This window comes from Phyllostomus hastatus, unplaced genomic scaffold (genome assembly GCF_019186645.2).
Source record: "Phyllostomus hastatus isolate PE091 unplaced genomic scaffold, TTU_PhHast_1.1 phas_contig_80, whole genome shotgun sequence".
Classification (NCBI taxonomy): domain Eukaryota; kingdom Metazoa; phylum Chordata; class Mammalia; order Chiroptera; family Phyllostomidae; genus Phyllostomus; species Phyllostomus hastatus.
The window spans coordinates 5,538,678-5,760,150 of record NW_025333960.1 but is presented as its reverse complement, the minus strand read 5'-3'; the positions used below and the strand labels follow the sequence as shown (position 1 = coordinate 5,760,150).

General features: G+C 38.3%; 1 protein-coding gene, 1 non-coding gene and 1 pseudogene across 3 annotated transcripts; 1 reads left to right on the top strand and 2 right to left on the bottom strand.

Annotated features, from left to right (window-relative positions):
• The first annotated feature begins 7,289 nt into the window (after nucleotides 1-7,289).
• LOC123826502 lies at nucleotides 7,290-7,396 on the top strand. Its single transcript, XR_006787067.1, has one exon. It is a non-coding gene; the product is annotated as a U6 spliceosomal RNA (small nuclear RNA).
• A 44,128-nt stretch (nucleotides 7,397-51,524) lies between these two features.
• PTPN2 (protein tyrosine phosphatase non-receptor type 2) lies at nucleotides 51,525-193,041 on the bottom strand. 2 transcript variants are annotated; one of them, XM_045850109.1, is made up of 10 exons: nucleotides 192,764-193,022; nucleotides 145,886-145,976; nucleotides 104,918-105,018; nucleotides 96,650-96,748; nucleotides 94,549-94,686; nucleotides 85,704-85,913; nucleotides 84,656-84,808; nucleotides 80,325-80,506; nucleotides 59,316-59,417; nucleotides 51,525-51,888 (listed from the first exon to the last, which is right to left on the bottom strand). In XM_045850109.1, the coding sequence occupies exons 1-10, from the start codon at nucleotides 192,830-192,832 to the stop codon at nucleotides 51,867-51,869; spliced, it is 1,167 nt and encodes a 388-aa protein (XP_045706065.1). In that variant the 5' UTR covers nucleotides 192,833-193,022; the 3' UTR covers nucleotides 51,525-51,866. The 2 variants fall into 2 exon arrangements, with proteins under 2 accessions (XP_045706065.1, XP_045706064.1); XM_045850108.1 differs by lacking the exon at nucleotides 51,525-51,888 and having other exon boundaries at nucleotides 57,730-59,417; nucleotides 192,764-193,041.
• Nucleotides 167,523-168,856, bottom strand: LOC123826160 (annotated as a pseudogene).
• Nucleotides 193,042-221,473: the final 28,432 nt, after the last annotated feature.

Genomic DNA, 221,473 nt, shown 5'->3' with positions numbered 1-221,473 from the left:
CTAAGATCAGGAACAAGAAAAGGCTGTCCACTTTCACCTCTTCTATTCAATATAGTATTGGAAGTTTTAGCCACAGCAATCAGACAAGAAAAAGAAATAAAAGGCATCCAAATCGGAAAGGAGGAAACAAAACTGTCACTGTTTGCAGATGACGTGATAGTGTACATAGAAAATCCTATAGACTCCACCAAAAAACTGCTTGACCAAATAAATGAATTTGGCAAAACAGCAGGATCCAAAGTCAATATGTAGAAATCAAAGGCATTTCTGTACACCAACAATGAAACAGCAGAAGCAGAGATAAAGGAAAAAATTCCATTTGAAATAGCAAAAAGAAAAATAAAATATCTAGGAATAAACCTAACCAAAGAGGTAAAAGACCTGTTTTCAGAAAACTACATAACACTCAGGAAAGAAATCAAGGAAGACACAAACAAATGGAAACATATACGTGTTCATGGATTGGAAGAATTAATATCATCAAAATGTCCATACTACCCAAGCAATTTACACATTCAATGCAATTCCTATTAAAGTACCAATGGCATATTTCACAGACATAGAACAAACACTTCAAAAATTTATATGGAACCATAAACGACCCCAAATGGCTGCTTCAATTTTCAGAAAGAAGAGTAAAGTCGGATGGATCACAATACCTGACACTAAACTATAATACAAGGCCACTGTCATCAAAAGAGCCTGGTACTGGCATAAAAACAGGCACATAGACCAATGGAACAGAACAGAGAGCCCAGAAATAAACCCAACTCTCTACGGTCAATTAATATTTGACAAAGGAGGCAGCAACATAAAATGGAGTAAAAATAGCCTCTTCAACAAATGGTATTGGGAGAACTGGACAGCCACATGCAAAAAAATGAAACTTGAGCACCAACTTACACCATATACAAAAATAAATTCAAGGTGGATAAAAGACTTAAATATAAAACGTGACACCATTAAAGTCCTAGAGGAGAGAGTAGGCAGGAAAATCTCAGATATTTTACGCAGAAACTTTTTTACTGATGTGTCCCCTAGAGCAAGGGACATAAAGGAAAGAATAAACAAATGGGACTTCATCAAAATTAAAAGCTTCTGCACAGCTAAAGAAAACAGTATCAAAATAAAAAGAGAACCAACTGTATGGGAAAACATATTTGCCAATGACACTTCTGACAAGGGTTTAATCTCCAAAATATATAAAGAACTTACACGACTCCACTCTAAGAAGACAAGGAATCCAATTAAAAAATGGGCAAAGGACTTGAACAAACAATTCTCCAAGGAGGACATACAGAAAATCCAAAGACACATGAAAAGATGGTCAATATTACTAGCAATCAGAGAGATGCAAATTAAAACCACAGTGAGATACCACTTCATACCAGTCAGAATGGCCATGATAAACAAAGCAACAAACAACAAGTGTTGGAGAGGTTGTGGAGAAAAGGGGTCCGTAGTGCACTGTTGGTGGGACTGCAGACTGGTACAACCACTATGGAAAGCAGTATGGAACTTCCTCAGAAAACTAAAAATGGATCTGCCTTTTGACCCTGCAATTCCACTGCTGGGACTCTATCCTAAGAAGACTAAAACACCAATACAAAAGAACCTTTGCACCCTGATGTTCATAGCAGCACAATTTACAATAGGTAGGTGCTGGAAGCAACCAAGATGCCCATCAGTAAATGAATGGATCAAAAAACTATGGTACATTTACACAATGGAATTCTATGCAGCAGAAAGAAAGAAGGAGCTCCTACCCTTTGCAACAGCTTGGATGGAGCTGGAAAATATTATGCTAAGCGAAACAAGCCAGACCGTGAAAGATAAATACCATATGATCTCACCTTTAACAGGAACCTAAACAACAAAACAAAGAAACAAGCAAAATATAACCAAAGGCACTGAAATAGAGGACAGGCTGACAGTGACCACAGGGGAGAGAAGAAGGAATTTCAGGGGACATTGGGAAGGGTTCATGGGAACAAACTTAAAGGACACATACACAAAAACTAGGGGGAGGGTGGTAATGGGAGGGAAGTGGGTAGGGTTGGGAGGGGTGGTGGATGGGGAGTAAAAGGGAGAAAACTGTATTTGAACAATCATTAAAATAAAATTTAAAAAAAAGAAAAAAATGGTCAAAAAAAAAAAGAAGTATTCCAAGTCATGAAAGGCAAGGACCTATATCCAAGATTACTCTCTCCAGCAAAGCTATCACTTAGAATGGAAGGGCAGGTAAAGTGCTTCTCAGATAAGATCAAGTTAAAGGAGTTCATTATTACCAAGCCCTTATTATAAGAAATGTTACAGGGACTTATCTAAGGAAAAGATCAAAAGTAGGAACAGTAAAATGACAACAAACTCACAACTATCAACAACTGAACCTAAAAAGAAAATTAACTGAGCAAACAACTAGAACAGGAATAGAATCACAAAAACAGACATCACTTGGAGGGTTTTTAGCAGGAAGGGAGAGGAGGGAGAATGGGGGGAAAAGTACAAGGAATGAGAAACATAAATGGTAGGTACAAAAGAGACAGGGGAAGTTAAGAATAGCACAGGAAATGGAGAAGCCAAAGAACTTATATGTATGACCCATGGAGATGAATAAGGGGCAGGGGAGGAATACTGGTGGGAAGGGGAGGGCAGGGCAGAGGGGAATAAAGGGGAGAAAAAATGTGACAACTGTAATAGCATAAACAATAAAATATACTTTAAAAAAAGACAATCAGAACAGCCAAAAAAAAAAAAAAGCCCAAATCCCCAAAAACAAGGATAGTTTAAGGATCTTCTGGGATAACTTCAAATGTACCAACATTCATATCTCAAGGGTGCCAAAAGGAGAAGGGAAAGGGCAAGAAATTGAAAACTTATGTGAAAATAATAATGATGGGAACCTTCTTTAAGTTGGTAAAGGAAATAAACACACAAGTCCAGAAGCACAGAGATACCCAAACAAGAGGAACCCAAAGAAGCCCACACCAAGGCATATCAGAATGAAAATGACAAAATTTAAAGACAATGAGAGAATCTTAAAAGTAGCAAGAGAAAGGCAATTATCTACAAGGGAGCTCCCATAAGACTGTCAGCTGACTTCTCAACAAAAACTTTGCAGGCCAGAAGGGATTTGCCCAAAATATTCAAAGTGATGAAAAGCAAGGACCTATAACCAAGATTACTCTACCCAGCAAAGCTATTATTTAGACTCAAAGAACAGAAAAAGAGCTTCTTAGACAAGAAGAAGCTAAAAGAGTTCATCACAACCAAACCAGTATTACAAGAACTGTTAAAGGACCCTGGCTGGTGTAGCTCAGTGGATTGAGTGCAGGCCTGCAAACCAAAGGGTCCCCAGTTAGATTCCCAGTTCAGGGCACATGCCTGGGTTGTGAGCCAGGTCCCCAGTAGGAGGTGTGTGAGAGGCAACTACACATTGATGTTTCTGTCCCTCTCTTTCTCCTTCTTGTCCCCTCTCTCTAAAAATAAATAAATAAAATATTTAAAAATAAAAGAAATGTTAAAGGGACTTCTTTAAGAAGAAAAAAGATTGAGAATATGAATAATAAAATGACAATAACTACATACCTATCAATATTTACTTTAAATGTAAATGGATGAGTCAGCTTTAGCTCAAGCAGTTACTTTGTCATGGCAGACTGCTAAATGTAAATAGATTAAGTGTTCTATTTAAGACATGGGGTGTCTTGGGATTGGAACATTTCACAGATATAGAAAAAACATTTTAAAAATTTATATGGAACCATAAACAATCCCAAATAGTGACAGCAACTTTGAGAATGAAGAACAAAGTAGGTGGGATCACAATACCTGACATCAAACTATATTACAAGTCCATAGTAATCAAAACAGCCTGGTACTGGCATAAGAACAGACACATAGATCAATGGAACAGAATAGAGAGCCCAGAAATAAACCCAAGTCTCTAAGGTCAATTAATATTCCACAAAAAGGACAAAAGCATAAAATGGAGTGAAAATAGCCTCTTCAACAAGTGGTGCTACATGCAAAAAAAAAAAAAAATGAAACTCAACCACTAATGTACAACATACACAAAAATAAAGTCAGGATGGATAAAAGACTTAAATATACATCATGATACCATAAAAGCCCTAGAGGAGAAGATAGGCAGGAAAATCTCAGATGTTCCATATAACAATATTTTCACCAATATGTCCCCTAGAGCAAAGGACATAAAAAAAGGATAAACAAATGGGACTTCATCAAAATAAAAAGCTTCTGCATGGGTAAAGAAAACATTAGCAAAATGAAAAGGGAACCAACTATATGGCAAAATATATTTGCCAATGAAATCTTGGACAAGAGTTTGATCTCTAAAATATATAAAGAACTCACACGACTCCACTCTAGGAAGACAAACAATATAATTAAAAAATGTGCAAAGGGCCTGAACAGACACTTTTCCAAGGAGGACATATAGAGGGCCCAGAGAGATATGAAAAGATGCTCAGCATTGCTAGCAATCAGAGAGATGCAAATTAAAACCACAATGAGAAACCACTTCACACCAGTCAGAATGGCCATCATAAACAAATCAACAAACAACAAGTGTTGGAGAGGTTGTGGAGAAAAGGGAACCCTAGTGCACTGTTGGTGGGAATGCAGACTGGTGCAGCCACTGTGGAAAACAGTATGGAATTTCCTCAAAAAACTAAAAATGGAATTGCCTTTTGACCCAGCCATTCCACTGCTGGGATTATACTCTAAGAATCCTGGAACACCAATTCAAAAGAACCTATGCACTCCTCTATTCATAGCAGCACAATTTACAATACCCAAGTGCTATAAGCAGCCTAAGTGCTCATCACTAAGTGAGTGGATGACTCAGTGTGGTACACTTACACAATGGAATACTACACAGTGGAAAGAAAGAAGGAGCTTACACCTTTTGTGACAGCATGGATGGAACTGGAGAGCATTATGCTAAGTGAAATAAGCCAGGTGGTGAAAGACAAATACCATATGATCTCACCTACAAGTGGAACCTAATTAACAAAACAAACAAGCAAAAAATATAACCAGAGACATTGAAATTGACAACAAACTGACAGTAACCAGAGGGAAGGAGAGAGGGAAATAATGTGGGAAAGAAGGGAAAGGGATGTAAATGAACATGTATAAAGGACTCATGGACAAAGCCATAGGGGGGTAGGGTTGAGGGTGGGAGGTGAGGGTGGGTAGGGTGGGGGGAGTTGGGGATGGGAAAATGGAGACAACTGTATTTAAACATCAGTAAAAATAAATAAATTAAAAATAAATAAATAAATAAAAGAGACGGGGTGGCTGAATGAATAATAAAACATGATCCTTATATTTGCTGCCTACAAGAGACTCACTTCAGGTGAAAAGGCAAACACAGACTGAAAATAAAGAGATGGGAGAAGATTTTCATGAAAAGAAAACAAACATAAAAGCTGGGGTGGCAATACTTATAACAGACAAATTAGACTTTAAGAGTCCAGAAAGCACCCAGTGATTCCACTTTAGTGTATTTATTTAAAGAATCCCAAAACACTAATTTAAAAGACATTTACATGCATATGTTCAATGCAGCATGATTTACAATAGTCAAGATATGAAAGCCTAAGTGCCCATCAATAGATGAATGAATAAATATGTGGTACATATATACAATGGTATATTAATTGGTCATAAAAAGAATGAAATCTTGCTATTTGCAACAACATGGATGGATCTAGAGGGCATTGTGTTGAGGTGAATTAAGTCTGAAGAGAAAAACGATTACTATATGTGAAATCTAAAGAACAAAATAAATGAACAAAATAGATACAGTGAATAGACTTGTGGTTGACAGGAGAGGGGTTGAAATGCTGGGTGAAAAAGGTGAAGGGAATAAGAGGTACAAATTCATAGTTACATAATACTCGTGGGAATGTAAAGTACAGCATAGAGAATATAGTTATATTCTAAAAACTATGTATGGTGTCAGATGGGTAGAATATTTATTACGATGATCCTTTGCAGTTATATAAGAGTCTAATCACTATGTTGTACACCTGAACCTAACATAATATTAAATGTCAACTATAGGAGACCATTCTTCATGGCGTGGGCCCAGCTCCCATTCAGAGTTGCATAGGATCCACACCCACGGATAGGTCTCCCATGGGGAATCAGGACTGCAATGTACCGAGGCCACTTTGAGACTTGCTTTTTGCTAAAACTCCCTCACCCTGAATTGAGATAGCAAGTGCTTACTGTAACTTCCTAAAATCCATGCTAAAACTCCCCAGTATGGAGTGTAACCGGTATAACCACTTTTCCCTTTACATTTGCAAATATCCTTCTTCTGTGATGTGATTACCTGCATCCTCTCCTTTGTTTTCTGTAAAAGGTAACCACTTAAAGTGAACCTGTGCATTGTAAATGAGAACCATCATGTAATGTGTCCTGAAAAGCAATAAAAGCTTGTTAAGGCAACGGCCAAGGCATTTCTCCTCTTGAGACAAAAGCAGCTCACTCCCTTTTCCTCCACAGGATTCCGTAATCTGTGTGAATTTGTCGTGTCTCATCCATAACGCCATGGACCCCATCAGCTGAGGTTTGCATCACTCAACTGCAATTGAAAAATAAAAACTAATTTAAAAAGAGAGAAAAAATTTTTATGTCCTAATTTTTACTAGGCTTTTATTTTTTTAATTTATTTATTTTTCTTTCACCCAAGGATACTTTTCTTTCTTCCTTTTTAGAGGGAGAAAGGAGAGAAGAGAGAGAGAGAAACATTGATGCAAGAGAGAAGCATCCATCAGTTGCCTCCCATACACACACTGACCTGGGATTGTATGCACCTGGACCAGGCATCGTATGTGTCCAACTGGGGACTGAACCTGCAACATAGTTATGTGCCCTGATCCAGAATCCAACCCACAACCCTTCAGTTACAGGCTGATGTTGCAACTGAGGCACACCAGCCACAGTTTACTAGGCTTTTAAAACTATTTATTGATAAATAAAATATCTTTTATTTGAAAAACCACTGAATGCTTATTAGAAAACATTTAGAAAACACAAAAGACCATAAAAAAGAAAAGTATCATCCATAATCCTTACGGCCAAAATTAAAAACTATTGACATCTGGTGTGATCCTACCTAAATATGTCTATTTAGATATAGATATAGAATTTTAACTAAATTGACATAATATTGTATATAAAATTTTGTGTCTTATTTAAAATTTGTAAAAATTATGTGATGAATGTTATTACCATAAAAAACTCAAAGAATAGTGCTCACTTCAGCAGCACATATACTAAAATTGAAATGATACAGAGAAGATTAGCATGGCCCCTGCACAAGGATGACACGCAAATTCGTGAAGCTTTCCATATTTTTTTGGTAAATAAATTATCCCACGTGCTCATAAGAGAAAACTATGGCTCTTTTTAAAACTGATATTACAAATCTGCCTATGTTAACATGGAAAGATGTACCCAACTTATGTTAGTAAGTGAAATAGTAAATATTGTGTAATTCATTTTTATTACATTTAATGTTCAAATACGTATGTATGTAGAGAAAAAATTAGCAAGCTATACCTAATATTGTTAATGAGGTCATCTCTGAGTAATGGAATCACAGTTGATTTTTATTGTTTATCTGTATTTTCTAAATTCTCAATAATCAATACAATATACACTTACTAATTTTAAACCAAAAAAACTCAAAGAATATAGACAATAGTGCTCCCACAGCTCTTCCTTCCTGCCATGCCCCTTCCTTCCCAGAGAGACCACCATTCAGGTTTGTCTTGTATCCCCATTTCTGTGCATTCCATTATGTAAGACTTCAGTATGTCTAGCTTTCTATGAAGACATCCAGTAGAGGGAACTGTTAGACCATTTTCTTTCTTGATATGTCAGTAATACTTCTTTCTTTACAAAAATCTAAGCATTTTGTATGTCATGTTGGGAACTGCCCTGCCTGGTTTCAGAAGCTGTAACCCCATCATGGCTAAGGCTGAGTAAGCAACCTTGGGACCATAAGCCACTAAGGAGACAAAGCTTATCTTCCTGGCAGAGGTGCTGCCTCTGCCCCTTTTACTTCACCCTGCCTGGCCCCCAATGCATGATTGATTAACCAATGATGGGTAAGATTCCTCAAGGGAGGGACGACCTAAAACAGGCATGATCATGGGAGGTCCTCAGGGTAGGACTTGGGGGGCTATAGCAAAAGGGGGTGATGGACCCTCGCCCCTCAGCTTTGACAAAACCTGAGTCCTCATTCTGTTTGTGAGAAGTCTCCTAATCTATTGACTGCCTTACTTCCCCTGCCTGGCTTAAGCCTGAAACAATGACAGAGGGAGGTGCAGCCCTGGGCTGGAAAGGGTGGGTTCCCCAGGGTAATCAGGCCTAAGAAAGAATACGTAAAATCCTGTGAAACCTGCTTTGCTAAGAACACTCTTAATTAAATGATCAGGGTCTGAGCAGGAAATGAGTTTGTTTCCCAAAGTTTTTGTAGCCCTTTAGCTAACAGACCCTGACTCAGAATAAGCCCTCATAGTTCTTTGTATGCTATCTGTTGTTTGATCCTTACTGCCTGGCAATGATTAATAAACTTTACCTGTATTTCTATGCAAACTGAACCCAATAAAAAGCCCATTGAGGGGAAGGCTCTTGGCCCTTCTCTTTAAGAGATCAACCACCTTTCCTCCCCAAGCAGATCATGTCTTGGTAGACTTATTCTCATCCATGGTGGCCAGGGGCCTGTGGGTGGAGTCCCCCCACAATGTCATTTACACAATGTAAAATGATATAGTAGTTCTACTGACTAGCTTTTAATCTAAATAAAAATTTTAAATTTTATTTTCTTCCTTCAACTTCTTTGTTCTTTTTTTGTTTTTGTTTTCGTTGATCTTGAAATTATGTGGCTTTTATAAGGATATTGCTACAAGGCATATTTATGGTGCAAAATATATTTGCTGTTGGCAGAAATATTTTTTCCCTTGAGAGAAATGTAAATCAGATAAAATAAGAGGTGAAGGTAAAACATTTCATCTGGCAGTAATTTTATTTAAAACTCAAAATAGATTAGGATTTTTGAATGGAGTCTATTTACATTTGGATATTCTTAAAACTTTTTTCAAGCTGATGAATTCTGTGTATTTCAACAACATTTTATGTCAGTTTTATATATACACATAGATAAAATTCCATGGCAGTTTTCAATTAAAGAAACTGACAAAACTTGCCAGCAAAATTCAGCCTATTGTGTTGATGCTGTGCTGGTTTTGTTCTCACAGCTGTTGTTGATTTGAATATTAACTAAAACACTCTGAAACGGCAAGTTCAGGCAATGAGGTGTCCTAGTTTTGAGCTCTATCCGAGTAACTGACTCTCATGCAAATATCAACACTTTTTATTTTTAACTATTGGAAGGAATAGTTAAAAATAAACTTTTCACTGAATTTTTGTTTTTCTCTCCCCAGCTGGCTGGGCATGTCTTCACAGTGCTAGTACATATCATATGCTTACAAAATATTTTATTAAAAAAATGATGAGTGTCCTCCTACTGCCTTTTTGCAGGGACCTAACAGAACCCCCCAGCCATTCATATTGCATAATCTCCCCTCCCCCTATTGTTATCCCCCCATCCCTACCAGCTCCTTTCATTTGTCACATTTAATCTGCTGTGTACAAAAACAAAACAGGCCAACCTACTTATTAAAATTTAATTGAGCAACAGTTTACTAATAGCCAATGGAGCTCGAAATGAAGGCCTAAAGAACTTGACTTTGGAGCTTTTTGTAGCCATTTGTTGTTTCTAAACATGGATTAATTTTTCTGGAGTAGGCTGTCCAAAACCAGGGCGTTTTGTGGAATCCGTGTACCTAAAACGATGTTATAAACAAGGCATTATTTATAATAGTGAAGATTTAGAAACAATGAAAATTAGAATTAGTTAAGTAAATTTGGGGTCATCTGTAGGATATGTATCAGATGCCAGCATTAAATTATTTTCTAGCCTTTTTGTACAATGTACCATTTTAATTTGACTTCAACTATTTTATCCAAAATGAACTTCTAAAAGCAAGTAAAGCCCTGGCTGTTGTGGCTCAGTGGATTGAGTGCTGGCTTCGGTTCACTGCGAGTGAACCAAAAGGTCACTGGTTCGACTTTCTCTCAGTCAGGACACATGCCTGGGTTGAGGCATGTGTGGGTTGAGGCATGGGTAGGTCGCTGGTTGGGGGTGTGTGAGAGGCAACCAACTGATGTTTTTCTCACATATTAATGTTTCTCTCCTTCTCTTTCTCCCTCCCTTCCCCTCTCTCTGAAGATAAATGAATAAAATCTTTTAAAATTTTTAAAAATAAAGGCAAGTAAGAAAGGTCTTAGACAACAGCTCATAGTGATCCATAGCAATATGTTGAAAATATAGCTATGAAATAAATGTCTATTTTATCATTTATCTTGAATTTTGATGAATCCATATTAATTTCTTTAACCACACACACAAAAAGGTGTGTTAAAAATACAAAATCAACCAAGTAAATTTGAAGATCTAATTGGCTTTATTAAGTGATTCATGAATCAGGCACTATCCTATCAAGCAAATAATATGGTGCTCAGAGGAGCTATACAAAATGGAAGGTTTTGAAAGGAAGAAGAGTGAAAAAAGTAGTTATTTACAAAAGAAGAGTAAAGATTGTTTTCATACCAAGACTCCTTTTTTGGGGGGAAAGTGTTTTTGTTTTTGTTTTTTTAATCCTCACTTGACATTTTCTCATTGCTATTAGAGAGAGGAAGAGAGGAAGGAAAAGAAATCAATGCAAGGGAAAAGCATCTATTGGTTTCCTCTTATATTGCCCAGACCGAGGAATGTATATGACTGAGTATGGGCCTGAGCCAGGCATTGAACCTGCAACCTAAGTATAAACCTGAACTGGGAATCAAATATATAACCTTTCAATTCTAGGAAGATGCTCCAACCAACTGAGCCACACCAGCCAGGGTTGGGGGAAGGATTTTTATCATAGAGATTGCCTGTTCTTCCAATGTGAGGAATGGAGAGGACCCACATGACAGATTACCTTACTGGTGCTTGACTGGGAAATTTGAGACTGGTTGATTAAGATTATGCAGGAAAGGTTGAAACACCAATTAGGTCAGATACTAAATTTAGGTTTGGTACCATGGGCTTTAGTACAAATGGCAGTATTTTGGGCCATTATTTTCTCTTTAACAGACATCATAGAAAAATATTTAATGAATTGAAAAATGTTCACTTAACCATATAGTTAAATCAATTAAAAAATGGGCAAAGGATATGAACAGACACTTCTCCAAGTAGGACATATAGAAGACCCAGTGACATATGAAAGGATCTCAACATCACTAACCATCAGAGATGCAAATTACAACCACAGTGAGATACCAACTCACACCTGTCAGAATAGCCATCATTAACAAATCAACAATCAACAAGCACTGGTGAGGAAGTGGAGAAAAGGGAACCCTAGTGCACTGTTGGTGGGAATGCAGACTGGTGCAGCCACTGTGGAAAACAGTATGGAATTCCTCAAAAAAAAAAAAACCCTAAAAATGGAACTGCTTTTTGACCACAATCCACTGCTGGAATTATACTCTAAGAATACTGAGACACCAATTCAAAAGAACCTATACACCACTATGTTCATAGCAGCATTATTTACAATAGCCAAGTGTTGGAAACAGCCTGAGTGCCCCTTAGTAAATGAGTGGATCAGAAAACTGTGGTACATTTACACAATGGAATACTACACAGCAGAAAGAAAGAAGGAGCTCCTACCCTTCACAGCAGCATGGATGGAACTGGAGAGCATCATGCTAAGTGAAGTAAGCCAGGTAGTAAAAGTAAAATACCATATGATCTCACCTGTAAGAACAACATAATGAAGAAAACAAATAAACAAGCAAGCAAAATAGAACCAGAGGCATGGAAACAAGGAACAGACTAACAGGGACCAGAGGGTAGGGAGGAGAAAGATAAAGAAGGAAAGAAGTGGAAGGGCCTAGTTAAAGAACAAATATAAATGAACCATAGATATGGACAACAGGCTGGGGATTAACTGTGGGAGCTGGAGAATGGGTGGGGCAGGAGAGAACAACAGGGTAAAATAGGGACAACTGTAATAGAACAACAATATAAATAAATAAATAAAGTAGATGACAAAACACTTTTTATTATATAATCTCAACTGGGGAGAAAACTATATATACAGAGCAAAAAGACAAGATAGCTACTTACCAAAATGTGAGTAGCAATTATTTATGGGAACTTTTTCTTTTCTTTTGTTTGTTTACCTGCAAAGTCTAAATTTTCTAGAGTTAACATATTGTTCTTTTGAAATAAGGGGGAAAATGTTTTATCTTAAAACACTTTGCTTCAGACCAATTTAGTGCCTGAGCCACAGAAGGTGCCCTGGACCCTGGTACAGGCTCACAGAGTCCTGCTACCACTCAAAAAATAACACAGTTCTGAAAGGAGGCAGTTTGTTGAAACCAACGTCATTTTTCTTTTCTTTTTTTTAAGATTTCGTTTATTTAGTTTTAGAGAGTGGGGAAAGGAGGGAGAAAGAAAAGGAGAGAAATGTTAATGTGTGGTTGCCTCTCTCACGCCACCCGCTTGGAACTGGTCCTGCAACCCAGGCATGTGCCTTTCTTTACTGGGAATTGAGCCAGCGACCCTTTGGTTCATGTGCCAGCACTCAACCCAATGAGCCACACCAGCCAGGGCAATTTCCTCATTTCTCAATATTTTTCAGTAAGCGGTAAAAGTTACTTGTGCTTTCCTCATATCTTTCTTTGGTTCAGCTACTGAATCCTCACTCATATTCAAAAGAAGGGGGAAATTTCCTAAGGGAATTTATATTTCAATGAAACAAGACAGGCCAATTTCAATTAAAGTAATAAAAATGTAGGGGAAAATTCTGTAATTAATGTGGTCACCCAGGGAACAGGTTGTAATGAAATCATAAGTTTACTTACCATCTTTGGAAAAGTGACTCAAAGAAGATAATACAAGGCCATAGGTAAAAAACAAACAAACAAACAAAAAAACCTGATGAGCTTTGTGTGTGTTTCTACTTACAAATAAACAATTTTTGATACTTTCAATTGGTTCTTTTTATTTTTTAAGTATATTTTATTGATTATACTATTACAGTTGTCACATTTTTTCTCCTCTTTATTCCCCTCCACCCTGTACCTTTCTTCCCACCATTATGCCCCCCATCCTTTAGTTCATGTCCATGGTTCATACATATATGTTCTTTGGCTTCTCCATTTCCTATACTATTCTTAATCTTCCCCTGTCTATTTTGTACCTACCATTTATGTTTCTTATTCCCTGTACCTTTTCCCCCATTGTCCCCCTGGCTCAACCCTGCTCATAACCCTCCATGTGATCGCCATTTCTGTGATTCTGCTCCTGTTGTAGTTGTTTGCTTAGTTTGTTGCTTTTTTTTTATTTTTAGGTTCAGTTGTTGGTAGTTATGAGTTTGTTGTCATTTTACTGTTCCTAGTTTTGATCTTATTTTTCTTAGATAAGTCTCTGTAACATTTCATATAATAAGTGCTTGGTGAGGATGAACTCCTTTAACTTGACCTTATCTGGGAAGCACTTTACCTGCCCTTTCATTCTAAATGATAGCTTTGCTGGAGAGAGTGATCTTGGATGTAGGTCCTTGGCTTTCATGACTTCATGACTTCAAATACTTCTTTCTAGCCCCTTCTTGCTTGCCAAGGTTTCTTTTGAGAAATCAGCTGATAGTATTATGGGAACTCCTTTGCAGGTAACTCTCTCCTTTCCTCTTGCTGCTTTTAATATTCTCTCATCTTTTATCTTGGGTAATGTAATTATGATGTGCCTTGGTGTGTTCTTCCTTGGGTCCAACTTCTCTGGGACTTCTGAGTTTCCTGGAAGTCTATTTCCTTCACCAAATTAAGGAAGTTCTCCTTCATTATTTGTTCAAATAAGTTTTCAATGTTTTGCTCTTCTTGTTCTCCTTTTGGAACCCCTATGATTCAGATGTTGGAACATTTAAACTTGTCCCAGAGGTTCCTAAGCCTCTCCTCATTTTTTTTTTTTTAAATTCTTCTTTCTTCATTCTGCTCTGGTTGAATGTTTATTTCTTTCTTCTGCTCTAAATCATTGATTTGATTCACTGTTGGTTCCCTGTATATTTTTCTTTATATCACTTTGCATAGCCTTCACTTTTTCCTCTACTTTGTGATTATACACAACCACTTCTATGAGCATCCTGATTACCAGTGTTTTGAACTCTGCATAGGTTGGCTTAGCTGTTTTTTTCTGGAGTTTTGTTCTGTTCTTTCATTTGGGCCATATTTCTTTGTCTTGGAGCACCTGTTGCATTGTAAGTGGCGGAGCCTTAGGTATTCACCAGGGCGGGGCAACCCAGTTTGCTGCACTGTGGTGCTGTATGTGGGGGAGGGGTTTGAAAGGGAACAATGCTGCTTGTGCAGATCTTGGCTAGCTTTCAGTTACCTCCCACACTACCCACAAGCAAATTGGACCCTTCTGGTGTTGATTCCTGGGTGGGTAGTTTTGTGTACATTCTAGGACCCTGTGGGTCTCTCCAACAAACTCTCCTGTGAGGTTGGGAATTTCTCCCACCACTGCAACTCCCACAAGTTTTTACAGCTATAGGTTTTGAGGCTTTCTTTTCCCAGGCTGGAACCCTGGGTTGAATGGACTCTCTCGCTTCCCAGTTGTTTCTCCTCGTTTATCTGCACACAAATGTGTGAACGCCTGGTCTGCCAGCCACCACCTCACCCACCCAGTCCTCTAGTTGCCACCTTGCCACCATCCTATCTGCCCCAGTTGCCTGTCTCCACCCTTCCTACCAGTCTGGATGAATGTTTATTCTTTAACTCTTTGGTTGTTGGACTTCCATACAGTTCAGTGTTCTGTTAGTTTTAGTTGTTTCTTTAAAATTTGTTGTTGTCCTTTTTTTGTGTGAGGAGGAAAAGCATATCTACCTACATCTCCATCTTGGCTGGAAGTCAATACTTTGAATTGTGAGTAGTGTTTAGAACAGTTAGTATTTGTTTATCAATATGTATGTGAAATGATATTTTAAAAATTCAATATTTTACATCCTCAGTCTCATCGCTGAAAATCCTATCTACACTCTGATGATTTTCAAATTTGTATGTCCAGTTCAACTTCTTCCCTAAACTGTAGGCTTGAACATCTGCCTACTCAACATCTGGATCTGGGCATTTAGGAGTTTTCTCGACTCTACTACATATAAAACCTAACTCCTGCTATCCTTGCCAAGCTTGTTCCTTCACATTCTTCCCTGTTTTCACCATTGTCACTCTCTCCTTCCACTTGCTAAGGCCAAAGCCTGGACAGCCTTCCTTTATCTTGCATTTCACAAATGCAAATCCTGTCAGCAAACCCTGTAGACTCTACTTTCACCATATCACCATCTTCACCATTACCTGGTACCACCCACTATAATCTCTTATCAGAAGAATTGTCTTCTTGTCCCGATTCACCTCTCCATTCTCTAGTCTCTTTCTAGGGATCCCCAAAGGAGTAGGCAATGGAGTTTATAGACATGGTCCAGTCAGGGCAGTCCTCCCGGAGAGACACAGGGCAACGAAGAAAGGTGGACAGGGGACCTGTGGGAGCTAACAGATGCAATGGGCTAGGCACTTCATATCTGAAAAGGGTAACTTGACCCATTGTGTGGGATTTTCAAAGTATAAAGTATTGTAAGGGGAGAAAACTATTTTCCCTCTACCCTTCTAGCTTCTTGGCTGAGAGCTCTTCTGTCCCCCATAATAAAAGATAGATTAACAAGAAAAATAAGCGATTTTAATTATGGATAAACATATATACACACCAGGGCCCCACAAAGATATAAGACAAAGAAATGACCAAAGTTACAAGCTTTCATACCTTGTAGACAAAGAAATAATATGTTTGTGAAGAACTGACAAGACAAAGAGGTTTGGGCTAGGGATATTAACATGGTGAAGAAGTAACAGTGTTTGTTTATACAATCTTCTTGGCCCTAAATCCCTGTCTCTGATGATAAGAATGTGCAAGGAGGGTACCTTTCACATGGGAGATTTCATTACCTGCTTTCAGGGGGACAAAGGAGGGTCAGAGTGTCCTTCATGTACTTGCTGTTCTCAAGTACCTTTAATTCAAAATAAACAATATGCCAAAGTGAAATATTTTGGGGCAAGATATTCTGAACCTCTACGGTATCATCCTTGGTCAGACTTTTATTGTATTAGCTTTTCTAAAACTTAAATTGTACAATACATTTGAGGTGTACAACCCATTTCCCACTTAATATGATTCTGGGTAAATAGTAACATGAGAGACACCCTTAAGGTATTTAAATGTACTATGGGTCCAGGGGGCAAGGGAGAAGTAGGTGAGAAAGGTGGACTGGGTACCCAGTGATGAAAAAAGAGTACGTGGAGGTAGCTGTCTTACAAATTCATACTAGTGTTACAAAGGGATATGACAAGGAAACATGGCTCTTATGACACAGATTGCTATGCTAAAAACACATGCATACCCCACTTGGTAGTGAGCAGCAACATCTTTATGTAGGGAGACTGTTCTCATTTACACTAAGTGATGTGTGATTTTGTGTGAGCATGTGCACACACACACTTACTTTGAGTTTAAATGTAAGATGATACACTTAATTTTTAGTATTTAAGCATGTTTTAAGGCTATGTTATGCTGTGCCAAATGATCAGTGTTTGCAACTAAATTCAACATGCTGAGTGGCCATTCTTCACTGAACTTTCCTTTAGAAGAAAAATAATGAGCAGTTCCTGAATAAAAAAAGGCCAACATTGTGGTCTTTTCCAGCTTCTACTTATTCCTACCCCCAGTATGGTTTCCCACTTCCCTTTTAGTGTAAAATGATTCATCTCAATACTGCTGTGACCTGCATTTTCCCAACCAAATAATTTCTTTGTCTTTCAAGGCCTTTTTAAAAACGCAAATGAGTTCAATAGAGAGAAATTCAGTAACTTTTTAATATCTCGCTTTCCATGATTTAACATTTTAAACATTTTTGGTATTGAGACAAATTTTAAAATAGTGTTTATTCAGTAATTATTTATTGAGTTCCTACTATGTGCCAGGCACTATTTTAGACGCTGAAGACCCTTGACTTCTTGGACATCTAACAATGTTTTATTTTTTAAATATGTTTATTAATTTTTAAAAAGAAGGGATAGAGAAATATGGATGTGAGAGAGAAACATCGATTGGTTGCTTCCTATATATGCCCCATCTAGGGATCGAACCTGCAACCTTTTGGTGTACAGGATGATTCTCCAATCAACTGAGCCACATTGGTCAGGTCAGGAAGGTAACATGGTAACAGGCAATAGACAAGAAACATAATAACAACATACTCTCCCTAACAAGTTGAAAGGTAATAAGTACCATAAAAAAACACAGGTTAGTCTGGGATTTAGTAACCATTGCCAGATTGTTCTTTGCTCAAAAATATCTAATGCTTTCCTGAGTATGTCACTCAAGCATTTCTCTCTCATCCCAGCCTATTTTTCCACCTGGTCCTGGGCCATTTATAGAAACTCAGGCCTAGAACCTCACTGAGTCCCAGCTGCCTTCCCAGGCTCCTACTTTTAGGAGCCATTGCTCCCAGCTGCCATTGCTCATATTTTTTCTTGACTCTTGGAATGTGCTCTTGCTTCATGCATATGGCCTGTAAAAATGTTGGTCCTCTCCTCAAGGTTTTTTGGGCCTCTGCAGTACACACAGAGCTCATCGACCTCTAATTTCCCTGGTGTTTGTCATTTGCTCCCCACACTCAGGTTTTTAATCATATTTCTCCTTGAGTTGCTTCCTAATGATTTCTGAACCACAGGTATAGATTATATATCCCTGTGCAAAAGATCAATTCCTAGAGGGCAGGCATCAACCTCAGGATGTTTGCTATATAGGCTCTCAGAAAAATTCTTGTTGTTGAACATGAAGTATAAACCAATAAGTAGAGCCATTTGTAAATAGTTTCAAAATTGATGCATCAGACCCCTTCCCATATGCTTAGAGGATGTAAACATGGAAAGATGAATGGTGAATATGCATTTTTTTCTGCAAAACACCAGTTACTAATCATGAGCAATGTTTGTAAAACTGATATACACAAGGCATGGTATTTTCAAGCCACTTATATTTTCTACTATTATTCTCTGGAAGCATTCTGTAAAGGATTTTTGGTTGCTTGTTTATAAAATTTTAAATAATAGCCTGCTTGGTTGTTAAGTAATTAAAATCTCATTCAATCAAATCTCTATCATGGCTGTCAAATAAGTCTAGGTTAATTATGTTTATTATGTATATTAAGGCCATAACAAGAAATGTCAACTATGGTCCCCATAATTCAGAACCTCAGCTGTTTTTCAAAAGGCAGTAAAATGGAGTCCTTGAAATTGGTGACATAGGTAAACATAACTCACCTTGCACAACCACATCAAAACTTCAAATAAACTATAAAACAACCATCATTCAGAACCATCAGTAATTAAACTGAATGGAAGTCCTACAACTATAGAATTAAATAAGAAACCACATCAAGACTGGTAGGAGGGGTGGAAATGTGGAACAGGCTAATCTGATACCTGCATGTGGTGGATAAAAATCATGAGGAATAGCTGAGGAGCAAGGGGTCCCAACCCCGCACCAGGCTCCCCAACTCAGAGTTCCAGTACCAAGAAGATAAGTCTTCATAACTTCTGTCTGTACAAACCAGCATCACTGGGGCTATGGAAGACAGAAACTTCTAAAGTTCCAGTCAATTCCTCCTAAAGGGTCTGCACACAGATTCACGTCCTCTGAGCTCCAGTGCACTGGCAGCAGATTAAAAGGTATCAGTAATATATAGGAAAGAACTGAATTGTCCGGCATCAGGGTGAGACCTGGGGCAGCTTTATTCCAGACAGTAATGGTGGCAGAGGCTATTATTACTTTTCTGAGCCCTCTGTCAACAAAACCACAGAGCTAGCAGGCAGATACCATATCTGAGACTCCATCAACCTGGTTCACACTGTTTGCGTACCCTGGGAGTCCCTGAGGCCTGGCTCCACCCAACTTTTTGGCCTACCCAAGCTGTTTCCAGGGGCTTTTCCATACCAATGGCTTGTCTTGGACCATGTTTCATATTTTCCTAAAATCCCTCAAACAAGAAGCATCTGGTTTCAGAGAGCCCCACACATCTCATTATGTTGCCCCAGGGCTGGCACTAGTAGCAGCCAGCCTTGGTTCACAGGTTGGCCTTTCCTGAGAACCTCTAAGCTCAGCACAAGTAGCAGCCATCAGCAGATTGCTTTGTAGCTTATAATGTGTGACCCTGGACAGAACACAAGTGGTGGCTGACCTTAGTACATGTCAACAGCAATCAAGGCTCAACTACAACAGAGGGATGTACACAGCCCACATGGTGAGTATATCTTAAGTACCCATCTTGGGTAATTAAGGAGTTTGTGTCACTGGACCCCACAGGACACCTACTATATTAGGCCACTCCACCAAGCCTGGGAGATGTAGTGGCTCTACCTAATACATAGAAACAAACACAGGGAGGCTGACAAAATTAGTAGACAAAGAAACATAGCCCAAATGAAAGAACAGAACAGAACTCCAGAAAAAGAACTAAACAAAATGGAGACAATCTGCTAGATGTGGAGTTCAAAATATTGATTATAAGGGTGCTCAAGGAACTCAGCTTAGACCACAACAGCACAAAAAAGATCCAGTCAGAAATGAAGGATATATTAATTGAAATAAAGAACAATTTATAGGGAATCAACTGCAAAGTGGATGAAGTGGAGAATCAAATCAGTGATTTGAAATATAAGAAACCAAAATATACCCAAACAGAACAACAAGGAGAGAAAAGAATTAAAAAAAAAAAAAAAACAGATGTTAGTGTAAGGAGCCTCTGGGACAACTTCAAGTATGCCAACACTTGCATCATGTGGGTGCCAGAAGTAGAGAGAGAGCAAGAACTTGAAAATCTATGTGAAAAAATAATGAAGGAAAACTTCCCTAATCTGGTGAAGGAAATAGGTATACAAATCCAAGAAGTGTAGAAAATCCCATCAAAATTAACCTAAAGAGGCCCACATCAAGACACAGCATAATTAAAATGACAAAGATTAAAGACAGAGAATCTTAAAAGCAGCAAGAGAAAAGCAGTTAGCAACCTACAAGGAAACTCCTATAAGACTGTCAGCTTATTACTCAAAAGAAACTTTGCAGGTTAGAAGGAATTGGCAAAAAAATATTCAGTGTGATGAAGAGCAAGGACATACAACCAAGGTTACTTTACCCAGCAAAGCTATCATGTAGAATCAAAAGGCAGATAAAATGTTTCCTAGCATCTGGCTGGTATGGCTCAGTGGATTGAGTACAGGCCTGTGAACCCCAAGGGTCACCAGTTCAATTCCCAGTCAGGGCACATGCCTGGGTTGCAGGCCAGGTCTCCAATAAGGGGCATGCGAGAGGCAACCACACACTGATGTTTCTCTCCCTCTCTTTCTCCCTTCATTCCTATCTCTCTAAACATATATTTTTAAAAATCTTAAAAAAAAAGAAGAAGAAGAAAAAGGGTTTCCCAGACAAGAAAAAGCTAAGGGATTTCATGACCACCAAACCATTATTATATAAAATGCTTAAAGGTTCTTCTTTAAGATGAAGATAAAAAAACATGAATAATAAAAAGGCAGTAAATACATATCGATCAACAACTGAATCTAAAAAACAAAATAAACAAAAAAAGAACAGAAACAGAATCATAGATAGAACATTTTGTTGTTGCCAGATGGGAAGGGCATTGCAGGGATGGGCAAAAAAGGTGAAGGGAGTAAGATGTACAAATTGGTAGTTACAGAATAGTCATGGGTATGTAAAGCACAGCATAGGTAATACAGTAGGCTAAGAACATACATTCATGACCCATGGATATGGACAATGGTGTGGGCATTGCCTGAGAAAGTAGAGGGCGGTGCCAGATAAGGATGGTGCAGTGGGGAAAAACTGGGACAACTGTGATAGTATATACAATAAAATATAATTTAAAAATATTTTAAAATAAATAAAACAAAAGGCAGTAAACATCAACAGACGTCTTTGAGAGTATTTCCTCCAGGAATTGCTTTTCAGTGACTGTGTACACAAAGGACAGAGACAGAGATTGCAAAAAGAGTCAGGTGTCTTGGCAGAGTCAGCAGACTGTTCTGAGGGATCTAGGGGTTTGCCTAAGGAAACCCTAGTCCCAGCCATAAGGTTTTGTTGACAGTGCCTGCTTGAAACTACTCTGAACTTGAACAAACAAACCAAATGTAATTAAAGCACCAATTGATGAGGATTTTTAAAAAATGTTTAAACATGATTATTTGGAAGCCATGGGAGCCAAGTAGACAAAGAGTACTGATAAACTTCAAGGTCTATGAAAAGTTCAGCAGTAAGCCCAGTGGTCTGAGTACAGGCAAGATTAGAGCTGTTGCAACAATGCATGAAATCTTTGAGACTGTATGATGTACAAATAAGACCACATACAACAAAATAATAAAGAGACATAAAGAGGAGATCATAAAGAAAAAAATCATAAACAGGAGAATGAAAATCCATTATCATGTATCTGTGCTTGGGAGAACAAAAGAGCCTAATGAAATTGTTCATTATTGCCAATTAATACAAGTAATTAAAATGGTTAGACAACATTTTAACAGCTAATGCTTTAAAAAAGTAAAGCCCCATAATTCTGCCCTCACTCTCACTAAGTTGTTTGTTCCACTGCTAGGGAAACATAGTATCTCCGAATCAAAATAAGCTCTGTAAGAGGAACAGCCTGCCAGGTTTTGCCCACCTACCTTGTGCTCCCAAACCACAGGAAGATAGACAGAGACTACCAGGCCAAATACACATGGAGGGGTTCTTTAACATGTGAGTGAATACATACAATGAAGGTATTTGTTAAGAATGATTGATTCCAAACTCAAGAATGACACTCCATTTCCTTTACTGTATTTTAACTTTGGAATGTGTGTGGGTATATATACTATAGTGTAGTATAGTATAATTAGTATTAGTATAAATATGACTCTGATTGCAAATGAGAGAAGATATTAAAATGGCTCCAAAGAATAAAAGGAAAAATGTTTGACTCAAAGTAACTCACTTCAGACACATTTAATGATGTCATCTGGGCTTGTTCCTTATCCATTTTTTAACTCTACTCTCTGCTGTGTTGGGCTGTCTCCTGGACCCTCTCGTAGCAACTCCAGGTTTACACCCACCAGGCCTCACATCCAGCAAAAATGTTTCCCTTCTCCAAGAGGCCTGATAATCCCAGAAATTCAGGTCATATCCTGAGCAAATGACTGTGTCTGGGATTGGTCAGGTAATATACTTAAGAGATAAGAACTGGTGGGAACCAACCCCACCAAAACTACATACACAGAGGGTATGGGAAGAAAAGAAAGAACTATACCAGAAGGAAGTGGGTGAGATGTTAGACTGGAAAAAATGGCAGAGGTCCACCACATAGGTACAGTTCTAAGTGCAGCTAAGAAGGGTTCTGTTAACATTTGGTTCTAGACTTAGGGATCATGTCTCTCCTAGGATTTCTCCCTCTCACTGGCCGAAACAAGGACACATGCAGCATTGGTCATTTAGAAACATCAGCATACCTTGTCCCCAGGGTGAGTCAGGGCCGTGGAGGATGGAACACAGAGACAGCACGAATCTGGGGCTCCATGTCAGTATTAGGCCAGGGTTATAATAACCTTGGATTCTTCTCTATTTCTGGACACTTCTGTAAGATCATATATTTATCTTATTATTTAAGCAAACTCATGCAAAATAAGCAAGAACATCCAAACTGATCTATAATCAAAAAGGTAAAATAGAAAAGCACATTAGTTTTAAAAATGATGTCTTTCTTATATCATAAATTTTTCTGAACCTGAATATTTAGCTGTGTCTCCGACACGACAATTTGTTTCAGGATACTTTGCACATTATCCTTATTTATTGCAGCTCACCCATAAAAAACATTTAGAGCAATACTGGACTCTAAAAACAACTTGTGAATATCTGAAATGATTCAAATATTAAAAGCCATGTAAACAATTTGACAATGGAGAAACCAGCTAACCACATTGAATGAGTGATTTAGCATTGTGAACTTTGGGTAAACAGGTATAAGTGCATTGAATATGAAATATACCATCACTCATGAAGACTTGCCAAAATATTTAACCCACATTTAAGTAAGCCTTGAGATCTAACTTCTAATGTATATGAAGCATAAGGGATAGAGGAACAAGTTTAAAAACACCATGGGGAAACAGATAAATCTAAAAACTGAACAATTTTGAAAGACAATAGGAGTATTAGTTAGCTCAAGCACCACAACAAGACACCACAGACTGGGAGGCTTAAATAACAAACATTTATTTTCTCACAGTTCTGGAGTCTGGAAGTCCGAGATTACTGTGCCAACAGGGTTGGTTTCTGCTAAGGCCTCTCTTTCTGGCTTAAAGACAGCCACATTCCTCCTGTGTCCTCACATGGCCTCTCTTCTGTCTGCGATGGAAGAGAAAGAGAAAAAAAGAGAGGTCTGGTGCCTCTCCCTTTTCTTCTTAAAAAAAAAAACCCCAACACATTGTATTGGTTATGTTATTACAGTTGTCTCACTTTTTCCCCCTTAGCCCCCTACATCCAGCACCCAACATCCCCTCTGACAATCTCCACCACTTAGTTCATGTCCATGGGTCATGCATATAAGTTCTTTGGCTTTTCCATTTCCTATACTATTCTTAACTTCCCCTTGTCTATTTTGTGCCTATCATTTATGCTTCTTATTCCCTGTATCTTTTCCCCCATTGTTCCCCAACCCCCTCCCCAATGTTAACCCTTCAGGTAATCTCCATTTCTGTGATTCTGTTCCTGTTGAAGTTGTTTGCTTAGTTTGGTTTTGCTTTTCTGTTTCTTTCTTTCTTCTTCTTCTTTTTTTTTGTTCAGTTGTTCATAGTTGTGAGTTTGTTATTTTACTGTTCATATTTTTGATATTCTTCTTTTTCTTAGATAAGTCTCTTTAATATATAATAAGTGCTTGGTGAGGATGAACTCCTTTAACTTGACCTTATCTGGGAAGAAATCTATCTGTCCTTCTATTCTAAATGATGGCTTTGCTGGAGAGAGTAATCTTGGATATAGGCTTTCATGACTTCGAATGTTTCTAGCCTCTCCTTGCCTGCTAAGGTTGCTTTTGAGAAATCAGTTGATGGTCTTACAGGCACTCCTTTGTAGGTAACTATCTCTTTTTCTCTTGCTCCTTTTAAGGTTCTCTCTTTATCTTTAACCTTGGGTAACTTAATGATGCTGTACCTTGGTGTGTGCTTCATTGAGTCCAACTTATTTGGGGGGACTCTCTGAACTTCCTGGACTTCCTGGAAGTCTATTTCCTTCACCAAATCAAGGAAGTTCTCTTTCATTATTTTTTTTCAAATAGTTTGAATGCCTTTCATTGTCTTGCTCTTCTTATTCTCCTTTTGGAACCCCTATGATTCAGATGTTGGAACATTTAAACTTGTCCCAGAGGTTCCTAAGCCTCTCATTTTTTTTTTTAATTCTTTCTTCATTGTGCTCTGGTTGAATGTTTATTTCTTCCTTCTGCTCCAAATCATTGATTTGATTCCCGATTTCCTCCCTTTCACTGTTGGCTCCCTGTATATTTTTCTTTATATCACTTTGCATAGCCTTCACTTTTTCCTCTACTTTGCGACCATACTGAACCATTTCTGTAAGCATTCTGATTATGAGTGTTTTGAACTCTGCATCTGATATGTTGGCTCTCTCTTTGTAGGTTAGTTGTTTTTCTGGAGTTTAGTTCTGTTCTTTCATTTGGGCCGTATTTCTTTGTCTTGGCACACCTATTACACTGAAAGGGGCAGAGCCTTAGGTGTTTACCATACAGGTGGTCCTGTATGTGAAGGAGGGGTCCAAGAGCGAATAATGCTTCGCTCTCGGCAGGCTTTCAGTCACCTCCCCTGTTTCCCACAGCAAATTGGGCCCTTCTGGTACTGATTCCTGGTCAGGTGGGTTTGTGTACAGTCTAGGATCTTGTGGGGCTCTCCAACAAACTCTCCTGTGAAGCTAGGAGCTCCCCATGCTGCTGCAACACCCATTGTTTTTATAGCCAGAGGTTTTGAGAATTTCTTTTTTATTATTTCAATCATTGTTCAAGTACAGTTTTCTCCCTTTTACTCCCATTCCAGCCCACCCACCCAACCCTCCCCATGTCCCTCCTCTTACCACCCTCCCCCTAGTTTTTGACCATGTGTCCTTTAAATTTGTTCCTGTAAACCCTTCCCATTCTCCCCTGAAATTCCCTCTTCTGTCCCCTCTGGTCACTGTCAGCCTGTCCTCTATTTCAGTGTCTTTGGTTATATTTTGCTTGTTTCTTTGTTTTGTTGTTCAGGTTCCTGTTAAAGGTGAGATCATATGGTATTTGTCTTTCACTGCCTGGCTTATTTCACTTTGCATAATGCTTTCCAGTTCCATCCAAGCTGTTGTGAAGGGTAGGAGCTCCTTCTTTCTTTCTGCTGCATAGAATTCCATTGTGTAAATGTACCATAGTTTTTTTTTAATTTTTAAATTTTATTTATTTATTTTTAGAGAGGGAAGAGAGGGAGAAAGAGAGAGAGAGAGAGAGAGAGAGATTGAGAGAGAGAGAGAGAGAGAGAAACACATCAATGTGTGGTTGCTGGGGGCTGTGGCCTGCAACCCAGGCATATGCCCTGACTGGGAATCGAACCTGCGATGCTTTGGTTTGCAGCCCATGCTCAATCCACTGAGCTACGCCAGGCCAGGGCTGTACCACAGCTTTTTGATCCATTCATTTACTGATGGGCATCTAGGTTGCTTCCAGCACCTAGCTATTGTAAATTGTGCTGCTATGAACATTGGGGTGCAAAGGTTCTTTTGTATTGGTGTTTTAGTCTTCTTAGGATAGAGTCCCAGCAGTGGAATTGCAGGGTCAAAAGGCAGATCCATTTTTAGTTTTCTGAGGAAGTTTCATACTGCTTTCCATAGTGATTGTACCAGTCTGCAGTCCCACCAACAGTGTACTAGGGTCCCCTTTTCTCCACAACCTCTCCAACACTTGTTGTTTGTTGCTTTGTTTATGATGGCCATTCTGACTGGTGTGAAGTGATTTCTCATTGTGGTTTTAATTTGCATCTCTCTGATAGCTAGTGATATTGAACATCTTTTCATGTGTCTTTGGATATTCTGTATGTCCTCCTTGGAGAATTGTTTGTTCAAGTCCCTTGCCCATTTTTTAATTGGATTCCTTGTCTTCTTAGAGTGGAGTCATATAAGTTCTTTATATATTTTGGAGATTAAACCCTTGTCTGAGGTATCATTGGCAAATATACTTTCCCATACAGTTGGTTCTGTTTTTATTTATTTATTTTTTATTTTTTTTAAGAGTTTTTTTTTAAGATTTTATTTATTTATTTTTAGGGAGGGTAGGGAGGGAGGGGGGAGAGAGAGATTGAGAGAGAGAGAAACATCAATGTGCGGTTGCTGGGGGTTATGGCCTGCAACCCAGGAATGTACCCTGGCTGGGAATCGAATTTTTTTTTTTTAAGATTTTATTTATTTATTTTTAGAGAGGGAAGGAAGGGAGAGAGAGAGAGAGAAACATCAATGTGCGGTTGCTGGGGGTTATAGCCTGCAACCCAGGCACGTACCCTGGCTGGGAATCGAACCTGCGACACTTTGGTTTGCAGCCCGCGCTCAATCCACTGAGCTACGCCAGCCAGGGCGGTTCTGTTTTTACTTTGATACTGTTTTCTTTAGTTGTGCAGAAGCTTTTAATTTTGATGAGGTCTCATTTGTTTATTCTTTCCTTTATGTCCCTTGCTCTAGGGGACATGTCAGTAAAAAAGTTTCTGGGCGAAATATCTGAGATTTTCCTACCTTTGTTCTCCTCTAGGACTTTAATGGTGTCACGTTTTATATTTAAGTCTTTTATCCACCTTGAATTTATTTTTTATAAGGTGTAAGTTGGTGCTTGAGTTTCTTTTTGCATGTAGCTGTCCAGTTCTCCTAACACCATTTGGAGGATTTCTTTTCTCATGCTAGAACCCTGTGTTGCATGGACTGTCTTGCTCCCCAGGTGTTCCTCCTGGTTTATCCACATTAAAATGGGGGACTGCCAGGTCCACCAGCTACTGCTTTGCCCAATCTGGCCCACCAGGCACCACCTTGCCTGCTTGGTCCTCCAGCCACCAATTTGCCACAGATCCTTTCTACCCTGGCTTTCCGCCTCTGCCCCACCTACCACTGTGAATGAATATTTCTTCTTTAACTCCTTGGTTGTCAGACAAGGAATCTGACTATTCAATTTTCTGGCAGTTCTGGTTATTTTCTGTTTTTATTTTTATTTTATTTTTTTGTAATACTTTTAAATTTTATTGTTGTTCAAGAACAATTTCCTGCCTTTTTGCTCCACCTCTTCCCCCCACCCCAGCCACCCCCATCTCCCTTCACTGATTTCACCTGCCCTTGGTTTTGTCCATGTGTCCTTTATAGTTGTTCCTGCAAACCATTCACCCTTTCCCCCCCATTATCCCCTCCCATGTCCCCTGTGGTTACTGTCTGTTGGTTCTTAATTTCAATGTGTATGATTATATTTGCTTACTTTTTTTGTTTTGTTGATTAGGTTCGAGTGAAAGGTGAGATTATATGGGATTTGTCTTTCATCACCTGGCTTAATTCACTTAGTATAATGCTCTCCAGTTCCATCCATGCTGTTGCAAAGGGTAGGAGCTCCTTCTTTGTTTCCCCTGCATAGTATTTCATTGTGTAATTGTACCATGGTTTTTTGATCCATTCATTTACTGATGGGCACTTAGATTGCTTCCAGTAATTGGCTATTGTAAATTGTGCTGCTATGAACATTGGGGTGCATACATTATTTGGATTGGTGTTTCAGGGTTCATAGGATATAATTTTAGCAGTAGAATTGCTGGGTCAAAAGGCAGTTCCATTTGTAGTTTTCTGAGGAAATTCCATACTGTTTTCCATAGTGGCTGCACCAGTCTGCATTCCCACCAACAGTACACTAGGGTTCCCTTTTCTCCACATCCTCTCCAGCACTTGTTTGTTGCTTTGTTTATGATGGCCATTCTGACTGGTGTGAAGTGGTATCTCATTGTGGTTTTAATTTGCATCTTTAATTTGATGGCTTGCGATGCTGGGCATCTTTTCATATGTGTATAGACCCACTGCATGTCCTCCTTGGAGAAGTGTCTGTTCAAGTCTTTTGCCCGTTTTTTAATTGGGTTGTTTGTCTTCCTAGATTGGAGTCATGTGAGTTCTCTCTATATTTTGGAGGTCAAACCTTTGTCTGAGGTATCATTGCCAAGTATATTTTCCCATACAGTTGGTTCTCTTTTCATTTTAATGCTGCTTTTTTTTACTGAAAAGAAGCTTTTTAATTTGATGAGGTCCTGTTTGTTTATTCTTTCCTTTATGCCCCTTGCTCAGGGGGACATAACAGTGAAAATATTGCTGTGTGGAATATCTGAGATTTTCCTGCCTATGTTCTCCTGAAGGACTTTTATGGTGTCAGGGCTTATATTTAAGTCTTTTATCCACCTTGAATTTATTTTTCTGTATGGTGTAAGTTAGTGATCAAGTTTCATTTTTTTTTTTTTTTGCATGTAGCTGTCCAGCTATCCCAATACCATTTTATGAAGAGGTTATTTTTACTCCATTTTATGCTTCTGTCCACTTTGTCAAATATTAATTGATCATAGAGACTTGGGTTTATTTCTGGGCTCTCTATTCTGTTCAATTGGTCCATGTGTCTGTTCTTATGCCAGTACTATGCTGTTTTGATTACAGTGGCCTTATAATACAGTTTGATATCAGATATTGTGATCCCTCCTACTTTGTTCTTTTATCTCAAAATTGCTTCAGGTATTCAGGGTTGTTTATTGTCCTATATACATTTTTGAAAAAAATCTTGAGGATAAAAATATTTGTTTATTTTTAAATGATTTAAATTTATTTCTTTTTTAAAATTTTAATTGTTCAAGTACAGTTTTCTGCCTGTTACTCCCATCCCAGCCCACCCCTGCAGCCCTTCCTACCTGCCTCCCATTTCCACCCCCGCCCTTGTTTTTGTCCATGTGTCCTTATATTTATTCCTGAAAACCCTTCCTCTTTTCCCCTGAAATTCCCTCCCCTCTCCCCTCTGGTCACTGTCAGCCTGTTCTCAATTTCAGTGTCTTTGGTTATATTTTGCTTGTTTGTTTGTTTTGTTGATTAGGTTCCTGTTAAATGTTTGTTCTATATTTGTGAAATATGTCATTGGTACTTTAACAGGGATTGCATTGAATCTATAAATTGCTTTGGGTAGTGTGGACATATTGATGATGTTAATTCTTCCAATCCATGAACACGGTGTATGCCTCCATTTGTTTGTGTTTGCCTTAATTTTTTTCTTCAGTGTTGTGTAATTTTCTGAGTATAGGTCTTTTATCTCCTCTGTTAGGTTATTTCTAGGTATTTTATTTTTCTTGTTGCTATATCAAATGGGATTTTTTTCCAATAATTTCTGTTTCTGATATTTTATTGCTGGTGTACAAAAATGCTTTCGGTTTCTGAACATTGACTCTGTATCCTGCTGTTTTGCCAAATTCGTTTATTAGGTCAAGCAGTTTTTTCATGGAGCCTATAGAATTTTCTATGAATAATATTATGTCAACTACAAACAGTGACAGTTTTGCTTCCTCTTTTCCAATTTAGATGCCTTTTATTTGTTTTTCCTGCCTGTTTGCTGTGGCTAGGACTTCCAATACTATGTTGAATAGAAGCAGCAAAAGTGGACAACCTTGTCTTTTTCTTGATCTTAGTGGGAAAGTTTTTAGTTTTTGTCCATTACGTATGATGTTGGCTGTAGGTCTCTCATATATGGCCTTTATTAGGTTGAGGAATGCTCCCTGTATTCCCACTTTGCTGAGTGTTTTAACCATAAATGGGTGGTTTACCTTTTCAAATTCTTCTTCTACATCTACTGACATAATCATGTGATTTTTTGTTTTTGTTTATGTAATGTATTACATTTATTGATTTGTGAATATTGTACCATCCTTACATCCTTGGGATGAATCCCATTTGGTCATGAAGTGTAATCTTTTTAATGTATTGCTGGAAGCAGTTTGCCAATATTTTGTGGAGGATTTTAGCATCTACATTCACCAGTGATATTGGCCTTCACTGTGTCTTTATACAGTTTTGGGATTAGGATGATGCTGGCTTCATAAAAAAGAGTTTGGGAGTCTTCCATCTTCTTGGATTTTTGGATAGTCTGTGAAGAATAGGGGTTAGCTCATCCTTAAATGCTTTGGAGAATTCTCCTGTGAAACCATCCAGTCCCGGGGTATTGTGTACTGAGAGTTTTTTTGATTACTGCTTTAATTTCATCAGCTGTTATTGGTCTGTTCAGGCTTTCTGCTTCTTCTTTATTGAGTTTTGGAAGATTATATTTTTCTAGAAATTTGTCCATTTCACCTAGGTTTTCAAATTTCTTGGCATATAATTCTTCAAAGTAATTTCTTACAACCTTTTGTATTTCTGTGGTATCAGTGGTAATCTCTCCTTCATTTCTGATTGTGTTTATTTGGATCCTCTCTCTTTTTTTCTTGATGAGTCTGCTTAAAGGCTTGTCAATTTTGTTTATCTTTTCAGAGAACCAGCTCCTGTATTTATTAATCCTTAGAATTGTGCTTTTAGTCTGTATGTCATTTAATTCTGCTCTGATCTTGGTTATTTCCTTCCTTCTACCTGCTCAGGGCTGTCTTTGTTGTTGTTCCTTGAGTTTTTATAGGCTTAGAGTTAGATTGTTTGTTTGAAATGTTTCTATCTTTTTTAGGTGGGCCTGTATCACTGTGAACTTCCTTCTCAGGACTGCCTTGGCTGTATCCCATACGTTTTGGGTTGTTGTGAGTTCATTTTCATTTGTTTCCAGAAACTTTTTGATTTCTTTCTTGATCCCATTCTTGACCCATTGATTGTTCAATAGCATGCTACTCAATCTCCACCAGTTTGACTGTTTTTGATTTTTTTCCTTGGGACTGTTTTCTAGTTTCAGTCCCTTGTGGTCAGAGAAAATGCTTGATATGATTTCAATTTTCTTGAAATTGTTGAGGCTTGTTTTGTGTCCTATCATGTGGTCTATCTTTGAAAATATTCCTCGTACATTTGAAAAGAATGTGTATTTTGCTTCTTTGGGATGAAGCCTCTCTCTATATATCAGTTAATCCATTTGATCTAGGACATTGTTCAGTCCTGCAATATCTTTGTTGATATTTTATTTGAAAGATCTACTCATTTTTGACAGAGGGGCATTGAAATCCCCTACTACAATTGTGTTGCTGTCAATATGTTTCTTGAAGTTCTCCAAGATTTTCTTTATGTATTTGTGTGCTCCTATGTTGGGTGCATATATATTTACATTGTTCATGCCTTCTTGATGGATTCTTCCCTTGGTTATTATGAAGTGACCTTCTGGGTCACTTTTTGTGTCCCTTTTTTGAAGTCTATTTTGCCTGATATGCGTATTGTTACCTCAGCTTTTTTTTTTTCCTGTGCATTTGCATGGAATGTTTGATTCTAGTCCTTCACTTTCAGTCTGTGTAGTTCTTTTGCTATGGGGTTGGTCTCTTGTAGGCAGCACATGTGTGGGTCATGATTTCTTATCCATTCAGCTATTCTATGTTTTTTGATTGGGGCATTTAATCCATTTGCATTTAAGGGCATTATTGATAGGTATTTATTCATTGCCATTTTTTCATACCTGTGTTCCTTTCTCTCTCAACAACACCCCCCACCCCCCGCCTTTTCTTAAAGCAGACCCTTTAGCATCTCTTATAGAGCTGGTTTGGAGGAGGTATATTCTTTGAAGCTTCTTTTTTTTGGGAAGATCCTTATTTCACCTTCCATTTTAATTGGGAGCCTGCTGGGTAGAGTAGTCTCGGTTGCAGGCCTTTGGTTGTCATTACTTGGAATATTTCTTGCCATTCCCTTCTGGCTTGGAGCATTTCCACTGAGAAGTCAGCTGCTAGGCTTATCGGGGCTCCCTTGTATGTTACTTCCTGTTTCTCTCTTGCTGCCTTTAAGATTCTGTATCTGTCTTGGAATTTTTCCATTTTAATTATTATGTGCCTTGAAGTGGACATCTGGGTTCCTCTTGATTGGCACTCTGTGTGTTTCCTGGGTTTGTGTGGCTTTTTCTCTCATTAAATTAGGGAAGTTTTCCATCATTACTTTTTTCAAACAGGTTATCTATGCCTTGCTCTTCTTTTCCTCCTTCTGGTATTCCTATTATACGGATATTATTCCGTTTCATGTTCTCTTGCAGTTCCCTTACCACCTCTTTGTTCTTTCTGAGTCTCTTTCCCTTTTCTTGCTCTTTCTGGGTGTTTTTTTCTACCTTGTCCTCCAGCTCACTTATTTGATCCTCTGCTTCTTTCAGTCTGCTTGTAATTTCTTGTAGTGTGTTTTTCATTTCTGAGATTTTGTTGTTCATTTCTTCCTGGTTTTTGTTTATAGTTTCTATTGCCTTTTTTATACTGTTGTAGTTCTCACTCAGTTCCTTCTTGTTGTCTGTGAGTTCCTTGAGCATCTTTATAACCATTATTTTGAATTCTATATCTGATAGTTTGCTTACTTCCATTTTATTTCGCTCTTTTAGTAGGGAGTCTTCCATTCCTTTTGATTGCAAGTTCTTTTTTTGTCTCACCATTTTAGGTGACTTTTTTTGTTTGTTTCTGTGCTTCCTGACATTTCACTTTGCTAGCTGCCTTTGTAGGGTGAACTTCTATGGTAGAAATTCTATGGGGTTCAGTGGTGTGGTCTCTTTGATCTCCTTGTCTGGGTGCTCTAGGTTTGCCCCTTCTTGTGTTTGTGTGGGCCCTCTTGTTGTACTTGGGTTTTTACCTTTAGTTAGTTCCTTTGTTGGTAGTTTCTCCCCTCCAGCAGGTATACTCATGTTTGTGCAGTTCCCACCTATTCTTGTATGTGATCAGTGGCAGGGGGTAGGCAAAATGGATTAAGGCAGTGGGAGACTGTTTTATGGGATTTAAAGTACCAGCAATAGAGAAGAGACAGGATATTCTTTGGGTAAGTATAGTATTAATTGTGGTATTTCACCCAACTAGCCACTTTTTAATACAAGGTGAAAGAGAGATAAGACTCTTGTTAGAGGGGAGAAGGATTGTGAGCTAAATCCAGAAAACAGAGCACTTGTGCAAAGCTAGATAATGAGATTTAGTGAGAATAAAGGATAGAAAGCAAGCATAGTGTGAGATAGAATAGAGTTAACCACAACAATAATAATGCTCAGGAATAAAGCGAACTGGGCTAAGATCAGGGAGGGTTGCTGTGTAGTAATTACAATTGTATGGAACAACAATTATTTACAATAATACTGGAACAACAATAGTATGACAAAAAAATATATGATTTGGATAACCAGGATAGAAAGTACATGATCAAGAGTAGCGTGTTATTGGAACCTGAGTGAAGTGAAAGAAGGAAAATTAAATACAATAAAGAGAGAATAAGAAAAACCACTCAAATAATACAATTAAACAGAGAAATAAAACAAGGAAAACTAAACATATGAAAGAGAAATAAAACAATACTAATAAAATAAAAGTGGTAAAAATAATGAGAATAATAATAATAATACACATAAACAATAAAATGCTAGCTCTATGGGATAGCAAAATGACATTTGTCTCAGTTTCTCAGTTTGGGGGTTAGCCTTGTCCTCCCCCTTTGGATCTGTCTCTGGACCCTTTGTAACTCCATGTCATATTATCTCATTTGGGGGAAGAAAAAAGAGGAAGAAAAGAAATAGAGGAAAGAAAAAATAAGCCTCCTGCTGACTTTAACCCATTTGGTGAGTTCTGGTGGTCTTCCTAGATGCCACAGGAAGAGGGGGGCTGGGCTTCACTTTTCTCCCTTCCTCTGGTTTTGCAAGGAAGGGGGCCAGGTCTGGGCTACAATATTCACAGTTTCCCAGCCTCCAGCCCACGTACTCCATGAGCTCCCAGGCTCAAGTCAGCCACCCTGTCTCTTGGTGTGCAGCGTAAATTAAATCCAGGTGCAGGACTCCAATCAGCCACCGAGTCTCTGGGCATGCAGTGCGGGTCAGGTTCAGGTGTGAAACTCAAATCACCCACCAGGCAAGCCAGCCACTGCTTGGGAGTTCCTTACAAAGAAGCTGTCCATCATTCTTAACAATTGCATGACTTTTCACACAGCCCAACTTTCTAACCAGTCTGGAGAGTATCCAGATCAGGGTCTGACATGGCCTAACTCTTTTCCCTTCTTTAAGTGTTGCCCAGCACCCCAGTTTCTCTGGTAATGACCTAACCAGCATCCACAGTCCCAGGCAATGTATACTGCCTCTGTGTGTCTCCCACTTTGTCTCTATTGCCCCCAGCGACATCCAGCATCCAAGTCCCCCCTGGTATTCAGCTGCCCTCCTTGCTCTGGTAGGGAAGGAAGCTGGTGATCTCTCTCCTCCCCGTATCCTGCTGTTGTGGAAAATCACTCACTCTCGGAGAGATAACGAAGCACAAACTTTATTACCCGGGGGCTCAGAAGGGGTTAACCATCCAAATCCTCTGAGCAAAAAGGCTGGACTGGAGCTTTCTTTATATACTAGTTACACAGGCAGAAAAGAGAGGAGGGGGGTGAGTCATCTGCTAAAACAAGCATACAGAAGCAGGAGCAACCGAAGATCAGCGTTTTGGCCTTGAGATAACTGTTACCTTGGTTACGTCTGCTAGTCAGCTTCTTATCATATAAAAACAAAGGCACTGTGACATTTTGCAAGTGTTACAGAGAGCACTGCTTATCAAAGAAGCTATAGAGCATAGTAACTTTTTCATGGGGTTTTCTTTTCCTGCCACACTGAGGCAGGAGCTGGGCCAGGGGCCACAGCAGTCTAGGTCCCTGCACAGATCCCAGGGACCTTATTGTCCCAGTACAATCTCCTCACCATCTGTTTTTAAATGTCTTCTACAGTTTTTGGCCTCCAAACTTCATATAAGCTGAGATTCCATTGGTTATTCACTCCATTCCTCAGAAGACTGGCTAGATGTTCCATCTGAGCACAGGGAGAACTGCACTCTGCTCCCACCTACCTTACTGCCATCTCTCTCCTATTTTTTGTTTTTAAATTTGTTGTTGTCCTTCTTTTGGTTGTGCAAGGAGGAAAAGTGTATCTACCTATACCTCCATCTTGGCCAGAGTTCTTCTTTTTCTTAAATAACTCCCTTTAACATCTCATATAATAATGGCTTGATGATGATGAACTCTTTTAGCCTAACCTTGTCTGGGAAGCACTTTATCTGCCCTTCTATTTTAAATGATAGCCTTATTAGGTAGAGTAATGTAGGTTCTAAGTCTTTGCTTTACATCACTTTGAATACTTCCTGCCAGTCCCTTCTAGCCTGCAAAATTTCTTTTGAAAAATCAGCTAACAGTCTTATGGGAAATCCTTTTTGGGTAAATATCTGCCTTTCCGTCCTGCTTTTAAGATACTCTCTATCTTTAACCTTTGGCATTTTAATTATGATGTGTTTTGGTGTGGCCCTTTTTGTGTTCATGTGGTATGGGACTCTCTGTGCTTCCTGGATTGTATGTCTATTTCCTTCACCAAATTAGGGAAGTTTTTCTTCATTTCTTTTTTTCAAAAAAGTTTTAAATTTCTTCTCATTTCTCTTCTCCTTCCAGCACCCCTATGATTCAAATGTTGCTATGTTTGAAGTTGTCCCAGAGTCTCCTTAGCCTTTCTTTGTGTTTTTCTCTCATTCTCTTTTCTTCTTGCTGTTCTGATTGAATGTTTTTTTTTCTTCCTTATGTTCCAAATCATTGATTTGATTCTTGGCTTTATCCACTCCAATGTTGGTTTCCTGTAAATTTTTCTTTATTTCACTTAGTATATTCTTCACTTCTGCCTGGGTCTTTTTTATGCTGTTGAAGTACCCAATGAGTTCTTTGAGCATCCTAAAAATCAATGTGTTGAACTTTATATCTAATAGATTGCTTATTCCATTTTGTTTAGTTCTTTTTCTGGAGTATTGTTCTGTTGTTTCAGTTGGGCCATAATAACTTGTTCCTCATTTTGGCAGGCTCGCTGTGTTTGTTTCTATTTATTGATAGAGCTTCTTTGACTCCATGTCTTAGCAGCATGGCATAGTGTTGAAAAGTGCACTGGGAAGGTGAAAGGGCTAAGCCTGAGGTAACTGTCAGGGCAGGAAAACCTGTGTGAACCAGGTTTATAGAGTCTCTGATATGGTGTTGCTGCTCTGTGGCCCTGTGTGAAAAAGGACTCACAAAGGGAACAATGCCAATGCCAGATCTCTGAAATTTTGTCCAGGAGGAAACTGTCCACCAGCAGTTTCCCTGGACAACACAGTCACCCCGGTGCCACACACTTAAATTTCTCCCCGTTTGCCACTGTTGCCCTTCTAGTTAGTTGCTGCCCCAGTGCTGAATCCCAGAGGGAATGAGTCTGCGTAAGTCCTAAGTCCATTGAAGCTCCATTAAGAAGAGACTCCTGAGAATCCTGCAGTTTTTTCTCCTGCCACAACTCCCACTGAGTTTTACAGCCAGAAGTTATGGGGATTTATCTTCCTGGCACTGGAATCCTGGGCTGAATGTTCTGGTTTGGGGCTGGGACTTCCTGATTTTTATCCATCATGTGTGGGTGTGTGACTTCCCATTCTGCATCTGTGTGCCTCAGTGCCTCAACTCTCTGAGAGTCTTTGTGTCTCCACCCCTCCCACCCATCTGCATAATGTGACTTCTTTAACTCCTTGACTGTTAGACTTCCATTCAGCTCAATTTTCTGACAGTTCTGGCTGATAATTGTTTTGTACTCTAGTTGTATTTTTGCTTGGTTGTGTGAGAAGGCTATCTGTGTTTACCTATGCCTCCATCTTAATAGGTGGTATTTTGTTTTAGTCCTCACCTGAGGACATATTTATTTCAGAGAGGGGAAAGCGAGAGAGAGAAACATTCATGTGAGAGGGAAACATCAGTCAGTTGCCTCTCACATATGTTCCAACTGGGGACCAAACCCCCAACCTAGGTATGTTCCCTGACCAGGAATTTGATCTACAACTGTTCAGTTTGGGGGAAGATACTCTAACCAACTGAACCACACTAGCCATGGCTTCCCTTCTTCTTGTAGAGACACCAGTCTTCTCAGATTAGGCCCTATACTGATGACCTCATTAAGCTCTAGTTGCTTCCTTAAAGACCCTATCTCCAGATACATTAACACTGGGAGTTACAACTTTCAACAAATGAGTTTGGGGAAGACATAATTCAGTTAACTCAACTGATCATTCATTGTTCAGTTGCCTCAATAAGTTATTTATTCATTCAGTCAGTCAGTTAACAATATTCATTGTTCATTCCTTTCCAAAAGTCATGACATTAACAAACTAAAAAAGGAGATGGGTGCTGAAGAAAAAGACTTACGAGACACAACAGCCAAATGTAATGTGTGGCCCTTGATGGGATCCTGGTATAAATAAACTATTTATACAAATATTTTGGAGCCCTGGTTGGTGTGGCTCAGTGGATTGAGTGCCTGCCTGTGAACCAAAGGGTGGCCAGTTCGATTCCCAGTCTAGGGTTGTGTGCCAGGTCCCTGGTGGGGCAGGGGGTGGGTGGGGGTGTGAGAGAGGAAACCACACATTGATGTTTCTCTCCATCTCTTTCTCCCTCCCTTCCCCTCTCTAAAAATAAATAAATAAAATCTATCAAAATATATTTTGGAGATCCAACATGGCAGAAGATTAAGTAGAAGCCTCACTATCCTCCTCCCAGGATCAAGCTGGAATTACAGCTAAATTGTAGAGAAATCATGCTGAATAACCAACTGAACAGTAGCTACAGATGTCTTATAATCTAGGACAGACAGAAGAAATCACTTCACCACAATGGGGATGGTAGGGAGTGCAGAGGAGGTGTAAGATGCCTGGCTAGGCTCCCCAGGTGGCAGCTGAAGATCTGGAGAGATACTTCAGTAGCTGGGGGATTCCCCTTGAGAAGTGTGGGGTGTAAGCTCTAGCTGAGCTCCCCACCCTACAGCACCAGAGCTAGAAAGGAACCCAGGTAACATCCAGCTGTGAAAAGCACCAGGGTTTCTGTGTGACAGGGAGACTACTTGAGATGCAGAGAGTCTCTTAAGGGGATAACACACAAAATTTCATTTGCAGCCACCTACACTGGGCTCTGGAAGAGAGAGGGCACAGTGGAGTACAGACACTTGAGGGGAGTCTGGTACTAGTGGCTCTGGGAAGAGAACTGAAGGAACAGCCACCAGGATCCCTGTGCTGAGTCATTCCCCACTCAGTGTGGAGCCTTCTTTCTCAGGCAGAGCACTTCTTTCTGAATGGTATAGATTGAGGGGTAGAACTAAGGCCACAGGTAGCTCAGCCCCACCCTATGGAGTTTAAGCTGGACTACTGAGCACAGCTTAATTAGCTTAACAACTAATCAGTCTAACAGCTGATTAACTTAAGAACTAAGGCTCAAAATACAAGAAGCAGCCAAAATGGGAAGAAAAAGGAATAGACCCTGAATGAAAGAACAAGAGAACACTCCAGAAGAACTAGATGAAACGGAGGCAAGACATTTATCAGATAGTTTAGAGCAATGATTATAAGAATAATCATCAGCATGGAAAAAGACATAGACACCATAAAAAAGAACCGATTAGAAATAAAGAATGAAAACCCTGAAATAAATAATACACTGGAATGAATACATCGTGATAAGATGAAGCAGAGGATCTAATCAGCAGTTTGGAAGACAAAGTAGAAAAAAAACCAGGCAAAGCAGAAAAAAGAAAAAATAATTAAAAAAAAATTAAGAGAGCTTAAGAAACATTTTGCACAATAGTAAGTATAACAACATCCATATCATGGAAATAACAGGAGAAGAGAGAGCAAAGGATCAATAACCTATTTGAAGAAATAATGACTGCAAACTTCCATAGATTCCTTCACCAGATTTGGTGAAGGAAAGAGACACACAAATCCAGGAAGCTCAGAGAATCCCAAACTAGTTGGACCCAAAGAGTCCCACACAGAGATACATCATAATTAAAATAACAAGGCTTAAAGACTAGGAGGGAATCCTAAATGCTGCAAGAGAAAAGCAGGTAGTTGCTCACAAGGGAACACAAATTAGTATGTCATCTGATTACTCATCAGGAACATTTCAGGCCAGAAGGGAATGGTGTGAAATATTCAAGGTGATGAAAAGCAAGGGCCTACAACCAAGGCTACTTTATCCAGCAAGGCTATCATTTAAACTTGAAGGAGAAATATGGAGCTTCCCAGAAAAGAAAAAGATAAAGGAATTTGTTAACACCAAACCAGTACTGCAGCAAATGTTAAAGGGCTTGCTTTAAGAGGAAGAAGAAAGAGAGAAAGAAAAAAAAAGAGGGAAAAAGTCTAACAATAAAATGGCACTACATATGTATCTATCAATAATCACCTTAATGTAAATGCCTTAAATGCCCCAACCAAAAGACATAGGATAGCTGAATGTATAAGAAAACAAAATCCATATATATGCTGCCTCCAAGACATCCATGTCAGATCAGAAGATACACACAAAAAGTAAAAGTAATGAAAAAGATATTTCATGCAAATGAATAAGAAAAAAACCGGCTTAGCAGTACTTATATATGACAGAATAGACTTTGAAACAAAGGCTATAGTAAAATACAAAGAAGGGCACTACATAGTGATAAAGGGAACAATCAAACAAGAGGATATAACCCTAGTAAACATTTACACATCCAACATGCCAGCACCTAAATATGTGAAGCAAATCTTGATGAACATAAAGGAAAAGATCGACAGAAATACAGTCATAGTTGGGGATTTTGACATCACATGGACTTCAACGGATAGAACTTACAGGCAGAAAATCAACTAGAGACAGTGGCCTTAAATGACACACTAGATCAAATGAATTTAATTGATACCTTCCAAGCATTTCACATCAAAACAGCAGAATATACATACTTTTCAAGTGCACATGGAACATTTTCTAGGCTAGACCACATGTTACAACACAAAACAAGTCTCAATAAATTTAAGAAGACTGAAACCTTATCAATAATCTCCTCTGGCCACAACGCTATGAAAATAGAAATCAATCACAAGAAAAACACTGAAAAAACCATGCAAAAACATGGAAGCTAAGTAAGATGTTATTAAACAATTATTGGGTCAAGGAAATCAAGGAAGAAATCAAAAGATACCTAGAAACAAATGAAAATGAGCACACAATAATCTAAAATCTGTGGGACACCAGGAAAGCATTATCCTAAGACAGAAATTCATAGCATTACAGGCCTATCTCAAAAACAAGAAATAGTTAAAGTAAACAATCTAACTTTCACTTAAAAGAACAAGAAAAAGAAGAACAAACAAAGTCCAAGATGAGTGGAAGGAAGGAAATAATAAAGATCAAAGTAGAAATAAATGAAATAGAGTCTAAGAAACTGATATAAAATATTAATGAATCCAAGAGCTGATTCCTTGAAAGGATAAACAAGATTGAAAATCTTTAACCAGACTCATTATACCTAGTGAAATTGAAGCAGTAATAAAAAAAACTTCTAACTATAAAAGCCCTGGGCTGGATGGCTTCACAGGTGAATTTTATCAAACATTCCAAGAAGAACTAACACCTCTCTTTCTCAAACTATTTCATTAAATTCAAGAGGAGGAAAGGATCCCACATTCATATTATAAGGCCAGCATCATCCAAATTCTAGCCAGATAAAGACAGTATAAAGAAAAAAATTATAAGTCACTATCCCTGATGAAGATAGATGAAAAAATCCTCAACAAAATATAGCAAGCAGATTACAGCAATGCATCAAAAAGATCATACACCATGATCAAGTGGAATTTATTCCAGGAAAACAAGGTTGGTACATTTGCAAATCAATGAATGTAATTCACTACATCAACAAAAGAATAAAAACCACATGATCATATCAATAGAATCAAACAAATAATTTGATAAAATCTAGCACCCATTTATGATAAAAACACTCAGCAAAATGGGAAAAGAGGGAGCATATCTCAACATAATTAGGGCCATATATAACAAACACACTGCCAGCATCATACTCAAAGAATTCTACTTAAGATCAGGATCAAGACAGGGAGTCCTAGCCACAGCAATTAGGGGAAGAAATAGAAGGCATCCAAATTGGAAAGGAAGAAGTAAAACTGTCTTTATTTGCAGATGACATGATATTGTACATAGAGAACCCCAAAGATTCCACTAGGAAACTACTAGGACTGATAAATGAATTCAGCAGAGTGGCAGAGTACAAAATTAGTATCCAGAAAGGAGATGCATTTTTATATGCCAATAATGAACTTACAGAGAGGGAAATTAAGAAAACAATCCTATTCACAATTGCTGCATAAAGAATAAAACACCTAGGAATAAACCTAACCAAGAATGTAAAAGACCTGTACATGAAAAATTATAAGATAGTGAAGAAATAGAAGATACAAATAAGTGGAAATACATACCATGTAAATGGATAGGAAGAATTAACATCATTAAAATGTCTATACTACTCAAAGCAATCTTTAGATTCAGGTAATTCCTATCAAGATTCCAATTATGTATTTCACAGAACTTGAACAAACATTTCAAAAATTTACATGGAACCACAAAAGGGCCCGTGTACCAAAAGTGATCCTGAGAAAGAAGAATAAAGTTGGAAGAATCACACTACCTATCAAACTACACTATAAGGTCATAGTAATCAAAACAGCATGACACTGGCATAAAAACAGACACATAGATCAATGGAACAGAATAGAGAGCACAGAAATAAACCCACACCTTTATGGTCAATTAATATTTGACAGAGGAAGCAAGTAAATATGATGGGCTAAAGACAGTTTATGTAATAAATTGTGTTGGTAAAATTGGACAGGTATGTGCAGAAAAAGAAAACTGGACCACCTTCTTCCACCACACACAAGAATAAATTCAAAATGGATCAAAGACTTAGTTGTTAGACCTGAAACCAAAAAAATCCTCAAAGAAAACATAGGCAGCAAAATCTTAGACATTCATTGTTTAAACATTTTATCAAATATATCTCCCCAGGCAAGGGAAACAGAAGAAAAAAATAAACAAATGGGGCCACATCAAACTAAAAAGTTTTTGCATGGCCAAGGAAATCATCAACAAATAAAAAGACAACCCACAGAATGGGAGAACATATTTGCTGATACATCTGATAAGGGGTTAATACGCAATGTTTATAAAGTACTTACAGAACTCAACACCAAAACAACAAACAACCTAATTAAAAAATGGGCAAAGGACTTGAATAGACACACTTCTCTGAAGAGGACATAAAGATGGCCAATAGACATATGAAATATGCTGAATGTCACTAATTAGACATTAGAGAAATGCAAATTAAAACCACAATGAGATACCATTGCACACCTCCCAGAGTGGCCATCATCAATAAATCAACAGCAAGTGCTGTTGAGGATGTAGAGAAAAGTGAATCAATTTGCACTGTTGGTGAGAATGCAGATTTGTGCAGCCACTAGAAAGCATATGGAGATACCTCCAAAAATTATAAATGGATCTGCCTTTTGACCCAGTGATCCCACTTCTGGGAATATAACCAAAGGAACCCAAAACACTAATTTGAAAGAGCATAAGCACCCTTATGTTCAATGCAGCATTATTTATAACTGCCAAGATATGAAGAAGCCAGATGTCCATTAATAGATGAGTGGATAATACAACTATGGGACATTTACACAATGGAATACTACTTAGCAATAAAAAATAATAAAAGGTTATCCTTTGCTACAGTACTGATGGACCTGGAGAACATTAAGCTAAGTGAAATATGCCAGTCAGAGAAAGACAAATACCATATGATATGATTTCACTAATGTGTGGTATCTAATGTACAAACTGAACTAAGGGAAAATGGAGATGGAGAGCAGAATGACATCTACTGGGGAGGGAGGTTAAGGGACTGAGGGATTGAGTGAAAAGGAAAAAGGACTTGTGGACATAGACAACAGTGTGGTAATTGCAGGGGGGGATATAAATGGACCAAATTGTAATGGAATACATAATAAAGATGAAATTTTTGAAAAGATTAAATGAAATATATCTCAATAAACCTGGAATAGAAAAAAAAATTCTCTATCATGACAATAACTATAAGGGAGAGATTACTTGTGGGCTATAGGAATCAGAGATAACCATACAAGAAAAGACGTGTGAAGTGGGCATTAAAGGCAGAATGGGATCATAATAAAGGGAATTGAGGAAGTTTTCTAGACAGGGACAAAATGGAAAGAAACAAAATGAACAGGGACAAAATGATGCAAGAAACTGTGGAGTCAATAGACAAGACATGGAAACAACCTAAGTGCCCATTAATGAATGAATAATGGTAGAGAAGCTGTGGTGTATATATAAAGCAAAATATTTTTTGGCCACCCACAAAAAATGATATGCTGTCATTTAGATAACATGGGTGGAACTTGAAGTGAAATAAGTCAGATAAAGACAAATCTGTCTGATATCACTTATCTGTGGAATCTAAAAAAGTCAAACTCAGAAATAGAGTAGAATGGTGGTTACTAGGGGCTTGGGGGTTGTAGGAAATAGAGAGATGTTGTAAAAGAATACAAACTTGTATTCAGAATGAGTAATTCCTGGGGATCTAATGTATAGCATGTTGATTATAGTTAATATGTATTGTATTATATACTTGGAAGTCCTTCAGTGAGTAACATTCTCACCACAAAAAAGAAATAGTAATTATGTGACACGATGAAAGTGTTAGCTAAGCTATGGTGGTAATCAGTTTGCAATATTTAAGTGTATGAAGTGCACAAATTATACACCTTAAACCTAAACAATATTGATGTCAATGAAAAGATATTTGGAAGACAAAATTGGAAGAATCTTAATATGGATTGGATGTTAGATGGTATTTAGGATTTTTAATCTTGTTAAATATTACAATCTAATGGTGTTGTTGTTATGTAGACTTTTTTGTAGTTTTTCAGAGTTGTATAAAATTTAGGAGCACATACAAGATGTATGTAATCTATTTCACAATGCTTTACAAACAATAGATAAAGCAAATATGGGAAAAACAATTCTTAAATCTAGTTAATGGGTATATGAGGTCTCTCCGGAAAAAGTCCAACTATTGTTAATATAATGAGAATGGTTTGCCCAACATCGATGTAACCTGGCAGCCAAGGAGAGTGAACTGGAATGTCCACATGTGAACACATTCCATTCAAAGGGGTTGGTAGATGCAACTGAGTGACACGTTTACTGTGTGGCCGTCACATTCAAAATGACCGAGTGAGTAGAGCAATGAATCTGCATTAAATTTTGCATTAAGCTTGAACATTCCTTCACAGAAACTATTCGTATGATTCAGAAGGCCACAGCTATGGCCAACTGGCGATTGGTAGCTTCATCATAACAATGTGTCCACTCATGCATCCTATCTTGTGCAGAGATTTTTTGGTGAAAGATGAAATCATCCAGGTGACTCAGCCCCATACAGCCCAAATTTGGTGTCCTGTGACTTCTGGCTTTCCCCAAACTAAAAACACATTTGAAAGAGAAGAGATTCAGACTCTTGTTGAGATTCAGGAAAATATGATGGGGCAGCTGATGGTGACTGGAACTGTGTTAGGTCCTAAGGTGCCTGCTTTGAAGGGGACTGAGGTGCCATTGTCCTTGTATAGTCTTTAGTAAGTGTCTCTTTTCATATTACATAGCTGAATACCTTCTGGACAGACCTCATATATTTATACAATTCTATTTTTTTTCTGTACTTAAATTTTCTAAAAGTTAAAAAATATACATACACATAATTATTTAAGTATTTTCAAAAATAACTTTCTTAAAAATACTACTGTAAAATTTCTACATGAAATTTTGCTACAACTATGTCTTAGTTTTATTAATGCTTTAAAATTTTTAAAAACATTGTTTAAAGATTTTATTTATTTATTTTTAGAGAGGGAAGGGAGGGAGACACAGAGAGAGAGAGAAACATCAATGTGTGGTTGCTGGGGGCCATAGCCTGCAACCCAGGCATGTACCCTGGCTGGGAATCGAACCTGTGACACTTTGGTTCACAGCCTGCGCTGAATCCACTGAGCTACGCCAGCCAGGGCAATGCTTTAAAATTTTTAAAAAGATACCATATATTTATTTCCTTGAGCTGCTAAAACAAATTACCATAAACTGGATAGCTTAAAACAACAGAAATGTATCCTCTCACAGTTCTTGAGGCAGAAGTCCAAAATCAAGGTGTCAGCAGGGCATGCTCTCTCTGAACGCTCTAGAGGAGGATCATGCTTTGCCTCTTCCAGCCTAGAGTGCTAGCTAGCTTGCAATCCTTGGTGTTTCTTGGTTTGTACATGCATCACTCCAGTTCGTCTCCATTTTCACATGGCCTTCTCCTTGTGTGTCTGTCTTTGTCTCCTCTCCTTTGTTTATAAGGACCCGTCATATTTGATTAAGGTCCCACCTATTCCAGTATGACTCCATTTTTACTAATTGCATTTGCAATGACCCTATTTATTTTTCTTCTTTTGATTGTCCTAAATTGTTCATTAGGTAAGAATTTTACAAACATGACACATACTAGTGTTAATGTTGGAGCTGGGGAGTATTGCACTTTCTCCAAGCTTCATGGCAAGAAACACCAATAGTGTGGTGGAATTTGTGGCCCTTTCCAAGGCCATGGCTCTTGTGGTCAGTAGATGTTAGTCCTTGCATCTTCTTGTGCTTGTGGACCAGTTTGGTGATCCATTGGGTATGAGGATTCCTTCTGATAGCCTTATGGAATGGATCAATGAGGATAACCTAAAAGAATTTATGTGGAATCTTCACCAACCTAGGAAGAATTCAGGACTCTCAGAGCCTCACAGGGGCATCCAACTCACTCCTGAGCAACACACTGAAGGCTTCAGGCAGTCTTGAGCTGGTTAACACCAGCTAGCCAGGCTTGCCATATGTTATACTCTTTGTAACAGAGCATTTGCGGCCATTATGGCACACATGAATCTGATATATAGCATAACCTTGCTTGGCCTTGTGGGCAGGGGGCTCTGTGAAGCAGAGAGAGCTGGCGGTAGCGCCAGGTGTGCACTCTGAGAAGGAAGCACATCACACCTCACTGCTTCTTCTTCCATAGTTACTGGATGTACTTCGAAGTGCCCATCTTGGTACCTTATGGCTGTGGCCATACAGAAAGAAAGCCTTTCTCAACACTGTTTCTAATTAGGATTCTGGGAAGGACATAAATCTGGGGCTGGGGCAGGGGGATACTCTTCAATTCAGTACATATTACCTCAGGAGTTCTACACACCTCCCTGGACCTCTTTGGCCAGGTTGTCCCAGCAGGTCATTACCAGTTGTGTTTAGAATTCCTGAAGAACAAAGTTGTCCCCGGAAGTATTGAAATAAGATGTAAACTGTTTATTTTATATAGGATCAGAAATGCAGGTTCCAGGTTTGCATCAGGGCTACCTGAAGATAATCTCTAAATACACTTCTTTACCTCGTCACATCAGCATTTTAAGACAAGAATGTTTAGAGGTAAAATACAAAGTATTTTGGTTTTAGAATGTTTTAGTTAGCTTCTTGGAAAGGAATAAACAAATATTTGGATTTAGGATGGGGGAAAAATGTCCAATTGTGAAACTGAATATGAAATACACAAATGTCTTCTGTGAAATGAGTCTATTCTTAGGCCACATAATTAAAATATTATTTCCCTGGATTTTTCATTTGTCACTGAGATACTCACTTATTTATATCAAATTTGTAAGGTCCAGGGATTTTATTTAATGTGAAGGATTATCTCTGGTTCCATTTAAGTGAAACAAAATTGAATAATGCTATCAGAAGTGTATATAGTTACTAGCAAAATTTCTCACCTCCCCTGTACCTCATCCTCCCAAACTAGTTCTTCACAGGAGAAACCACTGTGAATATTTTGATGTTGTTCCTTTGATAATTTTAATATGAATATAGAAACTACTTAGGAGTTCTGGCCAAGATAGAGGCATAGGCAGAAACCCTTTGCTTCCTTGCACAACCAAAATAATAACCACCAATCTAAAATCATTAAACAACCAGAAGTGCCAGAAAATCAAACTGCATGGAACTCTGACAACTAAGGAATTGAAATAGTCAACCAGAACCAGACTGGTGAGGTGGCGGGCCACGTAGGCGGGTCTGGCTGAACTGGAAACTAAGACTCAGAGCTCACTGTGGACTATGGCAGTTCCCCTGGTAGGAGAAACCCCCAGTCTCACAGGAGGGTTCGCTGGAAAGTAGGGCCAGAGACAAGCAGGGGAGCTGCACTGTTCCCTCTCTGGCTCCTCCTGCAAGGCAGTGCCATAATATAGCAAGGAGGGTTGCCCTGCCCTGGTGAATACCTAAGGACCCACTCACTTAGAACTTAACAGGCACCCCGAGATAAAGAAATAGGGCCCAAATGAAAGAACAGAGCAAAACTTCAGACAGAGAGTTAAGTGATGAGGAGATAGCCAACCTATCTGATGGAGAATTTAAAGCCCTGGTAATCAAAATGCTCATAGAACTGACTTTGTTGATAAATGAAAGAACAAATGAAAGTTAGCCAAAATGAAATAAAGCAAAATATTCAGGGAACCAACAGCGGCAGGAAGGAAACCCAGACTCAAATCAATGATTTGGAACAAAAGGAAGAAATAAACATCCAACCGGAACAGAATGAAGAAACAAGAATTCAAAAAAAGACTTATGAACCTTTGGGACAATTTGAAATGTCCCAATATCTGAATTATAGGGATACCAGAAGGAGCAAGAGCAAGAAAGAAGAAGAACAAGAGCAAGAAAGTGAAAACTTGTATGAACAAATAATGAAGGAAAACTTCCCTAATCTGCCAAAAGAATAGACTTCCAGGAAGCCCAGAGTCCCAAAGAAGTTGGACCCAAAGAGGAACACACCAAGGCACATCATCACTAAGTTACCCAAGATTAAAAACAAAGACAGAATCTTTTTTTTTCTTTCTTTTTATTAATCATTGTTCATATACAGTTTTCTCCTTTTTACTCCCTATCCAGTTCCCCCTCCCACCCACCCCCCTTCCCTCCCATTACCACCCTCCCCTTAGTCTATGACCATGTGTCCTTTAAGTTTGTTCCTGTGAACCCTTCCCACTGTCCCCTTAAATTCCCTCTTCTCTCCTCTCCGGTCACCATCAGCCTGTCCTCTATTTCAGTGAACAAAGACAGAATCTTAAAAGCAGCAAGCAGACAGGAGAGAGTTACTCACAAAGGAGTGTCCATAAAGCTATCAGCTGATTTCTCAAAAGAAACCTTGCAGGCAAGAAGGGGCTGCAAAGAAGTATTTCAAGTCATGAAAGCCAAGGACCTATATCCAAGAATACTTTCTCCAGCAAAGCTATCATTTAGAATGGAAGGGCCGATCAAGTGCTTCCCAGATAAGGTCAAGTTAAAGGAGTTCATCATCATCAAGTCCTTATTATATAAAATGTTACAGGGACTTATCTAAGAAAAAGATCAAAACTAGGAACAGTGAAATGACGACAACCTCACAACTATCAACAAGTCAACCTAAAAAAAAAAAAAAAAGGAAAAACAACGAAAACAAAAACTAATCAAACAACTACAATGGGAACAGAATCAGAGAAATGGACATCACATGGAGTGTTTTCAGTGGGGAGGGGGAAGGCACAGGGAAGAAGCATAATTTGTAGGCACAAAATAGACAGGGAGAAGTCAAAAATGGTAGAAGAAACAGAACTCAAAGAACTTACATGTACAACCCATGGACATGAATTGGGGCAGGGAATGCTGGAGGGTTGAGGGGGTGCACAGCAGAGGGGGGATAAAGAGGGAAAATTGGGAAAACTGCAATAGCATAATCAATAAAATATACTTAAAAATAAAGCTTACCAAATAAAAAGAAATAAAAAATAAAACTAACATCTGGCTCTGGCCTAACTCCTTTTCTTGGCCCCATTGCAGCTTCTCTCTTTATCATAGCTTTCGGGCCATGCCTCCTATAATGTCTCCTATCGTTTATCCACCAAATATTAAGGGACTCCCTTTATTTTAAAAAATATATTATTTATTTATTTTTAGAGTGGGAAGGGAGCGAGAAAAAGGAGAGAAACATCAATATGTGGTTGCCTCTTGTGTGTCCAGCAACCCAGGCACGTGCCCTGATTGGGAATTGAACTGGTGACCCTTTGGTTTGCAGGTCAGTGCTCAATCCACTAAGCCACACTAGCTGGGGCTGGGACTCCCTTTACAAACAACCCCCAGCAGTGGCTCTTGCCTCTTTGCCACCTTCTCTCAATAACCCTTACCCCGACCCATAGGCAGGGACAACTCTACATCCATAACCAGCAATGAGGTAGTTACAGAAGAAAAGACTTTCGTCTCTTCTACTCAGAACCAGGACCACGCTCGGTTACCAAGAGTAAATCCATCTAAAACTAGAGAATGAAAGGACAAAAATTCCCCTTTCAGGCCCTCTTTATGAGACCTATCTCTTTCCTGTCAAGCATAATTGTTGTTTCTCTGAGCTTCTATTCTCAGGACTGAAGAGATTATTAAATGCAACCCCTGCCCAGGTATTTTAAGAACTTATATAAACTGGACATACCAGACCCAAACACCTGGACCCTGAACCCAAAGATAACAGAACAAACTGAAGCCTGCACAATCAGCCTGAAACCTCCTGATTTACAACTAATTGCCATGACTACCCAGCTGCATCCCCGTCTCCCTTTATCACCCAGTAAAAACTCACAGCCCCAACTGTTTGCAGCTGGTGTATCTCTCTATGCCAAGCCCCTTTCCTCTCTTGGAGAGTGAATAAAAACTTTGCTCTCTGCATTTTCTTCTCTTTGTGAATTCCTTCACAGCCCATGGCACTAGCCACCCTGATACTATTTGCCTTAAAAGAGAAAATTTGCAGTACATGAAAACATGGATGAACCTTAAGAGTATTATGCCAAGTCAAACAAGCCAATAACAAAGTCTGGATGATTCTACTTACATAAATATCTAAAATAGTCTAATTCATAGAATCCAAAAGTGGAATGGTAGCAGTCAGTGACTGGGCAGGGGGCAGTGCAAGGAATGAAGTTAGTAATCAATAGGTGGGGGGGGGGAGAGAGAGGGAGAGAGGGGGAGAGAGAGAGAGAGAGAGAGAGAGAGGAAAGCAGGAAGGGGGAGGGAGGGGCAGGCAGAGGCTCAAAGGATTGAGACAAAGAGAACCCAGAGAAAGGTCTGAGCCTTAAGAAAGCTTCAACGAAGGAGTTCTTATCATTGTCAAATCATGTAAGATAGAAATGACGTTTCAACTGTATTTGGCTACTTTTCTGGGTCATTTCTGGAGTGACACAAAAGAAAGTCAGATACTAGTGGGGTAAATATGGGAAACTGAGGAAACAGAAGAAGTGCAGATAATTCTTTCAAGCTTTGTTTACACAATGAGAGGATTATCTTCGCTGTACTACTTTGTGGTATAATAAATTTTTCATGCATTCTTTAGGAAAGATTTAGCAGGGTTTAATAGTTTGCTTATTCCTAAAATAAGAACCATGAAAAACAAGGTTAAAAGAACCTAAGTTTTCTGAATTTCCAAAAGATGAAATAGATGTATTAAATTAACAGTATTATGAAACTTTCACAGTTGATAAAAATAATTGCATTGTTATACCATTAAGGTGATGCTTATGTGATGCAGAAGCTTGAGTATCTTTGAACAAGAACATCACCATAATCCTGATAACTGACTGGATACATAGTGGAAACCCATCATTTAGCTGGGAAATTAGATGATAAAGAAGTCAAAACCCTTATTCAGGAAAGAACTGTTGGTCCCTTCATAACAGAAAATGTTTGAGGAAAGCACATCTAATACAAAATACTGTGTTAGATAAATAACACTGTGATTTTAAAAACTGCATTGGGTTGCTATACTTATGTGAAATTAATACCATCATCCATGTTAATATTTTTCTAAGCAACAAAGGAATGTAACTTTTCTTTTATTATTTTCACCTAATCTATATTGACAGACTATTAAGGGGTAACTAAAAAAAAATCTTAAGAAGCAAGTGAGCAGTGTTACGGACCAATTTCAATTTAATTGTCAATTGTTATTTATAAAAATTTAAGAGTAAATCATTAAGAAAACATTATTGAAATAGAGCTGTCCTAAGATAATGCACACAAACCAACATAATCTAATAAAAATATTTAATGCTGCCAAAAAGTATAAAAATACAGTAGGAATGGCAGTACAATACAGTCTCTCCTAATTTATTTCTTTTACATCTTTCCACATTTCATACACACATTAAAAAAACTTAACAATACATCAAATTAGAGGGTTCTGCAAAGTCTTCTGCTGGTGGTGCTCTTCTTTCCCTGGATGTAAAGTTTACTTTGTAAACAGACAAATGTGAGGCAATCTACAGGTTTATCAAGCCTCACATTAGTTTCCGGAGTGGGCTTCAGGTCTTGCTTTGCACATCAATGGTTCAATATCTATAGCTGCAGAATATTCTCAAGTCATGAATATTTAGGTGTCTGTCAGTCTTGGCCTAAAACATAAAATAAGAAGTCATCTATTCAATTCATATTTACCAAACACACAGACATACACAGATACACAGAAACATAAAAGGACTAACAATGAACTAAAAAGGCAACCAAAAAACATTCCAACATACCACAACCAACCACACCAAGTGCTTCACTGTTATCTTGGTAAAATTGCCTAAGTACTAGATTTTCAAACAGAATTGGTGGTGTGAGGTAGACTCATGTTAAAGCACCATAATTTACACTGTTTTCCAAGAATTACTAACTCTGAGTTTTTTAGGTCATCTTGCATTACTCAAGAAATGACCTCCATGTGAGATACTAACAGACAGACAGGCTTACAAAAATAATGTACCCACAACAGTTCAGCAAGATTATATGTATGTGCTAGACTTACCAAAACTTTGGCATTCATTTCAAAAGTCTAATCCAATTTGGACCTCCAATGTATCATACTGCTAAAAATATTATGAATGGAATGTCTGAACATAAAGTTGGTTTATAATCTTTAAATCACGGACTGTTAGCAGCATGCTTTTTGTCCTGAAGGATAATACTAATGATTAAAGCAATATAGAACTGAAGTGACACAATTTACTATCAATATAAAAGAAAACACAGACATAAAGTAGTTGAGAAATTTATTGTATTTTAATGCCAAAAAGTAAAGATGAATGAGAGTTTAAACAAATGACAGATTAAATAAGTATTTTAGGGGCAGTTGAGTTTTTGATGTTATTTAGTAACGTTTGCAAATAGCTGGTCTTTTGAGATATTTCCATTCTTCCCTCACTATAACAAAAACCCCCAAATCAAAATACTTGTCATTATTGTATCTTCACACATATAAATAGGAAATATAAAACCACACCCACACATTTATCCAAAACAGTTAGTCAAAAACCCCAAAATACTGTGAATTGAGCTTCTTCCTGACTACTGGTTCCTATGTACGGAAGGAAAGAATAACAGTACCAAGCACCTTAGTGTTCTGAATATTCCTTTTCTTTGATTTTCCAGCACTGATAGATAAATGTCAAGTCATTAAGAAAACATTCCTATTAGATGTCTGTGGGTCACAGAAATGACTTTGGCTGCTTATTGTGGGGTTCCACAGAGCCCTGAATCCAAGTGGCTGCAGTAAGGAAAGGTGCTTACTGATTCTGACTGATGCAAAGGTACTTACTGAGTGTTACTGATTTCCCATGCATTCAGAAAACTGCTCATTAAAACAAAGGAACTTACTCTAACCAAAGTGAATGAAATAATGTGTTAAAGAACATGTTCATGTTCCACTATTTCTCTGGCCCAATGGTAGTTCAAACTGTTTCACATGCTTTTTTGGAGGGACAAAACTTTGTTTCACTTAAGAAATAGTGGGTTCCTTTAAAATTTAACAAGTAATGTCTAATGTTTTCCCATTTAAATATTGCATAAAAACAGAGTTTCAGTGTGACATAATGGAAAAAGTGTGAGATCTGGAGTTAACGGAATTCTAATGGAATCTCAGCTGTCATATACTAGCTGGCAATTTTGAACAAGGTACTTATCCTTTGACTCAGTTTTATTATCTGAAAATAGAGGTAATGTTATATAACTAGAAGAAGCATTATGAGGGTTAAATTTAGGTTACGTATTTAACTAATTGGCAGAACTGTAGGTATTCAACATACAATGTTGTCTTCCCCAGCAGGGCATTAAAGGTACACTTACCAAGGAAAACTACCATTTAAAACAACTAAAAGAAACTGTCAAGTGTTCTTAAAAATTCATATTTTTTCTTTGTGAGTATTATTATGGGGGACAAGAAAATACAATGAAATAATGAGTATTTTAACTATCTTAAAATACTGTATTTATTTGCAAGACTGAAAAGACAAATGGGCTTCATTTTAGGAAAAAAAATATGGTCACCCGAATAATCTTTTCTGATTTATTTAACAAGACTAAAGTAAAATGGGTTCAAAGAAATCAAGTGGAATAAGCCCTGCCTGGTGCTTTCTTTGGCAATGCAGCCCTCACATACTGCCAACCATCCCAATGCTGGAATGGATGCAAGAGTGGAATTTACAGAAAAAGTAAAATCTTCCCAAGCTGGCTCCACACCTGAGGTAACAGAAAGCCAAAACTGCACCCAAAATAGTTTTTGCCACCAGATATCCACACTAATATTTTACTGAAAAGAATAAAAAAATATGTAAGATGAGCAAAGCATTGCCTTATAAACAAAATGAACTTACAGTTTCCCTTTCCTGAATTCAAAGTAAACTCAAAGTAACTTTTTTAAAGCAGAAATTTGAAATAGCAATGTAATCATGTATCTAAAACATCTAGGCCAAATTAGAGAACCAATAAAAAATTGGGTTTTAAAAAATAGTCTCTATAAAGAAAAAAAAATTCCTAAGCAGTTCTTAGAGCTCCCCAAAATATACCATGTAATGGGAAACAAGACAATATTAAAATAGACTCTGTAAGTAATACCCTGACTAAATCTCATAATTCTTATATGCTACTCTAAGTGATACTGATAAAGAAATGTCAAGCCAAGCAGTGGCTTCTTGTCTGATTGGCTGATTACATATGGCAATGCTCTGTGATGGGGTAAACAGCATACAACATGAGAAAAGGATCAGCACTGACTGTGAAGAAAAATTCTCCTCAAAGAAGTTTCCAGAATCCAGTAGCCAAAGGAGATAACACTTTCTCTGAAGAGTGTTGAAAGAAAACACTTGTGCAGAATTGCTCAATGCTGTTCTTGGAGCAACCTGAATGTGGTGAATATTCCTACTATTGAGGGAAAAATGAGATAGCCACACTCATATCATTTTCCTAAAAGTTTTTTCTTTAGAACACTAACAAAGTGGGTAACATAAAATTTCCAGATCTTAAAAACTTAAATTCCCAAATCCAGATGAACAATGGAATGGTTACATTATGGCCAGGTACATGGAATGTAGCCAATAAAGTACATAGAATCTGAACTGAGGATTCCGGGGTGGGACATTGTGGAGCTTACGCAAACTGAGTTTCTTCCTATCAAGGCATAAATATTATCACTTATACATATTCAATGGAAAAAGAGATGGCTGGCATTTGTAACATATCCACTGTTGTAGAGGCTGTCCCAAAAACAGTTTATGGGACAAATGTTTTGAAGATAGGTATAAGGAAAAATGGAATCAAATCCAGACAAATGAACTAGGGAAAAAGATGAAAGAAAAAAGTCAACTCTGGAATAAATCACCCAAAGAATGACCAAGATCCTGTATTTTAAGTCAAAACTTAATTTTATGTGGAAAAAATACATTTCTATTTAAAAAAATTTTATTTATAAGATTTTTGTGCTGCTAACATGTAAGTCAAAGCTAAACAAGGGATTCTTAAGTAAAACAGACTTAATTAGCTGCTAATGTAGATATGAGAACCAGGAACACAGAACAGACATTTCTGCTACACACTTAGTATCAGATCAGGATCAATGCACCAAGTTCTAACCTTGGTGACCCTCCACCCAATTGCAAGTGTGCAGTAGATTGAGAGATCCACACTCTCTATCCCACTGACAAACTCATATGGACCTGCTGGAAGAAAAAATAAATCAGTGTTGACAGACTCTTGCCTGAACACAGGAAGAAATGGATGATACATATAAGCATTTGGCTTATAAGAGACTACATAAAAAAACTCTATAAACTTTATATCTGAAAGTAAAAATCAAGGATAACTAGATTTAAAAATCTGTACAATAACCAGGCAGGAACTTTGAAGATGTAGGTACTCATTAAAATAAGAGTATAAAATGGTAAATAAAAATATTTCTAATCAAATCAGGTTATGGTCTGTGTCTATTTATTATATAGAATCTATTCAGAGATATTTTTCTAAGAGGGAAATGACTTGTACAAGGAAAATCTTTGAGAGTTTTTTAAATTTTGAAATATAATATACACATGAGACTTTTCAATGATAGCACCATAAAAGAATGTAGAAATGCCAAGTCTCAGGTTGGTTATGGCTTAATAATAACACCACCTACCTCAAAAGCTTGTTGTGAGGATTAAATAGGATAACATAACATATGAAAAGTGCTTAGCACAGTGCTTGGCACACAGTAAACGATCAATAAATGGTAGCAACCATCACTTTGCATTGATGCTGAAAGCAAAGAAGGAACTGATATTAAAACTAAATTCTGCTCCATGTCATAAACTACTTTTTAAACCAATATGTATTTTTTGATTCACATCAATTCTAATTTATTTAAAACAAGTATACATAAAATTAATTTATAAGTTACGACTCCTTCCTCTGACATACCTGTTAAGCAGAGCTACTTTTGTGTGTGTGTGTGTGTGTGTGTGTGTGTGTTTAAGATTTTATTTATTTATTGTTAGAGAGGGAAGGGAGGGAGAAAGAAAGAGAGAGAGAGAGAGAAACATCAATGTGCGGTTGCTGGGGGCCATGGGCTGCAACCCAGGTATGTGCCCTGACTGGGAATTGAACCTGCAACACTTTGGTTCACAGCCCACGCTCAATCCACTGAGTCAGGGCTTACTTTTTTGTTTTTAATCGACAAGTTTTTTCTACATCCTTTCTCTTTTCTTTTCATTCCTTGGTAGAAATATTAATACACAGGGAAATGGACCAGAAAGATAGAAAAAGGACAGAGCAAATATATAAAACATTGTCTAAATGTGAGAAATGGTCTTTATATTGTTCTGAAGTTTTCTATGTACTAGTACATGTTACATTTTTTTAACCCTCTAAGAGTTCAGGAAAAGGTTATTATTTTAATTTTCTATATGGATAAATTAAGTATGGAGAATTGTATCTTTACATATATGTGCAAACATAAATAGAAAAATAGGATACCATAAAATACTTGGCTAGACTTGGAAACAAGTGTGTAACCAGCTGGTGTAGCCAGAGAAGATGGTATCAGTTTATCAGCAGGGATAAATATAAATACAAATGAACTGGATATTAAGGTAAATGTTCTTTTCTTAATGTAAGTAATAAAGCCTCTGGCTTTAAAAATCTCTTTTCTTCTTCCTTAACTAACTACTTCATTGAGGTCAAACTATATAACTGACTTTGAAAATTGTTGTAATTAGAACTATTATGAAGACCTAAGGATACTCAAATTTTGTAAAGATGTAGGACTTGTTATGGATTAGTAACTCTTTCCTCTGATTGTTACCTAAGAAGGCATGCCTAGATCCTCTTTGACATGCCAAGCTCACTTAATAAGGGGTCAGGATGACGACCACAGGCACCATAGCATGTTGCCATATATATATATTCAATAATTAGTATGTAGCAACCACCAAAAACACTACTATTGGTAAAAACTTAACATACTATCCTCAAGGATCTACTTGGAGCAGATAAGAATACTAACATTTGCAGAAGTTCATCAAAAAATGTTTACTATATTGGCTAAAATTTAAGAAATATATTACAACAAACACCACCCAGAAGGACAGAAAGCAGACAAAAAGCAAAGCTGCGATACCAAATCCAATGAAGCACATTCACCTGCAATGGGGCTGTGGGCATCATTACCAGCATTTGTTTTCTTTAAGAAGTCTCTACCTTTTTGCTAAAGCAAGGCTATCTTCAAATGGGAAATTTAGTTTGGTGTGGCCATATCTGAGTTGCAGAATAATATACTGCATTTTGGCAAAGCAAGGCAAATTGGAAAGAAAGATTTTAAAACTATACCAACTTAAAACATAAAGGTCTTGGTGCCTGAACACAGATTTAATGCAGACAAACATAAGAAAATGTCCCTCTTACCTCCTTCCCATTTAAAGGTTACAGGACACAGTAACACTGAATTAGGACACAGGCAGAAGTTTATTTAATATGTAGTACCACCTACATCCTGCTTTCATACTTGCAGCACAATTTAACACATTCAAGTAGGCTACTCAAATCAATTCCAAACATCTATCTACACCAATGGTTTGCAACTTTTTAAAGTCATAACTCACCCCTTAAAAAATTAAACCTCATGCAGAAATCTTATGCAGTATATAAAATAGGTAAAGGAGAAATAGTCTGGTTGAAAGTAAAGGTTGGTAGCTTAGAGTTTTTCCTTCCGCTTCTTGGTGATTCCTTAGAAATCACAGTTTGAAAAACACTGAAATAATGTTATTTCAGCAATTAAATTTATAATGACTTTAATTTAATGGAATGTTGGAGTCTAATAACTTTAATGTAATGGGATGTTGAAGTCTGATAAAAGCTACCAATTCTAATCAGCAATTAAATTCATTAAGCCATATATAAATATATTTGTTAACAATTTAAAGGGACAATCTAAGGTTTTTACACCATCATACTATTAAAGTAGAAAGAACTTGAAAATATTTTTACTTCAAAACTTCAGTCTAGTAAACTGAAATCATGGCAGTAAAATGCTGCTCCTTATTTTTATTTCCTAAATCATGATTTAGTCTAATTATAAATTAGGGTAGTCACACTGAAGTGTTCATGAACAATAAAGAGTATTAAAATAGGCTTTACAGAAACCAACTTCTTTACAAAGTCTTGACCAACTGTTACCTGACTATATTAGTAAGAAGAATTTTTGTTCAAAGATATTTTTAGAGAAAATTTTTGCTTGTTTTTTTTTAAATTGGAAAAACTGTAAAACAAAAGAAATGAAAATATATAGTAAAAAATGCTTACTCAGAGTTCTAACTTCTCATATCAAACTTCTCTTTATGAAAATGTAGCCAGTACAATTGAATCAACATACAATATTTTTATGGTAACAGATTTTTCAAATTGAGCTTTTTATAAAAGTACAAAAAAGTAAGATAAAATAGGTACTTATAAAATATATTTACCCTGAAATGGTTAAGAATATAAATTATTGATACTCATATTAATAGTACATTATATATTACACACATTATTTAAAGGTCATTTTCCTTTTAGTAATAATGTAGATAAAACCACAATATTTATTGCTTGTATCAACGTTAAAATCCAGATAGCCTCAAAAACAAATCCTTTTGATAAAGGATATCTCTCAATCTGATCATTTATGTTTAACATAGATGAATACAGTTGCAAAATGTACCAGTTTTTAACAGGCATTAAAGTCTTTATTTTAGATCACCGTTTACATATTGGGGGCAGAGCCCTGAGATGCTGGGCTGAGATGGAATATATCATTTATCTGGGTGGTGTCTATTCTACTGGTGTCCGTTTTTGGGGTATGAGGAGTTTGCTAACAGAAAAACCCTTGTGATTAACGCAACGCTGTTAGCTATTAGTGCAGAAGCTTGCTGGGCAATATTGTTTTATTTATAGGACATTTTGCTGAAAAAACAGTGTCCAGCCAACAAAAGCGCCAACCAAAATGACTGACACAAACCCCATCTTAGTGAGAATAGGTTGCCAATATAACCACCTTTTTCTTTTTCGTTCAGTCTCATTTAGCCTCTGTTTCATCTGCTGCACCTTCTGAGCTGTGTTAGCTTTTCTGTCTTCTCGAATTCGTTTCCGTAGAACACTATGAATAAATAAAAACAAATGATAAGAAGTGCTTGGCAGGACCTAATTACTCTAGTACAGAGGACATGAACTCAAATATCCATCCTCCATCCCCCACACATTTTTCAACTCATTCAAAGGTTGAACTTTTTTTTTTTTAACAAAAAATTTGGCTCAAATAAACTTTTATAAAACTTCTCAAAAAAAAAAAAAAAGCCTCACTATTCTAAATGGTCCAGAGATGTATTCTGATGATTCATTGACAATTTCTGGTGTAGTTTTACAATAATAAATACTTTTAGTAGGACCTGATTAGAAGCATAATGCCTTCTTTCTTGAAATATGAAATGATGACTATCAGTTTTCTTTCTTTCTTTGCTAACCAGCCAGGAGTGGGAAGAGAAACAGGTCCCCTAGCATACGATCCCCCTTTGTGTTTACATTTGATTTTGACAAAGGCCTCTGATAAAAGCTGTCAACTTAGTATGTCCATGAATATTCTGTTGTGGGAGTACTTATTACTCTGTCCATGAAGATTTTTGGCTCCCATTTTCCTATTCAATACAGAACTTTTGTTCCAGTAAAAGCTCTGATTTCCAAGACACATGGTCCTAGGACTACATAAGGAATGGCCAATGGCAACATGTAAGTTACTAATGCCTAATTACAGCAAAAACTTAACCGGTCTCCCTGCCTCTAAATTAAACTTCACCAGGGTACTTTTCCTAAAGCTTAGCAGCTCTGTTTGCGTAGCTTGATTAAAAATCTTGAATACCATTTTAGTCTCTACTATGACACTAAGAGTCAACCTTTTCCTAGCCAAAATATTTAACCTGAATCTAATAAAAGAAACAATCAGAAGAATCCAGTTTCTGGGGCATTCTAAAAGGCAACTGGCCTAGAAGCTGTAAAAATGTCAATGTCAAGCAAGGGGAAGATTAAAGGAGACTAAAGAATTATATTAACCAAGTGCAATGCATGATCCTCAATTAGGGCTTGAATTAAAAAAAAAACAACAACAACAACAAAAAACTATAGAGATGGGGGTCACAAAAATGTTCCAAAATTAGATTACGGTGATGATTACACAACTCTGTAAATATACTAAATCTATAGTACTGTGCACTATATTATTTTTAAAGATTTTATCTATTTATTTTTAGAGAGAAGGTAAGGGAGGGAGAAAGAGATGGAGAGAAACATCGATGCAGAGAGAGAAACATTGACTGGTTTCCTCTTGGATGCACCCCGACTGGGGACTGATCCTGCAACCTACGCATGTGCTCTGAGCAGGAATAGAAATGGTGACTTTTTGTTTCACAGAATCATGCTCAACCAACTGAGCCACACCAGTCAGGGCAGAACTGTATACTTTAAATGAATAGAGTTAAAGATATGTATATTATACCTTGAAGTTATATGGATTTTTTGACAACTAGAAAAATATTAATATAGGCTATATACAAGATTATTTTATCAATGTTAAATTTCTTTGGAATATTGGAAACTTCAGATATTGGTGGCAGAAATGGAAAATGGGGTAGATGCTGTGGAAACCTATTTAGCAGTTCCTAAAATGTTTAACACAGAGTTACCATATGACCCAGCAATTGTCCTCTGACATATATACCCAAGAGAACTGAAACATTATGCCCATGCAAAAACTTCCTAATATTCTCCTGCTATGCACAGCTTTGTTCTTATCCAAATGATTTTTTTTGCTGTTCTCTGAATTTGTTACCCTCTAACCCAGAAACCTCTTCTCTCTAGTCCTTTCATTTCAGTTCTTCAATTCTCCCTTCTCTCATCTCCTAGGAGCCTTCTCTTTTTATCTTACAGCACTTAACTTATAGCAAATAATTTATGCTGCTAATTTGGGTTGTTTTATAATACATTAGCAAATTTCAGACTTTATTTTGCTTATCTCTGTATGCCCTATGGAGATTTCTAGTGTCTTTCTTAACTCTTAAACAAACAGTTATCTCTAGCTGTCGGAACTCTGTCAGAATATTTGCTAAAAAGAAATGCAAAATTACTACCCAGCATGTAATCACTGAACTGAAAATTCACTGTAACAAATATGTGTGTACCTGCCAGTGAAAAAATTTAAGCTGCATTTAAGTACAGACAAAAACACAAAAAATACATGAAAGAATATAGAGCTTCCACTCAATGGGTGGAAAGCCTTTCATGGTTCCCTATATTTGCTTCTGCAAGGAGCCTGAAACTACCAACAACCAGGTTCCGATTTTGATGGAGTCTTTAACACTGAAGTATAAAAAAGAATGATAATTTTTATCTAGTGTTCACATTTACCATGTAAACCCAATAGGTGCTCATATATTTACATAATTATATCATTTTGCTTTAAATACTTTGTTATGTAGGTGTTGGCCAGACTCCCAGCCAAGATGGAGGCGTAGGTAGATACACTTTGCCTCCTCCCACAACCAAAAGGGGAACAACAATTTAAAAACAAACAAAAAAAAAACCCACCCCAGAACTGACAGAAAACCAAACTGTATGAAGTCTGACAACCAAGGAGTTTAAGAAGAAACATTCACCTAGACAGGTAGGAGGGGCAGAGATGGGCAGCCAGGGTGGAGAGGACTCGTGGCAAGGCTGTGGCTGGAGGACCAGGGTGAGCGAGGCAGCAGTTGATAGACCAGGCAGTCCCACATTCGCATGTGGATAAACCAGGAGGAACAAACTAGGGAGCAAGACAGACCACGAAACCCAGGGATCCAGGGCAGGAAAACAAAGCATCAAAACCTCTGACTGAAAAAACCTGTGGGGTCAAGGCAGCAGGAGAAATTCCCAGCCTCACAGAAGAGTTTGTTGGAGACTCACAGGGTCCTAGAGCGTACACAAACCCATTCACCTGAGAATCAGCACCAGAAGAGCCCAATTTGCTTTTGAGCAGCTGCAGGTGTGCCCACAGAGAGCCGAGCAAGCCGCACAGTTCTCTCTAGGACCCCTTCCCCACATATAGTGCCACAATGCAGCCACAAGGGTTGCCCTGACATGACCAATACCTACGGTTACACCACTTACTACACGGAACAGGCATGCCAAGACAAAAACAAAATGGCCCAAATGAAAGAACAGATCAAAGCTCCAGAAAAAATACAAATAGGCAATGAAGAGATAGCCAACCTATCAGATGCAAAGTTCAAAACACTGGTAATCAGGATGCTCACAGGAATGGTTCAGTATGGTCACAAAATAGAGGAAGATATAAAGGCTATGAAAAGTGAAATAAAGAAAAATGTATAGGGAACCAACAGTGATGGGAAGGAAACTGGAACTCAAATGAATGGTCTGGAGCAGAAGAAAGAAATAAACATTCAACTAGAACAGAATGAAGAAACAAGAATTAAAAAAAAACGAGGAGAGTCTTAGGAACCTCCCAGACAAGTTTAAATGTTACAATATCCGAATCATACGGATGCCAGAAGGAGGATAATAACAGCAAAAAACTGAAAACTTATTTGAACAAATAATAAAGAACTTTCCTAATATGGCAAAGGAAACAGCCTTCCAAGAAGTCCAGGAAGCTCAGAGAGTCCTCCCAAAAAAGTTGGACAAGGAAGCACACACCAAGGCACATCATAATTATATCACCAAAGATTAAAGATACGGAGAGAATATTAAAAGCAGCAAGAGAAAAGGAGACAATTATCTACAAAGGAGTTCCCATAAGACTGTCAGCTGATTTCTCAAAAGAAACCTTGCAAGCACAAAGTCATGAAAGGCAAGGACCTACACCCAAGATTACTCTCTCCAGCAAAGCTGTCATTTAGAATGGAAGGGCAAATCAAGTGCTTCCCAGATAAGGTCAAGTTAAAGGAGTTCACCATTCACCAAGCCCTTAGTATATGAAATGTTATAGGGAATTATCTAAGAAAAAAGAAGATGATCAAAAATATAAACAGTGAAATGACAACAACCTCAGAACTATCAACAACTCAACAAAGCAAGAACGAACTAATTAAACAACTAGAACAGGAACAGAGCCCCAGAAATAGAGATCACATGGGGGATTAACACTGGGGAGGGGGTTGGGGGAGAATGGGGGAAAAGGTACAAGGAATACAAAGCATAAACGGTAGGTACAGAAAAATGGGGAGAGGTTAAGAATAGTATGGGAAATGGAGAAGCCAAAGAACTTATATGTAGAACCCACGGACATGAAATATAGGTGGGGGAATGATGGTGGGAGGGGGTGTACAGGGCAGAGGGGAATAAAGGGGGGAAAATGTTACAAATGTAGTAAGATAATCAATAAAATATATTAAAAAATACTTTGTTATGCAGGTGTTTAAGAGGATTTTTATGATTTGGGGGGAAATTGGTGCTGGTTTCAGCTGGGCTAAGAGCATAACTTTTCCCATTAAAAGCAACAAAATCGAGGCTCTGGCTTTCCAAAAATGTACTGTATATATGTTTTCAGGAATAGAATGAGTACAAATACCATGGGATGCTATTACTTAGTTTAACAATGCAATTCCAGAGAGGTAAAGACTACTCTTAATTTGATTCAATAAAATCATGTTTTATACTTAGGCCTAAAGAAATTATGTCCATGTAATAACACACCTAGTGAAATCTGGCCAAATTTTCCTATATGTTTATACAATGTAGGCCACAAACTGCCAAAGAATGCCTCCTGTGGACCCTTGCCTATGTAAGACCATGTAAAATCCCTCCCAGAGTACACACACCAGGCTATAGTCCATACGTGTGTCAACAGGTGTCCTTTACATACTGTGCAAATACATAGGGGAAGAATCCAAATAATGTGACTTTTCATTTATCCAAACTGTTCTCCACTTTTATTGATCTGGGTTTATGAATTACACAATTGAGAACAGTGGTCATTAAAACTTGATGGCAACTTATAGCAAGAAACATCTTACCATCACAACAGAGTAACTGCACACATACATTTAAATGGGTAAAAAAAAATGTGTACACACACACACACACACACACACACACACACACTTCCAGGCAAGATGGCAGTGTAAACACAGTATTCACTTCCTCCCACGACCACATTAAAACTGTAACTACAAAACCACCATAATTCAAAATCGCCTGAAACCTGGCTGAATTGAAGTCCTAGCACTAGGGAATTAAAGAAGTCACAAGAAGACTGGTAGGAGGGGCCCTGGCTAGTGTGGCTCAGTGGATTGAGCGCAGACCTGCAAACAAAAGGGTCGCTGGTTCAATTCCCAGTCAGAGCATGTGCCTGGGTTGCGGACCAGGTCCCCAGCAGGGGGTGTGTGAGAGGCAACTACACACTGATTTTTATCTCCTTCTCTCTCACCCCTCCGTTCCCCTCTCTCTAAAAATAAAATCTTAAAAAAAAAAAAAAAAAAGACTGGTGGGAGGGGCAGGGACACCAAACAGAATGGTCCCACAACCACGTGTGGCAGGTAAATATTGGGAGCCAAATCTTGGTTGTGCAGGTTCCCCTTGAGGAGCAAGGGGTCCCAGTCCCACGACAGGTCCCCTAGCTCAGAGTTCCAGAGCCAGAAAGAGACTTTCTCATAATTTCTGGATATAAAAACCAGCAGGAACTGAAGCTGAGGGAGATGGAAGGCTTTTGAAGTCCCAAGCAGTTCCTCTAAAAGAACACACACATGAACTACCTGGACTCTCCCTCTAAGCTTCAGCACTGGGGCAGCAGCTTGAAAGGCACCAGAGACATATGAGGAGGAACTGAACTGTTAGGCATCAGGGCAAGGGCTTGGACGAGGGGTGGGGGCAGCATTCTTTGAGAAAGAAGCCCTGGCAGAGGCTACTGATCCTTTGATGAGCCAACCCCCTCAGAGGTGGCAGATGGGCAACATATTTGAGATTCTATCAACCTAGCTCACATTGTTTGCCCTGCTTGGGTGATGCCCTGAGGCCCTACACCACTCAATTTTTGGGTCCACCCAACCTGTTTCCAGTGGCTTTTCCATAGCAATGGCCTGTCTTGGCTCATACTTCAGATATTCCTAAAAACTCTCAAACAAGCAGCATATGACCCCAGTATGCCTCATACCTCTTGCTAAGTGGTCCCAGGACTAGATCTAGCAGCAGCTTGCCTTGTTCACAACTTGGCCTGATCAGGACACTTCTAAGCACAGCACAAGTAGCAGCCCTCTGGAGATTACTTTGTAGCTCATGGTAGTGTCCTGGGCAGAAGACAGGTGCAGCTGATAGACTGTACCTCCTGGGAGGCTGCAGATTCAGCGCACACAGTGTACAGCTTTAGAACACATAGAAGCATTACCACCCAACAACAGCCACAAGCAACAGCACTGAAGGGGCAGAATCGGCGGGCACCAAGGCCCTGAGAGCCCCACTGAAGTAAGCCCTGCTCTTTGGGGAGGGACCCTACACAGCTGATCCACCATAAGGATCAGAGGTCAGTTGTCATAGCCAGTCTTTGCAGCTCACCAGACTGGGGATAAATCCCTTTCATTCATGTGCCAACAACAATCAAGGCTTGACTACAAAAGCAGGGCATACACAACCTACACTGGGTTTGTACCTCGAGTGCCCAGCTTGGGTGATTGGAGAAACTGTGCCACTGGACCCTGTAGTGTATCTACTACATTAGCCCACACTACCAAGCCTAGGAGATGTAGCAGCTCTACCTAATACATAGAAACAAACACAGGGAGGCCAAAATGAAGAGAAACCGCCCCCCCCCCCCCAATGAAAGAACAGAATAAAACTCCAGAAGAAGAACTAAACAAAGTGGAGGCAAGTAATCTAGTAGATTCAGAGTTTAAAACACTAGTTATAAGACGCTCAAAAACTCAGTGAGAACTTCAACAGCGTAACAGCATAAAAAAGGACCAGTCAGAAATTAAAGATACACCAAATGAAATGAAGAATAATTTATAGGGAATCAACAATAGAGTGGATGAAGCCAAGAATGAAATAAGAGATATGGAATATAAGGAAGGAAACAAAACAAAACAAAACAAACAAACAAAAAAACACCCAAGCAGAACAGCAAGAAAAAAAGATTCCAAAAGTGATGACAGTGTGAGGAGCCTCTGGGACAATCACAAATATGCCAACATTCGTGTCACGTGGGTACTGGAAGGAGAAGAGAGAAAGCAAGAAAGTGAAAACCTATTTGAAAAAATAATGACAGAAAACATTCCTAATCTTGTGAAGGAAATAGACACACAAGTGCAGGAAGCACAGAGAGGCCCACACCAAGATATGTCATAATTAAAATGCCAAAGGTTGAAGACAAAGAGAGAATCTTCTCAAAAGTAGCAAGAGAAAAGCAGTTAGCAACCTGCAAGGGAGCTCCTGTAAGACTGTCAGCTGATTTCTCCACAGAAACTTTCAGTCCAGAAAGGACTGGCATGAAATATTCAAAGTGATTAAAAGAAATGACCTACCACCAAGATTACTCTACCCAGCAAAGCTATGACTTAGAATTGAAGGACCCATAAAGAGCTTCCCAGATTAAAAACAAAACAAAACAAAACAAAAACTAAAGGAGTTTATCACCACCAAATCAGTATTACTTGAAATGTTAAAAGGTCTTCTTTAAGAAAAAAAGATTTAAAAGATGAGTAAAATAGCAATAAATACATATCAACAATAAAAAAAAAACCGTAAGAGACTCACATATAGAAAACATTTTGATGGTTGCCAGATGGGAGAGGGGGTTGGGAAATGGGTGAAAAAGGTGAAGAGATTAAGAAGTACAAATTGTCTGTTACAGAATAGTCATGGGGGAGATCCAAGATGGCTTCAGAGTAACTAGAAGCTCTATTTACTTGCCCCTAGACCTGGGCTAGTCTTGCAGCTAAACCACAGAGTAATCACCTCGAAAATACAGCAGAGTGAGAACATGTGTGAGTAGAAGTATACATGGACAAGTGTGCAGGGCATGTGTGTGAGGGGCAAGACTCTGCCCGCCTGCAGGACACTCAGGAGCAGGTAGCCTGGGCTCTCCTAGCAGAGTAGCTGTCACTGACGCTGCCCTACCTGGCACTTCTGGCTGTACAGATTGGGGTGGGAGCCATTTTTGAGAGATTTAAAATATCCTCATTGGGAAGAAGCCCCTCGAGTGACTATACCTCATTACCCAGGGCTTCGTATCCCACCAACACCAAGAGTCAGTATGGGGGACTGTGGTACTTACTAGGGGAGGGGCTGTCGCCTCCCTGATCCTGGGTGCTAAGGCAACCACAAATGGGACAGAATCTGACTGAGGAGACAGTGGATCGACTCAGGAGCCAGGAGCTACAGGGGTGAAGAGAGATGGGTGGGTGAAGCTGGCTGTAGCAACTGGGTGGTGAGACCAGGCCCATCCCAGGCTGAGAGTACTGGAGAGAGGAGTGAGAGCACCCTGTTACTGCCCCGTGTTATTGTATTGTTGCTGGATGCTACCTAACACCATCTGGGAGATTTCAGGAGAAACTTTATCCAAAACTGTTGGAGTTTCAACAGGTTGTGGCCAGCCCTAACCAAGAGAGACATTGTGCTTTCTGGGGAGGGAGAGCACACGGAGAACAGACCCCCCGCCCCAGGGGGGCTTGGTGCTGCTGTGTGGCAGCCACATGGAAACTCTTTTAAAAGAGGAGCTGAGGCAAGACTCAAGACTTGGCAGAGACCCTGTGCTCACATGCACACACACGCAGTGGCTCTGCCAGCAAAGAACTCAGGGTGATGGTGTCACACTGAATGGACTGTGGGACCTGACCCATCATGGCTGGCGAGCAGGGGACTATGCAGAGTGGAGAGTTTAGGCCCAAGTCTCCTGTGAGAGTGGCAGAGGGGGAATGCATGGCCAGGAGCTCAACGTCTGATATTTGCTGCAGCCAGGCAGGTCCCCTCACAATCAGGTGTGCTTAACCCCCCACCTGCAGGACTACAGGCTCTGCAGATGAGTGACGCCAAGCTCAGGAGCCAGCTACTAGGAGCATGTCATCAAGAAAGAAGGAAAAGCTTTGAAGGGCCCCTTTCTACCAGACACTATAAGCTACACTATTCCTCAGGCCCTGACCCACAGACACTAGCAGAGAGATTTGAAACAGGTGCAACAAGGATTGTTTAAGGCCCTGCCAGCCCCGGCACCAAGAAAGAGCTGCTGTCTGTCTCAAGCAGTAAAGAGCTGCCCCTTTTACACAGATTTGTCCCTCAGAGGAAATGGAAAGCTAATTCACCAAAAACCATACATTGCTGGAAAGAATCTGTGATATACCAAGTTGTGTGGTGAAGAGGCAGGGAAACATTCTCATCATCTTCCCTGAAAACTGAACAGCATGCCCTGGGGGTGATCCAGGGTTCCCACACTCCAGATTGTACCACAGGCCCCCTCTGGAGGCAGGTGAAGAAGGTACTGGCAGTCCATTCAGGTCTTTTAATGAACCACTCCTGGGTCCTGTGCTCATGGAAAGCCAGCAGAGCAGAAGAGTGGGGACAGGCCAACTCTGAAGGAGATAGCCACAGACTGTGGATTGGTTGTAGTCTCAAATGGGCTTCTTAGAGCCAAATTAGGACACCATCTGATATTACCAGGGGTGGATGCAGAAAGGAAAGACAGTGGTAAACACTGGATTCTACTGAGATGAATTCCACAATGGTCTTCTTCATGATTTGCATTATTTTTCTCCTGCATAGCTTTTTAACATTTATTTCTTTTGCTATAAGTTTGCTCTTATTATTGTTCTAGTATTTTTTATATTAGTTCAGATTTCATATTTTGCTCCCCCATTCTCGTACTCCATTTCATCTTTCTTCTTCTTATTTTTCTCTTAAAATTTACTTTTTCTCTTACTACGACTTGTTTCTATTCTACACTCTTAGTACTTCTCTCCTGTTCAGCCTACCAAAACCATTTTTCTTGTCATTAGTTACCTCATATTCTTTTTCCATTCTTGAAATACTCTTATCCTTTCTCTCCACCTTTAGTAATTGTTGCTTGTTGGTTGTTGATATGGTGGTTGTTGTTGCATATCTTCAAATTTATTCTTAGATCTTCAGTATTTCCAATCTCAAATTTTACCGTTACCCACACCTACTCCATTTTGCTTCCCTCCTACCCTTTTTTCATTTTAAATTTTATTTTCTTTCACTGTCTTAGCCTTGGTTTCATTCCTGTTTCTCAGTATTTCTTCCCCCTCTATCCTCTCAAAATCACTTTTGTGTCTTCTAGCCATCTCACAACCTTTTCTTCTTTCTTTTTTCCTTCTTATACCCATTCTACCTGTATTAATATTTGCTCATTCTTTGTTGATACCGCTGTGGTAGAATTGTTTCTCCAATTTGGTTCTTTTTTTCCCACTATTGTTATTAATTTTTTTGTTTTAAAACTCATTCTACACTCTTCCCTTTTCTTACTCAATTTTCTTTTATTCCCCCCTTTTTTTATCACAATGTAAATGCTATTTTCTTTCTTCACTTTGTTTCTATTCCTTATTCTTATTATTTCTCTTTCCTGTACCTTCTCAAAATCATTTTTCTTTCAGTTGGCCATTTCATATCAATTTTTCCTTTTTTAATAGTTTTTGAAAGATTTTTATTTATTTTCATTTTTAGAGAGGGGGGAAGGGAGGGAGAAAGAGATAGAAAGAAACATCAATGTGTGGTTGCCTCTCATGCATACCTTACTGGGGACCCAGCCCACAACCCAGGCATGTGCCCTGACTGGGAATCGAACTGGCAACCCTTTGGTCTGCAGGCCTGTACTCAATCCACTGAGACACACCAACCTTTTTAAAATTAGTTTTAATCTCTTTACAGCTTGATTAATATTTGCTCAATGGCTGTTGATAGTGTGGTTGTTGGTGGGGGCTATTACTGTATGTGTGAATTTGTTTCCTGGGCTCTTTTGTTTTGTTCTGGTGGCACCTATATAAAAGCATACAAGAGGTGGTGGATGGAGTGACTTTTGCTCAGCAGCCAGAGGGAAGAACCCACCAAAGAACAACCCAACAACACCAAAACCCAATTATACCCAGATTACCCAGCTCAGGAGACCAAGAAGACTGCTGCACTGAGTCCTACAGATCTCCTACCACAGAAGGGCACCCCACGAAGACAGGGAGTCAAAGCAGATCAATCTGCTATACAGAAACAAACAAGAAGAATCACTTAAAATGGGGAGATAGGAAAAAACCTCCCAATTGAAAGGAAAGGAGGAATCCTCAAGAAAGAGTACTAAATTAAATTGAGGCAAGCAATCTATTAGACATTGAGTTCAAAGTAATGGTTATAAGGATACTCAAGGAGTTTAGTAAGAACTACAAGAAACTCTATGGAAGCTACAAGTAACCTACTGGGAACTACATCAGCATGAAAAAGGACATAGAAACTATCAATAAAAGCCACCAGGAAATGAAGAATACAACATCTGAAATGAAGAAAACATGAGAAGGAATTAAGAGCAGGCTAGATGAAGCAGACGACTGAATCAATGAGCTGGAGGACAGGTAGACAAAACTTCCCAGCCAGCGCAACAGAATTTAAAAAGACTTCAAAAGGACAAAGAGAGTTTAAGGTAGCTACAAGACAACATGAAATGTAATAATAGTTGCATCATAGGGAAACCAGAAGGAAAAGAGGAGGAGTAATGGTTAGAAAACATATTTGAGGCCCTGGCTGGTATGGCTCAGCAGGTTGAGTGCTGACCTGTGAATCAAAGGTTCACTGTTTCAATTCCCAGTCAGGGCACATGCCTGGGTTGTGGGCTGGGTCCCCAGTAGGGGTTGTGTGAGAGATAACCACACATTGATATTTTTCTCCCTTTCATTCTCCCTCCTGTGCCCCTCCTCTAAAAATAAATAAATAAAATCTTAAAAAAGAGAAAAACAAAACCTGTTTGAAAAAGTAATGATGGAAAACTTCCCTAACTTGGTGAGGGAAATATAAAAAGTCACACAAATCCAAGAAGCACAGAGGGTTTCAATCAAGATGAACCCGAAAAGGCCCACTCTGAGATATATCATAATTAAAATGGCATAATTTAGAAACAAAGACGAATATTAAAGGCAGCAAGGGAGAAACAAGAAGTACCATACAAGTGAGTTTCGATGGGGATACAACCAGATTTCTCAACATAAACACTACAATCCAGAGGGAGTAGTACTAAATATTCCAAGTAATGAAAAGCAAAGTCCTGCAAACAAGACTACTCTACCCAGCAAGGCTCTTATTTAAAATGGAAGGCAAAATAAGGAGTTTCCCTGACAAAAGAAGGCTAAATGAATATATCTCCACCAAAATAGCATTGCAAAAGATGCTAAAGGGACTGCTTTAAGAAGATGAAGAAAAAGAGAGGGAGAGAACACGGCTACAAAGGGAAAAAATGGCAAGGAATAAGCACATATCAATAATAAAATGTAAATGGATTACATGTTCCAAATAAGACATTGGTTAACTGAATGGATAAGAAAACATGACATGCACATATGCTGTCTATAAGAGAACCCCCAGACCAGAAGATCTACACAAAGTGAAGGGATGGAAAAAAAATATTCCAAGCAAATGGACATGACAAAAAGCTGGTGTAAGTAGTAATACTTATATCAGACAAAATAGACTTCAAAACAAAAGTCATAAAGAGACAAAGAAGGTCACTACATAATACATGAGAGCAGTCTGTCAGGAAGATATAACCATTGTAAACATACCATATTTTGCCATGCATAATGTGCTCCTAGGTATAATGTGAACTCACATTTTTAACCCAAACTTTCAGGAAAAAAATCTTTCATTTTAATTTTTTAATTCAAATTTTTATATTTATATTTAAATATCTGTTTTGAATTATAAAGGAATTTTAGCATTTTTTAGCACATAGATATTGTTATTGGTTTCTAGAATCACTAATTTACTGCATAAACATAAATAAAATAATAAAAACATGTATATAAATACAGAATTAGTACTACCCATGTGTGAGTACTACCCATGAGGTGCATCCTTATTTTTCCCTCTAATATGTGGGCAAAAGCTGCACAGTATAAATGACAAAATACAGTAGATGCACCCAACTAGGGACACCTAAATATATATAGAAAGTCTTGGAGAATTGAAAGAAAGATATCAACAACAACACTTATCATAGGGGTGGTAAAATATCCTTTAACAATGGGGTGTTAAAATCCATTGTTAACAATGTGGATAGATCTAAGCAAAGGATCAACAAGGATATTGTGCATTGAACAACACTCTAGATCAAATGGACTTATATATAGAAGGGTTAACCCCAAAGAAGAAAAAATACACATTTTTTACAAATGCACAGGGAACATTTTCAAAGACAGACCACATGGTAGGACACAAAACAGGCCTTAACACACTCAAGAAAACTGAAATCACATTAAGCCTCTTCTCAGATCATAAGGGCCTCAAACTAGAAACCAACCTCAAGGAAACAATTCAAAAACTTCAAATACATGGAGACTTAAGACGCTATTAAATAATTCATGGTTTAACAATGTGATCAATGACGAAAATAAACAGTATCTGTAAACAAATGAAAATGAATACACAACAGCCCAAAACCTATGGGACACAGCAAAGGCAGTCCTGAGGGGAAAATTCACAGCAATTTTCTGACCTAGCTAAAAAAGTTAGAAGAATCTCAAATTAACAACCTAACCCTACATCTACAAGACTTGGAAGAACAACAATAAACAAAGCCCAGAGCAAGTAGAAGGAAGGAAATAATCAAGATCAGAGCAGAATTCAATGGCATAGAGACTAAAAGAACAACTGAAAGGATCAATCCAGGAGCTAACTGCTTGAAAAGATAAACTCAATTGACAAGGTTTTAACCAGACTGATCAAGTGAAAAAAAAAGAGAGGACCCAAATAAATAAAATCAGATACAAAGAACTGTAAGAAATTACTATGAACAATTATATGCCAACAAATTTGACAATGTGGGCAAAATGGCCAATTTCTAGAAACATACAATATACTAAAACTGAATCAGAAGAAGCAGAAAGCCTGAATAGACCACTACCAACTAGTGAAATTGAAGCAGTAATGAAAAAACTCCTGGCATACAAAAACCCTGTATCTGATGGCTTTACAGGCAAATTTACCAAACATTTAAAGGAGAACTAACTCTTATTCTTCTCAAACTATTCCAAAAATTCAAGAAGAAGACTGCCAAATTCTTTTTAAGAGGTTGATATTATCCTAATGGCAAAACCAGGTAAAGATACAGCAAAGAAGGAAAACAACAGGCCAATATCTCTGATGAACATAGATGCTGAAATGCTCAACACAGTATGGGCAATCCTGATCCAGCAATACATTAAAAAGACTATCAACCATGATCAAGTGGGATTTATTTGAGGGATGCAAGGATGGTACAATAGTCACAAATCAATAAATGTAATATATCACATAAACAAAATGAAGGACAATATCATATGACTGTATCAATAGATGCTGAAAAAGTATTTGCTAAAGTCCAGCAGCCATTTATGATTAAAAAAACCTCTCAGCAAAGTGGGAATAGAGGGAGCATACTTCAACATAAAAGGCCATACAGGAGAAACCTTCAGCCAACATCATACTCAACAGGCAAAAACTAAAAGCTTTCCCTGTAAGATCAGGAACAAGACAAAGGTGTCTGCTTTCACCACCCTCTCCAGCATAATAGTGGAAGTTCTAGCCACAGTGATCAGACAGGAAAAAGAAAGAAAAGGCATCCATATTGGAAAGGAGGAAGTAAAATTACCATTATTTACAGATGACATTTTAGAATACAGAGAAATCCCTATAGTCTCCATCGAAAAAACTACTTGACCTAATAAGTGAATTTGCCAAAATAGCAGGATACAAAGTCAACATTCAGAAATTGAGGGCAGGAGACTTCAGGCCAAGATGGAGGTATAGGTAGACACACTGTGCCTCCTCACACAACCAAAAGAAGGACAACAGCAAATTAAAAAACAAAAAACAATAGAAAAGACAGAAAATTGAACAGTAAAAGTCCGACAACCAAGGAGTTAAAGAAGAAACTTCAGACCAGTAGGAGGGGTGGAGACAGGAAGCTGGATGGAGAGGACTCGGGGAAAGGTGGTGGCTAGAGGACTGAGGTGGGCAAGGCTGCAGCTGGAGGACCTAGTGAGGTGGAGGATTGTGGACTAGGCGGTCCCACATTCCTGAGCAGATAAACTGGGAGGAACAACTGAGGAGCAAGACAGACCAAAAACTCAGGGTTCCAGCACAGGGAAATAAAGCCTCAAAGCTTCTGACTGAAAACACCTGTGAGATTTGACATGGCAGCAGAAGAAATCTCACGGCCTCATAGGAGAGTTCCTTGGAGAGACCCTCAGAGTCCTAGAATGTGCACAAACCAATCCACCCTGGAATCAACACTAGAAAGGACCAATTTGATTGTGGGTAGCTGGGGAAGTGACTGAAAAGTGGCAGAGAGAGGAGCAAGTGGCCCTGTTCCCTCTCAGACTCCTCCCCCATATACAGCATCACAACGCAGTGATGTGAGTTGCCCTGCCCTGGTGAACAACTAAGGCTCTGCCCCTTACTACATAACAAGTGCGCTAAGACAAAAGAGAAATGAACCAAATGAAAGAACAGTTCAAAGCTCCAGAAAAAATACAACTAAGCAGCAAAAGAGAAAGTCATCCTATCAGATGCACAGTTCAAAACACTGGTTATCAGAATGCTCCAGGAACTTACTGGGTACTTCAACAGCATAAAAAAGACCCAGGCTGCAATGAAGGTTGCATTACATGAAATAAAGAAAAATCTACAGGGAACTAACAGTGATGGGAAGGAAACCAGGACTCAAATCAATGGCTTGGAGCAGAAGGAAGAAAGAAACATCCAACCAGAACAGAATGAAGAAGCAAGAATTCAAAAAAATGAGAAGAGGCTTAGGAACTTCCGGAACATCTTTAAACATTCCAACACCCAAATCATAGGGGTGCCAGAAGGAGAAGAGGAAGAGCAAGACATTGAAAACTTACTTGAACAAATAGTGAAGAAGAACTTCCCCAATCTGGAGAAGGAAAGAGACTTCCAGGAATTCCAGGAAGCTCAGAGAGTCCCAAAGAAGTTGGACTCAAGGAGGAACACACTAAGGCACATAATAATTACATTAGCTAAGATTAAAGATAAGGAGAGAATCTTAAAAGCAGCAAGAGAAAAGGAAACAGTTACCTTCAAAGGAATTCCCATTAGACTATCAGTTGATTTCTCAAAACAAACCTTACAGGCAAGAAGGGGCTGGAAAGAAGTATTCTAAGTCATGAAAGGCAAGGACCTACACCCAAGATTACTCTCTCCAGCAAAGTTCTCATTTAGAATAGAAGGGCTGATCAAGTGCTTCCCAGATAAGGTCAAGTTAGAGGAGTTAATCATCACCCAGCCTTTATTCTATGAAATGTTAAAGGCACTTAATCTAAGAAAAACAAGATGATCAAAAATACAAACAGCAAAATGACAACAAACTCACAGCTATTAACAAGTGAACCTAAAAAAAAAAAAACAAACGAACTAAGCAAACCACTAGAACAGGAACAGAATCTCAGAAATGGAGATCACATGGAGGGTTATCATTGGGGGAGAGGAAAGGGGAGAGAGGGGGAAAATGTACAGAAAATAAGTAGCACCAATGGTAGGTAGAAAATAGACAGGGGGAAGTTAAGAATAGTATAGGAGATGGAGAACCGAAGAACTTACATGTACAACCCACGGACATGAACTAAAGTGAGGTAATGTGTGTGGGAGGGGGTGTGTAGGGTGGAGGGGAATAAAGGGTAGGAAATGGGACAATTCTAATAGCATAATCAATAATATATATTTAAAAAAAGAAATTGAGGGCATTTTTATACACCAACAATGAAATAACAGAAATAAAAACTAGGGGGAAAATCCCATTTACTATAGCAACAAGAAAAATAGAGTACCTAGGAATGAACCCAACCACAAAAGGAAAAAGACCTGTACTTGGCAAACTATACAACACTGAAGAGAGATATTAAGAAAGACACAAATAAATGGAACTATATACTGTGTCCATGGATTGGAATATCATTACAATGTCCATACTGCCCAAAGCAATCTATAGATTCAATGCAATCCCTATTACAATACCAATGGCATATTTCACAGATATAGAACAAACATTTCAAAAATTTGTATGGAACAACATCCCCCTGCAAAGATCCTCAGCAATCCTGAGAAAGAACACAGTAAGAGGGATCATTATACCTGATGTCAAACTATACTACATGGCAACTGTAATCAAAACTGTCTGGAACTGGCGTAAGAATGACACATAGATCAATGGAACAGAATAGAGAATCCAGAAATAAACCCATGTCTATTTGGTCAATATTTGACAAAGGGTGCAGGAGCATAAAATGGAGTAAAAATAGCCTCTTTAATAAATGGTGTTGTGAGAACTGGATAAGTACATGTAAAAAAATGAAACACGATCACTAACTCACACCATGCACCAGAATAAACTCAAGATGGACAAAATCCTTAAATAAGTTGTGCTCCATAAAAACCCTACAGGAAGACATAGACAGTAAAATTTCAGATATCCCACACAGGAATATTTTTGCTGATATGTCTCCTACAGCAAGGGAAATAAAGGAAAAATAAAAAAATGGGACTACATCAAATTAAAAAGCTTCTGCAAAGCTTCTGCAAGTTCAAAGCTTCTGCATTATCAAAATGAAATGGGACTGACTGTATGGGGTAACATTTGCCAATGATACCTTGGATAAGGGTTTGTTCGATCTTCAAAATATATAAAGAACTCATATGACTCAAAACCAGGAAGACACACAATCCAATTTAAAATGGGCAAAGTCCCTGGCTGGTGTGGCTCAGTGGAGTGCCAGCCTGTGAACCGAGGTATAGCTGATTTGATTCCCAGTCAGGGCACATGCCTAGGTTGTAGACCTGGCCTGCGCCAGTGTGGGGGGCGCATGAGAGGCAACCACATGTTGGCATTTCTCTCCCTCTCCCTCCCTGCCCATCTCTCTAAAAATAAAAAGAGCATTCCTTTAAAAAAATGGGCAAAGGACCTGAATAGACAGTTCTCCAAGATGGACATATAGAAGGCCCACAGACACATGAAAAGATGCTCAATATCACTAGCCATCAGAGAGATGCAAATTAAACCACAATGAGCTATCACTTCACACTAGTCAGAATGGCCATCATTAATAAATCAATAACCAACAAGTGCTGGTGAGGATATGGAGAAAAGGGAACCCTAGTGCACTATTGGTAGGACAGCAGAGTGGTGCAGCCACTGTGGAAAACAGTATGGAATTTCCTCAAAAAACTAAAAATGGAACTGTCTTTTGACCCAGTGATTCCACTGCTGGGATTATACCCTAAGAATCCTGAAAGACCAAGTCAGAAGAACCTATGCACTCCAACGTTCACAGCAGTTATTTATAATAGGCAAGTGATGGAAGCAACCTAAGTGCCCATCAGTGAATGAGTGGATCAAAAAACTATGGTACATTTAGACAATGGACTAGTTCACAGCAGAAAAAATGAAGGAACTATCTTTCACGACAACATGATTGGAACTGGAGAATATAATGCTAAGTGAAGTAAGCCAGTGGGTGAAAGACAAATATTGTATGATCTTACCTATAAGAGGAATCTAACGAACAACACAAACCAGCAAAGGAGCAAGACAGAATCATAAGCATGGAAACAAGGAAAAGACTGATAGAGACTAGGGGAGAGCAGAGTGGGGGATGAGGGATAAAGATGAAACGAAGGGCAAGAGTCAAGGAACAATACAGTGGGGAATGACTGTGGGGGTGGAGGGTGGGCTGGACAAAGGAGGTCAAAGGGAGAAATATTGGGACAACTGTAATAGAACAATAATAAAAATTTAATAAAGAAAAGAATTGCCATGGTGATGTAAAATGCAACATAGGAAATACAGGCAATAAAATTCTAATGAGTATGTATAGTGTCAGATGGGTATGAGATTTATTGAAATAATCATTTCTAAGCTATGTAATGTCTAATCACTGTGGTATATACCTGAAACTACTATAATAATGTTTGTCAAGTGTAATTTACACTTGAAAAATAAATGATTTAAAAATGAAAAAAATTGGTACACTATGTATGTAAATGTACAGAATTTACATATAACATGTACATGTTTAAAAATGTTGAAACAGTTACTATTTGTGATACTCTGACCTCTTTTATTCTATAATTTAACTCTGATTTCAATTATATTTCATTCTATTATTTAAAAAGTTGATTTCATAACTATAAGGAATGTGACCTCTCATATTAAAAAAACACTGATTTCAAGGATATATAACAATGAAAATTAAAAAATGAAGTACTGGGTTCCATTCCTTTCAAACTGAAATCCCTTCAATAAGGTTTTGATTTATTAGCATCTTTAATACAAAGCTACAGATCAATGTTAAAATTTATTAGGACTGAACAATAACATTTTTACAAGTAATACTTATTTTATGCTGTTTTACTTTTTCTATACACTTGCTCCCTCATTTGGCCATCTCTACTCACAATCCTTACTTTCCTATGGTCACCTGACCCTCTGCTTTCAAGTATGCTCTGGTCTCATCATCCCCCCAAAAAGAAAACAACAACACACATGAATGCTGCTTCCTATTTCCCCACCCTCCTCCAGAAAGCTACCCTCTGCAATCACTCTCTAACTTTTAAGTGGTTTTACTGATCTGCTCTGTACTGCCAAACTTGAATGAGTGATTTGCCTTGTTGTAACTGTTAATATGGCTGGGCTGTGTCTTTAAAAATTAAAAATCAACATCTCTTAAGTGTTAAGGATACCGATTCTATCATCAAGCCTGTATTCCATTTAATTCTGCAAAGAGTCTAGCCAAAACTACACCAACATCAAGAATCTGAGAATCTTATTACCAAAAAAGATAAAATAGTTTAAAACAATATTTCTTGATACAAAAGTATATTTAAGTTGAAAGGAAAAAAATAAACAACTTTATGCTTTAACTTGTAGTCTAAAATCTCTAAAACCATAAATAAGTAGTGTTGTTAAGTCATAATAAACTACAATATAATATATAATAACACTTATACTATGTATTGTTATCTTTTATAAATTGTCAGGTAATTTTTACATTGGGGAGATACAGAAGTGAAGCCATATGTATAGGAGACCTTACTTTTCAGGACACACCCCAAGAATCCAACATAACAAATATAACCACAGCATAAGATTTTCCACAATAAAAAGCCTATCTGACACAAAGAAGAGTAGCTATCACTTAGAGATACCAAAGAGATAAGAAAAAGAGCTCAATTACTTTCCAAGTGACTTGTATTTCAGGATAGCAGGACAGCTTCCTAATGCATGTGGGATAATTACAGCCTTAGAAATATATATAATTTTTAATTTAAAAATTTGAATAGTTTACACATTCCTATGGATTCAAAACTCAAAAAGTATAAAAAGGCAATTTATGTGATCTTTAAAAACTTTTTCTTTTTCCAATAATGGAATTAAGCTTTTATATTTAATTAAATATTTTATAATTTTATAAAAGTCATATTACCAATCACATTATAACTATAGTACAAAACTACATAATTGTACAAACAGGTATTCATGCCATTTATTTTTTATGTCATGCTATATATTTTAGCATCTAATTATACTATATATTAACTTTTGTACTTGATTAGTATTTTGTTACACCATTTCCAATTGGTGTCTGTCTGTAAGTATTGGTTTCTTATTAGAACTGAAAGCTCTTTGAAATCAATGATGTCATCATATGCTATTGAAATACTCTCAGGTAGTTAATAAATGGTAATATTAATTCAAAAAACAAGGCACCTATGTCAGTTCACATTTATTGACCTTTTGAAAAGAGTCTCATCTTTTTAAGCATGTTGTTCTTACCTCTCATTGTTCTCCTCCACAGTATCTTGCACTCTGGAGGACAGTCCTGTATATCTGTCACCTGTCAGTTTTTCTTCTTCTAGCCCTATCCTGTTCCCATTGTATTTTTCAGTCATTATTTTGGTTGGTGAATGATCAAAAGCAGGACATAAGTCTTCTTTAGAAAGTTCTTTCCACTGTTTCTAGGTAAGGAAGATAAAAAACAAATGTAAACACTCAAATTTTGGTTTTCCTTAATATTAAAGGAATTTATGAATTCAAATTCTATTGTCAACTTAAGAAAGCCCTGTAATGCTAACAGATGATGGAAAGAGGACCTAATTATAATATTAGTTATAGTAAAAAGATTTTAGCCAAAGTCAGGTTTTGCTGGACTCCTAATCCACAGGTATGTAACACTGGAAGAAGTGATTTGGTATCTCCTTGCCACTATCTAATCTAATGCAGAACCTACAGTGAGCTCTTCAAGCTGGTCCCCATGATGCAAGAGGACTTAAATTTGGTTGTCCCTACTAGGCATACTAGGAGCTCCAGGTAGCTTGCCCAACACTAAGGAGCAGTAAAATGATGTAATTAAACTTAAAACCCACTGTAATGTGTTAAAAGTGTATCACTTACTAAATACTTTATTAGTAGTGACAAATTACCAGCCAGAGATCTTCAATACCAACTCTGAATTGCCAAACTGGATTAGTTACTGTGGGAGGTTTATTGTAATCATTGATATTGGAAATGTACTAATAAATACATGGTAATACCAGCAAACATATTGTGTATTTACATCTGACCCTGTACCAAGAAAGGTATAAGGTGAATGCTATGTTTATTAGAGACCACTAGAAGTTATCCATATTTTTCTAGGTAGGTCAAAGTCATTGAAGACTTCTGTAAATGAATACTTTATATCCACATGTGCCAGATATCTTTACTTAAAATTGTATCCAGTAATGAAAATATCACTTGCATCATATAAATCTAAATAAAGACTGAAGGTGAAGACAGATGTCTCCTTTTAGGAAAAAGTACCAGAGATGAAGAATTACATGGGTCGGGTGCTACTGAACAGACCATTCTCTGGAGGGAGATACACAGGTTCTGGAGTATCCTCCACCCTCACTACTGTTGTGCTCACATTAGAAAGAAGCTTCCTTCTTCTCACAAATATTGAGTTTTCCCAAAACCCAGAGGCAAAGATGAGTTAGGTGTATGGAGAGAAATAAGAATTTCATAAACTGGTTATCATTTCCATGTACAGAAAAGGAAATACTTTTATGGGTACAGTTATATTATTCAGTTTGGGGCATCTACATATAAAAAGTAACTTTACATCTTTGTAACAGTAAAGTTTTATGATTTAAGATTTCAGGGAACATTATACCTCTTAGATATCTGTTCTAAGCTAAGGTTCTAGTATATCACTGTCCAATGAAATACAATGTGAGCCACATATATAATTTTAAAATGTCTTAGCCATGCTTTTTAAAAAAGATAAATTTTAACAATGTTTTATTTAACTGAATACTTTAAAATATTGCCATCTAAGCATAAAATCAATATTTTTAAATTATTGAGACATTTTACATTTCCTCCTTGTATGTAATCTTTAAAATTTGGTGTATATTTTACATTTTAAGCAGATCTTGATTCAGAGTAGCCATATTTCAAGTACAGATATACCACTTTTCAAAAGTTCACATGATGCTGCTTTGCTTATACAAAAAGACCTACCTCAATTAGTGTTCACTAACTGAAAGAAATCTTGAGGATTTTCACTTCTGTGAAAACAGCATTCAGTGCTTATTTTGCAGCTAGCTGTTAATAGAGGCAACATAAATCCTGAGCAGCAACAGTGGCACCACTTTTACTACAGGGATGGGCAAAAGTAGGTTTACAGTTCTTTGTATGGAAAAAGACAAGTAGGTTATAATTATTACAATAGCTTTATTAATTCAAGAGAATGTCACAATGGCACAGTGTACTTAGGTGCTATCTCGCAAGTGCTCAAATTGCCAGTCTTCACTAATAATAATACAAGAATAAACTTTGTTTCATGTACTCACAACTTTAAACCTACTTTTGCACACCCCTGTATATATTAGTGCTGTTTTAGGTTTTATGTATTATTTTTTTAAACATTTTACCTACTTATTTTTAGAGAGAGGAGAAGGGAGGGAGAAAGAGAGGAAGAGAAACATCAATGTGTGGTTGCCTCTCATGTGCCCCCCACTGGGGACCTGGCTCACAACCCAGGCATGTGCTCTAACCAGGAATCAAACAGGCAACCATATAGTTCGCAGGCTGGCACTCACTCCACTGAGCTGTGCCAGCCAGGGCAGGTTTTATGTATTATTTGGTATGGTTTGGTAGGTTATTTTTTGGGTCCAAGAATGCACAAAAATGTTTCCATATAAAATAATAATAACTGCTTCATTACTTTGTGCCATTTAAGCTTACCAAAAGTTTCATGGGAATGTTCCATTTTCAGATGGCGGGGAAACCTACACTCAATAGCACATGTAGTTAATGATATATTGTTAGATTGTGGAATTCTAGGACAAAAAAAAAACTATGTGTAAAAAAACCCCAAGCCCATATACATAAATACATATTCCTGGAAGAATACATACATGTATAAAATGTTATAAATTTGGGGTGAGTGAGTTAACAAGGACTTCTACTTTGTACATGATATACTTCCATACTCTTTAATTATTTTATATCCAACATTTACTCATTAATCATTTTTATAATAAGAAACAATAGCAACTCACAAATTATTAATGTATGGCTAAAATAATTTCTGTGGAAACTGAGCTTTCCGAATGAGAAACATGATTGGTAACAAATGCGTAACAATGATTATCAGCATCTGAAAAATACAGTGACATTTCCAATGTCTTTTCTGGAATGGAGGCAGAGAATGCTTTGGGGTTGAATGGGGTGCTAATGGTGCCAAATTGAGTCTGATGGCTATGGCATATCAGATAAACTGGGACAGAAAACATTCTTCCTAGCCACAATATGCATTGTTCTAATAATGATGACCACAGAAAAAGTGCCCATAAAACTTATCTTTGTAGTTAAAAAGATCTTTAAAGTAAGTGTGTATGTGTGTGTGTGTGTGTGTGTGTGTGTGTGTGTATTCTAAAACTAAGAGAAACCTAAGTTGAAAAAAATTTAAACTGGCAGGGAGGAATACTATGCAAAGGACAGTACACTTTCCCTACAATTACTCAGTCTGTAAGAACAACCAGGAAATAAGCAATGAGTGGCGACAAGGGGAGCTATAAAAGTGGGTGGAAAAGTTTGGTATAACTAGTTAACTTTTTTAAGATTCCAGATTTAAATTGGTAAATGGTCACTGAGGTAAAAACAAAGAGACATTTTCCTAATCTTAAAATACTTGAGATAACTTTTCCAAATCACAGTTCAATGCCAAGCAAACCCAATGTTCTACAAGTCTAACTTCTGAAGTAGGGCCTCATGTTTTGTGGGGCTTAATCTTACAAACTGACTATTTTACAAACTGATGAATCTAATGTTTCTTTTCAATTAAAAAAATTAAAGCTATTAAAAGATTCAAAAAAAGTTTTCAATGAAACTTAAAAGGCTTATTCATAATATTGTTTTAGCTAGTAATTGCAGAAATTAAAGAGCTGGTAGATGTGTTCATATAAGAGAAATATAAAGAAAGAGATTCCATAAACTTATGTCCAACACTATGTGATCAGACCAAACAAGCAATGCAGGTCTGTTGTTACTTTGTTGTTTCTATTTTACATTTTATGTCAGTACATAAAATGGCTTCTGATAGTCAGTCATTGAATGTGCTTTTGCAAATGTGGAATAAGAATATTTTTGTGAGAATAAAACTACCAACCCAAGAAAGTATAATATTCTACTGGAATTTTATTATATCTGCCATAAGTACTCAAGTTGCTCATTATTATAAAATGAAATATCTATTATATAAACTAAGTATTCTATAATTCCAGGTCAAGTTTTCAATGGGTAAAAGCACCTATATTTTCAGGTTTACTTTAATGATCAAATGCTTAAACCCTCCTTACACGAAAATTTTATTTTCTTTAATGTTATCTTGTTCCCAGTAGAGCTTTTGAGTAACAGGTAGGATTTCATATGAGGCTCAGGTATGTATGAGGAAGTGAGTTTAATTTTATAATTTTAAGATGGCCAGTTGGATTTACCACATTAACGTAACTATGCTTTTTAGAAGGAAGGGAAAATATAAGTGCTTAAATGAAGTGCAGTTATTTGATGCTAATCATATTTATTACACAGGTATTATTTTTTCCCCTGAAAAAGTTTACCTGTATATTTGAATCTCCCCTTATAAACTTTGCTCCTTCTATTATAGTCATATATGAAAATCTGAGTTGATCTGGTGTCTGAATAAGTCCCATTCGATATTTTCTCATATTCAGTAACAGCTGTTTAATGTTAATATCATCTCCTTTTTCCATCTGAAAGAAAGGTAGAAAGTAAATTATTCAAGCCTTTTGTTTTAGAGTCCAGGAAAGAGAAGCAATAAAGGATAATTACTAAGAGTTTTGTTATGTCCTATGTTCTTCCTCAAAAACAAGGATGCGTTATCACTGAAACTGTCAGTTATATATAAAACCACGATCCCCAGACACCCACCTTCCCAAACCTCAACTGTTCAAGTAGTAGATGGAGGACTTTTAGTCCTTTAACTGATTCATAATTGATTCCAAACCAACCAAAACCACCTCATTCAGTGTGGCCAGTGTTTGGTCTAAGGAAGGATTTATGACCCGTTTGGCTTAACATAAAGAAGAACTGCTCTTCTTGGCAGGAGTAAAACTTTTTGCCCAGTGCCCTTCTGCCTTCATGTCTGTTTACAGCAGCCTTCTGGAGATGGTGAAGAAGAAAGATATAAAAAACCTAGATTCACAATGACACTGCTGAGCCACTGCACCAGCCCTGGACTATTGATCTGGTATTATAACCACCATATTCTCCCCTCAACTGAAAAAGAAAAAAGTTGTTGAATTATGTTTGGGAACAGGCACACACATGATTCAGTTTTAATATTCACCATTAATAGAATAAACACTGGAGTTTTAAACATATCAAAGTTCACTTTAATGTACCAATCTAATTTCTGATTGAAGTAGACTATATATAGGCCAAGTCGATGTGATAAGACTCAACTGTTCTTATACCCCACAAGTGTAACTGAAGGAGTATAAATGAAATGTTCAGATTTTTCCTAAAAAGAGTCAAAAGTTTAAGTTTGAAAACCACAGTTCTAGGATACTGACATTAGCTTACTCCTGTTAGTGGAAACAATACAAAAGTAAACAAACCTAAAATTAGCTCATAAGAAACTCTTACCAGAACAAGACAGGTATCGACTAGAGCAAAGGTGCCTGACCGTCCAATGCCTGCGCTACAGTGGATCACTGCAGGCCCATGTTCAGGATTCAAGGAGCCAGATTCTCTCACTTTAAATAAGAAATTGAGAAATGAAGCTGGTGATTCAGGGACTCCAAAATCTGGCCAGGTAGTATAATGAAAGTGAGATATTGTTCTGGTTTCACCACTCTAAAATGTAAAAATCAAGGGGAAAAAGTTAGTTCTATTTTTTTTCTTTGAAAAAACTACTTCAGAATTATTAAGTGCTTTGTGTAATGCTTTTAATCCTATGGACTTTTTATACCATGATTTTTCCTTTGGTTTTTGATAATCACCTACACAAGTTTGGAAAGATTTTCTTTAGGAGAATTTAGAATATATGAATAATAGTTAACACATTATTTTGCAGGTGTGTTCTAAGCTTTTTATGTATTAATCATATAACAATCCTATTTAGAAGCCATTCTACAGATGAGAAAACTGAAGCAAAAAAGGTTAAATAATTTATCCAAGGTCACGCATTTAGAAAATGACAGTCAGAATTTGAAGCAGCAGTCCAGTGTAGCACTTAAGTTCTTAACCACTAAACTATACCATATATGCTGCCAATACTTTAATTCATACTTGATGATGAGTGGATTCTTTTTTATTCTATTTTTTAAAATGTCTACCAGTGTAAGTTTACATTCTTTAATGGTCTTCTTTTTAAGAATTCCAAAATTTTTTTAGATATAATTTTTCCCATTCTATAAATCATCTTTTATATTGTGTTACACTGGCATAGAGGAACAACTCAAGAATTTAAAAAATCTTCTAATTGCTGCTTTTCCCCATGATAATAATTTCTATCCCTAAAATTGTTTATATGCTTTTGCTGATACGCTAAATGATTTACCAACATGCTAAATGTTTCCTATCTCTTAAAGCCTGCTGGGCATTCACTATCACTTCCTGGATAGTCCTGATGATCTTATATATCTGACTTACTCCTTATGAAAATGTTCCTTAGTTTTTGCTAATTGCCTTTTGCCCTAAGGAGCACTTTTGTGCCTTATACTAATTTCTGTAAATGAACATGTCTTTGCATAATTTTTCAGTTTCATTATAAGGCATTTTGGAGGAAGAAGCCATAGAATTAACATTAAAAAACATAGTATTTTTAAGGGTTAACAGCCAAACATTATTATAGAACCTGCTTCCAATATAAATTTTCAAAATTAAAGTCAGTTTTCACTTTTAAAAAATAAAAGATCCCTCTTTTCAGTAGAAATTAAGAGTCTAAGTGTCAGACTAAATTATATTGGGCACAGCACTGATAAAGCAGTAAAGAAATTTAAAAAAAAGTTTAATTATATAGTTTGTGATTAATTCTTCTAAATATCCAGCTTTCATAATTCCAAATATACCATGGTCAATAGGTTCTCAATATACTGGGGTACTAGATTTTTTTTTATTACTAAAATGATCATTCTTGTTACTAGACTTCAAAACATTTCCATACTAAGTATTGTAAGTGAAGAAAGCCACACTCCAAAAAATATATACTGTATGATTCCACTTACATAACAGTCTGGAAAAGACAAAATTATAGGAATTGAAGCCAACTCAGTGGTTTCAAGGAGCTGGGAGTAGGGTATAGCACTGTTTGTACATAGGCAGCCTAAGAAAATGGGTGGTGCTAGAAATGTAGGTAGTGCTAGAACTGATCTTTATCTTGATAGGGGTGAAGCATTATAAAACTGAATGCACTGTCAAAATTCTAAGATTTGTATACCAAAATCACTGTATTTTACTGTATGTAAAAAAGGAAATTAAATTTACTGTACTAAAAAAAGGTATTTAAAATATTCCAAATTAAGAAGGCTCTTACAAAGTTAAAATTGGACAGGTGAAAACCTGATAATTCCCTGCTGTGGTCATCACCTACCATGCAGTGCTGGCTGTGCACAGCAGGGCCAGACTATCCATTTGCATGTGGACCCTGCTTGCATAGGAGCTGTGCTCCTTATGGTGTGGCCTAGTGTTTCTAAGTGATTGTATGTTCAATTATTATATCACCTCCTGGCACCAAACCTATGGTTACCTCACAGTCCTGAACAACTGTTTGCTTTTTCTTTGCTTGTATGATTTTGGCTCAAGACTACTGACCCCCTGTTCAATTTTTTCAAATTCAAGCCATACTGTCTGGGTTATTCAAAGACAGTTCCCAGAAATGCTCACAACTATTTGTATGATATAGTGTTTGTATGATGCTGACTAATGGATTTTTGAAAATCGGTCTTTTTCTTCTCTATCAGAACAGACTAAAAAACTCCATTATTAATTTACTCTTACTGAAAAAAAGATTAAAAAAGCAACAGCTCACAAAATCATATAAATCCCAAAAGACCACCTAAAGCAGTAAGAGCCTGATGTTACTCTGTGGTATAAAAGAAATGTTTATATGAATTATTAGACAGACCCCTTTTCCCTCTTTTTCATGTGGGGAAAAAAAGGCTTGCCAAAGGATAGAGAGCTAAAACAAAATTCATCTTCATTCCAAACAAGCTCTACATTTAGACTTTAGAATATCTGACAATCTCCTTGTATGAAAACTGTTAAAGCACCCTTTCCTTCTCCTAAGTCACCAAGTTACACAGTTTTCCCTCAGCAATGCTCAGGCGGTCCCTCCCAGCCCTTTCTCACAATTGTACCACACACACACACACACACACACACACACACACACCTAATTTGCACCCACAACTGCTTAGTTGTCCCTTCTCCAGCTGCTCTGTACACACCTGCCCAATTCTCTTTGTACAATGTTGTATTATGTAAACCACACTCTACCCAAAGATGTCAAGTAGTTCACTGTTCATTTTAAGGCAAAAATCTCATTTACATTTTTTGAAGAATTTTAAATTTAAAGTTTTTGAATAAAGATATCAAACTCATTATACAGGGTAGGCAAAAGTAGGTTTACAGTTGTTCATATGAAAAATAGAATAATTAATAATAATAATACAAAAATAAACTGTTTCCTGACCTCCCAATTGTAAATCTACTGTTGCCCCACCCTGTAAATGGAGGACAGAAAGATAATCTGAGCTAAACGGTTATAAGACAATGGGGAGCTGTTAGGCTTATTGCAATGGCAATTTAAATGTATGCTGTCAAAAGCCATTCAAATTAACTATTATTTTCATCATCAGTATACATATTTTCTAATTAATATAAAAATCTATGCAGCTCTATGGGTCCAGGCCTAATTATTTTTACACTTCTAGGCATATATAGAAGATACCAAGATTATGTTTCCAGAAGACTTCTATATGCCCCAATTTCATCATCTGTAGATAGGGTTAAAAATAGTACTTACCTTAGAAGGCTATTATGAGGAATAAATGAAATAATGAATGCAAAATACCTAATGTATATTTGCACATGATAAAGCTTAATAGATACTGGCTATTTCTGAAACTATTATACTCACTAATTTATGATAGCCCCTAACAATTTCCAATCATTTTAAAACTCTCCATATTTTCAATCTCTTCACTTAATATTCCCTCTGCACCTGAAGATTAGCAAAGTTTGTTAACATTACCTCCTAAATATATATTTAATATATCAAATCTGTACCCTCGTGGTCACTGCCTTAGTTCAGGCTCTCATCATTATTGCCAGGATCACTATATACTCCATGTTAAATATTTGGCTACTTTTATTTTTAATGAGTAATATTTTTAAGTCTATCTTATTGGTTATGCTAGTAGTTTTCCCAGGTTTTTTTCTCCCCTTTATTTCCCCTCCACCCTTCACCCCCCAACTCCCCAGCATTCCCCCCACCCCTGCCCACTTAGTTCATGTCTATGGGTTGTACATATAAGTTCTTTGACCTCTCTGTTTCCCATAACATTCTTAACCTCCCTGTCTGTGGGTATCAATTATGCTTCTTATGGCTATCAATTATGCTTCTTATTCCCTGTACCTTTCCCCTTCCAAATTCTTCTCTTCCCTAGCCCCACTGAAAATCCTCTATATGATCTCTGTTTCTCTGGTTCTGTTCCTGCTCTGGTTGTTTCCTTAGTTTCTGTTTTTGCTTTTTAGGTTCAGTTGTTGATAGTTGTGAACTTGTTGTCATTATGCTGTTCACAGAAACTTCTTCCATTTCTTATAGAAGTCCCTTTAACCTTTCATATAATAAGGGCTTGGTAATGAGGAACTCCTTTAACTTTACCTTATCTGGGAAGCATTTTATTTGCCCTTCCATTGTAAATTAAAGCTTTGCTGGACAGAATAATCTTAGATGTAGGTCTTTGCACTTCATGACTTCAAATACCTCTTTCCAGTCCATTCTTGCCTGTAGGGTTTCTTTGGAGAAGTCAGCTGATAGTCTTATGGGAAGTCCTTTGTGGCTAACTCTCTCCTTTCCTCTTGATGGTTTTAAGATTCTGTCTTTATCTTTAATCTTGGGTAACTTAATGATGATGTGCCTTGGTGTGTTCCTCCTTGGGTCCAATTTCTTTGGGACTCTCTGGGCTTCCTGGAACTCTATTTCCTTTGGCAGGTTGGGGAAATTTTCCTTTATTATTTGTTCAAATAAGTTTTCAACTTCTTGTTCTTCTCCTTCTGGTACCCCTATGATTCTGATCTGAGAGCACTTAAAGTTGTCCCAGAAGTTCCTAAGCCTCTACTCCCTTTTTTTTTTTTTGAATTCTTGTTTCTTCATTCCACTACAGTTGGATGTTTATTTCTTCCTTTTGTTCCAAATTGTTGATTTGTGTCCTGGTTTCCTTCCCTGCACTGTTGGTTCCTTGTATATTCTGCTTTATTTCACTTTGGGTAGCCTTCCTTTCTTCCTTCATTCTGCCACTGAGCTGAAGCAGTTCTGTGAGCATCCTGATTACTAAGTGTTTTGAACTTTGCACCCAATTGGTTGGCTATCTCCCCATCACTTAGCTCTTTTTCTGGAGTTTTGATCTGTTCTTTCATTTGGGCCATGTTTCTTTGTCTTGGCACTCCTGTATGTTGTAAAGGGGAAGGGCCTTAGTTTTTTGCCAGTGCAGGGCTACCCTCTTTGCTGCTGTTGTGGCACTGTCTCTGGGGGAAGGGTGAGAGAGGGAACAATGCCACTCACTTGCTCTACTCCAGCCCTACTTTCCAACAAACTCTCTCCTGTGAGACTGGGAGTTTCTCCCGCCATGGCAACCCCTGCAGTAGTTTATAGCAAACTTTGAGTCTTTAGTGTCCTGTTCAGCCAGCCATGCCTTGCCCGCACAGTCTATAGCCTTGCCATGCATCCTCTCCTCTCAGGGGCTTGCCTCCCATCTTCGCCCCTCCTACAGGTCTGGGTGAATGTTTCTTTAACTCCTTGGCTGTTGGGGTTCCATACAGTTTGATTTTCTGTCACTTCTTATTTATTGTTTTTAGATTGGTTGTTTTTTATCCTTATTTTGGTTGTGCAAGGAAGCAAAGTGTTTCTACCTATGCCTCCATCTTGGCCGGAACCCCCCTCGTTACTTTTATTTTAAAAGATTAATAGAACTCACCAGATCTATAGGAGAGGAGAGTGACAGGATAGTTAGGAACAGGGATTTCATTCTAAGCAAAGAAAAGCAATATGCAGAGGTATGAGCCCCCAAGTAAAAACCTATGTGAGAAGAGTTAAGTCATTTAGCAAGAAGGAATCTTGAGTCCCTAAAGGAGATGAGGTACAGAAGGAAGCAAGGACTCAGCTGGGCTGGGCCACGGACTTCTGAAAGGGCAATGGAAAGTTTTTAGAGCAAGGTGGAAGAATCATGCCTGTTTGAAAATAGCCACTCAGTTGTAGTATGGTTAACAATGTACTCAGTGCAACAAAAGAGAAGAGTTCAAAGGTAACAGATAAGAACCTTGCCCATGGGGAGTTAAAAACCTTGTTATATAAAGTCAAAATATATATACACAGAAGTAGTGAATGAGCCAGTAAAGTGGTAAAATTTAAATTAAGGAGAGAAACTCTTAGCTGATAAAAATGAATGCATCACAGATATATCCTGAGACCTCAGTAAAAAATGGGGCACAAGTGGTAGTGCCTGAAAGATTGGTAGGCTATAAGTAGGAAGAGAAGAGACCAGGACATTCCAGGAGAGATAAACCTTTAAGCTATTTTGACTCAAGTCCCAGCTAAACATCATAATTAGACACTCATCTGTTTGGGACAAATCTACAGAGAGAAATAGAAGGCTGGCTGTCAATATTACAAGTGTATTTCTGGAATAAGTTGGCCAACAATATTATGGAAAATAGTGAAGGACAACTATAAAGAAAAAAATGAAAGATAAATAAGCACACTAGATGACCTTGTACTTTAAAAGCCCCTCAAAACTATCTTCATAGCTTAAGCCACAGCTTTAAAAGCAAACACTTTAAAAGCAAAAATTCAATCTCTTCATTCAAGAGCAAAAGTTTAAATTCAGCTCTAATCAAGACACTGTAAAAATACTACTGGTATGTAGTTTTACTGCTCCATTAGACAAGAGATCTATAAAAAAGCAGGGCCTGCACAGACAGCTCTGGACCTGGATCTGTTAATAGATATAAGCCAGACTCCTTTAGAAGCCAACTGGTTCTCTGCAGCTCAGGAATCTCAACAAAGATCTGCTGGCGAGATTGGCTATCACTCCCCTACTTCATCACCTGTCACTCTCTCATTATTTCCTTCTCCCTCAACTTGATCTTTTCAAGTGTCCTTGCTCCTGCAGTTGTTTCCAATTCATTAATACTACAAAGAAAACCGATATAGACAACTAAAGCTAATAACTGTGGATCCTACACCGAATTTTAGGTACTGTTATATAGTATTAATTCGCTTAATTCTTATAACAAACCCCTTAGGATAGGTACACATCATTATCTTCATTTTGTAGATGAGAAAACTGAGGTACAGAGGTTAAGTAACGAGACCAATCACACAGCAAGGAACAGCTGAGCTCAGCTGGGATTTAAACTCAGGCAATCTGGTTCCAGAGTCTAAATAATTAACCAAATGCAATTCTGCCTCTCCAACTGAAATATGACTTTATTCTTCTAACATTCCTAGTGCTTACTAAAGGTTGTAAAATAGAATATAAACAAACTGTTGCCATTTAATTATGGTAGACTCTGAACCCAGGCCAGTAAGAAATCACACAGTTGCTAACAACTGAAACATAGTGGTTGGCCAGCTCACATGGTGATTTCATTTAGAAAGATGCTTAAGAACCAAGAATCCTCCTTTACAACAATTAGCATCTTTTTTCAAAAGACTCTATGTCATTAGACTCTATGTCTAATAACTCTATGTCTAATAACTTTATGTCATTAGAAGTTAGGAGATCTGGATTTGAGTTCTGATCTGTCACTTATTAGCTGAGTAATCTATTCATAGAAAAAAATCCTAGAACCTAATGGATTTTAGTTTTGTTTTTTCTTTTAAATATGAAATACAGGGATATTAAAAAATATTTATTCTATCCACATTCCAGAAAGACTGTGGATCAAATGGCATATATGTGAAAGCACTTTGCAAACTAATAAACAAAATACAAGTCATTCCACCTTATTATTTGAGATATAATCAATTTTTAATTAGGTTTCAAAAACAGAGAAAGACATCTATGCCCTTCTCCATTTTAATGCCACAAGTAGATGAGGTACCTGGGATAAATACCAAGAGAAGACAATGCAGAGAACCAGAAGAAGTTCATGCAAATGAAGTTCTGTTTCTGGAAATAATGCCATACAATCAAATAGCTGTTGATGTGTGTCAATATATCTTAAGGCATATGTAAATGCAATAGTTGGTGCAGAATAAACATGGTAAAGGAAATTTATAAATAAGTATAAGCCTGGTAATCCCCACCCCTGAGCCTCCTTAGATGACCTAAAAGAGATCACATAATAAACTTGGTTATGGATGTCATGAGTAGCTGGACCTGGGCCTTAAGCACATAGTATGCACCCGTGCTTACAGTATGCAATAAAAACAGGTGTTCCAAGAGATCAATCATAAAAGGTATTTTTAAGTATCAAAAAATACTTTTATGTATATCCCTTCTGTTCTCTACAAAACTTTATTTTTTGTTAATAATTGTGTTAATGAATTAATCTACTTAATGGTAAGTAAAACAGTATCTCACTTTATAAAGTGACTAGATACATTCTAAAAGTCATTTTATGGCAAACATTTTCCTATTTTCTAGTTTTTTTTAGTTTCTAATTGCATATCAGAATCACTATCATTTCATATTTGGTATTTATTCTAACCGTAACACAAAGAATGCAAAAGAAGTAAGTGGAACAATGGGGAGAAAGGTCTTGATCCCCAGCTTGACAACAGCAGGCTCACAATCCACCATTTATATGTATCTCAACCAAGTACCAAGGAACAATTCTTATATTTCTGGGAAAAATCAAGTATATTCTTGAGAATACAAGCTCAATTTATTTCACCATGTTGCCCAATTCAATCATGACAAATTTGTGTGGTGAATCACTTGAATTAGCAACATTCCAGTAAGTTATTTTCTTAAATAGCTTGCTACTCTGAATAGTAAGTACCAACAGCTATTGCTTATTGGCTGCCTGCACTGCATCAGATGCTCTGCATGCATACGTTCACTGGATCTCCATAACAGTCCTGAAAAGGAGGCATTATAATCAAAAGATATGCGCTGCTCCAAACTTCAAATCTAATAGCAAAGGACACCTGGAAAACTAATATAATATTGTTGTCAACTATAATTTTCAAAAAATCGAATAAAAATAATTCTTAAAATCGTCACATAAAATTCAATCTTTGGGGCATGAAAAATCTTACATTGATATTTTCTAATTGCAGTAGATGTACTGTATAATACGACTTCACATCTTCTGATAAGAACTTCACACTGAATCCTGTTTCTTTAAACAGCATCTCTTGGTCGTCTTTTGTTGGCCAATACTGTGCACATTTAACCTAAATTTAAGAATATGTGTATATATATTTTTAGTATATAGACATTATGAAACCATAAGAATTGGAAAATAAAAACAAACCATACATATACATGCTATTGTTTTCAACTACTCAAATCTAAGAACAGTCACACTATATTTGATGTTTAATCTATTTTAACTGGATGGGCATTTTATAAGAGCAGGTTTGTAAAATTTTCCTATAACTTATACACTAAAAAAGCCATAAGCAGATATAATGTTAATAAAATAAAAATGAATTTGTCATTTCTAAAGGATGATAACCTACAGTTTAACAGCATACTGGTATTTACTTTGTTTCCAAAAGTATCAAACTCTTGCAAGAATCTTATATTCCAAAAATATTTTAAAAGGCTCTATTTTACAAATATTTTTCATAAATACCTATAAATCTGCTATTAAATACTACATATCTAGAAATAACACTGTGTTATTTACTTACTAAGTCAGGGAAGAGAATTAGAAGATAAGCCCACTTCACCTGCAGTTGTTACATTTTGGCTGAACTACTAATATAAAATTTATTTGTGGCAATACTAAGTATCTTCTGAAAAGCCAAATTATGGAGCTAGTAGACTGAGGCAAAGTAAGATAAGAGTCATTTCATTAATAGAACACAAAAGAAGACTAATTAAACTAAAAGGAATTGCCCTGGCTGGTGTGGCTCAATGGATTGAGTGCTGGAATGCAAACCAAAGGGTCACCAGTTCAATTCCCAGTCAGGGAACATGCCTGGGTTGCAGGCCAGGTCCCTAGCAGGGGGTGCATGAGAGGCAACCACACATTGATGTTTCTCTCCTCTTTCTCCCTTCCTTCCCCTTTCTCCAAAAATAAATAAATAAAATCTTAAAAGGAACAGAGGTGTGAATAAATGGAACAGATAACATATTAACAGGAAAAGGAAAAATCTTTTAAAAAAATGAAGAGTAGCAAATAGAATTAGAAAGACATTGTATCAAATATAAAAACAGGCAAAGAGCCCTGGCTGGTGTGGCTCAGTGGATTGAGCGCCATCCTGCGAACCAATGGGCTGCTGGTTCAATTCCCGGTCAGGGCATATGCCTGGCGCATTCAAGAGGAAACCACACATTGATGTTTCTTCCCGCCTCCCCCTTTCCTCTCTCTCTGAAAATAAGTAAACAGAATCTTTAAAAAAAATAGGCAAAGAAAATCTAAGATATGTATAATAGGAAGACCCAAAGAACACCAAAGCAAGCAAGGTAACAATAAATACTGAAAGTATGATTCAATAACTTTTTCTTTAAAAAAGGAAAACAATATATCAAATCACATACTGAAAGTGTACACTATGCCCCTGGAGAAACTGACCCAGAATGACCAACACTAAGACATAGTTCGGTAAAATTAACAGAGTCTAGAGTTTTTAAAAAAGTGATTTATTTAAAAAAAAAGATTTCCTCTTGACTTAGACAGTAGTTTGTAATGCCAGAAAGAAATGGAATAACATGTTTAAGATGACCAAAGAAAAGCAAATGTAACCACTTTTAAGGAACTAAGTTCCTTAGTGGTTAAATTTAAAAATCCTGTTACTTTAATCTTTAATAAAATTTCCAAGATTCTGATAAAAAATGTAAAAATTCTAATAAAGCCTAGGTAGTCCCAACTTCTATGTATACTACTAGCTCGTATTTGTTCCATTATATTTATATCTTGGAGGACCATTGTCTGCAATTGTTACTTACATATTAAAAGTACGAAAGGAGGGTCAAAAGGCAGAAAACTGTACTTGAACAATAATTTTTAAACAAAGTATGAAAGGAAAAGGATTCATTAGTTTTTCAGGTCAGAAACACCTTGACTACTATCCTTCAGTAATTAAATACCAAAAGTTATGAATAAATATCCCAAAAGAAATATGAAAATATTTATAAGCTAATGATCACAAGCAGTACACTAAGTTGTAAATATTAAGTATTACTCACCGATTCTTTCTCCACAACTCTGTTTAGCATGACAACTGCTTTCGTCTTTTGCTGCCAAACCATGAGCCAAAAATGACAACCTGTATTAGGAAGTGGGCCCTGTAAGAACAGCCAAGAAAAAGTATGTAAGAGACAGTGATGGAGCAAAGTTCAAGGAAACTCCTTCAAGTATGGTTCTGGTTTGAGAAAAATGTACTGATCATAATTAGCTAATCAAGACTTTAAATCCACTTGAATAAAAAAAAATGTCTGTACTAGTTAGGATTATCAGTTATAAATAATCAAAACTGACTTTTATTCACTTAGGCAGAAAAGGAATTCTTTAGGTTAGCAGGTCACTTTCAGAGTTGACAACTAGAGAACCAAGCTTGGGCAGAAACAAATGTCAAGGCAAGATTCTACCCAAAGAAGAGTCAGCCTGGGTTGTGCAACACTCCTGATACTGTCAGGTCTACCACCTTGCTTTGCTAGCATTGCCATACAAAGATGGCTGTAGTACTCACACAAAACCTGAAGCAAACCAGAGCCAAAATCACAAGTGGGAATACCTGACTGCCCGAGAGTCATGTTCTACTTGAAAAGGAGGTAGGCAAAGGAAATTTCTGTCCCCTTCAGCTTCCACAGCAGAAAGAGAGGAGGCCCTGCCTCCCATAGATCAGGGCAGTCCAGAAAAGAGGAAGTTTGTGCTAACACTGGCCAGCCAGCCAACAAAAGATTTGCAGAAAAAGCAGAAATATCAAAGTACCTGAACCACAATAAAACTATTAAACTACAAAACCACAGCATGTGACCTCAACAGCAGACTTAAAGGGGCAATGATTCATATTACAATATTGCCATGAGAAAAAAATATCATTGTAATATGTACTTCCAATTATCTTCACATTGTGTTTAATGGTAACATAGGGCAGAAAAAAGGGCAAATAAGAGATGAAAGGCCATGACCAAATTATAACTAATTTCAAATAAGTGAAGGTTAAAATAAATGAGGTTTTAATGTACCTAAAGCAACTCAGCATGCAGTCACCTCATAGGGCAATGTGGTAGAGTGTTAAGTTAGAGGCACAATGAGGACTGGGGGGTCAGGTCAGCCTGGAGCTTCAGCTCTAAAAGTAAAATGGGTAATTCAAATGATACCGGACTGAAAGCATCTTTAAGAAAACTGTATCCCCTGGTATGTAGCAAATGCTCTTAAATATTATTTTAATTAATAAAACCTAAGCTTCTAGACTTCCGGCAAGATGCAGGCATAGGTGGACGCACCATACCTTCACACACAACCAAGATTAGAACAACAACAATTTAGAGGCAGAATAACACCTAGAACTGACAGAGAATTTATCTGAATGGAAGTCGGACAGCCAAGAAATTGAAGTAGACCCGTTCATCCAGATCGGTAGGAGGGGCAGAGATGAGCAGTAGCCAGGCGCGGGTCGTGGAGCAAGGAAAACAGGGAGAACTGGGTGCATAAGGCAACTGGGAGCATGTAAGCCATCCAGAGGGTGCGCAAGATCGCAGCGGGTGGACCATGAGTATGCAAGCGGCAACTGGCGGACCCAGTGAGGCTACGATTGTGAACCAGGTCAGAGCGCGCAACCCAGGATCCCAGGGAAGGGGCTGAGATCCCAGGAGCACGGAGATACCGCCATTGTTCCCTCCCACTCCTGCCCCTGCCCCCACATACAACGTCACAATCTAGCGACTGGGGTGCCCAGCCCTGGTGAACACCTAAGGCTCCACCCCTCACTGTAACAGATGCTACAAGTCTCAAACAGAAAAACAGATCAATGCCCCAGGGCTCATCCTTCTGAGCGACCAAGAGATAGCCAATCTATCAGATGCACAGTTCAAAACACTGGTGATCAGGAAGCTCACAGAATTGGTTGATTTTGGGCACAAATTAGATGAAAAAATGCAGGTTACCATAACAGAGATGAAGGAAGATGCACGGAGAACCAATAGCGATGGGAAGGAAACTGGGACTCAAAACAATAGAGTGGACCAGAAGGAAGAAAAAAAAACCGATCAGGAAATAATGAAGAAATAAGAATTCAAAAAAACCCGAGAAGCTTAGGAACCTCCAGGACATCTTTAAACATTCCAATATCCGAATTATAGGGGTACCAGAAGGGGAAGAGGAAAAGCAACAGATTGAGCATGTATTTGAACAAATAATAAAGAACTTCCCCAGTCGGGCAAAGGAAATAGACTTCCAGGAAATCCAGGAAGCTCAGAGAGCCCCAAAGAAGTTGGACCCAAGAAGAAACACACCAAGGCACATCATAATTACATTAGCCAAGGTAAAAATGAAGGAGAGAATCCTAGAAGCAGCAAGAGATAAGGGGACAGTAACCTACAAAGGAGTTCCCATCAGACTGTCAGTTTTCTCAAAAGAGACCTTACAAGCAAGAAGGGTCTGGAAAGAAGTATTCCAAGTCATGAAAGAAAAGGACCTATATCCCAGATTACTCTATCCAGCAAAGCTTTCATTTAGAATGGAAGGGCAGATAAAGTGCTTCTCAGATAAGGTCAAGTTAGAGGAGTTCATCACCACCAAGCCCTTATTTATGAAATGTGAAAGGGACTTATCTAAGAAAAGAAGATAAAGAAAAAACATGTATAGTAAAAGGACAGCAAACTCACAATTATTAACAATCACACCTAAAGCAAAACCAAAAGAAACTAAGCAAACAACTAGAACAGGAACAGAACCACAGAAAGGGAGATCACATGGAGGGTTATCAACAGGGGAGAAGGAGAGAGGGGGAAAAGGTACAGAGAATAAGTAGCATAGATTGTAGGTTGAAAATAGATAGGGGGAGGGTAAGAATAGTATGGGAAATGTAGAAGGTAAAGAATTTGTAAGTATGCACATGGACATGACTAAAGGGGGGATATGGGTGGGAGAGGGTATATAGGGTGGAGGGGAGTGAAGGGGGAAAATGGGACAACTGTAATAGCATAATCAATAAAATATATTTAAAAAAAACCCCTAAGCTTCTAAGTTATTAAAATAATAGAAATCTAGTAAGAATCCTGAGAAACTGCAACCTAATGTTTAAAGCTACTTTTCTCATTCAACACATACTATTTATTACTTGATGTACTTCTAAAACAAAACAGACACTGTAAAAGTAAAAACAGCAATGAGTAAATACCCAGTAAAATAAATACCTTTTCTTTCATCTAGAAAAAAATGGATATATCAATCCACCAATGAAGTCATTCCTTAGTGTGTACACTGAGAATGTGGGGACAAGGGTTTAAGTCTCAGCTCTTCCATTTACCAGCAATACTACCAACTTTCTTCTGCAAAATAGAGATTTATACCAAGAGACTGATATTTTTTTTAATTCATAAAACTCAGGGGAAAGGATAATAAAAAAAGGAACAAAGGACAATCAGAACAGGGGAAGTTTTAATAAACATTTACCATCTCTAGTTTTCTCTATCCTTTGAAATACTTTCTGAGTATGTTCTCTTTCCAAAGTACAAGGTACAAGGACAAGAGCAGTCTCAGACTTCAAAGAGCTTACAACGGAGATGAAGAGAAGTACTTGTCCTACTAATTGAAATACATCAAGTGCCATAAGAGCAAGAGGTAAACTCTCTGAGCTTTGGGAATAGGAAGGATATTACATCAGAGCCTTGAACATAAGGAGGGCACTGACTGAGAGAGGGGGTCAGGGTCCATTCCAAGAATAAGGTGAGGCATGTGCGTGTTTAGGACATATCTGAGAAAAGACAAATAGATCAATGAAGGCAAAGGGGAGGTGTGCAGTAAAAAACTACACCTGCAGAGTAGTAAAGGGTCCTCCATTCAGGAAATAGCCACCAAATTTGTTTTAAAGAGTGATATGATCAGATTTGTATGTTATAAAAATAATTCTAGTGGCATTATTAAATATGGATTAGAAAGGGAAGGGCTGATGACATGGAAATAAGTTAAAAAAAGCTACTGCATCAGATCAAAAAAAGTTTAAGAGAGGTCTAGAAAAGGGCAGAGGCAGAAAATGAAAGGAAATGATCCAGATGATGAGGATAGCTTTAACCCAGACGAGAAAAATAGAAAAAATGGTAAAATTTTTTTTAAAAGGTTTGGTTAAAAAAACCCCAACAAGTTAGATATAGAAAATGGGGAATTTGTGATGTCAATGAGTCATGTGGGTAAAAATATCAAGTGGAGAACTAGAATATAGGGGAGGAATTCAGAGAAGAAGAAAAATCTGAAGACAAGCTTCTGAGTTCTCGTGCTCCAAATGAACAAAGGGGCTCTGTCGAGAGACACACAGAAACAGTTCAACAGAGACGGGAGATTTAAACATAATCACTATAGTATTAATCAGACATTTTCTTTATCCTGATGAAATTTAAGCATTTTACAAAAGGATTATTATTACTACTATACTAATAAAAGCAATAACAAATTCTACAACATACAATCCATGGAGTGCTTACCATAGTATCAGGTACTATATGAATTTCTCTCAACATCATTCTACAGACAATATAAGTACATATCAATAACAGAGACATATAGGATTGAGGAGTTAAGTAACTTTTCCAAGGCTGCATAGTAATTTTAAAATAGTAGAGTTGAATGATTAATGAGTTTAAATCATGGATCCTGTGGAGATCATGTGGTTTTAAATTCTGCTCTCATCTAGTTGTATGACCTTGATAAAGTTATTTAATGTCATTGGGTCTTTTTAGATTATTTTTCATGTATAACATAAAGACTACTGTTTAGATTATTTTTCATATATAACATAAAGAATACTGTTATTATGGTATTTATCACAAAGACTAAAGATAATATCAGTATTTATCCTGAGGCTAAAATTATACAAAACATAAAAATATTAAAAAATGTTACAGAATTACTGTTATTAATTTTACTTCCCACTAGGATATAAAGTTCATAATGGCAGGGTTTTTATTAATGTCTCTTTTATTTGAACAATGTCTGCTACAAACTATGTACTCAATCAATAAATCTTCATTGGATGAATGAATTTGCTGGGACCAGGATTTGAGCATGGATCCTGTAAATTCAGAGTCAACACTCTCTCTCTCAAGATACAAAGATTGAAAATACGGTGCCTGAGTGCTGAAGGTCATGTGTTTAGGCTGAGGTGGGTAAAAAAACCTAAATCAGAATCTTGAGAAACACCTACGTTTTTATGGACCAGGATGAGAAAATAAATAAATAGATAAATGAGACTAGCAAAAAACAGAGAGGGTTGTGATAAGGATCCAGACAAGAAAAAGCTAATGGACTTCATTACTAGCATTACCAAAAATGCCAAAGGAACTTTAAGAAGATAAAACATATAAATAATAAAATGGTAATAACTATACACCTATCAATAATCACTTTTATTGTAGAAGGAGTAAATGCTCCAATCAAAATGCAAAAGGTAGTTGAATGGATAGGAAAACAAGTCCCATATATATTCTCTCTACTAGATCTGCTTCAAACTGAAAGATGCACGAAGACAGAAAGTAAAAGGATGGGAAATGATACTTCTGGCAAATGAAAATAAAAGGAATAAAGCTGGCACCCAGGCTGGTGTGGCTCAATGGATTGAATGCTGGCCTGTGACTGAAGGTCTCCAGTTGGATTCACAAGCAGGGCACACACCTGGATTGCGGGCCAGGACCCCATCTGGGGGCGTGCATGAGGCAACCAATTGAACATCATTTCTCTCACACATCAATGTTTCTCTCTGTCCCCAAAATAAATACAAAATACTTTTTGAAAAGAAATAAAGAAAAACAAAGCTGGGTTACCAATACCTGGTATCAGATGAAATAGATTTTAAAATAAAGGCTATAACAAGAGAAAAGCAATCCTACTTCTGGTTATCCAAAGAAACCCAAAACACTGAATTGAAAAGACACAGGCATCTTTATGTTCATCGCAGCATTCTTTACAATAGCCAAGATATGGAAGCAATCTAAGTGTAAAATATGTAATCCAATCTAAGACGAATAAAGAAGATGTGATACTAAATACAATGGAATATCACTCAGTCATAAAGAAGTATGAAATCTTGCCATTTGCAACAACATGGATGGACCTGGAGGGTATTATGCTAAGTGAAATAAGTCACAGAAAGACAAATACCATATAATTTCACTTATATGTGTAATCTAAAAAACAAAATAAATGAACAAATAGAACAGAAACAAACTCATAGATACAGAGAACATTTTGATGACTGTCAGATGGAAAGGTGGTTAGGGGAAATGGGTGCAAAAAGGAGAAAGGATTGAGATGTACAAATTGCTGGTTATAAAAACAGTCACAGGGATGTAAAATATAGCATGGTCAATAATATTGTAATAACCATGTATGTTATCAGATGGGCACTAGATTTATTGGGCGATCACTTTATATGTTATATAAATATCTAATCACTATGTGGTATACCTGAAATAATATAATACTGTATTTTAACTGTAATACATGACAATAAAATAATTTTTAAGTCTTTCTAGGATAGTTATTCTTTTCTAATATTATAGTTTTTCCAATAGAAAGTAATTTTTTTTAACTCTAAAAATGAGTTATTAAAAATGTCATTAATGCTCATAGGAAAAACTTAAAATATTACAGAAAGGTAGAAAATGGCAAATAAAAGTCTCTACTCGTAATTCCCAGAAACTGGCTAGTGGGTTATATATAATTTATTTAGCCCAGTCCCTTATTGGTCATTTCAGTCCTATTATTCCTGGTCCTATGCTATTAAAATTAAAGTTGCAAGAAACATCCTCACACATATGTTTATGTCTGTATGCATTTGACTACTGAGTATTATACATTTTTAAGTCTCTGCTGTTCTGACAAGTAAAAAGTGGTGATTGCTGGTTTAAGTTTGTATCACCTTATTAGAAAAACTGAGGATCTTTTCATATGTATATTACCTACTTTTCTCTTTTCCTTTGAACTGTGAATTCGTGTTCTTTACCAGTTTTTCACAGATTACTTTTCCTTTTGTGTTTGATTTTCTGTTGTTTGAAGGAACTGTTTTACTTCAAGTAAAAGAAAGTAATTAATTTTAGTTTCCTGTGCATTAGAAATAGTCTAATAGCTTCTAGCTACATTCATTTTAACATCTTTTTACCATATTCTGATCCATATTGAGTTTTTTAAAAATCTCAGTATTCCCCTGCTGGTGTAGCTCAGTGGATTGAGCACTGGCTGTGAACCAAAGTGTCGCAGGTTCAATTCCCAGTCAGGGTACATGCCTGGGTTGCAGGCCATGACCCCCAGCAACCGCACATTGATGTTTCTCTCCCTCTCTCTCCCCTTCCCCTCTCTAAAAATAAATAAATAAAAAAATCTTTTAAAAATCTCAGTATTATGAATATACTACTTATCTCTGGGATATTTAAAAACCATTAACTTGAGGTAATTACATTACTATTAAAAAGGTCTCTGTTATTTGATAAACAAAGGGTAGTTGGTGCAGATAAATCAAAATAACTTCTGTTATCACAGAATAAAAGAAAAGCAGTACTTGGCCAATGTGCCAAGAAGTAATCAGGCAGAACACCAAAGGGAACTAACTGCCAGGCTTTCGGTTCTTTCCCTTAGCCAGTTCTATGGGCATCTGGTCTCAGTATCCCCACTCTTCCCTGAATAAAGGCCGGACACCATCTAGGGCATATCCATACTTGGGGGTGTCCAAACTTTTGGCATCTCTGGGCCACTCTGGAAGAAGAGTTGTCTTGGGCCATATATTAAATATACAAATACTAATGAAACAAAAAAAAACCCCCTCACAATGTTTTAAGTAAATTTATGATTTTGTGTTGGACCACATTCATAGCCATCCTGGGCCACCTGCAGTCCGTGGGCCATGGGTTGGACAACCCCATGCTAGCAAGGAGTACAGAAGAACTTTTCAAAGGGTCTCTGGTTATCATACAGGCTATCTGGAGAGAAGTGGAAGATTAACAAAGGCTTTGTATCAAGTATAATACAAAGAAGATAATTTGCCTGAAAGAACTGGCCTGAGCCATTTCATTAAAATTTTTTCCTTTACAGAATGTATAACATTAAAATTACCTTTACTTTTACTTTAAATATACAAACCTGAAAAATATTGTAATTTCTACAATTCATTACTAAGAAATAGAAAAAAAATAAAACAGCATTTCATTTCTAAAAAGCCAAAACATTCTTTTAGCTATATTTTAAAGTAGACCAATAACAAAAAGTGCATTGCCAGATATCTGCTTCACAAAACCACCACTTGCCTGTGTTAAGATGTAACTCCTTTGCGCCTCTTCTATTTCAACTAAGCTGGCATTAATATAATCGTTTTCAGCATTTTGCAGTTTAACACGACTGTGATCATCTGAAAAAGAGAATAAGCCGTAACTGTCACTTCAACCTTGCCATTAATGTTCTAGGTATTTATAAAATGAAAGAAGAGAACCCTAAAGATTCCACAAAAACAGTACTAGAACTGATAAATGAATTCAGTAAAGTAGCAAGATACAAAATATGTATTAAAAATTGATTACATTTTTACACATCAATAAATAATGAATTATCAGAAAGGGAAAACTAAGCAAATAATCTCACTTACAAATACATCAAATACCTATGAATAAATTTAATCAAGAAGGTAAAAGATCTATACATAAAAATACCGTAAGACACTGAAGAAGATACAAATAAAAGAAAGCATATACCATGCTCATGGATAAGAAGAGTTAACATCATTAAAATGTTCATATTATCCAAATCAATCTATAGATTCAATGCAATTCCTATCAAAATACCAATGGCGTATTTCACAGAACTGGAACAAATAATGCACAAATTTACATGGAATTACAAAAGACCACAAATAGCCACAGAATTCTTGAAAAAGAAAAAGAAAGTTGGAGGTCTCATGCTACTTAGTGTCAAATTATATACTATGAGGCAACAGTAATCAAAATAGCATCATACTAGCATAAAAACATATATCACATATATTACAGATCAATGGAACAAAATAGAGAGCCCAGAAATAAACACACACCTATATGGTCAATTAATATTTGACAAAGGAAGCAAGAAAGTACAATGGAGAAAAGATGGTATATTCAATTAATGGTGTTGGTAAAACTGGAAAGATACATGCAAAAAAGAAAAATGAAACTAGCCCACCTTGTTCTACCATATAAGAATAGTCACAATGAAGTAAAGACTTAAATGTTAAGGCTTGAAACCATTAAACTTCTAGAAGAAAATATAGGCAGTAAAATCTTGGACATTTCTCTTAGGAATATTTTTTCTGCTATATTTCCTTAGGCAAGGGAAACAAAAGAAAAAAATAAACAAATGGGAATACATCAAACAAAAAAGTTTTGCACAACAAAGGAAACCATCCACAAAACAAAAAGATAACCTATTCAGTGGGAGAAGATATTCACCAATGAATGATACATCTGATAAGGGGTAACATCCAAATTTTGTAAAGAACTCATAATCCTTAGCACCAAAAAACTAACAATCCAATTTAAAAAATGGGCAGAGAGCCTGAATGGACACTTCTCCCAAGAGAACATACAGATGGTCATTAGACAAAGACACTCAACATCACTAATTGTCAGAGAAATGTTAATTTAAACAATGAGATATCAACCTCACACCTGTCAGAATAGCTACCATCAATAAATCCATACGCAACAAGTATTGGTAAAGATGTAGACAAAAGGGAACCCTTATGCAGTGTTGGTGGGAATGCAGAATGGTGCAGTCACTATGAAAATCAGTACAAAGATTTGTCAAAAAATTAAAAACAGAACCACCTTATGACTAACTGATTCAAATTCAGGCAGGGTATATATCTGAAGAAATCTAAAACACTAATATGAAAGAATCATTGCAGTGTCATTTACAATAGCCAAATATGGAAGCAACCCATGTGCCCACCAATATATGAGCAGATAAAAGGTAGTACATACAACGACGTCTGTCCAGAAGGTATCCAGCCATGTAATATGAAAAGTAGAGATGTTTACTGAAGCAAATACAAGATACAAGAAGCATTGTACACAGGACAATGATGCTTCAGTCCCCTTTAAAGTAGGTACCATGGGACCTCACACAGTTCTCTCTGTCACCACTAGCTACCCCATCATATTTTCCCAAATCTCATTGGTAGTCTGAAATCTCTTCCCTTTCAAAGGTGATTTTAGTTTTGGGAAAAGCTAGAAGTCACAGGGTGCCACATGTGAGCTGTAGGGGGCTGAGTTACCTGGGTGATTAGATGTTCTGCCAGAAAACTGCAGAAGACATGATACATGAGCAGATGCATTGTCATGATGAAGCTTCCAATCACCAGTTGCCCATAGCTGCGGCCTCCTGAATCATCCAAATAGTTTCCGCGGAGAAATGTTCAAGCTCAACGCAAAATTTGTTGCAGATTCATTGCTCTATTTGCACAGGCATTTTGAATGTGACAGCCACACAATACACATGCTAACTCAATGGCATCTACTACCCCCACTGACTAATACAGTGAAGTCATCATTGTTCATACATGCATATTCCAGTCCACTCTCCTTGGCTGCCAGGTTACACTGATATCGCACAAACCATTCTTGTTATATTAACAATGGCTTGACTTTTTCTGGACAGACCTTGTATACATAATGGAATATTACTTGGCTGTAATAAAAAGAATGAAATCTTACCATTTGTAACAGCATGATGGACCTAAAGGGGCGGTTTTCAATTAGTGTGCTGTAAGAATTTTTAAAACATGCAATACCTGATTATTTAATCAGGGAACCGACCTCTTTTCCCTTAGATTGTCAAATATAAAAATGACAACAGTCAATACAACTGCTGTCCAGTGTGAATAAATAAAGATTATACTTATTTTATTTTGTCAGATTGGCAAAAATATGTATTTTTGGTATGCTACAGAGTTTTAGTATTAGTGTATGTGTGCCATGAGATAAGAAGGGTTGAAAATCACTGATCTAGAGAGTATTATGCTAAGTGAAATAAGTCACAGAAAGACAAATACCAGATGATTTCACTTATATGTGGTATCTAAAGAACAAAATAAACAAATAAACAAAACAGAAACAGACTCATAGGTACAGAGAACAGACTGATAGTTGCCATAGTGAAGGGAGGGTAGGGGGATAAGTGAAAAGGGTGAAGGGATTAAGAAGTACAAATTGGTGGGTGTAAAGAGGAAGGGTGGGTGGATGTGGAAGAGGGTATATGAGGGATAAATGGTAATGGAAAAAATACATTAAAAAATTAACTATTCAAAAAAATACAAATTAGTACTTAGAAAACAGTCAAGGAGATGTAAAGTACAGCATAGGGAATATCGTCAATAACATTGTAATAACTATGTATAGTGCCAGATGGTACTGGAAATATCAGAGGGAACATTCTGTAAAATATGTGATTGTCTAGCTACTGTGCTGTATACCTGAAACAGCACAAAATAATACTGAATGTGTACTGTAATTAAAAAAAAAATTTTTTTAAATAATAGAGAAATAAAACAAAGGACAAACTATCCACATTTTCGAACCATAAGATGCACCTAGGTTTTAAAGGAGGAAAATAGGAAAAAAAATTTTGACGCAAAAAATGTGGCAAAATATTTAATAACATAAGTAACATAATATTTCACCAATGTAAATGCAAACAGAACTCAACAGCAACATTTACAACCATTACTCCTCCCAAATGGCGGGGAAGGGTGCGTCTTATAGTCTGAAAAATACGGCTGTACCACAGGGAAGTGGAGTCAAATCTCAAGTAATTCCTTTGTTTAAATTTAAACTTTTTTTTAACTTTAGAAAAATATTTATTTATTTTTAGAGAGGTGGAGGGAGAAAGAAAAGGAAACAAGATTCAATGTGTGGTTGCCTCCTGTGCACCCCCTACTGGGGACCTGGCCTACAAACCAGGCATGTGCCCTAGACTAGGAGTCAAACCTGTGACCCATTGGTTCGCAGGCTGGCACTCAATCCACTGAGCCACACCAGCCAGGGCAAATTATTCCTTTTTTTAAAGGAAGTACAGCACATTGATGTCTCTCTCCCTCTCTTTCTCTCTCCCTCCCCATCTCTCTAAAAGTAAATAAATAAAATCTTTTAAAAAATAAACAATAAAGGAAGTATAAAAATGTAGTTATGTTTGTTACTGTGGTGTTGGAAGGGAAGAACTTTCGTTTGTAGATTAACTATTATAACTAGAAAAATTGTCCAAAATGTAAAACACAATAAATAGAAGAAAGCACCTGCCTTCCTAAAAGTAAAATAAACATTTAGATTCTTGGTACCTATGACCTAATAGGGCTACCTACCAAAAAAAAAAAAAGTGGCAGGGGGGCAGGAAACTGGTCTCAAATAGATGAGACTAGATTTTCACAGTAACTACATATTTTCTTCATTCCTCAATAGTCCTGCATTCAACTACTGTAGTCCCCACCTATTTGCTGGGAATACACTGCAAGCCCCAAGTGGATGCCTGAAACTGTAGCTAGTACTGAACCCTCTGTATGTTATATTTTTTCTTATACATACCTATGATAAAGTTTAAATGATAAATTAGGCACAGTAAGAGATTAATAGTAATAAATAATAAAAAATAGAATAATTATAACTATATACTGTAATAAAAGTTATGTGACTCTCTGATAACCAGGAGGGGTACCAAATGACTAAAGGACAGGTAGCATCTATAGTGTGGAGACACTGGAAAAAGGGAAGAGTCTGTCCTAGGTGGAATGAAATGGATGGAATTTCATCAAGCTACTGAAGAGGGCACAGCACACAATTTAAAACTTATGGATAGCTTCTTTCTAGAATTGTCCATTTAGTATTTTCAAAATCAGGCTGACCATAGTAACTGAAATCACAGAAAAGGGGGCCTACTGTATATTTAAGTAATTTTTAGCACCCAACTATATTCAGATTAAATCCTAAAAATATCCAAATACAGTTGCAATATTCCAATTCTTTCAAATACAACTAAAGATGCTTCATTACTTAGGTTGCATTATAATAATTTAGTTATACTTCTAGTTTTTAAAAGTAAAAAAATCTCACAGATTTAGAATTTAAGCTAATTTACATGTTGAGCACAAAACATTAGCTTGTATCATTTGAATGGGAAAGGAAGAGAAGCATGACACAGGAATAAGAACAAAATTAACATTAATTTAGAATACTAAATATACAACTGTCAGAAGCCTATAACTGAATTATAAACTGAATACATATTTGATCTTTTACTCTGGAGGATATATTCTATTATAAAGTGTTTCCACAGAAATCTATACTAAACGTCCATTCTGTTCCTATTTTTAAACTAAAAAAACTATTTACGGTATGTCCACATGAAAGAAAACATTAAATAGCTTTAGTTTCACACATAATTTATTTGAGATGTTTTTGCTGGACTGAACTCAAGACCTCTGTAAATATTACATGTCATTTGCCAACAGGAAAAACTAAAATCTTGTTATAGTAAATCACTTATACAAGTGTTCTTGGAAAGATGATGTCAGCAAGCACTTTTTTTAGACAGTCACTTTTTTTTAACAGTTTAGTCACCCTTTAACTGTTATATTATGATAGCTAGCAAAAGGGTTGGCTACCTAATTAATAAAAAATAAAGACCATGTTATCTCCTAGATAACACACATCAGGAAAATAATGCATGCTTTTAGAATATTACATGATTTCTAAAATTTAAGATCTACTAAAATATAATTGCAAAGGAAAGCATTCCCACATATTGTAATCACACAAAGAACACAAACCCCAGAGGTTAATCATATGTATTGCACAACAACAAAAACAATTTGGCCAACGGAAGCAAGAATCCATAAAAACTGGGAAGGTTCCTCTTGAGTGTGCTGGGAATTTGGTTATCCTGCATGTCACTGTCCCAGGACCTTCCATAGTTTTGGAGGGAAAGAGGCCCAGAGAAAGACCTTCAGTGGCCTTTTTTTTTCACGTACTTAACACCCTGCCCTCAGGACTGTTATTTATTCTCTAGCTTTAGAATCTATACCAGGTGTCACTTCCATTCATTAAAAACACCAGAATCACACACCATTAAAACACAGATCTACTCCTTAGATTCTCAGGTGTCTGACCAATGGGGAGGAGGGGCTACCTGAAAGGCACCCAGGGTCCTGCAGAGCCTGGCTCCAGGCAGTGGCCCTGCTTCCCTCTAATATTTATTGATATAGTTAGCAGAAACAAAGAGAAAAAATTTTTTTTAGAAAATATTCTGTTAGAGAAGACAAAAAAAGACAATCCTTTGGAAAACTGTATGGCTATTTATAACTTGCCGTCGATGTTGGCTAAACCTGTATTTTTCCTTCAGGACTGATGAAAAACAAAGCTTTGAAATATACCTACATCATTAGATATTTAATTCTTATGTTCTATTAAGGGGATTAATAAAAAGTTAAAAGTATATATATCTTTTTGATTCAGAAGACAAACGATACAGAGAAAAAGCTTAAGAGAGATTCTGGTATTAAACATGTGACCTTAAAGCTATCTACAAAGACATTAAGTATACACATTTGAGAAACCTTTTTTATGAGAAATTGTGACTTTATGATTTATATTCTCTAGCAAAGATAATAAAAAGAACAGTGCCTCTTCTCCAAATAAGAGTCACATAATGCATGGTTTAAAATATCTGTGAGAGTGGACACTGTCATCCCCTTACAACCTGGGAGTCAAATGTCTGCTTTCCCTGCCCCATTACTATCAGGCAGCCCCAAATCTGTGAACTGTTCATTCCAAAACAAATTTGTGCTTCCCGAATTAGAAAAAAAAAAAAAGAAAAGAAAAAAACGCAACAACAACCCCCCCCCCACCCCACGTACACACAAAGTTACATGCTTTCTTCTCTCCCATTGTTTATTCTGCCCAGGAACCTCTGAAATGAAATTATCAAAATGAGAGAGTCCTATAATCTCTGGGTTATACATAAGTCTCAAGGCCCAAGGTATTTTATCATTATTTAAGTATATGGTTATCTTCCTTTCTCCTATCTTTTAAAAGATTCAGCAAAGGGGGAAAAGATAGTTCAAATTATATTGCATGATTCACCACAAAAGCAACAAACCACACTTCACAGGAAACCTTATTTCTCAACATCTAATAACACCAGGAGCAGAACTATCCATAACATACACTTAATTCTTGTCACTGAGAGCATGAAGAAATGCAGACCCAAATAGAATTGTGTCTTATAAGCTGCATAAAAATTAAACACATTTCTGATGCAAATTCCCTCACCTCCCACCCTTAAACACATGTTTTCTGAGAAATGGTTTAATCTGTTAAGAAATGACTAGCTCTAGCTGTGGCCTGAGCTGACAGTACAGATTTGCTTCCTCTTTCAATACTGTCATAATAAGCTTTAAAAACAAAACAAAAAACCCTTCTCCAGTTTCATCTAGTTTATCATTGTTATAAAGACATCTCCTTTTGCAAAGTCTACCATGTCAAATAGGATGGAGGACTCATATTCAGCATAAACACCCTAAGCAGGTTACACCAGGGCAGAGATCAAGACTAATTACAATAAATCAGGCAAGGAGAAGGCCTAGGTTTGTGCAACTTATGAGATTACACACTGCCCACAAGACACTGTCTCTCTTGGATACATCCAAGTTAGTTCCTTTACCATCCTTTCCACATACTCTGATTTGTTCCTTGCACTGCCTTTCACATTATTTTTCATCTCAGGCATGATTGCCATCTTCATCTCTGTCACACAAACCTCACTTCCTTGAAGATCCAGTCTGTGATCTATTTCTTTAATACAGCCTCTTTGGTGGAGCCCCCACTGTGATGGTTTGTTTTTTTTTAACCACCAATAAATAACACTTTATTTGAAAATCTCCAAACTTGCCAGAAGCAGCACTTTCTAAGCCCTAAGCCTATCCGTTCTTATCAAGTTCCAAGGGACAATGAGTTCTCCCTACCTCACCCTGCCCTCCACCAAACTTGCACACCCATACCTCACCCATACTTTGGGCCATGCGAGAAAAGTCCAGGGCCCCCTTCCACTAAGAGGCTTTATAGTCCTGGGGCAAAGCGTAGGGGTGGCAGTGCTCTGCCATCCCAGGAGATGATGGGAGCCAGAGTTGCTTGCAGAGATTGAGGAAAGATAAAAAGGGAGGAGGCACCAAATAGGGCTCCCTGAAAAACTTCAACTTACCGCTTATAAAAAGTGGCTCCTACATAGAAAAACCTGTTCCCCAAATAGTGCATATACCCATAGGAAAGAAAAAAAAAGCAGCAGCAAGACTGGGCTGGTAGGAATGGCAGAACTTTGATTTACAAAGGCTAGGAAGACTATGAGCAGTGGTCCTCTTCCTTGTCCAGTTCCCCAGAGTCAGCTCAGACACTGGCCCCAAGGGGCAGTCTGTGAACAAGAAAAGCCGGGGCCTTGGTTCTGAAAGTCTCTGTTACAATGCCAAACTACAGTTTCCAGAGTCCTACATGGGCCTGAATGCAGGGGGCAGAGGCATGTGTTGGGAACCAACACATAAGTACAATAATAAGGCTATAAAGACCAAGCAACTAGGAAAAGGAGTCCTATCACTATATTTGTGAAACTAAAGCTGGGGAGCAGAGAGTGACAGGAGATACTCCTCACCCATCCTTATTCTATGTGTTTGTGACCTCAGATGGTGGTCCTTTCCAGGCTGAAGAAGGGATGGCTCCATGGCAGGGAAGAAAGGAAGGGATCCCTAAGCAATTTGGTCAGATGAATTCATGACAGTCTGTTCTTTACATTTAATACCTTAGGAATTCATATAGAATTTTCAGTAAACAATTATATTTTAGGAACAGGGACATAAACATTATTTGTTTAAAACATTTTAAAAGAAAAAAATTACATTAAGTTATAACTCCCAGTGCCTTATGGCATTGTGTTGTGGGAAGAAAGCTGACTGTAGGAATGATGCCTGACTGAGTGGGCCTAGTGAGATGAGCAGGCTTTGCAATGCAGGTGAAGGAAAAGATAAGTTCCAGCAGAAGGAGCACACATAAAGAGGAATAAAAGGAAATGGTAGATCATGAAGTACTGGCAAATTTAGAAAGGCTGAAAATCTAGGTAGATGAGAAAGGTTCCAAACCAGGTTGAGGCCAAACTCTGAGGGGCCTATATGTCATGCCAGAGGAACATGCAATCTCAATGACAAACATATTTGCTTTTAAAGAAAATAACTATTAGCAATATAGAGGATACACTGAAATGAGGAGGAAGACTGATACACTAAGTTTAATCAAGAGGTGATGAGTACTGAACCAGGCAATAGCAGTGATAATGAAAAACATTACTAATGAAGCATTTCCCAGGTACAAGCAACCATGGACTTCCTAACAAAGTATAAACATATGTTGTTTTGGAATCATCCAGGAAGTTCAAACTTTTTCAAACAATAACTTAACTGTCTTTAATAACTTCAACTTCTTTCAATCCATCATAATTTCAAGTCCCTAAAATTCATAGGACAATGTCAATTATGCTTCCATACATCTCCAAATTGAAAAGGGCCTCTCTAATCTATTCTCAGTAGTATCTGCAGTGGAAAGAACAGCTGGCTGTATCCTTACAAAATACGTAAAATTCATTAATGTAGTGTGGAACATGGATACCTTTTCTCTTTCATAGGTATGAAATAAGACATAGTGAACTTCAGGTTAATATAATTAGTAAGCATCTCAACATTCTATCTGAATCTCAGAAACTCTCCTTCTAAGATAGACAGAACCTAAAAAACTAAGGTAGAGAGTAGGGGCAAAGAATGTTCCTTTCCTTGCATCCAAACCTCCACAGACACCATGCAAAGAACGCCCACCAGATATTTATTAAATAACTACCTTCTCTCACTGTTCTAGTTAGTTGGAACCCATGCATACTCTTGTGGAGATCACCATCTCAAAAAGGGAGATAGTCGTCACTTCCGCTCAAGATCGAGGTGTAAACAACGCTCACTTCCTCATACAACCACATCAAAATTACAAATTAAATATAGTACAATCATCACTCAGAACTGTCAGAAATCAACTTGAGTGGAAGTCCAACAACTATGGAACTAGAGAAATGGCATCCACCCAGACTGGTTAAGAGGGATGGAGACACAGAGATGTGGAATGGGTTGGTCCCAAACCATGTCAGTGGATAAAAATGCGGGAGGGATATCCTAGGAGTGAAGGATCCCAGCCCCACACCAACCCCCCACCAGTCCCCCACCCCCAGCCCAGGTTTCCAGTGCCAAGAAGACCCCATAACAAATGGCTGCAAAACCCAGCAGAGAATGAGTTGGTGGAAGAAACCTCTGGAGTCACAAGAAGTTGCTGTTAAAGAACTCAGATGTGAACTTACTCAAGACTCACTTCCTGTGAGCTCCAGCATTGGGATAGCAGTTTGAAAGGTACCAGTGGCATATGGGGAGGAACTGAAGTGTCTGCCATCAAGGCAAGAGCTGGTGGGCAGTTTTCTCCTATGCAGAAAGGCAGGCAGAGGTCACTGTGCCTTTTCTGAACCCTCTTCTGACAGAACCACAGAACTGGCAGGTAGGTGACACATCTGAGACTCCAACAATCTGGCTAACACTGTTGGCCCCACTGTGGAGATCCACTGAGGCTCTGTCCCATCCAACTTACAGCTGTTAACAATGGCTTTTCCATAAGTATGGCCAGTCTTGGCTCATGCTTCACAACTTCCTAAATCCTTTGAAATAAACAACAGCCAGCTTCACTGTGGTCCCAGGCCTGCACTAGCAGCAGCCAGCCTGGATTCACAGCTTGGCTTCACTTGGGAATCTCTAAGCCTAGCACAAGTAGCAGTCATTTCAGATTGCTTTACAGCTCAGGCAGAGTGGCCCCAGGCAAAACACAGGTGGGGGCTGAACTTGATCAGCCCCCACGGGGAAACTCCAGGGCATGTACACACAGTGAACAGCTATAGACCACACTGGAGCACCACCACTCTACCCCTGTACTGGTGATCCTCCACAGAGGGAGAGGGTTGGTGGTCATTGGTAACAGCCCATCCTTGCAGCTGACTGGCCTGGGATAATCCCTCCCATTGACCTGCCAACAGCAATCAAGGCTAAACTACAAGAGGAGGGTGTATACAGCCCACATGGAGGGCACATCTTGAGTACCCGATTGGGTAATGGGAAGGCTGTGCCACTGGCCCCTATAGGACACCTACTACATTACGCCATGCTAGCAGCTCTACAGTAGGTACTACATACAAACACACACATGGAGGCTGCCAAAATGATGACACAAACAAATATGGCCCAAATGAAAGAACAGATCAAAACTCTAGAAAAAGAACTAAACAAAATGAAGAAAAGCAATCTATCAGATGCAGAGTTAGAAACACTGCTCAAGGAATGTTCTAAAACATTCCTTATAAGGATGCTCAAGGACCTCAGTGAAGACTTTGACATCATAAAAAAGATCCAGCCAGAAACAAAGGCTGGCTAATTGAGATAAAGAACAATTTACAGATGTTGGGAACCGCCCTGACTGGTATCAGAAGCTGAAACCCCCGCCTAGCTAAAGCTAAGGGAACGCCCTTGGAACCGTGAGCCAGCAAGGAGACAAAAGCTTATCTTCCTGGCAGGAATGCTGCTTCTGCTGCTTTATTCATAACTGAACCCCAAAAAAGCTTGGTCGGTTAGCCAAAGACGGGTAAGATTCCCCACGGGGGAACGACCTAAGCCAGGCACGATCACTTTGGGAGGCCCCCCAAAAGAAGGACTTGGGGGGGCTGCAGCAAAAGGGGGTGATGGACCCTCGCTCCTCGGCTTTGACATAGCCTGAGTTCTCAGCATCTGGAAGAAAATCTCCTTATCTCTTGGTTACCTAGTTCCCTTGCTCCACCTAAGCCTAAAACAATGACAGGGTGGTACAGCTCGGTACTGAGAAGTGCAGATTTCCTGGGGTGATCAGGCCTAAGAAAGAACATGTAAATTACTGTGAAAACTTCTTTGTTTAGAATGCTCTCAGTTGAATGAGAAGGGTCTTAGGAGGAAGTTAGTTTGTTCCTCAGTCTTACAGCTCTTTGACCCCCCAACTCAATAGACCGGCAGAGTTCTTTGTTTTCTATAGTTCCTTACTTCCCCCTAATGAGTACTGTGCTTTACCTGAATTATTATGCAAAATGAGCCTAATAAAAGCAGGTATGGACGGTAAATCAGCGCGCTCCCCACTAGAAGGGGGTGGCCATTTCGTCCCTACTTCTCCACAGAAACTAGTTTGTCTCTGTGCATGTTTTTTCTCGCGTGTTTATCGTCGAGCCATCCACAGCGTTCCGTGGTCACTGCTGGCCGGTGACCCACGCGCAACATACAGAGAACCAACAGGAGTGGATGAAGCCAAGAATCAAATCAAAGATATGGAACACAAGGAAGCAAAAAACAACCAATCAGAACAACAAGAAAAAAGAATCCAAAAAAACCCCAAGGAAAGTGTAAGCAGCCTCTGGGACAAATTCAAGTGTTCCAATATTTGTATCATAGGGGTGCCAGCAGAAAAAGAGAAAGAGCAAGAAATTGGGAATCTATTTGAAAAAAAATGAAAGAAAACTTCCCTAAGTTGGTGAAGGAAAGAGACATGCAAGTCCAGGAAGTACAGATAGTCCCAAACAAGATGGATGCAAAGAGGACCATTCCAAGACACATCATAGTTAAAATACGAAAGTTAAAGAGAGAATCTTAAAAGCAGCAAGAAAAAAGCCACTACCTACAGGAGAGTTTCCATAAGACTGTCAGCTTATTTCTCAAAAGAAACTTTGCAGGCTAAAAGGGAGTGGCAAGAAATTTTCAAAGTTATGAAATCCAGGGACCTATAGCCAAGACTGCTCTACCTTGCAAAGCCATCATTTAGAATGGAAGGGTAGATAAATAATTTCCCAGATAAGAGAAAGCTAAAGGAGTTTTCTCTTATCTGGGAAATTCATCATCACCAAACTATTATTATATGAAAAGTTAAAGGGATTTATTTAAGAAAAAGACAATCAAAACTATGAACAATAAAATGGCAATAAATATACATCTATCAACAACTGAATATAGAAAAACAACTAAGCAAATAAGAACAGAGACAGAATCATAGATACAGAGAGCATATGGTGGTGGAGGGGTCTGGGGGAATGGGTGATGAGATAAGGGATTTAAGAAGTACAAATTAATAGTTACAGAATAGCCATGGGGATGTAAATTACAGTATAAGAAATGGAGTAGTCAATGAACTTACATACATGACCAATGGACATAAAGGTGAGGGAACTGTGTAAGGGAGCTGGAGGTGCTGAGTGGATGGGGGCCTAGGGATAAATTGGGACAACTGTAATGTCATTATCAAGAAAATATAATTAAAAATAATAAACAAGAGATAGTAATAAGCAAAACAACTAATAAATTATGTTATACAGTACTAAATGCTATGAGAAAAAAAAGAGCAAGAGTCAAGTTGTACTGGGGAGGTCAGCAGGTTGCAATTCTAAATAGGGTAGGGTCAGGGTGGGCTCCAATGAGACTGTGACATTTAAGCAAAGACTTGGAGGAGGTTAATCATATGGTTATTTTGTTTAAGAGTGCTCCAAGCACAGAGAAAATGAATGTCCTAAGGTGGGTATACGTCTAATGTGTCTGAGGGACACAAAGAATGTCATTTGATTGAACAAAGGGAAGACAAGGAGCCTAAAATTTAGGTTCAGAGAGTTGAGAAATTCTATACTGATTCATTAGTCTCATTTCATTAGTAGCACCTTCTAATTTGACTAACAGAAAAATATGGTTTCTACTTCAAATTTCTCACAGTATCTAGTACAGTCTCATAATTATTTAGATTGCCAAGTGTCCAAGCATTGTTCATATAATGATTTTCAGAAAATTTTCATAATCACACTATGCTGTGGTAGAATTTTGTCATAATGACAAACGACTATTAAACCATTCTGAAACATAAATAGGAGATAAAACTGTTAACTGACACAAAAGAGTTAAGTAATTCAGGAAAAAAAAAGAGGAGATAAAAAAGCTTCATGGCTTTTTAGGTATATATCTGGAATTATCTGGTGCAAATGAAAGGAAATGGATGCAGGGCAGCTAAAGGTGCCTAAACAAATGTGTTTTGATGTCTACTACATCCCTATCAGCATATGTGACTATAGACCAGCTGTGATTCATATAGGAAAGTAAAACCTACTACTCGAGAAATGTTTTAGTATCCAAGCTACTCAGACACTACAATTTGAGAAAACAGCCAAGTCATTATACTTACGGGGGTCTCAGATTTCTTGTCTATAAAATAAAATGGCTAGACTGGACCAATCCTTCTCTATTATTTTTACTTACTGGCTCTCATTAATATTGTGGAAGTATAAGGTGCAAACTCCTTGGAAACTCCAATTTTACTTTAAAAATTTACCTTATCTTAAAATTCCACATCATTATCTGTGTTTTAATACATAGACAACCAACCTCCGCCTCCTCAATTCTGAGTATAATTGATGGTCCTGGAAGAAGCTGAATGTATTCCCTATGACCTTCCCAGTACACTCTGATCCTCGTCCCTCTAGTTCCCAGCATAAGTTCTCTACAGTAGAGCTTCTCAAACAATGAGCTGTGTCTACACTAGGTGCCTCTGTTAAAACACTATTTACTATTATGGCAAGATTTTGATCCACCTAGCTCAAGTGCAAGGAGCAGCACTCAGTCCTCCACCCATTTGCAGCCTTCCTTCTTAAGGTTAAAAACTTTGTGGCCAGAAACCCTGTAGTGTTCACCACATATTCCCACTACCTAGCAATGTGCCCTGCCCACTACCCAGTTCAAAAAGGCCATCAAATTAAAAAACCTGGAAAGACTGTGGTATAACCCAGAGAACATATTCCAATGTTTTTTTTATTTTAATTGTTGCTCAAATACAATTTTCTATCTTTTACTATGATCCAACCCACCCACCCCTCCCCACATCCCGCCCCCAGTTTTTGTCCATGTGTCCTTTATACTTGTTCCTGTAAACTTTTCCCCTTTCCCCTTCACATTCCCCAGAAATTCCCCTGAAATTCCCTCCCCTCTCTCCTCTGGACACTGTCAGCCTGTTCTCTATTTCAGTGTTTTTGGTTATATAATGCTTGTTTCTTTGTTTTGTTGTATAGGTTCCTGTTAAAGATGAGATCATATGGTATTTGTCTTTCACTGCCTGGCTTATTTCACTTAACATAATGCTTTCCAGCTCCATCCAAGCTGTTGCAAAGGGTAGGAGCTCCTTCTTTCTTTCTGCTGCATAGAATTCCTTTGTGTAAATGTACTGTAGATTTTTGATCCATTCATTTACTGATGGGTATCTAGGTTGCTTCCAACACTGGGTTATTGTAAATTGTGCTGCTATGAACATTGGGGTGCATAGGTTCTTTTGGATTAGTGTTTCAGGATTCTTAGAATATAATCCTGGCAATGGAATTCCTGGGACAAAAGGCAGATCCATTTTTAGTTTTTTGAGCAAATTCCTTACTGTTTTCCATAGTGGTTGTAGAGTCTGCAATCCCACCAAGAGTGTACTAGGGTCCTTTTATCTCCACAACTTCTCCAACACTTGTTGTTAGTTGCTTTGTTTATGATGGCCATTCTGACTGGTGTGAAGTGGTATCTCTTTGTGGTTTTAATTTGTATCTCTCTGATAGCTAGCAATATTGAGCATCTTTTCATGTGTCTCTGGATCCTCTGTATATCCTCCTTGGAGAAATGTCTGTCAAGTTCTTTGCCCATTTTTTAATTGGGTTGCTTGTCTTTTTAGAATGGAGTTGTGTAAATTCTTTATATATTTTGGAGATTAAAACCTTGTCTGAGGTATCATTGGCAAGTATGTTTTCCCATACAGTTGGTTCTCTTTTTATTTTAATACTGTTTTCTTTAGCTGTGCAGAAGCTTTTTATTTTGATGAGATCCCACTTGTTCATTCTTTCTGTTATGTCCCTTGCTCTGGAGGACAAATCAGTAAAAATGTTTCTGCGTGAAATATCTGAGATTTCTCGGCCTATGTTCTCCTCTGGGACTTTGATAGTGCCATGGCTTATATTTAAATCTTTTATCCACCTTGAATTTATTTTTGTGTATGGTGTAAGGTGGTGTTCGAGATTCATTTTTTTTGCAAATAGCTGTCCAGTCCTCCCAACACCATTTGTTGAAGGGGCTATTGTTACCCCATTTTATATTGTGGCCCCCTTTGTCTAATATTAATTGACTATACAGACTTGGGTTCATTTCTGGGCTTTCTGTTCTGTTCTATAGGTCCATGTGCTGGTTTTTGTGCCAGTACCAAGCTGTTTTGATTACAGTGGCCTTGTAATACAGTTTGGTATCAGGTATTGTGATCCCTCCTACTTTGCTCTTTTTTCTCAAAATTGCAGCAGCTATTAGGGGTCGTTTATGGTTCTATATAAATTTTTGAATTGTTTGTTCTACGTCTGTGAAATATGCCATTGATAATTTAATAGGTATTGCACTGAATGTGTAATTTGCATTGGATAGTATGGACATTTTGATGATGTTAAGTCTTCCAATAAATGAACATGATATATGTTTCCATTTGTTTGTGTCTTCCTCGATTTCTTTCTTCTTTGTTGCGTAGTTTTTTACATACAGGTCTTTTACCTCCTTGGTTAGATTTATTCCTAGGTATTTTATTTTTCTTTTTGCTATACTGAATGGGATTGTTTTTCTTGATTTCTGATTCTGCTGCTTCACTGTTGGTATACAAAAATGCCTCTGATTTGTGCATATTGACTTTGTATCCCACTGTTTTGCCAAATTCATTTATTAGGTCAGCAGTATTTTGGCAGAGTCTATAGGATTTTCTGTGTACACTATCATGTCATCTGCAAACAATGCCAGTTTTGTTTCCTCCTTTCTGATTTGGATGCCTTTTGTTTCCTTTTCTTATCTGAACACTATGGCTAAAACTTCCAATACTATATTGAATAGAAGTGTTGAAAGTGGACAACTTTCTCTTGTTCCTGATCTTAGTGGAAAAGCTTTTAGTTTTTGCCCATTGAATATGATGTTGGCTGTAGGCCTCTCATATGTGGCCTTTATTATGTTGAGGAATGCTCCCTCTATTCCCACTTTGCTGAGTGTTTTTATCATAAATGGGAGCTGTATCTTATCAAATGCTTTTTTCACATCTATTGATATGATCATGTGATTTTTGTCTTTGCTTTTGTTTATGTGATGTATTACATTTACTGATTTGCAAATATTGAACCATCTTTGCATTCCTGGGATGAATTCCAGTTGGTCATGGTATATGGTCTTTTTAATGTATTGTTGGATACACTCTGCTAATATTTTGTTGAGCATTTTAGCATCTATGTTCATCAGACGCTTTGGCCTGAAGTTTTCTTTCTTTATTATGTCTTTATCTGGTTTTGGGGTTAGGATGATGCTGGCTTCATAAAGAGAGTCTGGGAGTCTTCTATCAATCTGGATTTTTTGGAATAGTCTGTGAAGGATAGAGGTTAGCTCTTTCTTAAATGCTTTGTAGAATTCTACTGAAAAACCATCTTGTCCCGGACTTTTGTGAGTCAGGAATTTTTTGATTACTACTTCAATTTCATCTGCTGTTATTGTTCTGTTCAGGCTTTCTGCTTCTTCTTTATTGAGTTTTGGAAGATTATATTTTTCTAGAAATTTGTCCATTTCACCTAGGTTTTCAAATTTGCTCTTTTTTAAATATATTTTATTGATTATGCTATTACAGTTGTCCCATTTTCCCCCCTTCACTCCCCTCCACCCTGTACACCCTCTCCCACCCATATCCCCCCCTTTAGTCATGTCCATGTGTCATACTTTTAAGTTTCTTAGCTTCTACATTTCCCATACTATTCTTACCCTCCCCCTATCTATTTTCAACCTACAATCTATGCTACTTATTCTCTGTACCTTTTCTCCCTCTCTCCTCCTCCCACTCCCCTGTTGATAACCCTCCATGTGATCTCCATTTCTGTGGTTCTGTTCCTGTTCTAGTTGTTTGCTTAGTTTCTTTTGGTTTTGCTTTAGGTGTGGTTGTCAATAATTTTGAGTTTGCTGTCCTTTAACTATACATGTTTTATCCTTTTTTTTTGGTTTTTTTAATTTTTATTTTTAGAGAGAGAAGGGAGAGAGACAGAGAGAGAGAGAGAGAGAAACATCAATGTGCGGTTGCTGGGGGTCATTGCCTGCAACCCAGGCATGTACCCTGACTTGGAATCGAACCTGCAACACTTTGGTTTGCAGCCCACACTCAATCCACTGAGCTACACCAGCCAGGGACATGTTTTTTCTTTATCTTCTTTTCTCAGATAAGTCCCTTTAACATTTCATAAAATAAGGGCTTGGTGGTGATGCACTCCTTCAACTTGACCTTATCTGAGAAGCACTTGATCTGCCCTTCCATTCTAAATGAAAGCTTTGCTGGATAGAGTAATCTGGGATATAGGTCCTTGTCTTTCAAGACTTGGAATACTTCTTTCCTGCCCCTTTTGCTTGTAAGGTCTCTTTTGAGAAATCAACTGACAGTCTGATGGGAACTCCTTTGTAGGTTGCTGTCCCCTTATCTCTTGCTGCTTCTAGGATTCTCTCCTTCATTTTTACCTTGGCTAATGTAATTATGATGTGCCTTGGTATGTTTCTTCTTGGGTCCAACTTCTTTGGGCCTCTCTGAGCTTCCTGATTTCCTGGAAGTCTATTTCTTTTGCCAGACTGGGGAAGTTCTCCTTTATTATTTGTTCAAATACGTGCTCAATCTGTTCCTTTTCCTCTTCCCCTTCTGGTACCCCTATAATTCGGATGTTGGAATGTTTAAAGATGTCCTGGAGGTTCCTAAGCTTCTTCTCGTTTTTTTGAATTCTTATTTCTCCATTCTTTCCTTTTTGGTTGTTTTTTTTCTTGCTTCTGGTCCACTCTATTGTTTTGAGTCCCAGTTTCCTTCCCATCACTATTGGTTCTCCATGCATCTTCCTTCATCTCTGTAATGGTAACCTGCATTTTTTCATCTAATTTGCGCCCAAAATCAACCAATCTGTGAGCTTCCTGATCACCAGTGTTTTGAACTGTGCATCTGATAGATTGGCTATCTCTTGGTCACTCAAAATGATGAGTCCTGGGGCATTGACCTGTTTTTCTGTTTGAGACATGTCTCTCTCTCTCTTTTTTTATTTGGTCTAGTCGCTCCTGTTACGGTGAGGGGCAGAGGCTTAGGTGTTCGCCAGCGTTGGGCACCAGAGCCACTATATTGTGACATTGTATGTGAAGGCGGGGACAGAGCTGGAGGGAATAATGGCAGCAGCCCCGCTCTCCTGGAACCTCAGTCCCTTCCCTGGGAACCTGGGTTGCACGATCTGCCCTGGTGTACAATGACTGCCTCACTGAGTCCGCCAGCTGCCGCTTGTGTACTCAGGGTCCACCCGCTGCGATCCTGCGCGCCCCAGATGCCTTACACACTCCTGGTTGCCTTATGCACCCAGTTCTCCCTGCTTTCCACACTCCGCGACCCACGTCCAGCTGCTCCTCTCCGCCCCTCCTACCGGTCTGGATGAACAGGTCTACTCCAACTTCTTGGCTGTCTGACTTCCATTCAGATAAATTCGCTGTCAGTTCTGGGTGTTATTCTGCCTCTAAATTGTTGTTGTTCTAATCTTGGTTGTGCGTGGAGGTACGGTGCATCCACCTATGCCTCCATCTTGCTGGAATCGTTTTCAAATTTCTTGGCATACAGTTCTTCATAGTAATTTCTTACAATCCTTTATATTTCTGTGGTGTCAGTTGTAATCTCTCCTCTTTCATTTCTGATTGTGTTTTTTTTTTGGATCCTCTCTCTTTTTTTCATGATGAGTCCGCTTAAAGGCTTGTTAATTTTGTTTATCTTTTCAAAGAACCAGCATCTGGATTCATTGGTCCTTAGAATTGTGCTTTTAGTATCTATGTCATTTAATTCTGATCTGATATTGGTTATTTCCTTCCTTCTACTTGCTCTGGGCTTTGCTGTTGTTCCTCAAGTTCTTATAGGTGTAGGGTTAGATTGTTTGAAATGTTTCTATCTTTTTTAGGTAGGCTTGGATCACTGTGAACTTCCCTCTCAGGACTGCCTGCACTGTGTCCTGTGGTAAGTTTTGGGTTGGTGTGAGTTCATTTTCATTTGTTTCCAGAAACTTTTTGATTTCTTCCCTAATTTCATTCTTGACGCATTCATTGTTTAATAATAACATGTTATTCAATCTCCATGATTTTGAGTGTTTCAGGTTTCTTCCCTGGGGGTTGGTTTCTAATTTCAGTCACTTGTGGTCTGAGAAAAAGCTTGGTATGATTTTAATTTCCTTGAATTTGTTGAAGCTTGTTTTGTGTCCTATCATGTGGTCTATCTTTGAAAACGTTCCATGTGCATTTGAAAAGAATGTGTATTTAAGCATGTTTGGGGTGAAGGACTCTATATATATCACTTAAGTTCATTTCATCTAGGACATTGTTCACCACATATATCTACAGTATCTTTATTGGTATTTTCTTTGGAAGATCTGTTCGTTTTTGACAGAGGGGTGTTAAAATCCCCTACTATAATTGTGTTGCTGTCAGTATCTTTCTTGGAGTCCTCTAATATTTTCTTTATGTATTTGGGTGCTCCTATGTTGGATACATATATATTTATATTGTTTATGTCTTCTTAGGGGATTCTTCCCTTGAATGTTAGGAAGTGACCTTCTGGGTCTCTCTTTACGGCCCTTTTTTGGAAGTCTATTTTGTTTGATATGAGCATTGCTACCCCCCTTTTTTTTTCCCCTTTCTGTTTGCTTGGAATATTTGTTTCCAGCCCTTCACTTTCAGTCTGTGTAGGTCTTTTGTTGAGGTGGGTGTCTTGTAGGCAGCATATGTGTGGTTCATGCTTTGTTATCCATTCAGCTATTCTATGTCTTGTAACTGGAACATTTAATCCATTTACGTTTAAGGATATTAGTGATAGGTACTTACTCATTGCCATTTTTGCATCTGTGTTTCCCCCTCTCTCTCTTTCTCTTATCCTTCCTTCCTTCCTTTCCTTAAAGCAGTCCATTTAGCATCTTTTCCAGAGATGGTTTGGTGGAGGTATATTCTTTTAGACTTCTTTTGTTTGGGAAGCTCCTTATTTGGTCTTCTATCTTGATTGAGAGCCTAGCCTTCTTTGCAGGCTTCTGGTTCTCATTACTTAGAATATTTCTTGTCATTCTCTTCTGGCTTGAAGCGTTTCCTTTGAGAACTCAGCTGCTAACCTTATTGGGGCTCCCTTGTATGTTACTCCCTGTTTCTCCCTTGCTGCTTTTAAGATTCTCTCTTTGTCTTGGTAGTTTGCCATTTTAATTATGATATGTCTTGAAGTGGGCCTCTTTGGGTTCTTCTTGATTGGGACTCTCGGTGTTTCCTGGATTTGTGTGATTTTTTTTCTCTTATCAAATTAGACAAGTTTTCCATCATTACTTTTTCAAATAGGTTTTCTATCCCTTGCTCTTCTTCTCCTTCTAGTATCCCTACTATACGGATATTATTATGTTTCATATTGTTTTACATTTCTCTTAATCCCTCTTCATTCTTTCTGAGCCTCTTTTCCTTTTCTTGATCTTTCTGGGTGTTTTTTTCTACTTTGTCTTCTAGCTCATTGATTTGATCTTCTGCTTCATCAACCCTGCTTTTCATTCCTTTTACTGTGTTATTCAGTTCAGAAATTGTATTCTTCATTTCCTCTTGCCCTTATTTATAGTTTCTATGTCCTTTTTCATGGTGATATAGTGTGCAGTGAGTTCATTGCAGCTTCCCTGTAGTTTCTGGTAGCTCATTGTGAGCTCACTGGATTCCTGATAATCATTGCTTTGAACTCAATATCTGACAGTTGAGTTGTCTCTATTCCATTTAGCATTATTTCTGAGGCTTCCTCCTTTCCTTTCATTTGGGGATTCTTTCTTTGTCTTCCCATTGTTTGTGAGACTCTTCTTGTTAGCCTCAGCTTCTTAAATTGATCTCTTCTGGCTCCTTGAGTTTATGGTGTGAACCTCTGTGGTAGAATACTTGTGAGATTCAGTGGTGCAGTCTCCTTGATCTCCCTAGCTCACTAGTCTTGGGCTGTCGTTTAAGTTGGCTCTGTGTTTGTCTTTGGGTTTTGATTGTTGTTGGGACTTTCTTTGGTGGGTCCTTCCCATCAGCTGGTTAACTGGGGGTCACTCTGTCTACCACCTCTTGTATTTTGTTGTGCTGGTGAGGGCAGGTTGTGTTGAAGCTGGTTCTTCCTTGTGTATAAGATTTTGAGGATTCGCTCTTGCTCTGGTTCAGTTGTTTGTATTGGATTGTTTCTCCACTACTTAGTTGTATTTCCAGATAGGTCCTGGATTGAGGTTTGTGTGGTTTCCACTCCCTCCTTCACCTTCTTCTGTTGTTATCTGTTAGTGGTTCTTTGTTGTTGGGTTTCCTCTTCCAGTGGGTATCGTGGTGTTCACCACTTTCACCTACTCTTTTTTTGTGATCAGTTGGAGGAGGAAGGCAAAAATGGTTTAAGACAGCAAGAGAGTATTTTATGATATTTACAGTAGCAGCCAGCAGAGAAGAGATAGGAGATCCTTTGGCTATGTATAGTGTTAACCGTGAGCTTCCACCCAACTAGCCGATTTTCAGAAAGGATGGAAAGAAGATAAGACTCTTGTTGGGCAAGGAAGGATTGTGAATTGGATCTAGATAGCAGTGAGGTTGTGGGAGGTCAGATTCTGAGGTAAGGTGAGTGTAAAGGCTAGTAAATAGGTATAGTGTGTGATAGAATAGAGTTAACCACTACAGTAGCAGAGTTCAGAAAACCGTGAAGTGGGCTAAGATCTGGGAGGGGTGCTGTGAAGTACTTACAATTGTATGGAAAAGCTATTATTTACAATAATATTAGAATAGCAATCATATGACAGAATCTATGTGATTTAGATAACAAGAATAGGGAGTATAGGACCTTGAATAGTGTGCTAATGGGACACAAGTGAAGTGAAGGACAGTAAATTAGCAATACACTATGAAAGAGATATCAGGGGAAACCTGTCAAATGATACAATATAACCAGCCTAGCAAAGCAGACTATACAGAAAGAACAGGAATACAAAAGTACTATTAAAATAAAAATGTAAGAATGGAAAAAATAATAATAATACAAATATGCAATAACTTGCCAGTTCTCTGTAAAGCAGAGTGAAATTTATCTCATTGTCGCACCTGTTGTGATGCCCCTTCTTTGGGTCCAACTCTGGTCTTTTCATAGTTCCAGGGTCTTTGGGGTTTTTTTGGTCTCACTTGTAGGTATTAAAAAAAAAAGGCAGATGAAGGAAGGAAGAAGAGATAAAAACTGGAAAGCAAAGAAGAAGGAATAAATCAAGAAAGAAGGAGAGTAAAAAGGAACTGAAAAATAAAAAACAGTAAAAATTAAAAAATTATTTTAAAAAATAGAATAAAATTATAAAGCCTCTTGGTTTCAAAGTGGCCAAACCGGTTTTTCTGGTCTTGCCTGCTACAGCAGGGTGAGGGGTGATTGGTATGGCTTTTCTTCCTTCCTGATCTGCACTCAGTCAGCCTCGCACACTCTCTGGGGAGCTATCCTGGCATGTCTCCCCTGCACCTTGGGTGTGGGATCCAGGCCTTTGCCTGGGCTTACCGCTGTGGGCTGGGGTGCAGGGGTGCGCTTGCACATGCTGGAACAGGCTGCCTCACCCTTCCCAGTGCTATGAGGGTGGCAGGGTCTTCCACACAACCTTCTGCGCAACCTCGGGACCACTGCCCAGCTGGGTGACAGGGAGGCTGGAGCGATTGCTATAGGAGAATTACCCAAATTGTGTCTGTCTTTCCACTTTTTCTTTTTGAGAAATTCCTCCTACTCAAGCCTTCCACTCTATACAGTGGCCTGGCTTCTCCCACAGCCCAATTCTCCAGCCAGACCAGTGACTATGGGGGTCCGGGCCCATCACTGTGCGACTCTCAACTCTGCTGGTGTCCACAGACTCCACGGTGCTCACAGCCCCTGTGTGTTTGCTAGCAACCAGGTTTCTCCTGGTGCTGCTCAGATCTTGTTTGGCTGGGGAGGGAGCAGTTGTCCTGGCTTGCTCCCAAGGACTCTGTGGCAAACCCGGCAGTGGGCACTGGGCCTGGGACTGCAACCCCCCTGGACCTGGAGCTGGTCCCTGGGACCTTATTGTCCTGAAGCACTCTCTTTACCATCTGGTTTTTCGGTTCTGCTATAATTTTTGGTTTCTTATTTTCATATATGCTGAGGTACTGTTGGTTGTTTGCTTTTTTACTCTGTAGATCGGCTAGGATTTTCTCCCATGTGTAGGTGGGAGTGGAGTCTGCTCCCTCCTACCTCAACACCATCTTCCTCCCCAATTTTCTGTTTTATAAATACTCATTTATGTGTGTGCTTGTGCAGCTATATGAAATGTTATCACATATGCAGATCCACATTAACCACCACAATCAAGATACAGACAGATGTGCTCTATCACGACAAAGATCCTCTGTGCAACCCCTTTATAGTCATGTTCTCCATCTCTCCAATTTTATTATTTCAAGAATGCTATGTAAGTGGCCATAGCACTGAAACACTGTGTAGACTGAAAAGTCATGGGTTTGATTTTTGTTTGGGCATATGCCTAAGTTGTGAGTTCCACTGTAGTAGGGGCAAGTAAGAGAGGCAATCAATCAATCTTTCTCTGTCTCTCCCCCACCCCTCCCTGCCAACCCTCTCTTCATCTCTCCCTAAAAGCAGTGGGGGGTGGGGGGGGAAACTCCTCCAGTGAGGATATTAAAGAAAAAATAAGAACGATATATAATGGAACCATATAGTATGTAATCTTTTGACATTAAATTTTTTTACTCAGCATGAGTCCTCTAAGATCAATCTAAGTTGTTGAATGTATCAATAGTTTATTTCTTTACTGCTGAATAGTATTCTGTGGTAGGAATATACCACAGTTTGTTAACCCCTTACCTACTGAAGGACATTTGAGCTGTCTGCAATTGGGGGTTATTACAAATAAATCTGTACACATTTCTGTGTAGACATTAGATCGAAATTTTCTGTGATAAATGTCCAGGAGTACAATGCCTGGATAGTATTTGGTAAATCTGTATTTAGTATTTTAAGAAACTGCCAAACTGCCCTGGCTGGTGTGGTTCAGTTAACTGAGCATTGTCCCGTAGACTGAAGGGTCATGGGTTTGATTCCCAGTCAGGGCACTTGCCTGAGATGCAAGTTGGGTCCCTAATCAGGGCACGTGCAAGAGGCAACTGATCAATGTTTCTCTCTTACATCAACATTTTTCTCCCTCTCTCCCTCCCTTTCCCTCTCTCTAAAAACAAATAAAATCTTTAAAATTAGTAAGCATGTCCTCAAGGGAGAGTAAAAGAAAAAGAAAAGAAAATGCCAAACTGTTTTCCAGAGTACCCATATTATTTTATGTTCTGACTAGCTTTGTATGAGATCCAGTTTCTGTGCATTCTCAGATCCTTGTATGACTATTGTGGCCCCATTATTTTAGCTGTTCTAGAAGGTGTGTAGTGCTCATCACCAAGGTTTTAATTTTCATTTCCCTAACAGTTAAGAATGTTTCCCTAATGGTTAATGACATTTCTCACATGCTTATGTGTTTATCTGACATCTGCATTTATAATCTTATGCTTATTTCCTAACTGTTTTTTAAGTGACCGATTTTGAAAGCTCTGCATATATTCTAGATATGAGTTCTTTGTGGTTGATAAATATTTTCTCCCAGTCTGTCCATGTCCTTTTATCATCTTAATAACGTCTTTCACAGACCATAAGTTTTTAAATTGGGTTTAGTCCAATTTATTGATCTTTTTCTTTTTGGAATTGTGCTTTTGGTATCATGTTAAGAACTTTTTACCAAGTGTCAGATCCAGAATTTTCTATTGTCTTCTAAAAGTTTTGTACAGCAGTAGGCAAAAGCAGCTTTATAATTGTGAGTATGCAAAACATAGTTTATTCTTATATTAACATTTATTAATTACTGTATTATTTATTTGTACACGGTAAACTTATTTTGGCTCATGCCTGTACTTCACATTTTACATTTATGATCCACTTTAAGTGAATTTTTAATGGTGTGAGGTTTAGGTTGAGAATCATTTTTTTCCCCTATAGATGGCCAAATGCTCCAATACTGTTGAAAAGATTATTTTGCGTCCATTACATTGCTTTCTTTGCACCTTTGTCAAAAAATTTTTGGGTTCTTGATTTCACCAATCTATGTTTCTATCCTTCTACCAGTACCACAATGTCTGGATAACTACAGTAATACAATGCAAGTGATCCCTAAACAACAAAAGGGTCATGGATGCCGACCCTCCAGCACAGTTGAAAATCTGCATATAAATTTTTTTGAATTACAGTTTACTTTCAATATCATTTTGCATTAGTTTCAGGGCTACAGCAGAGGGGTTATACAATCATACACATTTACAAAGTGTACACCCTGATATTTCCAGTACCCAACTGGCACCATATATCTCAATTCCTTTTTCACCCAATGCATATAACTTAGACTCCCCTAAAACCTAATTACTAATAGCCTACTGTTGATCAAAAGCCTTACTGATAACATAAACAATTTATCAACACGTATTTTATATAATATGCTGCATTATGATAAAGTAATCTAGAAAAAAGGAAATGTTATTAAGAAAAGTGTAAAACAAATATATGTATTTACTGAAAAAAAATCACACATATGTAGACCTGTGCAGTTCAAATTTGTGTTGTTCAAGGGTCAACTGTCTTAAAATCAGGCAATGATTCCTACCAACCTTATTCTTCTTTTCCAAAACTGTTTTTATAGTTTTTTTCTTAGGTCCTTTGCCTTTTCACGTAAATTTAAGAATAGCTTTTGTATATCTACAAAATAATCTTCCCGAGATTTTGATAGAAAATGTTAAACTGACCTTCAGAGAGCAAGATGGAGGCATAGGTAGATATATTTTGCTTCTTCACAAAACCAAAAGAAGGATACCAACCAATTTTGACATAAAATACAATGAGAACTGCCAGGAAATTGAACTGTATGGAAGTCCAACAACAAAGGAGTTAAAGAAGAAACATTCATCCAAACTGGTAGGAGGGGCAGAGACGGGCAGCTGTGATGGAGAGAACACATGGTAAGGCCATAGCTGACAGGCCAGGTGGTCCCACATTTGCATGGGGATATACAAGAAGGAACAACTGGGGAGTGAGACAGACTGTACAGCCCAGGGTTCCAGCACAGAGAAATAGAGCCTCAAAACATCTGGCTGTAAAAACCTGGGCATTGCAGTGGCAGGAGAAACCTCCAGTGTCACAAGAAGTCTGCTTGAGGGGTCTATGGGTTCCTAGAACATAAGTTAAGTCCACTCACCCAGGAATCAGCACCAGGGCAACACCTTGAAGGGTGCAATTCGCTTGTGGGTAGCAGGGGAAGTCACTAAAAGTGGGGCTAAGCCTCTGCCCCTCACTACGTAACAGGTACACTGAAACAAAGAAATATGGCACAAATGAAAGAACATATCCAAACTCCAGAAAAAGAACTAACCGACAAGAAGATGGCCAACCTATCAGATGCAGAGATCAAAACACTAGTAATGAGGATGCTCAGAGAAATAATTGTGCACAGATGCAAAATAAAGGAAGAAGTGAAGGCTATACAAAGCAAAATAAAGAAACATATACAGGGAACCAATCATGTAGGGAAGGAAATGAGGACTCAAATCAACAATTTGGAGCAGAATGAAGAAACAAGAAATGAAAAAAATTTTGGGAAGCTTAGGACCCTGTGGGACAACTTTAAACATTCCAATATCCAAATCATAGGGGTGCCAGAAAGAGAAGAGGTAAAATAAGAAATTGAAAACTTACTTGAAAAAATAATACAAGAAAAGTTCCCCAATCTGGTGAAGGATATTAGACCTAAAACTTCAGGAAGCTCAGCGTCCCAAACAAGTTGGATCCAAGGAAGCACATACCAAGGTACATCATAATTAAATGGCCAAAGATTAAAGGTAAGGAGGGAATCTTAAAATCAGCAAGAGAGTTACCCAACAAGGAGTTCCCATAAGAATATCAGCTGATTTCTCAAAAGAAACTTTGCAGGCAAGCAGGGGCTAGAAAGAAGTATTTAAAGTCATGAAAGGCAAGGATCTACATCCTAGATTCCTCTATCCAGCAAAGCTCTCATTTAGAATGGAAAGGGCCGATAAAATGCTTCACAGATACGGTCAAGTTAAAGTAGTTCATCACCAAGCCCTTGTTGCATGAAATGTTAAAGGGACTTATTTAAGAATGAGAAGATCAAAACTACGAACAGTAAAATGACAGAAATGGAGACCACATAGAGAGTTATCAGTGGGCACGGGGAGGCAGGAGAATGGGGGAAAAGTTACAGGGAATAAGACGCATACATGGCAGGTACAAAATAGACGGGGGGAGGCTAAGAATAGTACCGGAACTTCCAGCAAAGATGGAAGCATAGGTAGACACACTGTGCCTTCTCACACAACCAAAAGGAGGAGAACAAAAATTTAAAAACAAACAAACAAACAAACAAACAAACAGAACTGCCAGAGAATCAAACTGTGTGGAAGTCCCACAACCACAGAGTTAATGAAGAAACATTCAGGCCAACAACCTATTGGATGCACAGTTCAAAACACCGGCTATCAGGATGCTCCAGGAATTCACTGGGTACTACAACAGCGTAAAAAAGACTCAGGCAGCAATGAAGTTTGCATTTTATGAAATGAAGAAAAATCTACAGGGAACCAGCAGTGACAGGGAGGAAACCAGGACTCAAATCAATGGTTTGGAGCAGAAGTAAGAAAGAAACATCCAACCAGAACAGAATAAAGAAACAAGAATCCAAAAAAAAAATGAGGAGAGGCTTAGGAAACCTCCAGGACATCTTTAAATGTCCCAACATCCAAATCATAGAGATGCCAGAAGGAGAAGAGGAAGAGCAAGACATTGAAAACTTACTTGAACAAATAGTGAAGGAGAACTTCTCTGATCTGGCAAAGGAAAGAGACTTCTAGGAAGTCCCAGGAAGTTCAGAGAGTCCCAAAGAAGTTGGACCCAAGGATGATGTAACAAGGCACATCATAATTACATTAGCCAAGGTAAAAATGAAGGAGAGAATCCTAGAAGCAGCAAGAAAAAAGGGGACAGTAACCTACAAAGGAGTTCCCATCAGAATGTCAGCTGATTTCTCAAAAGAGAACTTTCGGGTAAGAAGGGGCTGGAAAGAAGTATTCCAAGTCATAAAAGGCAAGGACCTACACCCAGGATTGCTCTATCCAGCAATGCTTTCATTTAGAATGGAATGGAAGGGCAAATCAAGTGCTTCTAAGATAAGGTCAAGTTAAAGGAGTTCATCATCACCAAGCCCTTATTTTATGAAATGTTAAAGGGATTTATCTAAGAAATAGAAGAAGATAAAAAAAATGTGAACAGTAAAATAACAAACTCACAACTATCAACAAATGAACTAAAAATCAAAACTAAAAACAAACTAAGCAAACAACTAGAATACAAACAGAATGACAGAAATGGAGATCACATGGAAGGTTAGCAACAGGGGAGTGGGAGGAGGAAAGAGGGGGGAAAGGTACAGAGAATAAGTAGCATAGATGGAAGGTAGAAAATAGACAGGGGGAGGGTGAGAATAGTATGGGAAATGTAGAAGCTAAAGAACTTATGACATATGGACATGAACTAAAGTGGGGGAATGTGGGTGGGAGAGGGTGTGCAGGGTGGAGGGGAGTGAAGGGAGGAAATGGGACAACCGTAATAGCATTATCAATAAAATACGTTAAAAAATAAAATTTATATATAAAAAAGAAAGTTGGAACCAAGGAGGAACACACCAAGGCACATCATAATTACATTAGGCAAGATTTAAGATAAGGAGACAATCTTAAAAGCAGCAAGAGTAAAATGACAACAAACTCACAGGTATTAACAACCTAACATAAAAAAAGAAACAAAGTAAGTAAGTAAACAACTACAACAGGAACGGAATCACAGAAATGGAGATCACATGGAGGGTTATCAGCGGGGGAGTGGAACGGGGAGAGAGGGGGAAATGTACAGAGAATAAGCAGCATTAATGGTAGGCAGAAAATAGACAGGAGGAGGTTAAGAATAGTATAGGAGATGTAGAAGCCAAAGAACTTATATGTATGACCCATGGACATGAACTAAAGGGACAGAACTAAAGGGTGGGAGGGGGTGTGCAGGGTGGAGGGGAATAAAGGGGGGGATGGGACACCTATAATAGCATAATCAATAAAATATATTTAAAAAAAAGAATAGTATAGGAAATGGAGAAGCTAAAAAACTTGTATGTATGACTCATGGACATGAGTAAGGAGGTGGAATACTGCTGGGAGAGAGGGTGCAAGGCAGAGGGGAATAAAGGAGAGAAAAAATGGGAAAAAAGAGAGAGAGAAAGTGAACAGCATAAAAAGGTCCAGTCAGAAACAATGGATATAGTAATTGAAATAAAGAACAATTTACAGGGAATCAACAATAGAGTGGATGAAGCCGAGAATCAAATCAGCAATTTGGAATATAAGAAAGCAAAAGACACCCAATCAGACCAGCAATAAGAAAAAAGAATACAAATAAAAATGGGGACAGTGTAAAGAGTCTCTGGGACAACTTCAAACATGCCATCAGGGGCTTCATAGTGCCATAAGGTGAAGAGAGCAAGAAATTGAAACCTATTTGAAAAAATAATGGCAGAACACTTCCCTAATCTGTTGAAGGAAATATACATACAAGTCCAAGAAGTGCACAGAGTTCCAAACAAAATAAACCCACACCAAGACATTATAATTAAAATGCCAAAGGTTAAAGACAAAGAGAGAATCTTAAAAGTAGCAAGAGTAAAGCTGTTAGCAACCTACAAGGGAGCTCCCATAAAAACTTGAGCTGATTTTTCTAAAAAGAAATTTTTGCAGGCTAAAAGGGATTGGTGATAAATATCCAACGTGATGAAAAAATAAGACCTACAACCAAGGTTTTACCTAAAAAACCTATCATGTAGAATTGGAGGGCAGATAAAAAGTTTCCCAGACAAGAAAAAGGTAAAGGACTTGATTACTACAAAATCCATATTACATGAAATGTTAAAGGGTCTTCTTTAAGAAGATCAAGAAATATGACCAATAAAAAGGCAATAAATACAGTTATCAACAATTAAATCTAAAAAAAAAGCAAATAAACATAAATGCAGAACAAAAACAGAATCACAGACATAGAGAATGTTTTGACGGTTGTCAGATGGGAGGGGGTTTGGTGGGATGGGCAAAAAAGGTGAAGGCATTAGGAAGTACAAACTGGTAGTTACAGAATAGTTTTGGGATGTAATGTACAGTATAGGGAATGAAGTAGCCAAAGAACACATATGCGTGACCCACAGACATGGACAATGATGTGGGGATTGCCTGAGGGAGTGGGGTGGGCTGGGTAAAGGGGGGCAAGTGAGAAAATTCTGACAACTGTAACACCACAAACAATAAAGTATCATTTTTACAGAGGAATGATTCTAACATGTTATTAATAAAAGTTATGTTACTGTGTCTCTTACATATATTAGGTTACAGAAGTTCAGAAGTTCCCTTCTATTTCCTGTTTGCTACATGTTTTGTTTTTAATGGTAAGCAAGAATTGACGTTTTTATTAACCCTCACCCAGAACATGTTCATTGATGCGAGTGTTAGAGAGAGAGAGACACTGATGTGAGAGAGAAAAAACTGGCTGCTTACCATACAAGCCCTGACTAAGAATTGAACCCACAACCTAGGTGTATGTCCTGAACAGGAATCCAACCCACAACCTCTTCATGTACAGGAAGACACTCCAATCAAGCCATACGGGCCAGGGCAAGGACTGACTTTAAATAATTATATTGTGCCTATTGAGATATTCAGTTACTCTGGTGAATTACATTTATAAGGTTTTCTAATGTTAAGCCACCCTTATATTCCTAACATAAACTTAATAAAGACAGTGCTGTATTCAATTTGCTAATCTTTTGTTTGGATTTTTACATCAATATTCACAAAGGAGACATGCTTGTAACTTTTATTCCGCTTAGTAAACTTTTCTGGTTTGGATAGTAAAGTTATATAATAGTGCCATTAAAAGAAATTGGGAAGATTCTCTTTTAGTATTCTCTGGAAGAGTTTTATTATTTATAAAACATACCTGTAAAAACAGGTAGGCCCAGTGTTTTCTTTGTGGGAATATTTTTATTTGTTAATTCAATTTATTTAACTGTTACAGAACTATCTGGACTCTCTTCTTCTTCATTCAGTTTTAGTAACTTATATTTTACTAAAGTCTGTGCCATTTCTTCTAAATGATTACATTTATTACCATAAAATTGTTTGCAGTATACAATATGCTTTTTAATTCCTTTTACATCTGTATTTATGTTCCCCCTTTCTTTCCTAATATTGTTTACATGCATCTTTCTCTCTCTTTATAGCTCTTGTTTGTTTTGTTTTTCTTGCTCAATCTTGCCAGAGTTTATTGCTCTTATCTAGGAATCAACATTTGGTTGTATTGGTCCTTTATATTGTACCAACAATATATTATTACTAGTCTGCTTTTATTTTTGTATTTTTTCCTTTATGCTTTTTTTTGGTGTTTATTTGGTTACTTTTACTCTAAGGTTGGAAACTTAACACATTAATTTTAAACCTTCTGTTTTAATATAAACATTTAAGGTAGTATATTTTCTTTGTAGTAGTTTTTGCTGTGTAAGTTTTAAGTAATATGTTACATGTCGTTTACTTTTAAGTATTTTTAAGTTTCCATGATGACTTTTTCTTAATCCACAAATTTAAAAATTTTAAAACCTTCAAATATGGAAATGTTTAGTTTTTATTAGTTATCTATCATTTAGTTGTATACAAAGAACATGGCCTCTAAGACATCAATTCTTAAATTAAGATTTACTTTAGCCTAGTCAATGGTCCATTTTTTATAAATATTACATGTAAATGTGGATTCTCTAATGCTGGACATAAGGATCTAATATTTTTATTATTAAATTAAGCTTAGTTGTGTGGTACAAATTTTCCATTTCTTTATTAATATTGTCCATTAAGATGAATTTGTCAATTTCTTCCTATAATTGAATTCATTTGTGATTAATATATCTTGAACCTATTTTATTAGGTAAATAAAATCCTAGAGCTGATACTGGCATTTGTAATCAGAGTAGCTCTTTCATTTACTAGGATTTTTTTTTAAGAGGGAGAGAGTAGAGGAAGCCTGGAAGTTTTCCTTACTTTCTCCATACCTAGCAACTTATTTAAAAATATGTTTATTGAGAATCTTCTTGTTTTGTAGCAGTAAGGGACTATGGACTATTTAACCTGCCATAGTTTTTATATGTCAGTCTAAGGACTGGTGCCAAGCTAAGGTATGTAAGCATCATGTAAAAACACTGCTTAAAAATACAGATTTCCAAACCTACTGAATCCATACTTAGATAAGATCTGGGATTCTGTAATTTTAGAAAAAAAGCAATTCCTTTTTTTGTCCTCTTTATCTACCTAGCTGGGTACCATTTCTTTCCTTAAAAGCCACCCCTCTCTAGGCAGAGTTGAATGCCTCTTCTCAGCTCCACCAATACACTGTCATAGCTTCATGACATATACAACACAGTAAGTATGTATCTCTCCCACTTTTCTATACATTATTGAAGGGCAGAGTGCATACATTTACGGTACTCTCATTCATAGCATAGTGTCAGACACGTAGCTGGTTTGCAATACAGGTTTTCTGAACAATACAAACTACCGTAAAATTCTATGTATGAAAATAATTTTTTAAATGATATAATGACTATCCATTAGGAAAGGTATCATCATAGGAGCTTTTAAAAAATATACCTTCCTGAGTGTATCTGGATTTAGTGAAAGAGAGTCACCACCTCCATGACCTCCTCTACTTTGTGAGAATAACACGCATCGAAAAGAGGTAGTTGAAATGGTATTTGGAGGAAAAGGACTTTGAATGAAGTTGGTCTGAGAGAGAAGGATATTCCAAAAAGGGAATGACATATTTGAAGACACTGAAGTATCAAAAACAAGTCACAATGAAAGAACTCTTAAGTGACTCGGTTTTACCAAAATGGTTATAGAAAAATGGCAAGAAAAAGAAATCTTGAGATGTATAAAGGATCAGTCTCCCAAAAGCCTTCTATGATAATGCTAAACAACTTTAACTTTTCATGAAACTTGTGAAACACTATTGAAGAAGGGAGTGGAAAACAGACTTCCATTATACAAAGAATACTCTGGATACAGTATGGAGAATGGATTGAAGTGGAAAGAGAGTGGAGACAAAGAGGCTAGTTAAAAGGCTGTCATAATAACCCAAGAAAGAAGTAGTATGGCCCTGAACCAAGACAGTATGAAGACAGTACAGAAGAGATTTGAAATATATTGTAGAAATAAAATTGTAATTAATTAGTTACTAACTAGATGTGGGATCTGAAAGAGAGAGAAAGGAGTCTGAGTCTCTAGCTGTAGCAAATGTGTGAACAGTGGTACCATTTATAAATATGGGGAATAAAACCAGATGAACAGTTTTTAGGGTTGGGACTGACAGATTGTATGAGGGAGGAATATTAGCTTAGTGTCTAGTCTGAGTCTGAGGTGGCCTTAAGGACATCCAGACAGAAATGGGTGACTTGCATAAATGAGTATTTAGCCAAGAAGAGAGACTTAGGCTGTGGGTGAGATCTGGTGTCACAAATAGAGAGATGGTAACTGAATGCATAGTAGATGAGATCATTCCCACAAGTGTTAGAGTGAGAAAGAGGGAGAGACAGAGACAGAATCATGAAGAAGACAAAGGCAAACTAAGGAAGAGAAACTCTGAGAATGGGTGATCAGCCAGAGAAGCAAGAATAAAATTTTGAGAATATTATGGAAGGAAGGCATGGTTAACAATGTCGAAAGTCAGAGGGATCAGTGGGGAAGAAAGCAATGGGAACTGTCCCTCATTGCATTTGAAAACTGGAAAGCTATTAGTACTTTAGATAAAAGTTCAAGTGGGGAGTCTAGGGTAGAAACCATGGCCTAAATACGTAGGTAATAAAAATGGGAATAAAAATAGTATTGTGTATTCTTCCAAGATTCTGTTTGTTTAGATGTTATCTGCATGCACATGCAAGTACATATGTCCATGTAAGCAATAAAGTGGGGACTGACGTGAGATATAAGGGTTAACAGAAAAAAAAAGAAACATTTAAATAAGGGAAAAGTGTTTACAGAAAAAGGCTGAAAACATGAAGAGCAGTGACAACAGAGAGTAAGGTCCATGAGGAGGAGTAAGGATTCAGGACACAAACCTAGAACAGCAAGAGGGAAGACTTCTCTCCAGGGACTTCAGCAAAAGATAAGTGCAAACAGAAATAAGTTTCCAGGTGGTAGAGCATGAACTTGAAGAGTTATTTCCTGATTTAAATTTTTTTCCTTCAGAACTGAAGGAAAGATTATATTCTAAGAATAGTGAGAGGGAGAGGGTGGGGTCTGAATGACAGTTTACTCAGGGAAGGGCCAGAGTAGAATGACAGTGGGCTTAGTAAGGACAGCAGGGGAACAACAGGCCCAGCTAATACAGGAGTGTACTCTAGGCACACACACACTAGCCCAAAGGTTAGATAAGTTAAATGACTGATTATTCCAAGGTTGAGGCTTCACAGGATGGGTAGAATTAAAGATCCATAGAAATTCATTTTGAATATATAGGAACAGTGAGGCCCTGGCTGGTGTGGCTCAGTGGATTGAGTGCTGGCCTGTGAACTAAAAGGTCGCCGGTTTAATTCCCAGTCAGGGCGCATGCCTGGGTTGCAGGCCAGGTCCCCACTTGGGGGATGTATAAGAGGCAAGCACACGTTGATGGTTCTCTCCCTCTCCCTCCCTTCCTCCTTCTCTAAAAATAAATAAATATTTTTAAAAAGAACAGTAAGAAAGTAATTAAGTAATAAGTCGGGTAGGGAAGAAATATACTATAATAAAGGACAAAGGTTGAAGAAACTGTCTTATGAAGTCAAAGAGCTGGAAAGAGAGAAACCAGTCCTCAAGGTAGCAGGTAGTATATGATTTCAGGGGTGAAGATGACTTAAGATTTAGAGGTGAATAGGTTAAGAACTATTCTGCAACAGTGTCATACAGCTCATTCACAGAGACATGACATCACCCCAAATGAAAAAGGTACTGGGAGAAGAGGAGTGCAAAGAAAGAGATAATGAATGTCATTCTTGGCACTCACGCTGTCTGCAAATGTGTGAGAAGAGGCTGGGAGACAGGGATTAACTATGAAGGAGAGGATATATATAATGGCAATAATGTGATGTATCTGGACAGCAAGTGCCTTGGAGAAAATCATTTTATTTTATTTTGCAAGTTGAAAAGTAATGGCTTTCAGTAGAAAACCCTGTGGTTATGTGGGAAGCAAAAACAAGCAGCCCCCACCTGAAAGACAGAAAGACAGTTTACTAAGGGGAGAGGCAGGCTTCCACTAGGACGAAGTGGACAAAGGATGCACTGCCTGGCATGCTCACAGCAGAGTATAGCTCCAGAATATACTGTGGAATAAAGTCAGCAGGGGAGGCCAAGTGGCAGGAGAAGGCACACAGTAGCATCTCCTCACAGGAAGCAATGCCTCTTCCTAATCCTAGGTACAAACACAAGGTGAATGGCTCTCTTCCTGAAAAGGCATACAGAAAGAAGAGTCTGAGCAAATGGAGACAAGGCTGTTAAGTACAATGTAAAGCAGGTCTCCTTGCAACCTTTAACTGGAGATGTCCAACATGCAGTTGGGCATATATATCTAATGCTCAGGAGAAAAATCCCAAGAATTTTATGGACCTGCACACTTGAAAGTAATGTAAGTTGTAAATATTTTCGTTAAAAAAAGTCTCAGTTCCAATTTTTAAAAATTCCTCCCTTTAGATCAATTTAATAAAAAAAACCAATGAGGGGATTCAAATTGAGCTTCTCACCACCAATGGTTGCAATTACGAGAGATACGTAAAAATTAAAGGCAACACAGGACTTAGTGGGGAGGAAGGAAGGTGGCTGTGGTCACACAAAGGTAGCAGGGGGGACCTCGTGATGGAACTGTTTCACTGGTTAATATCTGAACTATGGTGGAGATCACATGAATCTACACATGTGATAAAATTACAGAGAACTAAACACATGCACAAATGAGTGCATGTAAAACTGGATGTATTATATCAATGTCAATATCCTGGTTGTGCTATTTTACTATAGTTATGCAAAATATTACCACAGGGGGAAACTGGATGAGGGTATACAGGATCTCTGAGTATTCTTACAACTGAATGAACATCTACAATTATCAAAATAAAAAGGTTTACTTTTTAAGTAAAAGCAACACAGCAGGTGTACAACTGAAAAATACTGTCTTTAAAACTCATACTAAACACAAGAGAATCAGTCTCCAGCTCTGTAATTCTCAACCAGAAAGTTGCAGAGGGTAAAGGGGTACCTAAGTGTCAGAATTACTGCCTTTACCCCCATTCCCTGAATATACACTCACACAAGAACAGTTGCCACAGTGAGCCACAGGTTCTGGAGGAAATCTGTCACAACTTCAAGTATGCTGCAACTGAAGAAGAGTGGAAAACCACACTCTTACAGCTATGTTACAAACACATCTAACTGGAGAGGAAAAAGACATGTAAGAGAAAGATAATATATAATAAGTAAATTTATAATAAACATGAAATTACTTCTCATTTGATTTGTACAAATCAGCCAATACATTCTTCATGTAAATGTACTTGGTGAATGAATATAAATATTCTGTGCATATAAAAGTAAACATATGTACTTTTCCTCCAGTATTTGATTGATTTTCAGTTTATATCCATGACTACCAACAAGGAATAGATCACCTAAGCTTACGAGCCCTCCATCAGAAGGACAACAACAAATTTAAAAACAAGCAAACAAAAAAACCCCAGAATGGCCAGAATTGAACCGTATGGAAGTCCAACAACCACAGATTTAAAGAAGAAACATTCATTCAGGCTGGTAGCAGGGGCAGAGACGGGCAGCTGGAGCACAGAGGTCAACCGGCAAGGCAGAGGCTACATGACCGGGTGTGTGAGGAGGTAGAGGCCTGCAAACTGGGCGGTCCCACATCAAGTGTCGATAAACTGGAAAGAACAGCTGGGGAGCAAGACAGACGGCGCAACCCAGCATTCCAGTATGTGGAAATAAAGACTCAAACATCTGCCAGTAAAAACCTGTGGGAATTGTACTGGCAGGAGAAACTCACAGCCTCACAGGAGAGTTCATTAGAGAGACCCACAGTGTCCTACAGCATACACAAAACCACACACCCAGGAACTGGCACTAGAAGGGGCCGATTTGCTTGTGGGTATTAAGGGAAGTGACTGAAAACAAGCCCAGAGCAGAGCAAGACTCCTCCCCACAATGCAGCGAAATGGGTTGACCCAACCTGGCAAATACCTAAGGCTCTGTCACTTACTAAGTAACAGGCATGCAGAGACAAAAAATATGGCCCAAATGAAAGAACAGACCAAAGCTCCAAAACCAGAACTAAGTAATCGAGAGATAGCCAACCTATCAGATGCACAGTTCAAAGCACTGGTAACCAAGGATGCTCACTGAAATGGTTGAGTATGGTCACAAACTAGAAGAAAAAGTGAAGGCTATGCAAAGTGAAATGAAGAAAAATATACAGGGAACCAACAGTGAAGGGAAGGAAACTGGGACTCAAATCAACAATTTGGAGCAGAAGGAAGAAGTAAACATTCAACCAGAACATAATGAAGAAATAAGAATTCAGAAAAAGGAGAGGCTTAGGAACCTCTGGGACAACTTTAAATGTTCCAACATCCAAATCATAGGGATGCCAGAAGAAGAGCAAGAGCAAGAAACTGAAAACTTATTCAAACAAATAATGAAGGAAAACTTCCTCAATCTGGTGATGGAAATAAACTTCCAGGAAGTCCAGGGAGTTCAGAGAGTCCCAAAGAAGCTGGACCCAAGGAGGAACACACCAAGGCGTGTTCCCAGTTTATATCCATGCCTACATGCTGCATCACAATTATATTACCCAAGATTAAAGATAAGTAGAAAATCTTAAAAGCAGCAAGAGAAAAGGAGAGAGTTACCCACAAAGGAGTTCCCATAACACTATCAGCTGATTTCTCAAAAGAAACTTTGCAGGCAAGAAGGGGCTGGAAAGAAGCATTTAAAGTCATGAAAGGCAAGGACCTACATTTGCGATTACTCTCTCTAGCAAAGCTATTATTTAGAATGAAAGGGCAGATAAAGTGCTTCCCACATAAGGCCAAGTTAAAGGAGTTCATCATTACTAAGCCATTATTCTATGAAATGTTAAAGGGACTCATCTAAGAAATAGAAGAAAATAAAAAAATGTGAACAGTAAAATGATAACAAACTCACAGCTATCAACAAATGAACCTAAAAATCAAAACTAAAAACAAACTAAGCAAACAACTAGAATACGAACTGAATGACAGAAATGGAGATCACATGGAGGGTTATCAGCAGGGAGGGGGAGAGGCAAGAATGGGGGAAAAGGTACAGAGAATAAGAAGCATAAATGGTAGGCACAAAATAGATAGGGGGAAGTCAGGAATAGTATAGGAAATGGAGAAGCCAACTAACTTATATGCATGACCTATGGATAGGATCTAAAGGGGGGAATGTTGGAGGGAGGCGGGGATGCAGGGCAGAAAGGGAAGAAGGGGAGAAAAAATGGAACAACTGTAATAGCATAATCAATAAAATATACTTTAAAAAAAGGAATACATCATCTATAAAGGTATACAATATAGCCTTGAATAAAGTGAGTCTATTTAGCCTATACAGGAAGCCTTGGCACACTAATACCAAATCCTCATCAACTAGAGAAAGGAACGACAACACAAACAAGCTGAAACCAAAATGCAACAGATTCAATATTTTTTTTTAAATGTCCCTACTAAAAAGTAGCCCTAAAAGAGAATACTTAAGTTGAGCCCACTAAAATCAAACATGGGGAAACATTTTGGAGTGGTAAGACAACTAATTTAATATCTGAACAAGTGATATCAATCAGAACAAAAAATAAAATTACTTAATAATGAACAGATATCGAAAACCTTGGTATTACAACTGGTCACAAAATTGTGGGTGTTGGTGTGTGTATATATATCAGAATCTAAACAATGACCCACGGGGACTCTTATGTGAAAAGAACGGCATTATCAAAAGGCACTAGCAGAGCCACTGAAAAAACTGTTTATGGTACGAAAATGGTTAAGTAGAAAAACAGCTATAATTAAGAAAATATGTGTATACATTTTGACAGAAAATATCAAAAGAATATAAACCCAAAAGATTTTGTTTTTAGATTGTGGGGTTTAAACAGTTCTGTGTTTAAAATAGTCCTGGTTGGTGTGGCTCAGAGGATTGGGGGCCAGCCTGCAAACCAAAGGGTCGCTGGTTCAATTCCAATCAGTGCACATGCCTGCGCTGTGGGCCAGGACCCCAGTAGGGGGTGTGTGAGAAGCAACCACACATTGATGTTTCTTTTCCTCTCTTCCACCCTCTCTTTCCCTCTGTCTAAAAATAAATAAATATTTTTTTAAAATCCTGATGAATTAAAAAAAGAAAGAAAGAAAAAATATCAAATAATGGTGGCTGTGTGAATTGAAATCATTTTGGGCAATTTTTTTCCTTCTAGTATTCTATGCTCTGAATGTGTATTGTGTTGATATAAAAAATTACTACTAATGCCCTGGCTGGCATAGCTCAGTGGATTGAGCGCGGGCTGCGAACCAAAGCATCACAGGTTCGATTCCCAGTCAGGGCACATGCCTGGGGTACAGGCCACGGCCCCCAGCAACCATACATTGATATCTCTCTCTCTCCCCCCGCTTCCCTCTCTAAAAATAAGTAAGTAATCTTTAAAAAAAATTACTACTGTACTTATCAACCCTGACCCCAAACTTTTTTCACTGTATCCTGCCTCCTGAAACAAACCAACAAATATAAATACGCACACAAACCCACAGGTACTTACATGGGCTTACATCTCTGTATCTGTTTCGATTTCTGTTTTCTGGAAACTTGGCCACTCTATGAGGATAGTCATGGGACTCACTGCGAATTTCCTTAAAACAACAAAAATATATTTTAATATTCTTCTTAAATTTTATATAGCAAAACAGGTACTTTCCTAACCAGTATAAAATAACATTTATGGAGCACTTATAATATGTCAAGTACTATGCAAAGCACACTATCTACATTATCTCATTCAATTCTCACAATACCAATGGGAACGATTATGTTCTCTACTTTATATGTGAAAGATGATAGTCAAACGACCTGCTTAAAGGTCACAAAGCTATTAAGTGGCAGACCCCAGGACTGAACCAAGGTCCTTCAGGCACCAAAGTCTTTGCTCTTGATATATTTATTTAATGTCACACTATATTCAACCTTTACAAGGCAACATTAAATACTTCATGTCATGTAGAATTAATGCAATGGAGGTATCTAAGATTATATCATACCCAAATTTCTGACTAAACTCTCAGTAATATCTATCTGTATTTCAGTTTCTACCTTAAAATGTTAATCTACTTATTCATCTTCATGACATGTAACTTTTACTTGGAGTCCAGAAATATCTTCAAATTTTATTTCTAGAGCCATAAATGCTTAGCAACAACCACTAGGCCTAAGGCTCATTTTATGACACTTATCATTTGCTGTATTCCATTATAAGAGAAATTCTGTGAGGTTATGCCTGAATTAGGTACTCTGCTACTTGTTTACAACATCAGCAGTTTTTTTCTCTCATATTAAATATAATTCTAAGCCTGGCTGTTATAGCTCAGTGGATTCAGCGAGGGCTGCGAACCAAAGGGTCTCTGGTTCTATTCCCAGTCAGGGCACATGCCTGGGTTGTAGGCCAGGTCCCCACTGGGGGCCACTTGAGAGGCAACAACACATTGATGTTTCTCACCCTCTCTTTCTCCCTCCCTTCTCCTCTGTCTAAAAAATAAATAAATGAAATCTTTAAAAAAAAGAAATATAATTCTAAGAATTCAGGTAAAAACAGAAACGTACCCAAAAATTGTGCATTAACAGCAAAAATTTGGACTTTTGCTCACACTACCACATGTGAGAAAAAGCACTTTAAAGGTTAGGCGCCAGATAGTTCTACAAATTAAGTATAAATAAGTCATGCCAGTCATTTATTGACGAACATTCTTACTGTGGGTTCCCTACCCTGTTGCCTGCCACCACCCCATCAGCCCTAGAACAGTTAGCTTTTTAGTTCATGTTTTTACTCATTCATTCAGCCTTTGAAAATACAAGAGAAGGGGACACAGACCCCTCTCAGCAGGAGGAATCTCAGTCACGTTACGCAAAGAGCACATGAGATCCAAGATATGTTGGTATGACCATTTGGGAAAATGCAACCTGCCACACAGAAAAACAGAAATACACACTACACATACACATTATAATTGGGTTTTTTTTTTTTTTGCTGACTTTTTAATACTACTGTCACATCTAGCAATCCTGCTGAGCTCTCTAGTATTTTGTAGTTGGTTCTGAATTTCTCAGTATCAGCAGTGATAATTCTCTTTTTTCCTTATAATTCATGTGTCATATTTACTCATGCCTTGTTTCTTTTTCTAATCTAATTACATTGGCTAGGACCTCCTATTCATAGTCAAATAAATATTTTTAGCCCTGATTTTGAATGAACTGCTTCTAAAGTGTAACCACAAAATGTAACATTGCTTTAGGTTTTTGGTGAATACTCTTTTCAGGTTAAGAAGTCTCTTTTCAATTTTTAGTTTGCTAAAAATTTTTGTTTTAATCATGAATAAGTACTAAATTTTATTCAGTGTTTTCCCTGCATTCACAGAGATGATCCTATAACTTTTCTCCTTTAATCTGGTAATGTGTTGAATTACAATAATAGATTTTCACTTAATAAAATGTATTTAAGGTTCTTCAATGTCTTCTCATGGTTTAAAAGCTCCTGTCTTTTTAGTGGGGAATAGCATTCTAGAAAAAAAAGAGAATAACATTACATTATCTGGGTGTACCACCATTATAAAAACTTGTATATATCTGTGTTTTTATGTTGAAATGACTAATAATTTTCTTTTCTAATGATTTATTCAGTTTTAGTATCAAAGTTATACCAGCCTCACATAAGTTAGTCATCAATATTACATTTCAGTTTCAAATACTTTTCCATGAAAGTACATTATAACAAATTATTGTGGCTGATTGAAAAGCAAAAAAATCTTCAACCATTTCCACAGATTAATTATAAATGTTTTAAAATGTTAAATAATAAATTTCCTATGTAAAATTAAACACATTCAAATATAGGCTTATATTTGTTTGCATTACCTGAAACACTCTATGAAGAGTAAAAACTCTACAAAGTGATGTAACAGATAATTTTATATTGTAAGTTAGTAACTGATAAAAAGGGAAAATATTAATTTTAAATAATACTAAAACATAATTCTTCTGTTGACAGCTCCTCTGTATTAAGTGCAGAGAAAACAGATTGGCAAGAATAAAAAATTCTGATTGATACTATGCTGGTGAGAGAGAGTGAAAAACAGTCTCATACATTATTGGCAGAATATATACCAATATGGTTTTTAAGAACAATTTGATAAGATCATAAATTTGACCCACTAATTTCACTGTCAGAAATTTATATCACATATAGTCACATACATGTGTGCAAATAATTATGCACAAGGATATTCACTCTACATAATTTTGAAAAACTAACAACCTAAATGTCCTTGAGGAATGAAGTAGTGATGTAAATTATAATGTACCAATGCACTGGAATATTGTACATGTGAACCATGAAAATACACTGTTACAGAACAATCTCAAAGATATACTATGTAGTGGAAAAAATGTAGAAAGAATATGTTAAGCATGCTCTCATGGGTGGGAGGAACTCTACTCAAACACAAATATGCCTGAGAATACAATGAGTAATTCTAGAAAGAGATAAGAAATCAGTAATTTCTGGGGAGGAATACTGTGGACCAGGACATCTGGGGAAGTTGAGAGATTTATGTAACTACAAGTGTTTTAATTGTGAAATATTACAAACAGGAAAATATAGATAATATGACAACCATGTTACCTATAGTGAAATTAAACATGATTAGCATTTTTGACATATCTGAATAAAACATCAGATACAGCTAAAGGCTTTACCTTACTCCTCTCTCTCTTTCCAAAGTAAACTTCTGTCCTTTTAACTTCTTTTTATTAGAGACCTTTTGTGCCATTTGAATTTTAAACCACATATTCATTCATGTATTTTTTAGTTCATATGCTATTTTAAAATAAACTAGCTAAAATACTAATAAATATTAATATATATCATGCCTATAGTGTTTAAATCACATCAAAAAGTTGTTGCAACCCATGGAATAGTAGAAAATAGTTGCAAATCGAATACCTGATGAAAGATTAATATCCAGAATATATAATTTTTTAAGTTAAAAAGTTAACAATGGGCAAAGAAGATAGAACTCTATTATACCAGCTCTTCTTCAATACTTCTAATGTATATACACCTATTTTCCACAGTTAAGTCTTATTTGTCAGTAGACTCCAATTTTTAGCCTAAAGAACACACTTATTTGTGTATACTATAATAAATCATAATTGATATTGCAAAAAAACAACATAAAGTAGATATGTTTCAAGTATAGGGGTAGAGAAGAGATTTTAATTTATAAATCACCTTAAAACAGCCAAGTACTTTGGGTTAAGATATACATTTTGTTTTCTCAATTATCAAAAACAAAAACAAAAACTCTTACAGAGTCCATTCTCTCAAATCTCCAATGTTACGATTTGTTCTTATTTTAGTGCATCTAGGAAGACAAGAACCCCCAACACTTTAAAAAGTGGCTCCCAAGGTACATATTATTAGTTGCCCATTCCAATATCCATTCTTTCTAACTAAAGGTTTTTGGTTTTATTTTCTGACTTAAAATAAGCCTGACTAAAAAACTTGTATTGCCCAGCCTCCAGGAGAAATAAGAATGGTCATGCAACACAGTTCTAGTCAATGGGAATGAGAAGGAATTTCTGGATTTGGTTGCAAGAAAACTTTTATAGAAAGGACTGGCTCAGCTGATCCGTGTCATTCTCACTTCTGCCTGCCTGCAGTACAGGTTTTGATGTGGAGGGATGAGAGGTAGGAATAGGCAGAAACCATCCTGTGACCACAAGATAAGAAGCATATTCTAAGGAAGGCTAAGTAGAAACAGAGGAAAACTGGTAATCAATGACATCACAAGCCACAGAAACAGCTCTGGTCTCCTACCTTCAGAATTTTCATTACATGAGAAAAATAAGCCCCTCTTTGTTATGTCAGATATTAAGCTTGATTTTCTTTCCCATGAAGCTAGATGCAAGTCTGTAAATAACACACACAATATAACCAAATCACAACAAAAAATAGATCTGACACTGATAAAGCATTCAGGACTAACCAACACATAAAAATAAATAATTTTATAAGAACTTCTCGTAAGCAATAAAATACACAGTGTTTCTCAAATGGTAATGGGAAGGCAAGCATTGAGCTATTCACTAGGTCTATCACATTAGGCAAAATCAGCTTCTACTGAAGTTCTGATCCTAAAACACTCCCTTACTATATAGCAGAGAGGACCCAGTCTACAGTGGTATTCAACATTTAGATGAAAAATGTTTCCTATCAGCAGTAAAACCTGATGATCCAAGGTTTCTCAACCTTAGCATTACGGATATTTCAGGCTGGATAATTCTTAATTGGGGGGTTATCCTGTGCATTACAGAATGTTTAGGAGTAGCACCCCTGGCCTCTATCATTAGGCATCAGTAGCACCCTACCTCCCAGCTATGACCAAGAAAAGTCTCTTCAGGAATTTCGAACTGTCCCTGGACAGCAACATTTACTACAAATATAACCCACCAACACCCAGTTGAGCAATACTATTCTAATCTAATGCTAACTCTTTTAATGAAAGCTAAATTGAAGAGAAGTTATCTTTATCTTAAAGAATAATTTAACCAAATTTTAAAAATTTTATTTTTATATGATTTTTCTCGATAAAGCTAAGAATAATTAATTCACTACTTATTTATTTTATAGAGGCAATGATCCAAAAAATATAGGTAACTCATGAACATGTTGCAAGACTAGAAATAATGTAAATATCCAATGACAGGGAAAAGATTGGTTAAAGAAATCATCCTACAAACCCGTAAATATTATGCAGCCATCTAAAAAATAAGTACTCATGTCATGTCAGCAATAGCATAAATTCACAGTCTCTTGGAATGATACTATATGATAAATACAGAAGAATAACAAATCAATAAACAGAACTGAGCCACTATTTGCTACTTGGGGGAAATTTTAATTTAGCTCCTTAGCCGTATTTGAAATTTATATATACATGAGTTAATTATAGTAAGATTCCTCATCACCCCCTTTTCCAAAGAAGCCTATTTTTTAAAGTGTATTTTATTGATTATGCTATTATAGTTGTCCCAATATTTCCCCCTTTTCTTTCCTCCACCCAGCACCCCCAACTCCTTCAGGCAATCCCCACATAACTGTTTATGTCAATGGGTCATGCGTATAAGTTCTTTGGCTACTCCATTTCCTATACTGTACTTTACATACCCATGGTTACTCTGTAACTACCAATTTGTACTTCTTAATTCCCTTACCTTTTCACCCATTCCCCTACAACCCCTCCCATCTGGCAACCATCAAAAGACTCTCTGTATCCATGATTCTGTCTCTGTTCTTCTTTCCTTAGTTTGTTCTTTAGATTCAATCATTGGTAGATATGTATTTATTGCCATTTTTATTGTTCATAGTTTTGATCATCTTCTTTTTCTTAAATAAGTCCCTTTAACATTTCATACAATAATGGTTTGGTGATGATGAACTCCTTTAGTTTTCTCTTGTCTGGGAAGCCCTTTATCTGCCCTTTGATTTTAAATGATGGCCTTCCAAGGTAGAGCAAGTCCCCACTTGGCTCTAAGTCCCCACTTTCCATGACTGAGTATTTCTTGCCAATCCCTTCTGGCCTGTGAAGTTACTTTGAGAAATCAGCTGGCAGTCTTATAGGAACTGCCCTGTAGGTAACTAATTGCTTTTTTCTTGCTGCTTTTAAGAGTCTCTCTTTATCTTTACCTCTGGCATTTTAATTATGGATATGTCTTGGAGTAGTCCTCTTTGCATCCATTTTGTTTGGGACTCTGTGCCCTGGACTTGCATGTCTCTTTCTTTCACCAACTAAGGGAAGTTTTCTTTCATTATTTTTTCAAATAGATTTCCAATTTCTTTCTCTTCTCCTCCTGGCACCCTATGATGCGAATGTTGGAAAACCTAAAGTTGTCCCAAATGCTACTTACATTATCATCAGTTTTGGGGGGGATTCTTTTTTCTTCTTGTTGTTCTTTGCTTCCTTATGTTCCAAATTACTGATCTGATTCTTGGCTTCATATACTACTGCTGTTTCTCTGTACAATGTTATTTCAATTGTGGATCCTTTGTTTCTGACTGGATCTTTTTTATGCTGTTGAGGTATTCACTAAGTTCCTTGAGTATCCTTATAATGAGTGTGTTGGACTCTACATCTGATAGATTGCTTTTCTCCATTTTGTTTAGTTCTATTTTTGGAATTTGACCTGTTTTTTCATTTGGGCCATGTTTCTTTGTCTCCTCATTTTGGCAGCCTCTCTGTGTTTATTAGGAGGTTAATTTTTATTTAAAGAAATTTTAAATAAATTTGGCAGCCTCTCTGTTTATTAGGAGGCTAATTTTATTTATTAGGAGACTAATTTTTATTTAAAGAAATTTTTTAAGAAGCCTGATTTGTATAACTTTATAAAATGATCCACTCCAACCAATGGCCTTATAATTAATTATTTCCAGGCAGAATATTATAATTTTAAATCTAAACCTATTTATTTTCTATGTATCTACTCTCTCCTACTAGTTCACCTCTTTAAAATATTTTATACACATAATATTTCATCTCTCTTGAAACTTACTTTGACATATGTTTTCAGGTAAGATGCTAAACTGACTCTACTAGACAAACAAATTTGCAGAGGCTCAAATAATTCTAGGCTGAAATTCAAGAATAAGGCACTTTCTTTTTAAGCATTCAGCTACTCTTCATTTCATAAGCAATAACCATGCCTATCCTTGATGTATTCTTCAATGCCAGTCACAGCAATTAATAGTAAACTACAGCTTATATTTTGACAGAAGCTTTAATGGAGAGTTTATACAAGCCCCACATGAAATCATTTAGCTAAATCCAAGTTCACTTTCCTGAACATAAAACACGAACATGTTTTGGACAAAAAGGGAAAAAAATGGTTTTAAAAGCTATTCATTTTATAAAATTAAGAAGATGATATTGAGAAATTTTTTAATGTAGGACCAAGCAGTGTTTAATACATATTTCTTTTAGAGACAGCGCTTGTAAACTAACTAATCACATTACAACTAGTCTGAATTACAAACTCTTTGAAAAAAAAAAAGTTCATTATACCACACATAATTACTGGAGGTGAAATAAATGTTTTCTGCTAAGTATCTTTATTATTTAAGTTATATACTTCAAAATACAAACATTTAGTTTTCAATGGATATGCCTAGAAAAATGTTAGTCTCTTAAGTGACTGAAAATTTCCTCTTCAATCTTTTTAAAAAATATTTTATTTATTTATTTTTAGAGATGGGGGAGGGAGAAGAGAGGGAAACACTGATGTGTGAGAGAAATATCAATTGACTGCCTCCTACATGCCCCCAAGTGGGAGCCTGGCCCACAACCCAGGCATGTGCCCTGACTGGGAACTGAACCTGCAACCTTTCAGTCCATAGGTGATACTCAGTCCACTGGACCATACCAGCCAGGGCTCCTCTTCCATCTTGTTAGCCCTAATGAGCTAAGATTTCATGCATCTAGCCTTACCTGATATTCTTCCAAAACTAAAGTTTCCAATAGCTGATACTTATTTTAAAAGTGCAAATATTTAAATTTTATTGAAAATATTTCTAAAATGTATTATCTGTTTGTCTTCTAAGACAAGAATATACAGAATGTCATTTAACCTTCTAATGATTCATCACACACATTAATTGACTGGACAGTAACACAATTTCCTCAGGAAATTATCTAAGTAAATATAGCTGTTTGTCTCTACATTAAGTGGCCACAGAGTACTTTACTTGGACTTTTTATATGTGATTTGCTAGAAGAGAAAAAAATATTTTAATATATGTTCCCTGTCAGAAGTTAGAACTTTGTAGATCAACAAAAAATAAAATTATTCACTACCATACAATTCAGAGATAATGTAAATTTTTTGGACTTTTTACAGAAAAGTAGACATTAACATATAATTTTTAAAATTTTAATAAATAGCCCTGGCTGGTGTAGCTCAGTGGATTGAGTGCTGGCCTATGAACCAAAGGGTCACAGTTCGATTCCCAGTCGGGGCACATGCCTGGGTTGCAGGCCAGGTCCCCAGCAAGGGGTGTATGAGAGGCAACTACATATTCATGTTTCTCCCCCTCTCTTTCTCCCTCCCTTCCACTCTCTCTAAAATAAATAAATAAATCTTTTTTATAAATATAGACTATACAGGCATACTATTTATACACCTGCTTTAATATCTTAAAATTGCATATTTTCCCTTGTCAATACATCTCCACCATCACTTTAAACAACTACTGAATGTGGAACCTTTTGTTACAGGATACACCATAATTTGTTTTCCCTGAACAATTAGATTTCCTAAACTTCACAATTATTAAAAATGATGTGATAATTATCCTTAAGTATGACCTTACAGAAATTTCAAAGTATTTCTTGATAACCCTCTAAAAATGGAACTCGAGTCAAGAGCACATTTTGCTAATATTTCTCAAGAAAGGCTAAGGGTGAGGCTTTACCTCACTGTCAACACCACCAGTTGAACTAAAAAGTTTTATCTTCATTTTGTCCTCAAAACTTGTCTTGAGTTTTCTAGGGTTTTTACTCTTTCAAATAACTTTAAATTTAAATCATTTTTAGGCTGACTTAAAAACATATGTATATGTTATATACATATGTCAATTTAGAGTCTTCCCCCCCCCTTTTTTTAAATGAGAACTGACATCTTTAAAATATCAACTATTCCATCAGATACTGGGTATTTTTCTCCATTTAAGTCTCCCTTGTTGCTTTTTAATTTAAATAAAACTGACACATTTCTTGTTTATTCTTAAGTATTTAAATATTTTTGTTGCTATTTTGACTGATATCATGTCTATATGTTTCTTCTCCTTTAATCAATAGGACTATACAAGGTGAAACAAAAGTAGGTTTACCATTTTGATCATGTGAAACAGAGTTCATTCTTCTATTATTATTTATTATTACAATTATTTTCCATACAAACAACTGTAAACCTACTTTTGCCCTACCCTGTTGTATTACACTCCCTCATATTGACTATCTTTATATTCCCAAAATAAACTTGGGAATGGTGTTTTATACTATTATTTTTAGTTAAAATCCACTCATGATATACCAGAATTTTGGGACTATAACCATAGGTCAAATCAAACTGCCTACTGGAATGGGGAGGAAGGGTGGTAACTCATTTATTTCTGCCTTTTGTTTGTATTCAATAGGTCCTTCTAAAGCTTTGTTTCATTTTATTGTTATTTTTCTAGATGGAATGAAATGCTTAATTCATTGACATTCTTTACTCTTGCTGTAAAGACTGGCTAAATCCTGTAAGTTCAGAATACTGTCATTTCATTATTTTCTAGACACACTAATGACAGTATTCACTGATTTCTTCTTCTACCCAAAGTGTTTAGTAAAGATTGCTGTTTTTCCCCACTTGCTGTTAAGCACATAATCTGATGCAATTCTGATTTGTTCTCTTTTTCTACCATGCAGCATTATTTCTTTATCCTGAATACTTAAAAAATTCATTGGGATGAACCTATGGTTTTATGCTTTTAAAATATATTCCTGGTGAAGACTTTGGGTCCCCTTTGATCTTGAATTTCAGGGCTTTCTTCAGCTCAGAGATATTCTTCCACTAATTCACTTTAGTCTTCTCTGTGCTCTCAGTAACTTATCACAGAGACTTGAGAGTGTCATGTGTTTTGAATGTTCTTTTATAATATTTGATAGGGGACTCATGAGTTTGATAATTTTAGTGGAAGGTAGTTATCAGCAAGCCTAGTAGGTAATGCATATGTTAAAGCTATTGTTTCAGGACTGCAGGTATGCTGACCACTCCAGGTGGAGCGACAGCAGACCTCCTGGGACACAGCTAAAGACCACCACCTGGGGCACAGTCAGAGACATCAGAGCCATTGTGTTCAAGAGAGACAAGCACCACCCTCCAAGGGCAGAGCTAACCGCCCAGGGTGAGAATGCTGCAGTTTTTTAATCTAATTTTCCCTGAATTTCAAAACCCCTCACTGCACTTTGTTCTCTGCTATAAAAAGGCTTGTTTGAAAGGAAATGTAACCGGCCAGCCTTCTTCTCAGATAGCTGGCCATCTGAATAAAATGCCCATAAAGATTCAATGCCTGTCTCTGCTTATTGGGTCTGATATGTGACAGGCAGCACGAATGCTGGCTTTTCTGATTTAATATTCAGTTTTAAAATCTTTTTCCGGAATTATGAGGGCTTTTCCTCAAGCTAATTTGGTATTTTGCTAGCCAGTTTTCTCTATTTCTTATACTATCTCATATACTGTAAATGATGCAATTAATCTCATTTTCCTGTAGTGCTGAATTTTTCAAGTCTAACATTTGTCTGTTCATCTTTACAGAAAGTGTAGGCATCAGCCCTTAGCCAAGCTTTTTTGTGTATGCCCATACTATTTACTATCAAAATTCTCTAAATCTCAAATATGTTAAATAATAATACAAAATTTTTCTTATTACTGTATTTTAAACATTTTAATAATAAAACAATAAAAAAGCTTCTACTGCATGGGATTAAGGACCTGGAAAGTTATATCCCCTCTTTATTTTCTATAACTATTCTTACAGTCCTTTTTTTACTGCTATTTGTACATTTTTATCTGACAATTCTGTCTCTCTCTTCTTTGTTTAAAATCAGAGCTTTGAGTTTTCCTAGAGACTATCAAGGAGCCAGTCTAACTAAGTGCCATCATCAAAGTATGCTCACATTTAAAGAAAACACATGAAAAGGATTTATTTCTGCCTAAGGGCGTGAAGGAAGAATACAGTGCATGAACAGACCTGAAGACTGATCAGGAGTATTCCATGTAAACAAGTTGGAAAAGAAGGGTAGATGCAAGAGGGGAAAAAAAAGCTGTACAAAGTCACAAAGATATAAGAATACATAAAACAATAAAGAAAGAATGAATAACTGATATCTTGCAAGAATTATAAGACACACAAGACCTGTAGTACATGAGAGTGAAATGCAAGAAATGAGGATAAACAGGAAGAGAGAGATCCCGTTATGTAGGATTTGTTCATGCTTCATCACCCAATACACATATAGGAATTCTTCAAATTATAAAGATGGCACTGTAAATTGGGAAGCGGGGGGAGAACACAGGGGAAGGAGGGTTGGATTATTCAACAAACAATATGATAAAAACAAATAAGTATTTAGAAAAAATTGACTGGTCAGGAACAAGAAAAGGATTCCCACTTTTACTAGTTCTGTTCAACATAGTACTGAAGTTCTAGCCAAAGCAATTTGACCAAAAAAGAAATACTAATGATCCAAACTGGAAAGAAATTTGTTTATCTCTATTCACAAATAGCGTAACTTTATATGCAGAAACTGTAAAGAATACACACACACACAACACAAACCTGTTACAGCTAATAAACAAATTCACCAAAGTTACAAAACAAAAATTAGCATGCAAAAATCAACTGTTTTTCCATACACTAGCAATGAACAATCCAAAAAAGGAAATTAAGTAAATAATACAATTTACAATAGAATCAAGAAGAATAAAATACTTAAGAATAAACTTAGCCATGAAAGTGAAAGACTTGTACACTGAAAGCTATAAAATGCTGCTGAAAGAAATTAAAGACAACCCTATAAACAGAAAGACATCCTGGGTTTGTGGTAGAAGGCAACACTATGATGACAAAAAGAAAGAGAAAGAGAGAGAGAGAGAGAGAGAGAGAGAGAGAGAGAGAGAGAACAAAACTACTCAAAGCTGTATGTTGATTCAATGAAGTCCCTATCATAATTCAAATGACAATTTTGGACAAAAAAGAAAAACTCATCCCAGAGTTCACATGCAATTTTAAGGGATTCTGAATAGTCAAAACAATCTTGAAAAATACTTAAGTTGGGGGATTCAGGACTCAACACATCCTGATTACAAAACTTACTATAAAGCTACAGTAATCCAATCAGCATGGTACAGCAGAAGACAGACATAGAGATCAATGGAATAGCATGGTGTTTGTACATAAACCCTCACATCTATGATCAACTAATTTGCAACAAGGAGCTCAAGACTCCTATATGAAAAGGAGTATCTTCAACAAATGATCTTGGGCAAACTGGATATCCACATGCAAAATAAAAATGTTGGATTTTGATTATAAACCACACACAAAAATTAAAAATGGATCAAATACCTAAACTATCAAATAAAACACAGGAATTGAAAATCTTCATGATCTTGGATTTGGCAAGTAATTTCCCAAATTAAGGTACACAAAACAATAACTACAACAAAGATCATGACCCTGGATTTGGCAATAGTTTCTTAAATTATGACACAAATGGTACAGGTGGCAAAAGAAAAATAAATCAGACCTCACCATATTAAAATATTTTGTGCATCTAAAGTTGAACAACAAATTGATGTCTTTCTCCCCCAATCCCTCCCTCCCTTTCTAAAATTCAATTTTTTTAAGTATTTAATTTTTTTTCTGCATCAAATAACACTAGAGTGAAAAAAACCCAACATACTGGGGAAAAATATGCATATCATATATCTGACAAAGGATTAATAACCAGAATATATAGAGAACATCTCCAATTCAACAACAATAAAATTTTTAAAATAGGCAGGAGAGAGAAGATGGTAGCCAAGAAGGTGGAAGCTGAGCCCACCTGCTTGTGCCCTCAGCATGGATTTTCAGCTAATCTTCTGACAAGTGACCTGAACAATCAATGGAATCTCAGCTGAGATGAATTTTTGAAGCCAAGGACTAGAGAGGATGCTTTGCACACACCTGGTAAGAGATTTTATAAGTTGAGGGGAAAATGCCCTGAGTGAGGTGCCTGTCCCAGAGGAGAGATCAGACAAAAAACGCAGCTTAGTGGCTCCCTCCTCTCCTGGGGTATGGTGGGGGGTGGGAGGCTAGTCCTGCACAGGGAAACCCCCACCTTTAATTGGGAGAGACTTGGAAGGATATACAAAATCTGGGAGACTTAGGATGTATACACACAGTGAGCAACACGTCCTTACCTGCAGCACCAATGGGAAGTCTTCCAAAGAGAAATTCTATTTCCTAAAACTGTCAGAGGCACTTGCAGGCTGTGGACAGCCCTGACTGAGAGAGACTTTTTACTTTTTGGGCAGGTGGAGCATTTGGAGAACTGGCCCATCCATGGCTCTGCGCTGGAGTGTGGGTGCCACATAGAGACTTTTAAAAGGGGAGCTGAGGTGTGGCTGGGCAAGAACCCCATTTGCTCATGCAATGGCTCTGCCAACAAAGAAACCAGAGTGAACTAGCACACTTCATTCCCACAGCTGTGCAGAAAGAACAGAAAGTGGCACAACGAAGGAACTGTGGGACCTGACCCAGTGCAGCTGGTAAACAGGGGGCTGCATGCAGTGGAGAGCTTGGGCTAAGTCTCCTGTGAGAGCAGCAGGCTGGGGACCTGAAGGCCAGGAGCTGAGAGCCTGATATCCATTGCAGCCAGACAGGTCCCCCAACAGGCAGGCATGCCCAACCCCCACCTGTGGAATTGCAGGCTCTTCAGATCACTGAGTCCAGGCTCAGGAGTCTACTCAGTGCAAAAATGCAGGGGAAAGAAAGAGAAGCTCTAAAAAGACTCTTTGTAAACTTCTATCAGACACTACGAACTATGCTGTTTCCTTGGGCCCTGATCCACTGAAACAATCAGAGAAGAAGGATTAGAGACAAACACAGCAATGGGTGTTCAGGGCCCCCGCCAAGCCTTGCCTCTTATACAAAGCTGTCATCAGCAGTAAACAGGAAAGAGCTGATCATTTTACACAGACCGGCCCCTCATATGAAACAGATAGCTAATTCATCAGAAGCTATACATTATTATTGGGACAGACCAAGACATGTGGCAGGGGGCTGGGAAACACTCCCACCACCTTCCCTGAAGACTGAACAGTGTCTTCCAGGGGTAAGCCAGGGATTCTACCATACCAATCACCTGAGGTCCCCTATGCAGGCAGATGGAAGTGGTACTTGTGAGGCAGGAAACAGCATAGGAAGAACTCTGAGACTGCAATACTGTTACTGGCCAGCAGCTAGCATCATGGTTGCCAGGAAATGCCTTTTACCAATTAGGGAGAATAAATAGTAAACTGAGGCAGGGAGAAGGAAGGAGACAGACAGGTCTCACATGCTAACTCAGCAGTCCTGAGCCTGGTCTGATAACATTGCCAGGTATTCTAATATCACAAGAAACACTGTTAGCATGAAAGAAGGGAAGTCCTTGAAATTCTATGTAGCATTTCCACTATCTGGGAAAGAAAGCCTTGAAACTGTGTTTTCATCCCAAGGCCTGGAATGCAGGAGAGGGCCACGGTGCCCAAAGAAGCAGCCCATAAAACAACTTTGGTTAACTGTCTACCTCTGGTCACTGTCTGTTTTACAAGGGAGTCCCTGATGCTTACAAAAAGAGCCCACAAATAACTTTAGAAAGTTAATTTTAATTAACTGCCTTCTGTCACATACTTGTTTTACAACAAGATGAACAGATGTGGAGCAAGATAAGGATCAGGGCTAACAGAATCCCACACATACCTGTTTGGGTAGTCACATTCCCCGAGGAAAGCTGGCACCATATTTAACCGTTAATCAATATTTAACGTTTTTTTCTCCTATCCAACCCACTATATAAGTCCTCAGAACAAAGGACTTGCTCTCTCTCTCAGGGGCTAGGGCCACCCGGCTTCTGGCCACCCGGCTTCAGGCTGCCCAGTGGCTTGCCACCCTGGTCTTCAGCCACTCTTACTTTTGCTACCCTGCTTTGTCCTGCAACTTTGCCTTTCATTCCCTACTCTACCCAGTCCTGTTCTCTTCCATGGGAACTGGCCACTAATAAACTGATTACATACTAATACATTTGCTGATCTCTAATTCTTCATATGTGTCAGCAAGAAGAACCGGGCCTCTCCCGTCAACACTTGCAGTATTCTCAGACATTAGATGAATTTCTCCAGGGCCTTGTGCTAATGAAAACCCAGTAGGGCAGAATAGGGAAGACAAGCTAGGCCTGAAAGAGACAGACACAGACTATGGATTGCTTGAGCCTCGAACAGGCTGTCTAGAGCTAGAATAGGACACCATCTGACATCACCGAGGGTGGATCCAGAGAGAAAAAAAGTGGCAAACATGAGATTTTGCTGAGACAAATTCTACCTCAGGCTTCATTATTTGCGCTACTTTTTTTCTCCAGCATAGCTTTGGAACATTTTTCTCTTTTCCTTCCAGTTTGTTCCTATTATTTCACTAGTTTTTTAAATTTCAGTTTTCTTTCCAATCTCATATTTTACTACTCCCTTCGTTTATTCCATTTTTCCTTCCTCCTTCTTATTTTGTTTTAAATTTTATTATTTTCCCTTTCTACACCTTTCTTCTACTCTGCACTCTATTTCTCCTTCCTCCTGCCCTTTTTTCCTTTTTTAAAAAAATTTATTGTTTCTCTTTCTTAGCCTGGTTTTTATTCCTTCTTCATTATTTCTTCTTCCTCTATCCTCTCAAAATCACTGTTCTCTCATTTAGACATCTCATAATCTTTTTTCTTTCTTTTTTCCTTCTGATTCTCTTTCCAATTTTATTAATCTTTGCTCTTTGCTTTGCTTTGCATTTGCCATTAATAATGCTGTGGTGGTAGCTTTTCTTCAATTTTGATCCTATTTTTTCATTATTTTTTTATTTTGGGGGTTTTCTTGAACTTCATATTATGTTCTTCCCTTTTCCTACTCCATTTTGCCTGCCTCCCTCACTTTTTTATTCACACTGTTAAGTTCATTTTCTTCCTTTGCCTTGTTTCTATTCTCTGCTCTTATTATTTCTCCTCCCTCAGCCCTCTCAAAATTATTTCCCTTTCCATTAGTCATTGCATATTCATTTTTCCTTTCTTATAATGGTCTTAATCTCTTTCTACCTTTTCAAATATTCGCTCATTTGTTGTTGATAGTGTGGTTATGGTTGGGGAATATTTTTGCAGGTATGGTTTTGAGTCCTGGGTTGTTTTATTTTGTTCTGGCAACACCTGTACAATAGCATACAAGATGTGGTGGGTAGTGTGACTCTCACTCAACCAGCTGGACGGAAGAACCCAGTAAAGAATGACCCAACAAAAACTAAAACCCAATTACAATGAGAGGCCATATAAATGGCCTAACAGGCATCCTAAGAGCATCCAGCTCAGGAGATCAAGGTGACTGTAGCATGGAGTCCCAAATGTCTCTTACCATAGAAGGCCATTCCACGAAGATAGGCAGTCAAAGCAGATCAATTTAATATGCAGAAACAAAAAATCACCTAAAATGGGGAAACAAAGAAACAACCCCCACTCTAAAGGAAAGGAGCAATGTCCAGAAAGAGTGTTAAATGAAACTCAGGCAAACAATCTATCAGACACAGAGTTCAATAATGGTTATAAGGGTACTTAAGGAACTCAATGACAACTATAAGGAACTCTATGGGAGCTTCAAGGAACTTAGTGGGAACTATATCAGCATGAAAACAGGCAGAGAAATTAAGAACACGAGTCAGAAAGAAGTAAAGAATACAATATATTAAATGAATACAATAAAGGAACTAAAAGCAGGCTAGATGAGGTAGAGGACTGAATGAGTGAGTTGAAAGACAAGGTAGGAAAAAAAACACCTTCTCACAGCAACAAAAGGAAAAATGACTCAAAAGGAACGAAGATAGTTTAAGGGTGCTACAGGACAACATGAAATGTAATATTACTCATATCACAGGGATACCAAAAGGAGAACAAAAGGGACAAGGGACAGAAAACCATTTTGAAAATGTAATGACAGAAAACTTCCCTAACATGATGAAAGAAAAAGTCACACAAGTTCAGAAAGAACATAGGATCCCAATCAAGATGAAAATGACTGCATTTAACACAAATATATAATCTAAAGGGCAAGAAGCCAGAAACAGCTAGTAACACACAAGGGAGCTCTTATAAGGCTATCACCTAATATCTCAACAGAAACACTACAAGCCAAAAGGGAATGGCACAAAATATTTTAAGTACTGAAAATCAAAGGTATGCAACCAAGATTACTCAGAAAGGCTCCAATTTAAATTGGAAGGCAAAATAAGGAGCTTGCCAGACAAAAAAAAAAAGTACATCTCCAATGAATGAGCATTGCAAGACATGATAAAGGGACTGCTTTAAGAAGATGAAGAAATAGAGAAAGAAAAAGGAACACAGGTACAGAGAAAAAAAAATGGCAATGAATGAATACCTATCAATAATAACCTTAAATGTAAAGGGATTAAATGCTCCAATCAAAAGACACAGGGTATCTGAATGGATAAAAAAACATGACCAGCATATACATTGTCGACAAGACGCCCACCTCAAAACAAAATTAGTAGAGGCCAAAAGTGAAGGTATCAAAAAAAAAATATTACAAGCAAACAGACATGAAGAAAAAGCTGGGGTAGCAATACCTACATCACACAAAATAGACCTCAAAACAAAGGTTGTAACAAGATAAAAAGGTCACTACATAATACTTAGGGGAGTGGTCCAACAGGAGAATATAAATCTTGTAAACATACGCACCCAAAATAGGAGCACCTAAATATATACAGAAAATCTTGAAGGACTACAAGAAAGAGATTGACAGCAAGACAGTTATCATAAGTGATTTTAACACCCCACCACATATAATGGATAGGTCTTCTAAGCAAGGAAACAAAGAGGATTTTATGGCACTCAACAATAATCTCAATCAAATGGCATTAATTGATTTTTACACAAAATTCATGCCAAAGAAGCAATATATACATTCTTTTCTTTTTTAAGTATATTTTATTGATTATGATATTAGAGTTTTCCCAATTCTCCCCCCTTTAACACCCCTCCTCCCTGTACCCCGCAACTCTCCAGCATTCCCCTCTCCCTTAGTTCATGTCCATGGGTTGTACATATCAGTTCTTTGAATTCTCTGTTTCAAATACCATATTCACCTCTTCCCGTCTATTTTATGCCTACCAATTATGCTTCTTCTTCCCTGTACCTTTCCCCCACTATTCCTCCCCACCTCATCTCCACTGAAAACCCTCCATGTGATATCCATTTCTCTGGTTCTGTTCCTGTTCTAGTTGTTTGCTTAGTTTTTGTTGTTTTTCTTTCTTTTTATTTTTTTAGGTTCATTTGTTGATAGTTGTGTAAGAGTTTCTTGTAATTTCACTGTTCATAGTTTTTGATCTTCTTCAATTTCTTAGGTAAGTCCCTTGAACATTTCATAGAATAACAGCTTGGTGATGATGAACTCCTCTAACTTGATCCTTATCTGGGAAGCACTTTATCTGCCCTTCCATTCTAAATGATAGCTTCACTGGGTAGAGTAATCTTGGATGTAGGTACTTGCCTTTCATGACTTCAAATACTTCTTTCCAGCCCCTTCTTGCCTGCAAGGTTTCTTTTCAGAAATCAGCTGATAGCCTTATGGGCACTCCTTTGTAGGTAACTGTCTCCTCTCCTCTTGCTGCTTTTAAGATTCTGTCTGTATCTTTAAAGTTATCTTGGGTAACTTAATGATGATGTGCCTTGGTGTGTGCCTCTTTGGGTCCAACCTCTTTGGGACTCTGGGCTTCTTGGGCTTCCTGGAAGTCTGTTTCCTTCACCAGATTGGGGGAGTTTTCCTCAATAAGTTTTCAATTTCTTGCTCTTGTTCTTCTCCTTCTGCCACCCCTATAATTTGGATATTGGAACATTTTGGGTTGTCCCAGAGGTTTGTAACACTCCCTTCACTTTTTTGAATTCTTGTTTCTTCATTCTGTTCCGGTTGGATGTTTATTTCTTCCTTTTGTTCCAAATCATTGCTTTGAATCCTGGTTTCCTTCCTGTCACTGTTGGTTCCCTGAATATTTTGCTTTACTTCATTTTGGGTATCTTCCATTTATTCTTTCACTTTTCGACCAAGCTCAATCAGATCTGTGAGCATTCTGATTACCAGGGCTTTAAGTTCTCCATCAGATAGGTTGACCGTATCATCCTCCCTTAGCTCTCTTTCTGAGGTTATACTCTGTTCTTTCATTTGGGCCATATTTCTCTGTCTTGACACACCTGAGAAGTTCTAAGGGGTCGAGGTCTTAGGAATTCACTTGGGCAGGGCAGCCCTCCTTGCTGCACTGTGGTGCTGTCTATGGGGGAGGGGCCAGAGAGGGAACAGCACAGCTCGCCTTTTTGGCTACAGCCCCACTTTCCAACAAACTCTGGTACTTTTGTATGCAACTGGGAGTTTCTCCCACTGCATCAACCCCTGTCCTAGTCCAGTCAACTCTGAGTCTCATTTCCTGTTCAGCCAGCCCTGCCAGCGCAGTCCACTACCTTGCTGCAGATTCTCTCCGTATGGTCACCTTACCAGTCTGGTTGGTCTGGTTGACTGTTTCTTTAATTCCTTGGTTGTCGAAGTTCCATGCAGTTTGATTTTCTGGAGCTTCTGGTTGTTTTTTGATTTTAGATTGGCTGTTATCCTCCTTTTGCTTGTGCGAGAAAGCAAAGGGTTTCTACCCACGCCTCCATCTTGGCCAGAACTCCTCCCCAATCTCAAAATATACATTATTTTCAAACACATATGTATCATTTTCAAAGGTAGACCACATGGCAAGACACAAAACAGGCCTTGACAATTTCAAGAAAATTGAAATCATATCAAGCATCTTAGATCACAATGGCTTGAAACTAGAAACCAACCTCAGTAAAAAAAACAAAAAACACCCAAACATTCAAATACATGGAGGTTATTTAACATGTTATTAAATAATGAATGGGTTAACAGTTGAAGGAAGGAATCAATTAACTGGAAATAGATGAAAATGACCAGACAACAACCCAAAACCTATGGTACACAGTGAAGACAATCCTGAGAGTAAGTCCATACCAATACAAGCCTACCTGAAGGAGTCAGAGAAATCGCTAATAAACAACCTAACACTACATCTACAAAAACTAGAGGAACAACAATAAACAAAGCTCAGAGTGAGTTATCCTCCTTTTGGCTGTATGAGGAAGTGAAGGGTTTCTAGCTACCCCAATCTTGGCCAAACTCCCTACTGCCCTTTTTTTTTTTTTTTTTAAGTTAAGACTTTAGCCTGATCAGTATGGCTTGGTTGGTTGTCATCCTGCAAAGCAAAAGGTTGCCTGGTTTGATCCCTGGTCAGGGCACATGCCTGAATTGTGGGCCTGATCCCCATTTGGAGATGTGTGTGTGTGAGAGGCAACCGATTGATGTTTCTCTCACACATTGATGTTTTTCACCCTCTCTTCCTCCCTTCCCCCCTCTCTAAAAATAAGTAAATAAAATCTTTAATAAGAAAAATAAAATTAAGACTTTATTTTTTTATAATACAGCAGTTGTAGGTTCACAGCATAATTGAGGGGAAGACACCAAATTTTTGTATATATCCCCTGCCCCTACACATGCATAGCCTCCCCCATTTCCAGAATCTCTCATCAGAGTGGTTTATGTGTTAAAATTAATGAACCTACATTGACACATCATAATTACCCAAAGTTCATAGATTACCTTAGGTTTCACTCTTGGTGGTATACATTCTGTGGTTTAAACAAATGTATACATATTCATTATTATGGCATCATGCAGAGTATCTTCACTGCCCTTAAAAATCCTCTGTAGTCTGCCTATTCATTTCTCCCTTCCACTTGTAAAATCCCTGATCTTTTGTCTTCATATTATGTATTTGCCTTTTTCAGAGTGTCATATAGTTGGAACCATATAGTATGTCTGTAGCATTTTCACATTGGCTTATTTTACTTAGTAATGTGCATTCAAGGTTCCTTCATTTCATTTTGTGGCTTGATAGCTCATTTCTTTTAGTACTGAAGCTATTTTATTGTCTGCATGTACCACAGACTACCCATTTCCCTAACGAAAGGCATCTTGGTTACTTCCAAATTTTGGCAGTTATGAATACAGCTGATATAAACATTTATGTTCAGGTTTTTGTGTGAACATTTTTTAACTTCCTTTGGGTAAATACCAAAAAAGCATGATTGCTGGATCATATATGCTGAGTATGTTTAGTTTTGTAAGAAACTGCCAAGCTATCTTTCAAAGTAGTTGTACTATTTTTTTTTTAATTTGGGGACTTTTTTTTTACAATAAGTGAAAAGTATTTGTTCAAGAAAAAGGCACATGTTCCTTCAAATAGGTAAGAAAAGCTTCCTACTACTCCCCTCCCTTTCCCCTGTGGGTACCTAAACTGGTACCCTAGAAACATTCAGCAAAGCAAGCTTTAGCTTCCCTGATCCCTTCCCCAGCAGCTGGGAGGAGGCCAACATTCTCCTCACAGGTCATTTGATCTTTAGGTCCTTCAAGGCTGATTCCAAGCTCTTCACATCCCAGATGCTCATGCCAGTAGTGCAGAACTGTGAGCACTTGGCCTTACCCTGGCTGAGCACCGAGATCTGGCTGACGCTGTTCTTGTGCAGCGAGTCTAGCACCACCCCAGCCACGCCCACTTCGGAGCTCGCCTACTTGTCCAAGTTCTGGAAGCGCTCACGGGCTCTCAAGCCACGCTGTGAGCTTTGCTTGGGCACATCCAGCCGCCCACCGAAGCTCAGCATCCCTGCAGCACCGTAGTAGGTAAAAAGCACTGGGAAGCAGTTGTGGCCTGCAGCCATCAGACTGTTTTCTGTGACGAAGGTCAGGGCCAGCAGTGACAGCGTTTCCAAAGCCAGAGTCGCGACTGCCATCTTCTCATCAGCATCGGCCAGACACACTGTGCTGTCGTGGCTGACCCAGGCCACACGGCTGCCGCTGGCTGAAAAGCAGACACCATGCACCCAGCCGCTGCTACTGCTGGACACTCGAACATCAGCTCCCCGAAAGGCATCTTGGAGCCCCACAGGGTGGGTGCTGGTTCTTCCTCCACCTCCTTTATGTAGGCTGAGAAGATCTGGCACTTGAAGTCGCAGGAGCCTGCGGCCAGGAGCACATTGTTGGGGTGCCAGTCCAGGCTGAGGACAGTGGAGCGAATGGTGCTTGCACCCCCACCAGTAATTTTCCTGCTCAAAATAGCAGATGGAGATGACACGGGAGCCGCTGCCCACAGCGAACTTGTTTTCACTGGGGGCCCAGCACACACAACGAGCAGCCCAGTTGATCCGCAGGATGACGAGCGTGGGCTTCCATGTGTGGCCCTTCAGTATCCACACATAAGCACTGCAGTCCGTGCCGCAGGTCACAATGCGGTTACTCTCAGGGCCCCAGTCAATGCCTGTCACTTGCCCGTTGTGCTCTTTGAGCTCATGCACCTTGACCCATTTGGGCCCGCTCTTTTCATAGATGTGCACCTCATGGTTGTTGGGGCAGATGGCAATCTGTGTGCCGTCCTTGTTCCAGGCGTGACAGCTGATGGGCTCCACCAAGAAGCTGTGGTAGGCCATGGCTCCTCAGCTCCTCAGGGCTCCCGGCCGCGGACTCTGGGAAGTCGACGCGCCTACTGTACTATTTTCTATTACCACCAGCAGTGAATGAGATTTACTGTTGTTCCACATTCTTGTCAGTATTTAGTGTTGTAAGTGTTCTGGATTATGGCCATTCAGTAAGTGTCTTTGCCTATTTTTAAATTTTTAAAATTGTTATTCTATTACAGTTGTCCCAGTTTTTCCCCTTTTGCCCTGTTCTACCCATCCCACAGCCCCTCACAGTCAACCCCCACACCATTGTACACATCCATTGCTCCTTCATATGTCTTCTTTGACTAGTCCCTTCCCCTTCTTTCCACCATTGTCCCCCACCCCCTACCCCTCTGACTGCTATCAGTCTCTTCCATGTTTCCATGCCTCTGGTTCTATTTTGCTTGTTAGTTTATTTTGTTCATTAGATTCTTGTTACAAGTGAGATCATATTATATTTGTCTTTCACCAACTAGTTTATTTCACTTAGCATAATAGTCTCTAGTTCTGTCCATGCCATTACAAAAGGTAGGAGTTTCTTCTTTTTTTCTGCTGTGTAGTATTCAGTTGTGTAAATATACCAGTTTTTTGATCCACTCATTTATTGTTGGGCACTCAGGTTGTTTTCAGCACATGGCTATTATAAACAGCTCTACTAGGAACATAGGGGTGCATAAATTCTTTTGAATTCATGTTTCGGGATTCTTAGGATATATTCCAGCTTTGAAATTGCTGGGTCAAAAAGCAGTACCTTTGTGATTGTTTGAGGACAGTACTGTTTTCCACAGTGGCTGTACCAGTCTGCACTCCTACCTGTTGGTGGGGTGCATCAGTAGGGTTCCCTTTAGTCCACATTCTTGTCAGCACTTGTTCTTTGTTGATATATTAATGATGACCATTCTGACACGTGTGAGCTGATAATCTCATTGTGGTTTTAATTTGCATCTCTCTATGGCTAGTGATGTTGAGCATCCTTTCATATGTCTGTGGGCCATCTTTATGTCCTCCTTGTAGAAGTGTCTGTTCAGGTCTTTTGCCCATTTTTTGATGGGATTTTCTTCCTGGTATTGAGTCATATGAATTAGTCATATATTTTGGAGGTTAAACCCTTGTCTGAGGTATCATTGGCAAAAATATTATCCCATAAGTTAATTCCCTTTTCAGGTTCTTTATTTTTCTTGTTGCTATACTAAATTGGATTTTCCCCCTTAGTTTCTCTTTCTGATACTTCATTGTTTACAGAGATGCCATCAATATCTGAGTATTGACTTTGTAACTTGTTATTTTGCCAAATTTACTTCTTAGGTCTAGTACGTTTTTGGTGGAGACTATAAAGTTTTCTATGTACACTACCATGTCATCTGCAAATAATGGCAGTTTTACTTCCTTCTTTCAAATTTGGATACCTTTTGTCTCTTTTTTCTTGTCTGATTGCTGTGGCTAGAACTTCCAGTACATTATTGACTAAGAGTGGTGAAATTAGACACCCTTGTCTTCTTCCTGATGTTAGGAGAAAGCTTTTCATTTTTACCTTGAGTATGATGTTGGCTAAAGGTTTCCCGTATATGGCCTTTATTACATTTACATATGCTCCCTCTATTCTGACTTTGCTGAGTGTTATTATAAATCGATGCTGGATTTTATCAAATGCTTTTTTCTGCAGCTATTAATATGATCATGTGATTTTTTATTCTTCACTTTGTTTATGTTGTGCATTACACTTACTGATTTGTGATTATTGTACTATACTTGTCTCCCTGAGATGAATTCCACTTGATCATGGTCAATGGTCTTTTTAATGTTGCTGGATCTAGACTGTCAATACTGTTTGGAGGATTTTAGCATCTGTGTTCATTTAAGATGTTGGCCTGTACTTTTCTTTCTTTGTTGTGTCGTTACCTGGCTTTGGAATTAGGATAATACTGGCCTCATAAAAAGAGTTTGGGAGTCTTCCCTCTTCTTGAAATTTTTGGAATAGTTTGAGAAGGATCAGAGTTCATTTTTCTTTGCATGTTTGATAAAATATGCCTGTGAAGCTCTCTGGTCCAGGGTTTTTGTGCACCTGAAGCTTTTTGATTACTGCTTAATTTCACTGGTTGTTACAAGTCTATTCAGGCTTTCTGCTTCTTCTTAATTCAGTTTTAGCAGATTGAATGTTTCTACAAATTTATCCATTTTGCCCACGTTTTCCAATTTCTTGGCATATAGTCGTTCATAGTAATTTCTTACAATCTTTTGTATTTCTGGTATCAGTTGTGACTTTCTTTTCACTTCTGATTTTATTTATTTAGTTCCTCTTTTTTTCTTGATGAGTCTGGTTAAAGGCATGTCAATTTTATCTTTTCAAAGAACAAGCTGCTGGATTTATGGATCCTCTGAATTGTTCTTTTAGTCTCTATGTCATTTAATTCTGCTCTGATCTTGATGATTTCCTTCCTTCTACTCACTCTGAGCTTTGTTTATTGTTGTTCCTCTAGTTTTTGTAGATGTAGTGTTAGGTTGTTTATTAGCGATTTCTCTGACTCCTTCAGGTAGGCTTGTATTGGTATGGACTTACTCTCAGGATTGTCTTCACTGTGTACCATAGGTTTTGGGTTGTTGTCTGGTCATTTTCATCTATTTCCAGTTAATTGATTCCTTCCTTCAACTGTTAACCCATTCATTATTTAATAACATGTTAAATAACCTCCATGTATTTGAATGTTTGGGTGTTTTTGTTTTTTTTACTGAGGTTGGTTTCTAGTTTCAAGCCATTGTGATCTAAGATGCTTGATATGATTTCAATTTTCTTGAAATTGTCAAGGCCTGTTTTGTGTCTTGCCATGTGGTCTACCTTTGAAAATGATACATATGTGTTTGAAAATAATGTATATTTTGAGATTGGGGGAGGAGTTCTGGCCAAGATGGAGCGTGGGTAGAAACCCTTTGCTTTCTCGCACAAGCAAAAGGAGGATAACAGCCAATCTAAAATCAAAAAACAACCAGAAGCTCCAGAAAATCAAACTGCATGGAACTTCGACAACCAAGGAATTAAAGAAACAGTCAACCAGACCAACCAGACTGGTAAGGTGACCATACGGAGAGAATCTGCAGCAAGGTAGTGGACTGCGCTGGCAGGGCTGGCTGAACAGGAAATGAGACTCAGAGTTGACTGGACTAGGACAGGGGTTGATGCAGTGGGAGAAACTCCCAGTTGCATACAAAAGTACCAGAGTTTGTTGGAAAGTGGGGCTGTAGCCAAAAAGGCGAGCTGTGCTGTTCCCTCTCTGGCCCCTCCCCCATAGACAGCACCACAGTGCAGCAAGGAGGGCTGCCCTGCCCAAGTGAATTCCTAAGACCTCGACCCCTTAGAACTTCTCAGGTGTGTCAAGACAGAGAAATATGGCCCAAATGAAAGAACAGAGTATAACCTCAGAAAGAGAGCTAAGGGAGGATGATACGGTCAACCTATCTGATGGAGAACTTAAAGCCCTGGTAATCAGAATGCTCACAGATCTGATTGAGCTTGGTCGAAAAGTGAAAGAATAAATGGAAGATACCCAAAATGAAGTAAAGCAAAATATTCAGGGAACCAACAGTGACAGGAAGGAAACCAGGATTCAAAGCAATGATTTGGAACAAAAGGAAGAAATAAACATCCAACCGGAACAGAATGAAGAAACAAGAATTCAAAAAAGTGAAGGGAGTGTTACAAACCTCTGGGACAACCCAAAATGTTCCAATATCCAAATTATAGGGGGTGGCAGAAGGAGAAGAACAAGAGCAAGAAATTGAAAACTTATTGAGGAAAACTCCCCCCAATCTGGTGAAGGAAACAGACTTCCAGGAAGCCCAAGAAGCCCAGAGTCCCAAAGAGGTTGGACCCAAAGAGGCACACACCAAGGCACATCATCATTAAGTTACCCAAGATAACTTTAAAGATACAGACAGAATCTTAAAAGCATCAAGAGGAGAGGAGACAGTTACCTACAAAGGAGTGCCCATAAGGCTATCAGCTGATTTCTGAAAAGAAACCTTGCAGGCAAGAAGGGGCTGGAAAGAAGTATTTGAAGTCATGAAAGGCAAGTACCTACATCCAAGATTACTCTACCCAGTGAAGCTATCATTTAGAATGGAAGGGCAGATAAAGTGCTTCCCAGATAAGGATCAAGTTAGAGGAGTTCATCATCACCAAGCTGTTATTCTATGAAATGGTAAAGGAGGGGGGATAAAAGAGGGAAAATTGGGAAAACTGTAATAGCATAATCAATAAAATATAATTTTTTAAAAGGCAAATGATTTGAATAGATCTTTCTCTAAAGATATAAATGGTTAATAAGCACATAAAAGAGATGCTCAACATCCTTAGTCATTAGGGAAATGCAAATCTGAAACACAATGATATACCATTTCACACTTGCACTGAGACAGGCCAGTAAAAGCCAGGGAAAGAGCAATAGAGAAACTTAGACAAGACAGCTGAACAAAATGGCTGAGCAATTTACAGCCAGATACAGAAATTCACCCTCTCTAGAGATAACATCTAGACCTCCATTGTATTTCAACTCAAGTCCCAGAAACAGTAGAACCACATAGGCAATACCAAGACCAGCTATAATGACTAACAATCCCTGTCTGGAACTGACTAATTGGTAGAAACCATGACCCGGAAAGTGCACACCTGGAAAACTGATGAATATCCTGCTGAAACCCTCTCCTAAAACCTCACCTAGAGATTCCCACTCGTAAGAGAGAGAGAAAGAAAAACTCAAGACAAAGGACCCAGTGCAATGGGGAGCAGCCCATGCCATTCCCTTCCCCCTCTTCCTCCCTCACTTATTCCCCCACAGGCATTTATCTCCTAAACTCTAACCAGAGGCCTGCAATCAGGGGAGGAATGGGCAAAACTGCAGCTCATTCCAAGGTAATCCCCTAAACCTAATCCCCTTTTCTCTGACTTCTCAGTGAGCCAAAGCAACCTAGCCTACGCTCTTCTGTTGCTTTTATGCTAAGCACTTCCATGTTTTACTGTCCCCAGCTTTAGTAAACATACCCTCATAGTCATCTGGACTTATGTTGTAAAATCTTTCCTACACAAAGTCAAGAACCCACACACTACCAGCTGGCCATAGGCAGACACACTCAGGGCCAGGCCGTGACTATAATTTTCAAAATGGAAAATAAGTATTAATGAGGATGCGAAGGAACAGGAATCCTTGTGATGGGGTAACTCACAAGTTAACAAATTTTTAGCTTTAGTTATAGTCAATAGGCTTAGTGATTAATGCATGTAGAAAGCTCTTGTTCCAGGAACTGGAATGCATGATTGGACCTACCTTAACTCCTGGAAGCCAGCAAGAAGTCAACCTTTGTGCCTCAGGAAGACTGCAAGCCATCATGACAGTATTTGAGCCATTATGCTCCAAGGAAAGAATATCTGCTGACCAGGACACACATAAAGAATCACTGGCAGCAGATGAAAGGATACTAGGAAAATAGCTGGACCAAAACTTTTATCTGATAAACCTTTTTCCCTGAATTCCAAACCCCTTACTGATCCTTTTCTTCTACTTATTAAAAAACGGTCACCTTGAGATGAGATTTTTAAGATGCTTTTTAAGGTATATCACCCACGATCTTCTCAGATTGCAGGCATCTGGATTGAGTTCCCATAAAGATTCAATTCTTGCCTCTATTTACCGTTCTGGTAGTGATAGGTAGCATGAATGCTGACTTTTCCAGTTTCACTTGCACATTGCTGGTGGGAATGTAAAATCTTGCAGCCACCATGGAAAACAGTTTAGCAGTTCCTCAAAATACGAAACACAGAATTACCATCAATATTATCCAGCAATTCCACTTCTAGGTCCAAATAGAAAAGAATCAAAAACAGGGACTCCAATAGATACTTGCACACCAATGTTCACAGCAGCAGCATTATTCACAATAACCAAAAGGCAGAAATAATGCGTGTCCATTAACAAATGAATAAAGAAAATGTGTGTGGTATATACGTACTAAGAAATATTTGTCAGTCATAAATAGGAATGAAGTTGATATAGGCTACAACATAGTTCAACATTGACAACATTATGGTAAGTCAAATAATCCAGAGACAAGGAGACAAATACTGCATAACTCCACTTGTATGAGGTATCCAGAATAGGTAAATTCACAGATACAAAGTTGAGTAGAGGTTACCAAGGACTAGGGGGTAGGGAGAAAGAGGGAGTTATTTCTTAATGGGCACAGAGTTTCCATCTGGGGTGCCAAAAGGGTTCTAGAAATAGTGATGATGGTTTTACAACACTGTAAATGGAATAAATGACATTGTATTATACTCTTAAAAATGCCGCGCTTTGTTATATGTACTTTACCACAAATTTAATTGAATGTCTTCCTCATTCATCATATTAAAATAAAGTCATGTTTGAGCAATGACTTCAACATAAAAGAAATAAAATCACAAAATTGTATCAGAAAACACTGGAGAAAAATTTTTATAATCAAAGAATATAGAAGGCCTTTTAAGCCATGGCACAAAAAACAAATTAACAAAAACTAGTAAAGGCTGATAAATCTGCCTTTCATAAAACTATAACATAAACATGTCCAAAGGTAATCATAAACTGAAAAAAGAAATTGCAATCTATGGCAAATACTTAACTTTCTTAATATGTAAACAGCTCCTACATATCAAAAAGAGGAATGAAAACTGGCATTTAAAAATAAGGAAAATGGTTCAGTTTCGTTCATAATGACAGAAGTGCAAATTATAACTATAGTAAGACCATTTTTTATCAATCAGACACAGATCAAAAGTTTAATAACATAACTGGGTATAGGGAAACAGACACTTTCTTAAACTATTGATAGAAACATATGCACACTGGTACAACTTCTTTGGAAAATTAAATACAGCATTGTTTATAATAGCTAATTGACATGTAGAAATAACCTACATGTTCATGACAGACAAGCAGTTAAATTCTATTTAACTGTTAAAACGAACACATGAGATTTGTATAGAAAAACTTCTGAGGTATATTAAGTGAAAAAAGCAAGGTGTAAAACAGTATACTAGTATTTGTTTCATAGGGATGGGACAGATAGAGGGAGAAAGGGAGGCAAGCAGGCAACAGCTTACATAAGGTTAAAATATGTCTGGCAACAGAGAAGGAACTAGGGAGAACAAAGGGCAGTGATGGACTTTTCTACTAATACATACCATTCTGTACTATTTTAATTTTTGCCATGTTCATTTAATCTTAAACAAATTACTTAGTTTTTCAAACACAGACTCTAAAGTTAAGTCCCGGATTCTTATCTGTATCTACCACTCAAATGTACTATAAATTTGGAAAAATCGAGTCTCAGTTTTCTGATTTGGAGCCACTTCTTTGATAACTTACATAAGTATACAGCAAATGCCTAATACAAACTAGCTCAGTCAAGATTAGTTATTTCATCCTTACTAAACTCTCTCCCTCAAAGAGGAGAGCTTCTCAAAGAGAAGTGTAGTGCACAGCACAACTTACTACACCGGGGATCCTATCTCCCCAATCAGTGATAGGCATAATAAGGGCCACAACCAAGCCTGAACACTAAAATAATGGTTTTTAAAGAATGCATGATATTTAGCTTCATACTTTATGGTGTCCCTCCACAGTATCTTTAGCCAGAATATATGCAAAAACATTTGACTTAAAAAAAAAAAAGTGAACATTTAATCACCATATAATTCAGGATTCATTTAGGGACCTTAAGTACAAAGAAAGAAATATAAGTATATTCTCTCATTAGTAGAAAATCTATCAATTTGGGATTATCTTAGTCCTATTTTTTCTTGTAAAATTAATAGATTACCCTTTTCCAGCCTCCTAATTCTTATTCTCTGCTCTATCACAAGAGTTCAAAGTAGAATATTCTACAGCACAAGGATATAAAGTTTTCTGTGCACTATATAGAACAAAGATATATACCAAGTATGAAAATATTATTTAATATTATATAATAAAGTATTATGAAATAACAATTTCACCCTAACAATGATAAAATTTAAGTTACAGCAATAGAAATTTAAAGAATAAAAACTTTAAGACATGAAATGTGAACTTTTTTTATAACTTCAGTAATTAAGACACAAATGAACATAGAGGCAAATCGTACTGACACAGACAATTTTCTAAGGTTACCCCAGCATACCAGCCCTCGAATAGAAACAGGGAGTCATATGACCTTACTCCCACCCACCTAAGAAATTCCTTGAAGCACTATTAAGTAAACGGTTAAGAGGAACTGTTAGCTTTAAAAGTACGAATCTCTTCAAATATAGCAAGAGAAGAAACAAAATAATTCAGTATGAGATTTTCTTCAGAGGAGTAAGAGCAGTTTCAATTAAAGCTACAAATGAGGCAAATGAAGTAGAAGCAGCCAGGCAGTTCAGATTTACAAAGGTTCTCTGCTCACTGGGGCCCTCAGGCACTCTGTGTAAGCCTGCCTCACCACCATAATGTCCTAGAGGAAGGTCAGCTCCACCAAGGGGGCAGCAAAGGAGCCCAAAAGATCAGGGAGGTTTCAGCTAAACCTGTGGAAACCAAGCCAAAAAAGGTGGCAGGAAAGGATAAATCTGCAGACAAAAAAAGTATAAATAAAAAGGAGAAGGGGAGCAAAGGGAAAACAGGCTGAAGTAGCTAACCAGGAACCTAAACTCTACCTACAGAAAATGGAGAAACTAACAACAAGGAGAGTCCAGCCTCAGATGCAGCAGAGAAAAAGAAGCCAAGTCTGATTAATTTCATATATCATGTCTTACCATTGGTCCCTGTCTCCATTCTTCTACAATCCAGAAGAATATTTTTATTAACTATTTGGTAAATGCAAGTTTTTTAGTAGCTCTAGAAACATTTTTAAGAAGGGAATTCCACCTCATCCCATTTTTTTTAAGTGTAAGTGCTTTTTTAAGAGGTGAAATCATTTGCTTGTATAGCCAGAAAATGTTGGGATATTGAACAAAGGAGGCTTTGATTTTCTTGGATATCAGCTTAACAGTCCATAGATGGGGGCAGTTTTTATACCCTATAATACAAAGCATATTAAATGGCACCTTGGAGTCACTCACGCATTCACTGTACCTTGAACATTTAAAAATACTTCTATTCTCATGTTTTTGGTAGAACTGTCTCCTAAAGAAAACCACTCCTTGACCTGGGCTCTCCCTGTCAGAATTTTGTGCACTCTGTAACATCTTTGTTGTGTTACTCCAGTTTTCCTAGTAACTTTGTAATATGCTGTGAAACACTGAAAATTTGACTATGTACTATACATGATATTAAATTGTAAATTAGACTGCTGTAACAGCACATCAACATTTGTAGATATTGGTACTGGATCCTCTATTGAGAAAATTAGTCTTCAAATTTTAAGCTGGAAAATGACTGGAATGACTTCAAGAAAAAACACAATATATCACTTTACATTATCTTTATTATTTTTAATATATTTTATTGATTATGCTATTACAGTTGTCCTGCTTTTTCTCCCCTTTATCCGCCTCTGCCCTGGACCCTCCTCTCCCTCCAGCATTGGCTCCCCTTAGTTAATGTGCATCTGTTGTACACACAAATTCTTTGGTTTCACTGTTTTCTATATTATTTTTAACCTCCCCATTTACTTCGTGCCTACCAATTATGCTTCTTCCCCCCCATTCTCCCCTGCCCTCTGCTGATATCCCTCCATGTGATCCCCATTTCTGTGATTCTGTTCCTGTTCTAGTGGTTTCCTTAAGTTTGTTTTGTGGTTTTGTTTTTTTTTTTAGGTTCAGTTGTGGATGCTTGTGAGTTCGTTGTCCTTACAAATCATAGTTTTGATCTTCTTTTTGTTAGATAAGTACCTTTAACATTTCATAGAATAAGGGCCTGGTGATGATGAACTCCTTTAACTTAACCTTATCTGGGAAGCACTTTATCTGCCCTTCCATTCTAAATGATAGCTTTGCTAGAGAGAGAAATCTCGAATGTAGGTCCTTGCCTTTCATGACTTCAAATACTTCTTTCCAGCCCCTTCTTGCCTGCAAGGTTTCTTTTGAGGAATCAGCTGATAGCCCTTGGGAAGTCCTTTGTAGGTAACTCTCTCCTTTCCTCTTGCTGCTTTTAAGATTCTCTCTTTATCTTTAATCTTGGGTAATTTAATTGTGAGGCGTCTTGGTGTGTTCCTCCTTGGTTCCAATTTCTTTGGGACTCTCTCAGCTTCCTAGACTTTCATATTTATTTCCTTCTCCAGATTGGGGAAGTTTTCCTTCATTATTTGTTCAAATAAGTTTTCAATTTCTTGCTGTTGTTCTTCTCCTTCTGGCACCCCTATGATTCGGATGTCGGAATATTTAAAGTTGTCCTGGAGGTTCCTAAGCCTCTCCTCGTTTTTTTTTCCATTCTTGTTTGTTCATTCTGTCCCAGCTGGATGTTTTATTTCTTCCTTTTGTTCCCTTCCCTTCACCGTTGGTTACCTGTATATTTCACTTTGCATGGCCTTCACTTCTTCTATTTTGCGGTCATACTCAATCATTTCTGTGGGCATCCTCATTACCAGTGTTCTGAACTCTGCATCTGATAGGTTATCTACCTCCTCATTGCTTAGTTCTTTTCTGAAATTTTGATCTGTTCTTTCATTTGGGTCATTTTTTCTTTGTCTCAGTGCACCTATTAGGTTGTAAGGAGCAGAGCCTTAGGCATTGGCCAGGGCTGGGCAACCTACTTCATCAGGTTATGGTGCTGTATGTGAAGGAGGGGTCAGAGAGGGTACAATGCCATTTGCCCAGCTCTCACCCCACTTTTAGTTACTTCCTTTGCTACCCAGAAGCAAAGCGGGCCCTTCTGGTGCAGATTCCTGAGTGGGTGGATTTGTGAACATTCCAGGACCCTATGGGTCTCTCCAACAAATTGTCCTATGAGGCTGAGAGTTTCTCCCACCACTGCAACTCCCACAGCTTTTTACAGTCAGAGGTTTTGAGGCTTTATTTCCCTTTCCTGGAACCCTGGGTTTCATGTTCTGTCTCACTCCCCAGTTGTTCCTCCCAGTTTATCTGCAAGCAAATGTGTGACTTCCAGGTCTGCCAGCTGGTGCCTTGCAGCGTGTCCTCTGCACCTCGGTGCCCATCTTGCCACTCCTACCAGTCTGGAACACTATTTCTTCTTTAACTGCTTGGTTGTTGGACTTCCATACAGTTCAATTTTCTGGCAGTTCAGGTTGTTTATTGTTTTTAAATAATTGCTGTCCTTCTTTTAGTTGTGTGAAAAAGGAAAGCATATCTACATATATATCTACCTTGGGCAGAACTCCTGACTTTACATTTTTGGTATGTATGTTAAGAGTTGTGTACAAATTGAAATGTCTGTGTACTTATCCTCGAAACAACCAATAAAATCTCACTTATGAAAAAAAATGAAGTTACTAATGATTAGTGGCATGAACTAAATGAAACTGACAGAAGAAACAGTATATTAAATCAGACATACTGGACTGTGAAAGAATAAAAAGAATACATTAAAAGAAACAATCATGAAACTATTACCTTGAAAAAGATATTAGAAATCCATACATAGCCCTGGCTGGTTTGGGTCAGTGGACTGAGTACTAGCTTGTGAACCAAAGGGTCACTAGTTCAACTCCTGGCCAGGGCACATGGCTGGGTTAAAGGCCGAGTCCCTGGTGGGGGGGCATTCAAGAAGCAACCACACATTGATGTTTCTCTCCCTCTCTCCATCTTTTCCCCTCCTTCTAAAAATAAATAAATAAAATCTTAAAAGAAAAGAAATCCACAGATAAAAGTATCTAATCTTAAATAAGTTTCCTCACCAGGATTTCTTTCCTAAAGGTCATCAACCTCAAAAAGTCTTTAGGGGGCCTATGAAACCCCTGAAATCCCATGGTAAATTTTGGAGGACTCTATGTATGTGCATATTTCTCTCTTTCACGGATTTCACCTTAAAGGTGTCAAAAGATACTTATGATCTATAACAATTACTATTACTCTACCATTAATAGAGCATTAAATTAACACTACATTAAATACATTTAACATAGCACTATAACATAAGGGTCAGGCCAGATCCCTGGGAAAAGGCAGAGGGCAAGAAGAAAACTCCAAGGCAGAATCAAAGATTAAAAGTGGCTTGTCCCTCCCCACTCCAGTGAAGGGAGAGGCTGCTGGAGAAGGCAGGTTGCCCAAGGCAGCGACCAGCTCATGACTCAGCAGAAATGGGAGCTTGTATAGAGCATGTGTGGTTTAAGACTTTGCCCCCTTGCTACACATGGAGGCTGGAAGAAGGGGAAAAGGCAAACATAGAGAACATGGAACACACTGATTGTAAAGCTAGACACTCCCACTGGCTTCTGATGCACATAGGATTTTGGCAGAGGCCTTTAAAACAGAAGGTGGGCAGAAGCCTCTCTCTCTCTCACTTTGCCCTACACTGGAGGGAGCGGCAGATGCCAGGACCGATTGGATCTTAGGTCCCACATGCTTGAAAAACAGCTCCCAGAGGCAGGGCCCCAGGCTGGAATGCATCCCTCACCAGGGTCCAGCCCTTGCAATGCTATTACCCAGTATAGCCCAGCACATGGGTCCTGGACTGCTTCTATTGTCTTGCTCTGAGAGCAGTGCACCCAGGCTGAGAGCAACACATGGAGGCATGAGCTGGGAAGTTCTCCATGAATGGAGCTTCCCCTGAACAACCATCTGGATACAAGACACAAGAAACATCTGGAGTAAACCGTCAATGCACCCTAGACCCTGAGAGAGACAGAGACAGACAGAGACAGAGCTGCTGAAAGGCAATGGCAACTCTGGCATGAGGGAGAGGGCCTAGAGCTGGAAAGACAGCAATTGATTCTAGTAACAACCTTGGACTACAGAGAAGCAATAATGGAGAACTTTTTTTTTAAAGATTTTATTTATTTATTTTTAAAGACAGGGGAAGGAAGGGAGAAAGAAAGGGAGAGAAACATCGGTGTCTGGTTGCCTCTCAAGTGGCCCCCACTGGGGACCTGGCCTACAACCCAGGCATGTGCCCTGCCTGGGAATCGAACCGGTGACCCTTTCGTTCACAGGCCAGCTCTCAATTCCCTGAGTCATACCAGCCAGGGCATGGAGAACTTCTGTACATCAATTTGGAATTTAATCTTTCAGGGGGTAGCTGGATTTCTGTGCTTTCCAGGAGAGGTGGGTTTGGAGCAGGATTGGTCCCAGCTCCCTCAAAATGGGAAGCCTGTTAATAAAAGGAAACCTATTTCATTCCCCACAAATTTTTGTGTTTTGCATATACAGAGAGACAAGCAACCAGACTCTAGGCTGCCTGGTTAGAGTGCTACATTCACTTTTAATAGCTATTTCAGACAATGACCTGGAAAGGTAGAACATCACTCTAATTAACAATATAACAGAAAAGTTTAGTATTCTACTCAGAACAGGGGAGTCAGAAGTTATAGTCTTTTGAATTAACCTGCTGAACTGTATCTCTTCCTCAGTTATCAGCTGCTATGTTTTAAATTTTACTTACTAAACTGACTTAGTGTATGGCCACTCCCTATTAGCCAAGTAACTGAGGGTATTACCAAAAGTTCTAATTTACTAGCTGGTTTAAATTTTCTCTGCCCCTAACAGTTGACCAACAAGAAATAACAACTTTAATGGAATATTAAGTGGAACTACCACAGAGAAGATAGTGTTGAGAATCTATAGATAACAATTTCCAGAGGAAACAAATCATATGAATACTTACTTGACAAAGTGAAGAGCATACTTATGTAAATTGTAATTTTGCTTTTCTAGATCTGATCTGTCTGTATCTGTAGTTTACTATCTAAAAGAGAATGAGCAGAATAAGAGAACAAAGCCAACAGATAGAAGAAAGAGCAGCCTGCTAGAGCAGTAATAGTCCTCCAACTGCAAATGGGGAATTCTGTGGATACTAAGGTTGTGGGAATCCACAAAAAATGGTTTGTTGAAATTCTGTTCAAATCAAGATACTGAACAAGAGGCAAGAGAGAAATACTAGGGGGTGAATGTATCTATAAAGATTTACATAATTATAAGTATCAGTAACCTATAGAATGTATAAGGTCTTTTCAGCCATACAACATGAAAAATAGAGACATTTACTAAAGAAGATATAAGACACAAGAAACACTGTACACAGGATAAGAACGCCTCAGGCCCCAACTCAGTCCCCAACTCAGCCTAGGCACCTTGGGACCTCACACAGTTCTCCCAATCACCATCGCCTGCCCCATCATATTTTCCTGAATCTCATCGATGGTCTGAAATCTCTTCTCTTGCAAAGGTGATTTTAGTTTTGGGAAAAACCAGAAGTCTGAGGGTACCACATCTGGGCTTAGGGGGGCTGAGTTACCTGGGTGATTTGATGTTTCATCAAAAAACTCTACATAAGACATGATGGATGAACAGGTCCATTGTCATGATCAAGCTTCCAATCACCAGATGCCCATAGCTGTGGCCTTCTAAATCATCCAAATAGTTTCCATGGAGGAATGATCAAGTTTAATGGAAAATCTGATGCAGAGTTACTACTCAACTCACTCATTTTGAATACAACAGCCACACAGTACACATGCTCACTCAACGATGTCTACCACCCCCACTAATTAGTACAGTGCAGTCATCATTATTCACACATGAGCATTTCAGTCCACTCTCCTTGGCTGCCAGGTTACACTGATTTTGCTTAAACCATTCTTGTTATATTAACAATGGCTGGACTTTTTCCAGGTAGACTTCGTATCTCAAAGGCAAAACACAGTATGGTTTCTAATTATATATTCTCTAATGGGGCACCAGTCCCAAAGCTTTCTTCCCTTCAAGCAGAGGTCCTTATCTTTTTTTTTAAGATTTTATTTATTTATTTTTAGAGCGGGGGGAAGGGAAGGAAGAGAGACAGGGAGAGACACATCAATGTGTGGTTGCCTTTCCCGTGCCCCCTGTTGAGAACCTGGCCCACAACCCAGGCATGTGCCTTGACTGCAAATCGAACCAGCAACCCCGTGGTTCACAGGCCTACACTCAATCCACTGAGCCACACCAGCCAGGGCATTTATCTTTTGAAGAATCACAGAGTTAAGAATCTGACAAAAGCTATGTAATCACACAGAAACTAAATATCCCAGCGACTGCCCACACACACTTTAGCATACAGTTTCAGGGGACTTGGAAATCCAGTCTTATCCATGGATCCCAGATACTGTTTTAAAGGCCTTCAGTCCCAAAATGACCCTACTTATTGTAACACATTCCATTCCCTCCCTGTCATCAAAAATTAAAATGACTCCCTCAATGTCATTAATCTCAATTACAATGCAAGAAGAAAGCAATTTAGATTGTCACACTGGCAAATGAGAACACTGTAATGAGAATCACAAGGACCAAATTTGGGTCCCAGCTGTGTCACTAATGGATATGGTAACTACACAAGTCACAACCACATTTTGTGCTGCTGTATCTTTAGCTGTAAATGAGGAAGTTAGAATAAACCAAGGTGCTGATACTTTAAAAGGAGGACAGCCCTGGCTGGTGTGGCTCAGTGGATTGAGCACTGGCCTGTGAACTAAGAGGTCACTGGTTTGATTCCTTGTCACGGCACATGCCTGAGTTTTGGGACAGGTTCCCCTTTGGGGTATGTGAGAAGAAACCAACTGATATTTCCCTCACACATTGATGTTTCTCTCCCTTTCTCCCTCCCTTCCCCTCTCTCTGAAAATAAATAAATAAATAAATAAATAAATACAATCTTTTTAAAAAAGTGAGGGGGCAGTATTCTTTTATTTAATAAATACTTAAGCATCCATAATGTCTCAGACCTACAGGCAAATGGTGGAAAAACAAAGAAAAATGACACAACCCTCAGGCAGCTAGACAGACAAGTAGACAGTTATAATAATGTGATTAATACTCAAATAAAAGAATATAGAGGGCTCAGGAATCAGAGAAGGAGGAGCATATAAGGTTGCCTAAGGAGACTGGAGTCTAGTCTTGAAGATGTTTCCAAGATAGAAAAGGTAGGCACAGTATATCCAACATGTGCAGACTACAAGGTGTGAGAAAGCAAGCGATTTTCAAGGAAAAGTCAGTGTTTCATACACGAGACTGTGCAACCATGTAAAAGCACTGAGCATTAGGACTAATCAAGAGTGGGAAATGTGAAGTAGACATTGTAAGTGAACTGTTTTAGAATAAGACAGCTTTAATTTACTGTGCTTAATTAGCTGCCCATGGTAAGTACTAGAATTGAGTTTGCTTGATATCTTCTAAAAAGTAACTGGCAGCCCTGGCCAGGTAGTTCATTCGGTTAGTGTGCCATCCCAATACATGAAGGTTGCAGGTTCAATCCCTGGTCAAGGTACATAATTAACCAATGAATGTATAAATAAATGGAAAAACAAAGCGATGTTTCTTTCCCTTCCTCTCTCTCTAAAATAAATAAATAAATAAATAAATAAATAAATAAATAAATGTAAAAATAAATAAATAAATAAAAAGTAGCTGGCTCACAAATAATAAAACTTATCTTACTCTGACAATAACTGAACTACTAATTTCTAGTAATGAGCAAAATTACAATAAAAAATTTTTGTTTATTATTTTTTTTAAATTTAATCTTTATTGTGTTTTCCCCATTATCATTTAGTCCCTTCTATCACCCTCCCCCCAGCAATCAACACACTGTTGTCCATGTCCTTGAGTCCTTCTTTCTTTTTGCTAATCCTTCCACCCCCACCTCCATCCCCTTAGCTGTCATCCTCTCCATTTACAAGTCTGTCCCCATTTCTCTTGTTAGTCCAGTTCATTAGATTCCAAATGAGTGACACCATATGATCTTACTCTGACATTTGAACTACTAATTTCTAACAAAGAAGAATGACCAAAAACTACAATTGAAAAAAAAATTGTTAAAGAAAAATGACCAGTCAGTTCAGAGTTCCATGGTTTTGAAACTAAGTAGCCAACCAAATTCTTTCTGAGCCACCACTTACTATAAACATTATTCCATAATTTAGGCTTTGCCCTTTCCATACAGTTCCCAATAGGCTCACAAGACTCCATTCCTTTTCTTTCCCCTTCTCACATCCCAGCCTGATTCACACAGCAATCAGTAGTGGCTAAAGTAAAGGCAAAAAAGTAAGTATTTCCCCAAAGCCAAAAATAACTTCTGATGACATTAATATTAACAGTTTTGTCAGTGAGAACAAATTAGACTTTTCCAGCAATCTCACTTCTGCCAACTATGTCGTTTCAAGGTCAACTTTTCTACCTTTGTGTTCTTGCTCCCACCAGTGCTTGCATTCTGAGGTTTCTGGCTCCACAATCATCCCCTTCTATTTCTTTAACCTCCAACCTCTCTCTTTAGGCTATTTCCCCTAATCATGTAAAAATAAAGTAAAAGTCTATTCTGTTTCAGCCCAATAATTCATTCCCAAAAAACTTACTATCAAAATTTGTTATAAAAGAAACTGTTCAAAGGAGGTAAAAAGGAATACGGGTCCAGAGAATTTCAGACTCAAAACAATAAATTCATTTTTCCTGCAAGCCATTCAACAATAACATGCACAGCAATAGTTCTCACACTATTAAGCAAGTCCAGCTTTTAGTTGTATTTAGTTTTTACTCAGGAGTAAAGCCTTTCCCACTTCCACAGTGACACACTCAAGGGGCAAACACACTGGGGACCAGAGCCCTGTTGAAGTACGGACTGCACCTGCCAAGGGGTCAGGCCCTACACAGCTGATCCTCCACTGCGGTGGTAGCCAATGCTCCCAGTCAATGCTTGGAGCCCAGTGGCCTGGGGTAAAACCCTCCCACTGAGGTGCTAACAGCAATCAAGGCTCAACTACAACAGGAGGGTTACACAGCCCACACAGGGGCACACCTGGAGTGCCTAGCTCAATAATTGGAGAGGCTGTGTCACTGACCCTACAGGACAGCTACTGCACAAGGCCACTCTACCAAGCCTGAGAGATACAGCAGCTCTAACTAATATACAGAAACAAACATAAGGAGGCAGCCAAAATGAGACAAAGAATCATGTCACAAATGCAAGAACAGAAAAAAACTCCAGAAAAAGAACTAAACAAATGGAGATAAGCAATCTACTAGATGCAGAGTTCAAAGCACAGATTATAAGTATGCTCAATGAACTAAGGGGAAAAGTAGATAAACTTACTTAGAACTTCCATAAAGGGATAGAAAACATAAAAGTGGAGACAGAAAACATTAAAATAAACCAGTCAGAAATTAATAAATTAACTGAATGAAAAACACATTACAGGGAATCAATAGTAGAGCATGTGAAGCAGAGGATCAAATTAGAGACATGGAAGATGAGGAAGCAGAAAACAATCAGAACAGAAAAAAAAAAAGAAAAAGAAAAAAAATCTAAAACAGGATAGTATAAGAAGCCTCTGGGACAACTTCAAGCATACCAACATCAGTATCATTATCAAAGTGATAAAAAGCAAGAACCTACAACCTACCAGCAGAGCTATCATTTAGAATTGAAGGTCAGATGAAAAGCTTTCCACACACAAAAAAGCTAAAGGAGTTCATTGCCACCAAACCAGTATTACAAGAAATGTCAAAGGGTAAAATGATAACAAACCCACAACTATTAACAACTAAATCTAAAAACAAAACAAAACAAAACAAAACTAAGCAAACAACTAGAACAGAAACAGAATCACAGAAATGGGGATCACACAGAGGGTTATCAGCGGGGAGGGGGAGTGGGGAGAACGGGACTGGGGGGAACGTACAGGGAATAAAAAGCATAAATGGTAGGTACAAAACAGACGGGTAGGTTAAGAGTAGTACAGGAAATGGAAAAGCCAAAGAACTTACATGTACGACCCATGGACATGAACTAAGGTGGGGGGGTAGGGAATGCTGGTGTGGGTGTGCAGAGTGGAGGGGAATAAAGGGAAGGAAAAAAATGTGACAACTGTAATAGCATAACCAACAAAATATACTTTAAAATAAATAAATAATACAATAAAAAATAAATACAAAATTTTAAAAAATAAACAATATGAATATAATGGCAATAAATTCATATCCACTAACAATTACTTTAAATGCTCCAATCAAAAGACACATAGAAGCTGAATGGATAACAAAAACAAGACTCTTACATATGCTGTCTACAAAAGACTCACTTCACATTGAAAGACACACAGAAACTAAAAGAGATGGAAAAAGATATTTCATGAAAAGGAAAACATAAAGAAAAAGTTGGGGTAGCAATATTTATATGAGACAAAAGTAAGACTTTAAAACAAAGGCTATATAACAAGAGGCAAAGACAGTATTTATCTGAAGACATTTAAAACCCTAAATTGAAAAGACGTATACATCTGTATGTTCATTGCAGCACTATTTACAATAGCCAAGATATGGAAACAACCTAAGTGTCCATCAATAGATGAACAGATAAAGAAGAGGTGTACATATACAATGAATATGACTCAGCCATAAAAAAGAATGAAAGCTTGCCATCTGCAATGACATTTATGGACCTAGGACGTATTGTGCTGAGTGAAGTAAGTCAGACAGAGGAAGACAAAATGCCATGATTTCACTTATATGTGGAATCTAAAAAACAAAATAAACAAACAAGTAGACCAGAAACAGACTCATAAATACAGAGAACATTTTGATGGTTGCCAGTTAAAAGAGGGGTTGGGAGGATGGATGAAAAAGGTAAAGGGATTAAGAGGTACAAATTTGTAGTTACAGAATAGTCACAGGGAGGTAAAGTACAGCATACTGAATATAGTCCATAATATTGTACGAACTATATATAGTGGCACATGGGTACTAGATTTATCGAGGTGATCGCTTCCTAAGTTATACGATAAAATATCTAATAATTGGGTTGTACACCTAAAACTAATTTAATATTGTAGTCAACTGCAACTGAAAATAAAATATTAGAAAAAAATTTTAAAGTAAAAATAAAAGAGTAAAGACTTTCTTTTCCTTATTCAGTAAGCATTGCTAAAAAAGCACAACTCTTCTGAAACATTATCATAAATATCACCCCCTGCTGTGCCATACAAAGCAGAAAGCCCACTTAAACATCCTTTCCCTACTCAAGCAAAAGTGGCTTGCTAAATGCAAATTTTGTTCCTTAAGTAATCTGTTGCCGAATTTGATCCAGTGCACTGCTATGAAAGGGGAAGTCGTGGGATGCTACAGAAATATTTAGCAGGAGATCAAACCCTGCCTTGGGAGGGTTGTGAAGTCACCCTCTAAGGAAGTGAGACTTCGGGGATGAGTAAGAGGCAGTTAAGCAAAAGGGGAAAGGAAAGGGGCAAAAGCTGTACTAATGGAAAGAGGATTACATTTATAACAGCCCAACGGGAGAACAAACATGCACATTTAAAGGAACAGAACCTAATGGAAAAGAGGAGAAAGTCATATTGGGAGGTGGGACATGTGGCCTGAATTTTACATTACAAGTGATGGCAATCACCAAAGGTTTTAAATAGAAAAGTCACATAATCATGCTTCATTTTAGCTACCTTTCCCAATGCCATCTCAGTAAGTTGGGCTTCTTAAAATAGCAGTGTACATTTGCTCATTACTACTTCTTCCCACCTTGTCTTTTCAATGCCTGGCATCTGACTTCAGTACTCCACTGAAACTGCTCTTTAAGGTATCTGTTGATGTCCTAGTCATTAATTCAATAGGCCCTTTCAGTTTTGACCTTAGCTGTCCCATCTACAGCATGTGGCCCTGCTGACCAACTCCCTCCATACTCTCTCTGATACTGATTTTCTCCCCATTTCTATGGCTATTTCTCCCTAGTCTTTTTTTGCAAGCATCTTTTTCTCTACGTAGGCTATGCCCTTAAATGTTGTCTGCCAAGATTTTGTCCTTGGCCTTCAGCATTTCCAACCCCCCCCCCATATTTTCCCTAGGTAAACTCACCCATATCCAGGACCTCAAAGACCACTTTTGTGCTCAAAAAGTCCAAAATCATATTTTTGCTCAGACTCTCCTGAACTCCAAATATATATATTAAACTATATTAAACTATTTGCATTTCTGTGTCTTACAGGTACTCCGAGTTGAATAGTTTCAAAATCAAATACATCTATTCCCTTACCATTTCAAATCTCTCTCTCTTTTTCGTTCCTACTGCCATTGCCTTAGTTCAGGAGCTCAACATTTCTCTTCAGGTTTACTCCAACAGACTACTACTTCCCTGTGCTACCTACCTACACTTAGCCTTCATTCAACTCACTGGTAGAATGATCTTGCTACTAAGTAAATATAATATGAACATGGTACTTCCAGGCTTAAAATTCCTCAGTGACATTTATCAACTAGCTCAAATTCCTTGGTCTGATTTACAAGAGCTTCTTAGGCTCTTACTCTTGAGAACCTCTAATTCACACCACACTCCTCATCAGTCTAAATTGTTGGTGGTTCTCTTGACACACTATGCTCTGTGCCTTTGAATACCTTTCTTTCCTTTCTGGAACACTAATTCCCTCCCCCTCTTCTCTTCACCTGGTCAACTTATCCTTCAAGACTTAGGTAAGGCCCTCCCTCCTCCAGGAAGCTTCACCAGAACTCCCACTGGACCCTTTTGGGGGATATATAGTACCCTGTGTGCTTAACACTAGCTTTTGTACTTATTACTTTTACATTTTTGTCTGCTTACCTATTTACTACTCCCCACTAGGCTGTATCCTTAAGAGCAGGGACTCAGTCTAACACTGACTCATAGCAGACATGTTATAAATGAATGAATGAAAATATAGAATTGCAATGAGGACCTCAAGAGAACAAATACTAGAATGTGAGGTCCTCAAGAACAGAAACTTGGTTATTGGCATTCTCTGCTGAATCTCCAAATCCCACAGCAAGGGCTGGAATGCTACTGGTACTCAGCACGTATTGGCAGAATGGCTAAATAGATATTCTACAGTCAAAGGAAAACACTACACTCTTTCTAGGCTAGATTTATTTGCATTGCTAACTTTCTCAGTTTGAGATCTACTTTTACTGTAACACCAGTGTGTGTTGAATGATTTCTCCTGACCAAACTAATACTGTTGTTCCTCCATTAGGAAAAAATAATAACCAATCCAATAAACTAAAGGACACCTAGGCAGGAATCCACAGAAGGGTTTCCTGATATCCTTGAAACTAAATGTGAAATTTTCAGTGGATACAAGTGCATTTTCCTGATCAGAAAGATTACAATTTTCACTGAATTTTCAAGGAATATCTATATTTATGTCTGTGTCTGTCTATATCAAACTGCTTAACCAAAATGTTAAGCTGAACTAATTTCTAGCATTCACTTTTCTCTTCTCAAATCTGTATTTTAATACATAACTCGCAACTTGGAGAGAGCAGCCTCTGCTAAAACAAATGTAACTGGAAAAGACACAGCTGGCAGGCTCTCACATAGATTCCTACTAGAATTTGCATTTAAATTTTTCTATATTTGGGAAAGTCTTTACCAGCATTCTTTGAAGTTATTGCCCTATCCTAATGTACTCTGTACCCATATGAATCAGGACATTTATAATACTTCCCGCTATTGTGTTGAAGAGGAAAATGTTACATTATGAACATAATGACAAAACATTTTTTTAACTGTCATCTAATTAAATGGAATGGGGAAAAACCCAGGACCATCAAGATTTACAGGAAAGACTTCTCTTTTACTGTACACAGAGTGAACCACCAGGAGGAGCAGCATTTAACTCACAACCACTCAATTCAATCTTGGGAATAATATGCTAATAATTAAACAGTAGAGAACAGGCAATTAAGTCATTTTAAAAGAGACAAGATCAAGTCCCATTTGAATTAAAGGTTCTCTAGATGAGCTAAAGAAGCTAGTCCCTAGACTTCAACTATGTGAGTCCACTTCCACGACTTCGAGAACAGGAACGGTTGTTGTATTTCATGGTAATGAGATCAGCACAGTAGGAGCCTATGGGTTCGGGAGGGGTTAGACAGCACCTTCTGAGGTGATGGAAAGGTTATTTTGATTTGAATGGTGTTTGCACTGGGGTATATGTTTATGAAACCCGCTCAACTACATACATAAAATGCGTATTTAACTGTTATGTAAAGTGTGCCTCAGTAAAGAAAACTGAAAAGAGAAAGACCTCATTATTTAATACAACGAAAGCCTATTCTTGTTCCTGGAACCTCTGTGGAAGACGACCCACAGCTGAGGCCTTGGGCTCACTGAGAAAATGAACATTACTCATCGCCAGGACCTCTCGCCACCACTCCGGTTTAGTCACTACCATTTCGAGGCCCAGGTAACATCCACTCAACCGAGGCAAGGGCCCGCAGAACCTTCTAAAATGGGTGTCACGGCCCGGGGGGAAAAGGTGTCCGCGAACAAAACCAGGTACAGAGGACGGCAAACAAATGTGAAGCCCAATTCGAAGCCGCTGCCTCCCTCCCGCTACGAGGTCCCAAAGACTAGCTGCCAGCCCCCAGCCCTCCCTACTGTTACCCAGGGCCTCGCCGTCCCCCACCCCCCCCCCCGCCCCGCAGCCTCCTGGAGTGACGCAGGTCTCACAGATCCCTCGCCCAACCCCAACTACCAAGGGCACTGCCAGCCGCACAGGTTCCAACCCCACCGGGCGACGGAAAACACACCCACGCCCGCCACACGAGGTCGCTTTAGCGTCGCAGCCTTCTAGAACACATTCTGCGCTCGCGTTTACACAGGACAGCCCCTTCATTTACTGTCTTTTCTTCACAAGGGACTAGAGACACCGTCGGCGCAGGCGCAGCCCTGACGCTGCTTGCGCGCGGCCACTTCCGCCCTCAGCGGGAGGCGGGGGAGGCGGAAGAGAGCCAGCGGGCGCGAGCTTTGGTCCCGGGACTACAGCGCCTGCTGTGCGAACCCTCGACTCACCAAGTAGAGCTGCTGCCAACGATTTTGAGCATCCAACTCCTCGAACTCCCGCTCGATGGTGGCAGACATGGCCGATGAAGCGAGCTAGCGCGAACGGAGCCTCTGCCGGCGGAGAAGCTCAGGTCCCCTCACGATTCGGGATTGAGTGCTGGGGCTGTGGCGCATGCGCACTCCGCGCCCCGCCCCGCCCCCACGTAAGCCCGATCCGCTGCTGGGGAAAGTACCTGGAACGTCGTACGTCAGCGCGTCGACTGGCGCGCCTCAGGGTCGTCCCGCGGGGTGGGGCGGGGCTCTCAGGCTTCACAGGGCAGGGGTGGGGCGGAGCGGGTCCTTGTCGAGAGGGGTGGGGCCTAGGAACCACCCAGAGGCTGCAGTCAGGGTCTTTGGACAGAAGGCGGCCCGCCCCCCATCCTCGCAAGGAATTGCCCAAGAAGGAGGTGCAGTAGCGCGAGGTTCACGTGAATGCTACAGGCCAAGAAAGTTTTGTAAGACCTCTTTCTTCTAGCTTTCCGGTTACTTTTTAAAAAACATCATCTAGGTCAGGTAAGCGGCGAAGGGAAGAAATTACTCAGCCCTCTTGGAGAATGTTAATCAGACCTGATGCCAGGGAGATTTGTGACAAATCACTGTAGCACAAGGAGAGGCCACCTGCCCAAGAGTTAGGGAGAATACAGATTGTTACACAATTTAAAAGTTAGTGTTATCTGTTGGTAAACTCGTGTGTGTGCTATTATAATACCTCCATAAAAATATGAAAGGTTTGTTAAAAAACAAAATTAAGCTAAGTAAGTTTGAAGATCTAAGTTGACTTTAATCAAGAGAAAATTAGTTACCTGCAGGGTGCCAGTTGGGAGGGGGAAATGGGTGATAAAGGGAGGAAATTAAGAAGTACAAATAGCCATGGGGATATAAAGTACAATATAGAATATGAAGTAGCCAAAGAACTTACAGGCATGACCCATGGATGTGAACAACGGTGGGGGTTGCCTGAGGGAGTAGGGGACACTGGGTGAAGGGGGCGAAAGGGAGGGAAATCTGGACAACTATAATAGCATAATTTTAAAAATAAATTGGCTTTATTAATCATCCTATCTAGTTGTTGGGAACCGCCCTGACTGGTATCAGAAGCTGAAACCCCCGCCTAGGCCAAAGCTAAGGGAATGCCCTTGGAACCGTAAGCCAGCAAGGAGACAAAAGCTTATCTCCCTGGCAGGAATGCTGCTTCTGCTGCTTTATTCATGACTGAACCCCAAAAAGCTTTGTCGGTTAGCCAAAGACGGGTAAGATTCCCCAAGGGGGGAACGAACTAAGACAGGCACGATCACTTTTGGGAGGCCCCCCAAAAGAAGGACTTGGGGGGCTGCAGCAAAAGGGGGTGATGGACCCTTGCTCCTCGGCTTTGACATAGCCTGAGTTCTCATCTTCTGGGAGAAAATCTCCTTATCTCTTGGTTGCCTTAGTTCCCGTGCTAAGCCTGAAACAATGACAGGGTGGTGCAGCTCTGTACTGAAAAGAGCGGATTCCCTGGGTGATCAGGCCTAAGAAAGAATATGTAAATTACTGTGAAACCTTCTTTGTTTAGAATGCTCTCAGTTGAATGAAAGGGGTCCAAGGAGGAAGTTAGTTTGTTCCTCAAAGTCTTACAGCTCTTTCACACCGACTCAAAATAGACCGGCAGAGTTCCTTGTTTTCTATGGTTCCTTACTTCCCCTTAATGAGTACTGTACTTTACCTGAATTATTATGCAAAATGAGCCCAATAAAAGCAGGAATGGATGGTAAATCGGGGCGCTCCCCACTAGGGGGGGTGGCCATTCTGTCCCTACTTCCCCACAGAAACTAGTCTGTCTCTGTGCATGTTTTTTTTCTGGCGTGTTTTTCGACAAGCCATCCACAGCATTCTGTGATCACTGCTGGCCGTTGACCCACGCAACATCTAGTAATTAGAAGGGTTGTCTTAGGGGTTTTACAAATTGGAGGGGTTTTTTTTTTAAGAAAGGAAAGGTGAGGCGAGGGAGCTACTAACAAAAGAAAAGAAGGATTATTTTCATACCAGAACATCTTTTACTGGAGGGATGGGGGAAAGACAAGGGTTTTTATGCAGATTGCCTCTTGGGGTTTGAGAGGAATGGAGAGGGACGACTTGACAAATTTCTCCCTTGATGATAATCAGAAAATTGCAGACTAGTTGCTTTGTTTCTGGAAGAGGTCAAGAGAGCAATTGGGTCAGGTATTAAATCTGGGTGTGGTATCTTGGGTTTTGGCACAAGTGACACCATTTTGTTGAAATTTTCTTTTAATTTTCACACAGCTCCCCCCAACCCCTCTCCCTTCAGCCAACCACCAGTATGTTTGCTGTATCTGTGAGTTGTTGAATTTTGTTTTTTTAACAAGCCCAATGTCACTCCCACTGCGAGACTCATTGTTGCAGCGCTCCTTATACCTATCACAATAATTCTCCCTACCCTTACATAAAATCTTCCTCACCTCATTATCCTCAAAAGGCATCATGAATAACTTAAACAAATTGAAAATTTAGTTTCTTAGTTGCTCTAGTGTGAACAGAAAAGGGATTCTATAATAAATCTGACCTAAAGTTAACTCACAGGATTATCTGCTCATAAAATCCTTAACTGCAGGTCGTGGTAGGTAGTCATCTCCCAGGCCTATAAAGAGGTTTATCTTTGCTTTAATCAAGCCCTATCCATTGTTCTTCTGCACTAGATTAACACACCTTTCAAATGCCAGAGTAATCCTCTTTTTCAGACCCCTCACAGTCATAACTGCTGTAGGGGAGAAACAAATGTTCCTGTACCCTCCAGCTTCTTTTGGCTGGTCTAATAATCAAATAGACATGAGGTAGATTAACAAGAGAAAAATAACGAAGTTTAATACATATGCATGGGGATTATTAGGTTGGTCAGTGACATAGGCTATGAAAGAATTCACAGAGAGAAGGAAGTACAGAGAGTGAAGTTTTTCTTTTACTTTCACAAAAGGGAAAGGGCTATGGGCATAGAGAAGCACTCAGGGGTAGGGGCTTTGAGCTTCTATTAGGTGATTGGGGTGGTTGTAGAACAGGATGTTTCAGTTGGTCTTTAGTATAGGCTGCGGCTTGTCTCGATGTGCATCTTTGGGTGCACAGTCCAGCTTCTAAGGTCTGGCATGTCCTATTTCATAAGTTCCCAGAGCTTCTTTGCCTTCAGGGTGCTTCTAGTAATTTTCTAATCCCGAGGTTAAAGACTCAAAACAATTAGGGTCAGTCATGCTTTATAGGGTCTAGCTAGCTCTGTCAAAGAGGGCCTGAAAAGGTGCCTTTTGTCCTATTAGGGATCCTGCATACATAAGAGAGTCAGAGACCCCACATCCATGAGAGGTTTAGAAATAGAAAGGGGGATCTAGGTATATAAGACATTCTGTGCTAGAGATGAGATAGTGCATCTTGAGGGCTTCAAATTGTGGTAGGCAGTTAGACATGAGTTGAGCAAGGGGGATGATGGCCCAAGTACAGAAAATGTCACCAAGGTGGAAAGCTGTGGGTGCCTAGCAACAGGCAAAACTGGGAAAACAAAGTGGCATCTTTACTAGTCTTGTGGATTAGATGCCCTTAGAAGGGAAATGAACCAGAGGGATGAAGAATAGCGCCTAACCAATAGGCCCCCAGGACAATGAGGTTCTGACCCACCACAAATACATCTAGGACTCAGTTGTGTTTTATTTAGCCCCAGGACCTGAAAAGCAGCAAAACCAGATAAGTAGTGCCACACTGACCTCTGGCCCAGCTGCATTGATTAAAGATCCTCGGCCTTGGTGCTAACCAATCAGAGATCATGACCCTGAAAGAACACACCTGGAAAGCTGATGAATATTCTGTTGAGATCCTCCCCTGGGATGTCCTTGCCCTTAAAATCCCTTAGAACAGAAGACCCAGTGTACTGAGTAGAGCATGCCCACACCTTCCCCCACCCCTTGTCTTCTCCCCACCCACTAGCTTTACCTTTCTCTCTCCTAAGCTCAAAGAGCCCCTTCTTTTTTCTCTGTAACTTGTTTCCAGAGCCCATTTCCTCTACCATTCAATTCTACTTCTGTTACTTTCTAAATAAACTTTCTCTTATAGTTTGAGGCTTGGCTCTGAGTTCTTTCCTTGCCAGAACTCAAGTACCAAGGTTACTGAACCAAGGTCCAATCTGACGCCACCAGTCAAATACTTTGGGTGCCATTCTTGCTGCCAACAAAATGGTCATTACAGAATGATAAGAGCAGATATTTAATAAATAAGTTTTCCCTTCCATAGAAGTTGGTCTACAAGTTTATCACCCATTACCTCTTATTATGGGTGAAGTCCCTAATTCATGGTCCTGTAGGTAGTTTAAGGGATGGGCAGAATTTTCTCTTAAAACTGAACCTAAGTTGCCTTTAGCTCAAAACAACCCACACCACTGAGGTACATGTTGGGGTGGCTTGTTCTGAAACCCTACACCACCCTCAAGGAAGCACATAATCTTATTTACATGTAATCTTTCTTAGGTTCCCTCCATAATTTCCAATGTATAAAAGAAACTGTCATTCTTAGAGAATTTGAGACCTTGCTTTCTGGCATGTCATCAGTTTGGTTTAAATAAACTCATAAAAATTCTCTGTAAGTTTTGAGTTTCCGGAAGTCAGCACTAGCCATATTTTAAATGCTCAATAGCTATATTGGGCTGGTGGTTAATGTATGGCAGCACACACATTTCTATCATCAAAGTTCTGTGGGACAGCACTGCCTGAGAGTATTAAAATACTTGAGGGAAAAATATCCTTCTACATATAAAATAATGAAAACACTGATCAGAAAAAACAATAAGGTATGGGAACTAGAAGAAATAATAGTAACAGAATATTAAGCAGGCTTTCTACTTAAATAGTATAATTTATGAATAAAGCAAGTCCTTAAATATATTGTTCAACATTGTTTTGTTATAAGGTTTATGAAATGCCATAGAAACTTAACTCTTACATCAATTAGTGTATGGTAAAATTGGTTTTGTTATACGTTGTTTTGCTTAAAGTTGAAGAACCTATCAAAGATGTTAAGTGAGGACTTACTGTATATGAACACTCCCTCCAGAATACTCTATAATCTAATTATCCTGGTTTCTGAAATTCTGTCATTGAAACTGTTAAAAAATTAAACTGAGCCCTGGTCAGGTAGCTCAGTTCATTGGAGCATTATCCTGATGTACCAAGGTTGCAGGTTTGGTCCCTGGTCATGGCATATACAAGAATCAACCAATGTATGCATGAATGGGTGAAACAACAGATTTATGTTTCTTTCTCAAAATCAGAAGTTCCAGCCAAGATGGAGGCATAGGTAGAAATCCTTCACTTCCACGCACAACCAAACGGAAGATAACCAATCTAAAAGCAGTAAACAATCCCTGGCTGGCGTAGCTCAGTGGATTGAGCGCGGGCTGCAAACCAAAGCATAGCAGGTTCGATTCCCATTCAGGGCACATGCCTGGGTTGCAAGCCATGGCCGCCAGCAACTGCACATTGATGTTTCTCTCTCTTTCTCCCTCCCTTCCCTCTCTGGAAGTGAATAAATAAAATCTTTAAAAAAAAAAGCAATAAACAACCGAAAGTGCCTGAAAATCAAACTGCATGGAACTCCAACACCCAAGGTATTAAAGAAAAAAATCAACCAAAGCAACCACAGTAAGGTGGCAAACCGTGTGGGCCGACTCAGAAAATCTGAAGTGATGCATTAGACCATGTGGGCGAAGCTGGCTGCTGAGCTCAGCAGGCTGTGTGGGAGGGGATGAGTTAAGGGGAAACTGAGACTCAGAGCTGACTGTGGGCTACAGCTGGGGTTGCCACAGTGGGAGATACTCCCAGTCACACTAGAGTTCGTGGAAGAGTGCATTTGAGACAAGCAAGTGAGCTGCACTGTTCCCTCTCTGGCCCCTCCCCCACAGGCAGCACCACAGCATAGCAAGGAGGGTTGCCCTGCCTGGGTGAATATCTAAGGCCCTGCCCCCTTACAACATATCAGCTGCTCCAAGGCAAAGAAATATAGCCCAAATGAAAGAACGGAGCAAAGCCACAGAAAGAGAACTAAGCAAAGAGGAGAGATCACCAACCTATCTGATGGAGAATTTAAAGCCCTGGTAATCAAAATGCTCACAGATCTGATTAAGCTTGAATGAAAAATGAAAAAAAAAAAAACCAAATGAAGGATACCCAAAATGAAATAAAGCAAAATATTCAGGGAACCAGCCATGACAAAAGGAAAAAGAAAAAATAAACATCCAACTGGAGCAGAATGAAGAAACAAGAATTCAAAAAAGTGAAGAGAGTCTTGAAAACCTCTGGAATAACTTGAAACATTCCAATATCTGCATTATAGGGGTACCAGAAGGAGAAAAACAACAAGAAATTGAAAACTTATTTCAACAAATAATAAAGGAAAACTTACCCAATCTGGCAAGGAAATAGATTTCCAGGAAGCCCAGAGAGTCCCAAAGAAGTTGGACCCAAGGAGGAACACACCAAGGCACATCATCATTAAGTTACCCAAGATTAAAGATAAAGAGAGAATCTTAAAAGCAGCAAGAGGAAAGGAGAGAGTTACCTTCAAAGGGGTGCCCATTAAACTATCAGCTGATTGCTCAAAAGAAATCTTGCAGGCAAGAAGGGGCTGGAAAGAAGTATTCCAAGTCATGAAAGACAAGGACCTATATCCAGGATTACTCTATCCAGCAAAGCTTTCATTTAGAATGGAAGGGCAGATCAAGTGCTTCTCAGATAAGGTCAAGGAGTTCATCATCACCAAGCCCTTATTCTATGAAATGTTAAAGGGACTTATCTAAGAAAAAGAATATAAAAAATATGAACAGTAAAATAACAACAAACTCACAACTACCAACAAATGAACCTAAAAGAAAAGAAAAACAACAAAAACAAAAACTAAGCAAACAACTAGAATAGGAACAGAATCAGAGAAATAGATATCACATGGAGGAATTTCAGTGGGGAGGGGAAAGGAGGAATGGGGGAAAGGAACAGGGAAGAAGAAGCATAATTAGTAGCCATAAAATAGACAGGGGGAGATAAAAATGGTATAGGAAACAGCAGACTCTTATATGTACAACCATGGACATGAACTAAGGCAGGGCAGGGGATGCTGAAGGGTTGGGGTGGCAGGGTGGAGGGGGGATAAAGGGGAAAAATTGGAAAAATTGTAATAGCATAATTAATTAAAAAATACTTTTAAAAAGAGCTACTGAAAGACTGATACTTAATCCTGAAAAATAAACAGAAAAATCAATAGGTTGCCCTACCTGATATGGCTGGATGGATTGAGCATATGCCTATGAACCGAAGGATTGCTTGTTTAATTCCCAGTCAGGGCACATGCCTGGGTTGCAGGCGAGTTCTCCAGCAGGGGGCACTCGAGAGGCAACCACACACTGATATTTCCCTCCCTCTCTTTTTCCCTCCCTTCCCCTATCTAAATATAAATAAAATCTTTAAAATGAAAAAAAAGGAAAAATCAATAGGTAATTTTTTAAAAAATTCAACAGTATTTTCTGAAGATCTAATTGGCTTTATTAAGTGATCCATGAATCAGGTAGCATGTCATCTAGCAAATAGAAGGGCATTTGGAGGACTTGGACAAAATGCAAGAAATTTGTAGGAAGAAGGATGGGGAAAAGGAGCAGTTAGTGAAAGAAAAAAGGATTGTTTAGGGGCAGAGACATTTGCGAGAAGAAAAAGAGAAGAATTTTTATTATACAGATTACCCCTTCTTTCTGTGGAGGATGGAGAGGGCATCTATATATGGTACAGATTACGTAATTTGTGCTTGAGCAGGAAATTTTATACTGAAAAATCAAGATTGTTTTTTTGGCAGAGGTTGAAACTGTAATTAGATCGGGTATTAAATCTAGGTTTGGTATCATGAGCTTTTAGTATGAGTGACACCATTTTGGGCCTGTGATTTTCTTTAACAAAATTGATTACAAGATGGGTCAAAAAATAAGTTTACAATGGTTCATGTGAAAAATAGGACAATAATTAGTGAATAATAATAAAAGAATAGCCGTGGCTGGTGTGGCTTAGTGGATTGAGCACCCACCTGTGAACCAAATGGTTTCCGGTTCAATTCCCAGTCAGGGCACATGCCTGGGTTGTGGGCCAGGTCCCCAGTTGAGGGACTGTGAGAGGCAACCAATTGATGTGTCTCTCACACATCAATGTTTCTCTTTCTCCCTCCCTTCCTCTCTCTCTAAAAATAAATAATAAAAGAATAAACTCTGTTTTGCATATTCACAACTCCAAACCTACTTTTGTCCCACCCTGTATTTTAATTAAAGGTATGGTATCTCTCAGGTTACTCCATGATTGTTGGCATCAATCAGTTCTTCATATTGCTTTCCAACCCGAAAAAATATACTATTTTATGAAGGAAAGGCAACTGATTTGTCCTCTTAAAATCAATTCATTTCCTCTAAGGTTGGCCCTTGATCTCAAAGAAACAATTCTTTTCACCAGATATTCACCATCCCTTTGCAACTCCCTTGTGAACCTCCCTGTTTGGGGAAATAGTCCTTCCCTCACTAAGTTTGTCTTAGTTTTCTGAGTACAGCTGAGGTTCTAAGGCCCTGGTTCTCACACCAGCATCATGTGCAGAACTGTTAACTTGTTAGAAATGTAAATTTTAGACCCCACTCCAACGTATTTAGTCAGAATTTCTGTTGATAAGAGTCCAGGAAATAGCATTAACAAGCTCTCCAGGGGATACTTATAGATGTTAAAGTTTGAAAACTGTTGCTTTCCTAAAGCTCAGAGGTGAAAAAACAACAAAAGAGTAACACTTCTAGATATCTACTTATAAGATATAGCTTATACTCTCTGGCATATAATACCCAGAACAATTAGTTCTTACCTTGCATTTCCAAATAAACAGCAGCTATAGATCTTTGTCCAGTTTGAATCCAAGATCAAAAGTTTTCAACATTTGCCCCTGTGGATAAAAAAAAAAAAAGGTTCTATGGCAAGTAACCTCACAGGTGATCTGATCATAAATTTCTAACTGGGCAGGTCATGGTATATAGGCATGCCCCAGGCATATAACTCCATTAGTAAATGGTTTATCTTTATCTTAGGAAAGCTCTGTCCATTTTTCTCTTTTATTTGTTTGTTTTAATTTATTGATTTGAGAGAGCGAAGAAGAAGGGAGAGAGAAACATTGATTTGTTGTTCCACTTATTTATACATTCATTGGTTGATTCTTGTATGTGCTTTGATTGGGGATTGAACCCACAACCTTGGGATATCAGGACGATTTTGCAATCACCTAAGCTACCCAGCCAGGACCTCCACTATTTCTGTGCACCTGGGTTAAAATACCTTTGAAATGCTTTTTTCAGACCTCTCAGGAGCTAAATGACCCTTTAGAGCTAGCACATAATCTTCTTAACTATCCTGTAATTCAATCCCTGCCTTGTTTTCTCCCACCTTCATGTAATCTTTCTTATATTCCTTACTTAATTCCAAATGCATAAACGCTGCAAACTGTCATTCTGTGAAGCATTTTTTCTTCAGTCTCAGGAAACAAGTTACAGAAGCAAAAGAAGGGCCCTTGCAGTTTAGAAGAGAATAAGGAAAAGGTCACGCACCTAGGAGGAAGAAGCGGGGTAAAGGAAAGGTGCAGGAGTGCTCACAAGGGAGAGTGCCTGGAAAGCTGATGAATATTCTGTTGAGATTCTCTCCTGAGACCTTACCTAAAAATCCCTCCTATAGGGAACAAATGAAAACCATTAAAACAAAGAACCCAGTGTGTTCACTCTCTCTCTAGAGTGCCCCAATGTCTTGCCCTTCTTTTCTTAGGCATATATCTTTTGCCTGCTTTCTTTTAAGCTCGAAGGGCCCTTCTTTTGCCTCTGTAACTTGTTTCCTGAGCCCATGCAGCCCAGCTGGCTCACTCCTTCTGCCTCTGTGACTCTTTTTAAAAAGCTAAATAAACTTCTTGCACTAGAGTTCTTGTCTCTGAATCCTTTCTTTGCTGAACTCAAGAACTGAGGTCTAACACTACTGCTAATAGACTGGTTATTCAAATTTATAGCAATGTCTTGGCCCCTTCAGGTTCTGCAGCCTACTGGTTGGAACCACTAATCTAGCTCAAAGGAAATGTGGTATAGAAGACTTTAGAATTCCTTATTTTGCTGAAGAAAAGACCCATTTTCTACATTTCAGCTTTTGATCTAAGAAGCCCCTCCTCCAATAAGTGAATAACATCAAAAATGTATACCCCTTTCAGGAAAATCTCTATTTGCTACTGTTAAAAAATTATATTCAACTAAATGAATTTGTAGATCAAATTGGCTTCACTGAGCAATTAATGAATAAGGCAGGATCCCATTTAGCAATTAGAAGGGGCAATCTAAGGGGTTGTTCATAATAGAAGGTTTTTATAAGAAGAGTAGGCAAGGGAGTTAGTTATTAACAAAAGAAAAGGTTATTTTGGAGAGAAGGGTAAAGGTTTTTATCATGCAGATTACCTCTCCTATGGAATATGAAGAGCCAATTTGACAGATTATATTCTTGGTGTTTACCAGCATATTCTAGACTATGTTTTTTGGGAGAGGTTGAAATAGCAATTATATCAGGTGTTAAATCTAGGTTTGATATCATAGGCTTTAGCACAAGTAAGGCTATTTTAAACCTGTGGTTTTTTCTTTGCTTTAACAATTCCTCCTTTTGATCATATATCTCAAGAGATATATGATAAAAAAACTAAGGCAATAGTGGCTACTACACTTATTGACAGGGAATCACTTTGTAAAATGTATAAATGTCAAACCACTATGATGTATACCTGAAACTAATATAAAATAATATTAAATGTCAATAGTAATTTAAAAAATTAAGGCTGTAGTGTCACTCTTAGCTACCACTGTGCAGCTCTATTGGTACTAATTGTGGCATGACGTTTTCACTTAATCTCTGTGACATTTAAAAGTCACAGTTCCAGATTTATAATCCTTAAATCAGTAATTCTCTTTGTTCCCTTGTTGATGATTCAGTCTTTTTTAAATATATTTTATTGATTATGCTATGACAGTTGTCCCATTTCCCCCCCCCTCATTCCCCTCCACCCTGTACACCCCCTCCCACCCACATTCCCTGCCTTTAGTTCATATCCATGCGTCATAAGTTCTTTAGCTTCTACATTTCCCATACTATTCTTGCCCTCCCCCTGTCTATTTTCTACCTACTGTCTATGCTACTTATTCTCTGTACCTTTTCCCCCTCCCTCCTCCTCCCACTCCCCTGTTGCTAACCCTCCATGTGATCTCCATTTCTGTGGTTCTGTTCCTGTTCTAGTTGTTTGCTTAGTTTGCTTTTGTTTTAGGTGTGGTTGTTAATAACTATGAGTTTGCTGTCTTTTTACTGTTCATATTTTTTATCTTCTTTTTCTTAGATAAGTCCCTTTAACATTTCATATAATAAGGGCTTGGTGATGATGAACTCCTTTAACTTGACCTTATCTGAGAAGCACTTGATCTGCCCTTCCATTATAAATGAAAGCTTTGCTGGATAGACCAATCTTGGATATAGGTCCTTCCCTTTCATGACTTGGAATATTTCTTTCCAGCCCCTTCTTGCCTGTAAGGTCTATTCTGAGAAATCAGCTGACAGTCTGATGGGAACTCCTTTGTAGGTGACTGTCTCCTTATCTCTTGCTGCTTCTAGAATTCTCTCCTTCATTTTAATCTTGGCTAATGTAATTATGATGTGCTTTGGTGTGTTCCTCCTTGGGTCCAACTTCTTTGGGACTCTCTGAGCTTCCTGGACTTCCTGGAAGTCTATTTCCTTTGCCAGACTGGGGAAGTTCTCCTTTATTATTTGTTCAAATAACTTTTCCACTTGTTACTCTTCCTCTTCCTCTCTGTTACCCCTATAATTTGGATGTTGGAACATTTAAAAATGTCCTGGAGGTTCCTAAGCCTCTCCTCATTTTTTTTTTTTTGGATTCTTGTTTCTTCATTCTTTTCTGTTTAGTTGTTTCTTTCTTCCTTCTTGTCCACTGCATTGATTTGAGTCCCAGTTTCCTTCCCATCACTATTGGTTCCCTGTGCATTTTCCTTCATTTCACTTAGTGTAGCCTTCATTTTTTCATCTAATTTGCAACCAAAATCAAGCAATTCTGTGAGCATCCTGATCACCAGTGCTTTGAACTGTGCATCTGATAGGTTGGCCATCTGTTGGTCACTTAGATGTATTGACTCTGAGGCTTTGATCTGTTCTTCCACTTGAACCATTTTTTTGGGGGGGGAGGGGGTCTGGCCACACCTGTTTTGTAGTGAGGGGTGGAGCCTTAAGTGTAGCAACCCAGGTGGGGCAACCCAGTTGCTGGGTTGTGACACTGTATATGGGGGCTGGGTCAGAGAGGGAACAATGGTGCTTGTTCCGTTCTTGTATTTCAGTCCCTTCTGCTGCTTCCCACAATGGGGCCTTCTGATTCTGGTTCCCAGGTGGGTGGGCTTGTGTATGTTCTAGGACCCTGTGGGTTTCTACAGTCAATTCTCCTGTGAGGCTGGAAGTCTCTCCTGGCACCTCAACCTCCACAAATGTTTCCAGTCAGTGCTTTTAGGCTTTGTTTCCCAGTGCTGGGGCCCTGAGTTGTGCAGTGTCTTGCTCTCCATTTTCGCCTGGTTTATCTGCATGCGAATGTGTGTCCGTGGCCAGCCAGCAGCCTTGCAGGCCTCACTGGGTCTGCCCATTGCCACCCCATGCCTGGGGTTGCCGTCCACTACTTTTTCCTGCTGAGACCCCTCTCCACCAGCCTCCGACTCTGCCCCTCTTACCAGTCTGGATGAGTGGTTGTCAGACTTCCATACAGTTCAATTTTCTGTCAGATCTGGTTATTTTTTTGTTTCCAAATTTTTGTTGTCCTTAATTTTGGTTGTGCAAGGAGGCACTGTGTGTTTATCTACACCTCCATCTTGGCTGGAAGTCTGATAATCCAGTTTTAGGGAGATCATTTTGCTTGGCAGTAAGTGGTGGCAAACATAAATTTAAACATTTTGAGAAGATATAAAGCCAGGGAAATTAGTATAACAACTATAAGTAAGATAATTCCCAATATTTGAGTGCACTTTGAAGTCATATTTCCCAGAATCCAAACCAATAAAAGAAAGACCTCATTGAAAAAGTCATCCTTTGCCCTGGCTGGTGTAGTTCAGTGGGTTGAGCATGGGCTTCGAACTAAAGGGTTGCGGGTTTGCCTTATAGTCAGGGCACATGCCAGGTCCCCAGTGGGGGGCATGTGAGAGGCAACCACACATTGTTTCTCTCCCTCTCTTTCTCCCTCCCTTCCCCCTCTCTATAAACAAACAAACAAACTTCCCTAGAAGTGTTAACCCAAGTATAGCAGGATCATAGCCCAGACACCTCTTTGCTGACCCTAGCATAAACACCTTTTTGCTCAGCTAAAGGTAGTAGGAGCTCTTTTATTATCAGCAACAACTTTGGTCAGATTCTAGATATCTTTGCTGGGCAGCAAATACCTTAGCAATGGAATCTGCAATGTCTCCAAGAGTTAAGAAGAGGTTTCTGATAATATTCCTCTTTGTAGCTGTTAATGTAGGCTTGCCAAAGGAAGCAATTCCTAAATTATGAATGCCTCTTGGTATGTTTTTTTGAGAATAATTAGAAGCACAGTTAGATAATCTATGAGACAAAGCCTAGGGTCAGGGACTTGACCCTTGGATATACCTATCAAAAGTGATGAAAACCTTACCTGACACCTGATCCTGCACAAACACTGGAGACCTTCAAATCAATTTGACTGAGAAAAGTAGCTGACATCGCTCTGGACTGCTTCCTCCCGAGACACTGAATCGATACTTTCTAGCCTTGACCAGTGTGGCTCAGTTGGTTGGGTATCATCCTGCAAAGTCTGACTGCCATCTGAGTAATGAAGAGGACCCAGTATAATGACTTTCAAAAAGCTTAGTGATTCCCATTCAAAAGGTTGGGAGAAAATTGGAAATGTTAGTTTGGAGATTTGTAGCCAGATATTTAAGAAAACTAATCCAGTTACAGGCACATAATAAAACCTCAGGGGAGCACACCTTTGCCTTTCCTGTCCCCCTCATATCCCCCAAGTATGTTACTTATGCCTTTTCCTCTCCTAAGCTCCAAGGGCCCTTTTTTTTTTTTTTTGCTTCTATAACTTGTTTCCTGAACCTACACAGCCCAGCTAACTCACTTCTATTACCTCTGTAACTTTCTAAATAAACTTTCTGACAGACCTAGGTAAGCCTAGGAGGAATGGAAAATCACCAGGCAGGAAAATTGTACCATGGGAAACTGTAGCCTGGGGAAATGCCTGCCTGAGAAACTGCCTGCCCAAGAGAAACAGGTGCTCAGCTAAGATTGGGGTCTGGGGGTCAGCCTATCCGACATAACAGGATGCAGCTTTAACTTGAACCTGACAAGATGTATCAAGAACAATGGTCAGCAGAAATGGCACCCAGCAACCAGCTCTAGTCCATCAGACTCTGATGCCCCACCCAGTTACCCTTCGTGGTTTTTTGTGCTTAAAAACCCTGCCCTAGCCCTGGCTGGCATAGCTCAGTGGATTGAGCGTGGACCGGGAACCAAAGTGCCCCAGGTTCGATTCCCAGCCAGGGTACATGCCTGGGTTGCAGGCCATAACCCCCAGCAACCGCACATTGATGTTTCTCTCTCTCTCTATCTCTCTCCCTTCCCTCTCTAAAAATAAATAAATAAAATCTTAAAAAAAAAAAAACCTGCCCTAAGAACAACCAAGTGATTCTTAATCTCCCTTGGTAGGCTCCCCAACCTCCTATGGTTGGCTCCACTTTCCCCCATGAGTCTTAACCTCCCTTGGTTGGCTCCCCAACCTCCCTTGGTTGGCCCTACATTCCCCCCTGCAAGTCCCAATCTCCCTAGGTTGGCTCTACTTTCCCTCTTATTTCCTGATAATTAAACCCTGCTCCTTAACTCCCCTGCATCCATCTGGTTTCTTGAATGACTTTGACCTAACACTTTCCCTTATAATTTGGAGGGGAAAAAGCCAAAAACCTTAAAGGCAATTAACAGGACTAGAATGTAATATAGACAAAGGTACAAACACAAGTGTTTTCTCTACAGTTATCATTCTTATTAATCCAAGATAATCACAGTAAAAGAAAATTTTTGCATTACTCTTGGCTTGCTTATTTATATGAATGCAGCAAGAATAGTGATTGAACATGAAAGTTCTTTGTAAGACTCCTTTGCTAGAATCTTGTAATCAGGTTCTGGTCATAATCTGAGTCCATGAACATGTCTCTTAAACATTACATTCCAATCCAAGCCTTGGCAATAAAGCCAATGTTTCCAACTGTGTCCTGTTATAAGGAGAACATTATAAATAGACATGAAAATAAACATTGTCATAAAGATAAGAACAATCACTGAGAGTTTCTGTATTCTGGAGGGATCAGGTAAGGAGAAAAGTAAATGTTTCATCTTTGTTCACAAAAGTATCTTACCAAATTATTGATAGCTTAAGAGAAAAGATTTCTTTAAATATGGAAAAATATAACATTAGAGCATCCTCCTCAGTTCATTCACTTCCATGCAATTAAGACTTGTTCTGCTTGAATCCGGTTTTTCCATCTAAGTTTGCTTGACCTTGCCTGAGGATTAAGAGTGATAGAGATAGTGATAATTGCAAGAAGTTGGCAAGACTTTCTGTTAAAGCTCCTACGATTTGCCCAGTGAAGTGGGTGCCTCAATCACTAGAGATTGTAGAAGATATATGCCAAGTGAGAAACCCATTCTATAACAGTTTATTTATCACTGTGAGGACATTGGCATTGCAGCAGGGGAAGCCTTCAACTCATCAGGAAAACATATATACAACAGCAAGAACATATTAGTAACTCATACTAAGTGGCAATTGGATGAAGTCCAACTTAAATGCATGATACTGGGTGAAAAAATGCAAAAATCGAAAAGTGGGGTTTGCCAGCAATCCATGAAAAGCCAAGAATCTACCTTAGGTTTTCTGTTGCCAATTGTTCATTTAATTTTTAGCCAGTGTATACATATATTAGTTTTTTTAATTTAGGAGAAGACTCTTGCCATATTACAAGGGCATCTTTATGGCAATAGTCTGGCAATGAGGGACCATTTTTGCAGAAGCAGAATGGATTTCATCTACATGTGCCACTATCATTATAGATTTTGTTGTTTATGGAATTGCATGGAAATTGCTAAAATAGTCCCCTCATACTCAGGTCCAATCATTTTAGAGTAAGCCTCAATTTTGATGACAGACAACATCTTACAACAGGATATACCAGACTTCCATGAACTCCACATAATTTCTGGACAGTTATAACATATATCTATCTATACAGATACAACATAAAGAAGGCTTAATATTAGGATACTAGACTAAATCTAAATTATTATTAAATAATACTTAATTATCTATTTGACCAAACTAACAATAAAAGATTTCAAAGACAAATGCAGAAGATCAGATTTTTCTATGGAAAAGATTCAGTTTTCTTAAATAAAAGACCTGATTTCAGGAACATAAAACAATACATTATTTTGTTAAAACACAAAATATTTGCCTTTTTGGCAAATTACTTGAAAAGAAGATCAGCAGATGAAAGAAAATTAAGTTTTACCTTTATAGAAGCACACCGTTAATATTTAAATTTTATTGTTTTAAAAACCCTTATAACAACAATTTAATGTTAGCCAGCTTAATTACACAACTTTAAAAATATACTCTTAGTTTGGCCCTGACTGGTGTGACTCAGTGGATTGACTGCTGGCCTGCAAACCAAAGGGTCACTGGTTCAATTCCCAGTCAGGGCACATGCCTGGGTTGCAGGCCAGGTCCCTGGTAGGGGGCACATGAGAGGCAACCACACATTGATGTTTCTCTCCCTCTCTTTCTTCCTCCCTTCCCCTCTCTAAAAATAACTAAATGAAATCTTTTAAAAAATAAAATACACTCTTAGCTTGCCTTTTATAACCAGAAGTTTTAATTTAGATCATATTATTCTCATTCCCTTTAACAAAGTTTATCTCCAGGCCTCATACCTTTTTTTTTTTAAACCAAAGCATATATTAATTCCCTTCCATATTTAATTGATATTTTTGCTAGAAACCTTAATCACTAAAAACTATAACTTCTAGTGATGACCAAGAAGTAAATAACTGAACTGTCTTTTATATTAGAATTATATGGTTTGGCAAATTTATAAATATATTTTATAATTTACTTATTTATTTTAAAAAGATTTTATTTATTAAACATCAATGTGTGGTTGCTTCTTATATGCTTCCTACTGTGGACCTGGCCAGCAACCCACATGTGTGCCCTAGACTGAGAATCGAATTGGTGACCCTTTGGTTTCCAGGCTGGCACTCAATCCACTGAGCCAGAGCAGCCAGGGCTATTCTTTTAAATTAGTGTTTTAGATTTCTTAGGATAAATTCCTATAAGTGGAATCACTGAGTCATAAGGCAGCTCCATTTTTAATTTTTTGAGGCAAATCCATATTTCTGCAGTGGCTGTACCAATCCACATTCCCACCAACAGTGTAAAAGGGTTCACCTTTTTCCACAACCTCACCAACACTTGTTTGTTGGTTTATGGATAACAGCCATTCTGACTAATGTGAGGTGATATCTTATTGTGGTTTTGACTTGCTTTTCTCTGACGATTAATGATGTTGAGCATCTTTTCATATGTCCCTTGGCCATCTGTATGTCCTCTTTGGAGAAGTGTCTATTCCGGTCATTTGCCCATTTATTAATTTGGTGGGGTTTTTTGGTATTGAGTTTTATGAGTTCTTTATAAATTTTAGACATTAACCCCTTATCAGATGTATCAGCAAATATGTTTTCCCATTCACTGGGCTGACTTTATTTTGTTGATGGTTTCCTTTGTTGTTCAAAAACTTTGTAGTTTGATATAGTCCCATTTGTTTATTTTTCTTTTTGTTTCTCTTTCCTGAGGAGATATATCAGAAAAAATATCACTACAAACAATGTCTGAGATTTTTCTGCCTATGTTTTCTTCTAGGGTTTTTATGGTTTCAGGTCTAACATTTAAATCTTTAATCCATTTTGAATTCTTGTGTGTGGAGTAAGAAGGTGGTCTAGTTTAATTTTCTGCATGTGTGTCTGTTCAATTATCCCAACACACTTATTAACTATTTTTAGCCCATTGTGTGTTCTTGCTTCCTCTATCAAATATTAATTGCCTATAAAGTCATGAGTTTATTTCTGGTCTCTCTATTTTGTCCTATTGATCTATGTGTCTGTTTTCATGCCAGCACCCATTTTATGATAAAAACTTTCAGCAAAGTGGGAATAGAGAGAACATTTCTAAAAATAATAAAGGTCATATGTGACAAACACACTGTCAGTATCATAACTCAATGAGCAGAAACTACTCTTAAGTGTCCCACTTAAGATCGGGAATAAGACAGGGATGTCAGCTTTCACCTCTCTTATTCAACATAGTACTGGAATTCCTAGCTACAGCAATCAAACAATTACAAGAAATAAAAAGGGCCCTAACTGGTGTGGCTGAATGGATTGAGCGCTGACCTGTGAACCAAAGTGTTGCTGGTTTGATTCCCAGTCAGGGCACATGCCTGGGTTGCAGATGGGGGTTCATGAGAAGCAACCACACACTGATGTTTCTCTCTCTTTTTCTCCCTCCCTTCCATTCTCCCTAAAAATAAATAGTAAAGTCTTGAAAAAAAGAAATAAAAAGGCATCCAAGTTGGAAAGAAGAAGTGAAACTGTCTTTATTTGTAGATGACATGATACAGTACATATAGAACCCTAAAGATTCCATTAAGAAACTACTAGAACTGATAAATGAATTGAACAAAGTGGCAGGATACAAAATCAATATCCAGAAATCAGTTTCATTTTTATATGCCAATAATGAACTATCAGAAAGGGAAATTAAGAAAACAATCCCATTTACAATTGCTTCAAAAAGAATAAAATATTTAGGAATAAATCTTACCATAATGTAAAAGACCTGTACTTGGAAAATTATAAGACACTGAAGAAATTAAAGAAGATACGTGTGTTCATAGATAAGAATTAATATCATGAAAATGTCCATACTACCCAAAACAACCTATAAATTCAACACAATTTCTATTGAGATGCCAATGATGTACAGAAGTAGTGTAACAGTGGAGAATGGTAACATTGTGAAATTGTAACCCACCCTACCATTCTTTTGACATTGTTTCTGTAAGTGCCAACTCTAATATGTAGCTTGTAGATGAACAGCATGTTTGTATAAGAATCATAGGAACTAGTTTCAAAGATACAGAGCTCAACTTTCAGGCATCCCAAGTCCAGGAGATTTGGTGACCTTCAATGATGGAAACAGGATGTTGTTGACATGAGGATGACGTGAACCCAGAATGACTAAACCAGGATGAGGGACACTGGACCATCACTTGCCTTATGGGAGTGGACTGTGCTGGTCTGCATGTAGAGAACTTTGCAACCCCTTCCCTTGATCTCTTTGCTATGTTCCCCTCTCTTTCCTTATAAAAAACCTCTGCCTCCACTGAGAGGTGAAGATGGGCTTTGGTACATGAGTCCCCCATTTCCCAGGAAATAGGCTTTGAGATCTGAGTCCCGCATTTTCCAGGTGGACAGCATCTTCAAATAAGCCACTTTCATTGATATCAGCACCTGCCTCTCAAGTATTGGCTTCCATAGCAGTAGGCAGCTTGACCTGGGATTCAGTTACACTGGAACAAATATTTAAAAAATTTATATGGAACCACCAAAGGCCCCACATAGCAACAACAATCCTAGGAAAGAAAAACGAAGTTGGAGAAATCATGCTACCTAATATCAAACTATACTTAAGGCAGTCATCATAAAAACAGCATGGTACTAACATAAAAACAAATTTTCATTTAAAACAAAGCCTAGACATATGAGTTCCTAAATGAGACCATATATTTCCTCCCAAAGGCACAGGAAAAGAAATTCAAGCTCCTCCTAGAAGTACTTTGGTTTCTAAAAGCCAATATTCACAAACCTTTTGAGGTGAATAGGGGAGATTTTGGATGGTAAAAAGTATTGGTGGGTTTTGAATTGTTTCTGAAGCCACATCTCTGGTCCTGTAAAGCCTGGAACTAAAAAACAAGAACATCTGTTTTTAATATCACAATGAATTGAGTTGCCACCTCAATTACATTATAGGTTGATACACTCAACTAACTACATTCTCTCTCTCTCTCTCTCTCTCTCTCTCTCTCTCTCTCTCTCTCTACCTCTCCCTCCCTCCCTCCCTCTCACACTCTTTCTCTTAGTAAATCCTTTTACTTACTGGTTTCATTTTGGCTGAAGGTAGAAGGCCTAAAGGGAAAAAAAAAAACAATAACTCCTATCAGGTTCTGATATTAGCCTCTAATTTGGCTAAATTTCTGATAAAAAATTATTAAATTTTTTCAACTATCTTGATAGTTTTCAGCTGAGACAAGCAGTAAATATTTTGGCAGTATTAACCATCCCATGAATCCAAGAGGGTACAAAGGTTACTACCTTCCCAAAATTCAGTGTCATTCCCAAAGATGGCTGTAAAGAAAAATGGACACAGTTGCTCTGAAGAACCATTTGATGAAGTATCAACTCACAGGTCTGATGATAAAGCATGAAACATTCAGAAACAAGAACAAAATTCTTTTGATTAGAAGACTAACATTTTGTTGAGTTTTGGGAGGAAGTCACAGATACTGTACAGGTTACATGGAGCTGAACACATTACAGTTGAACCAGATGTTAGGTGGGCGGGGGGGAGAAAGAGCTAGCAAACTACATGTCCCAGGCAAGCAGAAAGTCAAATGAAGTTCTTAGTATGCAAAATGAGAAAAGCAATAAGGCCATAGCTATCCATGGCAGAAAAAGAATCAATAACCAGTTTGTCTGGAGTTGGAAAGGAAAAGAGAACATGAAATTCTATTTCCCTTCTCACTGGTCTTTGGAGGTAATTCATTTACAAAAACTTTGAGAATCCTCCCTGGGTTTGTAATGGGTATGGAACTGAAACCAGAAAAGCCAGCTGCCTGTCACTACCATACCCAATAAACAGAGACAGGGATTGAATCTTTATGGATATAAAGATTCTTTATGGAATCTTCATTCAGATGGGTGGTGATCTGAGAAGACAGTGGGTTTGTACCCTAACAGATCATCTTAAATTCCATTTTAAACTGACCCTTTTTATAAGAAGAAGAAAGGTGTAGCTAAGGAATTTGGAATTCAGGGGAAAAGTTAATCAGATAAAACCTGCAGCATTCTTTCATCTGTGTCCTAAGTGGTGGTCTTTATCTGTGTCTTGGGTGGTGGGCAAGTCTCCCTGGAGTACAGTGGCTCAGATACCATCTTGATTGCTTGCAGTCCTCCTGAGGCACAAAGGTGGAACTGCTTATGGTCTCCTGGAGTCAAGATGGTTCATACCTTAAGTTCCTGAAACAATAGTTTTATACACACATTGATTACTAAGCTTATTAGCTATTACCTGAAATCAAAATTTTTCCAACATTTGAGTCCCCCATTATTCCCCTACTGTTAGTTTAAATTATTTTATTTCTATGAGATCAGTTTCATATGCAAATACTTTGTTATTGAGCATGTATCCTAGCATTAGACCATCTGGTAGGGGACTTAAAAATACATTTAATTGCAGATCCACATAAGGGGGCACATTGTATGCAACAACAAGCTATGATAAAGCACAAAATAGTTTACAGCACAGTTGACAAAATTTGCACATTCTCTAGCTGGGGCTATGATAGTGATTTTAAGTAAAACTTTTCCCTGTCCTTTAGAGTTATTATAGGTCTCCAATTATAAATACTGGAGTAGGTTATTTTTTATTGATATGCTGAAACAAAGTATAATTTAACAGGCTTTTTAGGGTAGTATAAATACCTATAAGACATATAGTGAATGTTTGTTCAACATAAGTTCCTCCTCCAAGACAAAATTGAGAGATGTTTACAACGTTTTTGTGAAATATACCCAAATATTTTCATCTCATTTGAAAGGAACAAGTTCTCTATAACATGGGGTTAATCGAAAAATATTGAAAAAGAGCCCTGGCTGGTGTGGCTCAGCAGATTGAGCACAGGCCTGCAAACCAAAGGGTCGCCAGTTCAATCTCCAGTCAGGGCACATGCCTGGGTTGCAGGCCAGGTCCCCAGTAGGGGGCTTGTGAGAGGCAACCTCACAATGATGTTTCTCTCCCTCTCTTTCTCAGTCCTTTCCCCTCTCTAAAAGTAAATAAATAAAGTAATGTTTAAAAGCAAAAACAAAGTATTGAAAAGAATATGTCATTGAAAGACGGCTTTCAGGTTGTCTTGAGGTTTGGCGGTCTATTGTTCCTCTGGTGCTTTTTTATTCTGGTGTGATGAATCCAAGGTTTTATTTCTGCCAACTTCACTATGGCAGGGCATGGTAAGGAGTATGTCCTAAGGTCCAGTCCACTTTTCTTCTAGTTGGCTTTCTGGAGATGCTGTTATCCAGTCTTGAGTGACACCTTATCTCCTGGCTCAAAGAATTGTAGTGAATCTGTAGGGGAGAGGTCTTTAATACAAGCAAGATCATTAATTACAGCTAAAGTCTGACTTAAATTTTGTACATTTTCTTTATTTTCACTTCTTCATCTATATACGTATCTCCCACATAAATCATAGCTGAAATGGTTGCCTCTACACAGTTTCATGATACAATTGAATCCCACTTTGAGGAGACACCCTTTTCCTGAGCAGGGCAATGGATAAAACTTGATTTCAAAGGAAATGAGTTTCTTGGCACAGCTTGGCTACACTTTTCCTTAAGGTGTGACTCATCTTGTCTATCTTCCCAGAAGCCTGAGGTGTCCATACCATTCGGAGTCTCCACTTGATTCTTAAAAATGTACTAATTGGTGCCTGGCAATAGAATAGCAAACCTGTTCCAGAACCACTTAGCCTGATGTACTGTGCAGGGGTGTCCAACCTGCGACCTGCAGGCCACATCTGTCCCAGGATGGCTATGCATGAGGCCTAACACAAAAGCATAAATTTACTTAAACCATTATGAGATTTTGTTTTGGTGATTATATGTTACAATGTATTTAATGTGTAGCTCAGAGACACCAAAAGTTTGGACACCTCTGTTATAGGTTCAAGTTTTTTTATGTGGCCCTTAGATTAGCCTCTGACCTACTGAAAGATACCTGAAAAAAAAATTGCCAGTAGTTTCAGAGGTTTTATTTTAAGAAGGTAACTTCATATTTTCAGAATGGAAAAGCAGTTGAGACAAAGTATTACTAGAATGAGTACTCAGGTAAAGGAAAATAGAGGGGAATAGCAGGAGTTATTTCAGTCTTACATGGCAGTTTTATAATCTTTGGTTTCAGGGACCTTTTATTTCTTTAATTTTTTGCTAGTTTCTTACAATGAATTTTTCAGTGAAGTTACTTTTGAATTTTGAAATCTTTTGTAATCTTCTGCATGGCAATCAAGACAGGTATCTCATTCTGTTTGCTAAATTTGAACACCCTTACTTTCAAGTGCACATTTTAAAATATTTTGTCCAACAGGAACACTTCTCACACTGGTCAAACAATTCTAATATGTCTCCAGCAAGATTTTGCCTCCTTTGGAAATATACAAAGGTTCCAGGACTCTAGTTCATAAACATGAAATAAGTTTGCCAAAAGGCATTGCATTCAATTCTTTAGATTTAGAGAATACTGTTTTCTGTTTACTTTGGCAGCATGTATACTAAAATTGAAGCAATACAGAAAATATTAGTATGTCCTCCCTCCCACAACCAAAGAATCCTGTTTCTTTACTTCTCAATTAGCTCATTTACCCACTCAATTAGCTATCAGTATAATTTCCTCCAGTTCAAAATAACATGCCTTGTAAAGGAAAGCCAACTATGCCAGGAGGTTGAACACAAAGACAAAACAGATCAAACTATTGCTGGTGGAAATGGGGCTCTTCCACAAGATTGAGAGAGAAGCATTTCACTAACCTGCACACAGACAATTGTGTGTGTCAAGATTTATTCAGGGTGAAATAGAAGGCTGCCTCTGTGTCCCATCTCCATTCCTCCCACCATAGAAAAAGTCCAACTGTGTCTTCAGCAAGGCCAAAACAAAAGCCATTGTCTAGAGTTTCTGTTTTATTGTTCTGGCATTAGTAGTCTCAGTTCCCATCCTGGAAGCTTAGTGCTATTTCTGGCTTTGCTTTGGAATCCTAGGCTCCCACCAAAAGCCTGTGTTTGGAGGTTGCTGGCTGCTAGACCCCCATGGTTGCTATGGAGAGAACACATGAATGAATGGGGAGAGTGTATCTGAGAGAGAGCGCTTCTTTCTTAAGGTGGGTTATATTATCTTGGGCTTGGAAATAACCAGGAGCTTTTTCAAAATAACCAGTCAACTTCCCAAGCTTCCCTGGGCTTCTGATGGTTCTACCACATAGCCAATTGGTCCCTTTCCCAATTTAGACTGACAGGCCTGTATGGTCAAGAACCTCTCCCTGTAAAATTTTGACTGCTTCTGTGCATGTGCTTACCTCCCCTTGCTCTCCCCTCCCCACAATCTGGTACCGTGGGTGGGCAGTGCTCCTGGGGAGATTTTCTGTTTGCTCTGAGAATTGCCTCCTTTGCAGTAATTTCTTGGAATGTGTGAATGAGTGTAAATGTTATAGCTTTTTGGTGAAGCCTGCAGGCGCATGCTTCCCAGTTGATAATGTTTAATGATGTCCAATTCATTCCTTTAATAATAATATCTAGCTGCCTATACTCACTAAACTAAGAAAGGCTTACTTATCAAGGGTCCTCTAAAAGAGCAGGAAAGACAGTGAATTCAAAATGGGGTTCATGAGTGCCACACTTCTGTTTCTCCTTGTCCCCAAATGCCATCAGAATTTTGCTTTGGTTTCAACTCTGCCACCAAATCTGTTAAAAAACAGAATTCTACCAAATAATTTGAATATTTAATTGGCTTTATTAAGTCAGTTATGAATCAGACAGCATCCAATCTAGCAACTAGAAGAATGCTCCAAAAGGTTGCACAAAATGGAATTCTTATAGAAAAGAAGAGTGGGGCAAGGAAGCAATTAGCAAAAAAAGAGAAAAAAGAAAAAAATTCCAGAATGGTTGATTAAGATTATGTTTCTGGGAGAGACTGAAATAGCACTTAGGTTGGGTATAAAATCTACATTTTACATAATGGACTTTAGCACAAGTGATGCCATTTTGGGCCAACGGTTTTTTGGTGTGTGTTTTTTTAATAATACCCTGTTAAAAAATTTTAACTGAATAAATTGAAAGACATAATTAATTTTATTCAACATTCAGTAACTGGACAGCATCCCATCTAACAAATAGAAAGGAGTTTTTGTTACCGAACAAACCCAGTGATGGGGGTACGATATACTATTACCGAATGGACCCCCTCTTCTCCCGGGGTCCCCATGTACTAAGTTCTCCTTGCCTGTCACCAGGGAATATATCTCTCAACGTCAGAGATTGGTGAAAAGGAAAGGAAGTGTTTATTCAAAAAGTTATACAAACTTAGAGTAATGACTTAATGTCTTTATTAAGATCCCGAAGTCCCTTAAAACACTCACAAACACATACAGTCCTTCCTTCCCCCCTTTTCCCAGCCCAGTGTACCATATCTCAGGAAAAGAAATACAAGTCTGTGACTCAGGTAGTCCCTGGTCCTTCCTAGTAATCCGTGATCAGCTGGTAGGCCTCCCACGGTTCCCAGCACCATCAGCTATGTCGCTGGGATCTCCAGTTCTTAATCCAAACCCACGGGGCATCTTCTCATGGCTCACTTGCAGGAGACCTTTCACCCCTTTCCTTCCCTGCAAGGTCTCTACAGCTTCCTAAGCCGCGTGGTTCTCCCCCATCCGTGCCTGGGTTTAAATCCCATTGCCAATCTTCCTCTGCATCCCCATTTCTGACTCCTTCCACAATCAGCTACCCCAGCCAGCATTCCCATGTTTTTCCAGCTATTCTGGGCTGCCATAGTAAGTCCAGACAGGCATGGCCTAGTGGCCAAAGAGCAAACCATCTCCAAGCTCTTACCTCCCAGTTATATCCAAATGGAACTCATTCTCATCTCTCTGGCTCAGAGCAAGGCCACAGCTATTGAACATATCCATGAAACCAGTTAAAAGTTATAGATATGTTAAATGATCATTCTAGAGGTTATTTGCAAAACTGTTGATATGCAAAATAATTCAATGGCCCTGCTCCATGTGTCCCATGCACCAGTTCAGACTTGTGGGGGTGAGGACATCCTACATTTTTAATATTTCCTGGACACCCTGAGTTCTGGACCCCATTACAAATCCCTCTTTGGGGGCCCCCTGGCTGCACCCTGTTACATTTTGACAAGCTGGACAAAATGGAAGACTTTTGTAGGCAGAAGACAGCAGGACAAGAAATTTATTCCAGCCAAAAGCTGATTGTTTCAAGTAAAAATCACCTTCTTTGGGGGACAGTTTGGTTCTCAGGCAGATTATCTCACCTGTGCTGATCAGGTAATTCCAATCGACTGGCTAAGATTACATTTCTGGAACAGGCTAAAACTTTAATTAAGTTAGGTATTAAATCTTAGCACAAGTAACCCTATTTTGAGCTAGTATCTTTTTAAAAACAATTCCTTTATTTTGATCAGATTTTTAGTTTAACTAGAACATACCATCAAAATTTAAGGCATTAGCATCAACAAGTTACTACTCCCAAATCCTTACTTTTTTTGCCCATCCTCTGTGTGATATCCATGTCATGTGATTTTGGTTGAATTGCTGTGGCTATTTACAAGTCACCACTTCAGGTACACATTGTTAAAGATTGTTATTCTCTTCATTCCTTGTTTTGACATTCTAGTCTCAGGGAGCTCATTTGTTTGGTGGCTAGTGGCTACAAACATACATTTGAAAGTTTTGAGAAAATACAGACTTCTATGATTATTTTAAGCAGGATAATTTCCAATGTCTGGAGAGCATTTTGGAGCTATGGTCCTCAAGAACAAAACCCATCAAAATCGAAAAAAAAAAAAAAAAAAACCAACCCTCAGGAGCCTCTTTCTAAAGCCAAGTGACTTGCTTAGTAATCTTATTAACTGGGTTTTACCTTCCCCAGAAGTGTTAATTCAGGTGCAGCAAGTGTTGCATCACCCCCTTACTAAGTGAAAAGGTAATTAAGGGTAATCCTGTTATTAAGAACAACTTTGGCCAGAGAGTGTAAGAAATTTGGTTTATGTGGCGGGGGGTGGGGGGGGGGTGGAGGTGGAAAAGAATATAAGAAAGATAAATGGTAATGGAAAAAGTATAATAACAATTAAAAAAAGAAATTTGGGCAGTTATTGCTTTAGCAGCAGATTCCACAATACTTGCCAGAGTTATGAAGATGTGCTTGATTATAGTCTCATTTGTTCTCAGTCCTAACCATGGAAGTAGAGATCTGCCAAAGGAAGTAAATCCTGAATCATGAATGCCTTTTAGTAGATCCTTTCTAACTTCAGCATATAAAACCAAGGGAGTTAACAAATGAGGTATCTTAGTTCATTTGTGACCAATTAGCAGCATGATTTGATAATTGAAGAGGCACTATCTAATTATGTGCCAGCCATCTGGGCATTCAGAGGCCCGAGGAGAATGATAGCCATCACAAAGGTACATTGAGTTGTGGCACAAATTACTCTCACTAATGTAGGAAGGTGCAGCCAGAGGGCCCCCAAAAGAAGGATTTGTAATGGGGTTCAGAACAAGGTGTCTAGGAAATATTAGAAAGATATATAGGATGTCCTCACCCTCTACCACAGGTGTGAGTTGGGGGAAGGGACACATGAAGCAGGGCCATTCAGAGCTGTTTTGCATAGCAACTAACCTTTGCAGCTAACCTCTGGTGTGGTCATTTAACACATCTATAACCTTTAACTGGTTGCATAGATATGTTAAATAGCTGTGGCCCTGCTCTGAGCCAGGGGAATGGAAGGAACTTTCCCGCAGATGTAACTGGGAGGCAACTCCCCCTAGTTACAGCGCCTGTGTGAGAACTTGGAGATGATTGGCTCCACAACATGGGGCCACCCCTGTGCAGACTCACGGATGGCAGCCCAGTAAAGCTGGAAGGATATTTAAACCCAGATTCGGCAGCCATTGAAGAGAAGCATGCGGTTGCAGCCATGTAAGGAGGACCGGGCACTTTTGGCACAGGGGGACCCCCCTGCCCCCGCCCCGCAGCCATGAGAAGAATCACCACGCGGCTTTAGCAGAGAATCACCATGCACCTTTAGCAGAGAACCACCATGCAGCTTTAGCAAAGAATCATCACTCGGCTTCAGCAGAGAACCATCACGCGGCTTTAGCTAGAGATCCTGGCAACACAGCTGATGGTTCTGGGAACTGAGGGAGGCCTACCAGCCGAGCACAGATTACTGGGAAGAACCGGGAGCTGCCTAAGGCACAGACTTCTGTTTCCCTGAGATATGGTACCCCAGACTGGGCAAAGGGGGGAAGAGAGGACTGTGTGTGTTTGTGGGTGTTTTAAGGGACTTTGGGATTGTGATGAAGACATTAAGTCATTACTCTTAGTCTGTATAACTTGAATAAATAAT

What these genes read in the sequence shown, in the direction of transcription:
- PTPN2 (XM_045850108.1), bottom strand. Translation starts at nt 192,832, where the DNA reads ATGTCTGCCACCATCGAGCGGGAGTTCGAGGAGTTGGATGCTCAAAAT. An exon ending in GGAGTTACATCTTAACACAG is followed by an intron (nt 96,749 to 104,917) that starts GCAAGTGGTGGT and finishes CTGTTCTTACAG; the next exon opens with GGCCCACTTCCTAATACAGG. An exon ending in GAGTTGTGGAGAAAGAATCG is followed by an intron (nt 94,687 to 96,649) that starts GTGAGTAATACT and finishes TCTTAAATTTAG; the next exon opens with GTTAAATGTGCACAGTATTG.